This window comes from Geotrypetes seraphini, chromosome 1, assembly GCF_902459505.1.
Source record: "Geotrypetes seraphini chromosome 1, aGeoSer1.1, whole genome shotgun sequence".
NCBI lineage: Eukaryota > Metazoa > Chordata > Amphibia > Gymnophiona > Dermophiidae > Geotrypetes > Geotrypetes seraphini.
Genome location: NC_047084.1, coordinates 23,017,496 through 23,235,726, shown reverse-complemented (window position 1 = coordinate 23,235,726; position 218,231 = coordinate 23,017,496). Strand labels below are relative to the sequence as shown.

At 42.6% G+C, this 218,231-nt stretch overlaps 2 protein-coding genes across 5 annotated transcripts; one reads left to right on the top strand and one right to left on the bottom strand.

The window, feature by feature from the left end:
* Positions 1-1,788: 1,788 nt before the first annotated feature.
* On the bottom strand, positions 1,789-72,538 carry PTCD2 (pentatricopeptide repeat domain 2). 2 transcript variants are annotated; one of them, XM_033929118.1, is made up of 10 exons: positions 72,400-72,538; positions 67,132-67,224; positions 57,579-57,708; positions 54,508-54,625; positions 42,909-42,987; positions 31,329-31,420; positions 24,688-24,801; positions 10,893-10,967; positions 5,972-6,085; positions 1,789-2,230 (listed from the first exon to the last, which is right to left on the bottom strand). In XM_033929118.1, the coding sequence occupies exons 1-10, from the start codon at positions 72,506-72,508 to the stop codon at positions 2,009-2,011; spliced, it is 1,146 nt and encodes a 381-aa protein (XP_033785009.1). In that variant the 5' UTR covers positions 72,509-72,538; the 3' UTR covers positions 1,789-2,008. The 2 variants fall into 2 exon arrangements, with proteins under 2 accessions (XP_033785009.1, XP_033785017.1); XM_033929126.1 differs by lacking the exon at positions 72,400-72,538 and adding an exon at positions 68,215-68,274.
* A 44-nt stretch (positions 72,539-72,582) lies between these two features.
* On the top strand, positions 72,583-217,404 carry MRPS27 (mitochondrial ribosomal protein S27). Of its 3 annotated transcripts, none has more exons than XM_033929102.1 (11): positions 72,583-72,717; positions 75,374-75,451; positions 88,828-88,898; positions 99,676-99,734; positions 147,484-147,598; positions 158,765-158,843; positions 170,625-170,740; positions 185,356-185,458; positions 196,611-196,753; positions 205,917-206,108; positions 216,943-217,404. In XM_033929102.1, exons 3-11 carry the CDS (start codon positions 88,845-88,847, stop codon positions 217,180-217,182), a joined length of 1,101 nt encoding a protein of 366 aa, XP_033784993.1. In that variant the 5' UTR covers positions 72,583-72,717; positions 75,374-75,451; positions 88,828-88,844; the 3' UTR covers positions 217,183-217,404. The 3 variants fall into 3 exon arrangements, with proteins under 3 accessions (XP_033784993.1, XP_033784974.1, XP_033784984.1); XM_033929083.1 differs by having other exon boundaries at positions 72,631-72,802; XM_033929093.1 differs by lacking the exon at positions 72,583-72,717 and adding an exon at positions 72,861-72,917.
* The last annotated feature ends 827 nt before the right edge of the window (positions 217,405-218,231 follow it).

Here is a 218,231-nt window from a genome sequence, read left to right as displayed (position 1 = left end):
TAGATTGCTGGTTAATATTAGCTGGCAATGCTTTCCACAGTTTTGTTGCTTCATATGCCCATGTGGAGTTAAAAGATCTATTGCATCTAATGTTTCTAATGACTGGATACTGAAAAGTATCATTGTTTCTTAGGTTCAAAGATGGATTATTAGAAAATTTAACGAGATGTGGCATATAATCAGGAGTTTCTCCAAACTGTATTTTAAATAGAATATAATATAATTTATAAAGTATTATCCCTTCTATAGGTAACCAGTTTAATTCACGTAAATAAGGTGTAATCTTATCACTTTTTTCAATCTAAAGACTAATCTAATGGCTGTATTCTGTAGCATTTGGAGTTTTTTTAAAATTATAAATGGGCAATCTAAAAAGGTGACATTGCAATAGTCCAGTTGAGACAAAACTAAAGATTGTACTAATATGCGGAATTGATAATTATCTAAATACTTTCTAATCCTTCTAAGTTTCCAGAAAAGACCAAAAGACTTTTTTTTATTAACAAGTTGACCTGAGGTATAAGTGAAAGTTTGTGATCAAAATGAACTCCTTACTTACTTATTACTTTAGCCAGTGGATAATCCATCTTATTTATGGTTAATACTTTAGCTTCACAATTCATATTAGGGTGATTTAATAAACATAATTTAGTTTTATCCTTATTCAATTTAAGTTGATGATTCAACTATACTGTGATTTGTGATGTGCGGTCAAGGAAGGAATGGATGGCCTGAAATTTTCTAACAGTGAAGAAACAGGATTTGACAAGTGTATTCACCTATGGCTTGAAAGTGCATAGTGTTAAGGTATTTTAAGGTAGAGACAAGTTTTAAAAGAATGCCATTAATGGATGACACAAGAGTTGGGGCAGGAAGGTGGCCTGTGATCTAACAACCAACTGTCTTGGATTGATTAAGCATGAGAAGAATCCATCCCAAGCCTCTCTTTAAGATTGACTAGGAGTCCAACAGACAGGTAGGTGTCCATTGGTTTTTGTCCCTTGCAGCTCTGACCTCAAAATGGCCACAACCTCTAATGACAATTTTGTGGTACTTGCAGGAGGAAGACCATGACTGTTTTTGGGCTGGCGCTTAAAGAGCTAAGTGGGCATAGTTAGAACTACTTTTTATATGGTTCTATATGCTGCTTAGCTATGCGGGCACTGACAATGAATATTGCCAGCACCCGATAGTGGGTGCAACTTAGTTCCAAAGTGGTTGGTTAGTGACACAATTAACTGCTGAATATTGGCAGATAGCTGGAACTGAGCAAATTAAGTGGGCAGGAGCCCCTTCTGCCCACTTAAATCACTTTGACCATTAACCCCTGGGTGGGGGCTAAGGGTGGCTGCCATATGGACACAGTCTACCCATTTTAGTGGGAGGTCAACTCAAGGTTAGAGAATGACAGATTAGAGAATGACATGGGGATGGGGACCCAAAGATACTCACAGTACAAAATAAAAAGCACCTTTTTACCCAGATTTAGGAGCAAAATTTCTTACCGTCCCGTAAAAATGGTATTCCTCCCACCCTCTAGTATCTATTAACTTATGTAGCTTCAAGGATGCCCATGTAGGCCTGTTCCAATGCCTTCCTTCTGCCAGGTCTTGTCTTCTGATACAGAATTGTTGGATGTAGCGGGTTATAAATTTTTTAAACAAATCACTCTGTAATTTATCAGTTTAGCTTAGTACGTCTTGCAGGTTCACCAAGCTGTCTTTCAGTTCCTCTGCATCATCAAATGATTTGTATTTGTTTGTTATAATAGGCATGATGTTCCTTAGACCAAGTTCACAGAACTCTTTAATATATTGTTGAAAACTTCAATAAGTTAAAGTAGTTGACAATCATTTTACTGTATCCAAAATTTAAAAGAATTTCACATTGTTTGAACTAATACTCAAACTCTCCTGAAAATTTCTGAAACTAGAGGTATATTTCTCAGTCCTGCTACTGTACTAAAAAAAACAAACCAACCAGTGAAAATTTGCTGTGTACTGCAGAACTACTCAGCCAGCAGTGCTGAATGGAGTGGCTGAAATGTCCTACGGCTTATCTTCCTCTGGTTTAATCGAAGCATATGATGCTTTCTTGCACTCGGTGTTCGGCACAGCATATCATCCAGTGTCAGCGGGGTTACCTGTCCAGACACTTGCAGTTCGATACAGATATAGTTAAATCTGTCACTGAGCACAGGATTGTTCATCTTCTCTTTGACCGTAGCTAGCTGTAAAAAAGATGACATGGTGTACAGATTTGTAAAGTAAAATATAATCTACACTATTATTATGTGCTTTCAAAATGGTAACCTACTGAAAATGATCAGCAATGTCATGAATTTATAATATCAATTAATTATCCCTCTCCTCAAATCATTTCACTGGTTTCATATTCACCTTCGCACACAGTTCAAACTCCTATTGCTAACCTACAAGTGTGTTCGTTTTGCAGCCCCTCAGTATCTCTCCTTTCCTTATACACCGCCTCGAGAACTCTGTTCCACAGACAAATTGCTTTTATCTGTACCCTTCTCCTCCACTTCCAATTCCAGACTTCATTCCTTTCAGCCTGCTGCCCCATATGCCTGGAATAAACTACCTGAGTCTGTCTGACATGCTCCTACTCTTCCTTTATTCAAAAGTAGGCTAAAAACCATCTTTTTGAGACAGCCTTCAACTTATAACCCTACTCCCTTCTGCTCACCAGCCTAGCCAGCAGTTTAACCACCCTCTTTAACCTCTACCTTGGCATCCTGTTTGTCTGTCTTGATTGTTTAGATTGTAAGCTCACTCGAGCAGGGACCATTTCCTTTGTGATTCTGTACAGTGCTGCATATGTCTCATAGCACTCTAGAAATAGTAGTAGTAATGGATTTACAGATGCTATTCCATCCCAAGCAATGCAGCACAAGCAGCCAATCATCTTCCAAATACTACATTTATTAAAATGATCTTTTTAAGGGAAGAAATGTGGTTAAGTGACTAGACCTTGGGAGGAACAGTCAGGATCTTAACTTCATAACTGAGCCTCCATGTACAAGTCCAAATCCACAGCACTGTCCCTATAAAACTGCTGGTAATTCTCAGACAGGTTTTGCTTTTACTGTGGCAACTGTTGGAACTTGACTTTGCTTCAGGGGATCGAATTACTCTGGCAAAACCAAAGACACTACAGACTGCCAGTTTTGTATGGCCATGACAGCAAGTTGACCATGTTCTTATTTTGAACATAAAATATTTTTGGTTTTTCTCTCCACTGAATACATTTTTCAAGTAACAGAGCAGTCTGGTGCTGGGGGAGCTCTAGTGGACTTATGGAAGCCTGGCGATATGAGGTTATGTCTGGAAACAGACTGAAGAGATGTATGATTGTCAAGCATTCTAAACACAGAAGTGAATTGAAGGCTTTAGAGCCAAGCCTGATGGATTAAATAGGTTCAAACTCTCAGAAACAGAGAATAATTGCTTTAATGGATCTCTGTTTGAATGCAGAGATAGTCAGCTTCTGGGTAACTAGCACAGGACTAATTAAAAAGAGAAAGCCAAGTTTGTATGAAGTGGATTTGTCTATGTACAAGCTATTAAAATACCCTGTTGTATTAAGCCAAGAAAGCTATACACTTCATTAAAAAATACAAGTTCAATTTTTACAATTTATTTACTTACTTGCACTTATATGTCATTTTCCTAATCAAAATAGATCATATAAAGCATATAAAACAATAACAGTATAGAACAGAGAAACAGAAGTTTCAAATAAGAAATAATAAAAGCAAAATAACCAATTATAATCAACCCACTTCAATCTTACATTAAGAACATAAGAACATAAGAAGTTGCCTCCACTAGGTCAGACCAGAGGTCCATCGCGCCCAGCGGCCGCTCCCGCAGCGGCCCATTTCTATAACCTACCTCTACTTCTATCATTGGGGGCAGCAGCTTCCTTCTAAATAACATGATTCCTCAGTTAAAGGCTACAAACAGTGCCCAAGTGTCCTGCCTCACCTCTGAGAAAAAGAAAGCTCAGGGAGACCACTCGGTTACAAGATTGTGTGTGAAAAAGGAAAGTTCTCAGGAAGAGACTTTTAAAAATAAGTAAAATATTTATTTTACAAAAAGACTGTTTGAATTACCCCTTTCTCATAATACCATTATTCTCCTGTCCTTTATTAGACTGTGAGCTTCAAATAAGCAGGATCTGTTTATTGTGCAAGTAATTTTATAACTGGTTACCTGGATTACAATAGCTCAAAAGGTACCTATTTAAAGTCTATTTTATAAAGGAACATTTTTTTTTTCTCTTTATTGATTCTAGTATTTTAAAAAGACATGTGGACACCCACTATATATACCATATTTACTCAAATATAAACCCATCCAAATATAAACCAAGGTAAACCTTTTCTCTCCAAAAAGGTTGAATCAAATATAAAATGAAATCAAGGCAGTCTCACAAGGTTACTGTGGGAACTCCCATCAGCCATTTTGAATAGTGAAACTACACGGAGCAGGAGCATAGGAGGATTGTTGATGGGTCAATGTCTGTTTTATCATTCCCTTGAGAAATTCCTAACCTCCATTTGTCCTGCTTGTCTATTTTAATTAGATTTTAAGCTTTATTGAGAAGGATTGTCTCTAACATTTTTAATGTATAGCAGTGCGTACTTCTAGAAGCGCTATAGAAATGAAAAGAAGTAGTAGTAGTAAGACTCAAATATAAACCAAGACCCCCATTTTTGGGACATTTTTTGGCCTAAAAATCTAGGTTTGTATTCATATATCATAGCTACATATAAATTGCACCTTTCACTACTAATTTTTACCCCATCCTGTGATTTGCATATAAGTCACATGGCCATCTCACCTTCCCTTCCCTCCAGTGTATTACCTCTGAGCTCTCCCACAATCCCATGGTAGCAGCAGCCAGCATATTCTCCTCCATCCTCTCCCCATGCCTTCATACCTCTTCCTGGGACTTTCAAAGGGTTCATAGTCAAAAGCGCGTGACGACAAAGGCGCGCAGACAACTGAGCGCAAGGTGGAAGCGCGCCGAAGAAAAAGTATTTTAAGGGGCTCCGACGGGGGGTGTTGGTGGGGAACCCCCACACTTTACTTAATAGAGATCGCGCCGGTGTTATGGGGGGTTGTAACCCACCTCATTTACTGGAAACTTAACTTTTCCCCTCTTTTTTAGGCAAAAAGTGAAGTTTTCAGTATGTGGGGGGTTACAACCCCCCAAACCCCCCACAACGCCAGCGCGATCTCTGTTAAGTAAAGTGGGGGGGTCCCCCCACACTCCCCGTCGGAGCCCTTTAAAATACTGTTTTTCTTCGGTGCGCTTCCGCCTTGCGCTCAGTTGTCTGCGCTGGGTTGTCGTCGCGCCTTTGTTGTCGCACGCTTTTGACCTGTCACCCTTTCAAAGTTCTTAATGTGCTGGCGCAGGACTTTCCTGCAGGTCTATGCTCATGTGTGTTGCCGCATCCTACCCATTGCCCGATAGGAAATGTAGCACAGAGCCACACTGCAGGCCGAAGAATACTCATACCTTAGGTAAATGAACTCGTTCCTCAACTATACTGGCTCTGAAGCAGAAGCTCCAGTGAGGGCTTCATTAGAGTGATCTGTCACGGAAATATTGCCTGGAGGATCTCCAGATCCAGGGGAGTGGAACGACTAATAGACCTAAAACTTTTTTTTTTTTTGGGGGGGGGGCGGGGGAGAAGAGTTGTGCACTTGGAGAGTGGGGCCATGGCTTTCCCTAGGGTGACCAAAATCCTTGCACCAGCCCTAAAGCTATCTACTTTGACATCAAGAAAAATACAGTATTAAACCTACAGTATTTGTTTCCAACATTTTCTATTTCTAATGCATTTCAAATATAATGCGAATCAAAGTATTTAATTTCATTTTGGCTTATACTCCTAACAAGATATACAAGGCATCACAAATTTTGCAAGTTATGTACTTACCACCTGTTCAGAAAACTGCAGTCTCTTCACATATTCTGGTGTAACAGTTTGTACTGCTGCCTCCAACATATGCAAAACATTTTCGAAGTTACCCATCAGGGCCTGAATAAGAATCTTGAAAAAAAAAATAAAAAAAATGAATACAAAATAATCTATTAATTTATTAAAAAACTTAATATACCCCCGGAAGTCACAGCGGTTTCCAAGTAAACATACAAAAAGCAAAAACAACAATAAAATCATTCTTCAAAATACTATCAACACATATGAAAATCAAATTTACAAATTCTTCAATGACATATTTTGAAAAGATGATACAAAAATGTCCAAACAACGTTAGGAAGGACAGATCAAAAATATGCATTTACAAACAGCCTGGTTTTAAGATCATTTATGCCTATAATAAGCCAACTGATCTCTATTTTACTGTTTTTGGCTTTAAAACTCAACCAATAGTTCCTTCCTTATGGATGGGTTAAGCACCTTAACTCAACTGCAGTTCCAACAACTCTATGGTTGTTATCATGGAGCCTAGCACCTGCAGGTAATGCCAATCCCTAGGTGTTGGTAGCTCCAAAATCTCCAGGATCTGGCGTCTGAGCTTCAGTTTATGTGGTTCTGGAAGAAAAAGTTGGCCCTCTTCCATGTTGAATAGAACCCCCAAATACTCTAGACACTGAGTGGGCTCCATGCGACTCTTTTTGAAATTTATAATCTACCCCAGATACCACAAGAGCTGAACTGCCTGAGCCACTGCCCGATGACATTCCATCTCAGATGATGCTCTGATCAGCCAATTGTCCAACTATGGAAGAACTTGAAGGCCTGATCTGCGCAGATGCGCTGCTGCCACCACCGTCACTTTGGTAAAGGTGTGAGGCACCACTGCCAACCTGAAGGGCAGCACTGAGAACTGAAAATGGTTCTCTAGCATATGTTAACCTGAGAAACCTCTGTGATTTGGGAAAAGGGAGATAAACAGGTAAGCCTCTGCCAAATCTAGCAAGGCCAAAAATTTGTCCAAAGCTACCGAGGCAATGACCAATCTCACCATTTCCATCTGGAACCTGGGAACTTTTAATGCTGCATTGACTGATTTAAGATCCAGAATTGGTCTCCAATCTTCTGGTCTTTCTTGGCCATGATAAACTATACTGAGAATCTGCCTGAGTCTGTGTCTTGCACTAGCTCTAAGGCTCCCAGTTGTAACAGCCTTTGCATAGTCACTCTGACCTTGGCTGCTTTCTCTGGTCTTCCTGCTGGAGAATCCAGAAATACGTCCTGGAAAGGATGACAGAATTTGAGTTTGTAATTTTCTTAAATGATGTCTGGCACCCATGGATCTGCTGAAATATGCGCCCAAGTCTCCCAGAACTCTGAGAGTCTCCCTCCTATGTGGGGGATCTCAAAGGATGACTTGGCATCATTGGGACTTCTTAGAATTTGTGGCAGAATGAGAGCTGGATGTGGAGGCTCTTTTGGAAAGCCTTAGGACCTTTGGGACAAGGAGCCCGCTGACTCATAACACAGTTTTCTATAGCCGCAAAAGGAACTATGACTGGAACTCCTAGTACCATGAGGCTTACTGTCCGGCAAGGACTTGGGAAGATGATCCATCCCACTAGTCATTAAGTCATCCAGTCATTTCCAAATAAGCATCTGCCCTTTAAAAGGGAGCTTGCTCAAAGTGGCCTTAGATGTTGAATCTCCCACCCACTGCCTGATCCAGAGCATTCTACAGGCAGAGATTCAATAAGCTGATACTTTACTCATGACCTGAGCATGTCATAAATAGCATCTGCTACATAGTCCACCCCAGCCAGTACCACAGGAGAGCACCCTAATCCCTCTGCAGTCAGATTCTGGTGTAGCATCTTACGGCAGGCCCTTACCACAAAGGAAGTTGCAGCTTTAAGGCCTAATGCTAATGTCTCAAACTGCTGTTTGAGGACTAAGTTCACTTTGTGATCCTGCAAATCCTTCAGGACCACTCCATCTTCACTAGGCAGAGAGGTTAGAGGACCTTCAGGCATCTCCCAATGCTCTGTTATCATCCTGGTAATCTCTGGGTGCAAAGGGAAGCACTTGGACTGTGATTTGGTACTGCTTAATAATGAGAGCTGGGCAGCAGAAACTTGTAGGTACTCTAAATCCAACTCCTGCAGAGAAACTGTAATAACCTCAGTTAAATCTGTTGGCATAAATAGCCTGCGCAACATCAGATCATCTCCCTGAGCTAGGGCTGATACCAACCCCTGATCACCCACCCCAAACTGCGAACTAGAATCTTCCAGGGAAAATGCATGGTGAGAGAGCAGTGCAATTGCATCCAAACCCATCTCATCACAGCACTTATCCGAATGGGCCTCTGGATCCTGCAGCTCTACCGGTTGCAGCAAGGTCTTGCTTTGTGGAGGTAAACTCCTCTGAGAGCTAACTGGCTGACCCAGAGGATGTGGTAAGAGTGGATAGCATAGCTGGTTATAAGAAAGGTTTGGACAAGTTCCTGGATGAAAAGTCCATAGTCTGTTATTAAGAAAGACACAGGGGAAGCCACTGCTTGCTCTGTATCGGTAGCATGGAATATTGCTACACCTTGGGTTTTGGCTAGGTACTGGTGACCTGGATTGGCCACCATGGGAATGGGCTACTGGGATTGATGGACCATTGGTCTGACCCAGTGAGGCTATTCTTATGTTCTTTTATGCTTCTGGTAAGCTGCATATATCAAAGTCAACAACCTGGATTGGGACCTCTGCTAGTCTGTCAAGTCTTTTCTCAGGATAAGGGGTATCGGCACAAAAGCACGTCGCTGGTGACACCGAGTCACATTTCAGAACCTTCCAACCCATGAAGTGACCAGAGGGGTTTAAGCCCATGGTGCCCATCACCTCTTGTATACCCAGTGGCTCATGGTACAAGGATACTCCTTGTCTGACCATCCTGTGCAAATTTGGCATGATATTAGGTCTAATCCACTTGAGGAGTCCATAATAATCGATTCTTACCAAAATCAAACCTATTTGAGTCAGAAGGCGAAATCCAAGATGGCTGCTGTGTTTTGGCACCAAAAAATGGCCTATGGGAGCAAACCCAAAAGTCCCAAATTACTGAAAATAAAAATTAGATTCTTACTTTACTAGTAGATACGTGTGCCATTCTGGACGATAGGTTATTCTCTCCATGCTTGCCTGTTTTTATTCCTCCACCAGAGGGTTCTCCTGCCCCCTTTAGTTTGTACCAAAGCAGGCGATAGCCCTATATAGGAACACTTAAGAAGGAAGGGTACGGGAAGACTCCCAAAAATACAGTGCTGTTCTGATCTAAAAACATAAACATGTTAAACATTACAATGGAATGGCCATATAGATCAAAAACATTTATGAGTTCAAACATTCCCCAATGAGTTATAGCAGTACATTATTCTTCATACCTTGAGAGCTGACTGACATCAAAATTTCAGCTTTGACTTGAACCATCTGATGAAGAGAGTAGGCAGGCGGAGAAATAACAGACAAGGCAGGGCTCCAGAATGACACACCTATCTACTAGAAAAGATATTAGTAAGGTAAGAACCTAATCTCTTTTTCCAGTGCCCAGTCTAAGCCCGAAGCTCCTGCCCCCCTTCATGCGCCGCACAGTACATGGTATAAGGGTGCTCTTCTGGCATTCATTCAGCACAAATTTGGCATGAATTAGGAGTAAAAGAGCCCGGGGACTCCTTCCTTACAAGTTTTGGGGTAAAACAAAGTGATTTGAAGGTTCTGGAGAACTTTCAAAAAAAATTGGGAAATCTAAGATGGTCACCACCACAGTGTTTTGGTGACAAAAAATGACCCTAAAACAACTTAGCAGAAAATAAAAAATACAGAAAATAAGATTTTAGAGGTGGGGGACACTATAGGAAGTAGTAGAAACCTGTAAAAACAGGATTTGCAAACTCCTCTAATTTTGCCCATAGGCTGTAACCTGTACTGAGGATTTGCTGCAGCCTGCCTCAGCTCTCTTTAAAAGTAGCTGGATCTGGAGAAGAAACCACTGTCTTCTAACTCTGAAATCTTTGGACTGCCAGTCAGATCGAAGTCTGACTGATCCTTGACCCCTGCAGACCTGCGCATGCAAAATAAGGGAGGCGAAACATACCTGGCACTAGGGAGGCGAAACACACCTGGCACACTGAGCCCCCTGCAAGTGCCTAACAGCCTGAGCTCAAGCCCCTGTGAACAAGTAGATAAGCAAAGCTCCAAGAGATCCAGACCCCAAGCTTCACAACCAGTTTCTGGTAGCACTGTGGGATTGGCCTGTCAACAGCAGATCTCAAATATGCTTCTTCTCCACATAGACAGAGGTTTCCACTCAACCTGGGGAGCTCTAGAGCACTGAAAACCACTGAAAACATACACAAAAAAAATCTAAGGTATACAGAGCAGATCAGAAAGACTTCTTCCAGCTCATGTACAGAAGAAAAAACATAAGGGGCAGCACAGCCCTCTGGTACAGAAGGAGGAATAAAAAACCTGGAGTGGATCCTTCTGCATGGCTTGCGAGTATGGAGAGAATACTCTTTTGTCCAAAATGACATGCCTATTGCATTAGAAAAGATTTTATGGGAGGGGGACCTTTGGGACACCCTCAGAAACCTTTAGTTTTGCTGAACTCAGACCCACCCCAATTTTTCCATAGACAGTAATGAGCTGTATACACAGGTGTCATGTGCTGTGCCTGCATTAGCTTCTCACTGCAGCTAGAAATGAAGAAGAGATTTCTGCCTCAGCCAAGCAAGGGTAATGCCAGTGTTTGTGGGTAAGATGCTCTTAATCCATGAAAATGGATTTGGAATAAAAAATCCTTTAAAATGTCTTCATAGGAACTATGAACCAAGCTTAGACATCAAGTGATAAAATCTAAGGGAGAGTCTTACATAAAGATTACTGCAGACTCTGCTCTCTGTGTTCGTTATCTTAGAATATATTGATCTGGCTTTTGAGACTTCATTCTGCAAAGAAGAAAGAAATAATTTAAATTAATTACTGTAGTGCAAATTCTTAAGTATACCATTTATCACTAGACCAGTAATGTACATGGCCCTAATTCTGTGCTTCTGCATTCATTTTACCATATTACAAACAAGACAAGTTGTGCAATGACAGAAATCCTACAGCACAATTAATATTCAAGTTCACTATGGAACAGGCAAGTACTTTGTAGAGGGGGCAAAAGAAATTGGGGGTGGGGGTTTGCAGGAGAAGAAGGAAGGAGTGGAGATGGGGCAATCTATATGTACATTTACCCAAAAGTAGATACCTTGCTGCAAGACAGATTGGATGGGCCATTTTAGGGAATGTACTATGTACTGACTTTTCTCTTTCAAAAAAATAGTTGCATAAGTAATTTTATTTGAAGAAACTATTACAACTTCTTATTGTGTAAACCGAGTTGAGCCTCTGTTGACTGGAGGATGATCCGGTATATAAACCGAAAGATTGGATTTGTTTCCTTACTCCCATTGTGAGTCCAACATTTCACTGATAGGATGGTCTGTTTGGTTAGACTAACCATCTACTCAGGCTATCTACCTGCCTCCTAAATTTAACCTCAGTTCTTTAGTGTATTTCTGGAAAGATCAGAGAAAGAAATCCACACAAGAGTGTAGGTAATAGTCAAAGCTTTGAGAAGCGTTTCTGCATCCCCAAAATAATGGGACGTCAGAAAGACTTACCCAATACAAGTGACTGGCCATTTTATTGGAAATCATTAATTCATTATTAAACATACGGAGTTGGTGCATTGCAAATTTACAATCCATTTACAAATTGCAATATTCTATTGGTTATTTTGTTCCTTAGCAACAATGACTTAACTTATCACATGCTATTGTCTCACCTCTGCTCTCTATTGCAAATATCTCGTTTACAGAAACAATCACATGATTTTCTATAACTACCAGCTCATCAATATTTGGTTATGGGGCCATATTAGTTAAGGCCCCCCCTTGTATTCTGCACAATACAATTACCACCATCAGCTTAAAATGAATCTTCTATGGTACACGATAAGACATTAAGAGACAGTCTAACCATTTTCCACCACAGAGATAGCTACTCAGTTTCAGGGACATGTTGTTAAGAATCCAACCAAGGAAAAAGGCTGAGTGCTAGTGAAAAGCAGGCATGGCATCTAGAATGTGAAACAGCTAATGAGTTCAGAAATGTCAAGAGGAATGTATGTAATAAGACAGACCAGGCTTGAGTGCTAACACATGTGCAAAACAGTAACAGAAAATAGAATATGTTTATTAAATTTACTGCATATTCTGCTAAGCGGCTTCCATATAGACATACACATTAAACTCAATAAGCATCATAAGAACATAAGAATTGCCACTGCTGGGTCAGACCAGTGTTCCATCGTGCCCAGCAGTCCGCTCATGCGGCTGCCCTTAAGTCAAAGACCAGTGCCCTAACTGAGTCTAGCCTTACCTGCGTACGTTCTGGTTTAGTAGGAACTTGTCTAACTTTGTCTTGAATCCCTGGAGGGTGTTTTCCCCTATAACAGCCTCCGGAAGAGCGTTCCAGTTCTTCACCACTCTCTGGGTGAAGAAGAACTTCCTTACATTTGTATGGAATCTATCCCCTTTTAACTTTAGAGAGTGCCCTCTCTTTCTCCCTATCTTGGAGAGGGTGAAAAACCTGTCTTTATCTACTAAGTCTATTCCCTTCATTATCTTGAATGTTTCGATCATGTTCTCTCTCAGTCTCCTCTTTTCAAGGGAGAAGAGGCCCAGTTTCTCTAATTTCTCACTGTACGGCAACTCCTCCAGCCCCTTAACCATTTTAGTAGCTCTTCTCTGGACCCTTTCGAGTAGTACTGTGTCCTTCTTCATGTATGGCGACCAGTGTTGGACGTAGTATTCCAGGTGGGGGCGTACCATGGCCCGGTACAGCGGCATGATAACCTTCTCCAATCTGTTTGTGATCAGACCAACATCGGGCTCCCCCTCCCTGCATCGGCACCCATGGGCATGCCGCCGCGTGGATCGGGAGGGAGGATGAGGCCAACCTGGCGATGCAGGAGGCTCGCCCCGTTTCTTTAAGAGGAGCGCGGCCGCCGCGTGGCGGAAGCGGCCACCCCCCACCCGACAACCAGGCAGACGAACTCACTTTTTTTTTTTTTTTTTTTTTATATAAGGCGAAGCAGTAGAGTGGTGAAGAGCTCGCCTCCTCCTAGGCCGCGGGCCGCGTTGGGGCAAGCGGCTCGCGGCACCGTGCGCCAGCGCTAAAGGCCAACGACTCCCCTCCTCCTAGGCCGCGGGCCGCGTTGAGGCTAGCGGCTCGCGGCACTGACCGCCTCCGACCGGCGCTCCGGGGCGGCGCGCCCCCTGGCCGCGTGTGCAGCGGCCCAACTCCCTCTCCGCCAGGACTCCCCCATCCGGCAGCTGCACCAGCGTCCCGTGGGGACACCGACACCGGTCCGAGACACTCCGGTGTACAGCTGCCAGAGAGAGGACGCAGGAGAGGAAAGTCCACCGCTGGAGCTGGAAGCGCCGGTACCTGCGAGGCAACAGACCGCCAAAGGGTGGGAGGAAGGGAAGCCGCCTCTCTCTTTGGGATCGCCGTAACGAAAGGGCGACCTCCCTTCCGCTCACCCCTGGTTTTCAGCATTATATCTGCTTAATTTCTCTTCTCCTCCCTGTTTCTTACTAAAAAAAAAATATAAAAAAAGCACAAAAAAATCCTTCTCTTTCCTCTGTTAAATCTTATTTCTTCTTCCTGCAGTTTTGTTTAAAATACTGTGTTTTAGGTGGTATAGAGCCTATATTTCTGCCTTACTAGTAGTCTTACTTATAGTCCCACCAACCCCAGGGACCACTATTCATATATAGAGACCCATATAATCAGGACTTCACAACCAATCAAGATGACCTTTATTCTATGCAATCACTGTGGTGCTTTAATTCCAAGACATACTATTTGGAGGCTTAAGGCTTGCCCCATCTGTCTTCAACTTGCCAGTATTAAGGAGGAGCTCTGTAAACTTAAACAGGAATTGAATACAATTAAAGCAGCTTCCATCACTCCACAAAATCATACCAACTTACCACCTCTACCTCAAAGAATAAAACAGCCCAGGAATAAATGGGTCACAGTAGGCTCAGGAAGACTGCGACATGTAACACAGAAACATCCACCTTCACTAATATTACCTCTACAGAATTCCTTCGCTCCACTAGTGCACTGCGATACTCAGGAAAACAGAAGGGAGGTGGGACTGGAACCAATGAAAGAAACTCAAGAGAACAAGAGCACCCTAAGTACAAATAAAAAAGCCAAAAACAGAAAACTATTACTGTTGGGAGATTCCATCATCAGAGGCATTAACCTTGGAACACAGGGCGAGGAGTCCAAAATAGTGAAATGTCTTCCAGGATCCTCAGCTACCAGGAGTTCCAGGCAAATACTGACTATAATTAAGGAAGAAACTAAGGATTTTAACACTGATGTTGTTATCCATCTGGGAACAAATGACCTGGCCAACAACTCCACACTTGCAGCACAGAAAGCTTTTCGGGAGCTTGGTGAGGGCGTGAAACCTTTTGTAAAGACTTTAGCTTTTTCTGAAATACTGCCTGCATATGGAAAAGGAGAGCAAAGAATGAAAAACACAGAGGACTTTAATAGATGGCTCAGAGCCTGGTGTCATCAAGAAGGCTTCAGGTACATAGGAGGATGGGGAAATACATGGAAGGACAAGAAGCTATATTGCACTGATGGGCTACATATTACTACAGCAGGAAAAAGAAACCTTGCAGAGAAATTTAGACAATATTTTTCTAGGCATTTAAACTAGAAGGTGGGGGTGGTGTATGTAGAGACCACCCCCGGCAAAAGAAAAGATGTGATAGTAGTAAAGGCTGCAACAAAAGCAATATCAGCAACTCATTTCTTAGTATTGCAGCGGAAAGTGAAACGACACAAAAATCCATACGAAAAAGGAGATTATCGCTGAAAAATAGCTGGAAAGCGATGACCACAAATGCTCGCAGTCTAAGCAACAAAGTTCATGATCTGCAAGCCCTAATATTAGAGGCAGATCTAGATATTGTTGCTATCACAGAGACATGGTTCAGTGAATCACATGGATGGGATGCAAACATACCGGGATATAATCTTTTTAGGAAGGACAGAGATGGTCATAAAGGTGGAGGAGTAGCTCTCTATGTAAAGATCAATATCCAAGCGACCGAAATGCAAGGGACCTGGGGAGAGGAAGAAGCGATATGGATTGCTCTGAAAAGAGAAGATGGAACTTCTATCTACGTGGGTGTAGTCTACAGACCTCCGACTCAATCGCAGCAAATTGATAAGGATCTGATTGTGGATATCCAAAAGTTTGGAAGGAAAGAGGAGGTTCTGCTGTTGGGAGATTTCAACCTGCCGGATGCGGACTGGAATGTTCCGACTGCGGAATCGGAAAGAAGTAGGGAGATTGTGGATGCCTTTCAAGAGGCTCTGCTCAGACAAATGGTGACGGAACCCACAAGGGAAAAAGCGATATTGGATCTGGTCCTCACAAATGGAGAGAGTATATCTAATGTTCGAGTGGGTGCTCACCTGGGTAGTAGCGATCATCAAACGGTTTGGTTTGATATAACGGCCAAAGTGGAGAGCGGCCGCACGATACTTAAAGTCCTAGATTTCAAACGTACGGACTTTAATGCAATGGGAAAGTACCTGAAGAAAGAGCTGTTAGGATGGGAGGACATAAGAGAAGTGGAAAGACAGTGGTCTAAGCTGAAAGGAGCGATAAAAATGGCTACGGACCTTTATGTGAAGAAAATCAATAAAAACAAGAGAAAAAGGAAGCCGATATGGTTCTCCAACCTAGTGGCTGAGAAAATAAAGGCGAAAGAGTTGGCGTTCATGAAATATAAAAAAACCCAAGAAGAGGAGAGCAGAAAGGACTACAGGGTGAAACTGAAAGAAGCCAAGAGAGAGATACGTTTAGCGAAGGCACAGGCGGAAGAACAAATGGCTAAAAATGTAAAAAAGGGAGATAAAAATTTTTTCAGATATATTAGTGAAAGGAGGAAGATAAAAAATGGAATTGCTAGGCTAAAAGATGCTGGGAACAAATATGTGGAGAGTGATGAGGAGAAAGCAAATGTGCTAAACAAATACTTCTGTTCTGTGTTCACAGAAGAAAATCCTGGAGAAGGACCGAGATTGTCCGGCAAAGTTACACGAGAAAATGGAGTAGATTCTGCGCCGTTCACGGAGGAGGGTGTTTATGAGCAACTTGAAAAACTGAAGGTGGACAAAGCGATGGGACCAGACGGGATCCATCCCAGGATACTAAGGGAACTCAGAGAGGTTCTGGCGAGTCCTATTAAAGACTTGTTCAACAAATCTCTGGAGACGGGAGTGATTCCTGGGGATTGGAGGAGAGCGGATGTGGTCCCTATTCATAAAAGTGGTCACAGGGATGAAGCAGGAAACTACAGGCCGGTGAGCCTCACTTCAGTTGTTGGAAAAATAATGGAAGTGTTGCTGAAAGAAAGGATAGTGTATTTCCTTGAATCTAATGGGTTACAGGATCCGAGGCAACATGGCTTTACAAAAGGTAAATCGTGCCAAACGAACCTGATTGAATTTTTTGATTGGGTGACCAGAGAGCTGGATCAAGGACATATGCTAGATGTAATTTACTTGGATTTCAGCAAAGCCTTTGATACAGTTCCTCATAGGAGGCTGTTGAACAAACTTGAAGGGCTGAAGTTAGGACCCAAAGTGGTGAACTGGGTCAGAAACTGGCTATCGGACAGACGCCAGAGGGTGGTGGTTAATGGAAGTCGCTCGAAGGAAGGAAAGGTGACTAGTGGAGTCCCTCAGGGTTCGGTGCTGGGGCCAATCCTGTTCAATATGTATGTAAGTGACATTGCTGAAGGGCTAGAAGGAAAAGTGTGCCTTTTTGCAGATGATACCAAGATTTGTAACAGAGTAGACACCGAAGAGGGAGTGGAAAATATGAAAAAGGATCTGCAAAAGTTAGAGGAATGGTCTAATGCCTGGCAACTAAAATTCAATGCAAAGAAATGCAGAGTAATGCATTTGGGGATTAATAATAGGAAGGAACCGTATATGCTGGGAGGAGAGAAGCTGATATGCACGGACGGAGAGAGGGACCTTGGGGTGATAGTGTCCGAAGATCTAAAGGTGAAAAAACAGTGTGATAAGGCAGTGGCTGCTGCCAGAAGGATTCTGGGCTGTATAAAGAGAGGCGTAGTCAGTAGAAGGAAGAAGGTGTTGATGCCCCTGTACAGGTCATTGGTGAGGCCCCACTTGGAGTATTGTGTTCAGTTTTGGAGACCGTATCTGGCGAAAAACGTAAGAAGACTTGAGGCGGTCCAGAGGAGGGCGACGAAAATGATAGGAGGCTTGCGCCAGAAGACGTATGAGGAGAGACTGGAAGACCTGAATATGTATACCCTAGAGGAAAGGAGAGACAGGGGAGATATGATTCAGACGTTCAAATACTTAAAGGGTATTAACGTAGAACAAAATCTTTTCCAGAGAAAGGAAAATGGTAAAACCAGAGGACATAATTTGAGGTTGAGGGGTGGTAGATTCAGGGGCAATGTTAGGAAATTCTACTTTACGGAGAGGGTGGTGGATGCCTGGAATGCGCTCCCGAGAGAGGTGGTGGAGAGTAAAACTGTGACTGAGTTCAAAGAAGCGTGGGATGAACACAGAGGATTTAGAATCAGAAAATAATATTAAATATTGAACTAGGCCAGTAACTGGGCAGACTTGCACGGTCTGTGTCTGTGTATGGCCGTTTGGTGGAGGATGGGCTGGGGAGGGCTTCAATGGCTGGGAGGGTGTAGATGGGCTGGAGTGGGTCTTGACGGAGATTTTGGCAGTTGGAACTCAGGCACAGTACCGGGTAGAGCTTTGGATTCTCGCCCAGAAATAGCTAAGAAGGAAAAAAAAAAAAAAATTTAAATTGAATCAGGTTGGGCAGACTGGATGGACCATTCGGGTCTTTATCTGCCGTCATCTACTATGTTACTATGTTACTATGTTACTATGTTCTTAATCATTCCTAGCATTCTATTTGTCCTTTTCGCCACCGCCGCGCATTGCGTGGACGGCTTAATCGACTTGTCGACCAGTACTCCCAAGTCCCTTTCCTGGGAAGTCTGAGTCCTGCACCGGACATCCTGTATTTGTGTAAAAGATTTTTGTTACCGACATGCATCACCTTACACTTATCCACGTTAAACCTCATTTGCCATGTCGCAGCCCATTTCTCAAGCATGTTTATGTCACTTTGCAGGTCTTCGCAATCCTTCTGTGTCTTCAGTACTCTGAATAACTTCATATTGTCTGCAAATTTTATCACCCTCGGATGGATGCTGTCCGGTCCAGGGGATTTATCATTTTTAAGCCTATCAATCTGCCTGCATAGCTCTTCTAGACTGATCATCAACCCAGTTAGTTTCCCGTCTTCGTTTCCTGTGTATAGCCTGTCGGCTTCCGGTATGTTGTATATATCCTCTTCGGTAAATATAGATGTAAAAAAGGTGTTCAGTTTGTCGGTGATGGCTTTGTCCTCTTTTAGCACTACCTTTATTCCATGGTCATTTAACGGCCTCACGTGGCGTGCGCTTTGTTGGAGTGGCGGCCGGCTTGGCTCGGGAGTTGAGAGGTCCTGCGCATGCTTCTGCAAGATGGCGGCTGGCTTGAATCAAGAGCTGGGAGGCGCTAGCGGACGGCAGAGGCATTGGCCAAAGCAGGAGGACAGCCGCACGGGGACCCCGAGGGAAGGAAGCCACTTCGCTGAAGGGGCTGTGGCACCCACAGGCGGGTACCCACCTCTGAGCCACCATAGCTGAGAGCTCATTTAGCGAGTCAACACTCGTTTTGTGAGGCACGATTTGTGGAACTGTTTTGCTTGTCTTGCAAAACACTCACAAACCATGTTACTCGCAAACTGAGGTTTGACCTTACTTTCATTCTGTATTTCCTTCTGGTTTGTTAATGTCCCCTATTCTTTCAGGTCTGGATGCACTAAACTCACCATGCATTTAACAATCATCGCTAAAACCAGTTTGAACTGGTTTAGCGTCAAAGTAATGCACACAATGGCTTACTGCGTGCTTTTCTGTGTTTGTTGCAGATTCTGACTCTGTTATGCAAATGAGCCCTTTAGTATTAAAATGAGGTCATTAGTATTAAAATGATCACTCTGACCGATGCCCTAACATTGCTTAGGGATGCACAAAATCTAGTGCCGACTTTTAATGACCCGAAATTACTGACATATATGCAATGTGTTAAAGGCACATTTTATGTGCTCCCCTCTTGCCTCAGCCACGGACCCCTGGACCTCCTGACCACTCCCCATGATCGGCAGGAAGGAAGCCCATTCCCTCCTGCCTCAGAAACACAGACCCCTCACTCCTGACCCCCACCCTCCCACTCACGAAGATCATTGGCAGGAGGGATGCCCACTCCCTCATGCCTTGGCTACCCTGACCCCCAAACCCCAGACCCCTCCTCCCACCAAGATCGTGGCCACCCTGACCCTCCCACACTCCTGATGCCCCCCGCAAAGATCGGCAGGAGGGATGCCCACTTTCCCCTGCCTCGGCCACCCAGACCCCTCCCATGAACCCTCCCAACCCCTGCACCTTATATAGAAGGCAGCAGGAGGGATTTCCAGTCCCTCCTGCTGGCAGACCTGCCTCTTCAAAATGGCGGCCCTTTCCCTTTGGCCCTGACTGGCTTAGGTGCCTGAGCCAATCAGGGCCTTAGGCACCTCCAGGATGAACCGGGAAGGGGAAGACCTGCCATTTTGAAGAGGTGGGCCTGCTGGCAGGAGGGACTGGGCATCCCTCTTGCTGTCTTCTGTATAAGGTACAGGGGCAGGGTGGCGGAGTAAGGGGGTTGAGGTGGCCAAAGCAGGAAGGAGTGAGCATCCCTCTTTGTAGGAGGGGGTCGGGAGTGTGTGGGAGTCTGGGTGGCTGTGATCTTCGTGAGGGGGGAGATGTTCAGGAGCATGGGGGGTTCAGATGGCTGCAATCTTCCGGGGTGGGAGGGGGTCCAAGTAGCTGAGGTAGGAAGGAGTGGGTTTCCCTCCTGCTGACAATCTTTGGGGGGGGAGAGTGGAAGGGAGTCAGGAGCATGTGTGTGTGGGGGTCCAGGTTTCTGAGGGAGGGGGAGGGGGCATTCCTCCTTCCTATCTATTTTTTTTTGTTCAGGGGTGTGGTGGGGGTGGGTGGGTGGCACAACTATTTTTTTATGGAAAAAAATATTGTGCGTGTGTAACACAACCAGAACATCTTCGCCCATTAAAAAATAAAAAAGTCTTCATGCCCTGAACAGCTAATTGGCAGGAGGCTGATTTGGGGTTTCCCCTGGCAGGAGGCTGCTTCAGGGCTTCCCCTGGCGCTCAGCTGTTTGGGTTCCCTCTGCCAGCTCTACACATGTGTCAAAGTTGCTTTTCCAATGATTGATTGGATGAGATTGTGGTAGACCTCCGCAAAACTCATTTGCATGCAGTCATTTGAACATCAATCGCTGTTTTCAAGTCGGACAATTTAGCGCCCCCACAGCAAGCCACAAAATTTTAACAATGATTTTTGTGCATCCGGGCCTCAGAGTCTTATTGTAGGCGCTGCCTCTTTGACAGCAGTTCTGTTTCCTACTAGTATCATGGAGCTCTTATCTTGATCCACATGATGTTCAAACTACATTGTTTGTACAGTCTTGCATGAACAGCATGAAGTTTATATGCTGTATAATTCACTCATTGAGAATCACACAGCCTTGAAGGAAAACAGAGCAGTTGCTTGGGACAAAATGCCAGCAGAAAGCCTCTGGAGAAGGTGGGAATGAGGGCAAAGTATAAAGATAGGACTGTGTTTGTGACTGTCCTTGGTCAAGGATAAAAAGCAATTTGTGCAGTCACAAAGTTAATGATTGAATCATCCTCTGATGCTTCTACCACTGACTATTAATATTTCAATGGATTCTTATAGAAACATAGAAATATGATGGCAGATAAAGGCCGGATGGCTCATCCAGTCAGCCCATCCACTATCTCCTCCTCTTCCTAAGAGATCCCACATGCCTGTCCCTGTGTTTATATGTAGGGCTAATTTTGTGTTTGGTCAAAATGAATCACCAACCTAGTACATTTTTCATCTCAACCATTTCTGGCGATAAAGGAAGAGAAAGTAGCTTCAATGGCTAGGTGGGTCAGAGCAAGAGGAAGCAGCCTGGATCAAAGAAAAGGGAGGGATTTATCTTAGCAGCCAAAGAAGGAAGAATGGAAGGAGGAAGTGGAGTCGGCAACCCACACAAACTAAAGAAAAGTGCCATATATACTTGAATATAAACCAATCCAAATATAAACCAAGGTATACCCCCCCAAAGGAGGAAAAAGGTTGACTTGAATATAAACCGAGGTTAGAAATTTGGGTTGTCATAGTGAGTCAATCTATAAAGACTAACAGTCTCGATCCCGCTCCTCAAAAACAGGAAGTAAATTCAGAAGGGGACGGGATTGAGACCGGCAGAGCCTATAGTGAGGTAACAGGGAAGGCCTCGCAGCTTGTTTTCATTATTGCCAAGACTGGAGGCATGGCTGATGTCAACTAAGTGTGCATCGCTAACTCCTCACTCCCCCCTCTTTCTGGCGGCCAGCAAACAACATGGAAGATTGTCGCAGGGAGGAATCAGCTGCCTGCCTCACATGTTGGGCCTGATTGATCCGCGACTCCTGATCCGCGACCCCAGGCCCCACAGACAGACCCCTAGGTAGGTTTAAATTTTAATATTTTTAAAAACTGATTACACAAGCAATCAAGCATAGACTCAAATATAAACAGAAACCCCCATTTTGGGGCAATTTTTTGGCCCCCAAATCTCTGAGTATATCTATAATAATAAAACGGTAAACGCGCATGCGCACTCTTAATGCCGTGTTGCCTGATCTGTAGTTCTGTGACCGGCAGAGTGCGCAGGTGCGCTTACCACGCAGGCTTGCTGGTTCCGGCCACAATGCATTCAAATCAGATGAATTGAATAAAAATAAACGTAGTATCGGACTTAGAAGCCACCGGCCTTAGGAGGGCTGCATTCCGTCTTCAGCTCATCTCCCTCTCCCCCCCGCCACCTCCCAGGAACCGGCTCTAACAGGCTCACCCTCCCTCTTCCCCACGCTCTTCTCCTCTTCCGCGGAAGGCATGTGCTACGGGGATGACGCTTGCTTCGTGGGGGGCTGGGGCTGAAAGGGAAAAGATGGGAGAAGGGGACTGGGAGGGGGGGAAATGCGTTTGGAGCTGGGGTTGAAAATAAGGGACATGTGAGGGAAGGAGGCTTTACTAGCACCCGTTAATGTAACGGGCTTAAACACTAGTATAGTATATAGACAGGGAAAAATGCTTGAGTACCTGAATAAACTCAAGTAAAACCGTTCTGAGCTCCCCTGGGAGAACGGTATAGAAAATTGAATAAATAAATAGTAGTGTCTCCATATGGAATGGGCAAATTTCATTTCCTTTACTCTGTGGCTAACTCTCCCTCTGATCCTTCTTTCAACCAGGTGAAGTACTTGAAGAGCAGCTGCCAGGCAACTTATAGAAGGCATCTGTCATTGGATAAAAACCCTGGGCTGGTCCCTGCAATTATGTCCTCTTCTGGTCCAGTTCCAATGACTAGAACTACAGCTATGGTTAGTTACTTCTCCACATAGAGACTTAGGTAAAACTTTGTTGGTATTATGAAGAAAAGTAGCCTGATCAGCTAACTTTGGGGTGTGAATACCTCAACCTATCCTGCACACAGTCCCCTTCAGTGATAACTATCCATCTGCTGGGATTTGAATTCATTGGAACACTTTTAGTTCATTAATGAGTCTTGAAACACTTGATGTGCCAAACTTGTTAATCCCTTAATTAATGCACATACAATTGATTTGCATATATGGTATAAAAAAAGAAAATGAATTTGTGAAAAACAAACAAATAACCCCCACCCTCCAAAGCAAGACAAAATTAGGAAAAGAGAAAAATCCACTAGCTATAATTCTTAGAAGGCTGAACTGAAAATTCATCAATTCATCAATAGAAACAGTTGCCCCAAAAAGAAAGAATAGAGATGGGAAGATTAGGTTACCTGCCTTGATAATCTTCTTTCTAGTAGACAGGCACATCATTTTTGAACATTTGGGTAAGTCAAATCTATTCTCAAGAGAACTTCTGTAGAAAGCCTCATTAGAATTTCTTGCTCTGCCTCCCATCTCTCTGGGCTGTGCTCAGCCCTAGAGAGGAAATATAAGAGGGAGGGATATGGGGATACTCTCTGAGAAACATGTCTGTTCTGCTCATATCACAATTATATAACAATTCAAACTGAAAAAACCCCCATGAACCCATTATAACACAGAACCAGGTGAAAACAAACAAATCACCTACTTGCATGCAACTTGCAGGAATTATTTTGGAGTAAAAAGAGTTTCACGGCAATAGGAGTGGCTTTCCTCATCCATATCCTTACTGGATAAAGCGGAGAATCAAGATATCTGTTTGTCCCGGCATGTCTGAGGCACAAAGCAGGCTAATGAACATCTGACTGGGTGGGCTTCAGGAATGATGTACCTGTCTACTAGAAAGACGATTATCAAAGTAGGTACCTAATCTTATGAACTTAAGAATTGCCATCCTGGGACAGACCGAAGGTTCATCAAGCTCAGTATCTTGTTTCCAATAGTTGCCAACCCAGATTCCAAGTTCCTAACTAGATTCCAAGCAGTAAAACAGATTTTATGCTGCTTATCCTAGGAATAAGCAGTGGATTTCCCCAAGCTTTCTCAATAATGGTATCTATGGACCATTACAAATCATCCTATAGCAATGAATAATTAACTGGCTTACTAATTAAGTTACTTACTTAGACAATACTATGCCTTGAAGCACCAAAATACACCCAAAGTGACAAACACATAATGAAGATGATCCCTTTTATATAGCCTTTTCAAGCAGTATCCATCAAGCCCATGTACAAGCATGCCCAGACTGTATCATTTCCATGGATGTTATACAACTTGCCCTGGATGCCCAGTCTATATCCAGCAAGGTATAACGTGAGCAATAGGCCTATATTAAGAATTTGGCTAAGAATTAATTGCATTAGCTTGAAAGTTTAACAAGAAATTGTAAAAATTTTTTTTAAAAAAAATGGTATGTGATATGTAATTTGTAAAATGATTTCAGCAATCAGCAGCCAAAAATCTGTGTTGAAGAAGCAAAATCTTTGTTGGATCTCCTTTTTTCTGCGTAGATAAATTTTTGTTTATTAATGTTTATTTCCAAGCAAAAGAGACTGACAGCATCATGGTGAGAATTATACTAGATCGACAAGTTTCTGTTTCCAAGCATCCTAATTCATCAAAAATGCTCTTTCACTCTGTGACTATGCTGTACAGCAGTAGTTCTCAGCCTAGTTCTAAGAACACATCTAACCATTCTCATTTTCAGTATATCCAAAATGAATAATTATGAGATGGATTTGCATGCAATGGAGGTAGTATATGCAATCTTTTTCATACATATTCATTGTGGAAATCCTGAAAACTTTCCTGACTGGGTGCATCCCCAGGACTGTAACATGGTGCTTACTCCACAACTTAGAAAAAAGGAATCCAAATACCTGTTTCAGAGCAAATGCTATGGCGAAGAAGTATGCCCGGTTGGGAACAAAATCGTCTTTCAGTTCTGATTCTTCCAGTAACAGAGAACAGATTTTGCACGACTCTGTGCTGTTCTGAAAATGAAAAGAAAAAAGGTATCTTCTATTCATTTTTGTACTAGGTTTAATTCTATTGCTTTGGGAATGGTCATAACATCACTGTTCTCCTAATGAGAAAGGGCGGCAGAGAATCAACTTCTTCATAATCAACAGAATTCATTCTCAGCCAAAAGGTCACTAAGACGTCAACTTCAGCTCACAGTTCCAATCCTATGTGCAGATATTAGTCGAAAGAACCTAATTCCCCAGGACATTTATAGGGAAAAACATTACAATCACGTTTTAGAGTATAAAAATGTATATGCCCAGTTTTACAAAGCAGAAGAAGGACTTGAACCCAAACTCAGCTCTGTCACTGAGCCACTTGAATGGCCCTAAGTGAAATGCTAACAAACTACTCTATCTAGGCAAACTTGAAAATCCTATATAGTTTAGCAGTTATTCGCTATACTGGCATTACCTATGTTTTGTGCCCTCTGTCTGAATAAGATCTCTCACCTATGTTCTGCTTTGTATGACTGCAATAACACAGGCTGATTTGCTGCTAGTTCACACAGTGGAGGATAATTTATGTGGGCAAAACAGTGTCCCAGCAGCAGAAGTGGGGAGAGTGTGGTGCAGTGGTTAAAGCTACAGTCTCAGCACCCTGGGATTATGGTTTCAAACCCACGCTACTCCTTGTGACTCTGGACAAGTCCTTAATCCACCCATTGCCCCAGGTACATTAGAGAGATTGTGACAGGGAAAAATGCTTGAGTACCTGAATAAACTCATGTAAACCGTTCTGAGTTCTCCTGGGAGAATGGTATAGAAAATTGAATAAATAAATAAAATAAAGTGTTTTTTTACAAAATTGCTTGTTTTATATGCAGATAAACTTGTGCATGCATAAGTATAGCTGTAGTCTGGAGAATATTACTGGGAGCAGACTGGGGAGGGGTTTGCACCTACACAGTTTTGAATTTTCGGTTCATAGTCTGTCGCACATGAGACACCAGCGCACCAACAAGCCAGCGCGGACAATTCGGCGCAAGAAAGAAGTGCGCCGCGGTTAAAGAGCTCCGAAGCGGGGTGTGAGTGGGGAACCCCCCCACTTTACTGCATAGTGTTTGTGCTGCTGTTGGGGGGGGATTTGGGGGGGGTTGGAACCCTGCATTTTAGAGAAAACGGAACGTTTTCCGATTTTTTTCAGGAAAAGTTTCGTTTTCTCTATAATGTGGGGGTTGCACCTCCCCCCAACGGCAGCGCGAACACGATGCAGTAAAGTGGGGGGTTTCCCCCACACACTCCCCGTCGGAGCTCTTTACCGTATTTTCACGCATATAACGCGCGCGTTATACGCGTTTTTACCTACCGCGCATACCCCTCGCGCGTTATATGCGTGAGCGCGGTATACCAAAGTTTTAAAACATAGTTCCCACCCCGCCCGACGCCCGATTCACCCCCCCAGCAGGACCGCACGCACCCCCACCCCGAACGACCGCTCGCACGCGCTCCCATCCGCACCCGCATCCACGATCGGAGCAAGAGGGAGCCCAAGCCCTCTTGCCCGGCCGACTCCCCGACGTCCGATACATCCCCCCCCCCCCGGCAGGACCACTCGCACCCCCACCCCGAACGACCGCCGACTTCCCGACAATATCGGGCCAGAAGGGAGCCCAAACCCTCCTGGCCACGGCGACCCCCTAACCCCACCCCGCACTACATTACGGGCAGGAGGGATCCCAGGCCCTCCTGCCCTCGACGCAAACCCCCCTCCCCCCCAAGAACCTCTGACCGCCTCCCAGCCGACCCGCGATCCCCCTGGCGACCCCCACGACCCCCCACCCCCCTTCCCCGTACCTTTGGTAGTTGGGCCAGAAGGGAGCCCAAACCCTCCTGGCCACGGCGACCCCCTAACCCCACCCCGCACTACATTACGGGCAGGAGGGATCCCAGGCCCTCCTGCCCTCGACGCAAACCCCCCTCCCCCCCAAGAACCTCCGACCGCCCCCCAGCCGACCCGCGATCCCCCTGGCGACCCCCACGACCCCCCCACCCCCCTTCCCCGTACCTTTAGTAGTTGGCCGGACAGACGGGAGCCAAACCCGCCTGTCCGGCAGGCAGCCAACGAAGGAATGAGGCCGGATTGGCCCATCCATCCTAAAGCTCCGCCTACTGGTGGGGCCTAAGGCGCGTGGGCCAATCAGAATAGGCCCTGGAGCCTTAGGTCCCACCTGGGGGCGCGGCCTGAGGCACATGGGCCCAACCCGACCATGTGCCTCAGGCCGCGCCCCCAGGTGGGACCTAAGGCTCCAGGGCCTATTCTGATTGGCCCACGCGCCTTAGGCCCCACCAGTAGGCGGAGCTTTAGGATGGATGGGCCAATCCGGCCTCATTCCTTTGTTGGCTGCCTGCCGGACAGGCGGGTTTGGCTCCCGTCTGTCCGGCCAACTACTAAAGGTACGGGGAAGGGGGGTGGGGGGGTCGTGGGGGTCGCCAGGGGGATCGCGGGTCGGCTGGGGGGCGGTCGGAGGTTCTTGGGGGGGAGGGGGGTTTGCGTCGAGGGCAGGAGGGCCTGGGATCCCTCCTGCCCGTAATGTAGTGCGGGGTGGGGTTAGGGGGTCGCCGTGGCCAGGAGGGTTTGGGCTCCCTTCTGGCCCAACTACCAAAGGTACAGGGAAGGGGGGTGGGGGGGTCGTGGGGGTCGCCAGGGGGATCGCGGGTCGGCTGGGGGGCGGTCGGAGGTTCTTGGGGGGGAGGGGGGTTTGCGTCGAGGGCAGGAGGGCCTGGGATCCCTCCTGCCCGTAATGTAGTGCGGGGTGGGGTTAGGGGGTCGCCGTGGCCAGGAGGATTTGGGCTCCCTCCTGGCCCGATATTGTTGGGGAGTCGGCGGTCCTTCGGGGGGGGGGAGAGGGATGTATCGGACGTCGGGGGGGGGGGCATCAGGCTTTCAGGATGGGGACAGACCTTCAAGGGGGGACAGTGCACGGAAGTCAGGGGGGGTGAACGGAGAGTCGGGACAGCGCACGGAAAGTCAGGGCGGGCGAAAGGAGCGTCGGGCAGCATGCGCGGTATACCCGTGAGCGCGGTATATCAAAGTTTTTGTGCAAATCATCGTGATTTCTGCGCGCTATATCCGTGTGCGCGTTTTATACGGGTGCGTGTTATTTGCGTGAAAATACGGTAATTCAGAAACAAAAACATTTTTGATTCAGAAAAAAAAAGTTATCAGGTGTAAATGTGCGTGGGTAAGTTTCTTGGAATAAACATGTCATTCACTTTGAAATTCAGTGTAAACCCTGTGGGTAGAAATTTGCCAAAGACTTTCTATCAATATTGGCAGTTTCAAAAATAAGGCCTTTATACTAAAAGCAGCAGACAATGTGTTTGGTTACACACCCTGGGTTGGAGTTTGTAACAGGATGCTTATGCAACACGTCCAAGAAAGATGCCCATTTTATAGAGGCCCAATCTTTGGCAAGCACTAATTTGAATTGCACTAAATATCATTTTATAGAGGCAACATAGATGCCCATGTGCATTTTAAAAGCAGACAACCCAAACTAATTCCTGTAGTGTGCAAATTCTGATGCAAACATTTACGCTTGCTCCTAAATTGGTATAAATATGTGCATATTCCACACAATTCAATATTCTTATACAGAATATAATGTGTCAAAAATTATATATAATTATTATATTTGTGTAAAAGTGCTGACTTTCCCACCAAAATTCAAATTGGTGACCAAAGGACTGTCCTGTTCCCAATCAATTTACAAAGACAAACTGCAAACCTCACAGCATACCCTGAAGAAAGCCACAGCATGGTGGCTGGAAAGTCAGTTTCTAACTGACAAGACACAGTAAGACCTGGAAACCTGCAATAAACACTTTTTTAAATGTACATATTATGTTTAAGTTGGTAGAAAGTATACATGCAATTTATATTTATCTCCAGTGTCTCTTATTATTAATTATGTATTAACACAGGTTTTTGAATGATATTTTATCATGAATGTCTCATTTTATTAATTGTGGTTTTTATTTCTGGTTTCCTTTTGGTTTTAGTTTGCCCCTGACAAAGCCATATAGGTGAAACGTGGCCATGTCGGGCACATTTCTGTGTTCCTGGGAGTATTTTTGATAAAGACCTTTCATTTGGATCTTGTTTGATCTGATTCTGTTTTCCTACATGGTGGATCTAGTGGACAGATTGCCTTCTTGTTTTTTTAAGATGTAAGAGGACAATACACGTGAACAACTTAACTTACCATCAGTTCTGACTTTTAGAATTCAACTTGTGCACAAAACATTTTTAGGCACAGTGATACTAAATTTATGAAACTCTGTGCTATGCGAACTAGATTATCTGAAATTCAGGAAACATTTATATTAGCTCTTTAATCTTTCTTTTAAGTCTACATTTACAAAGCCAAGATAGGAACTCCCCCACGGCAAATGCACCACAGCCCATTCAATTTTTATGGGCTTCGGAGCATTTGCTGCAAGAGAATCAATACTGTAGCTTTCTAAGTTATTGTAATTGCTGAATTGTGCAACTTATTTCTGTACTAGCTGATGACCCGGCGTTGCACGGGTATTTAATTATAGCAATAGCACTGTAAATGGATTCAAATAAAGATACTTTATAGTGGTGAATGAAATTATTGTTTTACAGCTTAATAAAAAGTACAATATTCAAATTATAATGTGAAATATTTGACAAAATGAATACAATACAACTAACGCAAAACGTGATAATAAACAAAATTTTTAGTTTCACCTCCAGGAGCAAGAACATATAAATTGTTGGGTGAACCCACCCTTGAGCAAGCAACATAGAGTTGTGGGCCGAGAGACCCCCAGAACATATCACCCCAGGTAGTGAGGGATCTGCATACCAAGTTTCGTTCAAATCGGTCAAGCCGTTTTTGAATTACTGTGAGAATGGCAGCTTTTTACATTTTTTCCATTGACATGAAAGGGTGATATCTGCTTATCTGTTTGTAGCTCCGCCCACGTGTGCAGGTGGGCCGCGAGACTCCCAGAACATATCAGCCCAGGTAGTGTTTGCATACCAAGTTTCATTCAAATCGGTCAAGCCGTTTTTGCGTGATCGCGGCACATACATACATACACACATACATACCTCCGATTTTATATATATAAAAGAAGAAGATAAGTAATCATTTTGAGCTTTCCAGTTAAAACAGTATATCAATATTATGCTTATTATTATTTATAATTATGGTCACTTAGGAGTTTGCTATCTGCACATTCAGTGAACTGACTGATAGGCCTTTCTGAAGTCCCTCCTGCAAAAAGTCCAAGACTACTGAAACTGGAGCTCAGAAGGGCTCTACCTCCTCTACAGCGCACCAATGCTGAAAGGACTTCCAGGTCTTAGCATAAGCTGCTACCATGGATGGCTGCTTAGCTCTGAGCAAAGGGATGACTACAATGTTCAAATATCCCTTGCTCATCAGGGCCACCCACTGAAGAACCATGCTGTAAACCCAAATGGTTCTGGATTCTCAATAGAAATTAGACCCTGAGTGAGAAGGTCCACTTGAACCAGTAGCCTGAGGCTGTCGGCCTTCTAGATCCAGCCTACCACGAACTGTGGGGCCAATCAGGGCCACTATGACTATCAATCCTGGCTGTCTCTCAATCCTGCGAATGACTCACTCGAGCATGGACCACAGGAGGAACAGCTGGACCTCCTGCTATAGGAGGGGTCTTAGGCGCTTGGGCCAATCAGGCCCTAGGATCCTGTGGGTTAGGCAGGGGATGGGCGGGCCCGCCTCATTTGGACAGAGGCAGGCCTGCTGGTTGGACGGTGCGAAGACCCGTCCGGCCAACTTGCAGGTAAGCCTGAGGGGGGGTTCCGGGGTGGGGGTTTTGTTGGGGGGGGTGTCTGGCAGGACGGGTTGGGCACCCTCTGGCAGGCGATCTTCGAGAGGCCGTTGGGGGGGGGTCCGGGGAGGGCAATTGAGTCATGTTGTTGGGGAGGGGGGTCTGGCAGGAGGGGTTGGGTACCCTCCTGCTGGCGATCTTCGGGGATGCGGGTTCTGTCGGGAGGAGGAGTTGGGCACTCTCCTGCTGGTGATCATCAGGGGGGGCATGTCGACGGGGGGGGGAGGTCTGGCAGGAGGGATTGGGTACCCTCCTGCCAGCGATCTTAGGGGGGACGGGTTCTGTCGGCAGGAGGGGCTGGGCACTCTCCTGCTGCAAACGTCAAGGGGGGTATTTGGGGAAACTGGCGGCCGCTATACTAATCGCGGCAGGGAGATCTCTTGTCACAATTAAGTATAGCAACATGGACGTCAGTTATAGAATTGGGTTTACTTTGGGTGGGTTTTGTTCCGATTCTGTATAGGACGCCCGAGACTGGCGTCCTATACAGAATCCGGGCCTTTATGTTTAATCTGAAAGTGCAAAAATATATGAAATAAATAGATTATGACATGGAAAATAGTGATCCAGATATAAGGCCAAAGGAGAGCTGGTACTGCTGTTTTACAATAACAGTTTCCTAAAAACTACAAACATCTGCTTACCAGTTTGTAGCATGTTGCAAAGGCAAGTATGTATGTATCGCAACTAAATTTTATTCCTTGGTTTTTCATTTCTATCAGCACCTCTAATGCTCCTGCAAAAGACAAAAGGAGCAGATTTTATTCATTTATTTAACAGGTCAAAAGAACTATGAAATGGCAGATCCCACCAGCTAACAAAAGAAACCTGCAAATGTAAACAGACACTCTGAACTGTGTCAATGAGTTCCTTAAGCAGCATAATGCTTGACGGTTTGCTTGACAGTGGAAGGAGGGACTGCATGGAACTTCTGTGCATACTCAGAAAGACTTAGGTCTTTCAGTGAGCTGATTCTAAGCTAATGTTTGCTGAGGTCACCCATTTGTGTGGTCAATTCATTCTGCTTGTTTACCGAGTCCCCAAAATAATCCTCTCTTTTTAAGCTGCCCCTTCAAGAGCAATCTGCTCCTGTGGTGGGCTAGCTTTCTTAGCTGGTTTGCAATGATGGTGGTGAAAGAGCAAAGTCAACCAAAACGGTGAGCGGCCTTAAAGACAATATCTTCTTAAGTCAGCTTTTCAAATGGCACACATCACAGATACTAGGGCTTAGACTCTTTATCAATGTTTCAAAACTGGGTTGTCATGGCCCAAAACACACTGATCTATAAAGCATATTGATAAATAGTGAATTTGCACCATCTACTGGACAGCTGTATTACGAGAGGAACAATTTAATTCCAAATCAGTTCATACTACAAGTATTCTTGTTCCCTAAACCTGGAGGATAAATGAATTCCTTTACAATCTATGGTTTATGTTTAGACTCTGCCTTGGATAGATGTTCTCAAGTGAATCATCTGATAAGTTCAGTATTTGTGTAACTACAGTATTTGTGTAACCTCAGAGTCAATCATTGCTATTACTGGAGAACTTATAGAAACTTTAATGACTTATAGAAACTTTCATTCTAGTAACAAACACATGGATCATTATCCAAATTATTATATAGTGTTGCAAAATCATCTTTGTTCCATCATCATTTATTTAAAAGTACAGCGGTGAAGATCATTTTGGGTAACTCTAAATTTGATAGGGTAATTCCAGTTTTTCAACATTTGCATGGGTGGCCGATTGCTGCTAAAATTAAATTTAAGATCGTGGGCTCCTTTTACTAAGGTGCGCTAGCGTTATTGGCGCGCGCTACATTGCCGCATGCCAAAAACTAACGCCAGCTCAATGGAGGCATTAGCGTCTAGCGCACACTAAAACCGCTAGCGCAGCTTAGTAAAAGGAGCCCCTTGTGTTTTAACTTTTTATATGAGCAATGTCCTTATATTTTTGATTTTACTGTTTTATGACCATGATGCATCTTTACTCAATGCAAAAGAGGGTAATTCTAATTTATTCAAGTGAATAGTTTAATTGGAACATCTTCTAAAGAAATCAACCTTTTAATCTAGCTACTCCCTCTTTGTGGAACTCTTTCCCTATTTCAATTAGATGAGTTCTTGGTATAGACAGTATAAAAATGTTGTTCTAGGCCAGGGGTGTCCAGCCTGTGGCCCCATGAAGTATTTTGTGCGGCCCTGGTCGAGGGCGATGCAGTGTTTTCCTCTGCTGCCCCCGGGTGTTTACTGTCTTGCTGGCTCCCACCTCTGTCTTGCTGCAGTGTTTTAACGTTTGTGCGGCCCCAGAAACATTTTTTTCGGCCAATGCGGCCCAGGGAAGCCAAAAGGTTGAACACCCCTGTTCCAGGCCATCATCTAGCAAAAGTGTAGTTATCAATAACTTGTCTATAAAATATCAGAAGTAACTTTTTATATTTCCCCCCACTTCTTTTCATATGTCTCACTCTAGATAACATAATCAGGTAACACTACAAGTTTCAAGTTTATTAGGATGCTAGATCCAGGGGGGGTTCTGCTGAGTTGTTCTCTCATTGTTACTCTTTAAGTCTGAGCCAAGATACCACAGTAGCAACAACTGCCTTAGCACCTGTCTTAGGATTCAGTGTATTACATCCATAATGTGCCCAACCCTGACCAGTACTATTAGTTGAGCTACAGAGTCCAGTCTACACATTGGGACAGCAATGTATATTTGGTTGGGATAAAAAAAAACAACAACAACAAAAAAAATCCATGAGCTCAATCCTAAACCTCAAAACAAGAACAACACAAAAAAAGCCTTATCTTCTAAGATTTCCCTTCTCAATGCCCTATGATCCATAAAAATTTCTAGAAAATCTTGAGTAAATTGAACCACTGCCTCTCAACATGAGTTTGGAAATGTCTTATGACTCTTAATGCTGTTCTATAAACAAGTATTTTATGAAAATGGATAGTACTGCTAAAGAAGTGAGAATAGGATCCTAATATAAATGTCCACATTATCTTTCACTAAATCAAACAAACCTCCTCCCACTGGTATTAAGAAATAGAACTGTAACAAGATGGCTGCCGCTTGCTGCTGCTGAGTAGACGCCTACGAGTGTCTCGCTTACCTTTGGAAAAATGCCTAAGAGAAGGGGAAGAAGCGTCGGTGGTGCCTCCCGACGCTCGGAGACCCCTCTGCCTGCAGTGGATGCCATTTTTAGGCGTCTTTTGAGTGAGCAGGTTTCGTCGGGGAATCGCCCGCTGGGAGCGCCGGCAGAGAGTAGTGCCGCGGCGAACTCCCTTGGGCTAGAAGTCTCTCTGAGCCCCGACGTAAGGTCACCGCCCCTGCAGCCGTTGCCGCTGGGAGCAAGCTCACCGCGAGAGGAGAGCATGCCGGAGGAGGAAGTGTTTTTCTCTCGAGAGGCCAGCATGTCGGAGGGCTTGCAATTGAAGACAGCTGAAACTGAAAGTGAGTTATTCCTTTTAGGAAAACCGGCAGTAGGAACAACTCCAGCTAAAGGGGATCAAGGCTCCGGAGAGGTAAAACAGCCGAGTGAACACTTATTAATGACACAACCAATTTTTGTTTCTCCTGTTAGACCTTCTGAAGTCACCCTAGATTCTCTCTGGGACTTAGTGTCCAATTTTGGAAATGCCCTTAACTTACAGGTAAAAAATTTGGACAAAGAAATACAAATCCAGAAAGAAGAGATAAAAACTTTAAAGGAAGAGACTGTATCACTGAAATTAGATATCCAAGAAGAAAAGAAGAACTTAAAAACAATTAAGAGTAACCAAGATTTATTTGTTAAAGACAATACGATTATACAGAGAAAATTGGAAGCTTTAGATAACAATATTCGGATTAATAATTTGCGATTAATTAATTTTCCTAAAGTATTATCAATTTCTCAACGAGATATGATAAAGCGATACTTTCTGGAAATCCTTAAAATACCTGAAAATGCTTTACCACCTCTTACAAAGGTTTACTATTTACCTATAAGAAATCAGGATCCTCAAAAGAAAGAAGATGAAGGAATACCACAGAAAGAACCCTTGGACGTTTCCACTTTGTTAGAGCAATCAGATAGAGAATTGGCTATTCCAGCCACTCTCTTATTGACTGTGGCTTTGGCCCCAGACAAGGATTGGATTCTTAAACTTTTCTTTAAAAATAGGGCCAAGGACTTTTTGGGGTTTCATATCCAGATATTTCCTGATGTCTCGAGAGAGACTCAGAAGAGAAGAAGGGAATTCTTAATGTTAAAACCAGGAGTGACTCAAATAGGGGGTCTATTTTTTCTTATCTCGGTATCCTTGTAAATGTGTCATAAGATACCGTTCCTTGAAATATGTATTTGTAGATCCAGCTCATTTGACTACTTTCCTTTCTGCGAAACGTCTTGAGTCTGTAGAACCATCTGTACCATTGTGATAATAATTAGCTCACCTCTCAGTAGTAGTTTAAGTGATTTTTCTTGTTAAAACGTTTTACTTTAATTTAATATCTACTCTTATCGTTAATCTTGGATCTTAATTCGAGGACTAGTGTGTGATTAAGTTAGGATGTATATTTTCTTTATTATTTTGAATTGCTTTCAGGTTTGAGAGTAAATAATATTATTATGTTTTCTTGATCTCACTTTCTGTACAAGATGATATGCTTGACAATAAATGTGTAAATTTTATAAATAAAAAAAAAAAAAAAAAAAAAAGAAATAGAACTGTAAGATTTACTTATTTTATTTTTTTATAGGGTGAAAAGCCTCAGAATATGGAGCTAAGTACCCAATTCAGGTTATATCGAGATTATATTCACTGGTTCCTGCGCATGTCACAGGCAAAACCCTATAGGTTTTGCCTGTGACATGAGCAGGAAGGAGCCAGTGAATATATTCAGGATATAACCCAAATTGGATCCATAGATCCATATTCTGAGGCTTTTCAACTTATAAAAAAATAAAATAAATAAGTAGACCTTACAGTTCTATTTCTCGATACCAGTGGGGTTTTTTGTATGATTTAGTGGAAGATTTCCTGATTTTGTTAGATACCACATTATCCTTCAGTCACATTGATTCTGTGGGAAGAACAGTTAAAGGAGTTTTGCAGATTTTAAGCTAATTTTCAAAGAAAAAGCACATTAATATAAAGAATCTATGGAATTTTGTACAATATTCATATTTCTGATGGCATGATAGGCATAAAAGTGACTTCATGTAATAGGCACGGTCCCTGGTCTCCCTTGAGCCAATTGCCATAAAAAGGCTGCAAAATTCGTCTCTTCCTGCAGGATTTACTGGTCTCCGTAGAATTGCTTTGGGGCACCAGGAATTGGATTTGGAGGTAATGGCAGTACATTTGAACTCCCCTCTCCTTGTGTTGATCATGGAGGAAGAGGATAGCTACATGTTAGTCTGTGTTCTCCTCCCCTACTGCCCTAGCTCTGTCTGCTGATTTGAACCACTCAGGACACCAGCCGGCCCATGGTTCAAACAGGCAGTCAGGCAGCAGAGGAAAATATGGCTCAATATGCATCCACTCTCATGTCCTCTCACCATGTGATCTTTGCAAGGTTGGGGATATGAGAGACCAGGAAGGACAAAGTGAGGAGCAAGGTACAGAAAAACGGGGCCTTGTATGATGTAATGTAATGTAATTTATTTCTTATATACCGCTACATCCGTTAGGTTCTAAGCGGTTTACAGAAAATATACATTAAGATTAGAAATAAGAAAGGTACTTGAAAAATTCCCTTACTGTCCCAAAGGCTCACAATCTAACTAAAGTACCTGGAGGGTAATAGAGAAGTGAAAAGTAGAGTTAGAGGAAAAATAAAAATAAAATAAACATTTTAACAAGACAGCATTGATCTAAATACTTTGGAAGGTAGAATAGAGAAGAGAAAGGAATAGAAGCAGAAGGGGAACCGTTGAACAGTAGAATTCTGGAGAAATTTAAATGATAGAAATAGAACAAAACAAAGACAAAAGGCAAAACAATAGATAAGATTAAAGATAAATCATAAGCTGGAAAGAAAAATAAAATAAAACTTTGTCTTCAATCCACGGTTTCAGCGTCAGTGATGAAGTGGAGCAAGTAAGTTTAGGAGGAGCGATTGACATTTCCAGAAAGGGCTTCTTCAGGGAAGAGACTTGGCAGACAGTCCCAGGATGCCTATGTCTCCTCCCCTGCGATGTTCTCCCATCCATGCATTCCCTCCCAGACACACTGCCCGTGCCCCAGCCGCTCCAAGGAGGCTGCCCCAGATGAGGCCCACGGTGAATGCAGAATTCTCTCTGCGGGAAAGCCGCCCGGAGCCGACAGTCGATCTTCTTAGCGGATTGCATGGGGGGAAGAGTTCACACTCCTGGCAGGATTGGGTTTGTGGGCTCTTGGTGGTTGCGGTAGGTCACGCTGCTGCTTGTATGTAAAAGCAGTTGTTTTTCTACTGCTGCTGATATTTAAAGCAGGTAGATTGATCTCTTAAACGGGATATAGGGGGAGGAGCTCACATGCTTGGTTGGATCGGGGCAAGGGCTCCTATTATAGGCAGCTGGTCTTGCTGCTACTTAGGTGTTAAAGCAGTTGATCTACCTAGCGGACTGCAGGAGGTGTGGAGCTCACACTCCTGTCATGATCTGGTCTATGGGCTCTTGGTAGTTGCGGTTGGTCCCAATACTGCTTAGGTGTAAAAGCAGTTCTCCCTCTGCTGCTGATATTTAAAAGCAGGTAGATTGATCTATCCAATGGAATGCTGGGGGAAGATCTTATATGTCTGGCTGATAAGAGAAGACAGGAAAAAAGAGAAACAATGGTGGTGGGAAGAGAAGTAAGGATGTGAACAGGAGAACAGCTGGATATCTCCCATCTCTTTTCAGATGCCTTGCCTTTCCCAAGTTTCAGACCACTTTCTCCTCCCACCCTCCATATTCCTCCTATGAACTCCAAACCTTCTCTCTATGCTGTGTTCTCTCAAGGCCCCAAAATCAACCTACCTTCTCCTACCTTCACTCCTATCAAAATTTTTTCTCCTTTTCTTTCCCCATCCCAATTGTCCCTTATTTTTTGCATCTGGAAACGAGCAATTTCTTCTACAGTAGGTTTCTGAAAACCATCAGATGTCTGATCTTGAAAATCTTCATCCTTTCTAGCTTTTTCTCTCTAATATGCTCCAAATCAGCTGTAAGATGGGACTCAGACAACTACAAAGACTCTTAAAGTGCTTGTGAGTCTATAGTATGAACTTATTTAGCTTACCCAGAATGAAAAGTAAAAGAGTAGTAAAATATTTGCTGTTGCACAGTGTTAGTTCAAGAATTTAATCTGTGATTGCAACTGTGGATTAGGACTCTAAAAATGACTTTAAATAGACTTGCTTTTGAATTCACATTAATTGGAATGGTCTTAACTCACTGTGTCATTTGACGTTTGCTTAAAAGAGAAAAGTGGTGGGATCCCAAGTCCACTCTAAACTTAACATAGGTTCCAGAATCCTTGTAGATTCTGGACCAGCAGGGACAGTCAGCTGGAATGGCTGTCCAGACTCCCCTGTGAACAAGGAGCTTCTCTTTGGGTAGTTTAGATTTATATAAAGTAACCTGGTGTAGGGTACAATGTCTGAGACATGTTCATTTAAAATAATCTGAAAACAGAAGATTCTCTACTCCCCCTTGATAAAATTAGTTGGTACTTATTATTTTCAGAGTTAGAGCACTATTCCCAATGGATAACCTAAATATTCCTCACTAAAATTTAGGCCCACCATGAGGTAATTTTATAAGCAGGTGTATAAATATACAAAATCTTACTGCAAATTAGACCCCTGCCCCCCCAACGTGATGAAATCTGCCCCTATTAGCTTCAAAACCGACCTTCTAAGCTGGACCAATCTACAATTATCCATCGGGAAATTCCCAGAAGACCTAGGCCAAATTATTATTAACCCTATAAAAAGAACAAAAAAGAAGCAACCAACAACATCGCCAACTACAGACCCGTCACAAATATCCCTCTGGCTGCCAAATTAATGGAAGGCCTGGTAAATGCTGACCTAAACAAATACTTAGACAAATTCAACCTACTACATACCAACCAATCTGGTTTCTGACCTAGCTTCAGCACCGAAACTATAATGGCCTCCCATCTAAACTTCCTACACTCCCTTCTCAGTCAAGGCTCCAACGCTTTGATCCTCCAACTGGATCTAAGCAGCGCCTTTGACCTAGTTGACCACTACATCATGCTGCACTGTTTAGAGTCAATAGGCATCTCAGGAAACACCCTTACCTGGTTCCGGGGATTTCTCGAGCTCAGGTCTTATCAAGTACTCAAAGATGATAACCTCTCCTTCAGCTGGAACAACAACTGTGGACTCCCCCAAGGCTCCCCGCTCTCACCGACCCTTTTCAATATCTACCTCATCTCATTGGGACACCTATTACAGAGCTTAAATCTCACCTTCCACATTTAAGCTGACGATATCACCGTCGTACTTCCATTATCCGATATTTCTCCGAGTTTCATCACTTACCTATCCAATATCCTAAACCAAATAGAACTCTGGATGAAGGCCTACAAACTCAAACTGAACACAGAAAAAACCAAATTTTTCCTAGCCTCTCCCAACGAGCAGATAAAAGATAACAAGATCCACATGAATGGCAAAGATTACGAAATTGATCAATCTATTAAAATACTAGGGGTTACCCTTGACAGACACCTAACACTAGAAAAACACACTGATCTAATGTTCAAAAAATGTATCTCTACCCTATGGAAACTTCGCACCATCAAAAAATTCTTCGATGAATCATTCTTTCGTCTACTAGTACAAGCCTCCATCTTCAGTACTCTGGACTACTGCAACATAATATTTTTGGGAGCATACAAAAAGTCCCTCCAAAAGCTAAGATTAATCCAAAACACTGCCGTCCGTCTCATCTTCGGACTCAAGAAATGGGAACACATCTCTCCATACCTCCAAAAACTCCACTAGTTACCAGTAGAATCCAGAATACTTTTCAAGTTTGCCTGCATCAGCTTCAAAGCGATCTTCGGGATGCTACCAACCTACCTAGCTTCCCAATTCCTCACCTACTGCCCAAAAAAGACCTCCCGCAGAACAAACCTCTTTACTTACCCATCCCTGAAATCATGTCACTACAAGAAGTACCTAAACAGAATGCTTTCTTTCCAGGCAGCCCAACTGAACACATGGCTAGCAAAACCAATACTAGAAAGCCACATCATATGCGGACTTCAGAAAATCTCTGAAGACCCGCCTCTTCAACACCACCTAAACTCTCCCCCTACCAATTATAAACCGCCTCGAAAGCCCTCCCCTCCCCCAACGTCTAATGCTGTACCTCTCTTACGCTCATCATATATATCTAGCTGTAAACAGCACTGACCCCTAGTAACTGTTCATATTGTATCATCCTATAACTTAGTATAACATTCTGTATCTGATTGTAAACATCCTGTAACCGTTCTCTTGTTAATATCTTGAACCTTACTGTAATCACCCCAGTACCCACTCACCTTGTACTTTCCTGTATCTTACTGTAAACATCCTGTAACTGTTCTCTTGTTAATATCTGGTACCTTTTGTAAACATCCCAGTACCCTGTACCTCATTGTAAACATACTGTAACTGTTTATCGTGTTAATATTTCGTACCTTATTGTATCACCCAGTACCTGCTCACTTTGTATTATCCTGTATCCTTCTGTTAACACTGTACTCTCTAAAGACACGACTTCACTGTAAACCGCTTCGAACTTAGGGTATAGCGGTATATAAGAAATAAAATTATTATTATTATTTATACTTTAAGTGGTAAAGTATATGCCAACATTGGTAGCAATTATATTTTATTTATTTGCTCAGTTTTAAAGTTCGTCCTCTCAGAAGAGCCTAGAATGGGTTACAAGTTTACATATATATTAAAGATTTACATACTGTATATACTTAAATACAAGATGAAATTTTGGGGCCAAAAATGGGAGGGGGGTCTCATCTTATATTTGGGTCAGTGCCTACCCATCCTCCTCCCTGACTTGTTGCAGGCCTCTGCAGGTCTGCTATATGACCTGGTGGGCCGGGATAGGAGGGAACTCCCCTGTTTCCTGTCCTGGCCAACACTGACAATTTTTTTTTTACCTCCCTCCTGCCTCCCCCAAGTACCTTTTTGAATCCTTGGTGTACTGGGCGGCGTACTGGGCAGGAGTGAGCTTTCTGTACTCATGCCCCATGCTGAGCCCACTGAAAGGCTGCTGCGAGTTTTGGCGGTCCAGCGGTGTACCTGGCAGGAGTGAGCTTTTTGTGCCCCTGCCTGGTGCCGAGCTGCTTGCTGAATGGCTACCACCGGTTCTCATAGGAGTTAGCCAGGACAGGAGAGGTCCCTCCTGTTCCGGCCTACCACTCGACCACCAGGTCCAAGGCTGGCTCAATGGAGGCCTGCAGGACATTGGGAGAGAGAGGGGGGGACAGGATACAAGCCAGGGAGGTGGGACAGGGTGAAGAGCCTGGCAGAGGGAGGGGGGATATGGTAGAGAGCCTGGCAGGAAGTGAAGGGGCTGGGTACAGAACCTGGCAGGGCAGGGCATATGAAGATTAACCCCCCCCAGTCATCTTTTTTCCTCCTTTTTTTTGGGGGGAAGGGTACCTTATATTCGAGTATATATTCGATCATCATATATTCGAGTATAAACGGTACATAAGAGTTGGGAGTTTATAGGTTAACATACATAATGAGGTTAGAATTTACAAGTTTCCTTACATAATAAGAGATAACAGCGGCAACATGGATGTTGGGTCTAATTACAAGCAAACAAACAGTGGAGATGTCCAAAGAAACAGATGTGCTGTTTTGTTTCACAACTCTGCTTTATTCACTCAACGACTCAATATGTACATGTTTTGGCCAATCCAGCCTGAATCAGGAGTCTACAAACCATAGTTAACAAAAATATTTACAATAAATTGTATGCATATTCATATAAAAGCACAATAACAAAAAACTTGATAAAATTACAACTAAAAACCTTAAGATAACATAAAATCAACCAGTCAATTTTAATAATCATATCGTTCACATAAAGATAAAATAATCATATAAATCACAAAGAAGATAAAACATAAACAGATAACTACAATGGTCATATTATGCTTATAGATTTGAAAGAATGCATGTGGAATACCATTGTATTTATCTGGTTGACTTTATGTTATCTTAAGGTTTTTAGAAGTAATTTATCAATTTTTTTTATTATTGTGCTTTATATGAATATGTACATATAATTTGTTTTAAATATTTTTGTTTAACTATGTTTGTGTGTCAATGGTTTGTAGACTTCTGATGCAGGCCAGAAGGTCCAAAACATGTACATGTCAAATTGTTGAGTGAATAAAGCAGAGTTGTGAAACAAATTGGCACACCTTTTTCTTTGAACATCTCCACTGTTTGTTTGCTTGTGATTGGCTTGTGGAGGTGATTTTCCTGTTCTGTACATCAGGTCTAATTACAAGACATGATAGGTTAAGTAGCTTCTCTCCTTATTAGCAATTTGTTATGAACACAGTATCAGGTTTAAGAGATCTCTTATAAAACACTGACCAGTACAAAAGCATACGATTGGTATGAACTTTGCCAGTTGGCATGCACAGGGGTGGAGCACAGATAGAACACACATGCATTCATGTACATTACACGCATATCTGACAAACATTAGCCGGATATTTGCACCACCTTTAGAGCAGGTGTACTGTCCACATCTGCCACTTACACAATTATGTGCCTACTTGTCTTTACAAACAGGCTTTAAATAGGTGTCTTAAAATACAAGTCACCCTTTATAGAAAATTTCCCTCCATAAGCAATTTAAATCAGAAAATGTGTGTACCCCAAATAGCAGGTATATATATAAGCTCACTGCATACTTTCACTTTGAAAATCTGGCATGAAAAGTGAGTGTGCATTTATAAAACCATTCTCAAAATGTCCACATAGAGCCAGAGGTACCAAAAAGTTGTTGGCATTGTGTGTATTAAGAAAATAGTTAGTATATTTGGTCTTTAGTTTTGCTTTGGTCAATCAACTGCATGGCATTTATAATTATTTAGTCAGATTTACATACATACTTTTGTTCTCACTTCATCTTGACTAGGTATTCACATTTCAGTGTCCCATACTGTTAAGGAATGGATTTTAATAACACTTACGTTCATAGTGACCCTTTGAAAATGCCATATCCATCAAAATATTGAATGATGTACAATCTGAAAAGAAGCCTTTCAGTGCCTGGAAGATGACAGAACAGTAACTAAGTGAGCAAAATAATTTTGATGCATTTGACCACATTTATCCTAAACAAAGTGCAATATGCTGTAATACTACAGAATATACAAGGGTTATGGTTGGTAAGAAAATGTCTGATACCTGGGCACCATCAACATTTCCAAAGGTAAAGACAAAAAAGAACACTCTTATTATTATCCAGTTCTAGAGTTTTGCAAAGTGCGGCTCCATTTACTGAATTTTTCTCACACAGGGCTCTTTTTAGAAAGCAGTGCTAGCAATACTCACACAGCAAATGCAACAAAGCCCATAGGAATTGAATGGGCTTTGTCACATTTGCCGCACGGAAATTGCTAGTGTAGCTTTGTAAAAGGAGCCCATGGGTTATATATATATTTTTTTAATGATTTTGTTTTTATGCCATGTTGTGATGTTGTTTTGTGAACTAACTCTGAATGCGTGACTTTCCTATCTTATTATGGAGTTATTATCATTGCTTTTATTTTAACTTGTAATTTCCTAGCCCTATGAGTCAGATTTGTGTGGTGTAGTTAAATAACCAATAAATAAATAAGATAAGAAATTCTGTGTCTATGGTGAAGAAAAGTCTAGCAAATCAAACCCAAAGCGACTTGCTCAATGTCAGACAGGAAGCAAGGGGTAGAAGAGATATGTCCTTGTGTCTCTAGCTCAGATTTATCTTTTCAATTTCTAGTCATTGGCGTACTTTAAATAATGAGGAGGTGATGCAATGTATTTGCATATGTATAGCTTCACATATACAACCTTTACATTTTATAATAGCAAAGAATGCAAAGTATTAATATTTTTATTAACTGTTAGTAAATGATTCTTCCATAATTGTTATTGCTCAGGATTTCTTGCTAAGTTAACACGAGTGGAGGAGATGTCTAATGGTTAGAGAATTGGACTGGGAGCCAGGGAAGCCTTATTCAAATCCTTTCTACAAACCTACATCTTGAGCTCTCCAGGAACAGAAAAATCCCTACTGTATCTGAATGTAAACTGCTCCAATAGCTTTGGGGTTATTTGCCACTGGGCTCATTTTTTTATGCAATTGATCCTGTGACAAATAAAGTGTATTAATGGCATTCGCATGGACTGTTAGTAAAGGACCCCTGCCATGATGGCTACACAAACTAAAACCATAACTGATCAACCGCAGCTGTATCGGGCAATGGTGCGCTCGCACCTGGAGTACTGTGTCCAGTATTGGTCACCGTATCTTAAGAAGGATATGGCAATACTTGAGGGTTCAGAGGAGAGCGACACGAATGATTAAGGGCATGGAAAACCTTTCATACACTGAAAGATTGGAGAGACTGGGGCTCTTCTCTCTGGAAAAGCGGAGACTTAGAGGGGACATGATAGAAACCTACAAGATCATGAAGGGCATAGAGAGAGTAGAGAGGGACAGATTCTTCAAACTTTCAGAACATAGAAGAACAAGAGGGCATCGGAAAAGCTGAAAGGGGACAGATTCAAAATGAATGCTAGGAAGTTTTTCTTTACCCAGCGTGTTGTGGACATCTGGAATGCGCTTCCAGAGGGCGTAATAGGGCAGAGCACGGTACTGGGGTTCAAGAAAGGATTGGACAATTTCCTACTGGAAAAAGGGATAGAGGGGTATAGATAGAGGGCTACTGCACAGGTCCTGGACCTGTTGGGCCACCGCGTGGGCGGACTGCTGGGCACGATGGACCTCTGGTCTGACTCAGTGGAGGCATTTCTTATGTTCTTAACCGTCAATGAAGAAGAGTTTTAAACAAGACTGCATAAACTTTACAGAGGATTGACTGCTATAGAATAACGCAGGTCTTCAAACTTTGCAGACTGAAGAAAAACAGAGGTCCTGACAGTCACTGCAGCTCTGTGAGGTTGTCTACCAAAAGAATATTTTAAAATAATGTTACTACTATTGACAATTGTGTGACTTTGGGTTCCAATTTTGCAAAGTTTCAGAAACCAGACTAGGCCAGATCTGCTAACACATAGAAGGGAGAACTCCAAGGTCTACTTGATGGCTTCCCAAGCAGTACTGAAATAATGGCTGAATATACAGTACAGTATTATTAAAGACACTATGTTGCCAAGAATACCTCTTCAAATAGCTAACATGAGAGGTCCTAAAACATTGATTATTGTTTTAAACAGAGTGATTTTAATTTGTTTTTTTTTTTGTTTTAATCAATTTTTATTAGAATTTTATAATGAAGATAAACAATACAGACACCATTTGTAAACCAATCCGTAATATTACAATCTTTCAACAAAGCATATAAAAAAGAAAAAAACCCCTAACATAAATATATCTCAATCCCGCCACCCTACATAAAGTAAACCAATATAGTCAATAATATCCCCCATCAAATAAACACCATGAGGAAGTCCTTTCGTTGTTCCTTCAAAAAGACTCCCAATTAACCACACCTCTCCTCACCCTCTATCCCACCCTCCCACCCCACATGAGGAAATAATTAAATGTACTGAAATATTTTGTCCCAAGTCCGCCTTTGTAAGTCATAATAACCATAATGCTTAGCAGCTATACATTCCATCTGTGCAAGTTTTTGCAATTTCTCTAACCATTCCTCTTCTGGTGGAGCGGCTAACTTCTTCCAATATAATGCTATTAAACATTTGGCCGCCGCCAACCCCATTCTGACCAGTTTTGTCTGCCAAGGAACATCTCTAACATTATGTAACCCTAACAGACAAACTTGAGGTGAAAGTTGCAATGGATCCTGGATCCACAATGTCAAAGATCGTGTAACAATAACCCAAAATTTCTGAATCACCCCACAGTCCCACCAAATTTGCATAAAAGATCCAGGGCTCTTACCACATCTCCAGCAAGAGTCTGAAACTTGAGGGTACATAATATGTAACCGTGCAGGTGTGAAGTACCAGCGTGTTAAGATTTTATAAGCATTTTCTTGGACCAATATACAATGAGATGCTTTCTGTACCTCCATACAAATACGTGACCAATCATCTGCAGAAAGATGCAGCTGGAGGTCCCGTTCCCACTGTTGTTTAAAAGGAAAGGAAATCACCACTCTACCGCGCAAGAACTTATAAAGAATGGAAATCGGTCTCGGTACTTTACTCAACAAAAGCCATAAGTTTTCCAAAGATTCAGTCCCCTGGGGATTCCCTTTATCCCAACTTTCCGAGATCATAAAATGTCTCAATTGCATGTATGCAAAAAATTCGCCTCTTAACCCAGGCTTCTTAGTCACCAATGCATCAAAAGTAGGTAAGCATCCCCCAACAAGTACATCTCGAAATGTAAGAATCCCCATAGATTCCCATTTCCGAAACGCCCCCCTTTCCAATCCTGCCATAAACCGCGGTTCCCCCTTAATAGGAGCAAGCGTGGAAACTCCCCTACCACTCTTTTCCCTTTGACATAAAGAACCCCACATCCGTACTAAATGACAAAAGAACGGGTTCCCTTGCCCCTGCAATCGCTCTGACAGCGAGAAAGAGATCCACAGCCAATTATTCAGTGTACAATGCGGAACATAGCTTTGTTCTATTTGAACCCCAGGTTTAAACACTGCGATCTTCCAATCCAAAAGAAAACGGAGTTGTGCAGCCTCGTAATACCAGTGCAGATTGGGCACTGCCCGTCCCCCATCTTCCCTAGCAGACCAAAGTACTTGTTGACTCAACCTGGGATGTTTCCCTTGCCAAATAAAATATCGAAATTCCTTATGCAATAGCTTCAAAAGTCCCCTCGGCACCGCTATGGGCAGCGTTTGGAATAAAAATAATAGACGGGGTAAGATATTCATTTTGACAACAGCTATACGCCCCCACCAGGACAACCACAAACCCTTCCAAGCTTGCAAATCTCTCCGCACTAAACGCACTATCCTAGAATAATTGAGATCATAAAGACACGATAAATCAGATGGAATCAAAATACCAAGATACTTAAGATGCCCCAGCACCCGCCTCACCGGAAAGGTGTCTGCCAACCTCTGCGCCTCCCCCTCCTCTAAAGAAATATTCAAAAATTCGGACTTGTCCATGTTGATCGTAAAACCTGATAGACCTCTAAATGTCCCAAATACCTCCAACAACTCAGTAAGAGTAGTCTCCGGATCCGTCACATAAAAAAGAATATCATCTGCAAATAACGCCAATTTATGTTCCCGATCTCCTATATGAATTCCCCTAACTGCCCCCAAATCCCGAATATAACAAGCCAAAGGTTCTAAATACAAAGCAAACAGTAAAGGGGAGAGTGGACAACCCTGTCGGGTCCCTCTTGTAATAGGGAAGAAATCTGTATAAAGCCCATTAATTTTAATACAAGCCCTCGGTGTCAAATAAAAATTCCTTATCCATTTTTCATACATTCCCCCAATTCCCATCCGTTCCATTACTGCCCATAAAAAGTTCCAATTGACCTGATCAAAGGCCTTTTCAGCGTCTATGGATAATAGGACCATTTTACTATGTTGTTGCTGTGCCTCCCAGATCAAATGTAAAGTTCTACGTATATTATCTCCCACTTGACGCTTCTGGATAAATCCAGCCTGATCAACATGGACAAGTCCCGGTAACACTCGTCCCAATCTCAATGCTAACACCTTCGCCAAAATTTTAGCATCAACATTTAATAATGAGATGGGACGATATGCTCCACACTGCTCCGGGTCCCGTCCCGGTTTCAACAATACTGTGATCCCTGCTTCTCCCATAGTAGATGGCAAAGAGCCCCCGTCTCGCACTCCATTACCAACCCTCACCAACAGGGAAACAATCTGCTCCCTAAAGGTCTTATAGAACACATTCGGTAACCCATCTAATCCCGGAGATTTCCCTCCTTTTAAACCCCGTATGACCCCAGACACCTCCCCCTCCGTTATGGGAAGATCCAACCCCTCTTGTTCCAAATCCGAGAGCTTTGGCAAAGGGACCATATCTAAGAAATCTGAAATCTTAGATCCCTCACTCAAGTTGTCCCCACGATATAACTCTGCAAAAAATGCAGCAAACTGGTTATGTATATCCTTATCAGTCCTATACCTAACTCCATCAGTTCCACGAATACTCTGAATAGTAGCAGACATCCTTCGAGCTCGCAAATAGCGGGCAAGCATAGCACTAGACCGATTTCCATTCTCGAACATAGCCTGTTTCAATTGTGTCTTTCTAAAAGCTAAATCCTCCAGTTGCATTTGGTGCAATTCCAATCGTACTTTACTCAAGGCCTCATACACCCTAGGCCTAGGATCTAATTGATGTTGTTTTTCTAAATCCACCAATTGCTCCCGCAATCCCAAAGAGCGCTTAGCTTTGTCCTGTTTTTTACGGGCCCCCCATTTAACAAAAATACCCCGAATAACAGCTTTCAGTGCATCCCAAAGTGTCCCATCCCTTACTTCCCCATTGTCATTTATATATAGATAGTCTACAATAGAATCCTGCACTTCTTGCAATACAATAGGGTCCCCTAAAAGTGATTCATTTAAACGCCAAAATCTGTTACCTGATTGTATCCTAAGTCCCTTGCATACCACCCAGACAGGAGCGTGATCGGAGATCTGAATGTTACCAAGCTCCGCCTCTTGAATCCCGCCCCAAAGATTTCTATGTACCCAAATACCATCTATTCTCGTGTAAGTCTGAGTAGCATTAGAGAAATGAGAATAAGTCCTCTGAGTACCATGTAGCAATCTCCAACAATCCACCAATCCCAATAGATGCATAAACCTAATCAAGGCCTTACTGTGACGTCAGAGAACCACTCGTCCCCCTTTGGAGTGATCTAATGATAGATCTGGGCACACATTAAAATCCCCTCCACAAAAAATCGCTCCCTTTGTGAAAGCAGTCAAGTCATCTGTGAGACCAGAATAATAATGTGATTGATCAGTGTTAGGCCCATATATATTAATAATAGTAGTCACTTTATCCTGTATCTTACCCCGTATAGCTAAACAGCGTCCCTCCCTATCTTTGAAAACCTCATCCACCTCCAGCCCTATCCCCTTACGAACCAAAACAGCTAAACCCCCCACCCTCTGTGGGCCTCGAGCCCTATGAGTCCACACTTGATCATAATGTTGAGTGTGCAGCAACCGCTCGTCCCTCGATCTTAAGTGAGTTTCTTGCAGCAAACATATATCCCACTTCAGCCGATGCAGTTCACGAAAAACTATACTACGCTTTCCAGGGTTATTTAATCCATTAACATTCCACGAGCCTAGGACAAGAGAACTATCATTCCTCAAATGACCCCCCCTACCCCTACCCCCCCTATCCCCACTCCCCCCTCCCTCCCCCCCTGCTGTCTATACGACCCTGACATACCCAAGATCTGGGCAGCCAAGAAGAAGAAGTAAGGTCTCCCCCCCACAGAAGGCAACTTAGCCCTTTTATACTAGCGTCACTCATCCATACCCCAAAAACCATAAATGCCCATTACAATGAACAACAGCTGTAATAGTATAAGTAAAATAATAATCCCACAGACAATAATTCTTGCCATGGAAAACTCGTGCTAAATTCTATACATAACCTCGTTCTGAATATGCAAAATCAAATTAGTTATTTCAAAAATCAATCTGTAGAACCCCTGGCAAATGCCAGACTCCCCTAAACTAGGACCGAACGTCCTAGAGAAAAACGGGGAGGAAGCAAAGAAAAAATGGGTAATAATCCCCTCAATCCATCAAGTCTGATCCTTTAAATGCCGCTTCCCCGCACGTCCAACAGTGGACCAAACTCCAGTAGAACGCTTCTCCGCCTTCTTAGATACAGGCACTGGAACCTCAGGAACATTCTTGCACCCCAGTTCCTTCAGGGCTGCCCACGCCTCATCCACATCACCAACACGTTTGGATTTGCCATCAATCGTGATCCATACTCCAAAGGGAAATAACCAGCGGTAGCGATGGCCCTCAGCTCGCAGCAATTGCGTTATCTGTTGAAAGTTCCGACGTTTTTGCAGAGTGGTCCAGGCTAAGTCTTGAAAGATGCCCACCGAGATATTATTCCAGCGGTATTCCTGCTTGCGCCTCGCTATTTGTAGAATGTTTTCTTTGATCCCAAAATCCTGGAAGCAAGCAATAATGTCCTTAGGCCCTGTGCTTCGTGCAGGACCCAAACTGCGGTGTGCCCTCACTAGCACTATTGGATCAGTCAGGGAGCTATGTGCTTCAGTGAGTAAATCAGCACAGATCTTTTTCACCACTGCAGCCCCATCCTTAAACTCCTCCAGCTCTGGAATGCCCTTAAAACGCAAGTTGCATCTGCGTGATCTATTTTCCAAATCCTCCACCTGAGATTGCAACATCTGGATGGAGGATGGCATTTGATTCAATTCAGCTCGCATATTCTGCAGATCTTGTGTCATCTCCAAAACGCGATCCTCCGTGTCTCCCACCCGACCTCCCAACTCAGCCACCTCAGACCGCAGTTCCGTCATTGCAGCTTTTAAGTCCTGGCGAACACCCACCATTTCCTTCTTAAGATCTCGAAACCACTCTTGTAATACTTGGGGGGTGATCGCTTCAACTGGTGCGCTCTCGATGGCAATCTCTTCCTCGTCCGATTCCACGTGCGCCGGCGCCATTTTTTTTTTACATCCCGGCAGTCCGCTACTGCCCGCGGTTGCCGATTTCTCCCCTTCAGGCAAAGGGAATCGAAATTTGTCCAACTTCTTACGGGTCTCCATCTCAGCTGTTGTGCCACAGTACCATAAAGAATATAACTCCTTCGGTCAGAACGCTGCAATTTTAATATTTCTCCCGTGCCTCCACGGAGCTCTCTGTTCAAGCAGCCATCCTGTGAGCTGACGTCACTTCCTCTCTTTAATTTGTTTTTTATGGCTGCAGTTCAACAGCAGGTTGAAGAATCTGGCTTGCTAGAATTATCTCTGTATGAAAATATTACATTGGGTGCAAAAATCACAATGGAGCCCTTTTACAAAAGAGCCATGACAAAGTACTGGATGTAACTGCAAAATCTTTGTTAATTTCAACACACATTAAGTGCACTGAGAGATAGGAGGTGGTAAGTGCATCCATGCTACTGAGGTGATATTAAAGCACAGCTACTTACCTGTAACAGGTGTTATCCAGGGACAGAAGGCAGATATTCTCACATATAGTGATGTCATTCACGGAGCCCGGTACATACAGTGCAATAGTGTACTGTCACTTTAACTTCTTTAGAAGTCTCGCGACCACCTGCCTTCCACGAGTGCCTTCCTGCCTTACGTCAGCTTGCGGGACCATCTAGGGGAGGAGGGAGGGTTGAGAGAATATCTGCCTGCTGACCCTGGATAACAGCTGTTACAGGTGTGTTTTTACTCCAGGACAAGCAGGCAGCATATTCTCACAGATAGGACTCCTTAGCTATTATGAAAGGGATGGAGGAAAGTTGGCACTTATATAGAAAATCTGTACCATCCACAACGCCACTGGAGGGGCCTGCTCAAAAGACTGCAGACCCGGAAACAGATGCAACAGACCAGGCTTCCACAAAGAACCAAGAGATATCCACAAAGCACACAACATGGAGCCAGTTCCTAGACACAGGAGTTTAAGAGTTCAAATGCTTTATTTCAAATAAAAACTACACCAATGATCACTGGAGCCTAGACCCAACACGGGCTGTGTTTTGGCAATTTTAGCCTTCCTCAGGGGTCCTGCAATTTAGGGACTCCTGGAACCGACTCACCAGGAAGTTCAATAGGCAGTTCTCTTTTCCTCGAGCCATAAGTACTCTTAGCCAGCCTCCTTCATTAGGTTCATAGCTTAACTTCTTTAAAGTATCCACAACTACTCCAAAACTCTTTAACCACGCCTGCTGCTTCTTCCCTCACTAGTTTTCAGGCATCTTAAACTCCTGTGTCCAGGAACTGGCTCCACGTTGTGTGCTTTGTGGATAACTTATGTAGAAAATAAATTTTGTAGAACCGTTTGGCTGAATCGATTGTCCCATCTAGAATGAGTCTCCAGAGAGTAATGGGAAGTAAAGGTATGTATTGAGGACCAGGTGGCAGCTTTACAGATGTCCTCAATAGGAGTGGAATAGAGAAAAGCAGCTGAGGCTGCCATTGCTCTAAACCTGTGTGCTGTGACATGACCTTCCAACTGTAGCCCAGCCCAAGCACAGCAGAAGGAGATGCAGTCTGTTAACCACATAGAAATTGTTCTCTTGGTAACCAGAGTTCCGAGTCTGTTAGGATCAAATGAGAGGAATAGCTGAGTAGAGGTTCTATGTAGAGAATGATGCAGGGAAAAATTTTGTCCCTGTCCCCATGAGCTCAGCCCCGTCACTGCCAATTCTGTCCCCATCCCTACCCTGCCCCACGAGCTCAGTCCCCATTCCCGCCCTGTACTCGCAAACCATCTGATCCTATTCACACAAGCCTCGAATAGTTATGATTTTATACTGAACTTATTTTATTAAAGTATAAAAAGAAACAATATTCTGTACAATTGTCATTTTATAAATCACAAATGCAAGGATCAACAAAACCCCTATCTACCCTCTCTACCCCTTCACAAATATCCCCTTCACTATCGAGAAAACTGAAAAATTACTACAGAAGGCTACATAGAAAAATCAAGCTAACAGAATACTTCAGTCATACATGGCAGGAATAGTGTTAGAGGAGTGCAAATAGGGCAACTAACTCCTGGTCAAAGAGAGCCCTAAGCCAGCTGGAAACTAAAGAAGCACAGCTTGGGCTTTGCAGTCCCCATTTACGTCTAACATCAGCTCTAGCAGGATACATATTTCAAATCTGATATATTCTAATCACAAAATAGAAAATAAAATTATTTTGTTCTACTTTTTATTGTCTCATCATTTTATTCTTGTTGGTCTCAGATGCTGGTCTCTGTTTTCTTTTGTCTTCTCTTAACTCACTTGCCAGGGTCTCCTGACTATTTGGCATTTCTTCTATCTCTGTGTATGTATTGTTCCCCATGTTCAGTGTCTCCCTTCTCTGACTCCTATACGTCCCTTTCTAGTATTTCCCCTGTGCCCATCTCCCTGCCTTCATCATCTCTCCTTTCTATAACCCCCGCCCCCTGTATACAGTATCACTCTTCTATATTCCCCGTCCAGCATCTTCCTTCTGTGTTCTTATTCTCCCCCATGTCTAGCCATCTTCTGTGTGTCCATATACCCTCCCGCGTCCAGCATTACCCCTCTATGTCCATACACCACCCCATGCAGCATTCCCCTTTTTATCCCTGTTCCTATGCTCCCATCCATGCTCACCATCTCCCCTCTTTTTATATATCTCCCTGTGTCCAGATTCTCCCCTCTCTTACACCAATGTGTCTCTAATAACTCTTTCTTTCCTCTCTCCCTCCACGATGTTCAATATTTCACTCACTCTTCCTTCATCCCCTTGGTTCAGCTTTTCTCTTTTCCTTTCCTTCTCTCTCTTCTTCCCTGCAGGTCATGCACCTTTCTCCCTTCCCTCTAGCCCCCTTCCCATGGATCCAACACCTCTATCCACTCCTTTCAGCGCCCAGGTGTGGGTCTGGCATCTCTCCCTTCCCTCTAGCTCCACTCCACCCACCAGTTGGGCCCAGCACCTGTTTCCCTTCTCCCACCAATCCCCAGACCAGATCCAGTAACTGACACCCTTCCCTTCAGCTCCAACCTAGATCAGACCCAGTAATTGCCCTCCAGCCCCAGACCAGATCCAGTAACCATCACCCTTCCCTTCAGCAGCCCAAGCAAACCCCTCCCTCCTTCGTGGGTAAAGCAGCAGTCCCCCTTCCTCCCTCTTGCGGTTTCAACAGCCCTTGCACCCTCCTTCTCTCTCCCCGATTGCCAGCTGCAACAAAAAGAAAAAAAAATATACACAAACCCGTGACTCTCCTGGGTCGGCCCCTTCCCACCTCCCGGGGCGAGCTGCTCTGGGAACCTTCTTGCTTCCAAGTCCCTCCATCTAATGTAACTTCTGGTGAAACTGAAGCTGATGCAGGGCCTTGAGCATCTGTGCATGCTTAAGGCCTCTGCCGGCTCCTTTCCTTTCTGAAATTCTTGCAGAGGGCAGCAGCCAGCAGGCCTTGAGCATGCGCAAATGCCAAAGGCCCTGATCCGGCCCAACACACATTATTGGCTTCAGCTTCAGACAAGACTTCAGACAAGGAAAGAACCATGCCAGTAAAAACAATACCAGTTGGCTGGGGGGAAGTACAGTTGTGCTGGTCATCAGGTGGTAGCACTGAAGTGCTGGTCAGGCGGGGGAAGGAAACAGAAGTTCTGGATATAAGGGGGGGGGATGTATGTGTGGAAATGTAATCTTCGGAGAGAGAAAAGGACGGAGGGAGGAAGCAAAAAAGATTGAGACTCAAATATAAACCGAAACCTCCATTTTTGGGCCAAAAATCTCAGTTTATATATGGCTATCTTGTCTTTAATATTTCTGAACTTTTTTTACTCTCTGGAGTGTGCTCAATAAAGATTTAATTTACAAGTCATGAAGCGGGGAGGAAGGAAGGAACTTACTTTGTCCTTGATTAAATCCAACGCCGTGTTCTCCAGATTCAGTTCATAACATAACCTCATAAAAAGTGGTCCAAATTTATACTCGCCAAAAGCTACGTTTTTGTTTTCTGCATGGTACCTGGGAGAACAAACCAAATAAAGCAGGTCATATTGCTTGAGAAAGAGAAAATGACAAAAGGAAACAAGATCTGAAGTACAAATATTACACAGAAATTCTATGTTTGCTAAGGAAAAACAGACACATAGAAGGATTAGGTTTTTACCTTGATAAACCTATCTTTAGAACATACAATTCCTTATGGATGGGTTAAGTACCTAAATTCACAAGTTTCTTGCAGAAGACATTAATCATTTTCTTCTCTTCACCCCCTTGTCTCTCTGGGCACTGCCCCCTCTCTTCAGTCCATACCAAAGTAAGTGATAACCCCTAGGAGAGAAAATGAAAACAAGAGAGGGAGCTTGGGAAACTCCCTGATCCGGATAAGTTCAATATGCTCTGCAACAGTAAATAAGAGTTAATAAACAACCACCCAACAGGCCAACAAGGAACGGTGGTGAAACAAAAGCCCCACCTAACTGTGTGCAACCAGCACTAACACTTGTACAGCTCTTAGCAGGGCAAAATGTGCCGATATTGATTTTAGCACTAATATGCTGCCTCTTCAAAAGCTTTGCTTCTCTTCCTTGGCTGCCACAAGCCAACCCACTGGATACCCTTCCCAAGACTACAAGCCTCCACAGGCATAACACACATCTGACGGGGCAGGGTATAATGAATCGTATTCTGTTCTACAGGAAAGAGGATTATCGAGATAAGAACCTAATCCTTCCTTCCTGTGCAAACCTTATGGATGGGACTACCAGAGCAGTCTCCCAAGTCTAGGGCGGGACAGATGAGCCTGCGACCAGCACAGAGGACCTGAAGGTCCTGTCCATTTGTGCTGCCATGTCCACTCTGTAAAATTCTGTAAAAGGTATGGAGGGTAGACTATGTGGTTGCCTTACAAATTTTTTGTCAGGCAGCACTACCCTGGACTCTGCCCAGGAAGACGGCACACTTCTGGTAGTGAGATTTCACGTCAAAAGGCGGCTGCTTTCCATAGCCAATGTATACCAAGGATATAGCCATACAGATCCATTGTGAAATAGAAGTTTTAGAGCAGGGGTATCAAACTCAAATCACATAAGGGGCTGAAATCTAAATCATAGGTTAAGTCACGGGCCAAATTTTTTATTAAGATACTTAGGGGTCCTTTTATTAAGGTACGCTAACTGATTTAGCGCGCGCTAAATGTGCGCCTAATAAAAGGACCCCTTAGTCTTAGTAGAAGTATAGGGTTATATCCTCTCCAACCCCACACCGGCGTAAACAAAAATAAATAAAAAAGACTTTTCTCTCTCTTTTAAGTCCTAGTTCACACCGGTCAGCTGTAGCAATCCTGGCAGGCTGCCGTCATACTCCGCAGCATGCTCTCTCTGTCGCGGTCCCACCCCTCCTCTGACGTACGGGACTACGGCAGAGGGAACGTACTGCTGAGGCAGCCTGCTAGGAGCCCAGAACGGGTTACAAGGATACATACACAAAGTGCATCCTCCAAAAAAACCCATAAGTGATTTCTGCCTGTACCAAAAGGCAGAAAAGCAAAATACATGAAATGATATTTATACACATGAAATTGAATAAACAAGGAGAGTAAAACAATATCAAGATTTCAAAAAACAAAAGAAAGAGCAGTAATGAAAGGCAAAAAGTTAAAAAAAAAAAAACAATGGAAAATTAAAATAACATAAAATAAAATAAAACGAAGTCCAGGATCTGTCCGTTGATTCATCGTTGCAGAAGTCAGACTAATGCCGAAGATGGGTGAGCAGGTAGGCTACAAGAGGTCTCCTGATGTCCAACTGTCTCTGGTTCCCGACAACAGGGGAATAGCGCATAACAGTCTCGGGACTCCCGATCACAACGGAGGAAGAGCTGCCTGGCTCACAGTCAGCTGCTCCCAACAAGGCAAATTTGCCGGTCTGCAGAGAAGAAGCACAACGCTGACATCTAAAAGGGCGCCTGTGAGCAGGAAACCGCTTTGGTCTTCGACTTTCCTGCCTTCCCTCCAGCCTTAAATCAGGAACCTGCTGTGGACCCCATGTAGATCACACTGTCAGTAGCACCTTACCAAGCACCATTCTCCGGCATCCTCCCCGCAGCGATCTACCTGCAGCGACAAGAGGGAGAGGATCGAAAAGCGAGGTAGGCGGTGGGAAGGCCGGCGGGCCAGCATCACTGAAATTTTTTAATTGTCTGGTGGGCCAAATTTTATTACACCGTGGGCCAGATTTGGCCTGTGGACCAAAGTTTGACATGTCTGCTTTAGAAGTTAAGTCTGTCCTGACAGCTAGCACTGGTCAAGGTGATCCGACAGGCGGAACTTATTTTTCACCTCAAGATAACGAAGGAGAGCTCTTCTGAAATCCAGCAACTTCAATACTTTGTCCTGTTTCTTCTTGCTTGTGGGATAAAAAGCGGTTAGCCGCACTTCCTGGTTGACATGAAATGCCAAAACTACCTTCGGTAATAAAGAAGGCATGGTATGTAAAGACACCCCTGCTTTTGTGAATCTGAGGAAAGGCTCTCTGCAAGAGGAAAGACTGGCCTGGTGGTTAGAACTACAGCCTCAGCACCCTGAGGTTGTGGGTTCAAACCCTGTGCTGCTCCTTGTGACCCTGGGCAAGTCACTCAATCCTCCATTGCTCCAGGTATGTTAAGATAGATTGTGAGTCTGCCGGGACAGACAGGGAAAATGCTTGAGTACCTGATTGTAAACCGCTTAGATAACCTTGATAGGCGGTATATAAATACCTTGTAAAAAACAAAACAAACAAACATACGCTTGCAGTTCCCAACACTTCTATGGTCGCTACTATGAAGCCTAGCACCTACAGGTAATGCCATTCAGTAGGTGTTGGCAGCTCCAAAATCTCTAGGATCTGGAGTCTGAGCTTCAGTTTATGTAGTTCTGGAAAAAAAACTTGGCACTCTTTTGTGTTGAACAGAACCCCCAAATACTCCACTGTACCTGTAAATAACATTTTTAGCTAGTTCCACTTCTGCTGGTGTCTGGCATAGATGTAGTAATGTTTTCAACTCATCTCGAAGGATTAGTTTATTTTTCTTTAACTTTTCTTCAAGGTTTCTAAAATACAAATCTGAAAAAGAAATCATTATTAAGGACTAGATTCTGTAAATACTGCACAAATTTGGGTGCTAAAAAATGTGCACCGATGCTATTCTATACATGATTTTCCGAGTAGAGTACCGTTTATAGAATAGCACAAAGATTTACACCAACTGAAGTCTGCTGCAAATCCTCACACATACATTTTACGCAGATCTCCTAACTCTATAATATTGCATGCATGTTTAGTATACAACTCGACAGGAAACCAGGAGTCTTTCTTTGCCCAGCGAGAAGCAAACAAAAGAAAGGCAAAGCCGATGTCACAATACAACTCGAGGGATTCGGCAGAACGCTGCCTTCCTCAGGGGACATACCAAACTGATAACAGGATATTACAAGACTACCTGAAATAGAGATACCACTGTAAAGCACAGTTACTTACCGTAACAGTTGTTATCCAGGGACAGCAGGCAGATATTCCCACACATGGGTGACGTCACCAACGGAGCCCCGCAGCGGACAGCCTCGAAAGCAAACTTGCTTGAAGATCTCGAGCTTTCGAGTGCTGCATCACGCATGCGCGCGTGCCTTCCCGCCCGAACTAGGGGGCGCATCTCCTGTGAGGATCCTCAGTTCAGATACCAAGCCAAGAAGCCAACCAGGGGAGGTGGGTGGGTTGTGGGAATATCTGCCTGCTGTCCCTTGATAACAACTGTTACGGTAAGTAACTGTGCTTTATCCCAGGACAAGCAGGCAGCATATTCCCACACATGGGTGACCTCCAAGCTAAATAAAAAGGGAGGAGGGAAGTTGGCAAGTTACGAAAAAAGATTTTGCAAAACAGATTGGCCAAAATGGCCATCCCTCCTGGATAAAGAATCCAGACAGTAATGAGAGGTGAAAGTATGAACCGAGGACCAAGTGGCAGCCTTGCAAATTTCCTCAATAGGTGTTGATCTGAGGAAAGCGACAGATGCCGCCATAGCTCTAACTTTGTGGCCCGTCACTCAACCTTGCAGAGGAAGACCAGCCTGAGCATAGCAGAAAGAAATGCAAGCAGCCATCCAGTTGGAGATGGTACGCTTAGAGACAGGACGACCCAACCTATTCGGATCAAAAGAGATGAAAAGTTGAGGAGATGTTCTGTGAGGTTGAGTACGTTGAAGGTAAAACGCCAACGCACGTTTACAGTCCAAAGTATGCAGAGACGCCTCACCGGGATGAGAATGCGGCTTAGGAAAAAATACCGAGAGAACAATAGATTGATTGATATGAAAATCTGATACTACTTTAGGTAAGAATTTCGGATGTGTACGGAGAACCACCTTATCATGGTGAAAAACTGTGAAAGGTGGGTCCGAGACCAACGCTTGCAACTCACTGACTCGACGGGCAGAAGTGAGGGCAATCAAGAATACAGCTTTCCAAGTGAGATATTTAAAATGAGCCAAATCAATAGGTTCAAATGGAGGTTTCATCAGTTGAGCTAGAACAACATTAAGATCCCATACAACAGGAGGCGGTTTGATAGGTGGATGAAGGTTAAAAAGGCCCTTCATAAAACGAGCGACCAGAGGATATGCCGAGAGCGGTTTCCCATCCAGAGGTTGATTAAAAGCAGCAATCGCACTAAGATGAACTCTAATAGATGTGGATTGAAGTCCTGACTGAGATAAATGAAGCAAATAATCCAGAACTGAAGCCAAAGAAGAAGATTTCGGCTGAAGACGACGACTGGAACACCAAGTCGAAAATCTAGTCCACTTCTGGCCATAACACTGACGAGTGGACGGCTTCCTGGAAGCCAGAAAAACATCTTGAACAGACTGAGAGAATTGAGAAGGATCTGTTATGCAGAAAGGAACCATGCCGTCAAGTGAAGAGACTGCAGGTTGGGATGAAGTAAAGACCCCTGACTCTGAGTGAGCAGAGAAGGAAAAACCGGTAGTAGAAGAGGTTCCCTGATGCTGAGTTGAAGAAGAAGAGAGAACCAAGGTTGTCGGGGCCACCGAGGCGCTATGAGAATCATCGTGGCATGGTCCGACTTTAGTTTGACAAGAGTTTTGAGAATCAGAGGAAACGGAGGGAAGGCATAAAGAAACTGACCCCTCCAGTCCAGAAGAAAAGAATCCGCCTCGAGACGAAGAGGCGAGAAAATGCGGGAGCAAAACAGAGGCAGTTTGAAGTTGTTGGGTGACGCAAAGAGGTCCACCCGAGGAGTTCCCCAGCGAAGAAATACTTGACGAAGTGTAGGGGAGTTGAGTGTCCATTCGTGAGGTTGAAGCAGACGACTCAGTTTGTCTGCAAGACAATTCTGTTGACCCTGAATATAGACAGCGCGAAGGAGAATGTTGTGAGAAATCGCCCAATGCCACAACCTCAGAGCTTCCTGACAAAGGGAATGAGATCCCGTTCCGCCTTGTTTGTTGACATAATACATGGCTACTTGATTGTCCGTCTGAACCAGGACTACTTGGTCGTGAAGGAGGTGCAGAAAAGCTTTGAGAGCAAGAAAAATCGCTCTGAGTTCCAACAGATTGATGTGACATCGACGATTTGCGGTCGTCCACAACCCTTGTGTACGGAGACCATCTACGTGGGCTCCCCAGGCGTATTCGGACAAATCTGTTGTGAGCACTTTCTGATGAGGAAGAAGGTGAAACTGCAAACCTCTGGAAAGATTGGAAGAGAGCATCCACCAGCGGAGAGACTTCTTCAATAAAGGAGTCACCGCTATACGTCGAGAAGGCGGATCTAGGGCCTGTTGCCACTGAGACACCAGGGTCCACTGAGGAATGCGAAGGTGGAGTCTTGCAAAGGGAGTCACATGAACTGTCGATGCCATATGCCCGAGGAGGACCATCATTTGGCGAGCCATGAGAGTCGACAGGGAAGCTACGTGATGACAAAGGCGAAAGAGAGTTTCTTGACGATTGAGGGGGAGGAAAGCTCTCATGTGAACAGAATCCAACACGGCGCCAATAAATTGGATGGATTGAGTTGGAACCAACTCAGATTTTGAAAAATTGATATGGAACCCCAGACTTTGAAGAAAAGAAATAGTCTGAAGGGTTGCTTGAGTAACCCCTGGAAGAGAAGGGGCTTTGATAAGCCAATCGTCGAGGTAAGGAAAAACCTGAAGTCCCCGAGCACGGAGGGCAGCAGCCACCACGACTAGACACTTGGTGAAGACCCTGGGAGAGGTCGCCAAGCCAAACGGAAGAACCCTGTACTGAAGATGAAGGTTCCCCACCTTGAACCGGAGATATTTGCGAAAATTCGGATGGACAGGAATGTGAGTATAAGCCTCTTTGAGGTCCAGTGAGCACATCCAATCTCCCTGATCCATGAGAGAGTACAAGACTGGAAGAGAGAGCATGCAAAATTTCTCTTTGACTAGAAATTTGTTGAGAGCTCGGAGATCCAGAATGGGTCGCAAATCCCCCGTCTTCTTTGGAACCAGGAAGTATCTGGAGTAAAACCCCAGATTGTGTTCGGAAGGAGGGATCTCCTCCACCGCTCGAAGGCGAAGAAGCGCCTGAGCCTCCTGAAGAAGGGGGAGTTGCGAGAAACTGGAAAGACACTCTCCTGGAGGGTGATCTGGAGGCACCTGAAGCAGGCGTAGAGAGTATCCCTCGCGGATGACTGTGAGGACCCAGAGGTCCGATGTAATGGTTTCCCAGATAGATGTAAAAAGGGAAAGGCGACCTCCGATGGGTAGGGAGGAGTTCGGATGCAAGGAAGTTGGAATGCTCACCACTGGACCGTCAAAAAGATGGAGCGGGTTTGGATGGAGCAGGCGTCTGAGACTTCTGAGGACGTTGTTGCTGGGGCCGTCTAGGTGGAGGCCTAGAGAAAGCTGGCGTGGACTTCATAGGGTAGCGACGAGCTGGAGTCTTGTAAGCTCTAGTCACAGGAGGTTTCGGTTTAGGGCGAAGAAGAGAGGCGAAGGAGCGTTCATGCTCAGAGAGCCGTTTAGTAGCCGCCTCAATCGAGTCATCAAAAAGCTCAGAACCTTGGCACGGCAGGTTCGCTAAATGATCCTGTAAGTTGGGATCCATGTCCACTATTCTGAGCCATGCGAGACGGTGCATGGCCACTGCAAACGCCGAGACCCTAGAAGAAAGCTCAAATGCATCATAAGATGCCTGCAACATGAAGAGACACAATTGCGAGAGAGATTGAAGAATTTGTTTATATTCAGCAAGGCGTTCTCTGGGCCAGTCTGGGCAAAAGGATGACAACTGTTTCAAAAAGTAATTAAAATAAGAAGTGAAGACATAGTTGTAATTTAGAATTTGGTTAATCATCATCGAATTTTGATAAAGTCTTCGCCCAAACTTATCCATAGTGCGACCTTCACGCCCTGGAGGAACTGTCGCAGACACCTTAGAAGGATGAGCCTTCTTCAGGGATGATTCCACCACTAAAGATTGGTGAGAAAGTTGTGATTTCTCAAAACCTTTGCAAGGCACAGTGCGATATCGAGACTCCAATTTAGACGGGATCGCCGTCACAGAATAAGGAGTTTCCATATTCCGCAGAAAAGTCAGCTTCAGCACCTGTGTCATGGGCAGACGCAAAGTCTCCTTTGGAGGATGGGAAAGCTCCATATCCGCCAAATATTCAGGTGTGTACTTGGAATCCGAATGCAAATCGATGTTAAGGGCCTGGCCCATATCGAAAACAAACTTCGCAAAGGAAGAAGACTTCGATGTAGAGGCTTCCTGAGGAGAGGCAGAACGAGAACGAGGCGCCACTGAAAAAGATGGGGAAGCCTCGCGCGAATACTGAGAAACAGGCTCTGAATCAAGACGCAAAGTAATGGAGGACGCCACACTACCAGTCAGAGGCGGAGTGGTGGAATGTTTCCGCTTAAGACTCCGAGACGGAGAAGTGCGCGGAGTGTGAGGTTTTGCAAGAGGAGACAGATCCCGAGGCAAAAGTCTCGAAGGTGGAGTCCTCGACCTGGAATGCCTCGATGAAACAGAGGAGGCAACAGTACTCTGGGAGTGAGGCACATGCTTCGAATGGAGATTCGAAGGCCTCGAGCTCCTCGAGGAAGGAATCTTCGAAGACTTAGAGCGGTGCTTCGATCGAGGCAAAGACCTCTTAGAAGCTCGGTCAGGTGAAGAGTCCGAGGAAGAGACCCGAGATCGAGACCTGCGACGAGGGGACCGCCGACGAGGCAGAGACTGCTGCTCAGGCTGGACTTGTGAAGACAAGGTCGAGGTCGGGACCAACTGAGCCACAATCGAGGAAATTTGCGTCGTCAAAATTGACTTGAGCATGTCCTCAAACATGGGGACAGAGACCAAGGGATTCGGAGTCACCGGAGGCCTCGTGCGTTCCAATGAGGGCGACCTCGGAGGACAGTATTCCCTTGATTTGGAAGCACGTTTGGAGGACGGTCTAGAAGACGGAGCCGAACCCGGAGCCCCAGGTTGCGAGGTACTAGACTCAGTTGGCTTCTTAGGAATGGTACCTGAAAAGGAAGCAGGAGACTTACCCCCCCAATCCAGGCTTCGAGGACACCGAGAGGCCTTCGAGGCCGAGGCCGGCAGAGGAGGCGAAGTCGAAGTCTTTGTATTCGAGGCTTGTCCCGAAGTGGAGGGTTTCATAGATGCCTCGGCCGAGGCCACCGCTTTTTCGGACTCCATTCGAGGGAAAAGCTCGAAGAACCTGTCGCAGTGGTGCTTAAAAGCACGAGGTTGAAGAGTGAGGCAGCGAAGACAGTCTTCTGGACGATGGGTCATCCTCAAGCAGAGCATACACCGACTATGGGGGTCAGTTATGGAAATAGTCCTGCCACACTGATAACACCTTTTGAACCCGGTAACAGGCCGGGACATAGAAAGGACAAAGTCCGTGTCGAGAACGAGGGAGAGAGGCCTAGGCCTCAATCTCCCAACCCGACGCAAAAAAAAAACAAAAATTGAAATGTTTTTTTTTTTTTTTTTTTTTAATTTTTACAAATCAGAAACAAAGCAAAAAACACAGCGACCGAACAGAAAACAAAAACTACTCAGCCGCGATGAAGAGAAGGCACAACGCTACGGGAACTAAGTCGACAAGTCTTCTCAGCTCCGCGGAAAACGTTGAACTGAGGATCCTCACAGGAGATGCGCCCCCTAGTTCGGGCGGGAAGGCACGCGCGCATGCGCGATGCAGCACTCGAAAGCTCGAGATCTTCAAGCAAGTTTGCTTTCGAGGCTGTCCGCTGCGGGGCTCCGTTGGTGATGTCACCCATGTGTGGGAATATGCTGCCTGCTTGTCCTGGGATAATATTCTGTTATCAGTTTGGTATGTCCCCTGAGGAAGGCAGCGTTCTGCTGAAACCAGGATCCTAGTTGAGACTTTCCATAGGAACTTTCAATAAAATCCCTCGAGTTGTATTGTGACATCGGCTTTGCCTCTCTTTTGTTATGCATCTTTAGTAGACATGCCCTTCCCATGGCTATGCCTCTTTTCAGTTATGTGCTATTAGCACATATCCAAACTGCTGCCAATTAATGACAATAATCGTTAGTAGGAAACCCCAAAACAAACAATAGGAGCCAAAAAAATTATCTCATAAATGACCAGGAAAGGAAGAACATAACATATATAACGTCCCCCCCCCAGTAAACACATTTTCTCTATTGAAGCATTAGAAGTGCTCAAAAAAAAGTTACAAAGAGACCAAACTGGAGTAGTGCTCCAACATGTTCTCTCTCCTTTTTCAATCATAGCACTGCTGAAAGATTTTAAATCTTGAGAAAAACACCGTATTGAGTTATAATAGTATTCTATAAAAATCTTCAACAATAAAGTTAACTCTCTTATCAGGTTCTGATGCGTTTCGCCAGTGCTGCATCGGAAAACCTGAAACTCGGGGACTTCACAGTATGCTAATCTCACTCTATTCATTTACTTGGCACGACTCCAGTTTGGCTTCTTTGTAACTTTTTCTCAGCAACTCAATAGAGAAAGTGTATTTACTGGGTTTTTCAATAAATATTAATTGTTAATAGCCATTTATTGGTACTAATTGGCTCATTAATTAAATTGCATGCACAATTTTTTGTGCCATAAAAAAAATCTGGGGGTAAAATCACTCTGAACTGGAAGCAATGCAGATTTTGAAATGCACCGGGGTAAAACGTCTTGCCTAATAAAGATGGCTTTAAAATCATATTATAATGCAAATCTTTTAAAGGTTACTCTGGATCCTGGTTATGACTGGTGGATAAACAGACCTTTCTACTTGGGTGTATTTTGGTAACTTTCAGGTATGCTTTTTACTCTCTATATCAGGGGTCTCAAAGTCCCTCCTTGAGGGCTGCAATCCAGTCGGGTTTTCAGGATTTCCCCAATGAATATGCATGAGATCTATGTGCATGCACTGCTTTCAATGCATATTCATTGGGGAAATCCTGAAAACCCGACTGGATTGCGGCCTTCAAGGAGGGTCTTTGAGATCCCTGCTCTATATGACACTCAGATGATTTATAATCTTAGGCCTCCTTTTAAGAAACTGCGATAGCAGTTTCTAGCGCGGGGAGCTGCGCTGAATGGCCCGTGCTGCTCCCGATGCTCACAGAGTTCCTATGAGTGTCAGGAACAGCGCGGGCTATTCAGCACGGCTCTCTGCGCTAGAAACTGCTATCGCAGTTTCGTAAAAGAGGAGGTTAGTGTTAGCACCTGTTCCCACTAGCTACTTTGTAACACTGGTAGTAATTGTTCCCCAGTTAATATATAAAATTTGAGATACAAAGGCTGATAATTTTTTGTAATCAATACACACAGCATAAATATTTTTAGAACCCATGGCTAAAGTTTACAGGTTTTTATGCCCTAAAAGGCTTTTATTTCCTATGTTCTAAAAATATTCTTCTAGAATTTGGTTGTCATTAGTTACTTGTCATCATTTACATTTTGTTTACACATATTATATATTTAATTTGCTCTTTATTTTCATTCAGCCTTAGATTTAGTGTGTGTGTGTTTTAAAATATTTAGGCAATTGGATATCTTATGATTTGATTAATAAAATTTAAGTCTTTTATTTTAAATCTTTTATTTTATTAATACATAGCTGTATTTTGTACACAAATGTTTTAATATGTTTTTGTTTTTAGTGTCTCCTGAGGAAGGCATATTTGTATGCCAAAACTAGGATCCTTGTAGGGACAGAATCTTTAAAATAAAAGTGGAGTTGATTTGGACATCTCACTTGCCTTTTTTGTTATTTTGGTTTCCTAATAAGGCAAGATTGTTTCTCTGCATTGAAGCGGACAGGGAGCCAAAGAAACAACTTAGGGAGAGGGGTAACATGAGCATAGCAATAGTGGTGGAATATGAGGCGCATAGCAGAATTCTGAACAGATTGAAGGGGGGTGGGTGGGAGAGAAGGGCTAGTGGGAGACCTGTAAGAAGCATGTTGCAGTAATGCAGGCGAGAGGCGACAACTCAAGGGCATGGATATTGGTCTTGGCAGCATGCTCAGAATGGAAACTGGATTTTAGCAATGTTGTATAGAAAGAAGTGGTAAGGTTTGGTGATTTTTTGGATATGTGAAGAGAAGGACAGAGACAAGTCAAAGATGACTCAGGAGGTTGCAAGCCAACGAGACTGTGAAGATGGAGAGCTTTATTCACCAAAATAGAGAATGCTGTGAGAGTAGAGGCAGGATTAGGAGGAAAGATAAGAAGTTCATTTGGCAAGATTTACCTTTAGTAAAACCATGTTGCCCTGGATCTTATAAGCCATTAGATTCTAGGAAATTCACTATCTTTTCCTCCAGCAACGTTTGCTTCCATTATCTTTCCAATAACCAAAACGAGGCTTACCGACTTAGTTTCCTGTTTTATCTGCCACCTGTACCAACACCGAGGCTGAGCTACTTACACCATGGTAATGGCTGGTGTAAATTTCCTTGAGTAAATGTTGCAAGTTGTGCAAGTGTTTGTTGGTATTCTATAAACTTAGCATGTAAATTCGACCCGCACACAGAAACATGATGGCAGATAAAGGCCAAATGGCCCATTCAGTCCAGTGGTCCCATGGCCACACCCCCTTGAAGATACCCAAACAGAATTTGCATGCTAAAGGCTAGAGAGTATTAAATGCAGTTACATAAATATATGCAAATTATCACCAAAAGTTGGTTGTAAGTACCAATTAGCAGCTAATTTGTCAATTAAATTGTGTGTAACTTTAGGCATTGTATATAACCTGCATGTACAATTTTGCACGCTAAATGTAAACTTGTATGCAGAAGATTACAGATGGTGGGGGTAAATGTTAAATCAGTACCTTAACTTTTCAAATTCAGTACTACATACTATTTCTATGAAGAAATAGATGAATATATAAACCCAGTGCTCAGATGTACTTAAAAGTTTGCATGATCTCAACTGTACTTCAAAGAAGCACGATAGGATAATAAATTTACTATTAAATGAAATACCTTTTCCTCCGAAAATCTGATATGTGAAAGCTATCTTCATCTGTTGAAATTCTTGCAGTCTTAGTATATCATCTGTTAAAAGGTGCCGCTTAGCTGAAAAAAAACAAAACACAACAATCCAGTTCATTCTTACCACTAGTTGATACCCAGTAAAAAATCATCAGAGAAGCTTCTCAATATTTCCTTATTCTTAGGGGTAGGCAACCATGATCCTCGAGCATCACAACTGAACCCCCGCTGACCCTCCATCTTTCCCTCCCATCTGAACCCCGCCGACAGCGAGCGAGCCCTACATACCTTCATCCAAAGCAGCGTTGGGCCGGCAGCACTCTAAATAGGCTGCTTCGGCCTTGTCCGCCGGGGAATTCACTCTGCCGCGTTACTGATGATGTCACCACTAACGCGGTAGAGTGAATTCCCTGGTGGACAAGGCTGAAGGAGCCTGTTTAGAGTGCTTCCACACGCCGCTGCTTTTGATGAAGTTATGTAGGGCTCGCTCGCGGTCGGTGGGGTTCGGATGGGAGGGAAGGATGGAGGGACAGCGGAGGTTCAACTGCGCGGCAGGGGTGGCGGGTTGAAGAGTTGCTGCCGGCAAATCCTGGGACTAGGGCTTACTTTTAGGGTAGGGCTTATATTAGGACCTACCCCAAAAATCATGCTTGGGCTTATTTTTGGGGTAGGTATTATTTTCAGGGAAACACGGTAGTAACATAGTAAATGATGGCAGATAAAGACCTAAATGGCCCATCCAGTCTGCCCATTAGTTATACCCATTAAAAATACATGATTAAATTAACTTGTTTCTTTGATATTTCTGGGTCATAGACCGTAAAGTTCATCTGGTATTGTCCTAGGTTCAAAATGCTGAAGTTGCCATCCAAGCTCACTCCAGCCTATCCAACCATCCTGTTTGCAGGAAATCTACCATAAAGTCTGGCCAGTAACATCCTCATGTTCCAATTTAAAAAAACTATACAAAGCTTGTTTTCTGCATAAGTGTCAAAACTTGGCAATTTCAATAAAATTTGGTATATACCATCCAGAATAAATTTGCAATACGCCTACTCATACCAGCCACCTCACCTAAACAATGTTGCTGCACTATTTGGTTCTTCAATTGCTGCAATGGTTCAGTGCAAACTGATCAGGCCCTGTTGCTCCTTGACTGGTCATCAATTGAATCAATTTCCTGCAATTTCTTCAAAACATATTCTATATTTACCCTCTTTCACCTCTTTTCTGAAAACTCTTGCACCAATGTATAAGAATCATAACCTTTCTCCAGATATTATTATACAGTACTATACAGTGTCTTATATTTCACATTATTCCAATTAGATTCAATGTGGAATTCATCACAAGTTCCTCAATTAGAGGACAGTTACAGTTTCTATAGAATGCTAAAAATACATATAACATTTTCTCTTAAAAAACCAATGGTAACAGCACTATAGCATATTGGAGAATAAATATGTTTTTAAGGCTTTATTGAAAGAATAATAAAAATTAATTTGCCTAACTCATAGGGGAAGCTGATTTCATATTTTCATTCCTTGAAATGCAAAAAAGGATTCTAATATATATTTTCAAAGAATATTTTTGGCAAAAGGATAGCTTAATTTGAATTGCTGCATACTGCAAGCAGAAACAAGTGTCTTAGATATATTTAGACTATGTACTAGCCTGCCATCTCAAACTTACCTAACTTAAAAATCAACTTCACAAATATATTTTGCAGCAATTGTATTTTTTTTCTGAAATTTATCTAACCCCGCAATATAGGGAGCTACAGTAATCTAAATAAGGAAGCAAAATTAATTGTGCAAAGCTTCCAAAACATTGGAAACTCAGCAATGAGCTAATTACCTGTTTTACCATATATACTCGAATTTAAGTCGATTATAAGTCAATCCTGGAAAAACAGTCGACTCGAATATAAGCTGGGGGAGTTAATATTCATGTGCCCTGCCACGATCTGTGCCCTGCCCCCTCTTCCTCCCCTGCCAGGCTCGGCATCCTGTCCCCCTTCCCTCCCTGCCAGGCTCTGCACCCTGTCCCACCTCCCTGCTCTGTACCCCTCTCTTCCTATATGCTGCAGGCCTCCACCGGGCCTGCCATATGACTTGGTGGGCTGGGACATGAGGACTCCCTCCCGTCTCCTGTCCCGGCCAACTCTGACAATTTTTTTAACCTCCATCCTGCCTCCTTTTTTGAGTCCATGGAGGTCCAGCGATGCACCGGGCAGGAGCAAGCTTTCCGCGCTTCTGCCCCCACTGAGTCCCTCTCTGAATGTCTACCTCGAGTTCTCGTGGCCTAACAGTGTATCGGGCATGAGTGAGCTTTCTGCGTTCCTGCCTGATGCTGAGCTACTCCCTGAATAGCTGCTGGGAGTTCTCAGGAGTCCCGTGAGAACTCGCAGCAGCCATTCAGCAAGTGGCTCAGCACCAGGCAGTAGCATGAAAGCTCACTCATGCCTGGTACACCACTGGACCTCCAGGGATTCAAAAAGCTACGTGGGGGAGAGGCGGGAGGGAGGTAAAAAAAAAAATTGTCCAGTGTTGGCCCAGACTGGTGATAGGAGGGATCCCTACTGTCCCGGCCCACCCCACCAGGTCATACGGCAGGCCCAATGGAGGCCTGCAGCAAGTCCGGGAGGGTGGGCGCTGACCTGAATATAAGCCAAGACCTCCATTTTTGGGTCAATTTTTGGGCCCCCAAATCTCAGCTTATATTTGATTATATATGGTAATGAATTATCAACTGCATCAGAAGAGATAGATATTACAGAATGACACGGTGACCTTTAGCCGCGGGTAACCCGTAGAAACAGCGAGGAAAAAAAACCTGGTTGCTGTGGGTACAGGGACAAGGCCATTTACTGCCCCGTGGAGCAGTGAATGGTCTTGTCCCCGTAGTTAAGTGAGGGAATGTGCCCAAAATATTTACCACCCCTAGCGAATCCATGGTCCAGCAGCCCCCTTCCTTGTTCATCCCGATCGCCGCAGTCCGGGCATCTCCCTTTCTTCCCCTTACCTTCGCTAACGATTTTCATGTCTCCGAGCAGCATTAGCCTTTAAGAAAGTCGCACGTAGCTGCCTGAAACCTCTCCTCTGATGCAACAAGAAACAGGAAGTTAAGAACATAAGAACTGCCATCTCCGGATCAGACCTTCGGTCCATCAAGTCCGGCGATACGCACACGCGGAGGCCCTGCCAGGTGTACACCTGGCGTAATTTATAGTCCACCATATCTTTATATGCCTCTCTTAAGGAGATATGCATCTAGTTTGCTCTTGAAGCCTAGGACGGTCGATTCCGCAATAATCTCCTCTGGGAGGGCATTCCAGGTGTCAACCACTCTCTGAGTGAAGCAGAACTTCCTGACATTAGTCCTGAACCTGTCCCCCCTTAGCTTCATTACATGTCCTCTAGTCCGTGTCAAATTGGACAATGTAAATAATCTTCTCTGCTCTATTTTGTCGATTCCTTTCAGTATTTTGAAGGTCTCGATCATATCCCCACGCAGTCTCCTTTTCTCAAGGGAGAACAATCCTAGTGTTATAAGTCTATCCTTGTATTCCAGTTTCTCCATACCCAAAGGAGTATGCGTCAAAGGAGAAGTTTCAGGCAGCCACATGTGACTTACTTAAAGGCTAGTGCTGCTCGGAGACATGAAAATCGACAGTGAAGGTAAGGGAAAGGGAGGGAGGGAGGGATATGCCCGGGCCGCGGCAATCGGGAGGGAGGGAGAGGGCTGCTGGACCGCGTGAAGGGTGCTGAAGGGAAGTGGAGAGAGATGGGAGGGGTGAGAGGAACAGACGCTAAAGGGAAATGGGAAGAGAGAGTGGGGATAAGACGCTGAAGGAAAGTGGGTAGGAGAGAGAGGGGAAAAGACACTGAAGGAAAGTGGGGAGGGGAAACAGTAGAACAGATGCTGAAGGGAACTGGATGGAAGGAGGAGATAAAGCAAAAAAGGGCACATGCTGGATTGGGGAGGCAGATACCAGATCTGAGGGGAGGAAAGGAGGAGATGCTAAAACCACCTGGGGGAGGGAAGGGAAGATGGAAGGGAAAAAGACAGAGATGCCAGACTATGGAGGGAGCGGAGGGAAGAAGATGGATGCCAGACCAATGGGGGGGGGGAGGGGGCATGGAGGGAGAGATGGAAGAGAGAGGCACAGTAACAGAGTAGAAGCCATATGGAAGAGGTAGCGAGAAGGCAGACAGTGGACGGAAGGAATAGAATGACAAGAAGATGAGGAAAGCAGAAACCAGACAACAAAGGTAGAAAAAAATATTTCTATTTCTTTTCTTTAGGATAAAATAGTACATTAGTTGTGTTGATAAACATTTATAAACAAAGCCCTGTCAGCTGAAGATCTCTTCCTCTAGTTCGACAGCCAGAACGTTGATTTATAAAATTATACAGAATATTGTTACTTTTTATACTTTAATAAAATAAGTTTGAGGCTTGTATGGATGGGATCAGATGGTTTGTGGAAAAGGGGACTGAGGTCGCGGAGACAGGGACAATTTTTTCCCCATGCCATTCTCCAATAGATATGACAAATTGTAGGAGAATCTCCTGCTTTCCCTCACTTTAAAGGATCCTAATTTCTGACCTCATTTCCAAAAGAAGATATTATGCTATGCAGTGGTCTAAAACCATGTTGAATTAAAATGAGGACAGTTTGTCTCGCCAGCCTGCAGTGAAGGCTTCTTCTAAACTATGTAGAAGATGTCCATAGTGCTCTATCATCTGTTCCTTTGACATATCAGTCTTTCATTAGCTTTTATAAGTATGTATTTACTTGATAGAATGCATGGATAAGTCCGTATGCACATGCAATGTGTAAGTTCCCCATGCATTATTAAACTAATGGGCCATATTTTTTTGTAATGAATATCCAATGCATGTCCTTTACTTTGTGCTGTACTAATGTTTTTAATTTAATTTAGTTAATCTCATTTTTCTACGTGGTTACCTACACTAACCGCTTTTGCACCTTTCAGACTATATAAATGGAGAACGTCACCCACAGGTGAGAATATGCTGCGGCATACAAGTTCCCCCCCCCCCCCGCAACACACCATAAAAGGTAATCAATAGGTGGCGCAAGACTGAAATTTCGCTTAGGCCAGGGCACCTAATGCCCTTGCGCTAACCATAGTGGCCTGACATGTTGCTTCAGATTAAGAGAACAGTATTTAGCTCGGTCTACTAACGACGTAGTGCTCGTCTCACATGAGGCCTGCACACATTTCGTACCTCCTTGTGCACAACTCCAGCAGTTGTTTAAGGGAAGCAGCCGTGCACCAGACAGTCCGTGCCCAGAGTTCCGTAGCAATAGCTTTCTCATCCATGCTATCACCGCCATTCTGTCCCCTGACTGTACCAAACTAACTTTTTCGGGGCGATACTTTATCCATTCACCACAGCAAACTTAACTGTGTCTCTATCATGGGAACTTATAACTTTTTTTAAAATTTTTTATTTAACGAATCAGCCCTAGACTAGCTCCGCCTTTCGGACCGGATGATTGCATCTTGCAGACTCTTGCGTGCCCCAGTATCAGTCACTACCTTGGTACGTTCCAAGATGGCGACTTCCATCGTACGGCTTTGGCGATTGTTGCACCGGAACGCGTTGGGATTTCGTGGAATCGTACCAGGTGCGGGGGAGATTGCAGGGTGGTTATTTAAGGCTGCAATGCTCAATTAGGGCAGATACTAACTGGTGGGGAACTGTTATCTGGATACAGTGTGATTAATGCAATGCAAGTTCAGGTAGCAGTGCAGTATTGGGTGCATAGCCACCTCAATGGAATTTAAGTGTATCTCATGCACTGTGGGATTTGCAGTTCTCAGGTTTTCAATTATTCCTAACAGTACTATAGATGGATGAATTCATAGGGCTGACTCTAAATTGCTGGACAGAGAGTTAGTGCCCCCTTGAAATCTCCGCAGGCTGCTGCCAGAAGAAGGATTTCCCCCACCCGGTCCTCAACTCACCTAAAATGAGGAGTCCAAACCAAATAATAATAATAACTTTATTTTTGTAAACCACAATACCACAAAACAGTTCAGAGCGGTTTACAGGGGAAGAGACTGTACATATACAGCGAAGTTACAGAATATCAGAAAACAGTTTTAGAGTAGTTTACAGGAGATGAGAACTACATATGCAATGAAGGTACAGAGAATTAGTTATCAAGTGTATGGAAATATGAGAAATATTTTTGGCACTTATCTTTGAGAATCTCTGCTTCTATGATTTCAAAAAAAGTCACCCAGAATATATCAGCAGAAAATAGCAACCATCCAACCGGGCCGATAGGCTTCTTCAGTGAAATATTGCAAGTGCTAAATTGTCCATCTGGATTTATTACATTACATTACAGATTTCTATTCCGCCATTACCTTTCGGTTCAAAGCGGATTACAAAAAGAGTTATGGAAGAAGGGTTACAACGTTAGATCAGAGAAGGTTTCCAAGAGAGAGAAAAGTAGGATCTGGGGTTAGGGAGGGGGGGTTAAGCTTTATCATGGTATTAAGCTTTATTAAGGGATTTCTTGAAGAGTATAGTTTTTATTTCCTTTCTGAACATCTTGTAGTCTGGGGTTGTTGTCATTTGGAGACTTGGTTGTCTATCTTCGCTGCCTGAGTGGCCAGTAGTCCGTTGTATAGTTTTTTTCCATTTTACTTCTTTGATTGGGGGGTAAGTGAATGGGGTGTGTGTTTTTCTATGCCTGGTAGAGGTGGTTTGGATGAGGCGGTCGTTTAGGTAGGTTGGTCTGTCTCCATTTATAGTTTTAAATAGTATTTAAATTGTATTTAAATTTATAGTTTTAAATAGAATTTAAATTGTATTCTTTCCTGGATTGGAAGCCAATGAGAATTGATGAATGCCTCAGTAATGTGATCATGTTTTTTCAATGAATAGACGAGTCTCAGAGCTGTATTCTGAATTGTCTGTAGTTGTTTAATCATTATTGCAGGGCAGGGGAGGTAGAGGATGTTGCAATAGTCTAGGATACTTAGGATTAGAGACTGTACTAGGAGCTGAAATTGTGTTTTTTCGAAGAATTTTTGGACTTGTCTAAGGTTTCTCATAACTGCGAAAGATTTCTGTATTATTTTGTTAATTTGTGGTTGCATGGTGCAGCCTCTGTCAATAGTCATACCTAGAAGTTTTAGGGTGGTTTGCAAAGGGTAGTTGATAGAGTTGATTTCTAAGTTGGTTATGGTTGGGATTTTGTTATTTTCTAGTTTTGTCTGGGTTGAGTTTCAGTTTGTGGTCTTCCATCCAAGTCGTAACTGTAGCTAGAGTTCTGTGTAGTGTGTCTGACATTAAGAGCATTGGTTGGTCGAAAGGAATGAGGATGGCGATGTCATCAGCATAGCTATAAGAGGATAGGCCTTGTTTGTTCAGGTAAACGCCAAGAGAGGCCATATATAGGTTGAAGAGAGTAGGGGACAGTGGGGACCCTTGTGGAACGCCGCAGGGGTTGGACCAAGGTTTGGATTTTTGTTTGTCTGATTTTACTTTGTATGTTCTGGATTTTAAGAAACCTTCAAACCATGAGTATACTTTATCTGAGATGCCTATTTATCCCGTATCAAATTATTTTAAACTGTTTAGCAAAATCTTTCCTGCCTATCAGCATAGGATGAAACGGGCCCATTGTATGGTTGCTATTTATTTGCTGATTTATTCTGGGTGACGTTTTATGAAGTCACAGAAGCAGAGATGCTTAAAGATAAGTGCTAAAAAAAAAGTTTTTCCATATGTGTGTAAATCTAATAAATATTACAGTTTTTTGCAGTTTCACACAACTAAGAAAATTAAGAGTTATTGAGACCAATGAATGACAATGGAACCCTGTTGTCTATGAGACTATAAATTTGTTGAAGTTTCTAGCATGGGTCTTTTTCCCTAAGTAGACTTACTGTGGGTAAACCTTTTTGCTTTAGTGGTCTCACTGTTTGTTTGCCTCAAGCCTCAAAAAAGAGAGAGAATATTTCTGAATAATCCATTCAGGGCCTGATGGGCTTAACTTTTGTATCCATAGGCAGTGAATCAGATTTGCTTTGACTACTGAGACTTGAGACCATATTTTGTACAATAGGTTTAGTCACTTGTTTCAGAAACTTGATGTAGACAATCTAGGTAAATATAATTCCATTGTTGGTCTATATATTATTACTGTAGAATATTCTGACAAGCTATTTCATTCTTTTAGGGAGAAGAACATTACTGTCTGCGGCATATATTGACAGCCAAAAATGGGAAGAAAGAGAGAGAGATCCTCAAAATTTCGGTATGCAACCAAACTTGATTTGCATAGGAGTAAAGCAGACAGTTTTCGAGTTACCTGTATAGTTGCACTAAACTTGGATATACTGTATTAGAATAGCAATACTGGGTTAGTCAATGATCCATCTTGCCCAGAATCCTGTTGGGTCTTTCCATTCCAAGTGGTCTAATGGTCTCCACCATTATGTTTCAGATTTTGTTCAAAATTTGCATATAGAATAGTCAAGGTACTAAGAGAATTTGCCTAAGATTTTAGATTCCTAACTGCAATTGTCTGGCTGGATTGTTGGCAGAATTGTGCATGGTGATGAATAAAGTGTAATTTTTATCTACTTTTAAAATTGAGAATAATTGGTCAAAAGTGCTAATTTTTGGTAGTCTAGCAATTTTACAAAGTAGAGCCTCTTCAGTAATGCTTACGTTGGATACAGATATACCTTCTCAATATTCTAGAGAAGCTTCCCCATCCTACTCGGCAGCACCTCAGTCTTGCTCCTCTTCACCTCCTGAGGAAGCTATGTCTTCTAAGACCTCATCCTTTATGAAGTTCATCTTTGATATGGGTAAGGCTCTTCAGCTTGACCTTCAGTCTGAATCCAAGTATAACCCGGAATATTTGGCTGCCTCATCCGCCAAAAGAGGCTTTGTGACTTCCAATGAATCCTGTATTAAAACAAACTTTCATCAGGAATTTGGAGAATCCCTATTCCATACCAGCTATTCTCTCTAAAATGGAATCTGTCTATCGTACAGTTCCTTGCAGAGGGTTCGAGAAGGCACAGTTATCTCATCAATCCTTGGCTGTGGAATCATCTTTAAAGAAATCTAATCCCTCCAAGGTCTATGCTGCTGTTCCTCCGGGCAGGGAAAGACGTACCATGGATAAGTTTGGCTGTCGTCTTTACCAAAATTCCATGATGGCTAATAGAGTCCTTAATTATAATTTCATCTTCACATCCTACTTCAAATATTACATTAAAACTATGCCTTCTTTCTTTCCTGACTTGACTGTCCATCGCCTCCTGGCGTTTAAATATCTACAGGAGATTTTTTTCTCAAATTCGCCTTTTTATGCTCCAGGCCACTTACGATGCCTTTGAATTGTCCTCTAGGGTCACTGCTTTTGTGGTCGCCATGCACCACTTGGCTTGGCTGTGCATTGTAGATATGGATCCCAACTTGAAAGACCGTCTAGCTAATCTACCTTGTCAGGGTAATGAGCTTTTTGATGATACTATCGAGGCGGCTACCAAGTGTCTTTCTGAGCATGAGCGGTCTTTTGCCTCTCTGGTGCGGTCTAAGGCTAAAATTCCACCTGCTAAGCCTTATAAGTCACCCCCATGGTGTTACCCTCTGAAGTCTACTTCGGCTTTTTCCAGACATCCGCCTAGACAACAGCAGCAGCGTCAACAAAAACCTCAGGCTCCTGCTGCAGCTAAGCCAGTGCAGTCTTTTTGACAATCTAAGTCTGAGCATAACGTCCACCTGCATCCATCAGACTTCTCTCATGCCCATAGGAGGTCGGCTCCATCACTTTTACCAACAGTGGGAGCAGATTACATCAGACCTCTGGGTTCTAACCATCATTCGGGAGGGTTATTCACTTCAATTCCTTCAAGTGCCACCAGATCTCCCTCCAAGAGAGTTTCCTTCCAGTGTGTTGCAACTTCTCCTTCTTCTTCAAGAGGTTCAGGCTCTTCTTCACCTTCGAACTGTCGAGGAGGTTCCCTTGAACCAATGGGACACAAGGTTTTATTCCTGTTATTTTCTAGTCCTCAAGAAGACGGAGATTTGCGACCTATTCTGGACCTCAGAGCCCTCAACAAATTTCTTGTCAAAGAAAAGTTTCGGATGCTCTCTCTTCCAACTCTGTACCCCCTGGTGGATCACGGGGATTGATTATGCTCTCTAGATCTCAAAGAGGCTTATACTCATATTCCAATTCATCCAGCCTCTCGCAGATTCCTGAGATTTTGGGTGGGGAAGCTCCATCTTCAATACCGAATTCTGCTTATCGGACTCGCCTCATCCCCCAGGGTCTTCACGAAGTTCCTGGTAGTGGTTGCTGCAGCCCTGCGCACACAGGGCCTTCAAGTGTTTCCATATCTAGACGATTGGCTCATCAAAGCGTCGTCTCAACAGGAGGTTATTGTAGCGACCCAACGGACTATTATGTTCCTCCAAAGCCTGGAATTCGAAGTCAACTTTCCCAAGTCCCAGTTACAACCTTCCCAAACTCTACAGTTTATCGGAGCCATCTTGGACACGCTTCAGCTCAGAGCATTCCTGCCTCAACCACGTGAAGATGCTCTCCTTCATCTTTGCCAACAAGTGTCTTCTCTTACGACAATCTCAGCGAGACACATGATGGTCCTACTTGGTCACATGGCCTCAACAGTTCACGTGACTCCTTTTGCCACACTTCACCTCCAAATTTCTCAGTGGACCCTGGCATCTCAGTGGCGACAAGATTGCGATCCAATCTCTCAACACATTACAGTGACTCCTTCCTTGAAACACTCTCTCCACTGATGGATGCTCTCTTCCAGTCTTTCCAGAGGTTTGCTGTTTCACATGTCCTCACAACAGATTCTTCAACCTACGCTTGGGGTTCTCATCTTGACGGTCTTCGTACTCAAGGTCATTGGTCCCGCATGGATCGTCTTTGTCACATCAATCTGTTGGAACGCAGAGCGATTTTCAATGCTCTCAAGGCTTTTCAACGTCTGCTTCACGACCACGTGGTCCTGGTTCGCACAGACAACCAAGTGGCCATGTACTACGTCAACAAGCAGGGAGGCACAGGCTCTCTCTCTGTGTTTCAAGAAGCTCTGAAACTTTGGAATTGGGCAGTTCTTCACAACATCTTCCTCAGATGTCTACATTCAAGGGGAGAAAAACTGTCTGGCAGACAAATTGAGTTGCCTGCTACAACCGCACGAATGGACACTCAATTCGTCACCTCTACATCAAGTGTTTACTCAATGGGGGATTCCTCAGATAGATTGCTTTGCGTCTCCCCACAACCACAAGCTGCCTCAGTTCTGCTCCAGGATATACTCTTCTTATTGCCTCGAGGCAGATGCTTTCCTTCTGGAATGGATGAATCAGTTTCTCTATGCGTTCCCTCCATTCCCTCTGATTCTCAAGACTCTTGTCAAACTCAAGACAGAGCACGCCACCATGATTCTAATAGCTCCTCGGTGGCCCAGACAACCGTGGTACTCCCTTCTACTTCAACTCAGCACCAGGGAGCCTCTACTTCTACCAGTTTTTCCCTCTCTGCTTACACAGAGTCAAGGTTCTCTGTTCCATTCCAGCCTGCAGTCTCTACATTTAACAGCTTGCTTCTAATTGCTTGCAACCTAATTGCAACCTAACCAGCTTGCATCCTAATTGCTTCTTTACAGTTCTCTGAACCTGTACAGGACATTCTAGAGGCTTCTAGAAAACCGTCCACTAGACAGTGTTACACCCAGAAATGGACTAGATTTTCTACTTGGTTTACTACTCATCACAAGGAGCCACAATCCACCTCCTTGTCTTCAGTCCTCGACTATCTCCTGCACTTATCTCACTCTGGGCTCAAGTCTACATCTATAAGAGTTCACCTAAGTGCTATTGCTGCTTTTCATCAGCCTATTGATGGGAAACTCCTTTCTGCTCATCCTGTCTTTTCCAGATTTATGAAAGGACTTTTCAATATCAAACCATCAGTCAAACTGCCTCCTGTGGTTTGGGATCTCAATGTTGTCCTTGCTCAATTGATGAAGCCTCCTTTTGAACCAATAGATTCAGCTCATTTCAAATTTCTCACTTGGAAAGTGGTGTTTTTTCATTGCCCTCACGTCAGCTCGAAGAGTCAGTGAGCTACAAGCTTTGGTTGCTGATCCACCTTTCACTGTTTTCCATCGTGACAAGGTGGTTCTCCGTACTCATCCGAAATTCCTTCCTAAAGTGGTTTCAGAATTTCATCTCAATCAATCCATTGTACTTCCAGTGTTTTTTCCCAAGCCTCATTCTCATCCTGGAGAAATAGCACTGCAAATGTGCTTTAGCTTTCTACTTCATCGCACTCAACCTCATAGAACTGCCCCTCAACTTTTCATCGCCTTCGATCCTATTAAGTTGGGGCATCCTGTTTCTAAGCGAACCATCTCCAACTGGAGGGCTGCTTGCATCTCTTTCTGCTATGCTGAGGCTGGTCTCCCTCTGCAGGGTTGAGTTATGGGGCATAAAGTTAGAGCGATGGCGGCGTCTAGCTTTCCTCAGATCAACTCCTATTGAGGAAATCTGCAAGGCTGCCACTTGGTCCTCGGTTCATACATTCACCTCTCAGTATTGTCTGGATACTTTCTCCAGACGAGATGGCGATTTTTGCCAGGCAGTTTTGCAACATTTATTCTCCTAAATTACCAACACTCCCACCATCCCATTCTGGTTAGCTAGGAGGTCACCCACATGTTGAGAATATGCTTCCTGCTTGTCCTGGGATAAAGCACAGTTATTTACCGTAACAGTTGTTATCCAGGCACAGCAGGCAGATATTTTCACAACCCACACACCTCCCCTGGTTGGCTTCTTAGCTAGCTACTTGAACTGAGGAGACGCTGAGGAGACGTGCACCCTAACTTGGGCGGGAAAACACTCGCGCATGCGTGGTGCAGCACTCACAAACTTTGAAGATCTTCAAGCAATTCTGCTTGTGAGGCTGCCCGCTATGGGGTTCCATGGATGACATCACCCACATGCTGTCCCTGGATAACAACTGTTATGGTAAGTAACTGTGCTTTTTGACCAGTTTATCAGCTGTTTTAGCTCCAGAGTAGAGAATGACACGGTGATAAAATTCATCACCGTTCCCGTCCCCACAGATAACCGCGGGAAATAATCCCATGTCATTTTCTAGTGTCTATTTCAATTTCGGTCCTTCTACAACAGCATTCTTCAAAGCAAAGCTTGCGGGTCAGTGGTTGTGGCCATTCATATTCTGATTCTTCCCTCTCTCCTTAAAGAATGACATGAAGATGGTTTCCCGCGGTTATCCACGGGGACGGTGATGAATTTTGTCACCGTGTCATTCTCTACTCCAGAGCAAGAGTAAATATAGGCTTCAGATTTTTATTATAGATTATCCTTGCATTGGACACTACGGGGTAGATTCTGCAAAGGATGCCTAACTGTAGGCATCCACGATCTGGACGTCCAATGGCCTAGGCTTCCAAATAAAGTGGAAAATAAGCCCAATTAATAACTTTAACAAGCATTAATAGGAACTTAGACATTCAAACGCTGTATGTGATTCTACAAATAGATGTCCACAATTTTGTGGACGCCCATCGGAAAAATCAGCGCCTAAAAAGTAGGCGTGGTTTGGGAGAGGGTTTGATGTGGATATCTCTAGTGCAATTAGAATATTTCTGAGCGCCCCAGTGCATCTACCTAATGCCTACATTGTAGGCAATTGAAAAGCAGGTCTACTTTTGAGCATGGTTTGGGCGATCGATAGGCATAAGTTAGGTGGACGGGACTTGAGAGGGTAGTGGATGCCTGGAATGCGCTCCCGAGAGAGGTGGTGGAGAGTAAAACTGTGACTGGGTTCAAAGAAGCTTGGGATGAATACAGAAGATTTAGAATCAGAAAATAATATTAAATATTGAACTAGGCCAGTTAATGGGCAGACTTGCACGGTCTGTGTCTGTGTATGGCCGTTTGGTGGAGGATGGGCTGGGGAGGGCTTCAATGGCTGGGAGGGTGTAGATGGGCTGGAGTAAGTCTTAACAGAGATTTTGGCAGTTGGAACCCAAGCACAGTACCGGGTAAAGCTTTGGATTCTTGCCCAGAAATAGCTAAGAAGAAAAATTACAAAAAATTAAAAAAAAATTTTTAATTGAATCAGGTTGGGCAGACTGGATGGACCATTCGGGTCTTTATCTGCCGTCATTTACTATGTTACTATGTTACTATGACTTAGGCGGGCTTTGGACACCTCCAATGCGTTCTGCTAAATAGGTTTATGAGGCTTTTATTTTTGCTTTATTAAGCTCAAAATACATTTAATAATGCACTACATAAACAGGATACATGAATACAGATATATTGCATGCAAAATCTTGGAATGTCTTATGAAGCGAAGGTAACTTTTTAAAAACACCCCTCACCCACACTATTTTACTGTTTCAAAATGTCCCACTCGTTGGGAGTACGCGGGCTGACTGCCACCCACCTGCCTGCCGCTGCTGATCCCTGCTGGCAGGCACTGCAACTCCAGGAAGGGAAGGGCCAGCAGCTGCGCCGGACACTGCCTTCCCTCCCTGCTGCGCTGATGAAGCTTACCTACCCTCTGCTGATTCCTCCTCCTCTGGCTCGGGTCCATCGCCGCTGCTGCGCCACAACTCAAAGAAGGTAAGGTAAGGGCCAGCGTGCGGCGATTGCACATCACCGGCCCACAAGCCTTCTCCCAACGTCAGAACTGACGTCAGTTTTGACATCGGGAGAAGGCTTGTGGGCCGGCGACGTGCAATCGCTGCACACTGGCCCTTCCCTTCATTGAGTTGCAGCGCAGCAGCGGTGGACCCGGGCCAGAGGAGGAGGAATCGGCGGAGGGTAGATAGACTTCATCAGCACGGCAGGGAGGGAGAAAGGCAGTGTCAGGCGCAGCAGGAAGGACAAAGGCTTGGAAGGCAGTGAGGGGGAGGGGGCACGAACCCGACACATGGGAGGGAGGTAGGCCGAAGAACAAAGGCTGGAAGGTAGTGAGTGGGAGGCGGCATGAACTTGGGACATGGGAGGGAGGAAATAGAAAGGGACAATTGTTGGACCTGAGTGAAGAAAGGAAGAAGACTCATGAAATCACCAGAGAACAAAGGTAGGAAAAATGATTTTATTTTCAATTTAGTGATCAAAATGTGTCAGTTTTAATAATTTATATCTGCTCTGTGTGTTGTGTGTATATGAAAAATGAAAGGAACAGCCTGGCAAAGAAGGGGAACCAGGGTGCAGAGCCTGGCAGGGAGTGAGGGGGGCTGGGTGCAGAGCATGTTATATATTAGTACACAATTTGATTCAGAATGGGTTTTCCTCTGGTTTTCCTACTCTAAATCTAGAATGTGTCTTATGGAGTGAAAAATATTGTATATTGCATAGATAACATCATTTTCAAATGGTTAAGAACAGAAAAAAGAGATATAGACCTCACCATGGCTTCTAGTTCAGAGCAAATGGATATCTCCAGCTGCACAATGATGATCTTATTGTGAGATCATCAAGGTACACCTGGAAGGTAGAATGCCATTTATAAAATAGGAATATGTGCTGGGGGAGCTGACCATACTTGGGATTTGAATCCAAGACCTATGGAAGATGAGAACAGGGCTTTTACCCATTGAGCCACAGCAGCTTCCATTCAGGTACCTCTTCCTGACATGTGATATGATATCCGAGGAGGGGGTTCTTGTCCCTACCTTGGAGAGGGTGAACAACCTGTCCTTATCTATTAAGTCTATTCCCTTCAGTACCTTGAGTGTTTCGATCATGTCCCCTCTCAATCTCCTCTGTTCGAGGGAGAAAAGGCACAGTTTCTCTAATCTTTCACTGTACGGAAACTCCTCCAGTCCCTTAACCATCTTAGTCGCTCTTCTCTAGACCCTCTCGAGTAGTGCCGTGTCCTTCTTCATGTACTGGACGCAGTATTCCAGGTGAGGGCGCACCATGGCCCAATACTGCGGCATGATAACCTCCGATCTGTTCGTGATCCCCTTCTTTCATTTCTAGCATTCTGTTCACCCTTTTCACCGCCACTGTACATTGCGTGGACGGCTTCATCGACTTGTCGATCATAACTCCCAAGTCTCTTTCCTGGGAGGTCTCTCCAAGTACTGCCCTGGACATCCTGGATTCGTGCATAAAATTTTTGTTACCTACATGTATCACTTTACACTTATCCATGTTGAACCTCATCTGCCATGTTGATGCCCATTCCTCGAGCCTGATTATGTCACGTTGCAGATCTTCGCAATCCTCCTGTGTCTTCACTACTCTGAATAACTTCGTATCGTCCGCAAATTTAATCATCTCACTTGTTGTACCGATGTCCAGGTCATTTATAAAGATGTTGAAGAGTACGGGTCCAAGCACTGAGCCCTGCGGCACCCCACTGGTGACGCTCTTCCAGTCTGAGTATTGTCCATTTACCCCCACTCTCTGTTTCCTATGCTTCAGCCAGTTTTTAATCCACGTGAGTATTTCACTCTCGAATCATGGCTCGCAATTTTCCAATGTAGTCGTTCATGCGGAACCTTGTTAAACGCCTTCTGAAAATCCAGATATACAATGTCGACCGGGTTGCCCTTGTCTTATCTGTCTGCTCCCTTCCTCAAAGAAGTGCAGCAAGTTCGTCAAACACGATCTACTTTTACTAAAACTGTGCTGATTGGTCTTCATCAACCTGTGTCCGTTAAAGTGATCAATGATGCAGTCCTTTATCAGCGACTCTACCATCTTTCCTGGTACCGAGGTCAGACTCACTGGTCTGTAGTTTTCCGGATCTCCCCTCGAACCTCTAAAGATAAATGCGTTTTTGGTTTTGCAATACCAATGTCATAAATGTACAAATTCACCTCAAAGTTAGGAATGTTTAGCAGTGTGACATGCAATATTTGCATTTTGCATAATGTTCGATAATTTGAATAATTTGTATTTTTAACTGTTCTATGCTTGTCAAAGATTTCTAAAGGTATTGTTGTAATAGTGTTTTGTGTAATAGGTATTGTTGTAATATGTGTTTTTCTGGTGGTGAATGAGTTTAGTGATTAGTACTATATTTTGTGCTTCGTTTGCTGTTCATTCTCCAGTGAAGGCAGCACTGGGTTTGCCTTCATGAAGCTCTTTTCCTCACTGAATATGAGTCTTCACAGAAGAAATGCTGTAATCTCTTTGACAAGATAAACCATAATGTAAAAGACAGGAATTAGAGCAGTCAATCTTGAAATGGCAGATAAAGTTTTTGTCCTGGTGAAGAAGGAACTAGTACAAGACATAAAACCAGGTCAGAAGCTTTGGCCTGCCTGCAAAATTGCATTGAATGAAAAGGTGGAGGCAGTGTTATCTGCATCATCATCTCAATCTAATGAAGACTTGATAGCAGATGAAGTGATAAACAGCAGCTTAACAATTGGGATTTCACCACTTAAAAGAAATATCAGCACTAGAAATAAGCCTGGATATATGAAAAAGAAGATTGTGAAGACACAAAATGTAATTGTAAATCAAATTGCATGTGCCATGGTATAAATTTGCAAAATGAACAACACATGCTTTCTTGACTTCAGAGAGAATGATACAGGAAATTAATTTGTCCCCATTCCCGTGGTTAAGGAGAGAGGGAAGAATTAACTAGTAGCCAACCTGTCGATCAAATTAGGAAAAATTCCGGAAGACCGGAAGGTGGCGAATGTTACACCGATCTTCAAAAAAGGTTCGAGAGAGGACTCGGGAAACTACAGACCGGTGAGTCTGACCTCGGTACCGAGAAAGATAGTAGAGGCACTGATAATGACTGCATCATTGATCACCTTGATGGACACGGACTGATGAGGACCAACCAGTACGGTTTCAGCAAAGGCAGATCTTGTTTGACGAACTTGCTACACTTCTTCAAGGAAGTAAAAAGGCAAATAGACAAAGGCAACCCGGTCGACATTGTATATCTGGATTTTCAGAAGGCGTTCGACAAGGTTCCACATGAACGACTACTTTGGAAAATTGCGAGCCATGGAATCGAGGGTGAAATACTCACGTGGATTAAAAACTGGCTGGAGCATAGGAAAAGAGAGTGGGAGTAAATGGACAACACTCGGACTGAAAAGCGTCACCAGTGGGGTGCCTCAGGGCTCGGTGCTTGGACCCGTGCTCTTCAACATCTTTATAAACGATCTGGACATTGGTTCGACGAGTGAGGTGATTAAATTTGCGGACGATACAAAGTTAGAGTAGTGAAGACACAGGGGGATTGCAAAGTTCTGCAATGTAACATAATCAGGCTCGAGAAATGGGCATCGACATGGCAGATGAGGTTCAATGTGGATAAGTGTAAAGTGATGCATGTCAGTAACAAAAATCTCATGCACGAATACAGGATGTCCGGGGCGGTACTTGGAGACACCTCCCAGGAAAGAGACTTGGGAGTTCTGATGGACAAGTTGATGAAGCTGTCCACGCAATGTGCGGTGGCAGTGTAAAGGGCAAACAGAATGCTAGGAATTATAAAGAAGGGGATCACGAACAGATCGGAGAAGGTTATCATGCCGCTGTATCGGGCCATGGTGCGCGCTCACCTGGAGTACTGCATCCAGCACTGGTCGCTGTACATGAAGAAGGGCACGGTACTACTCGAAAGGATCCAGAGAAGAGTGACTAAAATGGTTAAGGGACTGGAGGAGTTGCCGTATAGAGAGAGATTAGAGAAACTGGGCCTTTTCTCCCTCGAAAAGTGGGGATTGAGAGGGGACATGATTGAAACATTCAAGATACTGAAGGGGATAGACTTAGTAGATAAAGACAGTTTGTTCACCCTTTCCAAGGAAGGGAGAACGAGAGGGCACTCTCTGAAGTTAAAAGGGATAGATTCCGTACGAACGTAAGGAAGTTCTTCTTCACCCAGTGAGTGGTAGAAAACTGGAACGCTCTTCTGGAGTCTGTCGTAGGGGAAAACACCCTCCAGGGATTCAAGACAAAGTTGGACAAGTTCCTGCTCAACTGGAAAGTATGCAGGTGAGGCTGGGCTCATTTAGAGCACTGATCTTTGACCTAGGGGCTGCCACGTGAGCTGACTGCTGGACATGATGGACCACTGGTCTGACCCATAAGGAAGGGTATAAAAGTCCTGTGTAGAAGAGACCAGGTGAAGACCCCTGAAATTTCCCCCATTTAAGCAGAAACAGGCCAATACAGATGGAGCCTAAAATGGATGCTGAAAAAGTAAAAATGGACTCTGACTAACAAACTGTGAGCTCTGAAAGACACTTCTGCTTTCTTGAAAGAAAGGTCAGCCAGAAAACACAGCTGGAAAGGAAGACACTGAAATTGATGTAAGAAACTCACCAAGAAACTGCGCTGTGCAGCGTAAGAGCAAGGGATGTAAGGAAGTAAAAACTAACCACAGAGCTAAAAAACGTTAGGCCAAGTGCTTGGAAAGGGGGGGGGGGGCTTGGTATATTAACAGGACATTTATTGGGATACAGGGTAGGATTAGATCATAAGGGGTGTGGTCACACAGTATCACTCATTATGCTAACCAATCATTAGATTAATAAATGAGATAATAAATATGATTAACCAATGAAAATGTGAAATGTAATATGCATCAAGGTGGGCCATATAAGAGTCCTATAAAGGAGGGCTCCCGGGACCAGAGCTTCAGAACTCTTTGGAAGTTCTCCATCAGTCTGGCCAGCCTGGTGTATGCTCTATCACTCTGTATGCTGTGTGATTTGTTCCTGTAAGCTATTGCGATTTGATTATTAAAACTCATATTATTTGTATCAGCATAACGAGAGTTGAGTGGTCTATCTGTGAAGGCCTAGGGTCTTCACCCAGCAGTGGCAATTCTTATGTTATGAATGAGCACAGCCACTGATCCTCAAGCCTTGCATTGAAGATTGCTGGTATAGAAGGATTGAGGTTGAGACAAACACTAAAGAATGACATGGGATGGTTATCTGCGGGGACAGGGACAAATTCTGTCTCCATGTCACACAACCTTTGTCTCCCCCACCACCCATTCTGTAAAAAAGTATTTCTTTAAATTATTCCTGAGCCTGTGTCCTGTTAATTTCATCCTGTGCCCTCTCATTCTAGAGTTTTCCTTCATTTGAAAAAGACTCACCTTCTGTACACTAATGCCACATATATATTTATGTTGACAAAACCAAGATATCCTAGAACATCCACAACAACTAAAGAAAAAGTCCTAATAGTGTCACTGAAAGACGGAATGTGAGGAGCAGCAACGGGGAAATAATAAGTGAACAATAAACAATAAATTATTAATTTGTGTATGAAGACCTCCGTGTGGATTGTGAAATCAGGTGAACGGATATTTGTTCAATATTGCAATCCATGCGAGGGCACGAGCCCAACACACCACACCATCATAGAGTCTTCATATGTGTGATATTAAATAATGAAAAAAGTGTAATAACACCAGTGTTTTAACAAAGGTAATAATAACTCATTAATATATATTCACCAGAGCTGCTCCAACAGTCAGTCAAACAGGAGTACTGCACAAACATATAAAAAATTACTTATCTCAATCGGGGCTCTATGAGAAACATCAGGACTCCCAGAGTGTAGCGGGACAAGGAAAGCCCGAGGAGGAGCTACACATAAAAGGAGGCCGCTCCAAAGTAAAGGGTTCAACTGAACTTCAGTTTCGGAAAAACATCCTTCTTCAGGAACCTTTCGATTTTTCGAGCTCAAAACAACGCAGCAGCAGAACGCAGGGAAGAACACCCGGCAGAGGCAGTTGAGAGGCCAAACTGAGTCCGTAGCTTATGAACAAGATGCCAGAAAAATGTCACAAGGTCTTAGGTCAAAATTTAAATAATGGTATTCCATTCGATGTTTTCATTAAGATCTACAGGAAAAATATAATTAAGTTCAAAAATCCAATATTGTTCCTGATATTGGATATACCGTTTTTTATTACCAGAGAAGTTAGATGGAAGGGTTTCAATAATGAACCATCTGAGTTGTTCAAACATGTGATTGAACTTTAAACAGTGGGGAACCATGGGAGCTGTAGTAGTGGCAGTATGAAGTCTGCTCTTGTGTTCTCTGAGACGAGTCTTGATGCATCTGAAGGTACAACCTACATATAACATCTGAAAAGGGCAAATGATCACATAGACAGCCCAAGAGGTAGTACAGGAGCTTTGTTGCTTTAGGGTATATGTTTTATTGGTTTGAGGATTGCTCCAGGTAACGCAATATAAAGAAGTATTGCACATAGTGCAAGACCCACAGGGATAATGGCCGTGTCTGGAAACTTCCTTTGACAGATATATTTTAACATCTCTATCGTATCTCCTTTCTCTTGTCTTTCTTCCAGAGTATACATATGAAGGTGTATAAGTCTTTTCACATACGATTTATGACAAAGATCACTAACCAATTTTTTAGCAGCCCTCTGGACCAACTCTATCCTATTTAAATCCTTTTGAAGGTGCAATCTCCAGAATTGCACATTTTTGTACCTATAAAGGCTATTAGAAGAAGAGTTAGGATTGGAAGTACTGAAGGGCTTAAGAGAGAACATTTCAGTTTTATGTTTTGTGAACCCTATCATAATATGGGATGCATTTTTGGTTGTCTTTACAGCTGAATTAGCTGAGCTGATGGACAGAACATATGAAAAAAACCTTCCTGTTAGTTCTTTGACAATTGCACGGGTAAGTTTTTAGAATAATTTAGAATAATGCATATATGTTGAAGTTTATATTGTAAATGGGGAAAAATTTGGTTTATTTTTGATCATCACTGTAGTGTAGACATTTTTGCTATGGGAATTAAGGATGAACTGAGAGGATTCAAGCTTATGAAAATTGGGGGAGAAACCAAAAAGTGAGCATGGGAAGTCGCGCACTCATGAAGCTCAAGGTGTGAAAAATAACAAAAAATGCAAAATGGCGCTAACGTAAAGTTACCAAAGTAATTTTATTATTTTAATTTTTTCAATCATGACACCAAAAGAATAAAGCATAATTGCATTAGCAGTTACGTTAGCGGGAGATCGTTATAGTTGCCCAAATGCTGGCCTTCTGATAACGAGCTCAGTTTAATATCTCGAAACACTCCCATTATATACTTTTGGCTCAGTGTGACATCATCAGTTTGACAGCCAATAAAAATTAACAAAGGAGGTGTTTAAAAGTTAGACAAAGAAAAAAGTTTCAGAAATTACTTTTGTTTGTTTACATTCATTTCTGAATATACATTTACATTTTATAACATATCCAATTAAGAGAAATCTGCAAACGTGCTGAAATGTTCTCAGCTTGCCTGTCATTCTTAAAGGAAAAGAGGGCTCTCTGAGCTGACAGTTTCACACAGAAGCCCTTATCCTGGAGGAAAAGGAGGGGCTGTCTCCTCCTTTCCCTGTTAGAGACTATCACAGAATCAGATCTCTGATTCTAATTTAACCATTTCATTTTAAGTACTACAAATTCATTCATACCACACATTCAGCACTTGCTTGGGCCCAAGCATTCCATACATTCATAACTTGGTTCACTTATATTTAATTCATGTTATATCTTAGTTTGGGATACTTAATCCTAGCCAGCCTAAGGCACATCTGGTATCAATTAACACCACGATGCTAGGAAGCCTAAACAAAGACTTGGAAAAAACTGAACACAAAATGGATTCCAAAGACAGCAGAAATAGCAAAACAGAGAACAAAATGTAGTCCATGTGATTTCCTTCATGATCTAGCCTAATAGCAAAGTACATAAAAAGAATATTATTATACCGTCCCTCAATATTAATCTGTAGTGTGTTTTTCTGGCTTTGACTGCATCCATATTCAGATTTTTATTCACCTGTTTTTCTTACGCTTCTATTGGGCGTGGCCTTAACTGACACATATGCTTGTATCTAACTAGAGTCAAGCAGAATCATACGAAAAACAGGCACTTTTGTAGAAAAACTCCACAAAATACTGCACTATCATGTTCTGATATCCATTCCATTACCGTCCCATAAACATCACCCCCTACTGGCCACGAGCCACTACTGCTCAAAAGGCAGCTGGGCCATATGGCATTGTAAAAGGAATGGAGCTAGACAGACTAAATTGACCTTGATGTCCTTATTTCTATCAGATGTAAAGCCCCTTTTTGCATAGGATGTTAGTACATTACATTACAAAGCTTTTTATATTCCGTCATAGCCTTTATGAGTTCAAGGTGTATTACAATAAAGCAGATGACTGGAAACAAAACTGGTTAAATGGGCAATATTGAAAAAATCATAAAAACAATCAGTTGAAAAATTTCTTGACTAAAACTGTTTTTAAAAGCTTTCTAAAAACTAAATAATGAGTTTCTGATCTAACAGTGAGGGAAGTTTATTTCAAATAGTCGGAGCTTGATAATTAAAAGAAGCGCTAAGTTGACGGAATAACTTAATTGATTTAGGCGATTGAAATTGTAAACAGTATTGATTTCATTGTATATAACCTGTTTACTGATCATTAAGGAAACTAAATCCAGCAAATAAGGAGCTAGGCCATGTAAAATATTAAAAACCAATACACAGAGCTTATAAGGGACATCCAGATTAAGATGTTCACAATTGACCCTGGTATTTTACAAAAGGCTCTGCTGAATGCTGAACCCTATGTAAAATATGTATAGGATGCCAGCAAATATTTGAGGGTGAATCAGAAATTAAAGGCAATTGTTAAATTACGCAATAACCAGAACTGAGCTAGTGAAATGCAACCTATGTTACTCGTACATTGCCTGTTAAATAGTTCGTACACGCACAGTGCAGCCATGCGGTCAGAAACATGAATGCTCCATTGCAAGATTGCACCATCGAAGTGCAGTAATGCACTTTCTTTGGGCAGAGGGAAATTCACCGTTGGATATTGACTCAGTATGGACGTAGCACCATGAATTAACGAAAGGTTTATGAGCAGATGTAACCGACAAAGGTTGTTCTGGTTGCCCATCAACATTGCACACACTAGAGAAGACCAACAGATAATGGTGTCTCAATTAGCTGCAAATTTGGATATCAGCTATGGATTTGCCATAATGTATGATGACTTAGAATACAGGAAAGTCTGTGCACGATAGTGTCTTTTTCTCTTCAACTTCACTTCATGGATATTATACCACCCCGCATTGCTTTACATTAGTTTGAGGCTTTAGAGTCCGCTGAATTTACCATACTATCATAATTCATTGCTTGTGGCTCAGTAGTGACGTCATTACCATGCACCAATACTCCACCTTTTCATATTTTTAGTTTGTTTATTTATTTACTAGTTTTTTAGCCCGTTACATTTACGGGTGCTAGAATAGATGTGTAGACTTAGGCATTTCTTTCTTTCTTTTTCTTTCTTTCTTGCGCATGCACACTCTTGCCGGCACATCCCGACAGATCAGATCTCAGGGAACACGCGGTGAGAGTGCGCATGCGCGCTTAGCATTTTATTTTAGGTACGTTAGATAGATTGTGAGCCCACCGGGACAGATAGGGAAAATGCTTGAGTACCTGATTGTAAAACCGCTTAGATAACCTTGATAGGCGGTATATAAAAACCTAATAAACTTGAAACTTGATTATTATAGATTTATTTACCATTTATAGCCTAAGGGGCTCATAATCGAAAGCGAAAAACATCCAAAAACCAGCCTAAGTCGGCATTTGGACGATCATAAACGAAAGACTTCCAAGTACCGATAATCGAAACGGGTTTTGCACGTGTTTACAAACGACCTAGGCCTTCCCAATGCCACTGAATGACCAGAGCTAAATGGGGCATTTCAGGAGGAGTGTCGAGGGCGGAATTTGGGATGGACGTGGGACGTGCTAGACTTAGTCGTACTGAATGTATAACCGAAAGTTTTACAACACAGCCTAGACGGAACTTGGACGTTGTGACTTAGGCCATTTAAAACATGGTCTAAGTCACAAAAACCTATATAAAGTGACCAGATAAGCACTGAAAACACATAGTACAGACCCCCACACATAACCCCAGTGATCACCAACCCCCCCACCCCCATAAAAATTGTAATCACAATTTAAATATCAGCACCTGGTAGCCTGTCATAGGAAAGCCTAGTACAGCTGCACAGAGGTGGCTTAAGTCATCTTGGGAGTGGGTTAGGGACCCATGGAGAGGAGGACCCAGGCCCATAAGTCACTGTAATCATTGCATTCATGGTGAAACATGTGCACTCCCCCCAAAACCCTTTTGTACTGCCATATAAGTGGCTCCTGCAGCCATAAGGGCTATTGGGGTTGTAGAACGGTGGGTATAGTACGTTTTGGGGGGGGTTCACCATGACCTATAAGGGAGCTGTATTGAGATGTTTATGGGGCACCCTTTTTGTGATGTTCACAGCAGTGCCCTGTAAGGTACCCCACTATTCAGGTGCCATGTCTGGGTGTCCAGTGCATCACTTTGCTGACCCCTCCCACGTCCAACAGGGCTTATTCTAGGCGTTTTTGACTTGGACGAATATTTGGACGAAAATATGGTATAAAGATGGACGATTTAGCAGCTTGGACGATCAGACGGCTGGACGTATAGTTAGACGAATTTCAGAAAAAAAATATTTTGGGCGTATTTTTCGAAAATGTGTCCTAAGCTGTGTCTGACTTTGGACGACTTACGACTTGGGTGAAAATGGACTTAGACGTTTATTTTTTAAAAATTATTATTTATTTATCAATTTTACACAATATTATCAAGCATAACATCTTGTACAGTAAGACTGTAATTAGGAACATAAGGAAGAAAGAAAAAAAAAACCCCCAAATAGGAGAAATCCATATATAATAAAATGCTAGAGCGCGCATGCGCTTTCGAAAATTCGTGAGCGCTGGCGCCCTGAGGTGTGCTTCTGTGGCAACATTCTAACCTCACGGCGCATGCGGGGGCTGAAGGCGCGCGACTGTGCTCTCTCCCTGTCCTCGGCGCTTCACTGCCCGCCCTCACTCACCGCTGCCTCTCACTTGCTGCTTGCCTGTGTCCTCGCCGTGTCACCTCACTCGCCGCCGCCGCTGATCCTCCTCTTCAGAGCAGCTTGCGATCGTGGCCAGCTTTAAAGAACCTCGCAGGCCGCTCTCCAACCTCAGTAGCACGCTCCCTCTGACGCACGGGATCGCGTCAGAGGGAACGTGCTACCGAGTTGGAGAGCGGCTTGCTAGGTTCGCTAAAGCCGGCCACCAAGATCGCAGGCTGCTTTGAAGAGGAGCAGGCCAGAAGACGCCGGGATGGAGGGGAGGGTAAGAAGGGGATCAATACCGGGAGCCAGAGGGAAAGGGAAAGGGAAAGGGGGCTGCTTTGGGGGGAGGGGTGTGCTGGGGGGAGACAGAAGGGGCCATGGATAGAGAGAGGGAAAGGGGGCTGCTTTGGGGGGGAGGGGTGCTGGAGACAGCTTTGCTCTGGGAGGAGACAGAAGGGGCCATGGAGAGATAGGGAGAGGGAAAGGGGGCTACTTTGGGGGGGGAGGTGTGCTGGGGACAGACAGCTTTGCTCTGGGGAGAAGACAGAAGGGGCTATGGAGAGACAGGAAGAGGGAAAGGGGGCTGCTTTGGGGGGGAGGGGTGTGCTGGGGAGAGACAGAAGGAGCCAAGGAGAGATAGGGAGAGGTGTGCTGGGGACAGACAGCTTTGCTCAGGGGGGGGGAAGACAGAAGAGGGCCATGGAGAGACAGGGAGAGGGAAAGGGGGCTGCTTTGGGGGGGGAGGTGTGTCCTGGGGGCAGACAGCTTTGCTCGGGGAGGGGGAGAGACAGAAGGATACAGACAGCGGCCAAGGAGAGAGAGATAAAGAAACAGACAGACAGACACATCTATTCTAGCACCCGTTAATGTAACGGGCTTAAAGACTAGTATAAACATATTCCCCTTATAATATTAAGCAATCAATAGTCCACAATTATATCTGTAATCCAAGACTTTCAAAGAGTGACTATTTAACAATTAAGGAAAATCAATTTAAGGGAAAATCAAAGTGACTGAAGTCGCAGGGAGTAATCTAACCATGTGTCTCTGTTGTTACTTCAGTTATTCCACCTTTCTCAAGACGTTTCAAAGCTACAAACTTTATTAGGTGTGTCGGATCAAAGAAAACATATTTATCTGAATCATAATGAACAATACATTTACAGGAGAACCTAAGAAAAAACTTCCCCCCCCCTACTGAGATTACTCCAGGTTTTAATAACAAGAACTGCCTTCTCTGTTTTTGAGTCTCTTTGGTAACATCTGGAAAAATCTGTACTTTCTGACCCAGAAATTCTTTGGTTCTATTTTTAAAAAAACATTATCCAGTTCTTATCTGGTGCCAACACAACAGTCACCAACAATGTTGCTGGTATAGCCAGCTCTCTTATTGAAGTTTCCAATAGAGTGATAATATCTAATTGTGGTTCCTGTTGTCCCTCATTAATCAATTGCTGGTCCAAATTTCTAGCAGGCAATTAAAAAACTTGTGTGAATGGTGGCATTAATTCCTCTGAAACTGAGGAAATTTCTAGGAAATATTTATTTTAACATTTCCCTGGGGGACATAGAAGGAACCCTAGAGAAATTTAAGAACCTCAGGTTGTTGGCACGATGGTCATTTTCAATCATTTCCAGTTTCCGCCTAATATTAACACAGTCTTTAATCGCAACTTCTTGTACCTGTTTGACCCCTGTTATTTCAACTTAATTTTTTTCAGACTTTTAATTGAGGTCATTTCCAATTGTAATACATTCAATTCTTGTTCTTGTTTGTGGATTTTCTTTCCCACCGCTTTAATTTGTGGATTCAGAGAGTTTCCCAGTTTAATGACTAAGTCCCAGAGAGATTCCACTGTAATTCCAGTAGGTTTTTCAACCACAAAAGAACTAATCTCACCTCCCAAATTTGTAGCTTGTTGGTCTTGTTGTGCCTCCTTTTTCTTCGATGTTCCAACCACAGTCTCACTCTCAAGACTCAAAAAGTCTTTCAGTGTATCCGTCTCAAAGCTCCCAAATGAACAAGTCTCCCGGATTGCAGGCACTATCTCGTTGGACGTGCCTGGTTCCCACGGTAAGCTGGTACGCTGCGGTTGGAGGAGAGTGTCTCTTGCTTCAGGGCTCAGCATGACCTCTAGCCCAGGGATTCCTCTTGCGGCGTCACTCTGTGCCGCCGAATCCAGCGGGCGATTCCCTGATATTGTTGGCTCCCTCTGAAGGCGATTCAAGAGCTGCTCGATGGTGATATCAGGGGGATATTCAGAGTGCCGCAAGGCTCCAGCGGCACTTCTCCTTCTCCTTTTAGGCATAAGGTAAAATGTCCAATTCTACTGAGCGTTCGAGAGACGCTTTCCGACTTTCAGCCACTCGCAGCCATCTTCCTTAGATGTTTCTTTCGATTATTCCCCTCCACATGTTTTACATTCAGGTACTTAAGTATTTTTTCCTATCTGTCCCAGTGGGCTCATACTCTACCTAATGTACCTGGGGCAATGGAGGGATTAAGTGACTTGCCCAGGGTCACAAGGAGCAGCATGAGATTTGAACCCACAACCTCAGCACCACAAGCAGTGAAACTCAATTCATTTCAGAGTAAGTTTCTTTAGTTTTTTAAATTTGATAATCAGCTTGTTTTATATTCAAAACTCATTTCATGGACAATCTGGTTACGTTTGCCACAATTGTCATGGCTTGGTTTTCTGCTTAAGCATTTTTATCTTCATATCAAGAGAGTTTGTGAATTTTAAATTAGTGAGTTTGGTAGTTTCTACATCTCCATATTGAGTTTTTGGTATAGTGTTCGCTGTTTGTTTTAATTTTCATTATCAAACCGGTTCACACACTCAAGTTAATTTTACTCCTTCACTCGTAATGTGCTTTTCAATGAGGTTTGCATTGTCATATTCGCTTTCACAATCGTATCTCGGGCACATTTTTTATATAATAGTACATATCCCAGGGTCCTGTCTTAGGACCTCTTCTTTCTCTACACCTCTTCCCTCGGTGCCCTGATCTCCTTCCATGGCTTCCAGTATCACCTACATGCTGAAGACACCCAGACCTAGCTCTCTACACCCAAAATTTCACCTAATGTCCAAGAAAAAGTCTTTGCCTGTTTGGCTGACATTGCTGCCTGGATGTCCTGCTGTTATTTGAAACTAAACAAGATGCCAAAAAGGCAGTAAAGATCACACGGTTCTCGGAGAGGCTTCTTGCTGACCAAACAACTGTGAACACACAAGAAGATAGTGTAAAATAAATATATTAATTGTTAAAATTTAGTAATGGAGTACCCTCAGTGTGATAGAGCAGCGAAAGGAGCAATACTCCAGCGTTTCACATCATGAGACAAGGATCAGCCAGTCCCTGCCCCCACACCATCATGGTGTACTTCCAGGGTGTGTCATGTAAATCAAAAGAAGTGAAAAATGAAGCACAAAGAAAACACAAGTGAGGTCAATCAAACAGTCTCTCAGAGAACCTCCCCCAGAAAACTCCCACAAGAATCAAAAAGCCGACTTAGCTGAAGATGAAAACGGATGATAAAACAGTCTCCCAAAAACAGGGAGATCCGCAGGATACCAGGTCCATGATGGTGTGGGGGCAGGGACTGGCTGGTCCTTGTCTCATGATGTGAAGCGCTGGAGTATTGCTCCTTTCGCTGCTCTATCACACTGAGGGTACTCCATTACTAAATTATAACAATTAAAATATTGATTTTACACTATCTTCTTGTGTGTTCACAGTTGTTTGGTCAGCAAGCAGCCTCTGCGAGAACCGTGTGATCTTTACTGCCTCCTTTTTGGTATCTTGTTAAGTTTCTCTGGCAGGTTTTTGGAGTCTATTTTTGGTTATTTGAAACTAAACATGTCCAATTCTGAGCTGCTCCTCTTTCCTCCTAAACCTTCTGCATTTCCTCCTCTGTTCTCCATCTCTGTAAATAATACTGTCATTGTTCCAGTCTCCTCTGCTCAGAACTTTGGAATTGTCTTCGATTCCGACTGAGGAGGTGCTGCTTGCTGTCGGTCAAGATTTCAAGAGGTACTTGGCAGAGAAGAGTGCTGAGGGGGCACTCTGCGTGGCACCTCCTTCTCTTGCTACGTCATGGATGTGGGTGTAGGTTGGCTGGAGTAGAAGGCAGAGGCTGTTGCATGAAATGTGGGGCATTCTGATGATAGTACCAGAAGATTTTTCCAGAGCTTAATGAGAATTGTTGTCATAGAAGGCAGAGACCCTTTCCTAAATTACCGTATTTTCGCGGATAAAACGCGCACCATTGTAAAACGCGCACAGGGGTATAGCGCGCAGAAATCACGATGATATGTACAAAAACTTTTCTATACCGCGCTCAGGCATATAACGCGCATGCTGCCCGACTCTCCTCTGGCCACCCCGACTCTCCTTTCGCTCTCCCCGACTCTCCTCTGGCCACCCCGACTCTCCTTTCGCCCTCCCCGACTCTCATCTGGTTGCCCCGACTCACCCTGACTTTCGGTGCACTGCCCCGACTCTCCTCTGGTTGCCCCGACTCACCGTTCACCCGCTCTGACTTTCGGTGCACTGCCCCGCCTCTCCGTGCCTGTCCCCCTTGAAGTCCTGTCCCCCCTTGAAGGTCTGCCTGTCCCCCCTTGAAGGTCTGCCTGTCCCCCCTTGAAGTCCTGTCCCCCTTGAAGGTCTGCCTGTCCCCCTTGAAGATCTGCCTGTCCCCCCTTGAAGTCCTGTCCCCATCCTGAAAGCCTGATGCCCCCCCTCGACGTCCGATTCTTCTCCCCCCTCGGCAGGACCACTCGCACCCCCACCCCGAAGGACCGCCGACTCCCCGACAATATTGGGCCAGGAGGGAGCCCAAACCCTCCTGGCCACGGCGACCCCCTAACCCCACCCCGCACTACATTACGGGCAGGAGGGATCCCAGGCCCTCCTGCCCTCGACGCAAACCCCCCTCCCTCCAACGACCGCCCCCCCCCCAAGAACCTCCGACCGACCCGCGACCCCCCTGGCCGACCCCCCCACCCCCCTTCCCCGTACCTTTGGAAGTTGGCCGGACAGACGGGAGCCAAACCCGCCTGTCCGGCAGGCAGCCAACGAAGGAATGAGGCCGGATTGGCCCATCCGTCCTAAAGCTCCGCCTACTGGTGGGGCCTAAGGCGCGTGGGCCAATCAGAATAGGCCCTGGAGCCTTAGGTCCCACCTGGGGGCGCGGCCTGAGGCACATGGGCCAAACCCGACCATGTGTCTCAGGCCGCGCCCCCAGGTGGGACCTAAGGCTCCAGGGCCTATTCTGATTGGCCCACGCGCCTTAGGCCCCACCAGTAGGCGGAGCTTTAGGACGGATGGGCCAATCCGGCCTCATTCCTTCGTTGGCTGCCTGCCGGACAGGCGGGTTTGGCTCCCGTCTGCCGGCCAACTTCCAAAGGTACGGGGAAGGGGGGTGGGGGGGTCGGCCAGGGGGGTCGCGGGTCGGTCGGAGGTTCGTGGGGGGGGGGCGGTCGTTGGGGGGAGGGGGGTTTGCGTCGAGGGCAGGAGGGCCTGGGATCCCTCCTGCCCGTAATGTAGTGCGGGGTGGGGTTAGGGGGTCGCCGTGGCCAGGAGGGTTTGGGCTCCCTTCTGGCCCAACTACACAAAGTACGGGGAAGGCGGGTGGGGGTGTCGTGGGGGTCGGCCAGGGGGGTCGCGGGTCGGCTGGGGGACGGGCGGAGGTTCTTGGGGGGGGGGGCGGTCGTTGGGGGGAGGGGGTTTGCGTCGAGGGCAGGAGGGCCTGGGATCCCTCCTGCCCGTAATGTAGTGCGGGGTGGGGTTAGGGGGTCGCCGTGGCCAGGAGGGTTTGGGCTCCCTCCTGGCCCGATATTGTTGGGGAGTCGGCGGTCCTTCGGGGTGAGGGTGCGAGTGGTCCTGCCGGGGGGGGGATGTATCGGACGTCGGGGAGGCGGCCGGGCAAGAGGGCTTGGGCTCCCTCTTGCTCCGATCGTGGATGCGGGTGCGGGTGGGAGCGCGTGCGAGCGGTCGTTCGGGGTGGGGGTGCGAGCGGTCCTGCTGGGGGGGTGAATCGGGCGTCGGGCGGGGTGGGAACTATGTTTAAAAACTTTTGTATACCGCGCTCAGGCATATAACGCGCGAGGGGTATGCGCGGTACGTAAAATCACGTATAACGCGCGCGTTATATCCGCGAAAATACGGTAAAGTGATTCATTCAAATCTAGCCTAAAATACCTTTTCATTGCAATCTTGACATCCCCAAACTGGTTCAACTCAAAGCATGGCTTTGTTTTAGGCAATTTCTTAATAAAGTTTCTGAACCTCACATACAGCTCCCAGATCCTCTTAGTTTTCTTCTCTTTTTTGGATTCAATTGTGAGCTTCATTAAGCAGGGACTAGCTTTTACTGTATGTATGTACCCATGAAGTGCTACTTTTGCCTTTTGCAACTATGTAAATGAAAGTAGTAATTTTTCCTTTTACTATATTTTTTTCTTACCAGTTTATTGATGACATTTCTTCTCGAGAAGAGATAGATCAAGCAGAGTATTACCTATATAAGTGAGTATCAGTCTTTTTTGCCATGGTCTATAAACTATAAAATTAAGTATAGTGCATTCCTCAGGCAGTAAATTGGACCCTTTTCATCTGTGTGACTTATTTGATGAGAAGATTCATAATCTTGGTATAATCATGTAGAGCTCAGTTTTTAGACTCGTTCTGATGCTTCCTTTCATGCTTCCTTTCTCTGGCAGCACGATTCCTGTCAGCCATGTAGTTGTGCAGCTGAGGAACTCATAAATAGCCATCGACTATAAAGGCCTTCAATAAAATAAATGTTAAAATTGCTTGCAATTATTTCATGAAAAAGCTTTTTGCTAGTTTGTTCATATTCCAAATTTCATATGCTGTGTTATAGAACAGAGAGAAAAAGCCTGAATTAAGTCATTATGATATGCAAATAATACATTGTAGAAAACATAAAACCTGACCTTAACTTGATCACTGTATTATTGAGATACAGGTGATGGATCCATATAGTGTGAGAAATTTTGTCATGTGCAATTTCTTTAAATTTTTTTTACCTGAGATTACACTACCTTGACTCCATCAGTTTTGGTACTTATTGGGTTCAGTTTGACACTTGAAAATTTTTATGAGGCAGAATTTGTTTCCGATTGAGTCTGGTCTTACATTCAAATTGCTTGAACATATTTATTGAAGTCTTGGAAGTTAACTGCATTTGTGTATGCTTATGGAATAAAGTTCATTTATAAAAGTGTACCAAAAACTCTGCAGTATAAGAGTCAAAAGGGGATTTAATTGGCCCACCAATTTTATATCTGTGCTTTCCTGATTTGGTATTTTAAAAGATAGTTGAAAATGGTCCCAGACAGACCCAATTTCTGTGGAAGATGTTTGGAACTTAAAAAACTCCCAAATAAACATAAAAGCCAGATGGCACTTGAATATAATGAAAACAAAAATGTTTAAAAAATATCACTTAGGGGCCATTTTACTAAACCACATTAAGGGCTAATACATGCTTAACATTGGAGAAAAGACCTTTCGCAAAACACAGTAAAGTTTTTGTGGTCATTTGACTCTTAGCATGTAATAATCATGTGATATATATATATATATTTTTTTTTTTATAGTTTTCTGTCAAGAAGTGTGGCATGGGGAGAATGGGCATGAAAGAGTTATCCAGCTAGTGTATACTGATTAGCACATGCTAGTTAGATTATGCAAACTTAATGCAGGACATTAGCACTTCCTAACTCAGCCCCTTGTAGGTGTCTACACTGAGGCGCCTACCAGTGCATACCTGTGCCTAGCTCAAAAGTAGGCGTGGATTGCCTTAGGCGCTGGTAGGCGTTGATGTTAGGTGCCAGTAAATTAGGCCAAGGAAACCCTGGCCTAATATACTGGCATCTAACATTGCCACCTACCAGAGCATAAGTCAAGTTAGGTGCCGTAAACAGCGCCTAACGGTGCCATTTATAGACTCGAGACCTAAGTGCTCCAGTATTATTGTTTTGCAAGTATCGCATGATAATAGAATATCTAGCTTGGGACCTACAAGAAAAGAATCCTCCTATATACTACCACAGTAAAACTGGGTTGGCATCTGGGAAAGCCCTGTGTTAGCATGCACTAAGCCCTGATTTAGTAAAAGGGTACTTTAGGTAGCCATAGTAAGAGAAAAATCCTTTACTGTTGTTCAAAATGTGCTCTACACAGAGGCATACAGGTGACTATTTAATTTGTGCTGTTTTCTGTCAATATCTTGGTTTAACAATTTAGGCCCAGTGAGTGTTTGAATAACATTCTGTTAAAATGTGTATAAATGTGCCTGATCTCTTTTCAACAAGGTGCAGCCAGAAATTTTTCATTTCTTATCATTTCCCTTGGATTCCTCAGGCCAGAATGCTTCAGATTCATACCAGATTTGCAATGGATGGCATTCCACGGATCATCCGTGTTCCGCGTGCCACGCGGTGCGTGGGAGGGGAGAACAGGAGCTGCTGGCTTAGCCCCCTCTATTTCCCTGATGACTTGAGTTCCAGGTCAAAAAGCCTAGTTAGAGAAGGGAAAGAGCAATAGTCCGTCCCCAGTGAAGTACAGTCGCGCACCTGCCGCAAAATCCCAGAAAGGGACATGATGCCCTCTGGGTGTCCTGGACAAGGTTTTCCTCCAAGTTTCATTAATATGATGTATGAAGCCGCATGGAACCCTTAGGAATCGGGGCGATGTTGGCGCTGGGCATCTCTCCCCCCTAAGAGCACAAGTCCACCCCAACAAAGCCTTGCTCAAGAGGTAGGGGGATCCAGTCAGTTGAGGACTGGGATGAGGAAGATTCAGTAAATATGCCTTTACTCTCCCAGTCTAGGTCCTCCTATAGCAGATGATTCTGCATCACTGCTGGAGGGGGAGGGAACCTGGATCTCAGATAGGACCCGACTGTGCACAGGCTGTTTAAGCCCTCGGCACTAAATTAACTGTCTCTCTCTAAGAATTAAAGATAGAGACTGCAAACCTCAACTACCCAGTGCTCACTCATGAGCAGCACTAAGGCTCGAACTAAGCTAAACTAAGGGCTCCTTTTACGAAGGTGCGCTAGCGGTTTTAACGCACGCTACATTGTCGCACGCACTAATGCCTCCATAGAGCTTGCGTTAGTATTTTTTATGTAGCGCGGGGTTAGAGCGCACTAAAACCGCTAGCGCACCTTAGTAAAAGGATCCCTAAAACTTAGATTTATAGACCGGGACATCTTTATATAATAAAGCTTGACTTAGTTTACATCAATTAAAAAAAATATAGTAAAGAACATGAGTTTACAATTTAGAAAATAGCCATGTTTTAAAATTTTTATGAGAGAGTTGAAATAAGCCTAATTCTCTTAACCTTAGAGGAATATCATTCCATATTTCTGTTAGTTTGAAAGGATAGGATTTCCCTAATTTACCAGCAAAAACAATTCCTTTAAGAGAGGGAAAAGATAATTTGAGTTTTTGCATGGTCCTAACAAGGCCCAATCTTTGAAAGTTCCAGGAAAGAAGTACAAGTGAGGAACATATGCCAAATAAAATCTTGAAAGTTAGGCAGAAACATTGGAAGAGTATCCTGAAGAATATCGGACCACATGCTTTCCTTCATATCATGACATTACTAAAATGTTAACAGACCACCGGGAAGTTTCAGAAGGGCCCCTTCTAGTGGCCAAGGCCATGGCAAAACTTTATTCAACGGATGTAGCCTTTAACCAGTTATTTACTCTATTAAAGGTGTATTACCTGGTGGCACAGGTTACCAGCATACCTCTGCCTTCTCCCAGGTGAAGGCAGAATAGTATTTAAAGATAACCAGGACCGCAGGCTGGATTTTATTCTTAAGAGACAATTTGAAGCCGTGGCCTCAGTGTTAAGGGCAGAGGCATCCTATGTTGCACATGCTTGCCACTCCAAGTTGTGTCACCACAATCCAGAGGCAGCTGCCGGATGGGATCACCAATTTCTAATGTCTGATATGGACTATATAGCAGATACTCTTTATGATCTATTCAGAGTATTGAGCAAGGTTTCTGCATACACTATTTCCGCCCGCATGGTGCTGTGGATCAGACAATGGGTGGGAGACTCAGCCTCCAAGGTGACGTTAAGCAAACTGCCATTTAAAAGGCAATTGCTTTTTGGGAAAAGTTTGGACGATCTCATGGCCAGCATGCAGGATCCAACCCAAGGGGTCAGGTTGAATATTCAGTGAGACCAGAGATCATTTCAAGGCTTTAGACAAAGATTTAGGGGGGAGAGGCAGGTGTCCCAAATCTTAAGGTTCCCACCTCGCAGCTACTCCCAAAAAACAGTTAAAGTGCCAAGATAGGAGCCAGACCTCCAAGAATTGGAGGGAGGTTTACAGCTTATTGGAGGCATGGGCTGGAATTACTTCCAACTGCTGGGTACTAGAGATTATTCAGGAGTGTACAAGCTCAAGTTTTTTCATCCCCTTCTGGACCTTTTTGTGGATTCTCCAGCAGGAAGACCAGATAAAGTGGTCAGAGTCTGAGTGACTATGCAGAGGCTTCTAGATCTAGCAGCCATAAAACATAAGAACATAAGAATAGCCTTACTGGGTCAGACCAATGGTCCATCAACCCAATAGCCCTTTTTCACAGTGGCCAATCCAGGTCATTAGTACCTGGCCAAAACCCAAGGAGTAGCAATATTCCATGGCAAACAGTGGCTTCCCCATGTCTTTTTCAATAACAGACTATGGACTTTCCAAGAAATTGTCCAAACCTTTCTTAAAACCAGCTACGCTATCCACTCTTACCACAATCTCTGGCAATGCATTCCAGAGCTTAACTATTCTCTGAGTGAAAAAAAATTTCCTCCTATTGGTTTTAAAAGTATTTCCCTGTAACTTCATCGTCAAAAATTACAAAGACTAGGGGACACGCCAAACCTCCACTCTAACCGCCTCCGGTTGTTTGGGATTTGAATGTAGTTGTCATTGTTCTGATGAAGCCTCTATTCGAACCTCTCTCCTCTGCTTTCAAATATCTTACCTGGAAAACAGTTTTTTTGGTCTGTATTACTTCAGCTCGACAAATTAGTAAACTCCAAGCTTTAGACTCCTTAAGATTACTAAAATTGGGAGATTGGGCAGGCTTCCCTGCAGCCACCTAACCTCACCCAGTGGAGAGTATTTTAATCAGCTGTGAGCCGCGGTACGCGGCCCGTGGTCGCATGGCCAAAGGGGTGTGGCCTAAGGGGCAGGTTATGCCCCTTATGAGCCCCTTTGGAGCCACGAGGAGCAGAAGCAAGGGGATTACTGTTGAGCTTCAAAATGGGGAAGAGGAAAGCTAAAATTGTACCATCTCAGCTGACCTCAGGACCAATGGACAGACATCTTCAACCCCTATTTTCACCATTGATGGAAGATAAGGTAATCATAACATCTCAAACTGTGTCTCTCTCCTCTGGGGAACCGTAACCTCCTCTTTGACCGATACTTAATTCTTCTGGGAGTTCAGTTGACTCCCCTAGGAATGGGGAATTATCAAACTCTCTTTCACAATTTCCTCATCCAACTGATATTATGGATTTATCTCAGGAAGGTGAAAAGTCTTAGGAGCACAGCCTTTGACTCTGGTTCAAATGGTATCGGGGTCTAATAAGGAAGTTCTTCCTAAAGACAAAGTAATTTCTTTGAATGATATCTGGCAGATTGTTAACAGGATTGAGTCCTCATTACAGGCTACTGTATCTAATTTATGTCAATTTTTCTCAGATGTAACTGTTAAAGTAAATGAGCAACAATCTCAGATAAAGTCTTTGGATAATAGGGTGGAAAAACTGGAAGGTACAGCTAAGGTTTTACAGCAAACAGCTATGTCTAATATTAAGGAAAGCACTTTGCTTCATATACAAATGGAGAAAACAGAATTTAATGAGGCAAAAGAATCTTAGATTCCTCAACTTCCCTATCTCTCACTATTTGGCATTTTGGAACTCCTAAGAATGTACCTGAAGGATATTTTACAATACCCTCTTATAGACTCTTTTGTACAAGATAATCTATATTATATTCCTAGGAGTTCCAAAGAAATAAGGGAAGATGGGGAAAATGACAGACTAGTTTCACCAGATAGTCTGAACATCTCTCAATTTTTAGAATTTTCTAAAGATTTGATAACCAAACGTGCTACATTATTGGTATGGAGATGGAAATGGAGATGGAAAAACAGCAAATCCTTAAATTGTACTTTGTGAATAAGAAGGCACTGTTCTGTGGACAACAATTGAATATTTTCCCGGATGTGTCCAGACAGACACAGTTTAGGAGAAGGCAATTTCTACAGCTTAAACCTCAAGTTTTAGCTGTGGGAGCTGCATTTTTCCTAAAATTCCCTTGTAAGTGCCTTGTAACATATGGGAATGACAAATTTATTTTTGTAGATCCATTACAGTTGGAAAATTTCTTGAAAGATAAACCTGTGCAGAAAATTTCAGATACTAATTTGGTTGAAGATAAAAAGTGACTTATTTGATTGAGGCCTATTTTGCCTGCCCGGAATACTCTATTTTTACTTTGTTTATAACAAAAGTGTAGTAGTATTTGGCTCCATTAATGTGGACTGGAATTGATGTCTATTTTTTCCTGATCAGATTTATTTTAATGTATGACATTGTTTACTTTCGTGTATTTTGTTATCTTTTAATAACAAAAATCAATAAAGTATAAAGTTAAAAAATAAAAAAAGATTACTAAAATCATCTGCTCTGATAATGAGTCTTATATAAATCTATTAATAACAAATCAATAGCTTTTGAACATGTTTTCAACTGTACAATAAAGTCGCTTCTGAATAATGTTAGAACTATCTGGCAATGAAAAAAAACATTTGGCCACTTTCCCAGCCCACCCTCATTTCGTGGCTAAATCTGACATATCTTCCATGTGTCATCAACATTGGTCACTGCTTAAAGATTACCTAAATATGTCTTTATCTGCTTTTAAAAATACCTCAGACTCTGACGTTTTCTACTTTTACCCAGTTGCTACTGAGTGGAAATAAAAAAGCATCAAAAATATATACGAAAACGTGAGATTTCAACATAAATGTGGTCACTCCTTTTGGATCATACTAATCTAATCTTTTATTTATGGATCACACTATACCTGCTTAAGTTCATGACAATTTATAAGTACGAGAACCCCTGTTAGAGTAGGGGGACATATAATTGAAGGTCATATCAGATTTACAATAAACTCATTATACAGACTGAACATGGGAACATGACCTAAATCTGAACCCTTAAGACTTTGACTGGGGGTCCTTTTGGATTTTATCAGCTTGTCCTACTATGTCTGCCTCCATTTGTCAATCCACCTTCTTTATTATGCACAATGCTTACTGGACTCCTTTTAAATTAGCGAAGATTCTTAAAAGACCCCTTCTTCAAATCTATGCCAGTCTTGCTCCAAGGAACCTGTATATTACATCTTCTTTTCTCATGCCCAAATGGTCATTCATATTGGAATGCGATTTAGATTAAAATTTCTGCTCTATTGAACCTGGACAATTCATTGACTATATACAGTATATAAAATCGGATGTATCTGTGTGTGTGTATATGTATGTATGTATGTTCCATCATAACTCTGAAACGCATGGACAGATTTCAACCAAACTTGGTATACATATGACTTACTATCTGGGAACAAATACTGTAGGGGTGGGAAGGGGGTAACATGCAAAAAGTTTCAAAAATGACAGATATTAGTGTCTAACCCATAGTTTTCAGGTTCGCAGAGATGAATACTGACACTCCCGATGCCGTTTAAGTCCAAATCCAGCCCCATAGAGAGAGTCATTCTTGTGGGAAGGGAATGACTTGTAAAAATAATCAAAAATGACAGATATTAGTGTATAATCCATAATTTTCAGGCTCCCTGACATTAACACTGACACTTCCGATGACGTTTAAGTCCAAGTTCAGCCCCATACAGAGGGCCATTCTTGCTGATAAAAATGAAGATGTCCACGAAATAAACAATGAAATACTTCCCGTTTTACTAGGCGTAATCACTGAATACAAGTGTATCGATACCGGAAGATTAGAATAAATAAATATCCAGGTAATGCCGGGTAATCAGCTAGTATCTTATAAAACAATTATATTACGTTCCTCAAATCCAGATTTTGACATCCACTTAACGTTTGCCAATCTATTCAACATTAGGCTTGCCTTAATTATCAGTTTAGTTGTTTGCAATTGGAAGAACAATACTCACCTCAATTCAGATGAATGGTGGAACCAGATAAGTTCTATAAGGAAATGTGAGGAAATTATGGTGATTAAAAATCACACCTTTTCCAGTTTTCAAAAAACCTAAGCACCACTAGACAAATACTGCAATGTTATCCAATTTAATACTGTATGACTGCTATATTCTTGTTTCATCCATTTGACTTAATAAAACTTGCATGATTTAATTATCTTTTTGTACACTGCTGTTCTTTATATTTGTTCTATAAAGGTATTCAAAACTTCAATAAAATGTATTGGAAAAAAAAGAAAAGAATCTGCTCCAAATATTGCAAAATTTAATTATTTTATTGTTAAGTTCCTATCTAACATTGCTGCTTTCATTCCTGTAAGTTAGCTGAATGGCCCTTGTAAATAATATATTTTAAAAACTGTTACTGAATTTAAAAATGCAACGTATATTAATTTTTCTAGAATGCTTCTACTGAATAACTCCCCAAATGCTGTGCTATGAAATCCTAATTTTACATTGCAGAAATTTGTTCTTAGTTTTATGTAGCACGTTATTTCTAGGATATATCATGCCACTTTTTCCTATTTTGATGCAACACTTCCTACACCCTAGCACTTGTGATACAAATCAAATGCTATTAATACTCTTCTATAACATACAGTTCTGTGTCTAGTAAAAGTCAGCTATCTAAGTAAGGCCTGGGTCTCTAACGCTTGCAACCTCTGAAAGGAGTTCAGAAATTATACTGTTGTCACGGTGACAACCAGCTAGCCAAAGAATAACCAAGAAAAACCATCTTTAAATAATTTTGTACTGCAAAGGGTCTTTAGATTACTAAGGGGGCAATTATACACAATGTCCAGAAAAATACAGGACCCCTTACATACGAGGGACATTCTCTATCTCAGTAGGAAAGAGAAGAGTTTTCAAATAATTTTTGTTTTATTTTTCAATATAGTCCCCTGATAGCTCCATACACTTCATCCACTTTTCCTGCAATGACTTTAACCCCTTTGAAAATAATTCTTCTATTTGACTGTCAAACCAGGATGTCACAGCTTCCTTGACATCTTCATCACTTGAAAACCGCTGCCAAGGAGAGATTTCTCCAAAACTCGGAATAAGAAATAATCTGACGGAGCTAGCTCAGGACTTTAGGATGGATGGTTCAACTGCTGAAACCCACATTCTCAGATGGAAGCCTGTGATTGTTGTGATGTTCACCAGCACATTGTCAAGAAGAAGCAGCATGCCTTCTGTGAGTTCTCCTCATTTTTTCTCCTTGATTGACTCCCGCAAAGCGATCATTGTGTTGGCGTAACTCTCCCCGGTTATGGTTGTCTTGTGTTGCATTAACTCCAGAAGCAAAAGTCTTTCATCATCCCAGAAAACAGTTGCCATGACTTTGCCTGCAGATTTTTCTGTCTTGGGGTGGAGGATGATTTGTGCTTCTACTGCATTGAATCCATTTTGGACTCAGGATCTCTGTGATAGATCCAAGTCTCATCTCCAGTTACCAAACGATAAAGAAAATTCACCTGGTCTTCATGGAGCATCTTCAAGTTCTCCTGACAGCACTGGAGCCTCGTGGCCTTCTGATATGGCATCAGCATTCTTGGAATCCATCTTGCACTAACCTTGGACATGCCCAACTTTTCATGAATTATAATTCCAAACTGTACCTGCCGAGATACCATTTCTTCAGCTATTCGGGAAACCTTAATTTGTCTTTCTGACAAAATTAAATCCTCTACTTTCTTGCACATTTCTGTGGAAGTTGCTTCCAACAGCCAGTGTGAGGGTCATGGTCAATGGACTCTCTACTCCACTTAAACTGCTTGGTATAAAATATTAACTTTGTAAGATGATGGGGCAGACTCGCCATAAACTGCAGTCATGCATTCATGGATCCTCTTTAGCTTTTTCTCTTTGCAGTTCTTCTTTCTCTTCTTTGTCTTTGCAGTTTCTTACTTGATTCACATGAGGACTCTCCTGACATATTGTCTCTTGGAATGTTAGACTTGTAATGAACCACAGCTGTGCATGAGTAACCTTGAGACATGTCACAACATGCACAGATTTGTTTCAGCATACTTGCTACTTTCTTTCATACTCAGGTAGATAAAATTGTTGAATGCCCCTCGTAGTTTCAAAATACTTTGTAATTGTTTAAACATTTAGTATGATAGGTGTACATGGACCTATCATACTAAATATACTTGCCTAAGTATACTGTGCAATGCATGTAACAAATGGTATTCTATAAGTTTGCTTCTGTGTTTGAGACATGCCCACACCCCTTCCCTCCCAGGTATACTCCCTTCCAGTTACAAACTATAGCATTTAGGTGCAACCTATTTTGGCATTTTTGAGGTGCATAAGTGGTGCCTAATTTCTGTTGCCAAGATAGGAAATTAACCTTCACTTATACATGTACGAGACAAGGGAAAGCAGGATAAGCATTAAAAGCTACTGACTTTTTGACCTATTGAAATGTGTTTTTTTTCCTGTTTGTTTTAACACAGTCAAGACCTGTTGTAAAGACAAGGCCAGATATTCATAAAAAGAAATAAAATTGAAGTATTTATGTTGATGCCTTGGGGACACATGTTAAAGTCTAGTTTCAGAATACCTGAAATGAATATTCGAGAGAGACAGCTTTTCTATTCATTACACATATCTTGTATGTGCTGCCAGGGCAGGGCAGAGAACCATTGTACTAAATGGTTTTTCTTATTGCATGTCTTTTGGAATATGTTTGTTTGTTGGCATTTGGTATACCGCCCTTTCTTGGAGAAGTTCAAGGCAGTGTATACAGTATATTTTGCTCCATAAGACGCACCTGACCATAAGACACACCCTAGATATAGAGGAGGAAAACAAGAAAAAAAAACCCCTTCTGAACCAAATTCTTCCTGCCAGGCCCTGCACCCTGTCCCCCCTCTGGTGGTCTATTTGTAGGCAGGGACAGGGCACAGGGCAGGCAGGCAGGCCTAGTGACAGGCAGGCAGGCCTAGTGGCCTAGTTACAGGCAGGGCCCCCCACCCCGAGGCAAGCAGGCAGGCAAGGCCCCCCAATGTGCACAATCTTTCTTCTCTTCTTCACTATCCATATGTACCATTTCCTCCCCTTCCATTAAGTATCACATCTCTGTATCTTTATTCCTCCCCTTTCCAGCATTATTCCATGTCCCTGTCCCTATACTCCCTCTTCCTTCAGCATTTCTTTCGCTCCCCATGTCAAGCTTCATTTCCTTCCTCCTGTACTCCTCATCCCCAACCCCACCCCGAGGCAGGCAGGCAGAAAGGGCACCTCACCCCCTGAGGCAGGCAGGCAGAGACCCCCCCCCCCCCGTACCCCTCTGAACTCCCTCCCATACCTTATTTTAGTTCCTCCTGTGGTCCGGCTGACTCCTGAACTAGCTGCAGCAGCCTTAGAGCAGGTAAAAGGCAGGTGCGAGCTTTTTGCGTTCCTGCCTTGTCCCGTGTCACTGCTTGAATGGCTGCCGTCAGTTCTTGCGAGAACTGAGGGCAGCCATTCACGCAGTGACACGGGACAAGGCAGGAGTGCGAAAAGCTCGCACTTGCCTTTTACCCACTTTGATGCTGCTGCAGCTAGTTCAGGAGTCAGCCGGAGGGAAGGGCAGGACTGCTGGACCACCAGAGGAACTAAATAAGATAACGGTAGGTGGGTGGGAATTCGCTCCATAAGACGCACCCTTATTTCCACCCCCTTTTTATGGAGTGAAAAATACATTATTTTTAAAAAAATCATGTACTCTTAAGTACTTTCTCTATCTGTCCTGGTGGGCTCATAATCTAACTATGGTACCTGTGGCAGTGGGGGGTTAAGTGACTTGCTTAGAGTCACAAGGAGCAATGTTGGGATCAAACCTGCAGCCTCAGAGTGCTGAGGCAACAGCTCTAACCACTAGGCCACTTCTCCACTCCAATAATGAAATAATGCTTAATATATTTGGCCCATAGTTCAGATATGAGATGGAAGGAGAGTAATAGCAATGAATATTTTGCAAATGACATTTGAAAAAAAACAAAATATGAATATACCATAACTGCTGTAACAAGATTGTTTGCTATAGAGGTTGTTTTTTTTTTTTTTTTTTGTTTACTCTGACAAGCAGGATTACAGTCCATACAAGTGGGTAATGCCTTCCAACAGAACCCAGCAGGGAAAAATCATCTCTTTCTCCAATTAATATTTAGAAGCTGTCAACACTTTAACTACATATGCTGTACCCCCTGTACTGCATCATTCTGTGGCGTTTCATTTAGTCTTTGTTTTTCCAGGGACACAATAAGACATAATTCTCAGACTCTTAAGTATCAGTTTTGTTCCTTTATAGATTTTTTTAAATAGTTTTTTTGCCTCATGTGTGAGGGCTTCTTTTCCCTTTAGCTTCTGAGTTAGAATTTTCAGCTTTTTTTGTTTGTTTACATTTTTGTCTTTTTTCCCCATTTTGCCTTTCATTTCTTTTTTGGTGCTTGATGTTCTGGTTGGGTCCTTCCTTTTAGAAAATTTGTCATTTGATTTTACTGCAGCTATTTATTTTAGTAACACATCCTTTAATAAAACATAGGGTTCTTTTACTAAGGCGCATTAGCCATTTTAGCGCGCTAAATGCTAATGTGTCCATAGACTATAATGGACGCGTTATCATTTAGCGCACGCTAAAACGGCTAGCATGCCTTATTAAAAGGACCCCATAGTTCCTAGCAAGTTTAATATATGTGGGCAGTGACTCAAGAACTTATTTGGAACAGATATCTTCTGCTTCTATTCTATTCCTTTCTCTCCTCTCTTCTACCTTCCAAAGTATTTAGATCAATGCTGTCTTGTTAAAATGTTTATTTTATTTTTATTTTTCCTCTAACTCTACTTTTCACTTCTCTATTACCCTCCAGGTACTTTAGTTAGATTGTGAGCCTTCGGGACAGTAAGGGAATTTTTCAAGTACCTTTCTTATTTCTAATCTTAATGTATATTTTCTGTAAACCGCTTAGAACCTAACGGATGTAGCGGTATATAAGAAATAAATTACATTACATTACATTACATAGCCATAATTAGTGCATTCAGGCCCTGATTGTATAAAGGGCACTTAACGCTGAGCGGGACTTAGGCGTCCAAACTAAGCGGTTAATAAGCCATTTAAGGGTCTTAATGAGCGATAATTGGCACATGGATGTCCAAAAAGATGTGGACGTCACTTTGTAGGCACCTCCACAATTTCATGGACGCCCATTGGGAAAACTCACGCCTAACGGAATAGGCGTGGGCATGGAATGGGTGAGGCTTCAATATGGGCATCCTTCAATTCATTTGAATAACGCTGAGCGACCTAGGGCGTCCATCTCATGCCTACATTGTAGGCGAATGAAAACCAGGTCTACTTTTCAGCATAGTTTGGGCTTCAGATAGACCTGAGTTATATGGACAGAACTTAGGCACAGTTTGGACGTCCATAATGCGATTTGCTAAATAGCTCTCTGGGTTTTTCTTTTTGCTTTAAGCTCAAAATACATTTAATAGGGCACCACATAACCAGGGCACATCAAAACAGATATATTGCATGCAAAACCTTCTATTTTTGTGGATAAATAGCAATGCTATTTGCTAATTAGAGGAAAAGATGCATTAACTGAAGCAGAGCACATGAAAAACACAGCTTTATTTTTCTTGCTAAAAAGCTACCCTTTTTTTCTGACTAAACAGTGCTCCAGTCAGCTCATTCTTGAAAGCAAAGAAAGCACATGAAAATAATACGTAGATTGCATACATAACTTCATTTGCAAAAGCTTAAAAACATACACCCAGATACAGACCTTATCATGGCTTCTACTTCATTGCAAATGGAGGTGTGCAGCTGCGCAATGCTGTCCTCATTGTGCGATCATCAAGGTGCACCTGCAAGGTAGAATGCCACAATTAAAATATGTGCTGGAATTTGAACTAAAGAGCTGCACGGGAACAGGGACGACAGGAATCCAGCGGGACCCGCGGGTTCCCCCTTCGGGTCACGGGGATCCTGTGGGGACGCCCCCTAGGGTCGCGGGGATCCTGCGGGGTTCGATGCATCTCGAGCCGCAAGGCTCGTCTTCTTTTCTTACCTGCCCTGCCGCAGCACACATAGCCGACATTGGGGAAGACTTCCGGTCGGCTATGTGCTGCGGCAGTGCAGGCAGGAAATAGAAGACGAGCCTTGCGGCTCGAACTACATTTGGATGGTAATTTGCTGGCAGATGCGGGCTGGGAGGCAACCGTGGAACACAAAAGGGGGGAGGGAGTTCGTTTTTGGACACAAGGCAAGTTGACTGAATTAATACCCAGACGCATTATGCTTTTTAGGGCTCTTTTACTAAGTTGTGTGAGGGGCACCAGCATTTAACACAGCAAAATTTGCCTGTGGGATATACTAAAGTGTACCGGCTAGTTTTTGCCATTTGTGCATGATAACCACTGGGCAATTATTTTCTCCTCTTGGTTGGGGCGGTCAATGGCAGAGAGTGGGAATAGGTCTGGATTTACTTGTCAGTATATGTGCACATTGCCCACTATGCTAACTGGTTAGCGGTTACATATAATTGGAAGAGCTATGACAGGCTGAATTACATATTTTGGTGGACAAATGTTTGTACCACTTATAAGTATGAGAGAATTAATGCAGAATGTTAGGGTTTATTAATACTTTTAATAGGGTGTGGAGCCCATTGACTGCATTTGTTGCATCGTAATAATTGTCATGTATCTCTTTTTATTAGATTCCCTTACACATCCAGGGGGTGGGGTGGGGGGGAGGGAAATGTATTGGGACACAAGGCAGGAACTTGGGAGAGAGGAAGGGAGGGAAAGAGATGCTGTGGTGCGGGAGGGAATGCGTTTTTGGACACAGAAGGCATGAACTTGGGAGTGAGGAAGGGAGGGAAAGATGCTGAGGTGGGGGAGGGAATGCATTTTTGGACACAGAAGGCATGAACTTGGGAGAGAGGAAGGGAGGGAAAGATGGTTGTGTACACGGGGAATTGAAGAAAGGAGAATTTTTGGTCATAGGGAGGGAGGTACAGTTGAGAGGGAGACATATTGTGGTGGAATGGACAGATTGAAATGGATGCAAGAGGGAGGAATGTTGGACATAGTGGTGAAAGAAATGGAGGGAGAGATGTGTCATGGTGCTGAAGAGGGGTGATAGAAAGAGACATGTTGGACATGGGACTGGTGGGCAGGGGCGAAAGATGAGAAAGGGATAAATGCTGGACTATGGTAGGAGGAACCAATGGACAGCAACAAGAATTTACAGAAGATGGGAAAGCAGAAAAAAGAAACTGGAACCAACTTTATGGAAAAATAAGTCTCCAGACAACAAAGGTAAAAAACAGAATTTATTGACTAAAATATGTTAGCTTTGAGAAATGTGTATAGCAGATTTCTTTAGTATTGTGTTCAAAAGAAAAGGAAATGCATTTCTGGTTTTATTTCTACAATGTTGAAGTACTTGCTGACCCTTGCTGTGGCTGGTGGGGATCCCCAAGCACCGCCAGCAGAGGACCTCCTCTAGAAACGGCCAGAACTCCCCTTCACCAAGCACAGCAGTCGCTGGCATCATCCATGAGCCACTGAGGAACCAGCATCTGTGACTCAGGGACGCTACTGCTGCCTGCCAAGCTTGGCAAAAGGGACCCCCGGCCAACTGCAAAGGAAGTCCTTAGCTGACAGCTTGGGGGTTCTCATCAGCTGAGTATTTATATTTACATTAGAGACTCTGGTAGAAACCCGTTTACAAAGTATGTATTCTTCCCAATTAATATTTCCAAATGAATAAAGAGTCTTTGCTTATTTGTAAATGGGTCTCTACCAGAGCCTTTAATTCAGTAGCATAATTAAATGAAATAACTATTTCTGAAGTTTATAGGGATGGGCGGGGACGAAGGGGATTCCTCGCGGAGACGTATGGGGACTGAGGGGATTCCCCACGGGGACGGTTGGGGACGGAGGGATTCCTCACGGGGATGGGTGGGGACGGAGGGATTCCTCATGGGGACGGGTGGGATTTCTGTCTCCGCGCAACTCTCTAATTTGAACCTATGATCTCTGGAAGATGGGAACAGGGCTTTTACCCATTGAGCCACAGCAGCTTCTACTAATGTCTTTCTTCCTCACAACTGATATGATAGCTTAGTGATCTGCTAAGCTATGATCTTGTCAGGTATTTTCACCTTCACATGGCTAGGATCACTAAGCTGTCATGGTAGTAACCCCCATGACTGAAAGGAAGCAGTTGTGGCTCATCAGGTAAAAGCCCTGTCTGTGCTCATCTTCCAGAGGTCATAGGTTCAATTTCCAGCACATATTTTAATTGTGACATTCTACCATACCTTGATGATTACATTACATTACAATGTACTTGTTAACCGCATTACCAAAAGTTCTGTGCAGTTTACAAAAAATATTAATTATAACATATTACATAGAAAGAATGGAATAATTAGTCAAATATTTAAGGAAAAAATAGGTTTTCAATTTTTTCCTGAAATGTTTATAAGAATCAGCGGAAAGCACCAATGAATGAAATTATTTTTCATGAGAAGCTGCCTAGAATGCTAGAACATGATTAAGGAATTTCTTACTGTTATAACCTTTTATGGGCAGGTAATTAAACAAAGTATGTGTTTTTCTACTATTTTTATGTAAGGCTATAATGAAGCTCTCAGTCACAATGAGGTCAGCATTGTGCAGCTGCACACCTCCATTTTCAATGCTGTATCTGGTTTTTCAGTTTTTAAGCTTTTGCAAATGAAGTTATGTATGCAATCTTTTTTTTTTTCAAGTGCTTTCCTTGCTTTCAGTAATGAGCTTATTTGGAGCACTGTTTAGTCAGAAAAAATGGTAGTTTCTTAGCAAGAAACCTAAAGCTGTATTTTTTTCATATGCTCTGCTTCAGTTAATGGATGTTTTTCTCTAATTAGCAAATAACATTGTTTGTCCACAAAAATAGAAGGTTTTGCATGCAATATACATGTTTTGATGTGCCCTATTGATGTGGTGTCTTATTAAATGTATTTTGAGTTTAATAAAGCAAAAAATAAAAACCCAGAGAGCTATTTAGCAGATTGCATTAAGGATGTCCAAACTGCCTAAGTTCGGTCCATAGAACTCAGGTCTATCTGAAGCCCAAACTATGCTGAAAAGTAGACTTCCTTTACAATGCCTATAGAACTTAGTTTTATAATTGCTATGCAACTTGCTAGCTCACTGTGTAACACACTGGTTAAACCTACAGCCTACTACCCTAATGTTGCTGGTTTGAATCCCAGTCACTCTCTCAGATGGAAGAGAAATAAATAAAAGCATTAAACTGATTGAACTCCCAGTATCACAGTTATAATGAAAAACACCATAAAATTGCCATTCTAATTAAGTCATAATAATAAAATATTATAACATTAAGGACATTGGACATCTAACTCTCGCCTAAAATCTGACGTATCAAAAATTGGATGTCTAAATAGTGCTGAGCGTCGCTGAGCATGATTCTACAAAAGACACCTATCTTGGATGCCCAAACTGTGCCTAACTTTAGGCGTGCTTTGCAGAATCAGTGATTTTTACCAGATTACAAACCTCAGTGTCATTTGTGTTCCAGATGACGTAAGAGCTGGATTCATGGCATAATGAGCCGAGGGAGAGGATCTCCGGCACATCCAAATCTGATCACCCATTTTCAGTATTAGTCTCAAAGAGTCCAGGATGTATCAGCTACTCTCAGACATAGGTCTCCACCAAGCAGTTTTGGATTGGTTTTCCAAATTCCTTCTGTATCGCTCTTGTGAAGTTCCTCAGGGTTCTCAACTTTCTCCAATTTTATTTTATTTTATCTTTACATGACTACCCTTAATATTTTTAAATTGTCTACTTGTGAAACCCTACTCACTTATGTGGGCAACATTTTCATACTGATAGAGATAGATCCGGATACCACCGATTTAGTGTCTAAATCTCTGTATCTCCAAACTTTAAATGTGGGCCTAGTCCGTTTGGATGACCAAATTATTATAGCTAGACCCAAAATTGGATTGCCTCCCTAGTTCTGCAACACTGGCTTCTGGATCCTCTTTACAAATTGAGTTTTCTGCCAAGATTCTGGGAGTCCTCTTTTACTCCTCTCTCTCCTTCAAGGAACAAATTAACTCTGTGATTAAGAAATGCTTTTTCAAAGGTCAAACACCTCTTTCATCAACACCACTTCTCCATTCTAGTTCAGTCAATTATCTTATCTCACCTTGATTATTGTCGGTCTTTCTGACAAAGTGCTAAATTGGTTCCGAGGTTTCTTGAGTAAATGATCTTACCAAGTCCTCAGTGATAACAAACAATCCTGCAGATGGACAAACACTTGCGGAGTTCTGCAGTGCTCCCCTTTATCCCCTACCCTATTTAACATCTATCTCGCCCCTTTGGGGAATCTACTGCAAAGCTTAAAAGTCAAATTCTATATCTACGCAGATGACATCACCATAGTCTTTCCCCTCACAAACCTCACCTCTGAGACAAAGAATCACCTGGCATTCGTCCTAAAACAAATCGAATTATGGTTGACAGAATTCAAACTGAAACTTAACTCAGATAAAACCAAATTTTTTCTGGTGAGCCCAAACGATAAAATCAAAGATTCAAAAATCTCCTTGAACAGCCAGGACTTCCCCATTGTCGATTCCATAAAAATTCTGGGAGTGACTCTCGACCAATACCTCACTTTAGATGCTCACACAGATTTAATGACCAGAAAATGCTTCTCAACATTATGGAAGCTAAGAACCATCAAAAAATATTTTGATGCAGCATCATTCCGTCTACTGGTACAAACTTCTATCCTAAGCATGCTGGACTATTGCAACATTATTTACTTGGGATCTTTCAAGAAAACCTTTTAAAAACTCTGAATTATTCAAAATTCGGCAGTAAGTCTGATTTTTGGTTTAAAAAGATGGGAACACATAAGTCCCTATTACCAAAAACTTCACTGGCTGCCCCTCGAGGCTAGAGTTTTATTTAAATTTTCTTGTCTTTGTTTCGAATCAATCTTTGGTTTGGCCCCTATGTACCTGGTCTCCCACTTCAATTTGGGTTGCACTATTAGGCCCACACGTAAATTTAACATATTTACAGACCAAACAATAAAGGCCTGCCGTTACAAAAGATTCCTGGACAGAACTCTAGACTTCCAGGCAGGTAAACGGAACGACTGGCTGGGTAACATTGTCATGCTCTCCTCATCCTATCTTAGTTTTAGAAAATTAGTAAAAACGAAACTGTTCAACCGATTTGTCACCTAAGAATTCGTTGTTCATTATCTCTCATATTCTGTATACTGTATTCTTCGCTTTTACATTGTTACTATGTCGCTGACTGTCCAGTTCTTCTTATTTGTACTTGCATTCAGTGTACTTGTATTTATTGATTCTATATTGTAACTATATCGCTGACTGTCCAGCTCCTCTTATTGTAAACAGCCTTGAACTACCATGGCTTTGGCAGTATATAATCAATAAAATTATTGTTATTATTATTATTAATGCTATCTATCTTAGTATTACATATTATTAGTATTAGTATTAGTATTACATAGAATTTTTCTTTTTTCAACCATCTTTATTTTCTCTTCTTTATTCATTTCCAGGTACTTTAGTTAGATTGTGAGCCTTCGGGACAGTAAGGGAATTTTTTAAGTACCTTCTTACTTCTCATTTATAATCTTAATGTATATTTTCTTCAAACTGCTTAGAACCTAACGGATGTAGCGGTATATAAGAAATAAATTACATTACATTACATATTACAAAAATCTGTCTTCTTAGACTACAGTTGGTCCAGAATACTGCTGCTAAATTGATTTTTGGGAAACGTAAGTTCGATCACGTAACACCGTTGCTTCATAGTCTTCACTGGCTCCCTGTGTCTTTTAGAATTCAGTTTAAATGTGTTTGCGTCATTTTAAAAATTCTCCATGGTATTTTCACTCCCTTAGTTCCTTTATCCTGGAATCTATATAGATTCTCTTTTGCAAGGGATGACCAACAATTTAAACTATCTTTTCCTTCCAGAAAATGTATCAAAGGAGCTAAGATCTCTGGCCAATCTCTGATCTTTAAGTTTTTCCAACTTTGGAATAATCTTCCACTACTTTTAAGACGATCCGGCTCCCTTTTATTCTTTCGCAAGTCTTTGAAAACCATTTTGTTCACTAAGCACTTTGGAAATTAACTTTCTTTGATATCTTCTCCCCTATAGCCCTCACTGGCCTAAGCTAACCATTGTAAACCGAGTCGAGTTTTCCTGGATTGAAGTCTCGGTATATAAAGCTAAGCATTAGATTAGCATTGATCTCTCTTGTTATCAAGAATTGTCAGAGGCCATCAAGATTGGATATCAACCAATACAGCCCTAAGAAGAATAATTTATCGTCAGTTACCACTGAAAGCCATTAATGTAAAGTATCAATTAGAAGCAAAGAAGCATTGACATCGGTCCTTATCAGAGTATGGTGTTGCAAGCATAGATATTTATGTAGCTATCGTAGCTTTGAAATTCTTTCCTCCCTCCACTAGAGGATTTCTCCATATTGAAAGTGGTGTATATTAAACGTTTCAAAAGACCAGAGGACTAAGGTACTGATATTCCTCAAGTGGAGTGAGAGTACCTTAATGGTTAGTGCAGCAGACTGAGATCCTGGCTGGGTTCAATTTCCACTTCAACTCCTTGTGACTCTGGGTAAGTTGCTTAACCCTCCATTGCCCTAGGTATAAAAAAAGCCCTTAGATTGTGAGCCCAATAGGGACAGAGAAAGTGCCTGCATATATGTACAGGGCTGTGTATATCTAGTAGTGCTATAGAAATGAGTAATAATAGTAATAAATGGCTCAGAAGGCTATGTTTTCACCTACTGTGTTCTTTTCTGCCTTGGCATCAGCAGTCTTCAAGGAAAAACTTAACTGGAAGATTGAGGAGAGTCTGGCTATATCTCTAGTTTGATGTGATACTTTTGGTTCAAATTGATGCATAGGGTCATGCAGTTAATCTTTAGATTGATGCTGTACCTGGAGATGCTTCATTATTGTTGAGGTCTCAAAGTGATAACGGCTGCCCTGATATCAATTTAGATTACTTTGGAGGAGGAAGCTTCCCTGAGGCATCAAGTGACATCACAGTTTAGATGTTCATGGTCAAAAGGACCACCCTGGCACAGACACAGATACCTAAGTCAGAGTACTTTTAGGATCTGAATTGGAGCATTTGGGGGGTTCACTGTGACTTTGCTAAGCTTCTGAAGAACATAAGAAATGCCATCTCCGGATCAGACCTTCGGTCCATCAAGTCCGGCGATCCGCACACGCGAAGGCCCTGCCAGGTGTACACCTGTCGTAATTTATAGTCCACCATATCCTTATATGCCTCTCTTAAGGAGATATGCATCTAGTTTGCTCTTGAAGCCTAGGACAGTCGATTCCGCAATAATCTCATCTGGGAGGGCATTCCAGGTGTCAACCACTCTCTGAGTGAACTTGATTGACTTCCACTCAGAGCGTTTTCTTCTACAAAAAAGTTGAACATCTTCCCAAGCAGAGGAGGAACCTAGAGCAGAAATGTTAGACATCCTACAGTTTCATGATCCCCCTAAGGAAGGCATGAAAATGCTTATTCACACAATCTGGTGGATGCATAAATGGGAATGTGGGAGATAACTCTCACTGTACACATTCTTAATAAGGAGGTAGACTCTTGGATTCTGTGAGTTCAGAAGACTCATAGATTTAAAAAGCAGCAGCTTTCTAACCATAGATTCCAAGCCCACTCTTTGGTGTCCTCAGAGAGAGAGATGCTTAGATATTGGATTTTCTGAAGAGAAAATTATTTTAGATTTCTATGCTTTCTTCCTACATATAGCTTCATACTAGTTTTTCTTGGCCAGTACATTGCATAAGATCCAGGTGCTTCTCTCTTTTTATATAAGTCTTAACAAATTTGGATCACTACTAGTAGGCAAACAGAAAAAGGTTGAAAAACACACGGTAAGATCAATCTTTGAAGACTACTGAAGTTTAAAGACTCACATTATTGTAAATTTCAGAGCTCAGTCATGATGCTCAAGAAAAGCTCATTGACATATTTTCCCAATGAGAGAGACTCTTTAGCGATAAGATCAAATAGGCAGCTTCTCTTATTAGACAGGACTTGAAACATTGAAGTCCCTCCCCCAAACTACCTCTGACTATTCTCCTTTTCTAAGAGGTATTAGAGTAGGGAAGAGAAAAGAACAGTGCTGTCAAAGGCATAGTATATAAACTATTAATACCCCAAAGTTCACCTCGTTCTTTAAGATCTACTGATCAAAAACTCCTCTATATACCATCCTTAAAAGAATCCTATTACACTAGAAAAACTAATTTCGCAATAACAGCACCCACCTTATGGAACTCTCTCCCTCAATATCTTCGTGATGAACTAAAACTACCAAAATTTAAGGTCAATCTCAAAACTTTTCTTTTTCAAGATGCATACGATAAATCCTAATGTTAAATAATAAATTTTTTATTTTTTATTTTTTTTAGAACAGTCCACCTTCTTCTTTATTATGCCCCCACCCCTTACGTGTCATCCCCTTTTCCCTCTATATCCTTTTTTCTTCTATAATTATGTAACTTTTTCCCACCTCCCCATCTTTCCTCACTTTCTAGTTTGTCTGTAAATGTCATACGTGTACTCTTTTACACTCTTTTTTTATTTCTCTCTACTCTATATTAAATTCTTTTTTATTTTATTATTATATAATTGTAAACCGGTCAGATATTCATTTTATGATCGGGTTATTAAAAACTAATAAACTTGGAAACTTGGAAACAGTATCTAAGATTCTTTCATTCTTGTTAAATACAATAGGGATCTTGCTGTCATTGTAGACGGGAGAGGACCTAGAAACTCTAACTTGCTTCTTACTCAAAACTTAAGAGCCTAACTAGGATTCCAATATCTGTGCCAGACAACCTTGCAGTAGCAAATCGCTTTCAATTGAATTAGTAAGATAGAAGTGTTATTCCTGATGAGATCAAGAACAATCTCGTGCCCTGAAAGTATTCTTGTTGATGGATGCTTAATTCAGATATTGAAGGAAGTTCAATATTTGCATGTCATAGTTTCTTCTTTATCATTACACTCACAACTAAGATTGCTTATAAAAAAGATTTTCTTTTTAAGATTAGTGAAATTATCTGATTACATTTGGTCAATAAGCATTTTGATACTGGAGTTCTGTCACCTGTACCTTAACAAGGGCTATATGCTGACTTTAAATCTGAAAGCAGTTTTTATCTATCACATCCTGTTTTTAAATTATTCGTTAGTTTGTGTTTTTATCGTTTTCGTCAATAACGCTACTGTGAAGCGTTGGTATTTTACTGTGTCTGTAACACAATATTGCATTTTAGGACAGCTCATCGATCACATATACCAGTAATTTGAAAGTTTATACTAAAAAGTGATTTTGCTGCTTTTTCTACCTGTGAATTTTTATATTCTATAATCTGACTCCCATTTTAGCTAAAATTTCGACAAGGTACCACACGAAAGGCTGCTTAAGAAGATATGGAACCACGGGGTACAAGGGGTGATCCACCGATGGATCAAAAACTGGCTGGCGAACAGGGAACAGAGGGTTGGCGTAAAGGGCCATTACTCAGACTGGAAAGGGGTCACGAGCGGAGTTCCGCAGGGGTCGGTGCTGGGACCGCTCCTGTTCAATATCTACATAAACGACCTAGAGGCGGGAACCAAGTGTGAGGTTATTAAATTTGCAGATGACACCAAACTATACAGCAGGGCTCAAACCAGGGGAGACTGCGAAAATCTCCAAAAGGATCTAACGCAGCTGGAAAAGTGGGCCGAAAAATGGCAAATGAGCTTCAACATAGGGAAATGCAAGGTCATGCACGTGGGGAAAAAGAACCCGATGTTCACATACAGAATGGGGGGAACACCGCTAGGGGTCAGTAACCTGGAGAGAGACCTGGGAGTGATGGTAGACGCAACACTGAAGACATCGGCGCAGTGCGCTACAGCCTCAAAGAAAGCTAACAGAATGTTGGGTATCATTAAGAAGGGTATTACGACCAGGACGAAGGAAGTCATCATGCCGCTGTATCGTGCAATGGTGCGGCCGCATCTGGAGTACTGTGTCCAGTACTGGTCGCCGTACCTCAAGAAGGACATGGCAGTACTTGAGGGAGTACAGAGAAGAGCAACTAAACTGATAAAGGGAATGGAAAATCTCCCATATACCGACAGGTTGAAGCAGTTGGGACTTTTCTCACTGGAAAAGCGGAGACTTAGAGGAGACATGATAGAAACCTTCAAGATCCTGAAGGGCATAGAAAAAGTAGACAGGGACAGATTTTTCAAATTAAGGACCACCACAAGTACAAGGGGGCACTCGGAGAAATTGAAAGGGGACAGGTTTAGAACAAACGCTAGGAAGTTCTTTTTCACTCAGAGGGTGGTGGATACATGGAACGTGCTTCCAGAGGCTGTTGTAGACAAGAAAACATTAAATGGTTTCAAAGAAAGTTTGGATAGATTCCTAGAAGAAAAAGGGATTGAAGGGTATAGATAGATATAGACCACTACTCAGGCGATGGGCCTGATGGGCCGCCGCGGGAGCGGACCGCTGGGCAGGATGGACCTATGGTCTGCCTCAGCGGAGGCAACTTCTTATGTTCTTATGTTCTTAATATTTATGTAAATCTATTGCTCTCATTTTAATGTTTTATAGTCATTTGTTTTGTTTTATGATTGTGTATGATTTTGTAATTCACCCAGAAATTATAAATAGCACAAGAGTAAACATTTTTAAATAAAATAAATATAAAATGGTCAGTTAAGTTAACATGCATTAAGTTGCATTTCATTCTTATGAAATCTTATACAATTGAAATGAAAAATTAGTCCATTGCACTATGCTCTAGTTAAGTCAACCTTAAGTTAGCCAGCAGATGGTGGAAACTAGTTAAGTCAAAGTATGGTTTGCCAGATTGGGGGTTCATATAAGACATCCTCCTCCTCTAGTGGCCAATGTATCCTACAAGTCATGTTAAGAATCCACAACAGAGAATATAAGTAACAATGATTTTATTCAACAACTCAACATAGACCATGTTTTGTTTCAGCCTTTGCCTCTGTTAGAGGTCAGTGTATAATTATCTCAAATGTAGACACGGGGGAGGGGGAAACATTATCACGCTGTGCTAAAAGTCATTCTTTTACTGTGCTTTACCACAGGAGTCACCAACCTGCGGTATGGCAGTTCTGCAGGTTCATGACTCCTGTGGTCTATGTATAATGCTGATTGTGAGCAAACCTGCATTAAACATGGTTTTGGGAGCAATGGGCTCCAAAGCCATGGCCTGATTCTCTCAGGCTGCATTTTAAAGGCCACTCAAGGCACAGCCTCCTTCCAAATAAGGGCCCCTCTCATACAAGCCCTCAACCTCTCCCCCCCTTCATCATGAATTACTCCCTCCAAATCAAGTTCCCACTCCACTTTTGCTTTTGTACCCACACTGCGAAGGAGCTTACCCAGCATGCATAGTTGTTCACAACATCGCTGTTTCCAGTTGTTATCCATAAGGTTCTCTAGTTTATGATACTTGTTTGGACCCCTGAGGAAGGAGTGTTTCTTCGAAACACGGACCATGTCGGGTCCGGGTTCCCCCAACCTTTTTGGATACAGACTGTTCTATGTTCATATTAATGTTTGTTTATTAAAGACTTGGCATCTTGTACACCATTCCTGCAGTTTTTTTCTTTTGTCCCACTCCACTGGAAGACATCCTCAAGTATGAAACTCCACCGGATAGCTCCCTCTGCCCCAGGCCTACTTGAACAAATTATTGGTCCCTAGTAGGTTCAGGCAAGAGTGATCTCTAGTCATTGTGCTCGTAGAGCACTGTGTTCAAAATGGCGCTGGCTACCCCTTGCGATAAACTTGGGGGAGGGGATTTCACAGTGTGTGTGTGGGGGGGGGGTAATTTGGATGGACTTGCATGGGGGTCCTTGTGGTGTATGTCAAGTTCAATGTTTTAAAGAAAATTATCTTAATTATACGGTAGCTTTTAAGAGGGTATAATTGGAAAAAGAGCGGAGCGAAAATAAGATGGCGGCCTGATTCCTTCCCAAAGACGCTATCGTACCTGCACTTGAAAAAGTTTTGTTTACCTATGGTAAAAAGAAAATCGAAGCTCCGGGTGTTCCCGGACGAAAATGTTCCCTCGCTAGGCCCAATAGATGCCTTTGTGGAACGCAGCTGTGCAGTACGGAGTTCGGAGGTTTCCACAGCAGGAGAGCCCACACGAGATCTCTCCTTCGAGGGAGTCACTCTTTCCTCCGAAGAGCGCAGTCCGCCCAGCTGTCTCAGAGCAAAGGGGAAGTCTTTTTCAGACGCGCCGACCTGGGAGTCTTTCTTGCTGGTCCCACTGAGCGGGAGGACCGATTCCAGAAGGGGGCAAGAGGAAGAATTAGCAACTATCCAGCGGGCGACGAGAGTCCAGCAAATTCAAGGAGTTTTTCTACAACTGAGGTGGCTCAGGGCATTATGGGAGCTGCAGGGAGCTTTGGAACAGAAACTGCTCCCTTACAGAGGCCCAAGGTTTTCACGATGGAATCAATTTGGGAAGCTATTTCAGCTATACAAGCTTCTCTCGAGAATCAAATCCAGAAACTTTCTACAAAATGTACTATTGCACTCTCAGAAAATTTGGAACTTAAAACTAAGGTAACAAGTTTAGAATCTCAAACTAGTGACTTTGAGGTTAAGATAAAATCTTTGGAAGTACAAGCTCTAACTTGGGCTAGCGACAGTGCCAATTTGCACTTTAAGCAAGAAATGATGGAAAATTCTATCAGGAGATGTAATCTCTGGATTATTAATTTTCCTAAAATACATCCTATACCGCCCTTAGCAATGTTCAAAAGATATATGAGGGAAATTCTGAAAGTGCCCGAGACCTCATACCCACCTCTCTCAAAAATATTTTACCTTCCTACGGTTGTTAAAGCTCAAAATCCCAACCAGCAGAATGTGTCTGCTGATAGTTTGGATCTGACTAATTTCCTTGAAAGGTCGGACTCTGAGGTCCAGGTTTCAGCTACTCTGATTGTACAGTTTGCTGGGAATGGATGCTTAAGATGTTTTTTAAATACAAGGATGTACCTTTCCTGACGAACACTATAAGAATGTATCCAGATGTTTCTCGGTGTGTCCAGAAGAGAAGGAAACAATTTTTCATTTTGAGGCCCCGGGCAATCCAATTGGGGGCAACTTTTGTTCTAAGATATCCTAGGGCTCCTTTTACTAAGGTGTGCTAGCAGTTTTAGCGCACGTGCTAAATGCTAATGCCTCCATAGAGCTTGCGTTAGTATTTTTCGTGGTTAGCGCGCGCTAAAAACGCTAGCGCACCTTAGTAAAAGAAGCCCTTAGTATACAGGGATGATAGATATGTTTTTTATGAACTACAACAGTTATCTAAATTTATTTCAGCCAGAGAGCAATCATTAACTACTACTACTACTACTACTTGAATTTTGCTGTTTCAAGAGACCTCAGGGAACAATTGCTTAAGAGTAGTCAGGCCACCATTCTTTGTTTCTTTGCTACTTGATTTCCAAATGTTAATTTCAGTTATTTTTTAGCAACGTCTTCAATATAGAGGACTAACTATACTTTATATTAAGGATATATCTTATAAATAATTTGGATTTTTGTATTTCATGTACACGGTATTTTTTCCTGTTTGACTTGTAAAATATAAATAAAGAATTATAAGAGGGTATGATTGAATATCATGTGACTAATTACTCTTTAACAGTTTACCTTCTAAGATACATCACATGAAGTTTGTAAGCATGTGTATTAACTTTGCCGTATTTATGTGTCTGTGTGGCCAATGCACAGTTTTTTAATTGATATACTTTAATTTTGCACAATGCAGAAGTTAATCAGTACAAAAACCTAGCAAGGCTAGAATAGAAGTATCACATGAAAGACAGAGAAAACAATAACAAGATAAGGTAGTATCATTTGTAATCAATTTTATTTTATAGTAGACGGGTAATTTAAGATAAGATGGAAAGCATTTACCTTTTAAATTGCACAATGTTAAACTGTAGAATATGGAAAATTATTTATCTGAGTGAAGGGAACAACCTAGAAGCCACATAAATCAGCAGTTGTTCAAGGGTCATCTTTTCTATACAGGTACTCGTCGACTTACAACCTAATCAAGTTACGACTTTTCGTCTTTATGACGCGTTTACTGCAGCTGTTAGCAGCCCCAGTCTCCCACACTCCCAAGTCTCGCTACGCAGCAGTAATAATATAAAGAGGAGGAGGCGCCACAACGAATGTTCACCACAAAGGGATTGTGCTGTGCTTGACTTAGAAAGTAAGAAAGAAAATGTTGATAAAATATTACTTTAAGATAATGATTACAATATCTTTACCCAGTCTAATACAGTATTCTTACCTTAGTCTAACATGGGCCGACTTACGTCCCGATCAACTTGCAACCTGTCAGTCGGAACCAGTTACGGTCGTAAGTCAATGAGTACCTGTATATCATTCTACTACCTAGCAAAGTAGATTGCAAATAATAAATATCAAGTGGTGGGGAAAAGGAACTTTGTTTTTATCTGTTAATGTATAAATACTATACAGGCCAATATTAATGGTTAGTGGGTGGTTGTTTTTTTTTTTGCGGTTGATTTAGCTCCAGCCAAAGTATTTTAATATGTATATTCAGTATTGCTATCCATGTAGTTCAGTGAGTTTTACATTTAACTAGAGGAAAACCTCAGAACTGCAAGCACCCTCTCTATCACTACCATGTTTCCCCGAAAATAAGACAGTGCTTTGTATTAATTTTGGGTCCAAAAAATGCATTAGGGCTTATTTTCAGTGGATGTCTTAATTTTTTTTATGTACAACAGTCATCTCTCTTTTCCTCTCCTCCACCCCAATTCTTCCTCCCCTCCCCCCTATGTGCAGCATCTTTCCTCCCCTATCACCCATCTCCTTGTGCAGCATCTCTCTATCCCTCTTTCTTATCCCCTTGTGCAGTAGAATTCTACTGAACCTGCCACTGTGAGAGTGACATACCTCCACTCCAAGGCCTCCAAAAACAGCAGCGATGGCAGCTGTTTTTGGAGGACTCAGAGTGGAGGTATGGTGGGAATTGACGAGTCCAAATTTTTGGGTGAATCAGGCAGCACTAGTGTCAGGAATGGAGTCGGAGTGTCGGGGACATTCGAGGGGAGGAAGGGCTTCGGGGGTCGATCTTAGCAAGGGCTTATATTAGGAGCATCTTTAAAAATCATGCTAGGGCTTATTTTCAGGATAGGTCTTATTTTCGGGGAAACAGGATAGTTAGTAGTACAATATACTAAACTGTCATATGCATGTAAAACTTTCACCAAGTATAGATTAAAGTTATTTTATAGCTAACTGACAGTTAAATTCTTGTTAGTTTCTGGGAGCTGATATATTCAAAATGTGCCAAATGTACCCATTCTAAAATCTGTTCTGCCAACAATCTTTTGTCCTTGCTGTTTTCCATTTACACTCTATGCATACATAGCATGAAGAGTGAAACGCATCACATTTTGCAGTTATAGCACCAGAAGGTTTTCTTTTTTCAAACACATGGAAGTTTCAGAAGCAAATGCCAGGATGAAAATATTTTCTGTATTGAAATAGATCTTGGTGATTTTACTGCAGGAGATCATGTGGAAGTATATGCAGGATGATAACATATGGCAGCGTGTTATAATTTGTGTACTTGAACGAAGTAATTTATATGCCAGATTGGCATGTCTAACTAGAATATCTAGAAGTTATAGCATACATCTGCTATAGATTGATTATTTGCCAGCTATAGTGTTTGCTTCATGCTTTATAGCAAACTTTGTGTATGCATTTTCTTGCAGGTATAGAAGATGTGATCATACATGCATTTATAAATTTAATGTAAATTAATTTACCTATGCAAAACTGACCAAGACATTTGGGGTTGATTTTTTTGGTGTGTTTTAGTGCATGAAACTATAGATTAAGAATATCTTCTGAATTTTTTTATTAAGTTTTTCAACTACAATTGCGCAACAAATGATTCACAAAAGTGGATTTTTTAAAAAAAACCAAGCACAATGAACTTACAGACATCACCATACAATTATATTATCTTCACCCTCCCACCTGATATACCATTAAAATAAAACCTGAATGAAACTATTCATAAAATCCCTAAATCAAATTCCAATCACCCCCCTCCGGATGTGCACGTTTACATGTCTATGAAATAAAACTCCACTATTCCTCCTTACAAAATGTAGCCAATGACTCCCAAACATCCAGAAAATTCCTGTAGCGTCCCTATTGTATGGCCATGCAATGTTCCATTTTAAAGGTATAACATAGAGATTCCCACCAGAATGTATAGTTCAACCTATCCCAGTTTTTCAAATTTCTTAAAATGAGCTGCATGGCAACCCCTGTCATTACAAAAAGTAGCTTGTTATTGCTCACAGATAATTGATTCTTAGCTCTCATAAGTGTACCAAATAAAATAGTATCATACGAAAAAGCCACTGGATTCTCTAATAAATTGTTTACTTGGTCCAAAATAAACCTCCAAACCTGCAGTATCAAGGGACAATAGTACAATAAATGATCCAAAGTCCCTACTTCAAGATGACAGTGCCAACATCTATTTGACTTGGAACTATCTAATATATGTAAGTGAACAGGGGTTCAAAAAGCTCTATGTAATAAGAAAAAACAAGATTGTTTCATAGATGCCGACACCGTACATCTCAATCTCCAAATCCAAATCCGTGGCCATTGAGACGTAGTAATCTGATGCTTTATCTCAATGCTCCAAATGTCACGAAAACCATTTTTTGGTTTCTTATTCAAAAATCCAGATATTGATTTATACCACTGAGCGGCCTGATGTCCCAGGAAGTCCACCTGAAAACATAAGACCGGAGATTAGGAATATCTTTAAGACATTGTTGAAGAACTTTTCCCATTTTGGAAAAAAAATCTCCTTTGAACAAGATTCCTAATTTGAATTTGTGCTTTGTCAGTGGCTTTGATTAACGTTAGACAAGCTGTTTTTGTCCTCTACAATGACCAAACAGTAACTTGTAAGTAGTAATGTGATTTTGATTCTCCATTTATTTCGTACATTTTCATTAAAGTTTAGGGACTTGGACTTTGCATCCCAGAAATGCCTGCACTAATACTTCCAAAAAAATAATAATAATAATTTTATTTTTTATATACCACCAAAACCAAAGTAGTTTGAGGCGGTTTACAATAAGAAGAGCTGGACAGTCAGCGAAGACATAACAATGAAGTCCTTGAATATTCAATGAATGTTTAGAATAACAGTGATGTTTTTGAATACATGCATATTTGTGGGAAGGAAGAGAAACAGAGTGAAAGTCACATTGTAGGGACGTCAAGTACAAGTAAGTAGAATACAGGGGAAAAGTCTTTAAGAGTTCTTGGTTACAAATCGGTTAAACAGGTTGGTTTTGACTAGTTTTCTGAAGTTAAGGTAGGATGAAGAGTGCTTGATAAGATTACCTAGCCAGCCGTTCTGTTGATTTGCTTGGAATGCAAGAGTTCTGTCAAGGAATCTTTTGTATCAGCAGTTTTTTATTATTGGGTGGCTGAATATTTGTATTCTGCGTTTTGGCCTGATGGAATAGTCCAATTTAAAGTGGGCGACCAGGTATAGGGGGGGCCAAACCCAGAATGGATTTGAAACAAAGGCAGGCAAATTTGAACAGCACTCTTGCTTCTAGGGGTAGCCAGTGGAGTTTTGGGTAGTAGGGGTTATGTGGTCCCATTTTTTTATATTGAAGATCAGTCGCACTGCTGAATTTTGTATGATTCTGAGTCTTTGAATGGTTTTCTTGAGAGACCCCAGATAAATGATATTACAGTAGTCGAGCAGGCTTAAGATTGAGGCTTGCACCAGTAGTCAGAATGAAGCTGTGTCGAAGAACTTTCTGATGGTTCTTAATTTCCATAGTGTTGAGAAATCACAATAGCTCTGTGTGAGAATCAAGAGTGAGGTGACGGTCTAGCGTCACTCCCAGGATTTTTATGGTGTCGACAAAAGGGAAATTCTGTAATTATAAGTGTGTTAAGATATCAGAATAACTGTCCTTAAGGGGAATAGGATCACAGCTGCTGAATCAATTCTGCCCCCAAAACAGCAACTAAGTGAAAATCCACATACGAAAAAACAATGAAACGTGCTTTAATTGGAGAGACAGTTTATTAATATACATCTAAAAGCATGAAGTGCATGTTTTGCCTATTTATTTTAAAATTTATATGTACTTGGGGGGCAGGTATTGAGTTTAAAGGAAGTGGTGGCGGAGATGGGTTTACAATGCTTCATGTTCGGCTGGGAGCATGTTCGGCTCCCTCTGTACAGGTGGTGTTTCTTTTGTTTTCTTACCTTTTGTCTATGTTCCTCTTATTTTTCCCTTGGTATTTGATGCTGTGAAAACTACATTGCTGTTATTACAGTTCCAACTCTATCTCTCCGGGTATGGATTGGGAGCCCAGAGGGTATTATATCTTTACTTTTCTGGAATTCTCATCTTTGACTACAGAAATAGGTGACAGTGTCTAAATTGAAATTAATCACCTGCAATGTTGCAGGGATCGCATCCCTGATTAAAATATCAAAGATACTCTCTCAGTTGAAAAGACAGGTAGTCGACATAGCCTATTTATAGGGAACCAAGCTTATTGATGAGCATCTAAACTTGTTACAGCTTGGGTTGGTCAAACTCACAGCATAAAGGGGTATGCGGCTGTTCTGGTTTGTAGGGGCTTTGTGGGGCAGATTAAACAACTTCAGAAGGATGCCTATGGAAGATACGTTTTATTACATGTCCAAATGCCAAATCTAGAATTCTATTTGCTTGCTGTCAACACTCCTAATAACTTTGAACATATTCTTTTTTCAGAAACTAGTCCAGGTAACATCATGCTCTCCGTCTTTGCCAGTTGTCCTAGCTGGAGACTTTAATCAGGTCATAGATCCTAGTCTGGATCGCTCCTCCCACACTGGGGATTCCAGTTTGGGGCTTGGGAAGGGTTTACCATTCTTATGCACTGCCCTGGACCTAGTGCTTATTGAACCCGCCAATGAAGGATTATACCTACTTGTCTTGTGCCCATGGCTCAATGTCTCAGATAGACCACATATTAGTCTCTTTATCCCTTTTCACAAGAGTCTGCTCTGCTGTGCTAGGACCTACGTTATTTCAGACCATGCACTCTACTGGGTAGAATTAGAGCTTCCTCCATCTAATGTATGGGCCATTAATTGGCGTTTCCCTGCTTATTTCCATCAGGACAAACATTTCCGTGATTGCCTGTCTACTAAATGTGAGGAATTCTGTCAGTTTAATGCTCAACATCAGGAAACCCTGACCTTATTCTGGGATACCCTCAAAGCGGTATTGAGGGGGGGCCATTTTGCAATATATGTCTTCTAGGGCCCGCCGTATCTCTCAGGATATTATCTCTTTGGAAAAACAACTTCGGAAAGCCAAGCAAACTTGTATTCATAACTCTACTCTCTCTAACAACAAAGCTTATTTGACTATCCAATTTTAAGACAGATCCTCATATTTAAAGGACTGCATCAGAGAACATCATTCAGGGTTATTGTATATTCTTGATATTAAATTCTAGCAATTGGATTCTTCTCTTTTACCAGTAGTATGATAGATAGTGACAAATAAAGATCTTTTAAAATTTTTATCATTTTCATAATACATTCAAGTATGAACTTGTACAGATAGCAATATAAGAACAAATCAGGTACATAAATCAATACAGAAAAAGAAGAAAAATTTTTTTTTCTCTTAATCGCTCTAGTTCCCAATAAAAGAGATCCAAAAGGTAGATAGCAGAAAAAAATATATGTGTAAACCAATAATTAGCAAAAGATAGGATACACGATCAGGTTGATATTCAATTGAATTAGTCATCTCTTATACACTATACTTTAGGGCATTAAGTTTTAACTTTGTCCTTCTCCAGTCGTGACATTGAAAGGAAAGCCTTTAACTGAAAGGGTTCAAAAAAGACATATTTCTGTAAAGAATAGTGAACCACACATTTACATGGATAACGTAGGAAAAATGTCAACCCCAGTGCAATAACCCCAGGTTTTATAGAAACTCCTTCCGTCATCTTTGGGTGTCCCTAGCTAAATCTGGGTACATTTGTACTTTTAAACCTAGAAATTTTTTCTGCATATGTTTAAAGAAATTTTTCATAAGCCAATTTTTATCAGGGGCCATAGCCACCATCACTAGTAATGTAGCAGGTGTAACTGTTTCAGTATCTGAAAGTTCAAGTAATGCTGTTGCAATCATATCAGATCCTCATGCCCCCAAGTTGACTCGCAGCCTCAGAGTTCGATTCCAGGACACCCTCCGAAGACATGGTGTCCAGCTCAGCTCCGCCTTCTTGGTTCTCTCCGGCCTCCTGGAGTTGCAGTATCTGAGTCCCGTCAGACTGTTTCCTCCGTGGTGAACTGGTGCTCTGAGGACGTGGGGGCGATATCCTGGCGTCGGGGCTTAGAATGGTATCAAGTCCCAAGGAGGACGTCGCGGATCCGCTAGCTCGCGGTGTCTCCAGCAGGAGCGTCTCCGATGCTATCACAGGGGTGACTTGCATCCGACTTAGGAGGTCCTCTATGTTGCCAAAGAGCCTCGCGAGGCCCCAGCAGAGCTCTTCCCTCTCCATTTTGGCATTTCAGGTAATTTGAGCTATGCAAAGTTCCCAAATAGAGAATAGAGAGTTGCACGGGGACAGAAACCTCACCCATCCCCGCCAGGATCCTCTCCATCCCCACCCATCCCCGTCAGGATCCTCTCCGTCCCCACCCATCCCCGCAAGGAATTACCTCCATCCCCGCCCGTCCCCATAAAAAGCAGCAATTACTTCTGACAGGATCATCAATTCCACAGTTTCTTTTGTGTTTGTGTTGCTGTTTTCCTTGTGGAATCTCTTTGGTGGAACCCTTTTTTGTTTTCTGTTCAGGTAATTAATTTATAAACCCCCTCTTTTACTAAGGCTGACGTGTCCATTATATTATATGGACGAACCCTGCTTCCAAAGCCTTCCATCCCCGTGGGAGTCCCGTTGGCTAGAGGGGGGTCCCTGTGGGAGTCCCGTGGGCCAGAGGGGGGTCCCTGTGGGAGTCCCGTGGGTTAGGGGGGGATTCCCGCAATCTCCGTTCCCGTGCAGACCTCTAGTAGAGAGCTCCCAGACATGCCTTACAGCCTGATCAGTGTGCAGCCATTTTGGATCCTCAAACCTGACAAATAAAGATCAGCGGTTTGATTCGTCCCCTGTATGAAAAATATCAGGCAATACAGTTTGAATCAAAAGTTAGAAAAATACTTTAGCTTATATTGAGCCGCTCTAAGAATAGAAGAGGTTTTTTTTTTTGGGGGGGAGGGTTACCTTAAAAAGTATGAAAAGTTCTAAGGGCAGCCATGGAGCTTGTGAGCATATGTAGAAAATACAAAAATAAAAACAGTTATGAGCTGTCACACTCTAGGAAATCCCACATACACTCAGTAAAATTGTTTAGCAAGTACTAGAAAGCTCTGGAGAATATGATCTGTTAATACCACGCATGATTCCATAATTCAGTTGTGTTAATTATCATGTACTATGCTGAGTAGTAATGTTTACTTAAGGGGTAGTCTTAAAAAAATCTATAGTTGACAGTCTCCCCCCACCCACTTATAGAGAAGACAAAATGGAACGCCGTATATAATTTTTTAAATAAATTAATCATTTTAGGAATATAGCCATATGTAAATAATGGCACTTAAGTATATTTTTCACATATACAGTACGTGTAAATACCAGTGTCAGAAAGCCACTGTTCACATGTGGAAGTCTACGTCACACAGAGATTTCAAAGGGGCATGGCTGAAGCAGGACTAAAATCTATGTGTCAATGTTCAGCTAGGTTGAACCAAGTAATAGGCAATGAGCAATGCATTTGATAATACCGTCTTTCTGTAATGCAACAAAAGTGTTTATTATATACAGGTACTTTCTCTGTCCCTAACGGGCTCACAATCTAAGTGTTAAGAAGATTTCTATCTGGTTAAAACCCGCTGACTGGTCCTAAAGCAGATATTAAACAACATTCAAGACTTTGCTCAATATTGGGGTTCTCAGGTGCCCACTGCATACCTAGAACTGGCACCTGTGTACAGATTGCAGAATCCTTTACTTCTCCGAGCGTCTTATGATTGCTTTCTTCCTGCCTCTCTGTATAATACATCTCTGTTTTTACATTTAAAAAGAGCAAGGTTTGAATATAATCTACTGGTGAAATCTGTAATGAGCTCCATAGACTGAAGAGAAGGATGGGATAAGCTGTTGCTATAGCAACTATGAGATAAGATTTTCTTTCCTAGTTTCATAGTCTCAATGGAATCATAAGAATTTAATTTATAACCCATACTTGTACTAATTATTGCTCCTGTTTTCTTAAAACATTTATTTTATTTTTACAGTGAACAATAAATGTATGCCACAGTTTTGAATGTTATAAAGTAAATGAACAAAGTGGCGAGGCCCGGAAAACTGCTACAATGAAGAAAGCCTTATTCATTTTATTGTCTCAACTAATTTTTCTCTTTGTGTAGAGATGTGCTGCTGTGTGGAATACCTGCTATATCTTAACCATGAAGAGGGCAATTTTCAAAGGGATTGAACTTGATGGCAAAGGGGTTACACAGTTAAATCTTGAGAAAGACATGGGGGAAGCCACTGCTTGCCCTGGATCAGTAGCATGGAATATTGCTACTCCTTGGGTTTTGGCCAGGTACTAGTAACCTGGATTGGCCACCGTGAGAACGTGCTACTGGGCTTGTTGGACCATTGGTCTGACCCAGTAAGGCTATTCTTATGTTCTCCGGTGCTAGAAATTGGACTGCTCAGGGTGCCTAAAACTGGGTGGACTGCGCAGGGTGGCTTTAGCTTTCGACACTGTGGATGCTTAACAGTACGCATACTTGCCAGGTACTCATGACCTAACCTGGGTTGGCCATTGTTGGAAACAGGATGCTGGATTTGAAGGACCTGTGGTCTGTCCCAGTATGGCAGTTCTTATACATTTAGATCAGTGTTCTTCAACCGCCAATCCGTGGACTGGTGCCGGTCCACTGAAATTTTCTGCCGGTCCACAGGGCCGGCACCTCCATAAGAAATGGCATCTCCGGATCAGACCTTTGGTCCATCAAGTCCGGCGATCCGCACACGCGGGGCCTAGCCAGGTGTACACCTGGCGTAATTTTAGTCACCCATATCCCTCTATGCCTCTCATAAGGAGATGTGCGTCTAGTTTACTTTTAAATCCTAGAACGGGCCCAAGACAGTGTTCTGCAGCCACTGGTCCATGGTGCGATCAACGCAGCGTCTTCATGGGAAAAGGCTCCTACGTGCATCCTGCACCTCAACCGGAAGCTTCTCTCTGATGTCGCAACGTCGGAGAGAAGGCTTCCAGATGAGGCATGGGACATGCGCTGCCCACAGCTTTGTGCACTGCAAGACTAAGGGAGCCGCCCGAAGACGCCGTGTTGATCACACTGTGGACTGGCCCGAAGATAACACTGGGGGCAGACCAGAAGGCAAGGCACAGCATGGAGGGAGAGAGACAACAATGGTAAGGGGAATACTTTTAATTTTTTATTTAGTGATTGATTTATAGCTGCTGTCTGTTCAGGAAGAATTGCATTTGTTTCTTTTCCCCTGGGGTTGCACTGCTTGCAGAGTCTTGCATCTTAGGGTTTATTTGTAAATATTAGTACTTTTAGTTTTTGATCCTGCATTTGCATGGAGTTATCTGTTTTCTGGTAGGAATGAATGTTGAGAAACATACAGTGTGTTTTGTGTATTTTAATTTTGTGGTTAACCATTATGTGTTGTTAATACGATTATATTGTGTGTAGTATATATGAAAAATGAATGGAAAATATGGTGTTACAATTAGTACTATTATGGGGGCAGGGTCTGGGGTGGAGATGGGCACGACTTAGCCCAGTGTTCTTCAACTGCCGGTCTGCGGACCGGTGCCGGTCCATAAAATAATTATTTTATTTCTGCCGGTCCATAGGTGTCAAAAGGTTGAAGAACACTGATTTAGATTTCCAATGGTATGCTGCTTGTTTTACCTCTATTTTGCTGCCCATAACAATAATAAATGCCAGTGTTTGTGCAAATACCATCCAAGCAATTTCCAGTCATCTGCAGAAACAGAGACAGAATGTAGCAGACACTGTACTTACCTTTAAATGTGTTGCCGCAACACCTTCCAAGCCTCTTTTTTCTAGTTAAAATTGACCAGATCTGTTTGGCAGCCCAAGAAGCACTTCATTGCACAAAGATGCATAGATGTGCACACACGTACATGTAGAAGGGTTGTAAATGATTCCATGAGGCATATCTGCTTTCCCTACTATGTATTCCACCTCTGGCTACATCTCCATCCCTGTGCTGCTGGCTCTTAATGACTCAATTGTGTATTTTGTTTTTTCACTGTTGTAATTCTACTGTGAAAGCTAGTGACCAAGCTATAAAGCTTTCTTAATAATTGCTATTGTGCTGGCCAAATTATTATGGATTTTGGCAATGCTGAAAGTTTTCAGACAGCTAAAATCAGTGTAAACTAAACTGCTGTGTTTAGTTAATGCTTACAGCAGGGGTAGGGAACTCCAGTCCTCGAGAGCCGTAATCCAGTCGGGTTTTCAGAATTTCCTTAATGAATATGCTTGAGATCTATTTGCATGCACTGCTTTCAATGCATATTCATTGGGGAAATCCTGAAAACCCGATTGGAATACGGCTCTCGAGGACCGGAGTTCCCTACCCCTGGTTACAGTATGGAATGTCTGTGCTGGGAATCGGTGTGCTGCCTCAGCATGACAGTTGAGATGGAAGACTTTTCATTTGCTGTCCAGACCAACTCAATTACATTTCAGCACAGACTACAGACTGAAACACCCCATTTTTGGTTGTTCTTGCTATTTATTAAATTATTTAACAAACCTTTTCTGGTCATTAGCAAGTGTTTGTGATGTATATAACATTTATACTTGAACATGGGAATCTAGTAATGGGTAAGAAATTGCTTGAAAGCTGAACATCTTGCCACACAGTTTGAATGTCTTTCGAAAAAAGTTGGCAAGAGGTGAAATTTTGTTGCCTAGAAGAATATCTGCCTGTTGTTGCAAGCCCTTGTCCATGCTAGGGATGACCGAATATTGATCAACATGTGTCTGTAGAACGGGAAAGCGAGTTTGCAGTGCTTGCAGCAGGAGTGGAGAGAACATGCAGTGTCAGCAAGTGTGAGAACTGTACGTCGTCAACTTTTTAGAGTAGGTTTGAAGGCATGTCGTCCTTTGAGAAAGCTGTTGCTCACAGAAGCCATGAAGAAGAAAAGATTGTCCTGGGTCAATAAATAATCATCCTGGGCTGCAGAAGACTGAGCCAATGTAGTTTTATGAAAATAATTTTTAAAATCTTTTCACAGCTTCAGAACCATTTTCTTTTGAAGAAATACTAATTTTAAAACTTTTATTATTCATTTCAGCTACTCAAGTCATAGTGAAATCATGTTGCGTCGTTATTGTATTTGTGGATAAGAGCACAATGCAAAACCTTGATGATCATGCTCAACTGATGTGTAGATACCCTGGAAAGAAATTCCACAAATGTAGTTCAGACAGTCACACACCCACTTTCTGTGATGGTATAGCAATTAGTTTGCAAGGCCTAAGCTGGTTGCATGTTGTTGATGGGACCATGTGACGGGACCAGAATCAGAAGGTTTCAAAAATGGGGTGGAAAAGAGGGTACGTTTTATGGAGCAAATACACCTCCCCCCCAGTACCTTTTTTAACTAGCAGTGGGCCTTTCTTGTTGCAGAGCGGTGTATAACGCAGGAGCGCAACCTTCATGCTTCCTTCTTGGTCCTGCACCACTCCGAGATTGGCTGCAGTCAGTTCGCGCTGTTTTATTTATTTATTTATACGTATCGGCTTAACCGAACGATTGCCCTTAGTTCTGCCGTAGAGTGCAGTGGCAGAAGGAAGCGGGTGCCAGTCAGGCTTCTGAAGAGCGGCGGCGGGGAGTGTCTCTCTCAGAATGCGAGTGAGCGCCAGGCCCAGTAGCTGCTGCTTCTGCAGAAGGTGAGCGTTTCGCCCACCCTCCCTTTTCCTTCTGGCTGTGGAGTGCAGTGGCAGGAGGAAATGGATGCCGGTCAGGCTGCCGAAGAGAGATGGTGGGGAATGTCCTTCTCAGAACGCGAGTGAGCGCCAGGCCCAGGAGCTGCTGTTTCTCCTGCAGAAGGTGAGCACTTCGCTCGCCCTCCCTGTTCCTTCTGGCCTAGGAACATCGTACACACCCGGCTGACTCTGCCATCGGGAGAACTGTGGAGGCCCAGCCAGGAGCCTGATAGGGCTGCAGAATTGGGGCTTGTGGCTTCATTAATGTTTGCTGTTAAACTAGTTTAGGCTTCCTCCCTCGTTTATGTCGGTTTCATGAGGCTTTTAGTGGCGCTAGCTCAGTGTTTATACCAGTACACACCTTCTCTTATTTAGAAGTGCATTTATCCTCTTATGAGGAAAAAAATTGGCCCTATGGGTTTTCTGAAGAGATGGAACAAGGCATTGCTAAGGGTTGTACTGCAATCTCTTGTTGTCCAAAACAATTACTAGTCTCTGTATGGTGTGAGGCAATAAGGTCTGAACAAGTTCATGGAGGAAAAATTCATAGTCTGTTATTAAGATACACATGGGGGAAAGCCACTGCTTGCCTTGGGAATGGTAGCACGGAATCTTGTTACTCTGGGTTTTTGCCAGTGCCTGGATTGGCCACTATGGAAAGAGGATACTGGGCTAGATGGACCATTGGTCTGACCCAGTAAGGCTATTCTTATGTTCAGTGCCCCTTTTAATGTACTTTTGTAGGTGAGGTCTCTATTTCCTTTAATTCAATATTGTTCACTCAGTCCAATAAACAGGCTCACCAGACGCACCTACGTGTAGAGGAGGAAACACGAAGAAAAAAAATTCTGAACCAAATTTTTTTTTCTTGTTTTTTTTCCTCCTCTACAGATGGGTGCGTCTTATGGTCAGGTGCATCTAATGGAGCGAAAGATACGGGACTTCTTCAAATAGAAAACCTTGACAAAGAAGTCATTTTTGAACAAGACAAGGCTCACTTCCATACCACTAAGAAAATTAAGAACTACTTGGTCCAAAAACAAACAAAATTTCTGGACTGGCCAGGGAACACTGCAGACATGAATCCTATCAAGAATGTCTGGAAGATCATGAAGGACAAGATGCATGGCTGCACTGTCACAAACAAGCAGCAACTATTAGATAGACTGATACAAGAATGGTTCCACAACAAGAACATCAGAAGCCACAGCTCGTCAGTAAAACAGTCTTTTACCTCGTGATAAGGAGCCTGTCACAGCAGGACATCCTGCACACAGAAGCAGTTTAGTTCCCAGCACAGAACTAAGGGGGGAGCAGTAAAGAAACCCTTAACTGCAGCAGTACAGCAGACCCGAGAAAAACTAACAGAGAGAGAGAGAGTTAATTGGCAAACCAATGGAAAGCTCACACATCCCAGCTGAACTAGTTAAACAGGGGGGTGGAAAGAGTGAAGGGGGTGACACAGAGCAGGTTCTAAGGAAGGACAGGAACCAAGATGGAAGCAGCAACCCCCAGAGATTCCAAACCCTTAACGTTTGTAACAAGTTGACTAAAGGTCAGGCAGCCAGAATCAAAACTCCAGCAGGGAAAGGAATGTGGTAGCTTGGCAGCAGTTTATTGAAGCCACCCAAGGTAACCAGGTTAGAACCTCTGATTATGCCCAGTTATGAATCAGCTTCAGAAACAGAGGGCTGGGAATTAGACTCTGAGGGCAATGAGAGCATGGATTGTGATCATGTTTGGGATTCTGAAATAAAGGAAGATTCAAAAATGCTGTAACAAGCCAATGAAAGAGATAGTGATGGTTGGTGAAAGCTTCTTTAAGAAGAAAAAGTTTATTCCTGCTTTAAGAAACAGAAACACTTTTTCCTTTGTGAACAGTAAATGTATTTTGATTGCTGCATTTCAATTTCTAATCTAAAGAAAGTAATAATTGAGAGATTAGCCAAGTCCTGGGAATAACCTATGTGCACTGCAGTAAAGGGGGGGAGGGGGAACCTGTTTCTCCCTTGCTAACTAAAGCAGTGCAACCAGCTGTTTGAAATGAAACAGGAAGCTAATGCACAAGGAACATTGGGAAGAGGTGGAAGCCCTTGGGGAGGGTTTTCTGGATCATGATTAAAATGTGATTAATCACCATTAAAAATTACAATTGAACAACAGCTATAGGGTGGGGGTGTAGTGGGGTGTAGAAGGTGTTTGTTTCCTGAAAATGTATGGACATTGTGAAAAGAGATAAGAAAAAAAACGGGACCCTTCTACAGTTCCGATTCCGACTTGAAAACCTGCTTACTGAAGGATCTACTTTAGAGCAAGTACTTTGTGGAAGGAGGCCAATTTCCATTCAGCCTCTAATTCTTAAGTTTATGGGGAAAAGGGGGGGGGGGCGCAGTGAGTAATGGCAGCTTGATCACTGAGCTCTAGCAAACATCGTCAAAAATTGATATTTTCTTAGTGATTAAACTTATTATTTCTGATTTTAAAACAATTGGAGAGATTCTTGTTATGTCTGCCAACAAGATTAACAAAAGACACAATCCGGAACCGTCCTCTCCGAATAAAAAATCTGAAGATAAAGATGAAGCTGATACCATCCAAACAGTCCTTATGGAGATTCGCGCCATGCGCGACACGGTTAACAAGACTAAGGACGAAATATTGGAAATGAGATCTGATCTAACAGCACTGTGAACTGATTTCTCCCAACTGAAACTAAGACTGGATGCACTAGAAGCTCAGCACATGGGCACGCAAGCTTCGGTAGCCACATTACAGCACCAGATCAAACGAGTGACACAGCTTAAAAAGGAGCTGGAGGATTCAAATTTGAGATCCAGACGGAACAACTTACAATTCCTCAGGATACCGGAAAGTAAAGAAGGGTCCGACACGCTTAAATTTATGGAGGACCTAATACCTAAACTTTTAGATATACAATTTACACGGGAATTTGAGTTAGACAGGGCCCACCATAGAAACATAGAAGATGACGGCAGATATCATCAGGTCTGCCCACTCTACTGACCCACCCCCAAGTCTACTATTCTAGGGATCCCACTCCTGGTGACAGGTTCCCTTGGCTTAACCCTCTAAGGGATCCCACATGGGCATCCCATTTGCTCTTAAATTCTTGCACGCTGTTTGCCTTGATCACCTGCACTGGGAGCTCGTTCCAAGAATCAACCACTCTCTCGGTGAAGAAATATTTCCTGGTGTCGCCATGAAATTTCCCGCCCCTGAGTTTGAGCGGATGCCCTCTTGTTGCTGAGGGTCCTTTGAGAAAGAGAATCTCTTCTTCCATCTCGATACGGCCGGTAATATACTTAAACGTCTCGATCATGTCTCCTCTTTCCCTACGTTCCTCGAGTGAGTACAGCCGCAAATTTTTCAGCCTTTCCTCGTACGATAGATCCTTGAGCCCCGAGACCATCCTGGTGGCTATCCGTTGCACCGACTCTACTCTCAGCACATCTTTTCGGTAGTGTGGCCTCCAGAATTGCACACAGTATTCCAAATGAGGTTCTGTTTAATGGCATTATGACTTCAGGCTTCCGGCTGATGAAACTCCTGCGGATTCAACCTAACAACTGTCTTGCCTTAGATGAAGCCTTCTCCACATGATCAGCAGTTTTCATGTCTGCGCTGATGATCACTCCCAAGTCTCGTTCTGTTGAAGTTCTAGCTAAGGTCTCACCATTTAAGGTGTAAGTTCTGCACGGATTTCTGCTGCCGAGGTGCATGATCTTGCATTTCTTAGCGTTGAAGCCCAGCTGCCAGGTCGAGGACCAAAGCTCCAACAAATGTAGACTGTGTCATACTATCGGTCTCTCACTATATTGCATAGTTTGGCGTTGTCAGCGAATAACGTTATCTTACCTTGAAGCCCCTGAGTTAGGTCCCCTATGAATATGTTGAAAAGGAGCGGGCCCAAGACTGAGCCCTGCGGTACTCCACTGGTCACCTCCGATGTTTTAGAGAGGGTACCATTAACTACCACTCTCTGAAGTCTGCCACTCAGCCAGTCATTGACCCATGTAGTTAGTGTTTCTCCAAGCCCTATTGATTTCATCTTGCTCAACAGCCTGCGATGCGGGACACTATCGAAAGCTTTGCTGAAGTCTAGGTATACAACGTCCACGGATTCTCCCAAGTCTAGCTGTTTTGTTACCCAGTCAAAGAAGCTGATGAGATTGGATTGGCAGGACCTACCCTTGGTGAATCCGTGTTGACTGGGATTCTCCTCATCCAAGATTGCGTCTAATTTACGTTTGATTAGTGTTTCCATGAGTTTGCATTGTATTGATGTGAGACTCACCGGTCTGTAGTTTGCAGCCTCTGCCCTGCAACCCTTTTTGTGCAGTGGAACGACGTTAGCTGTTTTCCAGTCTATGTGGACTCTCCCCGAACTTAGGGAGAGATTGAAGAGTCCTGATAGCGGTTCTGCCAGGACATCACGCAGCTCACTGAGCACCCTGAGGTGTAGATTGTCCGGTCCCATGGCTTTGTTCACCTTGAGTCTTGCCAGTTCGTAGTAGACATCGCCAGGTGTGAACTCGAAATTCTGAAACGGGTCTTCCACGCTGGTCCTTGCCTGCAACTGCGGACCGTGCCCCGGTGCCTCGCAGGTGAAGACCAAGCAGAAGTATTCATTCAGTAGTTCTGCTTTATCGGAATCTGATTCTGCGCAGTTCCCATCTGGTTTTCTAAGGCGTACTATCCCGTCTGTGTTCTTTTTCCTATCACTAATATACCTGAAGAAGGATTTGTCCCCTTTCTTCATGTTCTTTGCCAGAGTCTCTTCCACTCGAAGTTTAGCCTCCCTGACTGCCGTTTTGACCGCTGCAGACCTCGCCCTATGTTCTAGTTTAGCTTCCCTAGTCTCCGTTCGTTTGTAGGAAATAAATGCTTTTTTCTTCTCCTTGACGAGGTGCGAGATTTCTGCGGAGTACCATTGGGGTTTGTTGTTTCTCTGCCGTTTGTGTACTGATTTAATGTAGAGGCTTGTTGCTTCATGTATGGTAGATTTCAGGGATGACCACCGTGTTCCCTCATTCAGGCCTGCTAACCCTCGCTATCCCAGGCCCATCATTGTTCGTTTTCTGCGATATTCACAGCTTATAGAAGTCATGCAAGAAGCTAAGACTAAAGCTCCGCTCAAACTGGATTCCAACAACATCCTAATCGTACCCGATCTAAGTAAAAATACGGCTCATCAACGTAAACAACTTCTTGCCTTCCGTCCGAAGCTCAGAGAACTCAAGGCACAATTCGGGATGATGTACCTGGCTACCATGAGGATCACATACAACAACTCGACTAAAAACTTCACCAATCCACAACAATTAGATGACTTCTTGGAAGAATACCGACCCACCAGCATTGACCGGGTGTGAATGCTCGCAAGCTTATCATCAGGTGCTGTCGGCAGCCTTTTTTATCTGCACACCATTACCAGATCTAAAGCTACGTGGCGGTGCCATCACTGCTACAGCAATCCACGAACTGAGCAAGCTAGAAACTTCTCGATGAGTTTATATTATCTGTATGTAGTGTATAAGAGCAGTCCTTGTTTGCAGATGCGGTTTGTTTTTACTCCATTTAAGTTACCTCTTTCCTGAGCATCTGTTAAGAACATAAGAACATAAGAAATGCCTTCACCGGATTAGACCTTAGGTCCATCTAGACCGGCGACCCGCGCACGCGGAGACTAAGCTAGGTGTTCCCTGATGAATACCTTGTTTACCCGTATCCCTCAATGTGATTCACAAGAAGGTATGCATCCAACTTGCCCTTGAATCCCCGAATGGTGGTCTCCGTCACAACCTCCTCTGGGAGAGCATTCCAAGCGTCCATCACTCACTATCTCCGATTCTTTTCAATGTTTATATGTCCTCCCTGAAACTCCTCCAACTATCCCCCTTGGAAACACTTTACACTTACGCCGATGACATCCTTGTCCTCCTCGAGACCGACTCTAACCTCACCAATCTCTCTGAGAACATCTTTTCATGTATATCAAACCTCCAATCCTGGGCCCTCACCGTGCAAATGAAACTAAACGAGATCAAAACAAAACTACTATGGCTCGGCCCAAAATTAGATCAGCTACCCACCCTCATCCCACTTTCCTCTGGCACCACTTTGCAGCTTGAACACTCAAGCAAAGTTCTGGGCATCATCATTGATTCTAAACTGTCCTTTAACGACCACCTTAACTCACTAGTAAAAAAATGCTTTTTCAATCTTCATATGTTAAGGAAAGTGAGATCCTGCTTCCATCAACAACACTTTGCTGTCCTCGTTCAATCCATTATTCTTTCCAGACTGGATTACTGTAACTCCATCTACCTAAGCCTAACAAAGAAAAGCCTTCATAGACTCCAGCGGATTCAGAACATTGTGGCTAGACTAATCTTCACTAAAAGCAAATTCGACCACGTCTCCCCGCTTCTGTCTAAGCTTCACTGGCTCCTAGTAATCCTTAGAGTTCACTACAAATGCGCCTGCCTAACCTTCAAGTCTCTACACGGCATCCTTCCTCCCCTTTTTCCACTATCTTGGAACTCCTCGAATCCCAACACCACCAGATCTACTCAAAAATTCAAACTATCCTTCCCCTCTTTAAAGGGCATATCCCATGCAGGAAAATTAGGGACATCTCTCTTCTTCAGGATCACCGAACTCTGGAACAGCTTTACTATCCCGCTTTGGAGTCTGACCTCCCTCCAACTCTTCCAAAAACATTTAAAAACATGGCTTTTCTCTAAAATGTAACGACCTCTCCCTCTTCGATATACTAAGTCTCTCTAAACTTCTCTGTACCAAGTTCTTCTACTTTTCTTTGGAGTTCTTTCTATATCAATTCCTGTAAACCGTGCCGAGCTCTACTTCTGTGGAGATGATGTAGTATACAAACTTAAGGTTTAGTTTAATTTAGAAGAATTTCCTTACATTGCTCTTGAGTCTCCCACCCCTCAACCTCAAATTATATCCTCTGGTTTTACCATTTTCCTTTCTCTGGAAAAGATTTTGTTCTACGTTAATACCTTTCAAGTATTTGATTGTCTGAATTATATCTCTCCTAACCCTCCTTTCCTCTAAGGTATATATATTTAGGGCTTCCAGTCTCCTCATACGTCTTTTGTTGCAAACCTCCTATCATTTTCGTCGCCCTCCTCTGGACCGCTTCAAGCCTTTTTGTGTCCTTCGCCAGATACAGTCTCCAAAACTGAGCACAATACTCCAAGTTGGGCCTCACCAACGACCTGTACAGGGGCATCAACACCTTCATTCTTCTACTGATAAATACTATACTTGCACAATTTTGGATGCAATAAGTATTCTCTCTAAATGAATGCTGTTCCATATCAGTTTATTTTGAGTGTCTTAAACTTTTCAAGTTAGCAGCCAGGAATCTTGAAAGTTGCAGAGGAATTTTTGTTTGTGATGACAATATTATATCAAAACTGAGACTTATCTGTTTTTGAAATGCATGATCACCATTTCTTATGTTCAATAACAATTTTTCCTTAGAATAATATACTCATATGTATTTATTGTCCACTAAAGAAAAACTATAAATTTATTTTCCTGTCTTCAACTTTAGATTTCGGCACAGTCCAAACTGTTCGTTTTTGAAAGAATGGACTATTCACAGCTGGATCAGACAGTGCTTTAAATATGGTGCAGAGGACAAAGCTATGTATACCCTGAAAAACAAGGTAAAAATTTTATGATAAGATTTTTTTCTATTTCAAACATTTATACTTTGGAAAGTATATGTTTCTGAGCCTTTGTTATTTAAGCAATGTATTTAGCATGTATCGTATAATTTTTGTACATTCATAATTTTACTTATTTATTTACATTTAATAACTACTTTTTCATGAAGAGATTCACCCAAAGCAGTTTATAATACATTAAATAGTAATCAGGTACTCTTAAATATTTTCCCTATTTGTCCTAGGAGACTCACAGTCTAACGGTGGTATCTGGAACCTGAGGCAGTAGAAGGTTAAGTGACTTGCCCAGAGTCACCAGAGCAGGCTGCGATTGAACTTGCAACCTCAGGGTGCTGAGGCAGCAGCTCTAACCACTTATCCCATTAGTCTTCTGTTCATCAGTTCATGGCATCTTTTACATTCTGTGCTGCATTCTTGGATTGACTGTTTCAGAAGAAGATACCATGAGAGATTGTTCACCCTCTCCCAGGTGAAGAGAATGAGAGGGCACTCACTAAAGTTAGAAGGGAGGGCACTCGCTAAAGTTAGAAGGGAAAAGATTCTGTACAAACGTAAGGAAGTTCTTCACCCAGAGAGTGGTAGAAATCTGGAACGCTCTTCCGGAGGCTGTTATAGTTTGGATAAGTTCATACTGGAACAGAACATACGCAAGTAAGGCTAGACTCAAATAGGACTGGTCTTTGACCTAAGGGCCGCCATGTGAGCTGGGCATGATGGACCACTGGTCTAACCCAGCAGCGGCAAATCTTATGTTCTTAAGTAAATATGAACCAGGAACTAGAGAGAATTAGTCTTATATGATAAGTTAATCTAATATTAATATTCCTTGTTTAAATAACTTGCAAGATAAATCACATGGTTACATTTCTTACTCCAGAAAGCTCACAGATTTAAATTTGAGCTTCTAAAATAAGTAGTAGATAAAGGAACTGGATATAAAAATATGCCTGCCAAAAGGCAAAAATCAACAGTCTAGTAATTAGCAACATTAGTTTTGAAAGCTTTGAGGTGCAAGAATATATGTTGAAGCGACATGTCTGTGTCTTGCAACAAGTTTAAGTAGAGAAGGTATTTTGGATTTAGCTCGCATCTTTTTTTTCAGTTGCAAATCAAGTTGAGCTATATTCAGGTACGTCAGATATTTTCTGTCCCCCGAAGGGCTCATATTTAAGTTTGCACCTGAGGCAATGGAAGATTAAATAACCTTCCCAAAACCACAAAATGCTGCAGCGGGATTTGGACTGGGCTTCTCTGGTTTCTCAGCTGCTGCTCTCACCATTAATATACTCATCTACTCTAAAGAAATAGCAATGTTGGCACATCTGCAGTTTGCTTTATTGGTGACATGCACAGTATCCAAGCTTAATTACTTCTATCCCCTGCTTTATATCTGCTCTTATTCATGGGACTCCTTAAGGACTTGAGCGGTTGGTATTCCTATTCACCAAAAAGAAATGAACAAAAGAGATCAGAACAATCAGGTTGAATGGAGTGGAATGGGTAAGGGTCGGTGTTGGACAAATTACTTTGTAAAAATAATTTATTGAAGTTATTTGTTACTTCAAGGAAAAAGTAAATATTAGGGCTTCTTTTACGAAGGTGTGCTAGCGGTTTTATCACACGCACCGGATTAGTGTGCGCTAGCCGAAAATCTGCCACCTGCTCAAAAGGAGTCGGTAGTGGCTAGCGCGCGGGGCAATTTAGCGTGCGCTATACTGCGCGTTAAGGCCCTAGCGCACCTTCGTAAAGGAGCCTTTAGAGTTACTAGTTACTTGTTTAATGCTTTTTCCTTAGCAACAGCAGCAGATGAATCCAGAGACCAATGGGATAACACACATCTACCAGCAGACGGAGATAGAGAAACTGATTAACAGGTGGTCCATTTGGCTGGCACTCCTCCTGTATCTTCAGTATGCTCTATCTCCCAGCAGGTGATGGTCACTATTCAACTAGCTCCTGAATTCTGGCTGTGACTGGAAAATTATTTTCTCCTGTTGAGGTTTCTCTTCAGTGAGACAGGGGTGTCCGGCTGAACGGTGCCGGCTTTAGGGGTTACACCTGGGCCCTCCCAGGTCCCTGCCTCACCCTTCCTCAATTGCTAGAGGGTCTGACTGGGTCTCGATTTTTTCTTCTTTCCCTTCTCTGTTTAAAAAAAAAAAGGGAGACCACAGTTGCTACATTCTGCCCTGTTAGTGATACACAACCAGCTCTTACTGGCTTCAACCGGCCCTAACAACAAGCTTGTGAGTATGTATGTGTTTTTTACTGTTCTTTGAACTTCAGGTTCTGTTTGGGAGTCTTAGAACTGTGGGTTCGGTCAACGTACGTTTAAGAAATGGATATTTTATTGAGGCTAAGTTTTATGACTAGAAATCCATTGAGGGAGCTGGGACTTTCCCGCCCTTTGCATATACACGCTTGGTTTCCTTGTTGGTTACAGCGCGGCAGTAGCGGTGCGATTTCATGCTTGCACTTGTTCTCCTTGTTGGGTTTCAGTGCAGCAGTAGTAGTCCTGTTTATTCCGTTCTTCTAGTTATTCCCCGAGTCTGATTTTCTTTCTATGCAGGCCGCAGCAGGGTAAATTTTGCGGGGCTTGAATCCGACTATGTTTCTAGGAGCGTTGATGCAGCGGCCACGTGTCAGCGAGAATCAGGCGCGCGCTTGGGTCTCCGGCAATGGCGAGAGAGCTGCAGCGTTCCAGTAGTTTATTTCCAGCTGACTTTGGTCAGGGTATGCCGCGGCTTTTCTCCTTTCCGGTTCAGACAAGTTGTTCGTGTTTCACCAGCAATTGTTTTGATATTATATAAAATTAATTCTAGCGATTTGAAATCCATCCATTAACAAAGCAAACATTTAAAAAGAAAATTGTCAGGTCTTCAAATATAGGGATCCAATACAATTAGACTTTTAAATCAAATAAGAAACAAAACCCCATGAAAATAGCTAGCATATGAGCAGTGAAGAAATCAATCAAACATTATCTATATTCAGCGGTCGTTGGTGTGGTGGCACCAGTTAGTCAGTCGCCTTCTGAAGACACTCAATGAAGTTACAGAGTAACACTTTTAAAATCAATAGGAGGAAATATTTTTTCACTCAGGCTTTGGAATGCGTTGCCAGAGGATGTGGTAAGAGTGGTTAATGTAGCTAGTTTAAAAAAACATTTGGACAAGTTCCTAGAGAAAAAGTCCATAGTCTGCTGTTGAGACAGACATGGAGGAAGTCACTGCTTGCCTTGGATCGGTAGCATGGAATGCTGCTACTGTTTGAGTTTTTGCCAGGTACCTGTGACTTGGATCGGCCTCCGTGAAGACGGTATACTGAGCTGGATGGACCATTGGTCTGACCCAGTAAGGTTATTCTTATGTTCTTAATGGCAACTTGAGTAGCCCATTTTCGATCCACTCCTATTGAAGACATCTGTAAGGCAGCCACCTGGTCCTCAATTCACACCTTCACATCCCACTACTTTTTGGAGTATTATTCCAGACAGGCTAACTTCTTTCTAAACCCTTTCGGCATCATCCTGGCAGCTTTGGAGTCTCACACGTGAGAATATAATGCCTTCTTATACTCACCTGTAGCAGGTGTTATCTGTGGACAGCAGGTATAAATTCTTACAACCCTCCCAACTCCCCTAGTTGGCTTCTTAGCTATCTTACTGAACTGGAAGTCCCGCGAGCCAATGTCGAGCAGAAAGGCACCAACGCACGCGTGGAACGAGCAGTCTTAAATTTTTTAAAGTGACAGTACACTTTTTGACAGTCCATGCCAGGTTCTGTAGATAACATTACTCTTGTGAGAATATTTGTCTGCTGTTCTCAGATGACACCTGCTACAGGTAAGTAACTTTGCTTTACTCATCAAAGACCCTCCTTACCTTTTCTAAACTATGCACTATATTTAAGTCTCATGGCACTTTAGGGCATTTAGACACTGAAGGCAGCTGAGGGTAGGATAGAATAGCCCCCTACCCCTCATGGAATGCCTCAACTCACAGGCCTGGAACAGGATCCAAATGAAATCCAGAGGTCCACCCCTAGCCCACCACACCCCTGATCCAGAAAATCTTGCCAGCAATAACATCCATAATACACTGCCTGAGCTGACCCAAAGATTTTCCTTAGCACTCACCATCGTGTAAATAGCATGTTATGGCAAAAGGGTGGGGCTGCTGTTTGTGGTTTATTACAAATTTTTTTTTTCATTTTCTTATGTTTCTGGATGTGTTGATAGTTTGTTTTGTGTGTGTTCTATGAAATAAAATAATAATAAAAAAAAAATCATCTATAGTACATGAAGATTGGAGGGTTGTAGATATAACACCGATTTTTTAAAAAGGGTTCCAGAGGTGATTTGGGAAATTACAGCCAGGTAAGTCTGAATTTAGTGCCGGGCAAAATAGTGGAAACTTATAAAGAATAAAAATATTGAACACATTGACAAGCATGGTTTAATGGGACAGTGTAAGCATGAATTCAGCCAAGGGATGTCTTGCCTTGCCAATTTGCTGCATTTCTTTGAAGATGTGAACAAACATGTGGACAAAGATGAGCTGGTTAATGTAGTGAGTGTATCTAGATTTTCAGAAAGCTTTTGACAGACTCACTCCCTCATGAGAGACTCCAATGCAAATTAAAAAGCCATGAGATAGGAGGCAATGTTCTGATGTGGAGTACCACAAGGCTCACCTCTGTGTCCCTCCCTGTTCAAAATATACCTTAGTGCTTTAGGTAGGAAATTCTGAAACTCACAAGTCCATGTATTCTCCTACAAAGATGACAACTTCCTGCTGAGCCCAGCTAAGGATGCCTTCAATGACACCATATCAGATTGATCCATGACCTCAGTGTATGAGTAACAGTGAAGTTTCTCAAACTCAATAAGCTAAAGACTAAGATCTTATGGTTCAGAAACTACAACATATTACCTCACATGGACATGATGCTGCCAACTGGGGGAAAAACTCAAAATAGAGGGGTTTTCAAAGGTACTGAGAGTTACCCTAAACTCGGAACTCACCTGCATGGATCAAATCAACATACTAGTCAGGAAATTCTTCTTCTGACTCAGATCAATGCTATGCCAGCCTAACTTCAGAACAATCGCGCAAGCGGTTCTCCTTCCCTAACTGGATAACTGCAACTACCTATACAGGGGTATTGCAGAAAAAGATTGCAAAAGACTAACTACTTAAAAACACAACTGCCTGACTAATCTTCTGGTGGAGTAAATTCGAGAGTGCCTCCCCACTCCTGAAAGACTTACACTGGCTCCCCATGAAGAGGAGGATATACTGTAATACAATTTATTTATTTATTTATTTAGATTTTTATCCCGTCCTCCCAGTAGCTCAGAACGGTCTACAAGCAAACATTCACATTGGAGTATATTTGGACATACAAAGACTATACAGTAGTTTAACAATAGGGACTATACAGTGATTTAAGAACAGTAGTTTAAATACAAGAACTATACAGTAATTTAAGTACAGGTTAAGAGTGGACTATACAGCAATTTATGTAGAAGATTAGAATGGAGAAGAGAGGGTGGGGTGGGGTTTAAGGGGGAGTGAGGCGTAGATTGTGGTTGAATTTTAGTTGGAGGAGGGTTTTTACCGCTTTCTGGAAGGTCATTAATGAGTTCTGTAGTCTGATTTGTGGGGGGAGTTGGTTCCAGAGTTGGATGAAGTGGCTGTAGGAGCGTTTGCGGGCGGTGTCTGACAGGAGGGACCTTCCTGGGGGGGTGCATAGGCGTTTCTCCATTTCTGAGCGGAGGGTGCGGATGGGGATGTACATGGTTAGCTTGGATTTTATGTGGGAAGGGGTGGTGGCGTAAATTCTTTTATGCTCTATTACCAGGGCCTTGAATGCGCAGCGTTGGCTAATTGGGAGCCAGTGTTAAGCGCGGAATGCTGGAGAGATGGGATCGTGGTAGTTGGGGCTGTGTAGGAGGTGGATTGCTGAATTTTGTGCCCGCTGGAGGCGCTTGAGATCTTTTTTGGCTACTCCATTAAATAGGGAGTTGCAGTAATCCATTCTGGAGAGGACATATGTGTAGAGGAGTTGGGCTAGGTCAGGTGTGGAGATATAGGGTTTGATCCTTCTCAGTTGGCGCATGGTCCACAAATCCATCTATGGTGATAACTCTGCAGGACTAAGCACAGAAATCAATGTCATTTGCTCCTTTCTCAACACCAGACCGCATCAATAGTTCAAACTAGCCTTCCCCTCTTCCCCCCACCCTTCAGGCGCACTTCAGAAGAAGCTACATGAATCCACTTAATCTAGAGGTTTCAAACTCATGGCCTAGGGGCCACATGCATCCCGTCAGGTACTGTTTTGAGGCCCTCGGTATATTTATCATAATCACAAAAGTAAATAAAATAGTTTCTTAATCATTTGTCTCTTTAGCTATAAATTTCAATATTATTATTAAGACTTAGCCAAAAGGAAAGATTTATAAACTATAAAGAGTTTTTACCTCATGCAAAATTGTCATTTCTTTAATAAAATATTAACTATTTTTTTCTGAGGCCTTCCAAGTACCTACAAATCCGCAAAGGGTTTAAGTTTGAGACCACTGACTTAATCGAACCAGGGACCAAAGATATAGAACAACCTCCCTCTTCACCTGTGACAAGACTCACCGTTTCTCCTCAGACCCATAACATGAACTCATTCAGAACTCTATCCACCTAATATTTCATTCAGTGTTCATGTCCTGTGATCAATAATCTTATTATAAACCATATTGAATCCTAGTCTAAACTTTCGGTATAGAAGAAAATGTATGGGATGGCATGGTAAAATAAAGGGTAGAGTTAAATTGGCATTTTTCTTAGTGGAGGAGGTTGATTAGTGAACTGCAGTGATCTGTTCTGGAAATTGGAACAAGTGAGGTGATTAAATTTGCAGATGAATCTAAATTATTCAACTGGTTAAAATACATGTGGACTGTAAAAAATTGCAAGAAGACCATAGGAAAAGCATCCAAATGGCAGATGAAATTTAATATGGGCAATTATACATTGGAAAGAATATTCCAAATCACAGTAACATGATGTTATGGTCCACCCAAGCAGTCAGCACCCAAGAAAAAAGATCTAGATGTCATCTTAGACCAGTGTCTTGCAAACGTTGCGAAGCTGTGGCACCCTGAACATAGTGGCTCAGGGCATCAAGAAGTGCGATGACATCATGCACATCACTTGTGAAGGCCCTTTAAATCTAGCAGTTTCTTACTTGATTCGCATGAGGACTCTCCTGACATCATGTCTCTTGGAATGTTAGTCTCGCACTGAGCCTCAATTGTGCATGAGTAACCTTGAGACATGTCACAACATGCACAGACTTGTTTCAACACGCTTGCTACTTTCTTTCATACTCAGGTAGATAAATTATTGAACACCCCTCGTATTACAACCTATTAAAGTGATTAGAAGCATAACTGGGCAAAAATTTCATGATAAAACTTTCTCAGTTACCTATGCCTGATTTTAAAATTTTAGAAGCTATTGGTGTAGCTAAATATCTGTTTGAGAAGTGAGGGGTATTTTTTTGTATTTAATTGTATCTACTGTCTTAAAATGATGTATTTTTGAACGTAAAATAATCTTTGTACATAATTAGTCTTTTTGGAGCATGACTAGATTGTCAATATTTCACAGGGCAATGTTGACTCTCTCATCTTACATAAGAATTGCCATACTGGGATAGACCGAAGATCCATCAAACCCAGTATCCTGTTTCCAACAGTGGCCAACCCAGGACCCAAGTACCTAGCAAGATCTCAAGTAGTAAAACACATTTTATGCTGCTTGTCCTAGGAATAAGCAGTGGACTTCCCCAGGCTATCTCAATTCTCTTTTAGGAAATTATCTGAGCCTTTTTTAAACCCCTCTAAGCTAACTGATTTCACTACATTCTTAGGCAACGACTTCCAGAGTTTAATTACACGTTGTGTGAAGAAATATTTCTTGCATTATGTATGATCTTTAATACTGGACATTCATGATGTGAATATGGATCTCCTATGTATTTTTATCCAGTTGATTATCCGGTGTGGTCCTATTAGCTTCCTATCACTATTTTTCCTGCCCAGCTACTTTCATATTAATAGCATTCATTACTGCACTTTTGATACATTATATTATATCAGTACAATAATCTTCTAGAGAAAAATTCTTCAGGGTATCATAATGTAACTAAATGAACTCTCTCTGTGTACCTGAATGTCTTCACAGTTTTCTCTTTCAGGCTTATTGTCTATTTAAATGGGTTTGTGAAGCAGGGATGTCAGAAATCTACTTTCTAGTGTGAAACAATACATGTACTATAGGTAGATTAAGATGCATTCATAGGCAGGTGTTTGTTCTGTATAATAAATAATTTTATCTAAGAAATGAGTTTTATGCAAGGATATAGGCAAAGGGCAAATTTGCATTACTGAAGCTGTGCTTATGTGAATTAATACTGTATATTCTTGAATATAAACTGAGGTTTCAACCTTTTTCCCCAAAAATAAGAGAGAAAGGTTGAATGAAATATAAACCAAGGATTTATATCATGGTAATGCTCTCTTTCCTTTCTCTCCCCCAACTGGTACCAATCATCTTATGTTCCCTGAGATATCCTGTCCTGGCCTGTCCCAGCCTCATCCTCAGTCCTGACCTGGCCATCCCAGCCCGAACTCTAGACCCAGCCTTTCAACCCCAGCCTGAGCTCTAGACCCAGCCTGGCAGCCCCAGCCATTGAAGGCTTCCTGCGGGCCTGCCTTTAGCCCTAGTAGTCCAGCAGTGATCCTGGACAGGAGCGATCCCTCCCGCATTCAGTCCCAGCCGACTCTGGTCCACCCCACCTCCCTCCTGCCCCCCAGATCCCATCCATAGCTTACCTCTGATGCCCCAGTTCAATTCTGGACCACCAGGGACAGAATGCAGGAGGGATCACGCCTGTCAAGGCTCACCGCTGGACCACCAGGGTTTAAGGCAGGCCCATGGGTCTGTGAAGGAGGTGAAATAGTGCAGAGCTTGACTATAGACCAAGACCCCCTAGGGCCTTTTTTTGGGCCCCAAAATCTCATTTTATATTCGAGTACTGTATATAGATATGTGTTTGAGCAGCGGTCTCAAACTCATGGGCTACAGGCCGCATGCGGCCCCCCTCCCCAGGTGCTATTTTGCGGCCTGTGGTCTTGTACCTGATCTCGTACTCTGGGCAGGAAGAGAAGCGCCGGCGTCAGTTGACTTGCAACTTCTGCTGCCGTCGCTTATGCCGTGACTCCTGCCTTCGCGTATTTGCTGGATACACGAAGGCAGGAGTCCTGGCATATGTGACGGCAGCAGGAAGTTGCAAGTCAGCTGACGCCGGTGCCTCTCTTCGTGCCCAGTGTGCGAAATTGTGTTCAAGACTGCAGCTGCAAAATACAGGTATTGCTGGACAGGGGAGGAAGGAAAGGAGAAGGAGTACTGCTGGATAGGGAGAGCAAGGAAGGGCAAAGGGGTACTGTTGGACAGGAGGAACAGGGAAGGGAGAAGGGGTACTGCTGGACAAGGGGAGCAGGGAAGGGAGAAGGAGTACTGCTGGACAAGGAGGAGGTAAAAGGAAGGGAGAAGAGATACTGCTGGACCTAGCAGAAAGGGAGGGAAAGGAAAGGTGCTACACACTAGAGGGGAGGGTGAGATGGTGCATGGGGAGAGAGCCTTGTTGGGTTGGGGGATGGGAAGGAGGGATGCCACTGAGGAAAGAGGTAAGGATAGAGAGAGAAAGTGTGCAGGAGCCAGGAGGCAGAAAGTGTTGGACTCATGGAGCGGGCAAGATGGATGGGGAGGATAGAAAGGAGGGAAGGAGAAATATTACACTGGGGAAGGGGGAAAGTGAAAAGTTGGACTTATGGAGGGAGAGAGAGAGAGAGAGATACGTTTGTTAATGGAAGGAGGACCAGAGGAGAAGCATGCAGTAAGAAGAGAGAAAATAATGTTGGACTGGGAGGAAGGCCAGAAAGGAGGAAGGGAAGGGAGATGGACTGCAGGGGGCAGAAAGGAGGAAGGGAAAGAGAAATGTTACACTGGGGGGGAAGGATAGAGATGTCAGGCCATAGAAATAGGGAGGGAAGGAGAGAGAGAGAGGAAGGGAAGGTAAGACATGGATTTTGAGAAGAAAGCAGAAAAATGGAAACATTGAATGTTAATGCCAAAGATGGATACAAGATACAACCAATAAGGCAAACACTAGTCTAAGGGTTCTGAGAGTGCAAATGCAGAATAACACACCTGAATTAAATAAATAATAATAAAGCTAAATCATCAAATGAATTAACAGTGATAGAGGCCACCTCAGTGTGAGGATCAGCGAAGGGAGAACAACTCCGGCGCTTCACAGTATAAGACAAAGGTACAGTACCTCTGCCTGCACACCATCACTGGTGGCCTCTTGTATGTGTAAATCAAACCCCAATTTAAGGTGATAATAATAGTAACAAATCAGTGTGAAAAAATGCAAAATGCACTCAAAGAACCCTCCCCAGCCAACTCCCCGAATAAAAAATATATATGAAGAGGCAACAGCCGACTTATCTTCAGACAGTCATGATGGTACCGGCTGTAGGCAAGAAATGGGTTCTGAACGTGAACTCGCAGGCCTTGAGCATGCACAGATGCTCAAGGCCCAGCAGAGGAGGAGGATGATCTTCGGGCACCAGCACCAAGTACAGGACATGCAGGTGCCGGTGCCCAGATGACTGTAAGAAGCTGGGGGGGGGAGGGGTGTCCGATCGCGGCACGGTGTGTCCGATCGCAGGGGGGGGCCTTCGGGGGGAGCAATGCCAGTTCTCGTGGGGGGAGGGAACGTATCAAAGTGAGTTTCCATTATTTCCTATGAGGAACCTCGCTTTGATAAACGAGCATTTTGGATTACGAGCATGCTCCTGGAACGGACTATGCTCGTAATCCAAGATTAGATTAGAAAATGTTTTTCTTCATTGGTGCTTGAGTTTCCAATACTGCATTAGAAAAAGGAACCCTATGACAAAAAATAATTTAGAATGAATGTTGGTAGAAAGTCATCAGAAATCATGTTTCAATGGTATTATTCAATCAGAAGAAGGATCTTTGCTTAACTCTTGCTACTTTGTCTTATTTTCCAGGTTCAATATGGAATTTTCCCAAATCACTTTACATTCAACCTGTTGTTGGATTTATTTATTGTAAAGGATAATTATGAAGGTAAGAAAATGAAGCTCAAATTAACACTGATGATCCTCTTAATATTTTAATAATTTTGTTGTATTAACCCATAAAGAAAATGTTTCTGTAATTATGCATCATGAAGATGTTCAAGTGAAAAATAAAATTATTATTGCAATTCCCTTGAGCAAATGTTAATTAGTTTTATTCAATCTGATGTGCTTTTCTACCTAAGTGTATATAATTTGTTATTCTGCTTGGTTTGCCATCTATTTTGCATTTTAGAAACATTGGAAGTGCTGACTGCATACAGCCTAGTTATACAGCTTATAAAAACCAAGGTGTTATATCATACTAGAAAGAAAATATAATATACCTACCCAAGTGGCACAAATCCAACAGATCAGAAAATAGGAATACCTCTGAACTTGCATAGATCATTAGTGAAAGGCTCAGATCTTTCTTAACACTTATTGTAATTTTGAAAATGAATTAAGAATTATTAAAAAAAAAAAAAATGCTTTCAATGAAATACAGTGATCACTTGATTACAGTATTTACCCCTCACACACACACACTTTTATGAAACCGCGCTAGAGGTTTTTTATCGCCGGCTGTGGCAGTAAAAGCTCCGATTCTCATAGAATTCCTATGAGCATTGCAGCTTTTACCACCGCAGTCGATGACAAATGCAGCGTCATAAAAGGGGGGGAGGGGTTAGTTAATTAAAGAATTTATAACCTATCTTCAAAAATATCTAAGCAGGTTACAGCTTTATATACTGTACATATTTTTATACATTTAGACCAAAACATGATGTTAAGCCCATGACTCTCATTTATTCTTAAAAATAACAGTGAATTATGTAGTCTCAGTTTAATTTATCCTAAAATTAGCAGTGAATTGTGGTCCTAGCAGAGGCCCCAATCTCACATCTGCTGCTTTGGGGAAATGCTTTTATTAGCAGCAACAGTGTTGCTCAAAAAGGCCTTCTTGTACTCCATACCTAAATTACCTCCTGTTAGCAAAAAATCAAGTGTCAGCTAATTGGAAAAAGAGACGTCTGCCAGCATGGTTTCAAATAACAACCTTATTTCAGGAATGATTTACAGTATTTATCTTTATTAAAATATTTAGATACTGCTTTACAAAAATGCTTGTTCAAAACAGTTTATATAAAATCACACCAATAAAATTCACCACGACATACTTACTAAGGTGCGCTAGCGTTTTTAGCGCATGCAGCAGATTAGCGCAGCTAGAACTAATGCCAGCTCAGTGCTGGCGTTAGCGTCTAGCGTGTGCGGCATTGTAACATGTGCTATTCCGCTCGTTAAAGCTCTAACGCAGCTTAGTAAAAGGAGCCCTTAAGGGGGAATCCATCAATATGTGCTATTGTTAAGAGGGGTTATTTTACCACAAGGCGTGCTATTTTAGCAGACGGTCTCATTGGATAAAATGGGGCCCTGTGTTAAAATAGCATGACTTGTGGTTAAATAACCCATCTTAACAATAGCATACACACACATTGATGAATTGCCCCCTAAAGAGCTCAGTTTAACCTGAAAGCTTCAATGAAATTGAACCGAAAAATCCATTTCTATTCCGTTTGAATTAAAACCTGTTTCTGATCTCTGCCTTGATGACACAACTGTAGCTGATCTGTAATGATGCATTATAAAGTCTGTCTTTGGAGATCATCTGCAAAGCAGCAACCTTGCCCTCACTGCAGAGATACTTCCACATAGACTAGTTGAGTGCATTGCTCCTTAATGGTGTGTAAATTCTCTTGAACATGAAACAATTGTTCCTGAGCTTGGAAATTGTTCCTCGGGTGCCTAATTCAATCCTGCTTGTCAATGGAAAAAGCAAAGTAACTTACGTGTAATAGGTTTTCTCTGTAGACAGCAGGATTAATGAGTCACACAATTCTTTCTGCTGTCACGAGAGTTAATTCCAAGCTTTTAAACCAACTGCAGGAAGTTCTGCATTTAGCGTTATTTTGTTACTCGTTACAGAAATCTGTCAGTAGCATTCTTGCACATCTAAAGAATGAATTCCATATAGCTGGTGAAACAGTGATGACAGAATAAAACATAATGAAAGGTGTGCATCTTTTTATTATCAAACTTTTTAAATATTAAAATTAATTTGTAAAGAAAATAAAGGAATATGCTGATGAGAGAATGCTCAAAAATCAGAAAAGAGACCTTGGCACAATTATGTCTGATAAAATTGCAAAACAAAGCAACAAGATGGTGACTAGCACCAGAATAATGCTGGAATGTCTAAAGAGAGGCATAATTAATAGAAAAAAAGGAAATTATAATGCTGTTGTACAGGCTGCTGTTAAGACCTCATCTGTGTCCAACTCTGGAGGCCATACCTCAGAAGGGTAGAAAAAGTGGAGGCTAAAAAAGAGTTTCCAAAATGGTATAGTCGGCAGCAAAAGCCATGTAAAAAGAGATTTAAGGATCTAAGGCCCCTTTTTACAAAGCTGCACAACTGAATGCCGTGCAAGAAATGCTTCAATGCCCATTCATTTCCTATGGGAGTCAGAGCATCGTCCACGCTGCCAGCTTTAGTAAAAGAGGGGGTAACTTTGTATATTGCAGAGGAGGAGGAGATAGAGGGATGAAGGATAAAGATATTCTAATACCTGAAAAGTATTACTGATGTGCAGAAAATAAGCCTTTTCAGAGGTAAGAACATAAGCAGTGCCTCTGCTGGGTCAGACCAGGGGATCCATCGTGCCCAGCAGTCCGCTCACGGGGCAGCCCATCAGGTCCAAGTCCTGTATAGTAATCCTCTATCTATACCCTTCTATCCCCTTTTCCTTCAGGAAAATATCTAATCCCTTCTTGAATCCCAGTACCATACTCTGTCCTATGGCACCCTCCGGAAGCGCATTCCAGGTGTCCATCACCCTTTGGGTGAAGAAGAACTTCCAGCATTGGTTCTGAATCTGTCCCCTCTTAACTTTTCCGAATGCCCTCTCATTCTTATAGTTTTTGAAAGTTTGAAGAATCTGTCCCTCTCCACATTCTCTATGCCCTTCATGATCTTATAAGTCTCTATCATGTCCCCTCTAAGTCTCCGCTTTTATGGCCTTTTATAACATTTGCTCATGCATAGGAATACATGTCCTTAGAGTAGGAGTGTTTGTGGAGGTGTTTGGGCACAGCGTGAGTGGAGTCATGACTTACTCACATATTTTATAAAAATTGTAAATGTTTATGCCTTCAATCTGGGTTCAATTTCTGCAGGGTTTGTGCATGTATTTTATAAAACACTTCTGTTACATCCACTCTGGATTCAGTACGATAGGTGTTTTATCTCAACCACACACTTTTTTCTCTGCTCCTCCCACTTAGCTGAGGAATGCAGAGCCCCCCTACAGTTTTTATTTCTGCAAGGGAACCATGCAAAAGTGCTTCTGAACTGCTCTGCTTCTCTTTCTTATTTTATTTTTTGCTTAAGTTTGTCCTTTTTCAGTGGCTTCGGTGCCTCTTGGGTGGGAGAGGAAGCAGTTTTCACAGAGTCGTAGTGCAGCTTCACAGGGCAAGCTTCAGGTGGAACTGTGGAACCAGCCTGCTGTGTGCCACCTGTTGGCTCAGGGTCTGTTCCCCTAGGAGCAAGCTTGCCTCCTGATCTTGTCAGAGGCTTAAGCACAGGCTGTATTCACCCTGAGTAAGAGCCCTCGGGGTATCAGGGCATAGACTGTGTTTTCCACACCCCGGTTGTGTGGCAAGGTTCCAAGGTGGTGGAGGTCCGAAGATCCTCAAGATTGGTGTATTTGGAGAAAGTTTGAAGTAGATATTCCTTTCCCTTCACTGCAGCTGCAAGATAGATCTGGAAGGCAGGCACTTTGGAGACTCTGAATACAGCCCCATTACTTCCTATGGGAGAATTGGGGGGGGGAGGAGGGTCTAAAAACATGGTTTTTAGCACTTTTTGAGGGCAGGGTTCAGGTCTCCCACCTCCCAAATCCCTATTTCAGCAATTTTTATCTCTCCAATTTGTTTCTACGGGCTGTTTATGGTGCAAATTTACTGGTAGCAGCCATCTTGAATTTTATTGGTCTTTTTTTCAACTTCTTTTTCTGCCTCATAACCCCTCAATTTTGTAAAAAATCATTAGGGATGGACTTCTCAGCCTCTAATCTGATGATATCATGTGTGGATTGTATTGCACTTCTGACGGAGGAGCATCCATGTTCCAGTGGGTCAGTTCTTGAGAGCAAAATGGTTATGTGTGTCTCAGAAAGATTTCAAGCAGTGTTCAAACGAAATGATACAGCAATTTAAACAGGGGTACCCTAGCAAAGTTATACACAAAGCAAACAAACGAGCAGTAAATGTCAATCGAGAATGGTTACTTTATCAATCAGATGATAAAGTTAAAGGAAGTAATCTTGTTTCTGTCATGCCATATTCAAAGCAAGCACTACAAATTAGAAAGGTTATTAAAAAACATTGGGGCATATTACAATTACACTCGGGTCTGAACGAACCCCCTAAATTTTCATATAGAAGTAGTCAGAATATGCTTGAACTCTTTGCAAACTATAAGAATTCAAAACCATTAAATACCAGTAGGGGGTTATCATTCACAATGCAATAGGTGTGTTTATTGCAAATATGCATTTAGAACATAAGAACATAAGAAATGCCTCTGCTGGGTCAGACCCGAGGTCCATCGTGCCCAGCAGTCCGCTCACGCGGCGGCCCAACAGGTCCAGGACCTGTGCAGTAATCTTCTATCTATACCCCTCTATCCCCATTTCCAGTAGGAATTTGTCCAATCCTTTCTTGAACCCCAGTACCGTACTCTGCCTTATAACGTCCTCTGGAAGCGCATTCCAGGTGTCCACCACACGTTGGGTAAAGAAGAACTTCCTAGCATTTGTTTTGAATCTGTCCCCTTTCAACTTTTCCGAATTCCCTCTTGTTCTCTTATTTTTCGAAAGTTCGAAGAATCTGTCCCTCTCTACTCTCTCTATGCCCTTCATGATCTTGTAAGTCTCTATCATATCCCCTCTAAGTCTCCTCTTCTCCAGGGAAAAGAGACCCAGCTTCTCCAATCTCTCAGAATATGACAGGTTTTCCATACCTATTATCAGACGTGTTGCTCTCCTTTGAACCCTCTCGACTAATGCCATATCCTTCTTAAGATACGGCGACCAATATTGGACGCAGTACTCCAAATGCGGGCGCACCATCGCCCGATACAACGGCAGGATAACTTCTTTCGTTCTGGCTGTAATACCCTTTTTGATTATACCAAGCATTCTGTTCGCTCTCTTAGCGGCCGCTGCACACTGTGCCGACGGCTTCATTGTCATGTCCACCATTACCCCCAAGTCCCTTTCCTGGGTACTCTTATTCAATAACATCCCTCCCATTGTATAGTTGTACCTCGAGTTTCTGCTCCCCACATGTAATACTTTACATTTTTCAATGTTGAACTTCATCTGCCATTTCGCCGCCCATTCTTCTAATTTGTTCAAGTCCCTTTGCAACTTTTCGCAGTCCTCTGTAGTCCGAGCTCCATTAAATAGTTTGGTGTCGTCCGCAAATTTTATTATCTCGCACTTCGTTCCTGTTTCTAGATCATTTATGAAGATATTAAATAGCAGCGGCCCGAGCACCGAGCCCTGCGGGACACCACTCGTGACCCTCCTCCAGTCGGAGTAGTGACCCTTCACTCCTACCCTTTGTTTTCCACCCTCCAACCAGTTTCTGATCCATCTATGTACGTCTCCTTCCACCCCATGGTTCTTCAGTTTCCGGAGTAGACGTTCATGGGGCACCTTGTCAAAGGCTTTTTGGAAATCTAGATATATGATGTCTATGGGGTCTCCTTTGTCCATCCGTTTGTTGATCCCTTCGAAGAAGTGCAATAAGTTCGTTAGGCACGATCTTCCCTTGCAGAAACCATGCTGGCTGGTTATCAGAAGTTCATTTTTTTCAAAATGTTGATCGATGTTTTCTTTTATCAGTGCTTCTGCCATTTTCCCTGGAACCGAAGTCAGGCTCACCGGCCTGTAGTTTCCCGGGTCACCTCTTGATCCCTTTTTAAAGATGGGCGTAATGTTGGCTATCTTCCAATCTTCCGGGATCTCACCTGTTTTCAGGGATAAGTTGCAAATTTGCTGCAGTAGTTCCGCTATCTCCTCCTTTAATTCCTTCAGAACCCTTGGATGTATGCCATCCGGACCCGGGGATTTGTCAGTTTTTAGTTTTTCTATCTGCCTACGAACGTCCTCAAGGCTCACTTCTATGGATGTTAATTTTTCTGCCTGACTTCCGTTGAAGAATTGCTCAGGTTCCGGTATGTTGGACGTGTTTTCGTTTGTAAATACAGACGAGAAGAACATGTTAAGCCTTTCTGCCACTACCTTCTCCTCCTTCACCACTCCCTTCCTCTCTCCGTCGTCCAGCGGTCCCACTTCCTCTCTAGCCGGCTGCTTCCCTTTAACATATCTGAAGAATGGTTTGAAATTTCTTGCTTCCCTGGCTAGCCTCTCTTCATACTCTCTTTTGGCTTTCCGAACCTCACGGTGACATTCTTTTTGATGCTTCTTGTGCTCTTTCCAGCTCCCCTCAGTTTTGTCCTTTTTCCATTTCTTGAATGATTTTTTCTTATTGCCTATCGCTTCCTTCACTGTTTTGGTTATCCACGCCGGGTCTTTTGTTCGATTCTTTTTACACCCCTTCCTGAATCTGGGGATATACAGATTTTGCGCCTCGCTCACCATGTCCCTGAAGAAGGACCAGGCATGATTTACCGTTAGCCATGTTTTGGAAGTGTTCCTAAGTTTCTTCTTTACCAATTCCCTCATTGCTTCGTAGTTTCCTTTCCTGAAGTTAAAAGTTGTCGCAATGGATCTCTTGCCTTTTGACACTCCTACCTCAACCTTGAACTTGATCATATTATGATCGCTGTTTCCCAACGGTCCCACTACTTCTACTTCCTTTGCAGGTCCCCTTAACCCATTTAGGATTAGATCCAGAGTGGCATTTCCTCTCGTCGGTTCTCTAACAAGCTGTTCCATGAAACAATCCTGTGTAGCTTCCAGGAATTTTGTCTCCCTAGCACATTTCGAGCTTCCAAGCCTCCAGTCTATCCCAGGGTAGTTGAAGTCTCCCATAATAACCGTGTTGCCGCTTTTGCATTCACGCTTCATCTCGGCTTCCATTTCCTCATCGATATCTCTGGTTTGCCCCGGTGGGCGATAAAACAGGCCCATCTTTATTTCAGGCCCTTTCCTTCCCGGTATTTTAACCCATAGAGATTCCGGCTTGCTGGCCGTCTCTGCTGTGTCCATTTGTGTGGATTGTATGCCTTCCTTTATGTATAGGGCTATTCCACCCCCTTTTTGTCCTGTTCTGTCCTGGCGATAGAGCTTGTATCCCGGTAGTGCTGTATCCCATTTGCTTTCCTCATTCCACCATGTTTCAGAGATTCCAATGATGTCGATGTCTTCTGCGTTGGCCAAGGCTTCTAGTTCCCCCATTTTGTTTCTTAGGCTCCTTGCATTAGCATATATGCACTTTAGATCCTGGTATTTTGCTGTCCTCCTTTCCTTTCCCTGTGCTTCGGTCCATATTTTCTTCTCTTTTGCTGCAGACATTGTAACCACTTCTTCTGGGTTAGTCGATTCCTGTAGTTTGTCCCTTGTTCCTTCCCAGCCATTTTTCCCCTCGGTATCTTCACAGGATACCGTCTTCCGAATCGTCGACCCTTTGTCAACTGTCGGCTTTCCCCTTCTTCTTAGTTTAAAGCCTGTTCTATTCCTCTCTTGACGTTGTTTGCTAGGAGTCTAGTTCCTGCTGCGCTCAGGTGCAGTCCATCTTTCCTGTATAGCTTGCTCTTGCCCCAGAACGCCGTCCAGTTCCTCACAAAGTGGAATCCTTCTTCCTCACACCATCTCCTCATCCACGTATTTATTGATTGTAGTTCCTCCTGCCTTTTCACATCTGCCCTCGGTACTGGTAGGATCTCAGAGAACACTATCTTCTGGGCTCTCATCTTCAGCTTCCTTCCCAGAATCTTGAATTGTTCTAACAGCGTGCTTCTTTTGTAGTCTCTCCTGCTGACATCGTTCGTCCCGATGTGGATCACTACAGCGGTCTCTTCTGTCTCCGCCCCTTCCAGGATCATTTCAATTTTGTCCCCGATGTCCTTGGTTCTTGCTTCCGGAAGGCAGGTCACCAGTCGGTCCTCTCTCCCTCCTGCTATGTGGCTGTCCACATGCCTAAGGATCGAGTCTCCCACTAGGATCGCTGACTTTCCTCTCTTCAATTTTCGCTTCGGTCTCAGGTCAATGTCCTCAATGTACTTCACTCTTTCTTCTTTTGGGCCTCGACTAGCCAAAATCTCCCCCTCTTGCGATAGCCCTCTGTGGGTGTCATCCTTGGGGTAATCTTCTTCTTGCTCTCCCTTGCATGTTGGTATCCGTGTAGCTTCTTCTTTCATCTGAAGTTCGTTCTCTTCCACCTTCGTCCTGTATGCCTCTTCAATGAATCTCTCGAGTTCCCTGACTTCCTCCTCAATGTGTCTCTCCGTGGTGTGAAATCCTTCTAGCTCCTGAATCTTGTCCTCTAGTCGCTTGACCTCCTTCTTCAAGCTTTTCAGTTCCTGACACCGACCACATACATACGACTGTCTCCCCGAGGGGAGATAGTCGTACATATGACAGTCTGTGCAGAACACTGGAAAGCTCATCTTCTGGCTTCCTTCTGCTTCCATTGTTGTTCCTTCTTTAAGATATCAGTTGAGATTACTTGTGACTTGTGCCCGCTTTGTGTCCTTTCTCTCTCCCTATCTGCTGTTGGTGTCCTCCCTGACTCTCTCTTTGTGCTGGTGCCCTCTCTTTCTTTCTGTCTCTGGTGTCCTCTCGCTCACTGCCTGTTGGTGGTGTCCTCTCTGTCTCTTCTCTCTCTGTGTTGGTGCTCTGTGCTGGTGTCTCTCTCTCTCTCTCTACCTGCTGCTGGGGTCCTCTCTCTCTATACCAGCCGCTGGTGTCCTCGCTCTCACTCTCTCCCTCTGCCTGCTTGTTATACTTGTGTGAACGGCTTGGCCCTTTGTGTCTGTCTCTTTCTTACCTTCTGTGCTTTCCTTCTGTACTTGTCGCTTCTTTACCTTCTGTCTTACTCCGTTGCCTTGTCCCTTCTCAAAGGCCCTTCGCAAAGGCGCTCTCGCTAAGGCGAGCGCCTTTGCCGCTTGCCTTCGCCGCGCGCTGAACGACTGCGCGCCGTTGGCTCCGCCCCCTTTCAAGGGGGAGTCCGACGCTGCCTCTGACGCGGTGGGGGTGGGCGGAGCGTACTCTCGCCGCTTCCCCGAGTCCTGTGCTTCTTCTTGCCTCCTTCCCCTGCGCAGAACTCTGTGTCTCCGACTCTCCCTCTCTGTCCGGCTACCAGAGCACGCTGCCTTCTTCTCCTTTGCTCTGGCAACCCGATTCAGCGCTCGCTGCGTTGGCTCCGCCCCCTTTCAAGAACAAACAGGAAATTTTATTTAAAATCCATTACTAATTATGAATCAGCACAAGTAGTATATGGCATAAAATGTCCCTGTAATAAATGGCTCCTATTTCCCTGAAAAGAAGACCACAATTAAAAGCCAAGTACCCTTGAAATATGCTAGAAGGGTTGTTAAATAAAAATTTAAAAGTAAAGTTTGTTAGTAAAAATTGATAGCGCCTCCAGTGAGGAGGCAGTATATCAAGCCTAGGGCAGTGAAAACTTTTGAGCCCAGGTGGTACTTCTGAGGAGCTGGGGATTATATATTGGAGTATATATATTGAGATATATATACTGAGCTTGGTATATATCTTGGTGAGAGCCTATAATAAATGGTACATAGAGCAAACAAAATGAAAAATCTTATTACGAATAGCACATTTAAGCAATTTAAGAATTGGCAGAGAGGACATGCCATTGGTGTCTCATTGGAAGCAGGAAGGTCATAGGGCTAGGTTCACAAACCTGCCCTATTGGGACCAACCCGTGCCCAATCTGGGCAGGTCTGATGGATTCTTCAAACTCAAATATGCAGATGGGGGAGATCAGAGGAACACCCCCATCTGTCAACATGGATCGCTGGTGTGCAATCCCGATGCATGCGCAGACCATCAGTAGATGGTCTGCACATGCGTCTAGACCCATTTGAGCTGTGATTTTTTTTTTTGGGGGGGGGTTACCTTTTGCAGTTTTTACTTTTTAGCACAGCGAGCCCATGGTTTTAACCCGCTTAAACCCGCGGGTTAAAACCACGGCTCGCAGTGTGGGGAAGGGCAGGAGAGATTCAGGGTGGCAGACAGGAGAAAACCGGGGAGAAGCAGGGCGGCGATTCGGGGGCAGAGCAGGCAGAAGAGATTGGGGCAGACCAGGTGGCAATTCGGGGCAGAGAAGGCAGGATAGATCCGGGGAAGATCATTGGGGCGGCAGGCAGGAGAGATTCGGGGCAGCAGAGAGAAGGGCTTCTATGGAGCTGGAGAGTCGGAAAGACGTTTTTGACTGGTCCCCAGCAGTCGCTTCTTCAGTTGATGGCCAGCCCAGTCAGTTTTAAAAATTTTGTTGGTGAATCACGTCCCTGTCTACTTTGCATGCATTTCTCATTTGCATGCATGGATTCGAAGTGGATCGTAGGAGAGGTTAGTGAATCGTGCTGGAGGGAAATCTGGTCACAAAGGGGTCGCAAACCAATCAGTACATGATCGGTTTGCTTTGTGAAATTAGCCCATAGTACAGATGAATTGAAGTTTATTGTTCTAATTAAGGTTGATTTGTATTGAGGAGGAAACCCATCTGCTATATTATTAAACAAAGAACAATGATTAATATATCAATGGAATACGACAGAACCAATGGTACTAAACAAGGAAGTGACATGGAATGCAATTCAGATCTAATGAAACAATTAATATGTAAATGTAAAAAACGGAAGTAGCAAAGAGGGTGGATATAACCAGTAGCTGGAAAGGCAGTTCTATTAACGATATCTCCAGAGTACGGATTACCCATCCTGATTGCTGGTATGAAATGTTATAATTTTTGTAATAAATTGCATTGATATAGCTTTTGAAAGTAAAACAGAGTTTGATACAATTTATGTTTCAGGCATACGGCCTGTTTTGAACAGCCCTTAATTTAGCTCAGCTCCTGAGGATGCCAAGAGGTGAAACACAAGCTGGTGTTGAGCTGAACTACAAGCAGCAGCAAGACGGAAAGCAATGTATTAAGGACGACAATTATCCAAACAGACTGGTGCATAGGTTGTACCATTAGGATACAATCGACCTCTTTTACAAAGCCGCGCAAGCAGCTGCCCTGCGCTAACGGCCCCGAAGCCCATAGAGATTTAAAGGGCTTCGGGGCTGTTGCCACGTGGCTTTGTAAAAGAGGCAGTAAGTATCACAGTGGAGACTTTTTGGGAAAACTTTTTGAAAGTCTTTTATTAACATATCAACAGGGTAGAAAGGCAATATTGTAACAAGAAATAAGTAGGAGCAAGTACAATATATAGGGGTGTTCATGAAAAATGTTATATTTTATTGTAAATGATATTTAAATGTACAGTATTTGAATTTCTATATTGCAAACATAAAATATAAAGAATATTTAGCATAAAGCAAATGGTAATGTCATTTATATTGTATTAACTATTCGAAGTGAAATAATCTTATATTGACCCTACACCATATATTTAATTATTTATTAATGCAAAAATAAAGAAGCCAAGTTGTAAATATATAATACGTTTTTGCTGATTAATCATGTGTTTCATTTATTAAATACTGCTTTTGTTTTCCACTAGATGCTTTGTCTGTAGTCACTGAAATAATGCTACAAGAAAGTTTTGACAGGCTCTCTACGCAGCTTCTTTCCCTGCATGTCTTGCACACATGGCTGGCAACCAAATCAGAACTGAAAGTAAGGCTTGTTCATTATTAACTCCTTCAAGTTTTATATCTTACACTTACAAATCACAGAATCACACAAGCTGCCCTCGATGACGTATAGCATATTTATAAAACAAATAATTGGAACACAGATCAGTAATTCATTATTCACCAAAGACAGTACTATAACTATGCACTCCACTTTCTCCTCTTTATTCATCAGATGAAAAGCCTTAACAAACAAGTGGGTTTCCACTAAGAGCCAGAAGCTTTTATAATCTGAACATGAGGCCATTTCCCTGTTTCTGTAAAACCTTTTAATATCCCTCCTGATGTTGTTCTTCCCTAAATGTTTTTTCTTTTTGGTTATTTTATTTTAAACAAACGTAATTTATCCTTGTATTCCTTATGTATCTTCAAATAACTATAGATAAGATTGTAAGTTTTTATTGTTTAAATGGTTATTTGTCCCCCCCAAAATTACTATTGTTAAACGCATTGAATTATATGATATTGCGTTTGAATCAAAACCTTAATAAAACTTGAAAAACTTGAAACTATTGGAATTAATTTTTTATCCCAGGACAAGCAGGCAGCTATTCTTGACTGATGGGTGACGGCACCGACGGAGCCCCGGTACGGACAATTTTAGAGTGATTGCACTCTAAGAACTTTTTAGAAAGTTCTAGCTCGGCCGCACCGCGCACGCGCGAGTGCCTTCCCGCCCGACAGAGGCGCGCGGTCCCTCAGTTTCTTAGTTTCCGCGGAGCTAAGAAGACGCGTTTTCAACGGCTGTTGAAATTTTTTCCTAACTTGCCTTCCCGCTCGCGTAAACGTTTGGCTTAATTTGCCTTTTTTCTTTCTTTTATTTTGCTAAAAAAAAAAAAAAAAAAATCTTTCATTTTTTTCTTCAATTTTCGGTTTTCCCCGGCGGGGCCTTCTGCCACCATCGAAGCCTCGGCCTTCGATTTGGCGGAAGCCGTTTTTCCTTTCATGCCCCCTCAACCGGGTTTTAAAAAGTGCCAGCGGTGTGCTAGGCCTATATCTCTCACGGACCCACACAACTGGTGTTTACAGTGTTTGGGTCCTGAGCATCAGGCCTCTTCTTGCACCCGCTGTGCTACTTTAAAAAAACGAACATTAAAAAATCGCTTAATTCAACAGCGATTGTTGTTCGGTGCCGAGATGTCCGACCCCGTTCCTTCGACTCCGGCTTCGGCACCGATTCAGTCGGCGCCCTCGTCTTCGACGCCGCGTGATTCCACACCGGCATCCCAACAGTCAGGTAAGCCGGCTAAGAAGCCTTCCCCGCTGGAACGTCTTCCGGCCTCGAGTGCAGTGAGCCCAATCCTGCCGCCGGTTCGACGCCAGCGGAAGCGCTCCGCCCCTATAGAGGTGAGTCCCTCGACATCGGGCTCCTCATCTCCGGGGCGTCGAGCAGCACCGCAGGTACCGCAGAAGAAAAAAGCGGTGCCGGTGCCATCCCTCGATGACCGCATTACGGCCATCCTTCAGGTGCAGCTTAAGGAGCAATTAGAACGACTCCTTCCTGCTATCATGACACCGAACCTTCCGGTGCCAGTTCGCACCGAGCCATCGGTACCGGTTGTTGAACAACCCGTATCGGTACCGATTGTGGAACCCGTATTAACCGCTTCCACTGTTTCGGTACCGCTTCACCTAACCTCATCGGTATCGATGCCAGTCCTTGCACCGGAGCCGAGAGCTCACCATCAATCGGTACAGACTTCGGCACCGGTGCGTCCGATAACTTCTCCGGACACGGTATCGATGAGGTCGGGTAAGTCGATGCGCAAAACCCGACACATGCAAACGTCGACACCTGAGTCTCGGGACCATTCTTCCCATGTAAGGGACCCTGATCTGTGGGGAGACTCAGAGGAACCCTTTCTTTCTGAAGGAGAATGTTCCTCAGAGGAGGAGGATTCGGCTGTCCCTGACCCATCCTCCAGACAGGCCACTTCCTCTTTCTCTAATTTTTTGAAAGAGATGTGTGAGTCCTTGTCCATTCCTTTGGAGGCTGAATCCAAAAAGTCTAAAGCTTTTTTGGATGCCCTTGATTTTGATCAGCCTCCAAAGGAATTTTTGAAACTTCCCCTTCATGACATCTTGAGGGAAACTTTCTATAAGAATTTAGAGACTCCTTTAACTGTCCCAGGGGCCCCACGTAAACTGGATTCTCTATATAAGGTAATTCCCATTCCTGGGTTCGACAAACCTCAACTACCACATGAATCCTTATTTGTCGAATCCACCCTTAAAAAGACTTCAGGAGCCAGTGTATATGCATCTGTCCCTCCTGGCAGAGAAGGAAGGGCCATGGATAAATTTGGTAAGAGGCTCTACCAAAATGCTATGTTAGCTAATAGGGCTAGTAATTATGCTTTTCATTTTTCTTTTTATTTAAAGCATCTCCTTACCACCATGGCTTCTTTCGAGAAATATCTTCCTTCACGAAAGCATTCCGCTTTTCACACATGCTTGTCGTCTCTTCTCCAATTGCGTAAGTTTATGGTGAGATCCATATATGACACTTTTGAACTTACATCCAGAGCGACAGCAATGTCAGTAGCTATGCGTCGTTTGGCCTGGCTTCGGGTATCCGAGCTTGATGTTAACCATCAAGATCGGTTAGCCAATGCCCCATGTCTAGGGGATGAGCTCTTTGGGGATTCCATGGACTCAACTACACAAAAGCTCTCTGCTCATGAGACGCGCTGGGATACCCTGCTTAAGAATAAAAAGAAGCCTCCTCCGCCAAGACCATACAGGCAGCAATCGGCCTATCAACGCCGTTTCACAGCCCGTCCATTGCCTACCACTGCTCAACAACCTAGGCGTCAGAGGCAACAGCAACGTCAGCCTCCCAGACAACAGCAACAGCAACAAGCTGTAAAACAACCTCCTCAGCAGAAGTCACAGCCCTTTTGACTTCATTCTCCGCAGTATAGCCAGTATCCCTATTCCTGCTCTCCTGCCTCAACCAATAGGAGGTCGACTTTCTCTGTTCCTCAGCCGGTGGGAAGTGATCACTTCGGACCAATGGGTCCTCAACATCATCCGCCACGGCTACTCTCTCAACTTTCAGACTCTCCCACCTCAAAGCCTGCCAAAAGAGTCTGCTTTGAACAGTCCTCAATCAGCCCTCCTTATTCAGGAGGTCCAATCCCTCCTCCTTCTGAACGCTATAGAGGAAGTTCCTCTAGATCAAAAGGGGCAGGGATTCTACTCCCGTTACTTTCTAGTTCCCAAAAAGACAGGAGATCTCAGACCCATCCTGGATCTTCGCGATCTCAACATTCATCTAGTAAAAGAAAAATTCAAGATGCTTTCTTTAGCCATCCTTTATCCCCTTCTAAATCAATACGACTGGCTATGCTCCCTCGATCTCAAAGAGGCTTACACTCACATACCGATCAATGTAACCTCAAGACCATATCTCCGATTCATGATCAATCATTGTCATTACCAGTACAAGGTGCTGCCCTTCGGTCTTGCCTCATCTCCAAGGGTATTCACCAAATGTCTCATTGTGGTGGCGGCTTTTCTACGCTCTCACCACCTGCATGTATTTCCTTACCTGGACGATTGGTTGATCAAAGACACTTCTGCCCAAGCGGTCCTTCTGGCCACCAACCAAACCATCCAGTTTCTACAACTTCTGGGATTCGAGATCAATCTACCCAAATCTCATATCATTCCCACTCAGAGGCTTCAATTCATTGGAGCGATCCTGGATACACTCCTCATGAGAGCTTTCCTGCCATCCAATCGTCTCCAGACTCTTCAGTCTCTATGTCACCAGGTGCTTCCTCTGCCGTCCATCTCAGCAAGACAAATGATGGTACTCTTGGGGCACATGGCATCCACAGTTCATGTCACACCTCATGCCCGTCTTCACCTGCGCACTCCTCAATGGACCCTTGCTACCCAGTGGTCCCAAGCGTCGGATCCTTGCTCACGACACATATCTGTGACATCATTTCTTCGTCAGTCTCTTCAATGGTGGTTGGTATCCTCAAATCTATCCAGAGGTCTTCTGTTCCATCAGCCTCCTCATCAACTAGTCATCACCACCGACGCCTCTCTGTACGCATGGGGAGCTCACCTGAACGAGTTCCAGACTCAAGGTCTTTGGTCAGCCCAGGAAAGGAAGCATCAAATCAATTTCCTGGAACTCAGAGCGATATTTTACGCCCTCAAGGCCTTCCAACACCTTCTCTTTCCTCAGGTCCTTCTGTTGTGCACAGACAATCAGGTTGCGATGTACTACATCAACAAACAGGGTGGGACAGGCTCTCGCCTTTTATGCCAGGAAGCCCAGAAGATCTGGAATTGGGCCATAGATCACCATCTCTTCCTGAAAGCTATATACATTCAGGGGAAACAGAATTCCTTAGCGGACAAACTCAGCAGAATTCTCCAACCTCACGAGTGGACACTCGATCCCGTAACTCTGCAGTCTATCTTCGATCAATGGGGCACTCCTCAGATAGACCTCTTTGCAGCTCCTCACAATCATCAGCTGCCCCTATTCTGCTCCAGACTTTACTCTCCGCACCGTCTAACAGCAGATGCTTTTCTCCTCGACTGGTCGAATCTGTTCCTGTACGCCTTCCCTCCTCTGCCTCTCATGTTGAGAACCTTGTTCAAGCTCAAGAGGGAACGAGCCACCATGATTCTGATTGCTCCGAGGTGGCCCAGGCAACATTGGTTCTCCCTTCTACTTCAACTCAGTTCCAGGGAACCTTTTCTTCTTCCTCTGTTTCCTTCTCTGCTTACGCAACAGCAGGGAACCCTTCTGCATCCCAACCTCCAGTCTCTACACCTGATGGCTTGGTATCTCTCGGGCTGAACTCGACTGATACTCTTTTGTCTCAGCCCGTTCGTTCCATTCTGGATGCCTCCAGGAAACCAGCCACTCTACAATGTTACCATCAAAAGTGGACAAGATTTTCTTCCTGGTGTCTTCTTCATCATCTTGATCCCACTTCTCTAGCAGTGGAGACGTTGTTGGATTATCTTCTTTCTTTGTCTGATTCTGGCCTGAAGTCCTCTTCCATCAGGGTCCACCTCAGTGCCATTGCAGCTTTTCATGAGCCAGTCCATGGAAAACTTCTTTCAGCTCATCCCCTGGTATCCAGGTTCATGCGTGGGCTTTTCAATGTGAAACCACCTCTTAAAGCCCCTCCGGTTATCTGGGATCTCAATGTGGTTCTTTCAGCTTTAATGAAGCCTCCATTTGAACCTTTAGCTACTTCTCCTTTCAAATTTCTCACTTGGAAGGTACTTTTCCTTATTGCTCTTACCTCTGCCAGGAGAGTCAGTGAGCTTCATGCACTGGTTGCAGATCCACCTTTTACGGTCTTTCATCATGACAAGGTGGTTTTGCGTACACATCCAAAGTTTCTCCCCAAGGTTGTCTCGGAATTTCATCTCAACCAATCCATTGTTCTACCGGTTTTCTTTCCCAAACCTCATTCCCATTCTGGGGAACAAGCTCTGCATACTTTGGATTGTAAAAGGGCTCTTGCTTACTATCTGGAGCGTACGAAACCCCACAGATCAGTTCCCCAACTTTTTCTGTCCTTTGATCCGAACAAATTGGGACGTCCTGTTTCTAAACGCACGTTGTCTAATTGGCTAGCAGCGTGCATTTCTTTCTGTTATGCTCAGTCCGGACTGACACTGGAAGGTTCTGTCACGGCCCATAGAGTCAGAGCAATGGCAGCATCTGTAGCTTTCCTCCGTTCCACTCCTATTGAGGAAATCTGCAAAGCTGCTACTTGGTCCTCAGTTCACACTTTTACATCTCATTATTGTCTGGATGCATTCTCCAGAAGGGATGGTCACTTCGGCCAATCTGTATTACAAAATTTGTTTTCTTAATGGCCAACCTTCCCTCCATCCCTCTTTTTGTTAGCTTAGAGGTCACCCATCAGTCAAGAATAGCTGCCTGCTTGTCCTGGGATAAAGCACAGTTACTTACCGTAACAGGTGTTATCCAGGGACAGCAGGCAGATATTCTTGCGTCCCACCCACCTCCCCGGGTTGGCTTCTTAGCTGGCTTATACTAACTGAGGGACCGCGCGCCTCTGTCGGGCGGGAAGGCACTCGCGCGTGCGCGGTGCGGCCGAGCTAGAACTTTCTAAAAAGTTCTTAGAGTGCAATCACTCTAAAATTGTCCGTACCGGGGCTCCGTCGGTGCCGTCACCCATCAGTCAAGAATATCTGCCTGCTGTCCCTGGATAACACCTGTTACGGTAAGTAACTGTGCTATACAGCATTTTCCACAGATAGAGCTTATTTTATAACAGCACTTTTCCATGTATAAAATGTCACAGCTGTGAAGTAGATTCAAAGATACGGCATATTTATTTTTTCGCAGTCTGCATGTACACGGTGACAGTGCTTAGTTGAGGCAGAACAAAGATGGAGTTGCAATGTACATGTGTATTTTATAAAATACACTTGTATAGTACATAAATTTATATCTTTTTCAAGGCAGGTGTAAATTTATTTCTCTGAGGGCAAACAAAACTATAGTTCTCACATGATCGTGTCGGCTTGTCTATTCCCTCCCCGGCGCGACCATAAAGCTAAGTTTGCTAAATATTAACTTTTGAAGCAGTAACTTTGAAGATAAAATTATTTAAGAATATTTATTGAAGACAAGATATAATTTTAAGCACATTTATGCACTTTCACTGATATCTAAAAAACTCAAAAAATTGGGACTATTGATAAGACACTGTGGTATAGCACTTCAGCTATTCTGGTCCAACAAGTTTTACTTCTGACATCCTACAAACAAATATTGTAGTACCTTTGAACTGTTTACATAAGCTATTTTTATGGATTTCTAATATCTTATGCTTATTTAGAAAACTTTTTTCAATTTTGAGTGCCTTTGATACTGTTTCTATCAATTGTCATATCTGCGGTTCATCACTGGTTTGACTGTTTTTATGAGCCCAGTTGTCCACCTATTTTTAAAGCTCCTTACTCGCGGCTCATAGGGTACTGGTATATTATTTTTTATTTTATTTAAAAATTTATATACCATATATTAATTATACAGTTTATAAAGATTATGATCATAATAAGTAAAACACCACATACAGACACAATTGCAGAACAGCTCTCATTAAAAAAAAAAACCTAACACAGGAAAGCGCTAACAAACAATTGATTTTTCAGCATTTTCTTAAAATTCATCCTCTCAGCACAGTATCGCAAAATTCCAGGCAATGCTTAGCACCTGCCACAGACAGCATCACTGCACCAATCCTAACATGAGAGATGACATCTTACCCTCTAAGCTCAGTTTCATACTATTTTCTGATCTCAGGCACCTTCTAGGCTGATAAATTTCAAAAACTCCTTGTAAAACAACTGGAGAAACATGATACAAAATCTGATGTATAGTTCCTCAAGGATCACCACTCTCACCTACTCTTTTCAACCTCTTCTTATCCTCCCTTGGGTCTACCCTAGACAATCTGAATGTAACTTCATTTAGCTACGCTGACGACATCACCATACTCCTACCCTTTGATGCTCCTGACCCAACTTCTACAGAAAAATTGGAAAAAACCCTTCAAGCAGTGGAAAAATGGATGGCAGATCACAAATTGAAGCTGAACACTGAGAAAACAAAATTTCTACTGCTTGAAAAAGATAAGAATCCCTCCATCACAGAACTAGAAATAAACGCCTCCAAATACCCTATACAACCTACCTTAAAACTCCTAGGAGTAACAATAGACAGATGCTGCACAATGCAGGCCCAAATCAACAAGACCACCCAGAAAGCATTTCTAACCATGCGCAATTTAAGAAAAATCAGAAAATTCTTCGACAAAGAGCAATATAGGCTAGTAGTCCAATCCCTAGTACTAGGTCTGTTGGACTACTGCAACATACTCTTTCTGCCTTGCCCTGCAACAATGATAAAACAACTACAGACAATTCAAAACACTGCACTCAGATTAATCTACTCACTGAGAAAATTTGACCACGTCACCGCGGCCTACCTGGACTCACACTGGTTACCAATACAAGCACGAATTCAATTCAAACTATACTGTCTATTATTCAAAGCAATAAATGGCACAGCCTCCAATTACCTAAACAACCGCCTGTACCAAAACGCCACCACTAGGCAAAGAAGAACTAAGACCCCTTTTACTTACACCCCACTCAAAGGCACTCAGCGCAAGAAGATATTTGACAGTCTGCTGGCGACGCATGCAGCGAAACTGGACCACACTATCTCCAACCTGCTGATAACAACAAACGACTACAAATATTTTCGCAAAGAAATCAAAACCCACCTATTCAAAAAATTTATACAGATGGCTTAACCCCAACCGGACCCCCCTCAACACAACTCCCCTCTCCTCCCCCCTTCACCAGTTCCCTTCTCTTTAGCATCAAGCATGTCAACTGCTTCCTTAACGGTATATAATAATAATAATAACTTTATTTTTGTATACCGCCATACCCAAGGAGTTCTAGGCGGTTTACATTTGATTAACAAAAAAATTACAAGTGGTTTAAAAACGATTGAACACTATTAGAAGCAAACAATAAATTACAAGTGGTTCGAGAAACAATTGAACAATATTAGGAGCAAGGGCGTAGTTGAAGTTAGAAGAGAGAGGGGGGAGAGTAGGTCAAGGGGGGGGGTGGAGGTGGGTAGGTTGGGAAAAGGGAGGTGTAAGGGGGCAGAAGGTGATTGTTGTTCATTTGAGAGGGGTGTTAGGTGTCTTGTCCATGGAATAGGTGAGTTTTGAGAGATTTTCTAAACCCGAGGTAGGTGGGGGCCTCAAGGACAATTTGGGCGAGCCATGGGTTCAGTTTGGCAGCCTGGAAGGCAAAAGTTTTATCAAGGAATCTTTTGGAGTGACATAGTTTTAAGGAGGGGAAGGCGAAGAACTGAATTCTGCGGGAGTGCTTATTTATGCGATTCAGGTAGAAGTGAGGGTTTAAGTAGCTTGGGGATAGGCCAAATACTGTTTTATAACAGAAGCAGGCGAATTTGAATAGGACTCTGGATTCAAAGGGTAGCCAGTGAAGTTTGTGGTAGAAAGGGGTGACATGTTCCCATTTTTTCAGGCCGAATATGAGGCGGACCGCAGTGTTCTGGATCATTTTAAGTCTTCTAATGGTTTTCTTCGTGGAGCTCAAGTAAATAATATTGCAGTAATCTAGAATGCTAAGGATGGAGGATTGTACTAGCAGGCGGATCTGCACTATTTCCTATTTGTACAGCATCTTGTAGCTCTTGAAATATACAGCTCCATTATTTTTGTAACTTCTCATGGAAATGGCTAGAATTCTCTCTGTAATTATCCTGGAAATGTCCAGTTGTCTCTTTTGTAATCTGGCCAGAACTGCAAGGTTGAGGCGGAATAGAAATCAGTAATGTAATGTAATGTGTGTACGAACTATCCAACAGGCAATGTATGAGTACATATGTTGCATTTTGCTAATATAATTTAACAATTGTCATTACTTTTTGATTCGCCCTCCTAGAAACATGACCCTTAGAGGTAGTTGCACCATTTTGACAGATGGTCCCAGAAGGGCAGGAGCAACTGGGGTTGCTCAATGCGAGGGTCCACCTTGGGGGTTAGTACCCAAGAAAAAGATCTGGGTGTCATCGTAGACAATACAATGAAACCTTCTGCCCAGTGTGTGGCAGTGGCCAAAAAAGCAAACAGGATGATAGGAATTATTTAAAAAGATAAGACTAAGAATGTTATAGTGCCCTTGTATCGCTCCATGGTGTGACCTCTGGAGTACTGCATTCAATTCTGGTCTCATTATCTCAAGAAAGATATACGGGCACTAGAAAAGGTTCAAAGAAGAGCGACCAAGATGATAAATGGGAAGGAACTCCTCTCATATGAGGAAAGTCTAAAAAGGTTAGGGTTCTTCTGCTTGGAAAAGAGATGGCTGAGGGGACATATGATTCAAGTCTACAAAATCCTGAGTGGAGTAGAACGGGTACAAATGGATCAATTTTTCACGCTGTCAAAAATTACAAAGACTAGGGGACACTTGATGAAGTTACAGGGAAATACTTTTAAAACCAATAGGAGGAAATTTTTTTTTCACTCGGAGAATAATTAAACTCTGGAACGCATTGCCAGAGGTTCTGGTAAGAGCGGATAGCTGGTTTTAAGAAAGATTTAGACAATTTCCTGGAGGAAAAGTCCATAGTCTGTGATCGAGAAAGACATGGGAGAAGCCACTGCTTGCCCTGGATCGGTAGCATGGAATGTTGCTACTCCTTGAGTTTTGGTACTAGGGACCTGGATTGGCCACCGTGAGAACGGGCTACTGAGCTTGATGGACCATTGGTCTGACCTAGTAAGGCTATTATCTTATGTTCTTATTGCAAATTGATTATATTCCCAGAAATTGAAACTTAATGCAGAAAAATCCACGTCTATACGGTTTAGTAACTGTAATCTTTGTCATCAAAAATCAAACTAGGAAGCACCCCAATTCCACTTATGAGTAGTACCAAGATATTGGGGGTAATTTTGGATACTAAGCTATCATATCATTTACAAATTTTAAGAGTAGTGAAAAACTCTTTTTTCAAGTTATTCCTGATAAGATCGATTCATTCTCTGTTATTTCCTGAGGCTTTGAACATCCTAGTGCATCCTCTCGTTATTCAGCAAATTGACTATTGCAATTCCCTTTATGCTGGAATATGTCAGATGGACATTCTAAGATTACAGATCATACAAAACACAGCCATTAGAGGGATTTACAATCTTCGTAAATTTGATCATATATCTTCATACAAGAAAAATGCTTGCTGGCTTCCGGTAACATATCGAATTGTATATAAAATACTTCTTACAACATTCAAAGTATTAAGAGCAGATGAACCATTATACTTAACATGTCTGTTGACTCTTTACATAGCAGGTAGGAAGTTGAGATCTTTAAATATGCAACTACTTATAATTCCATCACAAACATGTCAGAGATACAACTTTTGCGGTAAATGGTCCTAAATATTGGAATTCACTACAATTGTCACTAAAAACTATAACTTTTGTGGATAAATTTAAGGAAAATTTAAAGACCTATCTTTTTTCTGAAGCCTATTCTCAGTTATAATGGGTATTGCTGGGAGGATAATGAAAGACAAAAGAAAAAACACCATTGATGTTAATTTTGGAAAGTTATTTGATCTGTGTTTGCATTTTGTGATGATTTTATGTTTTGTTTAATGTATTGATTAGTCTTTGTACACTGTGTATTTTGAACATGAATTTAGATTGTAAGCCGCCTTGACGGTTTTCCCTAGAGCGGGATAGAAAATTTTACTTGCCAGGTACTTGTGACCTAGATTAGCCACTGTTGGAAACAGGATATTGGGATGTTTTACTGGTTTACCCAGTATGACAATGCTTATGTTTTTACGATCTAAAAGCTAATGATTGACACAGAATTATCAGAATATTGGGACAATAACCATGTCTTCAATATTTTTTAGAAAACTGAAAAAGCTAATTATGGTTGTCCAGAGATTAGCATAAGGGTTATTTTAGCAGTAATCTTCCTGAGCTTCATATGCACTACCTTATCCAGGACTATTGTAAAGACCAAACTCCATGCCTGGGCTAAATATAGTGAAATATCACAGATGGTCTGTAAACCCAGGAATGCCAGCTGAATTAAATCATTATTTAGCCTTTCACCATCTAATAATCTGGAAATTTGGCAGCAACAGCTTATCCCCCCCAATACTAATGAACTTCCTGTGCAAACCGCATACAATTCCTTACGGATGGGTTAAGCACCTCAACTCGTGAGTTTCTTGTAGAAGACATCAATCATTTTCTTCTCTCTGCTCCCTTGTCTCTCTAGGCAGCACCCCCTCTCCTCAGTCTTAATGTCTGCAAGCAAATTGAGATGTCTTTTCATCTACTCTGCACTAGATTTTCTATTTTTTCAAGACTTTCCCTGTGCTAAGAGGATCCCAGTAGTCCTGAGACAACTCTGACTTGGAGAAGGGCCAGACATTGGGACCATACTTTTAAAAAGAGCATCTGCCTGGCCGGCTTGCCTTAACACTTGGGAGTTTGGGGCTAGGTTCCCTGGGAATTGTACTCACCACTGCGGAGTCAGGTACTTGAGCGCAGTCTGATTAGACCCCGCAACTGGCTGAAAGGCTTGGTGGAGGTCAGCTGCATCTCACCCCCCCCCCCCTGAAAAATTGTGTGGGAGCATGAGGGGTTGAGGGTTTAAGGCAGCCCAAAAAGACAAGCCACTGGAGCTACACTTGCTTGTCTGAGGCAGAAACCCCTTTTCCATTTTCAGCTGCAGAGAGAAGATGTTGCAGGCACAGCACATAGCAGATCTGTGAATACAGCTCATTACTGTCTATGAGAAAATCAGAGTGAGTCTGAATTCAGCAAAACTAAGGGGTTTTGAGGGTGTCCCAAGGGTCACGCACCTCTAAATTCCTATTTTCAATCATTTTTAACTTTTGGTCATCTTGGATTTCCCAATTTTATTTCAAAACCCTTCTCCTGCCTCAAATTGTCTTGATTTTGGTAAAAATGGATTATTATTGATTCCTCAGGTGGTTTAGACCCCATATCATTCCACATTTGCACTGGATGGACGGATGAGCAGCATCCTTGTATCATGTGCTGTGAGGCATGTGTGGGTGGGGGCAGGAGTCATGGACTTAGCCCTCTCTGGTCACTTCATGGGTCAGGAGGTGCAGAAAACTTGGGGTACATTGGTTATGGAAAGTAGCCACCATTTGCTGTGAAAGCTCATTCCACCAGAAGTGTGACAACTTCCTGTAGAGTCCAGAGCAGTGCCACCTGACGAAATTTGTAGGGCAGCCACTTGGTCAACCCTACATACCTTTATAAAAGTTTACAGAGTGGACATGGAGGCACAAATAAACGGGATCTTTGGGACCTCTGTGCTGGTTGCAGGCTCATCTGTCCAGCCCTAGACTCAGGGGACTGCTCTGGTACATCCCATTCGTAAAGAATTGTATGCTGTTTGCACAGGATGGAAGGATTAGGTTCAAACCTTGATAATCCTCTTTCATGTAGAACAACATACAATTCCTTGCTCCCTGCCCTGTCAGATGTCTGTTATGCCTGCAGAGGCTTGTAGTCCTGGAAGGGTATTCAGCAGCTTGGCTTGTGGCAGCCATGAAAGAGAAGCAAAGCCTCTGAAGAGGCGGCATATTAGTACCAAAATCGATACCAGCACATTTTACCTTGCTAAGAGCTGTACAAGTGTTAGTTCCAGTTGTTTTTTTTGTTTTGCCATACTTCTTTGTTGCCCTGTTAGGTAGTTGTTTATTAACTCTTAGTTAATATTTCAGAGCAAATAAAATTGATCAGGGAGTTCCCCGAGCCCCCTTTATTTTCATTTCCTCCCTTAGAAACCCTAATCTGCTTTGGTGCAGATTGAGGAGAGGGAGCGCTGCCCAGAGAGACAAGGGGGCAGAGAGAAGAATATGATTGATGTCTTCTGCAAGCAACTCGCAAGTTGAAGTGCTTAGCCCATCTGTAAGGAATTGTATGCTGTTCTATAGGAAAGAGGATTATCAAGGTAAGAACCTAATCCTTCCTTGAGAAAATAGTGATCAGACCAAATCAAAGATGAATACATGATAAATACCATACCCCTCAACTCTTTACTCTTAGGCATCACCACATACACACACACAAGTAATAATAATAATAATTTTTTATTATTGAAACAGAAGGTTTGAACCCTACAGCTAAGATCTGAATGAGGTGGCATAGAACAAAATGCAATAGAAAGTGTGAGTAGCCAAGAGAGGAAAAAGTAATAGAGTTTGCAGTGGCGTAGCGAGAAAGGAAGGCGCGCAGGGCAGTAGTGCCACCCCCTCCACCCCCTTCTCCTCCCCCTACCCTTTCTCCGTCCTCTCCACTGAATGTGCCCACCCCTTCCCTTTCCAGGTACCTCTTTAACTTTCTCAGTGCAAGCAGCATCTCCAACTTGCCCACAGCTCTCCCTCAGATGCCACTTCCTGATTGTGGGACCAGGAAGTGATGTCAGAGAGAGTGTCGAGGCTAGCACGGACAGCAGGTTGGAGCTGCTGCTTGTGCCAGTGAAGAGCTAGAGGAACAGGGGGAAGTGAAGGCGCACACGTGGTGGGTAGGGGTGGGAAGGAACGGGGAAGAGGAGAAGTGACGGCACCCCTACCAAGATGGCGCCTGGGGTAGTCAGCCCCTGCCCTCCTCTAACTACACCACAGAGAATAAGGAATCATCAAAGGATAGCAAAAAGCAAAACATGGCAGAAACTGACATTATAATTAATCATAAGTAATATCATTGCAAAGAGCAAAAAATAGCTATACACTACTTGGAAAAATGCTACAGAAAACCTCAGATTGAACAGTATGAAAACCCTTGCTAGCATATGTCGTCCATTACTCTCTCAGATGTACTGTATAATGTAGGGGGAATTCTTTAAATGGTAATCAAAAATGGGTGTGGGAAAAGATCCGTGCTAAGCCATAAAATGAACATTAATTGGAGCATTAATTATTGATTATTTTTTTTATTTTATTTTTTTTAAATTTTGCAGTTGGAACAAGAGAAGAATCTTGGCGCATCTCTTCTGCTCACAGGCATACAGCAAGAAAACACTGTAGGCTTTAGTTCCCAACTCTATGGCTTGGCGCTGCTTGGTAAGTTTTTATTATTATATATGTACTAAATAATTTTTATACCCCATATGTATTAGATATTGTGAAATTTGATTTTGTATTTATTTATATCTGTATTTATATGAAGCCCATGTAGATCGCTTCCCATCCACACTATCACCAAAGATACTGACTTGATTGCTGTTGGCCGATTCTCTTGCTGATTCTCCAGCAGTGATTGATGCACCATCACGTTTGCATGCAAATCATTTGCATGCAAACGTGGCCATCAATCGCTCAGTGAGCAATTGACACATGTACAGAGCCCTAACAGCAGTGACAGAGGAAGCAGCCTCCTGTCACTGCTGTTAGAGCTTCTGTTTTTTTAAATGGCATAGATGTTGTGTGTGTCCCATGGAAAAAAAAAAGTCCTCCCCATGCCAGGCAACCCCCCAGCCACCGTCCCACCTCCGAACCCCACAGAAATGGCAGGAGGTATGCCCAATCCCTCCTACCAGGCAGAACACCCCACACCATGGCACCCCCATCCCCCCCCCCCCCCCCGCTAGGCACCCCAGAGTAGTGCTGCCCAATTCACGATTTGAATCGATTCACTTTGGGTGAATAGATTCAAATCGATTTACTTAAAAAAAAAAAAATTGGCCTCCCGATTTGGTGGCTGACCCTCGCCCTCTAAAGCACAAAGGATGCACAATATAATAATATCGTTCAATGGTGATCGTAGAAATAGTGAGACTCAAGGCGCAGCTGAAACAAACTCCCAGGGAGACATAGAGCTGACAGAATTCATCCCCGACTTCCACCTTGCAGAAGATCGTAGAGCTGGCCACCATCCAAGTTCCCAAGTTTACAGGGGTATGACAGTGAAAGTGGCCATAGTGTTGACGAGGCACATGGCACTTGAGGCAGCGCCGAGGCAGGAGCGTGGGCAAATGAAGGAGCAGCTGCTGCTGCCGTTCCAGAGTTTGGTAGTGGTTTGAAAACCGCTCTTGCTTTAGGGGTGAGGGTCAGTTGGGAACAGCCATTCGGGGAGGGGGGTGTAGGCCTTCAGGGGAGACAGCCCAGGCCTTCAGGGGAGAACAGCCCAAGTCTTCAGGGAGGTGCAGGCCTTCAGGGAAGGGGGGCTCTGGTGTAGAAATACAAAGAGGGAGGGAAGGGGGTTCAAAGAGACATGCATATGCTGGATTTTTTTGGGGGGGAGAAATAATGGGTCTAAAAACAGAGGAGAGGGAGAGAGATGGTGGACAATGGGATTTAGAGAGGGAAGACCCGTTTAGTAATTTCAAATTTACACCCAGCAGCGTCTACTGCGAGCTGTCAAAAATCAAGGTCAACAAGGCAATGGGGCCTGACAACCTACACCCTAGGGTACTCAGGGAGTTGGGTGATGTCTTGGCGGAACCGCTATCTGCGCTCTTCAATCTCTCCCTTAGTACAGGTAACGTCCCGATGGACTGGAAGACGGCTAACGTCATTCCACTACAGAAGAAAGGCTCCAGGATGGAGATGGCAAACTATAGACCAGTGAGTCTTACTTCAATAGTGAGCAAACTAATGGAAACCCTAATCAAACGCCAATTGGATAGGATCATGGACGAGGAGAATCTACAGGATACCCGCCAACATGGATTTACTAAGGGGAGATCCTGCCAATCCAATCTGATCAGCTTCTTTGACTGGGAGACGAGGAAGCTGGATGTTGGTGAGTCCCTGGACGTTGTCTACCTGGATTTCAGCAAAGCATTTGATAGCGTGCCACACCGCAGGTTGCTGAGCAAGATGAGTTCTTTAGGTTTGGGTGACACATTGACCAAATGGGTTGGGAACTGGCTAGGAGGTAGGCTTCAGAGGGTAGTAGTGAATGGCACCCCCTCCGAAATGTCAGAAGTGATAAGTGGAGTGCCACAAGGCTCCGTCCTGGGCCCAATCTTGTTCAACATCTATATAAGAGACTTGACAGAAGGGCTCCGAGGTAGAATAACATTATTCGCCGATGATGCCAAACTAAGCAATGTAGTGAGCAAAAGCACAAGAGACAAAAATGCAATGGCAGACAATATGATGCATGACCTACTTCTTCTGGAGCACTGGTCTAGGTCCTGGCAACTCAGTTTCAATGCCAAAAAATGCAAAGTCATGCACCTAGGAAGCCAAAATCCATGCAAGATTTACACCCTAAATGGCGAGATCCTGACAAGAACTGAAGCAGAAAGAGACTTAGGGGTGATTGTCAGGGAAGACATGAAGTCTGCAAATCAAGTGGAGCAAGCTTCATCCAAAGCAAGGCAAATCATAGGTTGCATACGCAGGAGTTTCGTCAGCCGTAAACCTGAAGTCATTATGACACTGTATAGATCCATGGTGAGACCGCACCTGGAGTACTGTGTGCAATTCTGGAGGCCGCATTACTGCAAGGATGTGCTGAGACTGGAATCGGTCCAGAGAATGGCCACCAGGATGGTCTCGGGACTCAAGGAGCTCCCGTACGAGGAGCGGTTAGGGAAATTGCAGCTCTACTCACTCGAGGAACGTAGAGAGAGGGGAGATATGATCGAGACATTCAAGTATCTCACGGGCCGCATCGAGGTGGAAGAAGACATCTTCTTCTTCAAGGGTCCCACGGCAACAAGGGGGCATTCTTGGAAAATCGGGGGCGGGAAACTGCACAGTGACACTAGGAAGTTCTTCTTCACTGAAAGGGTGGTTGATCACTGGAATAGTCTTCCACTTCAGGTTATTGAGGCCAGCAGTGTGCCAGATTTTAAGGCCAGATGGGATAGACATGTGGGATCTATCCGCAAAGATAGATAGGGAGGGTCACTGGAGTGGGTAGACTTGATGGGCCGTGGCCCTTATCTGCCGTCTATTTCTATGTTTCTATGAAGGAACAGAAAGGGAGAGAATTTGGACACAAGGGATGGTGTAGAGAGGGGAAGGATAGAGATACTGGATAGGAGAGTAGTTGGGAAGAGAATGGGAGAGATAGTGAACCCTGGGGTGGTGGGGAAGGAGGGGGAGATGCTGGATGAATGGTTAGTTAAGAAAAGGAGAGATGGTGGATCTGGGAATGGTGTGGTCCATCGCTGCAGCTGCGGGGATGGAGACAAAAAAATGGAAAGATGCCAGACCTCTGGGGAAGGGAAGGGAAGGGAAACAGAAAGGGAGGGCAGAGATGGAAGATGGATGATGAGCATGAAGAAAGAAGGAGAACCTGATCAGAAGACAATCAGAGCCTGGGACCAACATGATTTGAACAATGACCAGACAACAAAAGGTAGAAAAAATAATTTTTTTTTCTGTTTTGTGATTACAATGTGTAAGATTTGAAATTTGTATCCTGCCAGAGCTGGTGTTAGACTGCGAACATGAGCTAGGATTTAACATAGAGAGGAAAAGTCTTTTTTGTTTGTTTATTTTTTTTACACCACAGCACCAGTGTGGGTAGGAAAGGGCACAGGGGGTGAAGAGGCTATAAAATAAACCCACCAGGATGTTTGAAAAAAACACCCAATTGGGCAGGAAAATAAAATTGAATCGAATCGAAAAATCGATTCAATAGGCTGAATCGAATCAAACTGAAATTTTTTTTTCCTGAATCGGGCAGCACTACCCCAGAGCCACTGACCCCCCCAGAACCCAAAAACCCTCCTGTCACTGGATGCCCCCCCTAAACCTCCCCTATATCTTTTTAAAATATTGGAAGCATGATGCCTGCTCTCAGGCTCCTGCTTCGGGCCCGCCTGTCTAAATGATTGGTTCAGGCGCTTTAGACACCTGCCTCTGTATCTAGGATACTGAGGGAGGAGCCTAAGACCCTGCTTGGCTTGACCAATTAGTTCACCTATCAGGGCTTTATGCTCCTCCCTTAGATACAGAGGGAGGTGCCTAAGGCCTGAGGGAGGGGCCTTAGGCAAAGGTGAGAAGAAGGTCCGTCATTTAGACAGGCGGGCCCGAAGCAGGAGCCTGAGAGCGGGCTTCCTGCTTCCAACATTTTAAAAAGGTACATGGGAGGTTCAGAGGAGGTTGGTGGAGGTGTCCGGTGGAAGGAGGGAGTGGGCATCCCTCCTGCCATTTTTTTGGGGGGGTTCAGGGGTGCAGTGACTCCGGGGTACGTGGTACAGAGGGTGGGCCATGGTGCGGTGGTATTCTGCATGGTAGGAGGGATTGGGAATCCCTCCTGCCATTTGTTTTGGGTTCGGGGGGGAGACAGTGGCTCGGGGGGCCATGTTTGTCAGAGAGGGCCGTCATCGGTGTTGGGGGACTTTTATTCATTTTTTTTAATGGGACATATATTTTGCATGTGTAACATGCAAAATATCTGTGCCATTGAAAAAAAAAAAACAGGCAGACTTGTCGGTAACACAGTTACCGACAGGTCTAGACAAGTCGTTTTTTACGATCCCTAAAACCCCATTATTTTTTGGGGGGTAGGGAATAGCCAATAGCTTGGCTGTTTTGCATGGAATTTTAGCTCATTTGCATGGCCAGATCGTAAAATGGATGATTGAGGGGAAAAACATGTGGTGGGCCGTTTTGTGCATCGGGTCGGTAACAGTGATCATCACTAAAGCTGTGAAAACAGGTTTAGTGAAGATTGCTGACTTTAGTGCATCCCCCTACTAAGTAGTAGTAGTAAAACAAACTGGAGAAAGAAGTAGTAAAACAAACTGGAGAAAATATTTCTTCACTAAGCGTGAAAATCTGGAATTTCTTTCTAGAAAATGTGCTACTCTTTTGGGATCTTGCCAGGTATTTGTGACCTGGATTGGCACTTTTGGAAACAGGATACTGGGCTTGATGGATTTTTGGTCTGTCCCAGTATGGCAACACCTATGTTCTAATGTTCTATCCATATGAGCTTGGAAATTCATTTTAATCAAGTCTATGGTACCCAAAATGATGGAAAACATTTCTGTATATTTCAGTCACATTTTCTTGGCCTAAAACAGCTTAGTAAAAAGGCCTCTTGATTATTGTAATGCTCTGATGCTGTTTGCCTAAAATGTGGGCCTGAAGTCAAGGCATGAAAGAATTCATCAAATTTTGAGAGAACTTCATTGGCTGCCAATACATTCACTAGTTACATTTATGATCTTGTTTCTAGCTTTTTTTAATAAAATCTTTATTCGTTTTAAAACTTACAATAAGTGTGACAGTGAGTTAAATCATTTTAACATTAAATAGAACACTTAATAATCAGCAATAATCCAAATCATATAACTTATCTCCCTCCCTCCCCACCCTTCCATAGCAAATATAAAACATAAGTATCATATGATAAAATTTTCCCCCCTATCATTCTTATATTGTTAAATAATAAACTAAAAATTACCCCCCCCCAGTATTGAACTTGTAAATTTAAGAGAAAAATGGTATCTATTCAGCACAATATTTTATTAACGGCTCCCATACATCTTGAAACTTCCTTAAATATCCCTTCTGTGTAGATATTGCTCTTTCCATTTAATATATATGGCATAATGAGTTCCACCAAAAATTGTAGTTCAATCTACTCCAGTTTTTCCAAATACATGTAATTTGTTGTATGGTGACCCCTCTCATTATAAGTAAAAGCTTGTTATTATTTGAAGATATCTGACTCTTTGCCCTCATTGACATGCCAAATAATATAGTATCATAGGTCAATGCCACCGGGTTTTCTAATAAACAATTAATTTGGCCCCCAATTGATTTCCAAAAAGCCATAATAAATGGACAATAGAACAATAAATGATCAAAAGTCCCTACTTCAAGATGACAGTGCCAACATCTATTATACTTAGAGCTATCTAACTTTTATAACCGAACAGGGGTCCATAATGTTCTATGGAACAGAAAAAAACAAGTTTATTTCATAGATGCAGACACTGTACATCTCATCTTCCAAGTCCAAATTCGTGTCCATTGAGATGTAGAAATTTGATGCTTAATCTCAATGCTCCAAATGTCTCTCAGACCGTATTTTGGTTTCTTTTTAATAAATCCAGTTAACAATTTATACCACTGGGCGGCCTGGTACCCCAGGAAGTCCACCTGAAAGCATAAGAACTCTAAACTATATTGATTATTAAGATTTTTCCATTCAGGGAACCCCACCTGAATGGCCTGCTTCAGTTGCATCCATCTAAAACTTTGTGATTTATTGAGGCCTATTTATGTTGCAACTGTGAAAAATCAAGCAGCTTACCATTAGAAATAACATCATCTAATATATGTATTCCTGCTATCATCCAATACTTCCAGATGACCTTAAATCCGCCAATTTGAATCTTGGAGTTCAGCCATATAGTTTGATTTGTTGATTTGTAAATTGGAATAGGTGTTAAATTACTCACATATCTTAATGTTTTCCATGTGTCTACTAATATTCAATATGTCAAACTAATGGAAGGCCTGGTAGCCAAACTCCTCACCACTTACCTAGAAGACCACAACCTACTCCATCCCACATAATCGGGTTTCAGAACCAACTACAGTACAGAAATACTACTAGGTTCCCTCCTGGACACAGCTAGACAACACCTCAGCACAGATAGAAAAATGCAGATTATACAGCTGGACCTCACCGGAGCATTTGACCTGGTGGACTACAACATCCTACTACAAATACTAGAAACAATAGGGATCACAGACAAGGTTCACACATGGTTTCAAGGCTTCCTACAATCCAGAACCTACAGAGTCAAGTTGAACAAAGAAAAATCAGAACCATGGTCCAACCCCTGCGGCGTACCCCAAGGATCTCCACTATCCCCAACTCTCTTCAATCTCTACATTGCATCCCTCGGCACCTGCCTGGACAAATTAGGCTTAACCTCCTATAGCTATGCTGATAACATCACCATCCTCCTTACTTTTGACCAACCAACGTCCTCCATGACAGACACACTACACAAGACACTTGAAACAGTTGCAACATGGATGAATAATCACAAACTAAAACTGAACCCAGACAAGACAAAATTCATTCTCCTTGAAAATAATAAATCCCCAACGTCAACAAACCTAGTAATAAACTCAATCATATACCCTATACAACCCACTCTAAAACTTCTAGGAATGACAATTGACAAATGCTGTTCCATGCAACCACAAATCAACAAAACAATACAAAAATCATTTGGGGTCATGAGAAACTTAAGGCGAGTTTGAAAATTCTTCGACAGAACACAATTCCAGCTCTTGGTCCAATCCCTAGTCCTGGGTCTTCTAGACCAGTGATTCCCAACCCTGTCCTGGAGGAACACCAGGCCAATCGGGTTTTCAGGCTAGCCCTAATGAATATGCATGAGAGAGATTTGCATATGATGGAAGTGATAGGCATGCAAATTTGCTTCATGCATATTCATTAGGGCTAGCCTGAAAACCCAATTGGCCTGGTGTTCCTCCAGGACAGGGTTGGGAACCACTGTTCTAGACTACTGCAACATACTCTATCTCCCCTGCCTCACAACCATGATAAAACAACTACAAACTGTTCAAAACACAGCGCTAAGACTTATCTATTCATTGAGGAAACACGATCACATCATGGCGGTTTACCTAGATTCTTATTAGCTCCCAATACAAGCAAGAGTACAATTCAAATTCTACTGCTTACTATTTAAAACCATAAACGGAGACAGCCCAGCCTACCTAAACAATCGCCTAATCCAAACTACCTCAACCCCCAATCAAAGATGTCAAAAGAAAAAAACTGTACAATGGCCTTCTAGCCACTCAAGCAGCAGAACTAGACTACCAACTCTCCAATTTACTGATAACGACTACATACTACAAATCGTTTAGAAAAGAAATAAAAACCATCCTATTCAAGACATCCTTGAAGATAAACTAACTCTGTAAGACTCATCCCAATTCTCTGTAGCAAATCTCTCTACTCTTCAATTCCTCTGGAAATGGCCAGATAACTTCTTTTGTAATCCACCTCGAACCGCAAGGTATTGGCGGAATAGAAATCACTAATGTAATGTAATGTAATATTCTGTTATCTTTATATAATCTAGGCATTTTGATATTGAGAACATAGCACAATCGCAGAGGAAACATGAGTCGCCATTCCAACCATAACCAATCTGGGATATTTTCAATGAGCTCTGGGAGGACCCAATACATACCCTGGCGCATAATATAGGATTGATGATACCTATAAAAATTGGGAAAATTTACCCCTCCTTCTGTAATTGGCTTTTGTAGAGATACTAAAGCAACTCTAGGAGTTTTACCTAGCCAAATAAATTTTGTAAGAATACTATTTAATTTTTTATAAAAGGACCCTTGGAAAAAAAACGGTAACATACCCATTAGATAACAAACCACAGGCATTGTTTGTAGCTTTTAATGTATTGAAAAATGGTGATCCAGAGTACTTGAAGGACAGATTGAAAAAGTATATCCCATAGTGAATGTTAAGATCAAGTTAGTATTTTATGCTAGACATTCTAACTTTGAAAGATGTGACAGATTAGAGATTTGGATCAAGGATGGAGGAGGGTAAATAGTGGAGTGCCGCAGAGATCCATACTGGGACCGGTGCTATTTAACTTATTTATAAATGATCTGGAAATTGGGGCAGTGACTGAGGTGATTAAGTTTACAGATGACACTAAACTGCTCAAAGTTGTTAAAATGCATGCAGACTGTGAAAAATTGCAGGCAGACCTTAGGAAATTGGAAGACTGGACATCCAAATGACAGATGAAATTTAATGTGGAGAAATGCAAAGTGATGCACATTGGGAAGAATAACCCAAAACATAGTTACTGGATGCTAGATCCACTTTGGGGGTCAGTGCCCAAGAAAAAGATCTGGGTGTCATTGTAGACAATACACTGAAACCTTCCACACAGTGTGTGGCGGTGACCTAAAAGGATCCTGGGCAAGTCACTTAATCCTCCATAGCCCCAGGTACATTAGATAGATTGTGAGCCCACCGGGACAGATAGGGAAAATACTTGAGTACCTGATTGTAAAACCGCTTAGATAACCTTGATAGGCGGTATATTAAAAAATCCTAATAAAACTTAATAATAATAATAAATAAAATAAATAATAAACAAGACTAAGAATGTTATAATGGCTCTTTATCCCACCATGGTGCGCCCAATTTGTTCAGTTTCATTCAATTCTAGCCGCCTAATCTAAAAAAAAGATAGTGGAACAAGAAAAGGTTCAAAGAAGAGCGACCAGGATGATAAAGGAGATGGAACTCCTGTCATTTGAGGAAAAAGTAAAGAGGTTAGGGCTCTTCAGCTTGAAAAAGGCTAAATTGAGATATGATTGAAGTTTACAAAATCTTGAGTGGTGTAGAACAGGTACAAGTGGATTGATTTTTTTTATTCAATCAAAAATTACAAAGACTAGGGGACACTCGATTAAGTTACAGGGGAATACTTTTTAAACCAATAGGAGGAAATATTTTTTCACTCAGAGAATAGTTAAGCTCTAGAATTCATTGCCAGAGGATGTGGTAAGAGCGGTTAATGTAGATGGGTTTAAAAAACATTTGGACAAATTCCTGGAGGGAAAGTCCATAATCTGCTATTGAGACAGACTTGGGGAAAGCTGATACTTGTCCTGGATCAGTAGCATGGAATGTTGCTAATATTTGAGTTTTTGACAGGTAATTGTGACCTGGATTGGCCACCATGAAGACATTGGATACTGGGCTAGATGGACCATTGGTCTGACCCAGTAAGGCTCCTCTTATGATGTTCTCAGTGATGGTGCCTATATGATGAAATAATCTACCCAACAAAACAAGTGGCAGTTGGTCCACAAGGGCTAGAGCGGCAAGAAACAAATGGCAGACCAAACCATAGAAGTTGATCCAGTACCTTTAATAAATAACAGTTGCAGGAGGGGTAAAAAACAAAACAAAACACAGAGCCTGACTTAACCAAGTTTCACCTGATGGGCTGCCTCAGGGCTATCAAATTGTTAAAATGAACAAACATAATTAGAATAATACAAAATCACTAAAAAGATATAAAATATATAAATCAAAATATCTAGAACAGTAAAAAAAACTTAAAAGACCATCATATAAAGAATAGAAAACATGATTAATGCTAAAATTATATGCTTCAATGTATAAACTTATAATAAAAAACAGAAAATCTACACAAATAAATAAAATAATAGTCTATAATATTTATAAAACAAAAAGTTAAAAAACTTTAACCAGGCTAATAACAGGTGTATAAGCACAAAACTAATCACTAGCAGCATATATTCCCTTTCGTCAATAAAATTCACAATGGTATACAATCATAGAGCCAGTCACAAATAGCATACAATCCACAGAGGTACCGCAAAGAGAAGCAATAGAAATTATTAGAACTAAATTAATGAAGAGAAACAAGGAAATAATCCAGCCAATAATCTCCATTTTAGATTTTTCTTTTTTAGAGAGACTTGCCAAGGAGGCACGGAATTTTAAACCATTCTTTTCGATATGTGAAAGGAAAACAACCGGCGAGGGAGGAGGTGGGACCCCTGGATGAGGGAGACAGGAAGGGAGTGGTAATGGAGGAAAAGGAGGTGGCGGACAGATTAAATACGTTCTTCTCGTCGGTCTTCACAAAAGAGGACACATCCAACATGCCGGAACTGGAAAAATTCTTCAAGAAGGATCAAAAGGAAAAATTATCGTGCATGGAAGTAAGCCTCGAAGACGTACTCAAACAGATAGATAGACTAAAAACTGACAAATCTCCGGGCCCAGACGGAATCCACCCGAGAATACTAAAGGAGCTTAGAGACGAAATAGTGGAGTTACTACAGCAGATTTGCAACCTATCCTTGAAAACAGGGGTACTGTCTGAGCCAGGTCAGGGTTTCAGGATATCCACAATAAATATGCATGAGATAGATTTGCATCTCAAGGAGGCAGTGCCTGCAAATCCATCTCATACATATTCATTGTGGATATCCTGAAAACATGACCTGGCTCCAGCTCTCGAGGACCAGAATTGCCTACCCCTGTTTTAAGGGGTCTTAAATTGTGTGTATATTATTAATAAGTTTTAAGTATTTTTTAATTGATATGATTTTATGTGGACTGCTTAGATTGAACTTTGTAAAGTAGTATAGAAGACTTTTAATAATGATACAACTCTCATCCACATCTCTGTTGGTAAACATTAATTTTGTATGTAACTCTTGAAAACAGGGAAAGTGGAACTTGACAAAGGCCTACGAGGAGTTTACCACTACATGCCACTTATATGGCTCCCAGGATATTTGGACAGAGCTTTGAAAGTGATGGAGAAAGTGTCTGTACTATCTAATGATACAAAGCTGTGCAAGGAAGCAGTAAGTCTGTCACAAAATGTTTAGTTTTGAATGTTAGGTTCTTGTTAGTTTGATGGTATTTGGTTTATGATGCTATTATTTCTCTAACTTATCTGTGGCATATGTTCTGGGAAAAAGAGCCTCCACCTTGTATATTTCAGAGAGACTCATATCTTGAGATATTCCAGTAAGTGTACATATGTCTTGCTGGAAATGAGGAGATTGTATATAGATGTGTTGGGAGTTATTGCGAAGGTGTGTCTTAAGAGATTTGAAATGTATTTCAACAACTTCTGTTTCAGCTCAGTGTACTGTGACTGCTAAAAAAAAAAAAAAAGCAAGTACTGTAGAATGTTAGGGATTATTCAAAAAGGATGGAGAACAAAACAGAGTATTTTGCTTCTGTACATGGCAAGCATATACATTTACACTAGCCCTAGAGCAGGTGAAAAGGTCCACAGTAGTATTTGTCATGTACACACATAGTATTTTACAATATAATCTATGCAGTACCTACATTCTGCTGGATCTGCACCACTACGCACACCAACAAACAAAGTACCGTATTTGCCGGCGTATAAGACGACTTTTCAGTACCTTAAAATCCTCCCCAAAGTCGGGGGTCGTCTTATACGCCGGGTACTGTTTACATCACAGTTCTTCAACCGCCGGTCCGCGGTGCCGGTCCGCAGAAAATTCCTGCCGGTCCGCACAGGACCGGCGAAATGGACCCGTTAAATTTTCTGCCCCGATGGTGTTTGCAGAAATCTTCTGTTCCTCCCAGCCTCGGGCGATCAAGACAGGCGGTCATTCCCTCTGTGAGTCTTGCCTATGCGGAAACAGGAAGTTGAAACAAAATAGGCGGGATTCAGAGAGGGAAGGTCCCGACGTTTGCAGCCTGTCTTGATCGCTGCCCCTGCTAAGTCGCCGAAGAGGGCCGCGGGGAAAGTGCAGGCAGAGAGAAGATGGTCAGCGTGCGCAGGGAGGTCAGCGTGTCGATTGGGGCCATCAGCAGCGTTTGTGCTGAGTCTGCCCACGTGCAGGATGCGGCGGGTAGGGGCCTCTGACTCGTCTTGGGCGGCTGGGCCTGCGGTGCAAAGCTGTTTTTGCCGGCTTGGGGGGGGGGGGGTCGCGAATCGGAAGAAGGGGTAGTCTTATACGGCGAGTATATAACAAACTCTATATTTTAACTGTAAAAGTTGGGGGGTCGTCTTATACGCCCAGTCGTCTTATACGCCGGCAAATACGGTATGTACCATTATTTCAAAGTGCAAACATTTGAATTGGCCAGTATTTTATAGAAGGCCATTTACAGGCTTATGTGTCCACATCTGCCCTTAAATGAGTAAAATATCCCAAAGTGGGCACAGACTATACTGCTTAAAAGTCTGGACTACCCTTTAAAATTACCTTCTAAGAGTACTGTTCCCTCTAAGCTGACGAGAAATCCCACAACTACACTGCTGCCAGTGGAGGGGTGCTGCTTCAAAATTGTGTTTTCAATGGCTAGGGCCAAGCAGGCTTCTTGGAGTCCTGCAGAGTAGAGAACGACATGGGGGACAAATTTTTTCCCGTCCCCGCAGGAACTCAATTTCCCCATCCTGTCCCTGCAAGTTTTGTCACTGTTTCTGCCTCTGTCCCATTCCTGTAAGCTCCGCCTTAACCACACAAGCCTCAAACACTTATGATTTTAAAGTATTTGAGGCTTGTGCAGATGAGGACAGAGCTTGCAGGGACAGGAAAATAACTCTCTGGGGCGGGATGGGAAAATGAATTCCTGTGAGGACAGGGAATAATTTGCCCCCTTGTCATTCTCTACTGCAGAGCTTGCCTGTCCCCTCACCATTGAAAATGCAATACTGAAACAGCACTCCCCCACTGGCAGAACTGTAGGTGGACAACTTCCGCTCAGCTTAGAGAGAACATTTAGGTGCCAATATTTCAGATATATGCTGTTCTATAACATGGTGCCTAAGTGTAACATAGTGATTAGAGGTTCAGCCTCATCACCCTGAGGTTCTGGGTTCAAACCCCATGCTGCTTCCTGTGATCCTCGGCAAGTCACTTAATCGTCCACTGTCCCACGTACATTAGACAGATTGTCAGCTCACTGGGACAGATAGGGAAAATGCTTGAAGTATCTGTATGTACACTTCTCCCTCCTGATTCGTGGGGGATAGGGGCAGAGCCGGACCGCGAATAGCAAAAAAACACGAATATCCGGCTCTGCCCACCCCTGCCTCCCCGGCCTTACCTGGTGGTCTAGCGGGCTTTTGGGGCAGGAGCAATCTTCCTACGCTCCTGCCCCGTGCGGATCGCCATTAGGAAATGGCTGCTGTGAGTTCCTGTAGTCTCTCGAGACTACGACGGGAACTCCCTACAGCTATTTCCTAATGGCGATCTGCACGAGGCAGGAGCATAGGAAGATAGCTCCTGCTCCGAAAGCACGCTAGACCACCACCAGGTAAGGCCGGGATGCCGGGGGGAAGACTTAACGATGTTGCTTTTTTTTCTTTTTTCCCCCTTCCCAAAAAATCACGAATATGTGAAATCGCAATTACCGAAACCGCGAATGGGGAGGGGGAAGTATAAACTGCTTTGAGTGTGATTGTATAACTACAAAAAGGCGGTATACAAGTCCCAATCTCTTTCCCTCCGCCCCACCCCCTAAGTGTGATATTGTGTAATTTGATAATAGGCATGTGCATTGGAAGAGTCTGGTTGGAGCATGCACAGGACAATGCTATATTCACATTTTATTAGCAGTCTAAGCATGTGCCCTGCTATGCTAGTATTCTATTAGGGAAGGTAGGTCCCCTTTTTCCCTTTATAATATAGTTTCCAATAGGAGCCTTCTTGGTCCCTTTTATGAAAATGCCCTCCACATGGGTAACTGTTATCTGCCATCATGTTTCTATGTTAGTGTCTTCATGAGTTTTCTTTCCATAAATGAGTCCTTCAGTCTTTTATCTTGTTGTTCATTAAACCATTGGAATCCCTTGATAAAGTAAATGCTTTTATAATATACAACTGACTGCACTTTGCTTACCCAAGAGCATATAATGGAAAGTAAACAGAAATAATTATTGCTGTCCATATTGATACGATTACAGGACTGGGGTGTTAAGCTTTCAACATAATTCTGAAGCACTTTCTGCACATTGTCAAGTACATTTTAGAGGCACAGAAAATAGAGACAGGAATATTGACTGCTAAGTCCCCAGCAATTCCACAGGAAATATTTAGAAAAAAAATTCTAACAACTTTAACCCCCGATTTCCCCCCCCTTTACAAAACCGTGCAAGAGGTTTTTAGTACCGGCTGGCGTGCTAAATGCTGCGCATTGCTCCAACAGTCATAGAGTTCCTATGAGCATCAGAGCACCAGAGAGCATTTAGCGTGCCAGCCAGCACTAAAAACAGATGACAAGATGAACTCCAAGTGGCATTGTGGCAATGTAAGAGAAGTTCCTAAGGGAAGATTTCCTTTTTTATTTTCTACTCAATTTGGTGCAAGTACATTTTTTGTGTTTATGTTGGTGTTTCTGCTGGTTTGCTAAAAGCAATCTCATAAAACGTACCTTAGCCTATTTTTTTCCTACATATTTATGAATTTTTAATATTACCTTCTCTACTTTAGAGATTGAGCCCTACAGTGCAGGACTGAAGCCCATTAACACGGGGAACATGCAGAAGCTCGTACTACTGCTTCGCATATAGTTCCTGTTCTGGGGTTAAATGAAGCACTTCAGTTTCAAGTTCTATCGATTTGGCATTTTTCATGAGCCCTGTATTAGTTTCATATGTTTTTAATGTTTCAAGGATAATTTAAAACATTTTAATGATGCATAAAAATTGGCATTAAAGAAAATTCATCAAGGTAGCAAGATTTTCTCTTGTACCTACACTAGTGGCCAAAATTGTGGAAACACCTAGCATTTTAGGCATCTTGCTTTAAAAAAACATTGCTATAACATCATAATTGTATATATTTGAATATAAACCAAGATTTAGGGCCAAAAAATGGGGGTCTCGGTTTATATTTGAGTCTTCCTCCTCCTCCGCTGCCAACACCCCCCCAAAACTGGCAGACTTCAGCCCCTATCCCTACCAGCTGACAGCTAGCATTCCCTCCTCCCTCCCAAGTAAGAGTAAAAACCCCTTCCAGGCGCCACTGGAATTCTTGGTGGCCACTTTTGTTGCAGAAAAAGAATGCAGGAGAGAGTGGGAATCGCTCCTGAGCCAACCGAGAGAGGGGGTGCTCTTGCTTGGGAGGGAGGGGATGCTTGCTGATGACCGGTAAGGGGGGGGAATAGTAGTAGTAGTAGTACTGGGACAGACCAAAGGTACATCAAGCCCAGTATCCTGTTTCCAACAGTGGCTAACCCAGGTCCCATGTACCTAGCTAGATCCCAAGTTGTAAAACATATTTTATGCTGCTTATCCTAGGAATAAGCAATGGATTTCACCAAGCCATGTCAAAAATGGCCTATGGACTTCTCTTATAGGAAATTATTTAAACCTTTATAAATCTTTTTTAAGCTAACTGATTTCACCAAATTCTCTGGCATCTAATTCCAGAATGAACAAGTGATTCACATCTACCCTTTCCACTCTACTCAGTATAATCTTAGGACAAGCAGGCAACATATCCTCGCATGTGGGTGACATCATCCACGGAGCCCCGGTACAAACATTATTAAAAGTGTACTAAAAAAAATCCAAACCTATAAATATATACTTTCGTCTTTTTTCTTGAAACTTGGGCTTTGGCCTTAGGGATTTTTCCTTGGCGGGTCTCTCTCTTTAGTTTTAAGCATTGAGTTTAATATCGCTGATTACCTTTTTCCATGTCAAAACCGTCAATGGATTTAAAAAGTGCTTTAGATGCTAGTGCCCTATTTCTATCACCGGTCCTCATATTTGGTGTCACCGAATTGAATTTTGTGCTCAGTATTCCACAATATGAAAGTGCTCCATCAAGGCCTGTCACATTCAATAGGGGTGCTAAGTGTCCCCATTCCTCTGGATCTCACCCCACAGTGGCCCCCAAGAAACAGTTCTGACACCACCTGGTCAGGAGCCATACGTCCAAAAATACAGAGCAGAGGTTGTCAGCTTACTGGGAGGCATGGGTAAAGATCACTTCAGACTGCTGAGTACTCAAAATTATTCAGGAAGGGTACAAGCTTGAGTTCTGTCATCCCCTTCTAAACTTCTTTGTGGATTCTCCTGCAGGGAAGCCAGAGAAGGCGATCTGAGTCTTAGCAAAAGTAAAGAGGCTACTAGATCTAGCAGCCATAGAAGCCATCCCAGATGAAGAATCGGGCTCAGACAGATACTCCATATGTTTTATCTTGCCCAAACGAGACTTGGAAGACTGGAGGTCAATTCTGGAAATGAAATCGGTGAACACAGCTCTCAAGATACTGCATTTCTGAATGGAAATAGTAAGGTTGGTCATTGCCTATGTGGCAATTTATTGCCTTGCTGAACTTCACAGGGGCCTATCTCCATATCCTCATTTTCCCAGATCACAGGATGTTCTTGAGGTTCCACATTCTGGATCACCACTTCCAGTTCTCGGCCCTTCTGTTTAGACTGGCCACAATGTTTCAAGTTTCAAGTTTAATAAAATTTGATAAACCCTTATTACATACTAAGCGAGTAACAATAAAATATACATTATACAGCTTAAAAAGGGAAGAAAAACAAACTGACAAAACAGACAGACTCAGATACATAAGGGAAAAAAAAAGCGGGAAAAAGTTACAAAATTACTATTCTTCAGACGAGAAGAAAAGAAAAGCCAAAAAGGGAAAAAACATAAGGATTGGGATAAAATTGTTAAAATGGATTTGTTTAAAGATTAAAAGAAGCTTTAAAAAGAAAAGTTTTCAAGTTGGTTTTAAATATATTGAGGTCTTTAACTTCTCTTATGTATAAAGGCAGGGCATTCCAGGTAAGAGGGGCCATTACTGAAAATATGTCATGACGTCTGGTTCCAATAATTTTCAGGGAAGGAACCGTAAGCAACCCTTGAGTTGTGGATCGAAGAGAACGAGTCGTGTTGTGTGGAATTAGTAATCGGTCTATAAATTGAGGTTCATTGGTAGATAGTGTTTTAAATACTAGGAGCAATATGTTATATGTTATACGTTGATTAATGGGAAGCCAGTGTGAGTCTATTAAAAAGGGAGTTACATGGTCATATTTTCTTCCATTGTGAATAATTTTAATTGCAGTATTTTGGATTATTTGTAAGCGTTTTTTTTCCTTTTGCATGATGTTTAACAATAGCGAATTGCAGTAGTCTAGTCTAGCGATGACAAGAGAATGTATTAAAATGTTTAAAGATTTGGGTTCCAGAAATTTGGACATGGAGCGAATCAAATGCAAGTGATAGAAACAACATTTAACTACATTACTAATATGTTATTGATAGGAAAATTTGTCATCGATAATAACCCCGAGTATCTTTAGTGATGATACTAAACTTATGATTGTGTTATCAATTAAAAATGGAGCCGATAGTTTTAACCCCTGTTTCGTTGGGAAAAGTAATGCCTTAGTTTTTGTTATGTTTAAGTCTAGTCTGTTTTGTGTAAGCCAATTTTTTATTTGTTCTAATTTTTGATTAATTAGAGATATTTCATTAGAATTTTCAGGGTTAAAAGGGTGAGTTAATTGAATGTCGTCTGCGTAAGCGTAAGTAGTAAAGCCTATTGATTGACTAAGACTTAGTAAAGGAGAAAGAAAGACATTGAAAAGTAAGGGAGACAAGATAGAGCCCTGAGGAATTCCGTAGTTGTGTGAGAAAGGCTTGGAAATTGTATTATTAAAGTGTACCGTAGATGATCGGTTGGCTAGAAAAGAGGTAAACCATTGTAATGTTAAGTCACAGACGCCTATGGATTTTAATCTATCTAGGAGAAGAGAATGATCAATGGTGCCATGCACCTTCAACAAGATAACGGTGGTAGAAGCAGTGCACCTCTACAAGGAGGGGATATAGGTACATCCATATCTGAATGATTGGCTGATACGAGCTCCGTCCGAATCCGAGGGATGGAAAGCAGTGGCATGCTTAGTCCAGCTGCTGCAGGTTCTTAAACTAAAAAAAAAAGCCATCACAGTCCCTGGAGTATCTGGGCATCCTTTTCAATACGAAAGATTCATAAGCAAACCGATCATTTACCGATCGGTTTTCGACCCCTTTACGACCAGATGTCCTGCACTATTCACTAACCTCTCCTGTGATCCAATTCATATCCGTGCATGCAAATAAGGAAAAATGCATGCAAATTGGACAGTGACGCAATTCATCAACCAGAAATTTAAAACCGACTGGTCTGGCCGATCAACCCAAGAAGCGACTGCTGGAGACCAGCCGAAAACTCTCCAACTCCATAGAAGCCCTGCTCGCCCTGAATGCCGCCCTGCTCTGCCCTGCACTGCGAGCCCGTGGTTTTAACCTGCGGGTTTAAAGCAGGTTAAAACCATGGGCCCGCTGGGCTACAGATTTTTTTAAAAAGTTGTGGCTGGCCCGTGATTTTAAACGCCCCCTCCCCCCCCCCCCCCACACTGATGCCCCACAAATGACTCCTGCCTTTTCCAAAGGGAGTAATTTAAGACAGAAACTTATGCGAGCACAGTTTAAATCTACAGTATTGCCAGTCTCTGGCACTCAGCAGAGACATGTTACTTGTGGTAGATGTCAGCAGTGTTCTTTTAGTATACTCTTTCTAGACATGGCACTACCCCAGTGAGCATTACGACACATACAATCTTTTGACTGCAATACAAGTGGCATCATTTATATCATTCAATGCCTGTGTCTTAAACACTATGTAGGTCATACCACAAGGAGTATACATGTCAGGATTGGGGAGCGTTTAAGCAGGATTAAAAATCAAGTTAAGGAGGCTCCCTTAGTCCAACCCTGGGCTGAGACTGGACATTCAACATCAGATTTAAAGTTTTCTGTTTTGGAAGTCCCACGTTTGTCACGTGGGGGCGAAGCAGCAGTGTTCCTTTGGAGCAAGGAACAACGGTGGATTTTCAACTGCAAATCTTAGTGCCTCAGGGGCTAAATAGTGAGACTGAGTGGAAGGCATTCCTGTAAAACACCGTTCGTGCCTGTTTTCATTTTGTTCGTGCCTGTTTTCATTTTGACTTTCATTTCATTTTCATTTTTAGTAGCTGTTATTTTTTCTGCTAAGAGTCAGCTGTTGATTAGTTGTCAGTTCACCTATTGGGCTTTTTATAGCTTACGTCAGTACGTCATTTATGCAATGGCCATTTAAATCAACTTTCTCCTTGGTGTTTTTTTGCCGTTAGCAGCGATCTTGAGTGCTCTGTAAGAATGAAGAATTAACGTCTCTCAGGTATCCCTTTGCCTTCAAGCCATATTATATAGTCCAAATGTTTTTGAGCTTGTTTTACAGTTTTTTTAGAACAGCTTCACAAAGTAATTTATTGGGTTTTGTATTGTTTTAGAAATCTCATCTGCTCTTGCTGACAAACCATTTTCAGATTTTTGAATTCTTGCCTGTATGGTTTCCTGAAGCAGCAATCGAAACGTGCCACGTTGAAACCATCTATTAGTTAAGTTTTTTCACTTCTTACAATTCGATTTATATTTTTGAAGATTATTCAAGTTTTTTTTTAACAACTACAAGTGTTATTTTGCACAATAATTTAAAAATGGAGGATCATGCAATGATTGGGTGGTGAGGTGGTTGGGGGTTTATCCCCCTTGTTAATCCCTCCAAGTCTCTGAGCTATATCCTACCAACAAGTAAAAATTATATTGTAAGTGATACTGAAAAGTGAGGGGAAGCAGAGCAGAAAAATATGTAAATGAGCCTCTCTACACAGGATCTCGTGATCAGAGGTTCAGAATCCATATGTTCCAGAATGATGTACCTATTTACTAGAAAGATTATTATCGAAGTAAGTACCTAATCTTTCCTTTTTAAATTTTCTTCCAAAATTTTGTAAATAATTCATACTACAAATCATACAAATAAGTCGGATCAGGTAAACCCACATGTGTTGTTTTTTTGGAAAGCTACTTTTTCTTTGATTTTATTTTTAAATCCCATAAAAGTGTGTAGCATATTACAAATAAACTGTATGTGTAAATGGACATGATAGCCAACAAGCCTATTGCATGTCTCCAGCTTGGAATTCTAGAGACTGTGTTGAACGCTGCATCTTCTCAACATGCTAAGCAACAGCCACCTGAAGAGGCTTCTGAGGAAAAGCAGAAATCACCTGAAGAGAGTTCTGACAAAAAGCAACTTCCTGAAATTTACTATGAAGATGAAGAAACAGAGCTCCCTCGACTGCCCGAGTACCTTACCAGGTTTAAAGTAAGGTTATTACTGATATTGGATAACAAATACAGTGGAACCTTGGTTTACGAGCATAATTTGTTCCAGAAGCATGCTCATAGACCAAATTGTTCGTATATCAAAGCGAGTTTCCCCATAGGAAGTAAGGGAAACTCGCTTTGATCCGAGATCTCGGAGAGAATGAGAGCCAGAAGGCCTTGAGCATGCGCAGATGCTCAAGGCCCAGCCCAGGCAAGAGGCGAGATCTTTCCTTAACTGGCACCGGCACGCAGCAGATGGGGTAAGGAGCTTGTTTGAGTGGGCGGGTGGATGCCGCTGCCAGCATGGGGGTACGATGCGGTTCTCGTGGGAGGGGGGGGGCGTTCGCAGGCGAGTGGTGCAATGCTGATTCGAGCGGGGGGAGGGTGCTTGTTTAGCAAGACAGTGTTCGTTTTGTGAGTTAAGGTTTGCTCGTCTTGCAAAACACTCGCAAACCGGGTTACTCGCAAATCGAGGTTCCACTGTATTCAGAATACAGCTTATAAATGTAATTTTCTGTTATGCTGGCAGTATTTCGAAAAGCAGCATTAACATTACCATCAAATTCAATTTAGGCTGCCTCAGACAGGAAATTGATGGGAACAAATGCTTAGGGCCACATGTTTTCCATTTGTTATCTGCCTCTATTTTTTATGCATTTACTGATACACCACTTTTGGCTAATGGAGCTTTAATGATAAATCAAAATACTATTGCCTGGCCTTGTGTTGATTCTCGCTGGTTAAAAGAATGAGCACTTTGTGATATTGTCCAGGATTCATGACTTTCATAGCTAGAGACATTTTCCTGAAGTCCAGGAAACATACTGCCTGAGTTTTGAAACCAAGATTGGCTGTATGTCAGCTCCACAGGAAATTACCTTCTCTGTACTTTTTTGGAATAGTGTGAGAGCTCATATACTGTATTATGAAGTCATTGTTTATCTTTTTTCAAGATCATGCATAATGATTTTTATCTTTGGACAAGCAGGCAGCATATTCTCACATGTGCGTGATATCATCCACTTGTCACTTGAAGTTTTTAGAAAATTCACGACTGCCTGCACCACCTGACATCGGCTCATGGTACCTCGGTTCTTTGTTTTCCACGGAGCGAAGAAGTGCTATTTTTAAATAATCTGTCCGAAGCACGTTGCCTTCCCATCAACGTTTTTCTATTTTTGGCCCTTCGGCTTTCTTTATTGGTTTTTCTTCTTTAATCAAGTTTCAAGTTTATTAGATTTTAATATACCGACCATCAAACAAATATCTGGCCGGTTTACATTAAATTTTAAAAAAAGTAAAGAAAAAGAAATTGAAATGGTAAATATTTAAAAGTGCATAGAGTGGACATAAAAGACATTAACAAGACAAACTTGAAAGTGAGGATAAAAGGGAATGGGAGGGTAGAGTTACATTTTTGAGAGAAAAGGGAGAAAGGGAATTGGGAATAAAACATATTGGGTGAGGTAGGTTCTTTAAGAGAGAAATAAAATAAAATAGAATAAAAAAAATAAATAGAAATAAAAAAAAAATTATGAAAAATAATGTGAATGGAATAAGAGGGAGGAGTAGAGTCTAAATGGAAGAGAATGCGTCGCAAAATAAAAAAGTCTTCAGGCTTATCTTAAATTTATCTAGATGTTGTTCGTCTCGAAGTAGTTGTGGTAGAGAATTCCACAAAGTTGGGGCGGATACAGCAAAATTTATTTTCCGTGTATAATAGAACTCTTGTATGGAGGGAATTAAAAGAAGTTTTTGATTCGTTGATCTCAAAGTTCGTGGAGAATGTGTCTTTCGGTCAGTAAAAAAATCTAAAACAAATTATACTTTTTTCTTTTGGCCCTCTTTCCTTCTTCGGCAGTTTTCATTCTCATTTTCATCATTGAGTTTTTTTAATTTTGCCGCTGGTTTCAAAAAGTGCTATCAGTGCCAGCACCTTATTTCAGTCACTTGCCCGCATAGTTGGTGCTTACAGTGTTTGGGGCCTGAGCATTGAGTAGAAACTTGTACTTGTTCTATGTTACAGAAACACTTGTTGGAAACTCAACATATCCAGCAGGAGAAACTATTTGGCTCAACCATGGACTCCAGTAATAAATCCAAGCCATTGATACTGACAGTATCAACATCAGAAGCTGTTCCTCCATCGGGCAAACCCGCTAAGAAGCCATCCTCTTCCTAGCAAGTGTCGCAGGCCTCTACAGCATCAAGTCCCTCGATGCAGATCAAGCGTCGACATCATCGTTCTCCTTCAGTGCAGTCTGTGTCTCCTATGGGGCATGCATCCTGATTGAGGTCTCCCACCCCTCAACACCCTGCATCACCGATGGTATTGGCTGTTGAGCTAAGAGTGCTGGTGCAAGTCTTCAGAAAACAACTCAATGAGATTTTCCAGAGGGAGCTCGGTGACTTATTTAAATTGCACTTGATACCGGTGCTTACATCGACTCCTTTGGTACTGGCTTAGCCTGAGCGTAGCACTCCAAGGCCATATGGTACTGATTCCAGGTCTGCATCGATGCAGCGCCGCTCTACATCATATTGGCACTCTGCATCAAAGCATCAACATTTTGCATTGCAGCATTGACAAACATCGGCATCACATGCTTCCAGATCCAAAAGATCATCGCATTGCTCGTCATTGGATTGGTACCAATGTCGTTGAAGAAGCTCTTCTCAACATTCTCACACTCATCAATCTCTTCCACATAGAAAATCTTCATCCTACAGAGAATCACCTGGGCTACAAGAAGTTGATTCTGATCTGTCCCTTCACCATACTGAAACTGAGTATAAGCCTACATTATCTTCCCCTGAGTTCTGTGTATCCATTCAGATCCGTCCCCTCCTCCTCCTTCTAGAAGATCTCCTCCTGAGAGACTTTCATTTGCCAAGTACATCAGACAGTTGGGGAAAGCTCTACCTGTCAAACTGGAGGCAGACACTGAGCCCAGAGCAGAACTCCTTGATTGAGAATCCTTATAGTTGAACTCCAAGATTCAAATTGGCAAGTCTAAGATCCTCTGGAAACATTGGCTGCAGGCAGGTAAACATACTTTAGATGAGGTGATCTCGAATAGGAAAATGCTAAATTTATTACAACTGCAACAATCATTTGGCATCTCAAAGTCTCAAGCTTTTAAATGGTTGCAGTTGAAACAGGCCATTCAGAAAGGGTTCCCTAATTGGCGAAATTTAAAAAATCAGTATAGCTTGCCGGGCCTATGTTTCCAGACAGATTTCCAAGGGCATCAGGTTGCCAAGTGGTACAAATTAATATCTGAATATTTAAATAAAAAAACAAAAACAAGCTTAAAATACATTTGGAGCATTTAGATAAAGCAGCAGATTTCTGCTACTCAATGGCCATGGATTTGGACTTGGAGGATGAGATCTACAGTATCTATGAGACAAACCTGGTTCTTTTTGTTACATAGAATTTTTTTGGACCCCAGTTCATTTACAAAAGTTGGACAGTTCAAAGTCTAATAGATGCTGGCACTATCATCTTGAAATAGGTTCACTGAATTATCTGTTGTTCTATTGTTCCTTAATACTCAATTTTTGGAAATTAATATTGGGACAAATTAATTTGATACTGGAATCTTCGATTCCGTTGTCCTATGAGGTGGTAATCTGTGGGACATTGTTGTCAATTAAACCTCCATTAGAAAGGTATAAAAGCAGACTCTTTATCATTATGACTGGGATAGCCATGCAAATGATTCCCAAGAACTAGAAAAATTGGGACAGACTTAATTATTTACTTTTGATGGAAAACTTTGTGTTTATGTTATAAATATGAAAAAATGAATTCAGAAATATCGTGTCATAATAACTTAACATAACATAACATAACTTTATTCTTCTATACCGCTATAATCAAACAATTTCTAGGCGGTTTACACAGAAGAAGGCTGGACAATCAGCGAAATACAGATAATTAAAATACAAGAAGTTTCTTAAATATGTTCAATGTAAAAATTTTGTTAACAGTAATATCCACATTTAGGAAATGAATTTATCAAATAACGCTGACTTAATTACTTTTCGAAAGATACCATAAGACATTATAACTCCACCAATACAATTACCCCACCAGGATTACTGCTTACCTGCTTGAAATGCAAGAGTCCTATCCAAAAAAATCTTGTATCTGCAGCCAGTAATTTTTGGATAAGCAAATAGATTGGAATTCCTAGTTATCCTCGTTGGGCTGTATAACACAAAATGAGATAAAAGGTAAGTTGGGGCAAATCCCAAAACCAGCTTAAACAGATGCAAGAAAATTTGAATAGTACTCATGCCTCAATCAGGAGCCAATGTAGCAGTCGGTAGTAAGGACTAATATGGCCATTTTGCTTCAACCCATTTTTCTTCAACCCAAATATCAAATAAACTATTTAAATTTCGAATTGATGAATTTTGTTAACTCTGATTAGTTGGATTATGCCTTTATTTCCTATTTGATTTGCACATCCAGGGAGGGAGGGGGTAATATATTTTATATTAATTGATCGATTTTAAGTGCTGTCTATGACGTTAATTTTATGTATATATTTAATGCACTGTTCTCAAATTGAAAAAGATTTATTAAAAAAAAAAAAAAAAGCTTTTTAAGTTGCCTCTACACAATCTCCTCAAAGAGGCGATCTTTAAGAACTGGGAGAATCCTCTTTCTGTCATTATAACTACTAGAAAGATTTTATTCTATAAAGTGAGTCAATCTGTTCTTGCTTTGATAAACTGCAACTACCACACCAATCGTTGCTTGTTGAATCAACGCTTAAAAAATCCTCAAGCTCCAGGATTTATGCCACTGCACCACAAGGATGTGAGGGTCATACTATGGATAAATTTGGTTGCTGTCTTTACCAGAAATCTATGTTAGCCAACTGAGTTCTTAATTACAACTTCTACATGTTGTTTTACCTTAAAAATCTCATAAAGAAGTTGGCTGATTTTGAGCAGCATATTCCATCTGACCACCTAACAGATTTTTAACAGACTACTCACAATCTACTTCAAACACGAAAATTTATGACAAGAACAGTGTTTCATGCATTTGAAATGTCATCCAGTGCATCTGCCATGTCTGTTGCTATGAGACGTCTTGCTTGGCTGTGAGTCTCTGACATGGATATCAGTCTTCAAGACCGGTTAGCCAACATCCCCTGTCTCAGTGAAGAACTCTTTGGCGACAGAGTGGAGGCTGCTACTCAAAAAATTACTCAGCATGAGCAGAATTGCCATTCATTAACAGGATCTAAGATTAAGGCTCAATCATCTAAGCCTCTTCAAAGATCTACTTCTTATTCCTATAAGAGACGGTATCCAACAACATCCTCTTCTAAGCCTCCACCACAGACACCTGAGAAGCCCCAGTCTTTGGCTCCTCCAAAACCAGCCCAGTCTTTTTGACTTGCTTCTAGAGAGCATAGCCAAACTTCCTCCTCCTCAGCCTCTTACCCAACCCATCAGAGGTTGGTTTCTGTTGTATCATCAGCACTAGACTCTCATCATCATAGACACCTGGGTCATCAAGGAAGGTTGCTCTCTCCATTTTATAACCATTCCTCCAGATCATCCTTCAAGAGAGTCCTCTTTCAAATTTCAACAGATGTCCCTTCTTCTTCAGGAAATCAGAACTCTTCTACTAAATGTCATAGAAGTAGTTCCCCCTTCTCAGAAAAATCAGGGGGTTCTACTCCAGTTATTTCCTAATTCCAAAGAAGATGGGAGGTCTTCGACCAATTCTTGACCTCTGAGCCTTAAACAAATATCTAGTCAAGGAAAAGGTTTGCATGCTATCTCTAGGGACCTTATATCCACTTCTAGAACAAAATGATTGGCTGTGCTCTCTAGACCTCAAAGAGGCCTACACACACAAATCCAAACATCCTAATTACAGAAAGTTTCTACGTTTTTGGATAGCTCATCAACACTTCCAGTACAAGTTCTGCCATTCGGCCTCACTTCTCCAAGAGTATTCACCAAGTGCTTAGTGGTCGTGGCAGCAACCCTACGTTACTCATGGGTTTCAAGTGTTTCCATATCTGGTTATTTGCCTGATAAAAGCTACATGTCCTCAAGCAGTCCACAGTTGACGATAACTTTTCTCCAGTTTCTCCCTCTCAAGTGCTACGATTCATAGGAGCTCTACTTGACACCACTCTTCTATGGGCTTTTCTACCTCAACAAAGACAAGACACCTTACTTCTTGTTTGCTATCATGTCACCACTCTTCAAACCATCTCAACAAGACAAGTGATGCAACTCATAGGTCATATGGCCTTCATAGTTCATGTTACTCCCTTCACACGACTTCATCTCAGGTCAGCTCAGTGGACCCTAGCTTCTCAATGGTTTCAAGTCCTCGATCCCTTATACTGATGGATTATAGTCACCTCGCCACTTTGCCAATCTCTCTAATGGTGTATGAATTTGACAAATCTCTCCAGAGGATGCTGGTTTCCCCTCACAGAAGAAGTAATCGATCAACCAGTTGGAACTGAGAACCATTACCTGGTGCTGCAGGCATTCAGATGCCAACTACAGAACAAAGCAGTATGAGTTTTCTCAGACAGTGCAACAGCGGTAGCTTATGTCATTCAACAGGAGGGCACCAAGAGTGCTGATCTATGCCTGGACGCTCAACTTCTGTTTTGGTGGCCAGTGCTTGTTACAGAAGTAAACAATGTGCAAGTGGATTTCCTCAGCCAAAAAATCCTAGATCCTGGAGCATGGTCTCTCTCTCCAGAAGCATTCAACAGCATCTTGAACTGTTGGGGGCAACCAACGTTTGATTTAATTGCATTGGCCAACAAGAAAGCAGCATGGTTCTTCAGCTGAAGATACAATCCAGGAAGCGACGGCTTAGATACCCTGGTACAACCATGGCATAGGAGGGGTTCCTATATGCTTTTCCTCCATGGCCCATGATAGGCAGAGTCCTATGAAGAATAAGGTTGCACTCAGGAATGGTTGTGCTTGTCATGCAAGACTGGCTAAGGTGTCCATGGTATGCAGATCTAATCTATCTGCAGAAGGACCAGAGTCTCATGCTGTCATGCCACCTGGGACTACTCACGTAGGGCCCAATCGCCCTGGAGGATCCGGAGCACGCATGGCTCGAGTGCACAACTTTAGTACGAAAAGGCTATTTGGATGTGGTGATTGCCACTCTCTTACAGTTCAAGAAGCAGTTGACGTTAGCCGCCTATACAAAAGCCTGGAAGTATTTCTAGATCTGGTACACAGACTTGAAAAAGATCTAGCTGTGGACTTCCTCAGAGTTCAAGTAGCAGTAAACAAGAAGTCCATGGCTTCGTACCCAGATGTAGCTAGGTTTATGAAGAGGGCTCTGTGTTTGCGTTCCCCAATACAACACCCCTTCCCATCATGGAGTCTTAATCTGGTCTTGAGGGCACTTGCTAGAGCTCCATATGAGCCTCTGGATCAGGCATTATTGACGGACCTTATGGTGAAAATGGCATTTTTAATGGCGGACACTTCAGCTTGGTGGGTGTCAGAACTGCAAGCTCTCTCATATAGAGAACCGTTTCTCAGAATATCAGAGACTTAAGTGATTTTGCGTAATGTGCAATCCTTTCTGCTGAAAGGGGTTTCAAATTTTCATGTCACCCAAGGAGCACAGCTACCTGCCTTCACGTCCTCAGGTTCCAAATAGGGGGACAAAGTCCTGAAACTGCTGGATGTTCGCAGAGTGCTGCCTCATCTGGAGGTGACGAATGAGTTTCAGTTGTTGGATCATCTCTTTATGCGGTAGACTGTTTTACAACATTTTAAGTACTGCAGCTTTGAAGTGCTTCTACCACCGAAATACAGCAGCATTGCTCATTGTTTCACCACTGTATTCTTGCCATAACATTTCAAGAGTTTTATTACCACTCTTTCCAATTTTCACACAAAATTCAATAACATACCTCTGGCATACTCTCACAGACACGTCTTCCTCATTTGCCATGGCAAAACATAAGAAGTTCCTCCTCTCACTGTGACCCAACAATGAAGACTATGGCAGTCCAACTGCAGGTTCAGATACTTTGATGTATGAGTGTCACAAGAACCAGCACAATGTTGCCACGTCTACTTCTTGGAAAGAAAAGCAGAGTCAATCTTATTACTTTTCAGTCTGCCCTCATATATTATATACAGGTACGTATTTTGTATCTGGGGCAATGGAGAGTTAAATGGCTTGCCCGGAGTGGGAGTCAAACCCAGTTCCCCTGGAATACAGTTAGTTATTTTATTTGCTATACCGCCATTTTGATTTTAAAAAAAAAAATCAAAGAAGTGTACAATAGATAAAAACAGTGGGCTATATTTAAAATCAATAAAATACAAACATAGCAGAGGAAAAGTACGCAGATCAATTAACCAAACTAGGCACAAGAGGACAATAAAGGACAAGAAAATATCCCTCAATATCTTGAGGGAAAAAACAAGCAGGATAGGAACAAGAGGGTAGGTTAAGGATACGGAAAGTATAAGAAGTAAGAAAAATAGAGATAAGTGTAAGATGATAGAGGGGTATAGATAGAGGATTACTGCACAGGTCCTGGACCTGTTGGGCCGCCGCATGAGCGAACTGCTGGGCACAATGGACCTCAGGTCTGACCCAGCGGAGGCATTGCTTATGTTCTTATGTTATGATGACTTCCTAGTCAGAAGTAATGAGAAAAAGTTGCAGTGTGACAAACCATTAGGAACCATTAGGCTATTCCTCCTCCTAAGATTTTTAGCCTTTTGCTTCTTTAAGATCTCTTAACAGTAACTGATGTTGATTTCCTTTAGCACAGATAAATTTCTGTGAGCGTGAGAAGTGGTTTACATTTACCATTAAAAGGGTTGACAGATGCCTATCAGTATTCTGTAAAATGGTTGTTTGTACAAATACAATAAGGTCAGTTGCATGTGCAACTTAATTTAATAATGAGCCTCTAATTGGCTGTAATGAGCAATAATAGGCTGTAATTGGCCTTTATTTACACTAATTGGCACCAGTTAGCAGTTATGCACACGGCTGCCCCTAGTCGATATTCTTTAAATTGCAAAGCGTTCAACTTCAAGGGAGGTTTGGACTTGGAAGGAGCAGGGATGGGTCAGGGGCATATCAGGCAGTTATGTATGCTGATTATAGAATACTTATATGAAAAAGGCTAAATGCTTCCTTAGAAATCTAAATCAGTTACACTGGAGTTATTTCTAAGGTGCTTTACTATTCTTTCAATTTCAATGACTGTATGTTCACAGTATTTTGAAAACACTTCTTTTCTTTTCATGAGACTTCAGAATCACACTCCTCCGTCTCACCAAGGTGTAAACATAGGGAGATGCAAGCAGTGAAATCCTCACCAGTCTCCTTAAAAATTTAAACGTCATGCATTTCTTAACACATTGTTATTATCACTTAACTTAGTAATGGTGAAATCTTGCTTTTCATACGGACTATGCGGTAATACCCCTAGCATTTACATGCTTAACTGCCTAAAGTTAGGCACGAGTATTTATACTAAGCCTTGAGGTAGCATATGTGCTCACGCCTAATGCTAAGCACCTAATTGCTGATTTATGCTACATTCTATAACAGCAGTTGCATGTCCAATGACCATTATAGAATTTGCACTTTACATGCATCATTCTGGTACCTAAATTTCAGCAACCTTTTGAGAATTAACCCCCCTCTAATGTATGACCCAACATATTACAAACTAGTTTAATAACCATTCAAAAGCCTTTCAATGAGAAGATAAAGATAATAACAGTTCTGAGTCAGTCTAGTAAGAAGAGATTCTTCAATTGGAGAGGGCCAGCATGTGCAGCTTTGTCTTTCACTACAGAATTAAGGAAAGGCCATCAAACATTTTGCGATCCTGTTTAGTGCAATGTGAGTTTCTCCATCACTGATGTCTATCGGATCTTTTTTAAACGGTCCAAATCAACAAGAGCATGGAATGATTCCCCTCTCCCCCTAAACTGTGATTTTTATGTCTTCCTGCTTCAAGATGAAGAGTAAACAATTTGTTTTTAAACAAAAGTACAGAATATTACAATAGATAACATTCATCTAGTCTTTTCAGTTTGATTCCTTTTTCCTTTATTTTTTTAAATATAATTCTCCACAGTAACCTAATGGAAAAGCTAAATGATTTATAGTACTGTTTCTCCAGACGGTTCTGGCATACCTTAAATTACTTGGGTTTTCTGTTTCATAACACACACACTTAGACACACACACTCACACACTGTGCTGGGGTAGTCCAGTGGTGGAGTTTGGGCGGAGCCATCACATAACGGTTAGCACCAATATTCATCTTGCTAACCGGTAAGTATAATTTAGGATACAAAAAAGCCTGTTCTTACTTTATCTGCTGAACTAATTAGGCATCAGTCTGAATATTGGCTGTGCCCATTTAACTTCAGGGTGGCTTCATACCTGGATATTCATTGCTGGACATGGCCTGGCATTAAATATCTGGTCATAATTCAGCCTGTTCAGCAGGTTTAAACATTTAATTAATCCTGGTAACAACAGAATATTGCTGTTACCTGGCTAATAATGTTGCCCAACTTTATTCTACCACTTCCTTATATGGATAGGATTAAGCCTTTTAGTGATTTAAATAGCCTGATAGTATTCATACAAGCTTTATATATATATACGGATAGTCAAGTTATATGTTCATGGTGCTAATGTGTAATTTGTTTTCATACTTAATTCTTCCCAGGATAATAATTAGACAGTATTTTAGCTTAATCATGATTTGTCCATATGCCAGTATAATTTTTTTTTATTCTTTCTTTGCTAGGAGTTATATTCAAAATTGCATTCGCTTGACAAGATTGAATCTGAAAGTCTGCTGACTCTGACCACCCATCTTGTAAAGGAAAAGCTGCCAGCCTCAGAAGTGGAAGACATCACAAAATATGAGCAGGATCTCAAGAACTGGGGACAGGAGCGAGCAAGTCTGATTGTGAGAGAAAAAGAGATGAGAGAAAAAGCTAAACAGGAGCTTCAAGCTAGACAGGAAGCTAAAGCCTCACTGTGACCTTGTACCATCATTTCTTGCCGCCATGAACATTCTGGACACACGCTTTTGCTGCAGTTCCATTAGCACTGATGTGTACTTCAGTTCAGTCGTTCTTTGAAATGTAGCTGATTGTTTTAGTTTTTTCTTCCCCTTCATTATGCAGAACCAACATATTTAATATCAATGAGTTTCTTTTTCAAAGAAAAGAAAAACACATAAATAAAAGTTTTATGTACATTGTTCTAGTTTTGATTCTTCTGTTATTTCTCAACTGGTTTCCTGTTGTGGCTGACCTGATGACTCAGGGTTTGCAGAGGAGTTTTAGGTTTGATTCCTAGTTCAGTTCTGCTTTCCAAGCCCATAAGGGACTGGGCAAATTGATTGAAAGGCTGGGAGGAGCTTAGTTTAATTTCAACATTGGAGCCAACCAAAGAGGTATTGACAGATGCCACTTACTCCAGCTGCCAAGGAGAAGATGTTTATTTCTGTGCCTCAGGTGTTGTTCCAATTTATGGTGCTGCCCTTTGGACCCATGGTGTATATATGGCCACATACTTGGATCATTACACAATATATAACCTTCAAAGCAAAAGGAGGTATGTTAAGTATAAAGTATCTTCAGATTGCCAATCGGGTAACATAACCCAAACTGGCTGCAATTCTTATTGATGCAACTGAAATACTTTTCAAATCACCCCACAGCAATATTTCAATTATGTTACAGTAACACTTCAGTTTAAAGTTTAACATGGAGGGAGGAGCTTTTAAAAGCTTTAAAGTCTAGCAATGTCTCTTCATTTCCTCTCAATTTAGGGATGTTTCATAACAAAGGAAACATGTTTACTACATCTGTTCTACTGTATATGCTTGCAGTAAGGAAATGCTGCTTAAACATGCCTAATTTGTTTTATTAGTGTTAGAGAAGTGCTTCCCACAGTAGAGAAGGACTCTGCAGAGACTTTGGGTAAAGTAATGCAATTTAGTTTATTTTCTTTTTGGCCAAAAAAGAGTGCCCAATCTGCACAAAAAATGGCAAGGTAGGCACACAGAAGTTTACACGATCACAC

Bases quoted from the DNA above. Each gene is read 5' to 3' on its own strand.
- PTCD2 (XM_033929118.1), bottom strand. From the start codon at position 72,508: ATGGCGGTGATAGCATGGATGAGAAAGCTATTGCTACGGAACTCTGGG. The intron at 57,709-67,131 runs GTATTTCATTTA...TTTCTTTTTCAG, and splicing joins TCAGATTTTCGGAGGAAAAG to ATTTGTATTTTAGAAACCTT. The intron at 10,968-24,687 runs GTATTTGGATTC...TCTTCTTTGCAG, and splicing joins TAGCATTTGCTCTGAAACAG to AATGAAGTCTCAAAAGCCAG.
- MRPS27 (XM_033929083.1), top strand. From the start codon at position 72,667: ATGATTGCATCTTGCAGACTCTTGCGTGCCCCAGTATCAGTCACTACC. The intron at 88,899-99,675 runs GTAAGTTTTTAG...TTTTCTTACCAG, and splicing joins GTTCTTTGACAATTGCACGG to TTTATTGATGACATTTCTTC. The intron at 158,844-170,624 runs GTAAGAAAATGA...GTTTTCCACTAG, and splicing joins TGTAAAGGATAATTATGAAG to ATGCTTTGTCTGTAGTCACT.